Source organism: Chlorocebus sabaeus, chromosome 22 (genome assembly GCF_047675955.1).
Source record: "Chlorocebus sabaeus isolate Y175 chromosome 22, mChlSab1.0.hap1, whole genome shotgun sequence".
In the NCBI taxonomy this organism is placed as follows: domain Eukaryota; kingdom Metazoa; phylum Chordata; class Mammalia; order Primates; family Cercopithecidae; genus Chlorocebus; species Chlorocebus sabaeus.
The window spans coordinates 75,789,619-76,011,217 of NC_132925.1; the positions used below are offsets into that span (position 1 = coordinate 75,789,619).

At 40.5% G+C, this 221,599-nt stretch overlaps 3 protein-coding genes across 14 annotated transcripts; 1 reads left to right on the forward strand and 2 right to left on the reverse strand.

Moving 5' to 3' along the window:
- Positions 1 to 3,918: 3,918 nt before the first annotated feature.
- On the reverse strand, positions 3,919 to 146,135 carry ATXN7 (ataxin 7). 11 transcript variants are annotated; one of them, XM_073009965.1, is made up of 15 exons: positions 145,511 to 145,818; positions 145,199 to 145,298; positions 111,606 to 111,704; positions 97,592 to 97,912; positions 97,289 to 97,357; positions 55,166 to 55,270; positions 27,454 to 27,706; positions 25,171 to 25,430; positions 24,600 to 24,682; positions 19,221 to 19,486; positions 17,187 to 17,385; positions 16,701 to 16,822; positions 10,874 to 11,852; positions 9,665 to 9,731; positions 3,919 to 7,925 (listed from the first exon to the last, which is right to left on the reverse strand). In XM_073009965.1, exons 4-15 carry the CDS (start codon positions 97,899 to 97,901, stop codon positions 7,816 to 7,818), a joined length of 2,823 nt encoding a protein of 940 aa, XP_072866066.1. In that variant the 5' UTR covers positions 97,902 to 97,912; positions 111,606 to 111,704; positions 145,199 to 145,298; positions 145,511 to 145,818; the 3' UTR covers positions 3,919 to 7,815. The 11 variants fall into 11 exon arrangements, with proteins under 11 accessions (XP_072866066.1, XP_072866064.1, XP_072866065.1 ...); XM_073009963.1 differs by lacking the exons at positions 145,199 to 145,298; positions 145,511 to 145,818 and adding an exon at positions 146,037 to 146,135; XM_073009964.1 differs by lacking the exons at positions 145,199 to 145,298; positions 145,511 to 145,818 and adding an exon at positions 145,949 to 146,031.
- Positions 146,136 to 146,285: 150 nt separating this feature from the next.
- THOC7 (THO complex subunit 7) lies at positions 146,286 to 176,227 on the forward strand. Of its 2 annotated transcripts, none has more exons than XM_007984886.3 (8): positions 146,286 to 146,394; positions 170,293 to 170,410; positions 171,569 to 171,696; positions 172,004 to 172,090; positions 173,740 to 173,797; positions 174,707 to 174,773; positions 174,877 to 174,946; positions 175,895 to 176,227. In XM_007984886.3, exons 1-8 carry the CDS (start codon positions 146,376 to 146,378, stop codon positions 175,960 to 175,962), a joined length of 615 nt encoding a protein of 204 aa, XP_007983077.1. In that variant the 5' UTR covers positions 146,286 to 146,375; the 3' UTR covers positions 175,963 to 176,227. The 2 variants fall into 2 exon arrangements, with proteins under 2 accessions (XP_007983077.1, XP_007983076.1); XM_007984885.3 differs by lacking the exon at positions 146,286 to 146,394 and adding an exon at positions 147,667 to 147,788.
- A 1,905-nt stretch (positions 176,228 to 178,132) lies between these two features.
- Positions 178,133 to 191,875, reverse strand: C22H3orf49 (chromosome 22 C3orf49 homolog). Its single transcript, XM_038002626.2, has 5 exons — positions 191,692 to 191,875; positions 186,477 to 186,796; positions 182,330 to 182,454; positions 178,855 to 178,965; positions 178,133 to 178,400 (listed from the first exon to the last, which is right to left on the reverse strand). The coding sequence occupies exons 1-5, from the start codon at positions 191,814 to 191,816 to the stop codon at positions 178,200 to 178,202; spliced, it is 882 nt and encodes a 293-aa protein (XP_037858554.2). The 5' UTR covers positions 191,817 to 191,875; the 3' UTR covers positions 178,133 to 178,199.
- Between the last annotated feature and the right edge of the window lie 29,724 nt (positions 191,876 to 221,599).

Below are 221,599 nucleotides of genomic sequence, written 5' to 3' on the forward strand. Positions count from 1 at the left end.
TAGCAATCTGATCCAGGCCATTTTAACCTTGGCATACATCGTCAAAGGGTGTAACTTTTTTTTTTTTTTTTTCATTTAAAAATCTCTTACAGTGGCATAACTTTCCCTGTACAAATTGGGTTTAAGAAACAAGAGGGACAATTTGCTATTCAATGAGCCTTTAATCCAACCATTATATATCCCCTTTCTCTTGAAGAGACCATTTAGTTAAGACTACCAGCAGGTGGCACCTTGACAACTTTACCAACCTTGCCTTTTAGAGGTGACCAGAGACCTGTGCTTTTCCAAAGTACTGTTATACGTGTAATTAGCATAATATCAATGTGGGGAAACTCTACCTTTGGTTTTTGAGGACTCTGCTTTTCTTGAAATCCTCTGGGTTAGAGATTGTTTATTCATATGCACCTCAGTTCACTGTTTCCTAGTCCTTTGCTTGTTCTCCTGGCCATTATGTTTCCACCTTCTTTCAAAATGCCATCTCTTTGAAGCTGCTTACAACCCAGCAACACCATCAACTCACTGTGCTCACTGTCCTCAATCACACATCTCCAAGTCACTCTGCCCTCTTCCATGCAGATCATCCCAGAACCAAGTAGCTGCCTCAGTCTTCCTCCCAACCCTAACTAATTTGAAATGGACAACCTATACAACACCCTTGGCTTCACAGTTCCTCAACCTGAATTCCAGTGCTCTTTTCCTTCATGCTGCTTCTGTCCACTGCCATGGTTTTCACCCAGGAATCACAAGCACATCTAGCCAGTTCTGCTTTTGAAAATAATACTGGAATTCCAATTCCTCCATTCCCTGTCCTATTCCTAAAAGTGCTGTATCACTTTGATAACTCTGGCCCCTGGATCCCACCTTGTAGCCCCTCACTTTTATTGGCCACATGGAATTGAATGTGGACTTTGCTCTGTGACCCTGAACAAATCAATTGTCTAATCATAGAAAAAGTTACCTGGAAGGAGATTCCTAAGATCTAACAAGAAGGTAATTCCAATCAAACCAGTGTCTTAAGAGCACCTGCATAGATTCTACGTGGTGGGCTTCCAGTTCTCTTCCCTGAATACCCAATTCAGACCATCATCAATCACTCAGTCACATCTTCACTCATACTCTTCTTTGGCAATCTCCCTGCCCAAGTTCTAACTTTTCCACCCAACCCAATACATGCTGTTCCAATTATCCTGGACTAAACAGCAGGATAATAAAACATTACCTAAATGGGTAGATGGCATTGATAATTATAATGGAATCGACTTTAAACTTCTAACCCTGTAACCATCTCAATCTCACCCTTCTCTGCCTTTCCTTACCTCTCTGACTTTTTACTCTAGTGCTCTTCTCCGTTTGTCTTCATGAAAATAGTCTTCTCCAAGGTCTTGTCCTGGGTTTTCTCTCTGGGCCATGGAGGATGGGCTTCAGGTTTGTGATATCCTGGAGGCGGAATATAAAAATGTGGTGTGCCTGTGCCTTGGTCAGACAGGATCCATAACTTCACGTGATTCCTGGAACCTAAGGAGGGGAAAAATTAAGAATCACTGTTCTGACAGGCTTGAATTATCCTGGATCTGCCACCTATTTGTCATGGGACCTTAAGCAAGATACCTTCTTAGGAGTTCCTCATCAGTATGATTGGAATCAAAATACCTGCCCTATGAGGGCTTCGTAAAAAGGAGGATATATATAAAATGATTGGCACAGTGTTGGGCATATTAAGTACTTAACTAGAGAAGTATTATTTTAACATAATAAGCCAAATCGAATAGCTACCTCATTTCCCCAGGTAAACTCATCTACCCTTACGACATCATTGATCATCTAAGAGTGAAAGACAACTCTCCATCTTTATTTTCCAGCTCAAACCTCCCTCCTAAGGTCTATCCAGCCTGTACAGCCAGCTGGGCACTAAACCACAATTTCCCACCAGCAGCTCAAATCTATCGTTATGTCTTTTTCCTTCTCTATTGCCATATCACACATTTCACTTAAAGCTCAATTGGTTTGGCCAAGCTAAAAACGTGAAGTCTTCTTAGACTCACTCTTCCCTTTAATGTTGAATAGAATTAGACCTCAAGGCCTGTTGGTTCTACTTTTAAAAGATTTCTGAAATCAGTATCAGGTATCCTCATGGTCAGCCTTAGTTTGGAAACTTAATAGCTCTTACCTGGATTACAATGGCTTTGTAACTTATTTTTGTCCGAGGTTCTCACCTGTTGATTCTGTCTTCCATTGTTACTGGGGAGCCATAGGTGGCAGAGATGTTTTTTTGACAAAGTATTAAATTACAAGTGATTCTCCCCTTCCCTCTGGAGACTTTTTCTTCGGCTGATAGCCTCACTCTTCCTTACCTCCTAAGAGATATTCTAGTCCACGGGTTTTGGATGTAGAAAATGAGGATAACAAGTGCCAAGAATTACAGCCTTACAAGGTGAAAGACTACTTTAATTAACTTCCATTAACAACAGAAGCAAGAACTTCTTACAAGAAAGAGGAGACTAAGAAAGGAGTGAGAAGGGAGAGGAACTTAGACTTGATTTAGGGGAGTGCTTTTTGTTAGGACCGGGGACAGGGGCAGGTAAAGACAGATCTTTGAGGCAAAGGAGTGTGAGAATTCAAGAGATGGGGAAAGAGACTTAAGTGCTGCTTTGATTTTCCAAAGTTTTCAGTACAGATTTGAATGGCTTTGACTTTTGGCAGCTGCACGGTGCTAGGACTGGACCATGAAGTATCTCTGGGCTCTGACAGTTACATTTGGGTTAATCTAAGCCTGATCCCATGTGTTCCTGGATAAGGCCCCATGACATTTAAAGTCCTTGACAGTCTGACACCAGCTTTTCTAACCCTATAAGGCCCTTCCATCCAGCAGAATTCCTGCAGAATTATTCTCTATCCCTCAACATCTTCATACCCATGTTCGACGCATTTGCTCCATCTGCCTAGAATCTTACTCTTGTCTGCCTTTCTGCCTGGTGAAATCCCACATATGCCAAGATCCAACACTGCTAAACCCTTTTCCTTGAGTTGGGATCATCTTGTTATGCAGGGCCGGGATACCTGCAAGGGAATGGAATTAAAAAGGGTAAGAGATTGACTTAGCAGTTGAACCTTTTCTTGGGAGGTTTGAGGACATCCATGGTGAAAGGATTTACCTACAGAGAGCAACTCATGATTAGATTTGTGGCAAGTACTGAGTGGGTGGCTGACTTAAGTAAGGAGGGAATGGGAAGTCCATAAGGCAGTAGGAACTGAAGCCAACATGACTCTCTCATATCAGGTATGAACATTTTTGCTAATATACAAAGCAGTTGCTCCTCTTATTTTAAGCAACAAAAATAATTTATCAGAATGATTTGCAAAAAGTAAAAATGTCTGGATTTCTAGAGGTAAATGATTTTGCTGTGTTCCAAATAATACTAAAATGCACTTGTACTGCCAGTAAGGAAGATATGTAAAAGGAAGAGATTAGACCAGGTCTGGATAAAAAGCTTATCTTAAATCAAAACTACATGTCATCAATTTTGCACCTAAGTACAAACAGAATGTGTTTCTCAATCCATCAACTCCCTCTTGTTTCCTTCACAAACATGCAAGGCCAGAATACAGCAGTGTTCACTGTTTACAGAGTTGCTAATTTATCCAAGGCAAAGCTTTGTGCCTGCAAATGGAAACATGCCCCGGTCTTAGAATTATTTAGCTTATGTAAGAGGGAGGCTAAAGTGAAGGGGCTTCACAAGGGTGTTCAATGCCAAAAGTGATGAAAAGTCAGAGTAGACTGAAAGGGTTTAGTATCACGAGGCAGAAACATGTAAAATATTTCATGCAGCCAACCTTATTTATTAAGAAGTCCTAATTTTATTGCCCGTTAAGTAACACGTTTGTTCCACAAGCTAATTTCTTATAAAGCAAAGCACAACCTTTTCTTATAAATAGTATAAATTATTTTATTTACAGAAACTTGTTACAAAACAAATAGACTATATATTTCTTCTCTTTTAAATATCCAAAGTAATTTTCTATCCCTTGACATTTGTTCATGTTCTATACAGCAGCCAACACAAAGTCCAGCTGAGATGCTCTTGATTATGTGTACAAATTATCAAACTATTCACACGTTTTTAACACAGGAGATTGCTTTTATAACCAAGCTCAAAAAAAAAAAAAAAAAGCAAAATGCTTTCAAGGCCCTACATTCACACTGACAGTATGTAGTGCTCATTTAAATGATCTGAAAATGTAAAATGTTTTGCACAAAATGTAAAAATGATTATTTTCTGCTAAACAAACTTTTTAACAATATCTTTTCAAAGCCCAATCCCCCCAAACCCCCTGGACAGAATGAGTGACATTAAGAAATTCCTTGGCAACAGAACTCTTACAGGAAGACAGCTGCCTTTATAAGTTACATTTTTCAAATTATACATTTTTTTCATGTTCTCAGAGGTACTTGTTTGTATTATATTTTTGGAATACAAAATATTTTAAATATTTTATTTTAAATTGTATTTCATGAGTGAATAACAAAACGGACACATCGTGTAAGTTGCTGGCTGACAAAAAGATCTGCAACCCTTGGTGCCACCAGGCAATCCATCACCAATTGAATTACTATGAACCAAAAGGTCTTAATTTTAAAATACCTTATAAAATTACCAGCATGGGTGGTTTTCAACTCCTCCCCTAAAATTTTAGAAACAATATTTACGTGGAAAAAAGCAAACTCCAAAAGTTCAACTGAACATTCAAGTCTTTTTAAAGAGATTCTGTCTAAGCTTAAAACTAGGTTCAGGCACTTTCAGTTTTTTCCATTAGTTTTAAACCACATCACATACTAACATACATGTGCTCAGAGTATACACACACACACACACACAATCACACACTCTCACACATAAAATACTAACAAAAGAAAAGCAGTGTGTCACTTAGTTACATGTAGTCTATCGGGAAACCAGGCAACCAGGAAGAAGCAATGCCCACTTCATCTGTATGAATCCACTCCCGAGACACTAAAAGGGACAAAGACTTTTCACAGAACAGAGGCATCCCTTAAAACTGTAAAGGAGGCAGGTTCTAGAACTATTGGCTTGGCAGTGAACCACTTCAAATTATAAAAAGGTATTTACTTTTATTAATTAATAAATAAATACTAGATGATCTCAATTGTACCAAAACAGGATATCAGAAAAAAAGACCTGTGCAAAAATACATATTTAAATATGTACAATTCATTTTTAACAAAATATGTCTTCTGAAATAGGGATACTTCCATATTTATAATAGAACAAGAAATTCCAAAATAAAGATACAAAAGTAGGTTTTGTTTAATTCTTTGTTCATCATTGCAGCACTTTTTTTTTTTTTTGTAGGTTAAGAAAACTGCAGGAGTTGTCATGAAATTCTATTGGAAAGAATATAAAAATTATCTTGGTTTTAAATTGATACCAAAGTCTGTCTAGAAACAACCCAACCACTGCAAATTTGGTTTTTGCAAGTTAATTTAATTCAAAAAAATACTTGTACTCCCGTGTTTTAAATGGTCTTAATTGTTCATCATCATAAAAAGTAGCTGTAGGAGAAAATAAAATATTTGAACAGTCTAAAATTTAATAGCACTGTTTAGAATAGGTCTGTTTGTGGCAGGCAGAATCCAAAATGGCTAATTTCCTAATCCCGATGCTCTGTGTATTACCGGGAGACATAATGAAATTCAATTAAAACCTCAGTCTAAGAAATCAAATGTTCAATACTTGCTAATCTAAATATCTACATTGTTCTGAATCAACTTGTTATCATGGATCCTATTCACATCTTTCGGAACAACATGATCTCTCTGTAAATTCCATTGCTAAAGGCAACTTTATTTATAACCATCAAGTCCTCTTGGCTCTGAAAATAAATTCTACCCATACCCCATTGCACTTGTCACCAAGGAATCAACTAGGTACGTTCTGATTCCCTCTCACCTCCTCTCTTCCCCGACTGGGATGGAAACCACATTGATTTATCCTAACTATGCCAAACTGGCCCATCCATGCCCTCTCCTTACTAAGCTCTCCTGTAGTATCATTTTAAAAACATTTACTGATTGACTGCATAATAATTGAACAAGATACTGTTCTCTCCTTCCTTTAAAAAAAATCAGTATTTTACATCGATTTATAGCTAAAGTATCTGCATAAAGTTTTTGTTTTCTTACATAAGAATAATTCTGTAGCAATTCACATTATTAGGCTGGTAACCAAGTTTATTCATTCTACCTGTTGTTGACTTGAAATTCCCTGAAACTGAAGTTTGAAACCCAAGAACTGTAGGGAAAAAAGGATGTACTGACTGGCTCTCATCAGGCCCTGGCCAGGGCAATGATCAGTGCCGTGGAAATTTTACCCTGTGTTCGGCAACTTTGTGTGTTCTTCTAAGCAACAGTGCCTGGTTCTCGTGTCAGAAGCCTGTAGTGGTGGAAGCACCCATTTAAAGGCTCTGGCTCATACCCGAATTCAATGACACCTTCTCCAAGCAATGCTGTTTTAACATATTAAGGTCTTTCTTTAGGGTTGGGGTACTAGAAAAAAAATCCTAGAGGGCTCCAAAACTCTCAGGAAGATGGCTGGTATAATCCCAAGAAAGGAGGGTGTGGGTCAGGGCAATCCTATACACACATCACAAAAGACCTTCAGGTCAGGACTTACATATTCTCCAACTCCCTTCCCTTGGTGTCTGCTCTCGTCCCCAACCACATCCAAATAAACATCTGGAGTGGCATGAAGGGGAGTGCATACAAAACCACACAATGCCAGAAGTGCTTGAAGTGGAAACCTACATTTAGTCCCAGGACAGTATCCAAAGAGGAAACAAAGGGTAATGCAGAGAGTGCCTTGGAAACATTTAAATGTGTCTAATAATGTCACTTTAAAAGGTAACTTTCAAAAATAGACTAGGTAGGACAACCAACCCAATCTGACATACTGTTTACCATGAAAACTTAATGGATTAAGAAAATTTCTTCTCTTTGGAAATCTTGAAAAAAGTTTTTTCTCCCTATAGTGATTTTAACTTCCTCATTCCCATCCTCCCCTGACCCAATTTGGCCTTCCTTTCTCAAAACTAGCTTGCATTCTCTTTCTTAAAAAAAAAAAAAAAAAAAAAAAAATTCACACAGAATTGCTTTTGTATCATGAAAAGTAAGTCTCCAAAATAATTTATACTTGCTGTCTGGGCATCGAAAATCTCAAACCAGTTTGTAAGTTAGAAACTTCTGACAGTTTCTTTTCCCAAATTACTTTCAAAAGGCTGGGCTACTTTGTCATGGTGCCTTGGGCTAACATCCGTATTTCATTCCTGGAACACTGCTATCAAAATCTAAAGCCTAATTCCCTTCTTCAGAGGGTTGCTCAGGATGCAGCCCTCTGTCCTCTGGAAGGTTTCTGGTCTCCAGTTAAGGTGCCTAACTGCTGGAGAGTGACCTACAGACGACAGTGTTTTTTTAAAAAAAAAAAAAAGGTAGTAAAAGGAAGGAGGGAGAAAGGTCTACAGTAACGCTCTTGCCAAAACATTCTTTTGCCCAGCCAATCTACTTGAAGAGTGGCTCCGTGATATACTGCAAGTTAAAAAACAAAACAAAAAAACTTCTCACAGATTGGTACAAGCAGTCCAGACCACTTTAACACTGATAAAAGCAATTCGGTGGCTGAACTTGATCCAGTGTCCTTTATGAGTACTCACTGCTAGAGACATAGCTTCAGGGAAATCCTCTGTTAAAACAACAGTCAGGCAGGTTTCTACCCTTGAGGCCCACAGGAGGTTGGGAAAACAGACTCAAAGGCATCGTGGAGTCCAGAGTGCTGAGTGGAGGTGTAACTTGTCCTCAAAAGTGTCCGCATTATTCCTCCCCGTGCTATTTTCAGCTGTCAGGGACGTGCCTTTGGCTTTCAAAAAAGAGGGGGTGGGGAAATAATGAAAAGGTAAGTAAGCGTTTGCACACTGCACTCTCTTGATTCTAAACAAGAATATTCCAAAGGCTGCACACTACTAAAGTCTCCATTGACTGAGTGACACCAGGAACAGTCAGCTATAGAATTTGGCCTTAGCTTTCAAATGCCTTCACTATTACTGGGCACAATCATTGCAAAGATTTACTTCTAGACAACTGACTAGAAGAGATGCAGGCATGGGTTTCTAGCTTAGAGAAAAGGTTCTTATGTTTGCCTGTTAGTTTTATTTACTGATTTTGTGTCCTTGAAGGTATTCCAGGTTGTTAACTGAGAAGGGAACAAGGTCAAGGGCCAGCACACACAGGTGTGACAGTTCGCACTCAGGGCAGTGCCCATTCTGGGGGAGAGGAAACTCTGGCATTCACAGTGGGCTTTTACATCTTTGGTGGCAGAGGCCATGAACAGACTCTTGGGGGTCACTACCCAACCCCATCATCTCCCAGACTTGCTAGCGTGTCCCACTCTTCATCCCCTTGTTTAGAAAACTTCAACTAGCCCAGTTATTTTTGTTTTAAAGGCAGCTCCACAAGGAACAGCAAGTAGAGATCCCTACTTTTGTAACAGCAGCATTCTTTAAAGTATTTTGGGGCCATGAGTCCCTTTGAGATTCTTATGAAAGCTATAAGATAAATGAACAAAGACATAAAAATGTGCAACACTTCTTGGGGTTCAATGATCCTTTGATCTCTAAGCAAGCATCCCCACTCCTGCCCCAGGATTTGTGCAGCATAAAAAAAAAGTACTCCTCTGCAGAGAAACTCTCTCTCAAACACAAACTCAAGTGGAAACTGATTTTAAGGAAAAAGCCCAAAGTTAGGCTGTCTGCGTAGTTCTAGTAAGACGCAGTGCCACTATATGGTAAAAATCAAAGGTGGCAAAATGGCAGGTCATGAGCCAAAGATGGCCCACAGATACATAGTCTATACCAGATTTAAGAAGAGAAAAAAACGTGTGTATTTATGTATGTGGATATGTGTGTGTGTGTATACACACACACATACACATATATCTCAACTAAATTTCACATGCAAGTCCAGATCTGCAGCCTCTCTTTAAAGCTGGTAACAAATGTCTGGAAGCAGCTGCTCCATGTCGCCCTATTTCTAGTAGGCACTGTCAAATCTCTGCTGTGCCCCACCTGGCCCCCTTCTGTCCTTTTTGTTACTTGTGGGCATTAAGATCTACACTCCTGTCTAAATGAAGACAGTGTGCTCACTAATACAGATGTGAGATGGACATTACAGCACAATGGGATGCCCCTCCCATGGGGATCACGTCTCCTGGGGACTCTACTCTCAACGACGGTGTGTTGAATAATGGGTACACCATGTCTTCTGTGTTTATATTGGATTATTAGGCTTATAAACTGTAATGAGTAACTACAAACCAAGAAGGAAAAGCACACTTCTCATTTGTCCAGGAATCCCCTGATCAGAATGCCGAACAACACATAATAACCCATAATGTATGCAGCTGGTTAAATTCACAAATATTTTCCCCATACCTTTGGCACTGGGTGTTAATTCACCCAAATATTAGAGGAAAATTATATCACACTAAGAAAATACTAAGAAACTTCTTGGTATTTTCTGAAAAAGTTCTAACCTGGCTGGCATTTGAGTTAAGTTCTGAAGACGAGGAAGGGGAAAAAAAACCATGAAAAAGAGCCTCACATTTTAAATCAGGGCTCTGGGGTGATGTTGCTGAAATTCCTGTTCGTAAGCAAGGTGAGGAGATATCCTGATGAATAAAATAACAAGATGAGAGATGAGCTGGAAGTTAGAGCAAAGGAAGCTGGAAGAAACAGCTACAGGTGAGGTCAATAACAGGCAGAAGAGCTGGGACGAGACAAAAGTACAGCCTAAGAGAGAAAGTCATGGTTAATTATGAATCCCACAACCACTTAGCCACTTCTCTACTGATGGGTTCATATGCAGACTTCTTTTTAACTACGAGCTTGGAATGAGATTTCAATCTTCTGCTATGCCCATACTGAATCCTGTTTTTCCTGCCTCCCTCAAAAAGGGGAAGAGAAAATAAGGGGTGAGATTTAACCAGAATATCTGAAATTCTTTTGAGAGGGAAAAATAATAATTTTTTTTTTTTTGAGATATAGTCTTGTTCCGTTGCCCAGGCTGGAGTATAGTGGTGTGATCTTGGCTCACTGCAGCCTCCACCTCCCGTGTTCAAGCAATTCTCCTGCCTACACCTCCTGAGTAGCTGGGATTACAGGCATGCACCACCACACCCAGCTAATCTTTTTATGTTTAGTAGAGACAGGGGTTTCACCATGTTGGCCAGGCTGGTCTCAAACTCCTGACCTCAGGTGATCCGCCTGCTTCAGCTTCCCAAAGTGCTGGGATTATAGGCATGAGCCGCTGCGCCCCGCCTCATTTTAAATCTTAAATCACCCCTTTCTAGATCAGTTTGATTTTAGCCCAGCTTTCCTCAGAGGAACATACTGAAGAACCACTATCCAGGAAACTGCCTGCTTCCTTCCTTAAAGCCTTGAATGGCACACACTTCACAGCATTGGGATAACACATTATTGGCTATCTCATAAAGGGACTCCCCTCCAATTATGATTTTGCTGTCATGCCTGATGCTTTCTGTGGCTCTATCTACTAAAAACGCATTACTATACTTTCTTTCCGAAGAGCATCTTCCAAAGGCACCAGAAATTCTGGCAGAAGAGCCTGTTTTACCTTCATATGGCTGTGAGCTGTTTTTTTTTTTTTTTTTTTTTTTTTTAAGACACCATGAAGCTGAATATCTGTTTACTAACCAACCAACCAATCCAACCAAACACATTTCTGAGCTGGCAAAAGATCCCAAGGGAGAGGAAATGGGCATTCCCACGGGGGTCATAGTCCATTTCCTACCTGATGAAGGAGGGAATTGTTCGTCAGTCCTTGTGCCCCTGCGATGGTGCCTGTGTGTTTCATGTGGACGTTGTTCATGGCTGGCACTTTGGCAACCTTTGTGGGTTTGCTGCTGCTGTTGTTGATGCTGCTCGAGCTGGGTGAGCACTTTCTTTTCTTTCCTATGAGTTTGTCTAGAGGAGTGTGTGAGTGGGAAAAACTGCCGTGGGAGTTGACAGGCAGTTCATTGGACTGGTGAATGAAGGGCCCAAGAGAAAGAGTGGAATCACTGCTGTTCACCATCACACTCATCCTCTTGATGGATTCAGCAGGGCTCCCGCTGGGGGGGCCCCTCCCTGACTGGTCATGCCGGACGTTCACCGCATTTGCTTTATTCGTCACACAGTTGAGGCCAATGCTATGGGAAGATGTTACCGTTGAGGGGTAGGGAGGCCCAGAGTGAGCCACACAGTTTTTCCTAAAAGACTCCATGGAATGAGAAGAAGAGGAGGAGGAGGAAGAAGAGGAGGAAGAGTGAACCAACAGTGGGGAACTGTTTTTGCGTTTCTTTCCTGAGCCGCCACTGGTACTGCTACTGGCATTTTGACAGTTAGTGCTGTTACCAGAAGACTCCTTGGGCCTCAAAGATTTGCTGGATTTCAACTTCTGAGGTTTCCTGGACATAGGGGAGGAGGGAACCGAGGAAAGGCCAGAGGGCGTGGAAGGGGATGAGGATGAAGAGGACACTTGTCTGGATTGCATACTGCACACAGGATCCATCGCCCCTGAAGCAGCAGGCTGTGCATTTAGTGTGGTTCCATGAGCTGGTACCGATTTGCTATTTGGGGAGATGCAGGTAGATGAGAGCAGGACTGGGGATGTAGAGACGGTGGCTGCTGCCAGATAGCTGACTCCACATTGTGATGTCGGCACAGAGTTTGTCCGGTGAGGAATACGTGTGGAGATGGGTGTGGTGGTACTGGGCACTGGTGGGATTTTCCTGAAAAAATGAGAGGACAGTGAATGACACTGACCACAGCCATTCACGGAGACTTTCAGATGGCACCCTCTTTGCTTATGACAGAGAAATCATCCACATCAAAGCGATCACTCTGAACTACAAAGCCAATTCTGTCACCTCTCTCCTTCAAATTCTTTAACGTCTTCCTGGGGCTCTTAGAGTAACTGTATGTGTGCAACTCCCCGCTGCTACTACCCCAGCCTCTAACTCCACCTCCCACCCCCAATGCCCTGTTCCCTGCTTCCAGCCGTTCCTTATATTCTGAGAAAATGCCATGACCCAATACCCCAGCTTCTGCTCATCCTTTAAGTGTCGGATTGCTAATCACCAAATCCTCTGCAGAGAGTCATCCCCAGCTTATTTGCCATTGTAGTCCTAGTGTTCAGCACAGTGCAGGAAACACAGAAGGCACTGAATAAATGTTTAGAGAATTCAGGAACGAGTGAGAGAAAAGGAAGGGTGCAGCTAATTAACAGCAACTGCTAGGTCATAACTATTGGCCTGAACAAGGGACTAAAGCCCTACAGTATCAAGGGATATTCAGCATGATGTTGTAACAATGGATTCTGTTAAGAATGTGTGGGCAAGGTATTTATCAGAGGATGCAGAAACCGTCTAAATTCAAACCAGGGAGGGTCTCCTTTTATTTTAGCTCTGAATGTTAAATGTGACAGTAACAAAATTTCAAAAACTTTTTCAGCAGAATTTAAACTGAGGTGACAGAAGAGAAAAAGACCTGACTGGAAGGCAAGTGCCAGGACTGCCTTGATCCTGACTTACAGGGTAGCCCTGGCTGACCCAACCACTACCCCAGTGAGAGAGCTGGCCTAGACTTCTGCCTAGGTGATTTCCAGATGCTTTTAAAGACTACTGTTATTAATAAAATGAATTAATGACTGCAAGTATTTGCAAATGCTTTAAAAATCCCATTAGGCCAGGCACGGTGGCTCATACCTGTAATCCCAGCACTGTGGGAGGCTGAGGCAGGTGGATCACTTGAGTTCAGGAGTTTGAGACCAGCCTAGCCAACATGGTGAAACCCCGTCTCTACTAAAAATACAAAAATTAGCCGGGCATGGTGGTGTGCACCTGTAATCCCAGCTGCTCAGAAGGCTGAGGCAAGAGAATTGCTTGAACCCGGGAGGTGGAGGTTGCAGTGAGCTGAGATCACACTATAGCACTCCAGCCTTGGTGACTCAGTGACACCCCGTTTCAAAAAACAAAAAACAAAACCCAAAACCCCATTCAAGGGTGCAGCTCTGGCCTGATGTTAGTGCTTCTCAACTCCAGCTGTTGCACACTACAGTCACCTGTGGAGCCTAAGCCACATCCATACCGATTACACCAGAGTCTCTGCAGGGAGTGGGGACAGACATCACTAATTTCTAAATCTCTCCAGGGGATTCTAATGTGGAACCAAGATTGAGAGGCTAGGCTCTCTCTCTGCACTACTCATAGAGGAGGGTGGCAGGCACTGTCATTAATTACCTGAGAGACTGGTTAGGAAAGCTGAGTTCCTGGGCCCCACCCCAGAATGACTGCATCAAAAGCTGTATGGCAACAAGGCCCCTGGATGATTCTGGGGCATCCAGAATCCCTGCTCTAAATGAAGTCCAAGCCCTACTGCTCACTGGGAGCAGTGGCTTCTCATGACCACCAGGTGGCTCAGGAAGCCAGGGTCTAAAGACCAGGCTGCCTGGAACCAAATCTTCCCTTCCAGAGCAGGGAAGGATGTCCATCTCTCCGAGAGGCAATTACAAGTTCCTCTTAGAAAAGTTCTTTTGGCCGGCCGCGGTGGCTCAACCCTGTAATCCCAGCACTTTGGGAGGCCGAGACGGGCGGATCACGAGGTCAGGAGATCGAGACCATTCTGGCTAACACGGTGAAACCCCGTCTCTACTAAAAAATACAAAAAACTAGCCGGGCGAGGTGGCGGGCGCCTGTAGTCCCAGCTACTCGGGAGGCTGAGGCAAGAGAATGGCGTAAACCCGGGAGGTGGAGCTTGCAGTGAGCTGAGATCCGGCCACTGCACTCCAGCCTGGGCGACAGAGCGAGACTCCGTCTCAAAAAAAAAAAAAAAAAAAAAGAAAAGTTCTTTTAAGTAGTTACTCTTTTGTGTATAAAGAGGCAAAATAACACTATGTAGAGATACATAAAAAATAGTAACATCTGTGGGGGCTGGGTGGAAAACAAGCATGTAGGAGACAGGAGGACTCAGGATTTTCAATGTATGCCTCTTTATACTCGTTTTTCCTTTGTTTTTTGAGACGTAGTCTTGCTCTGTTGCCCAGGCTGGAGTGCAGTGGCGCGATCTAGGCTCACTGCAAGCTCTGCCTCCCAGGTTCACGCCATTCTTCTGCCTCAGCCTTGTTTTTCCTTTTTTAAGCCCAGTGACTGTATTACCATTTCAAAAAGTTAAAAAAAAATAAAATAACACCAACAAAAACCTTTGAAAACCATCCCAGCCCCTTCTTAGGGAATATGGGATACTGGTCCCAAATCAACAGAGGACAAGCAGTTCACAGAAATCACAGGAGGTGGGCAGTGGCCTTTCAGCTTATGGCCATGCTGCAGAGAAAGTGCTGGTCAAATTTCACCACTGGCCAGAGACTCCACAAACTGAAGTTTACTCATTTCATACTCAATTCCCACTTCACTTCCCTCCAATTTCACCAGAATAACCCTGTAAGGAAGGATTTTGGGCTGAGCCAGTAGGATGGGACCTGGATCACTTTGAAAGTTTCCTTGAGGGCTTTAACGATGCCAGGTGAGAATAGTTCTCTGGATGAGAAGTGCTGAGCTCCCCAGAGCAAATCTCAAGGGCTGCCTGAAAAGGCTGCCAGCACTCCTATGTTGGGGGGCATCATGCACCAAGGTCTCATCTGCCCCAAGCCTATGTGCCAGCTCATTACTGAGCAACACGTCCCTTGTTGCTGTAGACTTTTTAAAAACCAGTGGTCATGCTAATGGAAAGGGTCAGTTTCCTTCTTGCGGGAAGCAAGTAGGCAGCCTTCAGACAGAACAGAGAGTAGACAGGAGAGTTGACCTTATGATCCTACTTTTTAAAAAGTTCACAACATCAAGAGGAAAGTCTCACCGTACAAGTCACTAGGAACTGAAACTATCTTTGCTCAAACTGTTGGCCATGAGCCACATACCAACATAATGTGGATAAAACATTCAGAAGTCCATTCTAAACTCTCAGGAGTACATTAAACCCATAGTTTCATGAGCTCAATGTGCTTTCCAAGTCCCAGTGGGTAGTCGGAAGAAATATGAAGTTGAGATTTCACGTATCTTAGGGAGTTCTGGTGTGGAAAAACCCCTGCAGAACCACCAAAACCAGTCCTCTGATTCTGTGTCTAGCCAGGGACAATGTTCCTTCATAAAGAAGAAATTCTTATCCAGCAAGAACCAGAAAGAAACATGAAAAAGAAAAGCAGAGTAACAGTGCTCTGGATCTGGTCTTCTAAGGAAACAAATGTCCTACTAATGATCATGGAGGTGGTTCTTTGGGTTGCAGACAATCCAAGGCCTCTGACCTGCGTCTGACTTTATTAGAAAACCAAGGCAGGGAGGCAAATGAATGTACTGGCAGAGTCCATTTAAGGAGGCCCTAGTAAATGATGCCCAAACAGAGGATCTGGGATGGCCTGGGGATTACTGGACAGTCACTTTAGTAAAGCTTACTATTCACCAAAGTCACTCCCACCAAATACTAGTTCTCCAAGATGTTCCCCTAAGAAAGGTTCTGAGGTGAAAAGAGCTTGGGACGTATTCCACATTATACATGACATTCCCTGCTTCAACGGTTACAAAGCACAGTGCCCATTAAAGGCTCTGAGAAGTTCTGCAGTAAAAAATAGAACAATTTTTTTTTTTTTTTTTCCAGGAAAGGCTGAGTTAAACCTTTTTGGCCATGGAACTCTTCTTCCACTTAAAATCCTGTTTGGGAAGCATTAAGTACATAATATCACACAAGGTGTCTTAAATTGCAAACTGGAGCACATGGCTCCTCTACCTAAAACCTTCAACACTGAAGCAATTTCAGTGTCACCTGGTCCCTGCTGGTTTCCTGGACCTCATCTTGTACCATGCTCACTTTCTTGCTATCTCTCCAAAAAGCTGTCATTTCTGACTCAAGACCTTGACACAGGTGCCTCCTTCTGCCCAGAACCCACTCCTCCCCACCATCCCAGTGACTGCTCTTTCTCATCCATCTGCCTCTTCACAGAGGCTTTCCCTGAATCCCTCTGGCCTGTATATTTTCAGCTGTTTACTTGAAAACATGTTACCTCTAGGTTCAATTCCTGGCCCTACCACTAACTTGCTGTATGACACTGTATCTCAGTTTTGTCATCTATTAAACCCCCCCCCACACACACACAAAAACAAACAGGGGTGTGGGGGAGGGTATAATCATGGTCAACTGACAAGAGAATTGTGAATGTTAAGTATATCTAAGCTGTTTGGTGTATAGTTGGCTCTCAGTAAGTCTTGGTGATTGTTATTGTTTCCATTCTCTCACTTAGGACAAGCTATCATCTCCTTATTCTTCTGTAGACTAGTTTTTTTCTCCCCTCAGCCAATCCCAAATAGACTGTGAGTTCCATACACATAAGAGTCCTTCTGCTTTGAACCCCAGGACCCAGAACAATATGTAGTTGTGGAGTAAATGAATGAATGAATGACAAGGCACCTTCTCAGGGCCAAAGGCCAGCTTCGTTTAGATAAGCATATCTTCATAACATCAGTCTCACAGGAAACAAAAGACAACGCAGCACTGTGTAAAGTCAGCTCCTCTCCCCAAGAATAACAGGCACTCACTTCCATAGCTGTGCATTCAGATGCTTCTCCACCATGAGGTTGAGGGCACAGCGAAGCCGGTTCCACCTGGAGTCAAACACGTAATAGCCTCTTCCAATCTGCCGGCTCCCAAATGTGCAAAACTGCAAGAGAGAACATAGCCGCGTGCTTGCTGACTCCCACATTGGCATGCCCAGTCAGGGTTCTCACTCCTTCAGGAAAGGAGCTAATCAGGAAAGACAGAACTGCCTCTGAGTACCGGAGGCAGTGAAGCATGAGAGTGACAATGCCTAGCCCTGAGTGTCATGGAAGAGAAAGGGAAAAAAGCATGAGATGTCCCCCATACAGAGTGCGTGCTGCCTCTGGGGCACCCTGTTCTGAGCTTCTCTCACACCTTGACCGCGTCCCACACGTAATGGGCATGCCAAGGTCCCTGGCGCGCCCCCCTGCAGTGCCCTGTCCATGCTGTGTGGGAACGGTCAATGTGGGGGTGGACGTGGAACTTACAGATGCTGGCTGAGGATGATGACCTGAATAATGACAGTCCAGTTTTTCAACAGACTCTTCTTTGTCATCGCCTTCGCCCTCCTCACTGGATAACCGAGAAGCTGGCTCAGTGGCAGGCAGGGGAGGGTGTGGAGATTCATGGACTGGAGGAGGGTCAATGGGGGCACTCCCACCTTGCTGAGCAGGGCAGCCTGGAGGCCTTGGTGAGTAGAAAGTGCAGCACGGATCAGATCACACACCTGGGAATCAGCCACCTTAACTGAGATACAACAATGTATCCAAAACAACCTAGGGGAGGCCTGAGTTCCACCTCTAGCACTGGGGGAAAACAGATGCCGATCCAGGTGGCTTGGGATTAAAGGAACCTCTCTCCTGAACTGCAGGATGTTAAGTTCAGCTGTTCGCCAGATACAATTAAGGTAACTTAGAACGAATCCTTTCTATTGCCATTTGGGTGGTTCAGGTCCCTCATCTATTCTCCCCCAAAGAAGGGGAAATACATATGGAATTTAACAGAATTCTTTGATTTCTCTTCAAATTTCAACTGGATTTGGTTTACTAAGACAATAAATGAAACACAGTCTTCTCTCGGTATCCATGGGGAACTGAGTCCGGGACCTCTCGGGGATAGCCAAATCTGCAAATCCACAAATGTACAAAGTGGCCTGATATAAAATGGTGTAGTATTTGCATAAAACCTATGCGCATCCTCCCATATACTTTAATCTCTAGATTACTTTTAGTACCTCATACAATGTAAATGCTATGTAATGTATTGTTTAGGGAATACTGAGACAAGAAAAAAGCCTATACATGATCAGTATGACACAATTTTTCTTTCCCCAAATAGTTTCAATCTGCAATTGGTTTAAACCATGGATGTGAAACCCATGGATACAGAGGGCTGACTGTAATTCACAAAGTGCTCTAAGATAACCTAGGAGAGACAGGTGGTGATACAAGAATAAGGTGGTATTACCACTTTATGGGGATAGCCTACAGCCTCTTACTTAAGGCAGTATTTTTCCTACACCTATAATGGCCTCTGGAATTAAGCTTACATTTTTCTAGATGCAAAAACTTCAACGAGAAGATGATCAAAGAAAGGAATTGGGGAGGAATCTCTGGCCAGGTCCTGACCACACTCTGAGGAGCCTCCTCTGATGGCTCCTCCAGCATACTGCATAGAAACCACAAAGCTCATGTTGGGACAGGCTCAAACAGACACCTGGGTTTCCATGAGGGAGGTGCTTCCACCTTTATGCAACCATTTTAAAGATCAGACACATGAGGGTGAAATAGCAACCGAGGGCTGGCACATTCCTCAGCAGAAGCTCTTGCTGCCAATAAATGAACGGCTAACACGGAAGCCCCTCTTTCTCTACGCCTTTCTTTTTCCCTTCCCTCCGGAAACTAGGTACAGTCTTTACTTCAACTTGGTTCAGTATATAAGCGCACACACACACATATTCCACCATCACTGTCTCTGTCACTGTGTATAAGTTCTCATTAAAACACTCTGATTCACTGTTTACTCTGCTACTAAAACGCTAATACATGCTCAGGCCAAAGCCCCAAATGAATGAATGAAAAAACACATTGATAAACGGATGCTGTAAAAACTCAGGCTGAATGCCTGTCCCCAGCAAGAATTCCCACTGCTATATAAAGACAAATGAAAGGGAAACTGCGGCCATAGCCAGTGAAGAGTTCCTGTCACTAACCCGCAGGAAGGACCAATTTCTGCCTGGTCAACAGGGTTGAGACACTTGATGTTGAGCAAGTATAGAGCAGATAACTCTAGCTTTATTTTGCTGCTTGCATTTACAACCAAGAGAAGCCCTGGTTGAAACTTACTGATGAACTTAACCTTTTTTTTTTTTTTTTTCCCCCCCTAGTAAAACTCCCTTAAGAAAACTATCTCCACAGTGAGCCTGAGGTATGTTTCTCAACATCATGACCATACTGAGATTTTACAGTATGTGCAAGTCTCATCTCCGAAGGTGGAAGAAAGAGTTGGAGGGCTTGACTTACCTTGGAAGACTGGGGGTGTGAGGTTTAGGTTTACTAGCTACAAAAGGCTTTGATTCGGAAGGAATCACTCCGTGAGGGTTTTGGTGCGGCTCCTGTGACGTTCTAGGAGGGGCGGGATGCGGGTCCCTGAGAGGCTGCGGTGGTTGCTGAGAGTCCGGATGGCGAATCAATTCCTTTTCCCTGGTTTTGTTTTTGTGCTCGGCTAATAACACATCAAATCGCTTTCTTCTACCCTGGACAGCCCTGCGCTGGGTTAAGGAATGTGTCTGCGGACCAAAAAAATAGAGAAACTGAAGAATCTCATAATTAATTTTTGGTCTGCCTTATATCCCCAAACACCACTCCCAATAAAAAAGCAACCTAGACCATAAGCATAGTGAAAGGGTACTCAGCATTTGATAAGCTAAAAACCTTAAGAGCCCAATATTTTCTCCCTAGCTAGACTAGAAGCATACATTCTAGGCTCTAAATGCAGAAGAATCTGGAAATCTTATTTCCATCAGAAGAAAGAAGAAATGTGAGCGGTGACACCTGGTATGTAACTAAGTGCAACCATTAGTGCCATATGACAAGTACTCACGTTTTGTGACACAATAGCAATTTGGATTTGGGGGCTCTTATCAACTCCATTAGAAAAACCCTCTTTGAACCATTTAAAATTTTGAATGTTAAAGAAACAATTATTCCATAAAACATGTATCAGAAAATGTTCTTTTAGTAACTTCCAGAGAATAAAAATTCAACGCAATTCCATCTCTCTTTTCCAATGAAAATGCCATGTAAAAACGTAAAGTGGCCCCAAGCATTCTGCAGACAGACTGCCACAGCCAAGAAGCACTGGACAGATGAGGCTGAGAAGAAATGCTATGAACAGGAAGGGAGACAAAGTAATCCCTATAGACAGACACTGGCTATGGAAATCAAGGAAATGGGATGGACAATACCCCTGGGTCTTCAGACAATGTCTAATTTCAAAATTAAGAAATGGGCACACAGAGGAAAAAGAAAAGTCAAATTATGGCAGTGTTTGTCTTAAGGTAACCAATACAAACCTGTGATTGAAGCAAATCTTGTAAGAAAATGTGCCTTGTAGTCCAAACACATTTCATAGTTACTGGCATTAAAACAAAACAAAACAAATAAGCCTAATACTATTGCTAACAGAAGATACAGTAGAATGTACCAGTGTAAACTGGTCAGAGTTGGGCAAATCTTATCGGCAGTCAAGTCCAATTACTCAAGTTAAACCTGACCATTCCATACTGCTGAGATCTCAGTCTGTAAAAATGCAAGGAGATGCTAATCCTGAGGAATGGACGAGTTTACATAAGCTACAGTGGCCCCAATCATATATCCATAAACATACACAAATTTACCTACGTTTCCTTCTTTTATATTACAAAATACTGTAAATGTGTGCATACCCCTATACATAATACAAATGTATTGGCATATTTGCTACAACTTTAGGGACTTAAAAAGGGAATTATGCTTCTAACTACCATTTTCAGTTGAATAACACAACCTACCTCCTTACGAGACACACCGCAAACTATGTCTACCTAAATAATCTAACCTGGCACAGATAAATGTGTTTAGCTTTTTACATTTTTACTTGATTTTCTTTAATATGAAAAATATCCATAAGAAAGTAACCTAAATGAAGACAAGGAACTTTGTTTTGTTTGTGTTGTACCAGCATCTAGAAGAATACCTGGCACTCAAATGCTTTGAACAAAAAGTTTATAAAAATAATGGCCCTCCAACATGTGTTGAAAGAACAAATGAACATACAACATTACTGGTCCACCTGCCTGTCTCTCCAATCAGATGTATAAACCTCTCCTCAGCCTGAATGTCCCCAGTGCCTAGCACAGTACAGCCAAATGAAGAAAGCAGGCAGATACATTTTCCCAGCTCAGTTTGAAGAGTAAGTAGGGTTTCCACTGGGCTGTGAAGAACATTCCAAACAGAAATCTGATAGGGGTTGCCCAAGGCTCACAGGATAAAGACTGACTGTGTAACTAGGCTCTGGGGCCCTGCACACTCTTAAGACCCTTGCTTACTGATCCCTGCTCCTTTGGTCCTGCGTACCTCTTCCTCCCTCTTTCTGTTCAGCCATCTGGTTGGCTTTAAGGTTCTAAGAAATTTGCTCTGTCCCTGTCACAGAGCCTTCACACATATTGTTTCCTCCACCCCTCCTACCTCTCCCATCCCTCTCTGCCCAGATAAATCATCATATTGATTTCAGCCCAATGTTCCTACGGCAAGAAAGCCTTCCCTGGCCAAACTTCATTTTTGCAGGCTTTCATAATGTAGTCCTCTCATCTTTTTATAACTAATCAGTGGTAATTCTACACTTATTTTGGTGATCAATAATCTCCATCTCTTTCATCAGACTGTAAGCGCCACAAGTATAGGGAACATGTGGTTATTGTGCTAAACCCTTTATTCCCTGGGACCTAGAATGGGTGAGGTCGGTGTTCACAGATGTATGTAATAAAAAGTTCTACAATAAGTGAATGGACAAAGGCTACAGGAGTCACAAATCTCTCTGCATGGAAGGCAAAGAGGAAATTCGACGGGATATTAGACAGATGAAGAAGTGAGGAGGGGCAGTAAGGGTGGCAGACGGACAACAGAGAATAAGTAATGGGAACGAAGAGCAGCAAATCCCCTGATGGTGAAGAGAACAGATAACGTTCGAAGTCTAAGACAGAAGACACCTGGCAGCAACTTGGGAAACACTCAGGGTAGGGACATGCAGGCATGTTTAGCCCTACCGAGCTTAATAGATTCTGACCAAAGTGAAGGCAAGGAAAAGGAAAAGAACTGACTAAACAATGAAAAAAAGTCAACGCATCCTGTAAAAGGGCAGGCCTGGTAGATGCTGCATTTTCTGCTAGTTCTATGCTGATCTCATGACGAGCTGGGTCTGAAGACATATTAATGCAATAACAGGCTTAGCCCAATGCCAAAGAGTGTAATGACACCCTTAAAGAAGGAGAAGGGGAGCACATATCATTTGAAAAGGAAGATGGGAGAAAAATGCAGACCCATTCAAAGTCAGTCCACCTAGCAATAAAGGCACTGGAAGAAATGTTTGTCAAGCTCCTTGAAGATTTTGAGTCAAAAAAAAAAAAAAAAGTTTGGCAACCTCACTTCTGGGTATTTATCCAAAATAACTGAAATCAGAATTTCAAAGAGCTATTAGAACTCCTATTTTCACTAAAGTACTAGTTACAATAGACAAGATGTAGAAAAAATATAAATGTCTGTCAACAGGTGACTGGATGAAGGCAACGTAGTATATACATACACTGGAATATTATTCAGCCCTTAAAAAGAAGGAAATTCTGCTATATGCTACAACAAGTATGAACCTTGAGGACATTATACTAAGATAAATAACCCAGTCACAGAAATATTAAACACTGCATGATTCCACTTATATGAGCTCTAAAATCAAACTCACAGACTCAAAGACTAGAGTGGTGGCTGCCAGCAGCTGAAGGGAGAGGGAAATAGGGAATTACTAATCAATGAGCATAAAGTTTCAGTTATAGCAAGATGAACAAGTTCTAGACATCTGCTGTACAATATTCTATCACAGTCAACAATACTGTCTTGCACGCTTGAAAAGTTGTTACAAGAGGAGATCTCAAGTTAAGTGTTCTCATCACAACAAAATTTAAAAGAAAGAAAAAAGGTGTGGTTCCCTGCCACGCTTTGTGAACGACTGAAAAAGAACATCTTGGGTTTAAGAAAAGCAAACCTCATTGCCCACAGGTACTATATTACTGAGAAATCCATGTTACTGAGAGCCAGGGAGGCAGGAAGAAGGCAAAAGGAGAATGGCAAGTTGTGATCATGATGTGGACAGGGTTGAGGCATGCTTTCACACATTCTCTCAGGGGCAGCTGAAACTGACATAATTCTACAGAGCTCAGATGGCTATCTTCATACACCACCCCGACTACACGACTCTGTGTCCAATTAGTACCCTATACAAAACAAAAGCAGTTTGTTTTAAGAGAGTTTTTAACCTAGAAATCCAAGGATGGGCTTGGGGTGGGGATATCCATTAATCCAAGATAAAAATTCAGAATGTATATGTATATGCACTATTTTATTTGGGAAAGATGGACCGTGCTTTTTTTTAAAAAAAAAAAAATGAGATATTTGAAGGCACTCTTGACCAACCCTTCTCCCCAAAAAGGTTCTGAACCACTGCTGTAAGACAAAATCTATACACTAAAATTAAATTAGAAGCTTAAATTAAAGTAAGAACCATTTAAAAATTTCCCACTCCAGAAGACTGTAACATGCCTCCACTGGTTGGGGCCTGGGGCAGGGCCTGAAGTCCTTTATTCAAATACACTTTAATAAAATCTAAAATAAAACACTAACCATTTTATTAATTTTTAGAAGAAAATGCTAACTTTAATCATTTTTACTCCCTCCGTCTAAGGTTTTAAAATTACATACTTCAAAGCAGTGACTCTGAATGCTTCTTGAACCTTTCTGGGGGGTAGCTGGGGACACCCTCCAGAGAAATGCACATCAACACATAAGCTCATTTATGCAGAGGTGTTCACTGATGACCTGAAGCCACCCCCCACATCAATAACCCTTACTTTTCAGCAAATATACCTTATTAACATACTGGCATTTTAAAGGAAATAAGGAAGACCCCAGAGCAAAAAGGAAGACCATTACATTTTCTTAGCTTGTGTATAAATTATTTATATATTTTATCTAGTTTTTTCTCTTAAAACAGATGGGTCTCGTAATGTTGTCCAGGCTGGACTCGAACTCCTAGGCTCAAGCAACCCTTCTGCCTCAGCCTCCCCACTAGCTGGGACTTACAGGCACGCCTGGCTTGCAGTACTTTTTTTTTAAACGAGAAAACAGGGCTATCTCAAAGTCACAGATTTTTTTAAAAAGTGGTTTTTTAAAATTTAAGAACCACGGGTGACACATTTGTTAAATGTTCATACACATGCAAAGGAAATTTCTGGACTTGCTTTAAGTCAGTATAATTTACAGCACAGTCAAGGGTAGCCTCTCATATTACATTTCCATATGGAAATATTAAAAGTCTTTAAAAATAACAGACTAACTTGGAAAGAACACTATTCCTGTGGCTACAACACTGCTCATTAGAAACAAAACCTCTGTCAAGATTGTAATTTATAACAACACACTTCACATTTTGTCAATCTGAGGCTTTCTTCCAAGTTATTCCTTCACCTACACAATTCAGAACAATCCACAGAGCATCCTCTCTGGGTCAGAGAGACTTTGCAAGCAGTGTGGTACATCCTGGTCACCCACGTTTATCAGGATAGTCGGCTTGACTTTCAGAAGTCTACCCACCTTGCATGTCAAAGACCGGGTGCAGGGTTTCTTGGTATCGAGATCAATAACCCCACAGTGGATGTCAGGATCAAACTCTCTTTCTGTCAAAAGAACACAGGCATTACATGTGGCCTGACAAACTCTCCTCCATGTATTTTGTAAGTAATAGAAGAAATCAACAGTTAGACAAATTATAGCTGGAATAAAATCCACATTATCAATAAATAAAAATATATACAATGTGTGAGCACCGTGTGTGAGCACCGCAACAAAGCAGCAACATCACTAAGACGGGGTGACTACTGCCATCAGATGACAGAAAAGATATTAAGTCTGTATTACTTCCTTCAGAAATACACCACTAGAAAGCTACACACATACATGACCTACACACATACACTCTCATGCTTTTTAAAAACCAAGAGTGAAGAGAACAAACACATTAACTAAGGAACTTCCTCCTAAAGCTGAAGGTGACCAGTTTTAAAAATAGGAATTCTAGATTGCAGGTGATTTGCTCCCCATGAATGCCCATTTAATGCTCTCTCTATATAGAGAAGCATTATGAAGAAAGAAAATTTGAAGTTACCTGATAATCTCTTATTTAAAAATTTCCTATTATTGGAATTGTCTTCAGGTTTCTTTTCCAGAGAGAGCGGTGCAGGAAGCCCTTTGCCATTCAGAATCTGTCCAGGTGAAGGCAAGGTTGGCTTTGGTATTGAGGGGCAGTTAAGGCCAGGCTTGACTAAGGAACTCACAGTAGCAGGACAGGTTGGCCCCACCGCAGATTTCAGTAGTGTGCCATCCATTTTCGGATGAATCTTTTCCACTTTCACAGAGGGCGTCATGCTGTCATAGGATAAAGTGAGAAAACCAGTGACTGAGTGCCTCAGCAGCCCCCAGGTGAATGGTGAGCCAGAGGGATGAGGGTAGAGCCTGGGCCTACCCAAGCGCTGCACAGGGCCAGCCTCTTGGAAGGCTCCTTATGAATTCTGTTAGTAAGGTTCATATATATTAAGCCTATAAGCCCTTCTGGTGAGGCAAAACCCTCAGTGGCCCTTCAGATTTGCCTGGTCTTTTATCATTTCAAAAAATTTTACGCAGGAGCCAATGGGAGACTTAGACCTGATACCCAATGCAATGCAATTTTTATAAGAAGCAAAACATGAGAAGGTCTAAAAGAACCAAAGACTATCTGCAGAACCCTTAGAGACTATCTTTTGAGGACTGCCATTTGTAATAAAGGATTCATCAAAACAAAGTAAACTTCTGAGTGAGCAAATATTCCCAATAAATGTCACTAAAGACTTATGATAACTCAAACATGCTTAATAACATATCTCCAAGAGGAGGTTCTTTGCTTCTGTCAAAAAGGGAGACTAGTGTTTAATAAATATATGTTGTGTCATTAAAGTCGTAATTCTCCAGTCCTTGAAAAATGTTTCTATGACAGGAGCTTAGGGAATACCTGTGCCACTAACAAAGGAATGAATCTTGGAATCTTACTGACACTATTATTTTGCTTAGTAAAACTGAAAATACTGGTAGGAAGCTAACAACTGGCCTGGTTCCTATCTAAAGGCCTAGCTCTAAGTAAAGAAGATTTGAATCAATGTGGTTGTATAAACTTTGTTCAGTGGAGTCAGTGCTCTAACAGCTGTTAAGCTAGCCAGTGACTTATACACTACCACTGGTACCTTTTTTGGCTTTCGGACAGCTCCCGGAACAAAAACCAAGCTTGCTGTACTGTACTTCTGACAGAAGAACAGGGGCTGGGGGCTTAGCAACCAAGACAAACAGACCCAAACAGCTGTACCTGGAATAGCCTGAGAGCAGTAGAGAGACTGCAAGATGTCACATCCTCTCCCAGCTGGCAAGGTCCTTAGGCAGCAGCAGGTGCTGGACCCTGCCCTGAGATTAACCAGGTTACCAGATCTTGGACCTACGATGTGTGCTATACCCTCCAAAGGCAGGTTTGCCTGAGAAAAGCCATCCGCCACTTGGCTGAGGGATACCCCAACAATGCGAAGTATGTTTCTATTGGAGTGCATGGCTGTTCCCTCACGTGACCTCAAGAAGCCTGCCAATCTACTGAGTGACCATAGAAACTTGCCAAAGACATGCCTGGAAGGTGTGAACTTCCTTCAGTCTTCCCTCATCACTGCTGTGATGTGAACCTAAGGCTGAAGGGAGGAAGCACTGCTTCCCTATTTGCTCTGCAGATTCCAGAAAATTCTACAGCGGCATCTAGGAATCTCTGCATCTTTTTATCATTACTGTTACCAACAGCAGCAGTAGCAGGAGTGCCAGTATCCATTTGTTAACTGTCTCCTATGGCCAGAGACTATGCCAGGTGCTAGACATATATTAACTAGAATATTCTCAATAACCCAGCACAGTGGCTGTTATTCTTAGACTCAGAGAGAAACGGTGCCTTGCCCAAACCCCTACAGCTAAGAAGTGACAGACGTGGGACATAAATCCAGGCCTATGTGACTTGAGGTCTTCTTGGACAAAACTCCCCCACCTCATGAAGCTTCCTTCTCCTCATCTGGAAAACGAGGATAGTAACAGTACCTATTCCATAGGGTTGTTGTGATAAGTGACATAGTATACACACAGTTAGGTTTCAGCAGCTAGCACACAAGAATGGATCAATAAATATTAGTAACCTTATTATCATTGCTATTACTACTCTGAAAAGTTTCCTATGACATGATAGGGAAACATCAAGAAACAATATAACATACATTTGAATTCTTCCCCAAGTGGGCTCTCTTCTATATTATTCACAGGCACTCTCGGATGCCACTGGTGTACACAGCTCTATTTCCAGCAGGTAAGCTTTAAAAACCCTCTTGGCCATACTCACATTCTACCATGGGGGACTCTACTTTGCTGAATGGGATGCATTGGCCTGGTGTTCCCCCTGAGCTGCAGTTTCTCTTTGGGTGATTTCAACAACTTGGAACTTGATGAGGATGCGCTAAGAACACCTCCACTGGAAGAACGGTTGCTTCCACTTGCACTGCCTCCTTTGCTTTTGGACAGAGAAGGGAAGAAGGAAAATACTGAAGTGGGAGGAACGGCCAAAGAAGGCTTGCTGGATGAGCTATGTCTTCTTTCTGAAAAGGAAAATGAAGAAAAAAAGATACCATGTTTCAGGCAAACCTCGAATGTAATTCTGGAAGAATTCCCTGAAATCAATATATTCAGGTTAAAACACGTATCATTAAGTGAAGATATGTTACACTCAGCAGCCTTCAGAAATGGCTCATCTAAGCCCCACAGACTTACTTAACATTCTAGGAACGGGTCCTTCTGTTTCTGAAGTATCTCAGCATAAAGCGTTTTATCACATCAGGAAATTAAACAACCATCGTAAACATGAGAATATTGCCTTTTGGGTTTTGCATGCTAGCAATGAACCTCATTGGCTCCAACTTGCACTGACAGAGAGGAAAATTATTCATTCATCTGCAGAGTTCTGCTAATTGACACTGCAAGCAATTCTTTCTTCCTTTCTAACATAGCACCTCTCTGACTTTCAAAATAGCAAAATCTTAAGAAACAAGTTGTACCTTCTTTTTTTTCCCTGTCACTACCCACCAGCATATGACACAAATAAGAATGTTTCTAGGGTTATCTTATCGTTCCCTAAGAATCTGTGCTGAAATTTTCCAGTGAATCATTTCACTTCCCACCCCCCTTTTTTTAATAATCTCACTTGACTACAGATGGCATAGCTCCGGTTCACACCACTAAGATGCCAAAGGCGCAAGACAAAAATACCACAAATAGCTACGCCTGTTTTTTAAACCAGGAAGTAATTCATGGTTAAGTATAGACTACAAAGGTTTAGCTGAAAATAAATCTATCCACTGGAGAATCAGGTTTTCTTAGAGTAAGGTAATCCATACTAACATAAATCAAGAGCTGTTGAAGAATGTTACCATCAGAAACAAATAAATTATTTGGTAACTTTATCCGCTCAAGTACCTTAGTGGCTGCCTTTAATTAATTAATTTAAAATTACGCATTTGCTTAACTCTAAGTTTTAAAATGCATGTGATCCAACATTGACTTACCACAATACAGGAGCTATATGCGTATTTAAAACATTAGGCACATGATAATCAGTGACCACAAGTAAGACTTCAATGGTTTATTTCCAAAGATCTTCTTATAGCAGTCCTGAGTTTCTTGGTAAAACTGTGGTGACTTATTTCTGGAAGGGCATTACTTCAATGATGGCTTATAAAGTACTTAAGAGTGTGTTCCACACCAGGACAAAATTATTATCCTAGCTATCTACAGACAAAATTCAAATTTCTATTCTCCAACTCAACTACACAAAGGCTACAATCAAGTTAGGAAGGTTAAATTAATAGTGATTTATAAGTGCCTTTTGCTTTTTGTTCATTCCAAAATGAAAGTTGTGTATAAGGAAGAAAAAACTAAAATAAATTCAGTTTAACAGTTTTCCAAATTTGGCATCTGAAGATTTTTTTAAATTTAGTTTTTCTCTCTTTTATGATCCCAAAACACTCTGAACATACTTTTAAGCATCAGCACTTGTCAGCCAGGATTGTAAACATGTGTTTGCATTTGTCACCTGCCTTAGACGATACAGCTTCTGTGGGCCATGTCTCCATCGTCTTTCTCTGTAAGGCATGGGACAGAGGTCTTCAATTAACTTCTGCATGACTAGTAAAGCTTTTCTTGTGAAAAGGAGTGATTTTTAGAAGGCCCTAGACCAGTGGCTGTCAACTTGGCTACCCACTGGAATAACATAAAGAGCTTTAGAAACACTGATGCATAGGTCCCTCCCTCAGAGACTGTGATTTAATTGGTTTGGGGTGTGGACTAGGCATCCAGAGTTTTGACAAGTTTCCCTGTCTGATTCTACTGTGCAGCCACGGTTGAGACACTACAGTAGACTAGGCTAATGCCTCAAGAACCATTAACCACAGCTGAGTAAGTTAGCATGTGCATGGCACTGAGAATACTGTCTGCTACAAGGCACTAAAGGGTTTGTCAAATGAAGCTCACCACTACTACTTGTCCTCAATTAGTGTTTTCCAAATTTTCATCAATTGCAAACTATTGTCATCGTTCTTACCAAAGCTACATAAAATACTATTTTTTTAAACTCAACATTTTAATTTACATTATCAATTCTATTATCTCCTCCTCCTCCTCCTCTTTACTCTAATACTAACCAACCTCTCATGGGGACATCACTGGTATTCTGGACAGGACAGTTCTTCATACAGGATTTCAGAATGGTTGGCATTCCTAGTCTCCTACTGCTTCTTCACCAGTAATGCCCATCTGCCAAAGACAACCTGAAACCACCTCCCAATCCATTTCCAGATGGGCCCCAGGGTGAAGCAGGGCACCTCTAACCTCAGCTGAGATAGATTTTTCCAAAACAATAGTATCTGTGAAACAGTAAGTTCAATAAGCTTATTATATAAACTAAACATTAAAATATTCATCCATGTTTATCTACAAAAATCACCTTGTGTACCCCATGAAACAGTGCACTAAAGGATGGGCATGTCTGTGATATGAAGAAGACAGAGAAAACCCTCAACTAGAACTTTAACTTTCAAGAAGTACACTCTAGGTATCAGAATTCTCAAGCAGGTGTCTCAGAGCAAATGTGTGATGTATTTTCTTTGAAGATCAAATGATTAGATAAAATTCTCAATCAAATTAAATACCCTCAGTTCCGATATGAAGCCTGTTTTGAGAATGCAAATGTATTCCAAAGCCACCGATATAGTAAGAAACAATTTGAACATATTGAAATTTTGCATTCACTTTTTCATGATTTTTGTCTGAAAGAAATACCAGGTGAACACAGAAAACTATACCTGGCTGAAATGAGCCACATGGGAAAACACAAAATGCACACTCCCTCAAACTTCCACCATCTACCTCGTTCACCACCATGGGTGTTATTAACCACACCCAAACACATCTGATGCTACAATTTGTCATCCAATTTCAGATAACCTCCTTCCATCACTTCACAGCCAAGCCGCAACCCTTCTCACGCCTTCCACAAGCAAATGCCAGGTCTTTTCAAGGTAACTGCCATGTTTATTCTAGTATTTATGTATTTTTTTTTTTGAGCATTTAACATTTGTAAGACTGTGCTACCCTTTTAGGTTCCGATGTTTTTCTGTGTGTGTCACTGATGAGGTCTTTGAATGTTGTGCCATTACCCCGTTTTCCCAATAAGCCTCATGTGGTTTTTGTTGCGTAATGTTGCATTGTGCAGTAATTTTTTAGGAATGCATGTGGTGGTATAGCAGAACTAACTGTAACTTTAAGCTCGTCCTTTCAATTTTCTATTCCCATCATTGTCCACCCTCCCCCTGTTTTCTTTGGTTAAAATCTTCTTATCTATTAACTCTTAATATGGGATTCAGCACTAGAAAATCAAGGTTCCAGGCTTCCTAACATCAAAAGTCTACTGATGTATCGATAATATTTCAAAAAAATTCTATTTTCTACTTCAGTAACAATAAAAACTATTTAAAAACTAAGAATGACAATCTATCATGTGAATTTTTCATTCACTAAAATTTAAAACAGATTGTGTGTGTGTAGTGTGTGTAAGTAACTGAGATTCTGGCTGAAAAGTGTCAGCTCAAATTCTTGTCATGCTACTGGTTAAGCTGTTCCTTAACATCATGGACTGGTAACTTATTCTGTGAAAAGGACAGCATCTGGCTTTCCCCCGACAAGAAAGCAAGAAGGAAAAACCAAATTTAATTATAGTTGAGTTGGACTCCCCTTATCCTTCCACTGTGAGTTCTTATTTTTCATAAGATTTTAAGCTGGGCATCTAGCTTTAAAAAAGTATTTGTTCCCAGAACAGAAGAGAAGTGGGCAAATTATAGGTGGGGTTAGGGACCCTACATTAAGTGGACAAAGTGGTGGCCAGAATGCTGAGAACAACTGCAATGTGGTCTGCTGAGGAGGCCAAGTTGAGTTTTCAAAGCGCTCCTCTCTCCAGGATCTGGCACCAGCCCAGAGAGAGCACACTCTGTCCCTGAATGAGGAGGGCATGATGAATGGCTCCAGCAAGGGAGAGACAGGCCGACTGACAGACAAGTACAGACACAAGGAAAGAGCAGAGACAAGGAAAGACAAACATGCCTAAGTGTGTACGTGTGTGTTGTGCTGGGGAGAAGCGAGGGAGACGGAGTTTCATGGGGCTCTTTTCCCTTGTGGCTTTAATACGTCACATGGCAAGGGCAGGATAGGATATTAGTGGGTATAGGAGGGTGGACAGCTCTGTATAGGTCTTCCAAAATGGAATGCAACCGAGAATACTAAGCTTATAATTCTGAATTCATTCTGAGATTTAAAAAACAATTTTAAGTATTAACAGCCAGGTACACACCAAAAAGGAGTTCAAAGCAAATAATTAGATCTTTTTATATCATAAATATTGCTTTGAAAACAACTAAAAATAATTTATAATGAGCAAGTGTCAAAAATTAGGGCACAAATCTAAAAAGCAGTCAAAACAAATTGTAACTCCAAATGCTAACATTCATACTTGAAAATAATCTAGAAGGATATATGTCAAGCTTTTTAAAAAGTGGTTATTCCTGGGATTATAGCTTTATTTTTTAAAACATTTGTGTATTGTTTCTCTACAATGAATATAGTTTACTCGGTTATTAAATACATACTTCTAAAGAAGAAAAATCTGGTGTTCTGGTCTCAATTTTATACATGCCAAAATAAAGCAAGGCATACTATCATTCCTGAGCACAGTATCAATTTGTCCCATTCTCAACGGGTATCATGCAAGTGGCTAACTACTAAGAAACCCCCACAGAACCTGAATTAAATATCCTCAGTTCTGCTATAAAGCTTGTTTTGAGAATGCAAAAGCATTCCAAAGCCACCGATATACTAAGAAACAATTTGAACATATTGAAATTTTGCATTCACTTTTCATGATTTTTATCTGTAAGAAATACCAGATGAACACAGAAAACTGGCTGAAATGAGCCACGTGGGAAGATTCAAAATGCACACCCCTCAAACTTCTACCATCTACCTCAGTTCACCACCATGTGTGTTATTAACCACACCCAAACACATATGATGCTACAATTTTTCATCCAATGTCAGATAACTTCTGTCCACCATCTCATGGTAACTCACAAGCTGCAACCCTTCCCATAGCCTTTATTCAGGGCTCTTTTCTTACATCTTATTAAACCTTTTACTAATCTTTTATAATCCAAACAACTGGCTGATGAGAAATCTCACCTTCAAGAACAACAACATCAACAACAGCTGCTACTGTGTATTGTGTAGAAACCACATGCCAGGCACCATGCTACGGGATTTACATGGATTATCTCATTCAATCCTGACCATCTTTCTAACAAAGTAGATGCTATTATTATCCTCACTTTCCAGATGAGGAAGCCAAGGCTTTAAAGGACTCAAGTCAGTTGTCCAACATCACATGGTTACTTAAGAGGCAAAGATGGGTGCAATCCCAGGCAGGCTGACTCCAGCACTTGGGTGAAAGCACAAGGCAACTTGTCTGCTCTGAAATGGCACATGACGGAGGGGCAGGGATAAAGATGAGGGTTGGGACATAAATCAGTAAGAAGGCCATCTTCCCCAAGTGCTCGGCAAAAGCTGGTTGTTAGTGTACAAGTCTGCATAGGCTGAACATCTGTCGTCGATGACAGTTTTTTGGTATATTCAGGGTGGGATCCAGAATATGTTTAAGGGAAATCCAGACTGTTTTCGATTTCACCTGTCCATTTTGGAAGTTGCTAAGCTAAAAATCAGCTATGAGTGTGTCAGCCAGTGTAGCAGTTCTCTGCTTGGAGGGTCTTAAAGCATCCAAGATGGTTTTGAGTGCCTAGACAGACAGGGGAGGGTCTCTGACGAAAACCCACCTCCAAGTTGAAGACAGTTTAAAGCCTGAAAGTCAAGCTACAAGTTAAATCCTAGGACTGGATTGAGAACTTGTCTTCCCGTTTGGGATGCTTTCCTCTGGTTCCCCTTCACCTGTTTTTATATATACCTACCCTTTCCAAATTGGTTTTTCTACACTGTCATGCCCACCTTTGAGTTGTGCCTTCGCTTTAAAGCTTTTTGAATACTCGCAAACCAATCAGACACCCCATTCTGAGTCCATAAAGGGCCCTAGACCCAGCCACATGGGGGAAATATTCCCCTCTCTCCAAATTCTCTCTCTGCTGAAAGCCGTTGCCATCACTCAATAAAATTGTTCTCCACTTTTCTCACCCTCCAATGTTCCATGTATCCTCATTCTTCTTGGGTGCAATACAAGAGCTCAGGAACTGCCAAACGCAGGTACAACCTATAACACAGGCAAGCTGCGGCACACCCAGCGTGGCTGAGGGAGGCCCAAGCATGGCATCGCTGGCCGGGCATCCCTGGCTTGCAGTGTGACCAAGAAGAAAAATCCTGCATCAGTTTGAAGAGTAAACTGTGACAGAACGTGCCAATTGGGGCTGTCTTTATAGCTTGGTTAAAAGGAATCAACTTAAACAGTTTCCAGATGAGGATGCTCTACAGAAGACCATCAGCAAACACCTGCTCAATAGGGTAAGGCTGGACCCACCAACCAGTAGACAATACAATATGCGTGCTTCCACTCACTCTCAGGTTGTTTACGGTCACCTTCCCAGCAGAGGCTCAGGGCTGTTGGGCACAGTCTTGATATGTATGGGTTCAGTAATCAGCCTGAATAGAATCCAAATCAAATAAAAATACTTTTTAAAAGATTACCTGAAAAGGGTAAGAACTTTAGAGTCAGGGATATGTGGGTTCATATCCTTGCTCTGCCAGTTACTAGTTGGGTGAACCTGGGCAACCAGCTCACTCCATCCTCGTTGGCGGTGTCTTCAACTGCCAAGCCTACTTTGCAGGGCTGCTGTGGATTAAATGATAAAGAGTTGCAAAGCCTGCAGCACAGAGCCTACTACGGACCAAGTACTGGGAACTCAACAGCACATAAGACAGATACCCCATTAGCTTGGCTGATGCCAGCTACAGGCTTATTTCTTTAGACAGAAAAGTACTCGTCAATAACACCTCCTGACTTCTAAAGAAAAGTAGAAATCACTTAAGAACAAACCAAACCCTCTTTACTGTAAGTTATCTTCTCCAGTGTGATAAGGATTTAGTACACATATTTTTACATGCCATTTCAGGAAGATATCAACCTATTCTAAGATAGGAGCTCAGGGGAGCAACTTTAAGAATTCATTTAAAAATTAGCAAATTCATACCAAACAAAAAGAACATTCATTCAAGATAAAGTTATTTTACAAATAAAAGGTTGGCTCATTTTCCTCACAGAATTCAGAAGACACTCACGAAAACCTGCAAATAGAATAAAATGAAGATCAAGTCTCAAATTCAGTTTACAGATCCAAAGGTGGAAATTTTGGGCAGATTTTCTAAGTAAAACCCACAAATTTTTCTTTAAATGAAACTCACTCATACTTTCAGATAGACTCAGTCAGTTAAGGTTAAACAGAGTGTGCAATCGGCATGGATGGGCCTTATGAGAAATACCAATGCATGCTTCAAGAAATGCACGACTTCATGCCTTCTGACAGTTCCATTCCACAAACATCCCATAATGACGGTCATTTAAAGCAAGGACTTTCAATAATGAAGGTTATACATGGCTATAAAATGTAAAACACAGGTAAACATGCACACAGTCTTTGGCCAGTCATAGTAAGCAACAATGCACATATCAAAAGCTCAGTTTTAAAACTTTAGGTCATTCATCAAGCTGTCCCTTCACAAAATTATTTATTGTTTATTTTTATGTCCAGGTTGAAAAATAACTGCAGCTTGCTATTACACGGCTCCCAATTAATCCAAACTGTCATACTCCATTTCCAGGCCACCAAACACAACTCATGAGGTGTCAATTGGCATTATGTGTCTTTCACAAGGATTATAACTCCTTAAGAAAACATCCAAGAGCAGGACCTGAGGCAGACTAGAAATAAAGACTGCATTAAACAAACAAACAAACAAACTCAGCACTTTTTTCTTACACATGTACTTTGTTCCCAACTAGTGTTTTCCCTCAACTTCTGTTATTCACAACTAAATCATACTTTGGATCCTTTTCCAAATCTGCACAATATCTAGACCATTATTTACTTAATATATTTTTAAAAATTCAGTGGCCGACTAGGTACTAATTTAGCATTATCCTAAGCAATAATATCTCTGAAAGAATGACTTTGTATTTGATGTAGGAGTTTCATATATATATATATTTTTTCCTAATGAATATTAAAAAATACTTGGCATACCATCGCAAATCACTACACATGGACTACATATCACTACATATGGATTACACATGAACATTAAGCATTTCATATTTCCTCACTACTTTCATTGTTGTCAACTTTTCCCTCTAAATTTTCTTATTCTTCTTAAAAGCACTCACACGTGGCCTGACAAGCAAACATGGTCCTACTCCATCCACTCTTTGTAGTCACAGGTTCTTTTTAATCCTAAATCTGCTTTATCTTTGATCTAATTTCTTTATGTTCCCCAGGCACTTGATGAAACTATTCCAGAGAGTGCTGAGTGTAGTCTAATTGCTTAAAAGGAAGCAAGTCGGTGGGACTGTCCCCGGAACATTCAAATCTCAAGTTGGGGAATTCAGAACTGACCTCTGACATGCAGTGCCTCAAAGGACAATTAGCCAAAATTGGGGCTGGGAGGCAACTTCAGAGCATGCTTAGGTGGGTTACAAATGGCACTGGAAAACACTAAGAAAGAAAAAGTCCTTGCCAGAAAGCACTCGGCATCATTTCCACTAGAGAGATTTAACTGAAAAGGATGATTTCAACACTGGCTGCCCTAACAAATTAGTCTCCAACTGCTACCTCTGCCAAATGCATCTCTCCTCCCTCTAACGCGGAGGTGCTTTTAAATTAAAACATAAGGGGAAAGTGCAGAAAAGAGAGTCATTTATAGCACTTGGGCCACTTGAAACAACTTTTCACCAAAGGTCCTAATCAAATTATCAAGCTCTTCAAGTCAGTGCTTTATCACAGAAATAAAGGCCCAACTAAAGTATTCGGGTCTCTTGGCATTTCCACGTCTCTGGGCAGGGCGCACACTGCAGCATACCCATTCACACTGGCTGCATGAAAGAGAACAGATCACAAAGGGCAGATTACAAGGGAGAACGACTCCACTTCAGTGGGGGAAGGGACAGGCGTGAATGGATTGTAAATAATGTTGCTAAGAAAGGAGCAGAAATATGGCAACCTCAAATAATCCTCTTGCCAGGAATTCTTCCCAAGAGGACTGTTCTTTCTGAACTCTGCTTTCAAGTATGTGAGAAATATGAAAAACTTACTGAATATCTGGGGGATACTCCTTCCCTGCCTGCTTAACTTGCAGCTCTTTGCAAACATTTGTAAAAGGGCTTTAAAAATATCCAAAAATTTTATTGAAAAAGACGGAATGATAGGGAAAAAGAGGAGGTACAGAGTGTTGTAACAGTTGATCACCTCAGCTACGAGTATAACACCCTTTTTTTTTTTCTTTCATGAAACAACTTGTCTTAAGTAAAACCGAGTGGTCTGAGTGATCTTCAGTTCCTGAAGGACGCCCTTTCTATGCTCCTGCAACCCCGTTCAAGGCGCAGACTTTTGACCTGAGGGTTAGCATCCTCTCTAACGCATACACACACTTAGGGAAAGTACCTTTTGGGAAAAGAATGCTGTTGCTTTTGAGCGTAACACAACCATCCAACTGTTTATGCCACCTCTGTGATCTTGCTGTCACCGTTTCTAACTACAGATACCACACAATGAATGACATGCTGGCTGACACTTCTGCTCTGCTAACAGCCATAAGGACTTCTCTCTGCTATCATCAGAGAGCACAGTGTTACCCAAAAGATGGTGACACACTACAGCAATAAATCACCCTGGCTGAAACAAACATGACCTCACCATCTGAGTGATGCACATCATTTTGTAAAATTTCACTCCCCCTTTCTCCCTCTCACACCATCATTCACTTGAACTGTTTCTATACCTCAGGTACCAACATGTGAGGAGAAAAGAGAGCCAAAACAAAAATCCACTAGTCTCTAGCTACTTTTGATTTAATCCTCTACATGTTAGGGAAAAGAACACCTTAGAATTTCAGCTATTTACCTTTGTAACTATAGCCTTCCAATTTGTTACACTATCTGTAGTTCAAGCATCAAACATACTCAGTCTTTACACAAGTATCTCTATAGTCTCATTTTGGTCTAGGTCACTGTCTTTCCCAAATGAAATATATGGGCTATTACCAAAATGCTAAAAGACAATTTAAAAGAACAAAACAAAACTACGCCGTTACCACTCCAATCCAATTTTTACATATACACAAAAAGAGAGAGAATAAAAGGAAACTGGTAAAACTCAAATTAGAGGAGCTGTCTTGTTTCTGTTTGGTTTCTGTTTTGTCTTTTAAAATAGAAATTTCTGTGTAGGAATCCCAACAGGGAGCATCATCTTCCCAGTCCAACAAACAAGAGCAACTCTGCAAGGTACAACGAAATGACAAAACCGTCTGCTAAAAAGTGCTACACTGAGCCAGTCACAGTCCTTATTGTTATTATCCACTAGTTTTATATCCTTTTTCTATCACCTTATTCTGGGTGGGGGAGGGCAGAATACCTGAAGACCAAAACATGGAAATAAGAAAAACCTCACATTTTGAACACAGCCTAACAGCTTCCTTCATTATGCATTCTTTTAATAAGGAATGAGTGATTAATTACTCAGGAATGCCAATGTTTTCAATGAGTCTGCAACACACATTTATTTTTTCTGAAGAGAAACAGTATCTGCTCCACCTGCAGGCCAGGGCTGTCAACTAATAAAACATCAGAAGTGACATGCAAAAACGAAAGCAGAAATAGCAAACCTAAAACTGTCTGACAAGAGTTTTCAGAAAAATCAGTTATAGAGAATCAACAGCAATTTGATTAAAGGTTTAAGATCTTTTCATATTTAAAGTCCTACAACTGGGGAGCTAAATTTCAACCTCAATTAAAACCATCCGGTCAAGCTCATTATTGCAGAAGGCATGAAATCTGAATCCCCTGAAAACTAAAGAACTCAACTGACACCTCACTTCCTGCATGAAGACAGAAGGTCTGAGACAGGTAAGGTAACATTGAGAACAGCCTCCACATCCACCCAAGAAGAATCAGCTTAGCTCTGCTGGCTACCTTAATAACACAACTGAAAAAAATCATCTTTTCTGGCAGTCAGTCCATAATTAAATTTTTATACACTCAATTTAAGTTACTGAATGACTTCCCAGGGTTACTGGTTGTATTTTGAAGCTGTTCTTCCTCTTGATGCAGTGTTTTGTTTGAAACTTTGTTGTGGAACTGAAGTATCTGACAAAACAGCTTTCAAACACATTCTACAGGAAACACTGCAAACTGCCTGTCATGAAACCTCACTTACCACAAGTAAGATAAAAAACAAACAGTTAAAGCATGTTACAACGTTCCTCCATTTTTAGAGAGCGACGTAACCAATACTCTCTGTTTTGAGATATGGGAACTGTTTGGTGCAAACCTCAGCATTTTGTTGGAGTTAATAACAAACTCGACTCCTGTCTGCATCTGAACTTTGGCCAGATCAAATGACATTTCAGAATGGCTCCTGTGGACAGCTTGCAGCAGCTAATCCCTGTGGCTGCGATTAACCACGCTGATCCCCTAGCTCTGCAGGCTCCCTCCCTCCACTACTTGAGCAGCGCAGCCCTCCTGGCCTGCTGGCAGGGCAAGACAAACGCCAGGAGGAAAGAGGCCTGCATAAACTCTTCCCAACTCTGCTTGGTTCTATGTAAGGTTAGCAAAGACCTACCCGACCGTCCACAGGCTCATCCAGAGCTGGGCCCTGAGCCAAGCCCAGCCTCTGAAAACTGCCTCAGAAAACTTACCCAGTGGAGCTTTCAGCTCCTGCGCAGAAGGGCTGCTTTGGAGAGGCGTCCTGCTACCTTCCATTCACAGAATTTGGTTGTGCTTCATTGCACACTTGCTACTGCAGGCTTGCATCATGATTTGGGTCTGCCCACCAACTCCAAATATGCTCCATGTTTGGGCTTATGTAACATTTGCTACTACTGTAAAAAGCACTTGAATTACAAAGGTCCTGGCAGATCAACAGAAAACAGGGGGTGGAGTCTAATTTCATCTAATACGGTCATACCAGGCGTCCTGGACGGTGTAAATTAATCTTTCTATTTGAAAGGCAACTTGTCAAAACTGGGGAAGATGGAATTTATAAGTTTAACCTGCTAAAATGCAAATTACTTATACTTTGTGAATTTTTTTCTGAATGCCTTTAAACTGACACAGTTACTACCAGGTATATTACAAAACTTACATGATTTATTTAAAAACCTACATTTTAAGTCTCAGTAGACCTAAAGGTCTTAAAATTAAACATTTCTATAAAATGCCTGCAGCATTTTTCCAGGTTTTATTTCCCCTATACTATCTACAGTTGCTAAACTTTACAAAAAAAGTTTATTATTCCTAAGCATACTTTTCCTTCCTAAATCTAGTAACAAAAAACTTAACCCACTTTCTGTGCATATTTGTAAAATATGTGTAATTTCATATCCACATGTTTGTCCAGTTTGTTGTTCAATCACTGGAGGACTGACTAAAGCTTTCATACTTTTAAATCCAAGAATTTCTCTCACTGAGTGCCCCCTTGAAAATAGTGTCTTCCTGGCCTGTTTCCCTATCATCCCTATCATGCTCCCTCTCTCTCTGGCCAATCAACAAATCTACTGTCAAACAGACATGGAATGGGTGTAATGGCTCACACCTGTAATCCCAACTACCTGGGAGGGTAAGGCAAGAGTCCAGGAGTTTGAGGCTGCAGTGAGCTATGACTGCGCCACTGCACTCCAGCCCAGGTGACAGAGTTCTAATAAAAACAAAACAACAAAAAATCACCACAAGTGACATAGAAAAAACCGCTAAGTGATCTGAGTTTTATAATAATGACTTAGAAATCTGATAGTTCCAAATGAACTATTTTAAATGTCAAAAGAAGCGGGAAAAGATTCTTCTACGAAATCCTATCACCCCACACAGAATATTGGGCAGAAGTCATGAATTACATATGTGGAAACGATTTAGCCTGAAACGGGTGGGGAAGAGTTTTTAGACAAGCATGAAAACGTCTTCTATCGGGCCAAATTCTAAATTGACTCTAAAGCAAAAGAATAATAGCTGCACTGCCCTATTTTCACAAGGATTCAGATCCCAACCATGTCAGCAATACCAAGACCCAGGGGATTTTCTGAAACCCACTTTCCCCCAAGCCCTCCCCCACCACCGAGATTCCTTACAATAACGTTCATACAATCCAAAACTATGGTAGCCCTTAAAAGACACTAGAAGAACCAAAGGGAAGAGTTATCAGCAAGCCTTAGAAGCACAGGATGCGGATACATCTCCCAAATCTTTTCAAAAGCTCATTAGTGAAAATAAGAATTTTAAGTTAATTCACTGAAGCTTTTCTTTAGGAAAAAAAAAAAAAAATCCATGGCTGTACAACCTGATTGCCACAGGTCTTAGTAGTATTTACTCTACTTCACCTACCCTCCCTGCAGGGGTAGCCAAGGAATCTCCTTAACGTCATCAATAGCAGAAAAGAACAGGGTAGGAGGATCCTTCTTGAGCTAAACCACACTTCCCTATCACTATACTTGTACGACAGGACACCAGACTTCTTGCTGGCCTCCCAAGGACAAACGCTTGCTTTTCTAATATTCCCTTTTGTACACAGTGATTGCACCAGTGGGGAAAAATATCATTATGAGAGTCAGCCAATCCAAGACAGTTCTAAGAATCAAGTCATTCTGCGACACTGAAGAAAAGCAGGGTGAATTTTAGCAAATGTTCTTAAATGCTACAAACACACGTCTATATTTAAGTTCAGAAATAAGAGAAAAACAATTTTAACATTTTTAAGACCTACATCAGAAAAGGGATGAATGGTCGTGTAAGCCACGAAAACATAATTTTGTATACCAATAACACAAATACATAGAAACTGAGAACAAAGTTCAATTTTAAACACTCACATGTGCCCCTCTTAATGCCCTGAATAAAATGTTTAAGCAAATACTGCTTTGTTCTGCTTGTAAAGCATTATCACAATTTTCTTCAAATCATTTCTCAATATCCTATCCAAATAAAGTTTATTTTGATATTAAATATCCCAGTGATGGCTCAGATATAAGTGTTTAGGTCTGGGGACATGGTCATATTTCTTTTTTCCTAAGAAAAAAAATTAAGACTACAGACTAAAAAAAAACTACAGACTAAAATAACATCTTAATAGAATAACATCCGTGCCTCACTGACCAAAAATTATATGTATCAGCTGTGGTTTGGACGGTGTACACATGTCAATTTTACTCTAGTGCACAAAGGGAGTTCTGAACTGTGCATTAGCCTATTCGCAGCAAACAAGCAAACTTGCAGGAGGCTAGGAGAAGCACTCAAGGTTTGGGTTCAGGGGGCAGCCAGCCTGCAGTCTGAGCACTTCTAGTTGTGCAGCCATGGGCAAGAGACTCTGGAGAGCTAAGTACTGATACTCCCTCCTCCTACAAGCCTGGGTTGAGGAGTAAATTTGAGATAACGCAGGTAATGCAGTGCCCAGCACTTGTTAAACGTTCAGCAAATGTTAGCTATTATGATTACAACCAAGGAGAAACTGGATGGATGATAGAAAAGAAGAGTTAAACAGAAACAGAAAAACTGAGGTTTCTATTATAGAAATTAGTCAAGTCCCCTACAAATCTTGGGATTTCCTAAACGGAATCCTTGAGAAGCCAGCAGAGGTGTCATTCAGTGTTCTGGAGGGCAACAAACAAGCTGCTGGCAGTTATGAAATACTGTGTTCCTGTCATTGGTGAAAGCCAGTTCTCCATTTTACAGGAATACAAGTCTCCACTAACTCCACTTCACTGTCTCAGCAGGCCAGGCGAGTTATAATTGGCCTTAATTGGCACTTACAGGAGCTTTAACATTCCTTACCTGCTGCCAAGGAGCACTTGAAAGGGGAAAAAAGTATTTTCAAACTTGGAAATACCAAGCAATTCATTCGGCTGTGGGCCTGGAAGCCTGCTATCCAGAATCAGATTAGCTTCACCTAGAAATGTTGCTATGTTATTATCCAGCGCTCATTAGGTACTCACACTGGATTAGGAGAGGTGGGAGATGAAATTTAAACGGGAATAATTCACCTTGGAGGCTAAAACCATGCAGCAGCCTTCCTCTAGCTTATCTTTTGGTGGATGGCTCTCTAGGGCTCAGCCACACTTCATGTGTGTAAGGCAGGCAAATAAAATATATTTTCATGGCCTGATTTACACAGGCTTTGAGTTAACCACAGTCTGACCTCAGCCCAGTTATTATTTGAAACACACAATGAACAATGTTATAAGGTGACCAGTCATACCAACTGCAAAGAGGATAGCGAGATCAGAAACAAAACTGGCCATAGTTTTTCCTTGGCCTTGCAATTAATCACACTCAAAATTGTTATCCTCTAGGAGGCCTCACATTTTGCACAGAGGAATCCTAGCATAAAAGAATGAGATTTCTTCCTTAAGGTAAATCCCATACAGAATGAATAGAAATTTCCCATAGATGCCAGGGAAACTGCCTATAATTGTTTAAATATTTTTTTAAATAATCACTCGTTTTGAAAGATCTCTGTCTCATATTATTATTACTCAGACTCGAGCTTGTTTGAGAAATTTACTTCAAATTAAAATTAATCATACGTGTGTGTGTGTGTGTGTGTGTGTGTGTGTAAGGAACATTGTTAAGAGGCTTTAGAAAAATAAATGGAAGCTTAGAAAAATAAATACATCTACTCCTTTGGAGATACTCTTATAATGACTGGTAGAGATGAAGTATTATAGCCTTTTTGGAAAGCAATCCAGCAGCAGCTATTAACACTGCAAATAACTATCTTTTGTGACCCAGGAATCCACTCCTGAGACTCTATCCCACAGAAACTAAACCACCAGTAATTAAGTATGTATGTACCAGAGTGGTTACTGCTGTTTGGTTCACAGAGACAAAAAGCAAGAAACAAAATCAATGTCCATAGAGGGCCTGGCAGAGGAAGCTACAGCACAGCCACACTTTAGAGCAGTATGCAACCATTAAAAAGAGGGGATTAGTGTTATCCAGGGCTGTGAATGGATTTACATGAGGTATTGTTGAGTAGAAAAGGAGCAGAAGTGTGCATAATAGGATCCATTTTTTTGTAAAACTATCACCAAAAGCCCCTACTAATAAAATACATGATTCTATGTGCCTGGATAGAGTTAGAAGCATGAGAAAAATATAGAAGGATGCATACTAAGTTACATACTAAGAATGCAGCATGTATGATTTATAGTGTAGTGCGGACTGCTACAGTTAGAGAAGGCAGGTAAGTTGAAAGAGCCAATGAAATAAGAAAAAGGCTGCACTGAAAACAGTTGAGATGATTACATTTGTGTATTTACATAAAAATACATTATAGGTGTACATATTTAATACATTCATATGCTGATCAAAAAATCTATAAAGAAAGAGTTGGTCTAAAAAATTTGTTATAAAAACGCACTGTGAAGGTAGCTGAAGAAAAATTAAAGAAATACAAAATTCTGGCCGAGGGGGGTGGTTCACACCTGTAAACCCAGCACTTCAGGAGGCAGAGGCAGGTGGACTGCTTGAGCCCAGGAGTTTGAGACCAGCCTGGGTAACATGGTGAAACCCTGCCTCTACAAAAAATACAAAAATCAGCTAGGTATGGTGGCGTGTGCCTCTAGTCCCAGGTACTGGAAGGGCTGAGGTGGAAGGATTGCTTGAGCCCGGGAAGTGGGGGTTACAGTGAGCCAAGTGTGCGCCACTGCACTCTAGCCTGGGCAACAGACTGAGAATCTGTTTCGAAGAAGAAGAAAAAAGAGAAATACAATATTCTGGTATTACATCAAACAAGTGTATCTTGATTACTGTCACTCTCTTAATTTGTTTGGCTAAGCAGGCTGAGACTCAAGTAGCACAACAGACCACAGTTGAATCACACAGAAAAAGGCCTATTAGCCACTTTGGCAAAATAACATCTTAACTCTCTAAAGCTCACTACACATCTTCAGTAGTAGAAGTTGTAGGCCAGGTGTGGTGGTTCACGCCTATAATCCCAGCACTTTGGGAGGCTGAGGCAGGCAGATGACTTGAGGTCAGGAGTTCAAGACCAGCCTGGCCAACATGGCGAAATTCTGTCTCTACTAAAAATGCAAAAATTAGCTGGGTGTGGTGGTACATGCCTGTAGTCCCAGTTACTCAGGAGGCTGAGGCATGAGAATCACTTGAACCTGGGAGGTGGAGGTTGCAGTGAGCCGAGATTGCACCACTGCACTCCATCCTGAGTGAGAGAGCAGGACTCTGTCTCAAGAAAACAAAACAGAAGTTCTAACAACCTTTTTAAGAAATATATCAAGCATAAGAGGCAATGAAACAAATTTCATTCCAAAGTTTGTGACCTGAAGAGAATATAAATCAAGAACTCTATATTGTGTGATCAGGGGCTGTTTGTATTTTATTTTAAACGGAAATAATTCTTTCATTTTTTTAATCTTCAAATAAATGCACAAGATGAAAAGGTATAAAATTACTTTGAAGTAAACCTCAAGACTGGGATTTCTACACACATAATGTGGGATAAGGGAAATAGCTAAATTTAGCTATTGGGCCCCTCCCAAACCAGTTTGTTTTATGGACTTGGACTAGTACATACATCAGAGGAATTATTCCAGTCAGGTAGTAGGTACCACGGCATCAAGAAGTGATAAAAACTCCCTCTTCTGGTCATATGTAAGATCACAGCTTAGCAGGGTTGAAATCGCAGGTACTTACCTTAGTCAACGTACAAATTAGTCTTGTGAAATGACTGTCAGGAAAAATACTTTTTAGGAAATATAAATAAAATATGGATTTATTTCCTGAAATATCTCCTTTAAAGTTGAAGCATGGCCATCCTATAATAGCTAATGACTTCTACATGTAGCAGGCAAGTCAAGAGTGACACTGGTAAATATTAACAATTCATATATATATTAAATAATAATTTCTTAATTTTTATTAAGCCTTTTTTTAAAAAAAATTTCCAACTGTTTTTCCCTCTATTAAGGTATAAATGACAAATAAAAGTTCTACATATTTACAGTACAGTGTAATGTTTTGATACATATATACATTATAAACAATTTATAGACAGACAGATAGATAGATAGATATTGCCAGAAACTCACATTTTCACTGCCTTATTATTGTGGCAACCCAAATCAGAACTGCTGAAGTAGTTCATCAAATCACAGTAGTACAAACCTGGAGGGCACTGTGACCAGGTTCCATGTGGAGAATCAATATGCTGAAATACTGACAGACATTCCCAAAGAAGAACAGTCCTTAAGGCACTGTATACAGTAACACAACACTGAAGATCTAAGGGTCCATCAACAGGAGTCAGGTTAAGTGAAAATACATTAATGAAGCGGAATAACAGGCAGTCCTTAAAAAGACTACAGCAGAACAGTATGTATTAACCTGAAAAAATATTTTAGATAGATTATTAAGTTAAAAACGTGAATTCACACTGAATCTACTTTTTTTAATATGTGAGGGGAAAAAATATACTGGTAAATATTCCTTTGTCCAGGTTCTAGGAACCCTCCAAGAGTATATGTCAAACTGTACCCCTGAAAAGTAAGATGAAGGAGCTTTGTTAATTCTGATTGCATACTTATCCTCTGGTTGTTTACTTTCTTTTACAATGTATTTTATTTTAATAATTAAAAACAAATTGAAAGATAGTAGTTTGTTAGTCAATAAATTTTCACAACTACCCAACGAATACATGAGAAGTCCCAGGAAAGTGCACACATTTTCTTTTGTTTTCTGGCTTATATGACTAGATTACAATAACATTAAAAAAATTGAAAAGAAAAAATGACCCCCCAACTTGGCATCACTGCAATAATTACTTTCTTCTATAATCTTTAGAAAATGCCTAAAGACTTAACATAATATATCAACACTTTTAATTCAGGTCAATGCACCTCATTAAAAATAAATGCCCATATACAAACTGAAAGAACAACCTCCTGATCCATAAGTGCAAGTAAATTCATCCAGCTGCTTGAGCCAAAAACCCCATGAGTCATTCCTCCTCCCTTCCTTTCCCAATCCATCAGCAAGCCCTGCTGGCTTTATACTTCCGATGCAGATTTTAATTCTGTTCACACTTCTCTGCCCCTGCTGCTACAATCCTAATCTAAGCTTTCTCTCCTGATCCAGCTCTCATCTTAACTAGTACGAAACAGCTCACTAACTGGTCTCCCTGGTTCCACATTTGTCCCCTGTGTTCCACACAGCAACCATGTGATCAAACACTTCCTGGCCAAAATACTCCAGTAACTTACACCGTCCAATCCTGATTCTTCTCATGGCTTGCAGGGTCCAGTGTCATCTGGTCCTAGAACCACTTTCTCCGGTTTCAACTTGGACCCCTTTCCTCCTTGCACACTGTCCTTCGGTCTCCTCACTGGCCTTTCTGCCAAGACCACTTCCATCTAAGGACCTCCGCACTTGATATTTCCTCTATGTGAAGCACTTGTCCTTTACATCTTCAAATGGGCTGGCTCTCTTTCATCACTGAGTTTAAACATCAACTCCAGGGACAGACTTTCTTTAACTAGTCTTACCTAAAGTGGTCTGCCCCAGTCATTTTCTCTCACATTATTCCTAGCATTTATCACTACCCAAAATAATCTGATTTCACACAATTTCATTTTTCTCTCTCCTCAATACAATATATTGTATTAAGTCAGAATATAAGGTGCATGAAATCACAGACACTGCTTTTCTACCTCAGTAGAGGGCAATGCCTAGCATATATTAGGCACCCAATAAATTTTGTTAAATGCATGAGTAATACTATTGTTAGTTTAATTCCTTTTTAAAGCAGTCCCAAAGGCATAGACATTCATAAGAGCACAGATATCAGTAAGAGGAAAAATAAGTTCATTTTATAATTAGAAATTAAAATGTTGCTCCTACAAATGTCATAACTTTATTTTAAATATATCTGCTTATAATACAACTAGAGAAAAAAGATAAATTTATATTAGCTGAGAGAGAATAAACCTTTATCTAATGCTACTTCAGTTATCTGAAATATTTAATTAGCATTCTTTCACTTGTAGCAAAGAAAAAAAATGAATACACTGTATGTTACACTATCACTCTCTAATATTAATAGCAATAAATGACAAGTGAAAGAAAAAATATTTTCTTTCTTCATCCAAAAATGGTTACTTAGTGACAAGAAGTTTAGGGCAAAAGGTCAACCTGGAATTTCCTTCCAGAGTTAAACTAATTTTCACCTTGACATCATTCATGTTTTCATGTGCCTGTTTTGGTTAGCTCCCATCCCCGGCTCATCCCCAGACTGCTGGAGAAAGACCTGGTATATGTCTTCCAAGCAAAAGAGTGAAGTAATTTTTTTTCTGCTCCGCAACAAGTTTTAGTCTTTATACTGACTGCAGAAATAAACATGTCAGTCAATTCTCTAAAGAAGCTACAAAATGTTACGAGTCTCATACAAAAAGAGGAGGAGTTTGGTTTTAGATAGCTACTATGATTTAGAATTAAATAAAGTAGAATAGGCAGAAGAGAAATTCAATGACTATGCTAAATCAATTATCTACCTACCATTACTATATCTTTGAATTACCAAATGTTCCGAGGTAACAGGTTTACAATATTGATCCAGCTTCTTGAAGCAAACTTAAAATTCTACTTCAGCTAGAACATCTGTTGCTAATGATAGCTTTGTGACACATGCAATTCATACTGTCTCTGAATTTTCTTTTAACTCTATACATCCTTATCATGCAAAATAAATCAATGTTAGTAGGTAGAAAAGATGGCCTAGTTGGTATATTTTATCTGTGTGAATGAAATTTAATTTACGAGTTTGATCTTTAAACTAAGCATAAAATCCATTCAGTGGATTGTTAAGAACAGGAAATAAGATAGTACATGCAAAAATTCTCTGTAAATCACCAGGTACTATTAAAAGTTATCATTAGTCAGTGGACTTAAATTTAGTATACTTATGAGAAAAAAACAGTTTCTTTCCTTATCAAAAACAGTTATTAGCTAAAAAAAAATGACACGTTAAAAAATATCTGAACCTGTTACTTTCCAGGTCTAAGTTAATCAGAGAGCAAAAGGGGAGGGAAGTGTTCTATATTAAATGGTAAAACCTCTGCTTTGTGATGCAAGATAATTATACGATGGCAATTGCTGGTCAGAACTATGTAAAATGTTGTCAACAATGAGAACCAGCATTTTTGCCAGAAGCAGTCCATCAGATCTCAGAGTAAAAATTCATTTTTCTCTTATAGTACTAACATTCTTTGAAACCAATTACTTAGCTCAAAAAAGTACAATTTCTCATATGAATATATGAGTAATTTGCTCATCCTGATGAAAATGACATTTTAGAAAATATAATTTATGCTAGCATCTAAAAGAATCCAAACCACCTCAATGCACACCAAGGAACATTAAGTGCAAGCAATGTGTGTGGCTATTAATTTTACAGGATTTGTAATATCTGCAAGGAGAGAAAGCTGTAAGATCACAGCAGTGTTTCTACTAAAGCTATGTTCATTAAGTCATGAAAAAGTCAGATTTATGACACTTCTGTTTGTGAATAGTCTGAGAAAGGCAGATGTTTTACACTGAAGCCTCACCAACAGACTTACATACCATTCACAGTGATCAGTAGTGGCTCAATACATAACATATCGATAGATGACAAAGGATATTTGTCTTACGTGGTCTTTTTACAGATCAACATGAGATTCCAAAATTCTGTCTTCAAGGTCTGTTATTTCCTAGGGCTAAGGCTGGCCTCAGTAGATAGCTCTTTAAACATATGAGGTAGCAAAATTCAAGAACTTGAGCTGGTATTTCCAAACAATATGGAGTAGGCATCACTCTCTGATATTAATAACATCAAATGACAAGCGAAAACTTACTCCCTTTCCAATTTCTTTCCATTTTCCTGATAATATCGCACTACTGTGTGGACAATACTTGCCTAAAATGTGTTAGTCTCCATTTTAACAAAGAGAGCAAAGCCTCAGGCTCAGAGCCAGCACTGGCAAAAGCATCAACATAAAATTAAATAATCTTCTTTTCACAGCATTCATTTTCACATTTACTATTTCTTATAGCAGGCAACACTAGTTTCCCCCTTTATTGTTCTAGTAAGATTTTCCTTGTAAATTGATTTATTTAAATAAAAGTGGTTTGATTTAAAGAAAAATACTAAGTGTCAGTAGATAATAAAGCCAGAATTTGATTAAGGTTGGGAAAAGGTGGCTGCTCCATATGTCACCACCGAGGCCATGCCTAGAGACTCAAGCTGAGCCAAAAGTTGAACAAGTGGATCAGCCTAACTAATCTGAGGCAAATACTTCAACAGCCGACATCTGAGTAGGGTTTCAATTAATCACAGAGATTCTAAATGTGGTACTTGTCCAAGCGGACTAAACATCATTCATCTATTTCTCCTAGGTAATATCACCCCTGTGTCTGCATAAAAGAGAAATGTTAAAGTATTCTTCATAAGCAAACTCAGTGAAGCTAGAGAGCACAAAATAGGAATTCCTGGGAAGCTCTCTCAGTATACAGCCTCAAAAGCACCCCACAAGTTATCTGCTAACCCTAGGCTAATCCCACCATTTAGAGCCAGAGTAAATGCATGTAAGTAGTACTACACAGTTTATGCTATTCAGTAGCCAGTATAGAACCAACACACTTATCACTAAACTAACTGAAGAACTTAAAGATTCCCACCTCAAAAGAATGGGGCTTCTGACCCTAGGAACGTCACCATCTCAATGCTTACTCCTACTCAAAAGTTTTTTGGCAATTAATGTGACATTTCCAGAACATAATACAGATATTTTAAAAAGTAGGGGCCTCCCTTCCTGCCATTCTGGTTGGCTCAATGAATCTCTGAGCGCCAATCTGTGTCAGTCACTGTATGTTAGCCACTGTGTGTACCAAGCAGCAGCTCCACCAGAGTGGACTGTATCTGCATCTGTGAAAGCAATGCATTCCAGCCAGCCAGTGTGTCAGAATCAGCCCAGGGAGCTGTTTAGAATGTAGATCCTGGGTTCTATCCCTGAAATTCCCATGCAGAGCATCTGGAGCAGGCCTTTGGAAGCTGCTCACTTAGAAAGCTCCTCTTTGATTCAGATGCACAGCAGGTCTGGGATCCACTGATTTGAATTATATTTTTAAATCTGAAATTAGCAGTAAGAAACACCTTACTCTTTTTTTTTCTTTTTTTTTTTTTTTTTGAGATGGAGTCTCGCTCTGTCACCCAGGCTGGAGTGCAGTGGTACGATCTCGGCTCACTGCAAGCTCTGCCTCCCAGGTTCAAGCCATTATCCTGCCTCAGCCTCCCAGGTAGCTAGGACTACAGGTGCACGCCACCACGCCCGGCTTATTTTTTGTATTTTTGGTAGAGATGGGGTTTCACAGCTTACTCCTAAAAATACTAAGTAACTGAAGAGAAATATGAGGCACACTGGAGTATTTTAAAACATTAAAACAACATCAAGAAATCATGGTATTACTATGTAGTTTCCAAGAAAGCAAACTATGCTATGAGAGCAATCAGACTGAAAAACTGGAAATGCCAAAATGGCACCACAATCATTCACCATCATTGCTCAAATGGAAATCCTGGTTAATTGTTAACTCCTCAAACTGCAGCTTGGCTAGCAAAAAAGTACATGGTTTCTTAACTACTCTGAATAATAGCTGCTCACCAATTCAGAATACTTTTACCACCAACACTGACTGACTTTACAAGACTTGCTGCCACTGTAGCATGTTTTCTTGTCCTGGTAGCAGTGGTTTTAAAGGAACTGCCTGCTGGAGTTTGTAGCAACTATTCATTTGTTCATAAAAGTCACAGACAGATAACAGCAATATATGAATTCACAGAAGACTGCCAACACATTTTCGCCAATATCACTGAAAGAAAGTACCATCCCTGTTTTGGCAGCTAAATAAACTACAACAGTCACTCTGAAAGATTCTGAATTTGAAAACTGTTTTTTGTTAACTATGGAAAACAATAATGCAACAACTGGCTTTCTAAAAATTTCAACAAAAAAGAAAATGTTCCAAAAATAATCTTTCCTGTCACAACCGCTGTCCCCAAAAGACAGAAGAGACTGTGGCAGCACCAGTAAAGGTTGTTGGTCCTGGGAACCCTGTTCACCTCTCCTTTCCTCCAAGTGAGTCGGGGGAAGTCCCTCCAGGGCCACCACATGGTACCTCCCTCTACTTCATGCAGTTACTCTCCCAAACCCACATTCACCTCTAAACCTCTTGTCAATTCCACCAGCAGCCATCTCCTCTACTGCTGATTCAAAGAGGGTACTCCTTACACATTTCCCGGCAGAATAACTCCCTCAGAGCACTTGGCCCTCATCTTTCTGCCAGGAACTCTCATATCTTTAATACTTCTCATATCTTTAATACTTCCCTTGTCACCTCAGCCTCCCACCTAGTGACTTTGTCAGTCACACCTCCTGCCAAACCACAGGAGACCCTGGAGTGCATTCACACTTTTCCATTTACATGTTTGAAGTTAACACCAACCCTTTGTTATTCAACAAGTATCTTACTAGGAGATATTGTACCAGGGACTGAAAGGCAGGAAAGGAGAAAGACAGAAAAATGTGATTTTAAGATACTTTCCTGGCTGGGAGTGGTAGCTCATGCCCATATTCCCTGTACTTTGGGAAGGCGAGGCGGGCGAATCACTTGAGGTCAGGAGTTCCAGATCAGCCTGGCCAACATGGTGAAACCCCATTTCTACCCAAAATACAAAAATTAGTCGGGCATAGTGGCATGCACCTGTAATCCCAGCTACTCAGGAGGCTGACGCAGGATAATTGCTTGAACCCAGGAGGCAGAGGTTGCAGCCAGCCAAGATCACGCCACTGCACTCCAGCCTGAGCGACAAAGCAAGACTCTGTCTAAAAACAAAAAACAAAACAAAACAAAACAAAACAAAACAAAACAAAACACTTTTTCCTACCCATACACTGACATTCTAAGAGGGGAAATGAGAAAATTAAAAAAAAAAAAGTTCATATAAATATGCTGTAACCAGTGAATAAAATACTCCTAGAAGAGGGGACCAAGAGATCCTCCTTCTGCCTAAGGAATCCACTCTACCCATCAATTCTCTGGGGCACCACTAAGTCACATCACTTTGGTTCTAAAAAATCTGCAACAGGTCCTCACTGAGACGTCCAGAGCAGGGGACTCATGGGCACCGATGCCCTGTGAGCTAGTCCCCGCCTGCCTTTGAGCTTCACTCATCCACAGGTGGGTACATCAATTCTGACCAATGGTGACTCACGCAGCACATCCCAGAGAGCCTGGAATTTCCTGCTCCTGTGCTTGCTCACGTCAACCTTGTTGCCAACCTGGGGCCACCAAATACAGCTCTTCAGTGCACAAACTGTGTAGCCATATGTGGCAGCTCTGTCTGTCCCCATTGACACACCTCCCATTTTAGGGGATTACAAGTGATTTTTCCAAAATATTGTCTGTATTGTCCAAAAGTCAGAAGCAGGGAAATGACATCTTATCCACCTCTGTACCCACTCTAGTGCCTACCCCAGGGCTTCTTCTAGAAGCAGGAACTCAAATGATCTTTTTATGGTTAAATAGAGGATTTATTCCTTGAAAAAAATGGTGGAATGTTGCTTATGATGGTGTGACTCTTAATCCAACAACAGCAATCTCAACAGCAAGATCTGTAAATTCTAACTTTAAAATGTTTCTTGGCTGAGCGCAGTGGCTCATGCCTGTAATCCCAGCACTTTAGGAGGCAGAGGCAGGTGGATCACTTGAGGTCAGGAGTTTGAGACCAGCCTGGACAACATGGTGAAACCCTGTCTCTACTAAAAATACAAAAATTAGCTGGGCGTGGTGGTGGGCGCCTGTAGTCCCAGCTACTAGGAAGGCTGAGGCAAGGGAATTGCTTGAATCTGGGAGGCAGAGGTTGCAATGAACTGAGATCGCACCACTGCACTCCAATGTCGGCGACACCGTCTCAAAAAAAGAACAAAACAAAACAAAACAAGAACAACAAAAGTATCTCAAAGCTATGCAGTCTTCCTAGCTCTACTGCCAGATCTTACTCTCAGTCCAATGTCATCTCTTGCCTCTTAACTATTCTCCCTGCTTCTGCCCTTCTCCCAGAATTTATTCCCAGCAAATCAACCACTGAAATAGGACTGTGTTACTCTCTTACATAAATCCTGCGGTGCGCCCAAGCTGCTTCTTAGCCTGGCCTATGAATGATCAGGTTCCTGCTTATAATGCTGGATTCCTCCAGTTTCTACCTCCCTTCACTAAATACTAAATACCCTTCAGCCACACAGGCCTTCTTCAGGTCTGTGTGCTGGCTGTTCCCTCTGCATCAAACGCTCTTATTCTAGATCGCTGCCCGAGTTGCTCCTTCTTATCATTTAGGACTCAGCTCCAGTGTCACCTCCTAAGATGCCTTCTTTAAACACTCTATCTATAGGAGAATCCCATTGTCACTCTGTATTGCAAGCTTGCATTTGTAGTAGTAAGAGCAACGAGGAAAAAACCTATAGTTATTTTTAAAGTTTATCTAGTTAGTTTTGCCTGCCTCTCCAGTTAGACTGTAAACTCTGTGGCAGTAAGAATCATACTACATACCCAATGCCTGAAACAAGGTAGGTATTCAAATACTTATGATTTGCTATTGAGCAAAACTGGGCAGAAAATCAAGGTTTTTAGAATCAGAATCTTATCTTAAACACTGTAAAGGCATTATGACAATGCCAAACAACTGTATTTGGACTCTTCAACAATTAACACCCAAAATTTAGAACTATTGAACTGAGAAGTTTCAAAATCACATTTCCTTAAAAAATAAAAATAAAAAAATAAAAATAAAAATAAAAAGCCCATGTAGCCATACTGTGAGTGTAATATATAATTTTAAAATCCACTGAATACACAACCAAGGCCTCTAGAAGGAAACAAACTGGTAACTATACTGATGCAACATTTTACAAGAGATTTTATAAACTATACTTTCTCTAATTTCAATAAAAGCCAAAACATTCATATCGCTTTTAATAAAAATTTAAAAATACCCAACAACAATGGGTTAATTGTTATTAACCCATTCAGTGAATTAAAAAGTCTACCTCCTGGTGGGGGAGGGACATTATGCCCTATGCATGCCATCACTGTTCCTTAGTTTAATCTTGCTTTACCTTTTATCTTCTAATAACAATTTTTTAAATGGTTAAGCACTTACCATAATGTGATTGAAATGCCTGCGGTTTGACAACCTGATTACAGTCGTTACACACCACCAAGTAGAAATCATCATGGGCTGGACAGAAACCAAATATTGGCATGTCTGCAACAGAGAAACAGAGCATCACTCACTCATCTGGTTCTGATTGATATAAAACCATTTTGGGAAACAATACTTTCTTTTTTTTTTTGAGATGGAGTCTTGCTCTGTCATCCAGGTTGGAGTGCAGTGGCACAATCTCGACTCACAGCAAGCTCCGCCTCCTGGGTTCATGTCATTCTCCTGCCTCAGCCTCAGGAGTAGCTAGGACTACAAGCGCCCGCCACTACGCCCGGCTTATTTTTTGTATTTTTTTTTTTTTTTGGTAGAGACGGGGTTTCACCATGTTAGCTAGGATGGTCTCGATCTCCTGACCTCGTGATCTGCCCACCTCCGCCTCCCAAAGCGCTGAGATTACAGGCGTGATTGCCAGGAAACAATACTTTCTAAAGGAGTTGCCTTATTATAAAGCGTACCAGGACAAATGAACTGATGTGGTGCACCACCACTATTAGAGAGAAATCAAATCAGGCTTACACAGACACTTTAAAAAGGGTTAAAGTGCACCAAAAATAATTATTATGAGGTGAAACAGACAATCTTTTAAAAGGCAAACAATGAATACATTCGTACAATAAAGCAACATTAGATGAACTCTACCAAGAGTTAAGGGAAAGAATCTGCAACCATATAAAATGCTTCGTTCACAAAGCTGTACCATCTAATGCTTTTATTTGTTTAACTGTGCATTCTATTCTAGTTATTTGGTTCCTGGGTTCTGCGGAACAATTAAGAAAGGGAGTAGAGAGTTCAGAGAGGAGTAAAATTGGTTTGCCAGCATGTCATATAATGAAAATTATTTTCATATATTTTTTCCAAGTCATAGCAACCTCTAGTCCTTTTGCTTACATACTAATGCCACCAGAAAGACAGACTGAACTTTAGTACAAACAGCATTTCATACATTAATCAGTTTGGTTACCAAAATAGGATAGGATATGAACTGTTTGTCTAACCGTTAAGACAGCAACTTAATTAAATGCAAAAGTAAAACAAAACTATATGCATATACATGAAAACTGAAAGTAACTTGATACCTGGTAAATATGGTTAACTAAAACATCTCAACTATGAACAATTAATTATGAACAACAATTTGGGGAACAGAGCTAAAAGTTTAGATCCAGAATCTAACTTTTTAAGTATTTCCAAATCAGTGGATTTTAAACAAGCATTTTACCCCATATTCACTATTTAGAGTATCTGCAATAAATGGATAATTAGCACACTTCAATTTAAGCAAATGTTTTAGTAGATCAAATACCAAGTTTAAAGGACAAGGGGGACGATCCAAGAAGCAGATTAACGTCTGCTTTCTTTCTTATGAAGATTTAATTTCACACTTTCTCCAGCCTGGGAGATCCTGGTGGTTTTGAAGGGAGAAGAAAATTCCCTAAGGAGATGTCAAGTGATGATAATCTCTAAAATATCAAATTACTGATCTAGTAACTACACACGGCTATAGCTTGAATTTTCTTCAACAGTTTCTATTACACTGAATTGCACAGATAGCTAGCTATAATCTGAAATATAGAGTCCAGCATGATTTGGGGATGTACCTGCAGCACCGAGTAGTTTTTACGTGCTACTATTTCATTTTATCCTCACAACTACCTAGGTAGATACCATTATATCCCTCCTCTAAAGAAGAGAAAACTGACTCACAGACAGGTAAAGTACTTTGTCTAAGGTCAACAGCTGGAGTTCAATTCTGACTTACAATGTGGCTTGGATTTCTTACCTCTTGCAGACCAGAGGAATAATGATATTTAGAGATTCCTTCCAGATTCCAAAGTCAATAAAATGGAATGTCAGGGCTGACCATCTTTGACGGTATAAACTGATTAGATATGAAGCTTCCAGTAGACTACAGACTTCTGTGACTACACTTATTTAATAAAAAATAAGAGCCAAACAATATGCTATTTTCCTTGAAAGCCTGCCCACATTGAGTTAAATATAGTACATGTGGGAGAAGGGGAAAGGTTATATCTATGCAATGATATACTTGTAATAAGTCACCCAAGATTACAGTTTCTTGACATGACATTTCATTCTGAAAAATAAAATCTAAAGTAGTTTACCGTTAAGTTCCATATGCTTTTGTGCTAAATGCCTCTGATCTATCTAAATTACAGAACTGGTATAACATTCATAATTTACAACTGAAAAGTGTAAGATAGATATCAAATGAACAATTTCATTAATGAAATCAACTCAATTCGTTTTATTATTATATAGCAGTTAAAATAGTATTAAATAAACAGTCTTAGTTTAGTTTTAGGTCTCTGCAATGTGTTACTGGTGGTCTCTGATTTCCCTCAGTTCTGAATATAAAGCAATGTTACTTAAAATAGATCACTTTGCCAGATACCAGATTCTTCTGCGGACTAACCCTCTACCCCTTAAAAAATAAAGCAATTAAGAGAAATAAAAATCTAAACTGATCCTTTCAAATAAGAATTCAATTTGTCACATGATGTTTATCATGTACAATATTATTCTTTTTTGCCCTGGTTCCTTTGATCCTTTTCTGAGACTTATGACTAGTAAAACTAAAAAGGTAGGGGTTATCCTGTAAGGAACCAAGAATCTATATTTCTGTAAAAATGTCTATTTCTTCAATAACTTAAGATCAATTGCAACTGATGATAAACAGCTGACATTTATTGAGAGACTACTATGTGCCAGGCCCTATGCCAAGCAGTTCTTATATGGTTTTTCCCATTTATTTCTAATAATAACCCTACAAAATCATCCCCATTTTACTTATGGAGAAACAAACTTAGTTAATATCACTCAGCAAGAAAGTAGCATAACCAGGACTCTCGTTTGTGTGACAGGAAAACTCGGTTCTTAATTTCTCATGAGCACACTGAATTTCTCTAAAAAGCATGCACACACATGCCCCCTCTGTGGAAAGAAACATGGTATACTTAAACCCAGTTCATTCTACCCTATGAAATGCAGTTCCTTGGGCCCGGTGCAGTGGCTCATGCCTGTAATTCCAGCACTTTGGGAGGCCGAGGAAGGCAGATTACCTGAGGTCAGGAGTTCGAGATCAGCCTGGCCAACATAGTAAACCCTGTCTCTACTAAAAATACAGAAATTAGTTGGGTGTGGTGGCAGACGCCTGTAACCCCAGCTACTCAGGAGGCAGAATCACTTGAACCTGGGAGGTGGAGGTTGCTGTGAGCCAAGATCGTGCCACTGTATTCCAGCCTGGGTGAAAGAGTGAGACTCTGTCTCAAAAAAAGAAAAAGAAAAAGAAAAAGAAATTGAGCTCCTTTTATTAAAACATAAAGCAACTTTAATTTTAGCTTTCTGAATTCTTTACTTTCAGATATCCACATTTGGAAGTTAACTAGAGGATACAAAATAATTTAAATAAAATGTCTTCTTCAGGAAAAAAAAAAGGAGTTCTATATCCTTTTTCTGCACTGGGACATTCCAGGGGCCTTAGCAACAGGAACAGAGTGTGGAATGTTGTGGCAACAGAAATGAAATAATGTGTGTGTGAGGGACAGTATGTATGTTCCTAAATATTTTAAAGCATAAATTCACAATCAACCTATCTGCAAATTAACATAGGGATCTTGCTCAAATGCTATGAAAAGCTTGATTTACAACAGAAAATAAAAATATCAAATAAAAATGAGTTCATTATTCAATTAGAAAGTTTACAAAATACACTTGTAATATACAACTTGGGCCATTAATTATGTACTTGAACATATAATTTAAAAATTGTAATTGAATTAATGGATTCTAAACTAATTTGAAAGAATGGATTTTATTGTTGTGTAAGCCCTAAATCTTTCTCAGGATTTAGGTCACCCCTATGTTCCAATTAGTGAGTGGGCCAGCACCCACATCTAGGCCATCATGTACTTTGGAGACCCCAGGCCAGCATACTAGGGAAGATTAGGTTTAAGCACAAGGACACCTGGGCACAGGTATGTGGAAACTTCAGTCACATGCAGAATGAAGTCTCTCTGCTAGAAACCATACTGCAAACCGTGGTGAATGTATTTACTTTGATGTTGCTATCTCTATTTTCAGGACTTTGTTCAATAACAAGAAAATCTGAATGGTACTGCAAAGCATTTAACCTGCCCACTACCCTGCATGTCTCCCTTTTCCCATGCATCTCAAACTTCCACATGCCACTCCCACGTTTCTATCTCCAGCCCAGACTGCTCCCAAGCTCTGTCTAGTTTCACGTACCAGGCTGCCTACTAGACATTGCCATCTAGACGTCTTAATATACATTTCAAACAGAACAAGCACGTCCAAAACTTCACTCTTGACTCTTCTCTCTTGACTCTTCACTCTTCTCTGCTCCTCACCCAACAACCTTCCCAATTTGGGTAAATGATACTATTCATCCTCCAACAGCTCAAACTAAAAGCCCAGGTGTCATCTCCAACTCTCTTGTCCCTCATCACATTCAGGCCACTAGCAGACCCAGTAAGTTCTATTCTAAAACCTCCATCCACTTCTCTCCACTACCATGGCCACCACTATTAGGCCTGCCACCAGCACCCTTTCAATGAACTCTGGAAGAAGTCCCCTAAGTAGTCTACAATCCTTTCCACAAGGCTGCCAGACTGATTCTTTAAAATTCCCCACCAGATCACACCACTCCTCTGTTTAAAATTCTCTAGTGGCTTTCTACTCCTCTTGGAATAAAACTGCAGCCCTTACCCTGGCCCCCAAAGCCCCCAGATACGCGTGCACTTCCCTCTCATCCTGTTCCCTCGTTCCCCACTTCCCTCTCCTTGGCTCACTCTGCTCCAGGCACACTGACCTCCCTTCTCTCCTCAAAGAAATCTTTTTCCCAGCCAGGCTCTATGCTTACACTTCACAAGATGCCTGGTGTATTCTCACACATCAGGTCTCAGCTCAGCTGTCACCTCTTCAAAGGGCTGTTCCTTCCCCCTCCCCAGTTAGTTACTCTCTATCACTGGCACTTTAAGCAGAGTGGCTAAGAATGTGGGTCAGTATCACTCTGAATCCTGGTTCCCTCGATCAAAAGAAACGTGACCTTGGGCAAGTTATATAATCTCTTCAAATATCACTTTTTTTTTTTTTTGGACACAAGGTTTCTGTCGCCCAGGCTGGAGTGCAGTGGCGCAATCACAGCTCACCACAGCCTCAATCTCCCAGGCTCAAACGATCCTTCCACCTCAGCCTCCTGAGTAGCTAGGAGTAATCACAGGTGTGCACCACCACGCCCAGCTAATTTTATTTTTTGTAGAGACAGGGGTCTCACTATGTTGCCCAGACTGGTCTCAAGCTCCTGGGCTCAAGCGATCCTCCCACCTTGGCCTCCCAAAGTGCTGAGATTACAAGTGTGACCTACTGCGCCTGGCCAGCATTTTCTTCACGTATTGAATCGTGATGATCATAGTATCTACTTCACTGGGTACTTCAAAGGACAGAAAGACTAAGAGAGCTACTACATGCCAAAGTCTTAGAAATGCATCTGGCCCTAGTGCTCACTCAATGTTTGCCCACAGCCTATGAGATAAAAGTCATTAATGTATTGGTCAGGAAACTAAGGCGCACAGGATTGAAATCTCACAAACTGGTATATAGCATAGCCAAGGTTTAAACCCAGGTATGCTGGACTCATAAGCCCTGGTAATTTCTCCCACAATCACCTCCTCTATGCCACTCCCACTGCCAGTGCCCAAGGTCAAGGTATGGGGCCTCTACTCACCTGAACAGGTCTCCTAATAAGGCCAGAGTTTGTTCCTCTTCCAGCCTCCTCCTCCCAGCTGCCTGAGCCCACAAACTTGTAAAGCAATAATGCCACTTCTCTATTTGAAGACCCCTACTGGCTTCAAAGTGGGGCTTGGACTCTGGACCTACTTCTCTGCAACAAAGCCCCCAGCATTCTGGTCCCTCCCATCTCTCCAGCCTCAGTCAATATGCTTCTGCCTCAAGTCTCCTGGCATTCTCAGAACCTGTCTAGTTCTCCCACAATTCCTTCCTTTGGCCAGAACAGCTCCTACAGCACACAAAGCTATTCTCTCTGCTCTTTCTACAATTCCCACCATTCAACAAGAACTAGTCCCAATGTCCTCTCTGCTGGGCTCCTACTCATACTTTTTATGCCCGCCATTTCAGCCCTTCACTCACTGATTTATGGTTTATGAATAAAAATTTACAAATAGAAACCCCAGTAGTCCTGTCTGGACAGCAGACTCTTTGCCTTGCCTAGCACAGAACCTGAGAAGTACCCTATCACTGTGTGTTTATGAAGTAAATGTCTGGCATTTGGAACTTTTCTGTAACTTTCAGTTGCTCTTAGGATAAAAACAATGATCCTTGATCTGGCCCACCAGCCCTGAACAGCTTGGCCGTGCCTCTCTGCATCTGGTTACTCTGGCCTTGGTTTTGTTCCTGGAGCACACCACACTCTCTTGTTGCAGAACCCTGCGTGGTACTTGCTGTTCCTTTTGCCCAGAACTCAGTTCCCCCAGACCTGTACCTGGCTTGTTGCTCTACTTCATTCAGTCTTAGCTTCAATGTCACTTCCCCAGAGACTTGGCTAGGCAGGGCTCCTAGCCAAGCACTATCTCCCATTTGTAATCATTCATCCAGCTGTGTGAGCCTTAACTTCCTCCCACTAGACTACATTCCATATCTAGCTTGTTAACTGCTCTAGTGGCAGTGCCTAATGGTGCCTAACCTGGCTGACAGAAAGCAGCAATGAATATGTGCTAAATATTACTTGATGAATAATAATTGAAAGATTAAGTCCTTGTGATGCCACCATAAGTCAGGTTATAATTGTGCCTTTATGTCATTTAGTGACACATAGTCATCATCTGCTGGAATTGGGTATGCCATTCAGTGAGACAGAAGTTCAACAGTCTTCTCTGAAAACATTTTATACCTAGAGGCAGTTTCTAGTAAAATTTCTGTGTTTCAATGTCTGATTCTCAAATCTGCACATTGGCAAATTCTTTTGTGCTAGTGAATCCAGCACAGTGGCTAAAAGCAGTTCTGCAGCGAGACTACTTGTATTCAAATGTCTACTCTTCCTCTTACTAGCTATATGAGCATGGTTAAATTATTTAACCTCTCTGAATCTCAGTTGCTCTGTGTGTAAAATACAGTTAACAGGACCTGTGTTTCATAATACTATTGTGAATATTGAATGAACTAATCCACGAAGAGTGCTTAGTAATACTGATAGTAATCACTCAATAAATGTTAGCTCAAGAAACAAAAACATAGGTCGGGCGCGTTGGCTTACGCCTGTAATCCCAGCACTTTGGGAGGCCGAGGTGGGTGGATCACTTAAGGTCAGGAGTTTGAGACCACCCTGGCCAACATGGTGAAACTCCATCTCTACTAAAATTACAAAAATTAGTTGGGTGTGGTGGTACACACTTGTAATTGCAGTTACCTAGGAAGCTGAGGCAGGAGGACTGCTTGAACCTGGGAGGCAAAGGTTGCAGTGAGCTGAGATTGTGCCACTGCACTTCAGCCTGGGTGACGGAGCAAGATTCTCTCTCAAAAAAACAAAACCCAAAAAACAAAACCCACAAAATTGATCCACATTAGAAATGTTTGTCTCAAGGTCCATGGCTCTTACTAATTCACGGAAGTCTGGTCTACAGTAATCCCCACTTATTCATGATTTTGCTTTCTAAGGTGTCAGTTACCTGTGGTCTGAAAATATTAAAATGAAAATTCCAGAAATAACGTCTAAGTTTTAAACTGCAAGCCATTCTGAACAGCAGGATGAAATCTTGCACCATCCCATTCCATCCTGTCCAGGACATGAATCATCTCTTTGTCCAGTATATCCACACTCTCTACACTACCTGTCCATTAGTCACTTAGTAGTTATCAGATCAAATCCTGCTATTGTAGTACTGTGTTCAAGTAATACTTATTACTTAGTAATGGCCCCAAAGCACAAGAATAAGAATGCTGGCATATTGTTATAATTATTCTATTTTATTATTAATTACTGTTGTTAATCTCTTCTGTATCTGATTTATAAGTTAAGCTTTATCATAGGTATGTATGTACAGGAAAAAATATATATAGGGTTCAGTACCACCCTCAGTTTCAGACATCTACTGGGGATCTTGCACAGCATCCTCCGCAGACATGGGGGAACAACTATATATACCAATTAGCAATTGACTATTTCACAATGTGTGCTTAACTCTTAAGTGTTCTTGTGCTCCTATTGCTGGCCACACACTCCTCCCTGCAGGCCATGCAAGGGAAAGGTAGGGGAGGCATGCTGGAGCTCCAGCAACAGAGGGCCAATACTGCAAGCCAAGGGGAACCGATGTCTTTCAGCAAGGAAACCACATGATCCAGAAGGTAACTCTGGCATAAATGTGTGTTGACCTAGGTAAGGAAGGCGGCCCCCAAAGACTGATGCAATGGAGTGAGACAGGAAGGGGTTATACAACGAAAATGAGTGAAACTATACAATGAAAATAGTGGAACCAGACTGAAGACATGGTCTAGAGCACTCTGCAAAGAGCTCGGAGACCATGGATATGAGGTTAAGGCAGAGGAAGGAATCCAAAGATGAGTCTGTAGTTTCTTCCTTCTTTAGTGCAGCTAATATAAACATATGAAGTTAAGGTTAAGCACAGAATAGAAGAACTTAAGTTTACTACGGCAATAGATCACAGAGGTTAAAATACAGCCTCTGGAGCCAGACTGGCTCTGTTCAAATCCCAGCCCTGCCACTTACTGGCCTGTACCTCAATCTTCTCATTTCTAAATGGGTAAAGTCAAAGTACCTACCTTGCAGGCTACTAGGACTAAACGAATATATGTAAATGCTTCAGACAGTGCCTCCTACACAGTAAGTACTTTGGAAATTCAAGACATTTTTATCATCTTCTCCATTGTTGTCCTTTGGTCTTCGAGCTGGCCGTGCTTCCCAGGGCCTACTTTACACTCCCTCTGCTCCCCAGTAACCACAGTGATACTTTTAAATTATAAATGTCATCAGGCCCAATTAATCTCCTCAGTGGTTCTAGAATGTAGTCAGAATAAAAATAAATACTAGAGGGCCCTGCCTAACATCGGCAACCTCAAGACACACTGCTCTCTTCAAACTCTCCACTTTGGCATTCTGAAATCCTTGACAATTATGCCAATCCCACTTCAGGCCCTTTGTTAATTCTATTCCCTCTGTATGGAATGCTTTGCCTGCCTGGCTCTAGATCTGAGCTCACATTTCACTGGAAAGACTCTCCCTAAACACCCAATTTAAGGCAGGTCCCTGTGGCTTCACACAATTCTCTCTTGTCGATCAGTTATTTCTTATTTATGTTTTGGCTATCTTCTTCATTAAGATTTAAGCTCCATGAGGTCAGCGGCCACATGTGCATAGCACAGTACCTGGCACACAGGTTTTCAACAAAAAAATTTGAGAATGGCCTCTGGAATAAGACTGAGCTCAAATCCCAATCCTATCACTCATTAGGAGTGTGACCGTTGGGCAGGTTACTCTGCTCAGCACACTCACCTGTAAAATGGAGATAATAGCAGCAACCTTAAGGGTAGTTATGAGGATAAAGAGAATTACCACACACATAAAGCCTTTATAACTGTGTTTGGCATGGAGCATGTGCTATGTATGTAATACTATTACAATCATTCCTATTTTTACTATCAGTGGGGTACACTAGCCACTGCTTCAATCTCTACTGGTCTGTAGCCACTACCTCTTGTCACACTATGTATATTAAGTACTTAATGGGTGTCAGTTATTGTGGCAGGTATTCTAAATACGTCATTCATTCATTTATGTACTGAATAAATACATGAATGGCTACTCTGGCTAGGCACTATTCAAGGTATTGAGTAAATATGTCAGTGAACACAAATCACAACCCTACACAAAAGAAAAAATCCTGGGAAGTGTTAATACATATAACGAAAATAAAACAGTTTACAATTATGGAGTGCCTCCTGTGTTCCAGGGACAATGCTAAGTATTAACTCATTTTCACTTCTCAGGGTCAATATCCCTACTTTATAGAAAGCAAGTGAGGCAGCACAGACAGGTTGCCTGACTTATGTCACAGAGTCAGTAAGCAGAGGAGCTGGGATGTGAAGGTAGGCTACTCCAAAGTACATGCTCTTACTAGTACATGCTCTTACTCATCTTACTAGATGAGCTCCTTCACTGCTCAGTGCCCTTCCTGAATTATTCTCCACCTCTCCCAAGAAATCCCTGCTCTCCTGTCTCATTTCATGAAAAGTCAATCAAGCTATTCCCATCTGCTAGCAGACTCCTGCGGGTACCTCTGTACTGTCTGTTCTCACTGCTGCTCAAAGGTTTCCTGAGATGCTAGGACTCTCGGCTCCCTTGTTGGATATATTTCTAAGAAACCAGAGAGAAGTGGAAGGGTGGTCTCCACATAACAGGTTTTACTATAGTCAGTTCCAAATTTATTTCAACTGGTGACTCTGAATAGTCGGTAATCAAAAGTAGCATCGATGATATTTTTAAAGTTTTAAATTGCTGTTAAGTGAGCTTTAGTCTCAACTACGAAAGGAAAAAAGTAGAATTTTATTTCCACCTTCCATAAGCACATCTCCCAGATTCATATTATCTACTCCAATAGTTAAAGATAACTGGATTTCCCTTTGACCAAAAGATGTCAAATGATGGAACCAACTAGAGACCAATCAGCAAGCTGCTAAATGTATGAGGTCTGGCCCTGCGTAAACCAAAGCAGTCAATAAATACTGGATTTAAAGGAAAAAAAAGTGAGATGTTTCAAGTAAAAAGCAAGCAACAAAAACCACAGCAGCCGCCCTCAACCTTTTTGGCACCAGGGAACAGTTTCATGGAAGACAATTTTTCCATGGGACTGGGGCAAGGAGAGAATGGTTTCGGGATGAAACTGTTCCACCGCAGATAATCAGGAATTAGTTAGAATCTAGGAGCGCACAACCTAGATACCTTGCATGTGCAGTTCATGATAGGGTTCACACTCCTGTGAGAATCTAATGCCACTGCTGATCTGACAAGAGGCAGAGTTCGGGCTGTAATGCTTACTCCTCTCCCTCTCCCAACCCACCCACCCCGTACCCTGGCTCCTAACAGGCCACTGACAGACCAGTGCTGGTCTACAGCCCAGAGACTGGGGACTCCCGCACCAGAGGACCAAGGAGCTAGAAAGATGAAAATACTAATATTAATTACTCACTAATTACAAATGGCCAATATTATCATAGTGACCCCTAACAGATAAGAGTTACAATGTTTACATTGTCATTGCTTGTACTGAAATTGAGATAAAATGCTTGGGATAGAATAGAGTAGACAAGTATCAAAATCCTGAGGAACTCGCGTTGGGACTGGCAGGTGGGGCTACAACAGTGACCAACGTGGCAGTACACATGACAGGTTGTCTCACGGATTCCTTAAGCTACTCCTCAAAATACTTTCAGCAAATCCTGACCTCTCAAGTCAGAAAACAAGCTTTCAATGCCATGTGTCCTAAATCTGGAAGTGCCTATCAAAAACCTTATAAATCTTGCCTGCATCCCTACCATTTGGACAAGCGTGTAGTCTAGGGTAGGATACGGGCTCTAAGAGTCTATCACTTAGCTTGGTTTTGTAACCTCCAGCAATGTACTTAACCTCTAGGCACATCTACGCACACAGTTTCTACATCTGAAAATGATAGTATCAACCTTCGTTGACTATTGGACTGAATGAGGTAATTCACGTAAAAAGTTGAGGTCTATATCTGTCTAAACACAGTAAGCAGAGTGTACACATAAGGGCTCGACAAAGAACAGTGTTTGTTACTATTATTATTATTGTGGTTATGGTTATAATCTCATGACTCAGTTAAGAATACCATTCCTTCTTTTGTTCATTGCAACACCACATCTGCCAGGTATATTGTGTAAATTCCATAGCTCTCATTCAACTTAGAACAGAATTAATTACGAAATGGCATTGGCTACTGACCTGTCTTTACGTTTTTAAATGGTTGATGTAGCATTTATGTCTGCCATAAGGCTCCCAGCCTTGGCTGAGGGGCTGTGTGTGTGTGTGTGTGTGTGTGTGTGTGTGTGTGTGTGTGATGGGGCATGGCTTCAATGCTCCAGCAGGTAGTTTATGACTCTGTTTTAGCCTTCACTTCCTGCTTGTATACAGCCTCCAGGTTAGCAAGAGGTGAGAGATTAGGGCCTTCTCAGGTCCTTTCTGGGCATGTGCACAACTCTACACATACATGTGGTTTTCTGGATTCCCAGGAGTATGGTGGAACTCTTTAAAGTCCCCAACTGACAACTCATTCCCCAGTGTTTCCTATTTACTTTTCTTGTCAGCCTCTTGTTAGCCCCACTTGACATTACCATCACAAGCAACTGTGACACTGAAGAATCACTGCTGATTTTTTTTTAACACCATAGGAATAGGTCACAGAATGAGCTCAGAGCTAGCCCAAATAAAGATAAGCCCTAAGAACCGGGCTTTTCAGGGAGCTACCAGATAAGTCAGTGACAATTCTCTGAAAATAAGGCTTTGGGGGAGCTCCAAACCCATTTCGTCCCCTCCAGTGGCTGCTAGACTGCTGGCTTTCACAGCTACCCTAGTTGTAAAGCTGCTGGTTTTCAAAGTTACTGTTGAGTTGGGGAGGAGGGGTTGAAATAGGGCAAGTTAAAACACTACCGAATTCTCTGTACTTAGGGATTCTGCCATTTTTCTTGAATATATGCTCATCAGAACTTGCAAGCCTTTGGGGTTAATTTGCAGAATTCTAAAGAAGTTGATTTTGATGATTCTTGCCAGTGTTTTTATTGCTTTTATGGCAGAGCAGATTTTTGGAGGTCCTTACTCTGACATTCGTTAGTGCGTAATAGAAGCATTTTAATGGAGGATAATATCATCAGTTTGTTTATTATTATGTTCAACATTGCTTCAACTATAGTATGGAGAAGGGAGGTGCTTGGTTTAAAGTGGAAGTGAGGAGGTCAGTCAAGAGCTGTCTGCAGCAGTACAGGGTAAAAGACATGGGGGTGGCAGTGAGATGACAGAGAAAGGATTCCAAGATATTTAGAAAGAACTGTTGACATGACTTTGTAATAGCCTGGATACAAAGGTGGTGAAGAGAGGATGCCATGCTTCCCATCCTGCAGAACAGGATGGGATGGATAAGAGGTATCGGTCTCTGAGAAGGAATCCTGGAAGAACGCCAGGTCTCAGAATGAAGCACATATATATGCGACATCTAAGTTCGAAGGGCCTCTGAGACAGCCAAGATACTGAGAAGCCATCATCTTGAAGATTCTCCCCTAGTTTTAGGCAAATGTCTTATAAATCAAGTCCTAAAACTTTATTTCTTCCATATGCAAAAAAAAAAAAAATTTTTTTTTAAAGGCAAGGCACATACACTAAGTATAAATAATTCAAAGTCACCCAGGAATTTAAAATACGGTTCCAAGAATGATGAGAAGCATGCATTAGTATCTGAAACTACTCATTGCTTACACTCAAGTGAATTAAAGTTTTCCCCCAAGGCAGCTTTATTTAAAGAGAAGTTACAATAAAAATAAAGATAAACCTCCTCTGTCTAAAAGATTCTGTTGCACTCATACACATCTTAATGCTTTCATTGATGCTTGTGAAAACAATTCAAATCAATCAGACTCCTTCACTTTTCCACTCATTCCATAAATACTCACGGTGCCTCACAGTTTGACAGCATTTGGTCAGACCAGTTCCTATAAGGGTGAACTGTTCTTTTGGTTTTAATGCCAACTTCTCTGAACATTGTACCTTTTTAGCTCTGAATGCATTTTCTTTAGGTCTCACTTTATGCATAAAACCCATCTGTACAGCTGCTTTCTCTGGTTTGGAAAGGGGAGGGGAGAGATTTGTAAGGCAACACTGAAGAGGAGAAAGGGGAGTGTTAACTTCTGGTTAATTACTTCTACTCCTAATCCTTCTTAATATTACAAAGCCTTTTTCTGTTTAAACAGATTAGGTGCAGTTTATTACCACTGGGAAATACTTAAATGCAAGTTTGTTTTGACTGTTAGTTCATTTGCTTATTTCTGTTTCAAAAACTAGAAGACCTAATGGCAATACTTTCATGAGAAAGTATCATGCATTCTCTTATCTCAGTTTTACTTCTTCAGACTTTGCAGTTTCACTATTTGTCCTTCCAGGGGAACCTGGTCAACATACCTGAACAAGGTACTCAAAGCACGTTTTACCACAACCATATGTAAACATATGTGGTTGGCAGATAACACCTTGACCAGCTAAAGTTCAGATTGATGTCTCAACCTAAACACCTATTTCTCCCCAGATTTGCTTTGAGTGCTTCTAAAGTAAAAGGTCAGGCAAATGTTTAAAATACAATATAACAACAACAGCCACCAGGTCAAACATTTATTGAGCACTTAATGGGCCAAACAGTGTGCTAAGTACTTTACATGCTTTGTGTTATGTAATCCTTGCAACCCTGTAGCACAGGTACCATTCTTAACCCCAGTTTACAAATGAGGAAACAGGCGCTGAAAGATTAAGTAACTTGTCCAAGATCACACAGCTGACAAGAGGTGGGGCTGGTGTTAAAGGTTAAAACTAGTTGACTCCTGATCCCAGTACCTAACCAGCATGCAATGATATGTCATTGGTTACAAAGCTTCATTCCTTCCTCCAACACATATTTACTAAGGGTCCCACTATGTTTCATCCCTAGGGAAGAGTAAACAAGTAACTTAAAGATTCAGCTCTTATAGAAGTGACCCAGCTTCTTACATTACAAATATTGTTTACTTTAAGACACTTGCGTATGTAAAACTATTCACATAAGTTACTTTATACATAATACTACTTAAAATTCACCACTGGCCTAATAAACCTCTATTACCGCAAATTATGGTATACAAAAAAATTATATTGAAAATGATTTGAGTAGGGGTTGAGTTTCAAGTATGTTCAATTGAGGCATAAAGCATTCAAGTATTTTTGAAAAAACTCATGTGACAATCCACATTTCCTCCCCACATTCAGCACTTAAAGACAACAAGAAAAAGGAACTTTATGGGCTAATAAATGGAAACCAACAGAAACTACTCTTTTCCCCTACTAAGCCTTTGGTCTATTTTATTTTTGTTAACATATTTTCTGTCCTCCCTCATTTCTGAAAAACAGTCGACACACTGCCTTATTTATGTCCATGCTTATCAGTAATGACATGGCCATATCTCTGCAAACAGTTGGTTAATTAATTTGTACCCCCATCTTCTGGCAGCCTGCCTATGCAACTGAATAGCAAAAATAATTACACTAGGCTAGGCAGGAACATTTTCACTCTTATTTTTTAGACTTCTTATCACTGAGCTTGTTGCCTTTTTTTAAATGAGTTTCAGTTGTAGAACACTTACAAATTAGATTGTGGTCATTTGAAAATTATGTTTTCATTCTTTACTATAGCCTGAATATTCCACTGGGACTGAAAGGGGCAGACTAGAAAATGGACCAGCCAGTCAAAGGTACAAAATATGGGCTAAGTAGATTCATGGATAAAAAAAAAAATCCAGCTGTATTCCAGGGGAGATCATTATCTCTTTCATTATATTATAATCTGAGGTTAAATCTATCAACAAATATTTACCTAGAACCTATCACAGGCAGTCCCCCCTACTTTCCTACACAAAACCATATGTGAGAAAGTCAAACAGGAGGTTATTAGGATCCTGTATGCCCCACCTCAAATCACAAAATTTCTAATTAGATCTCACCTTTGGGACTCAGTCTGCAGGGATGTGTTTCTAGCACTTCAAAGGTAAACACAATAGATTGTCTCTCGACTAGCGTAAGACCACCTAACGTATAACTGAGGTCATAAGTTACTGCATGTATAATGATTTTCCTCTGTCTTGATTTTAGTAGCAGGGTTCCATTTTAAGGGAGGATTCAGTTGGCTAAAGTCAGCTAATATAATCCTTGAAAATTTCTCAGACACCACATGGAGGCCAACCAGTTAAGACCTACACAGTAAGTTGTGTGACTGATGTTAGCACAGATGGCTGTTTCAACTAGATGAGATAGCTGGCTTGCATTTAGTGGCCTTATTGTATGAAAAAAAATCCATATAATTAAATACCAGAATCACAGGATAATGTGATGCTTATACTTTGAGAGACTTGCAGGAATTGAGACTGAATAAGGGAAAAGCGACTAACTTCCACAATTATTTGTGTGTTTACTGTTTTTTTTTTTTTTGCATGAAATTTTTTTATTTTTTTTTATTTTTTATTATACTGTAAGTTCTAGGGTACATGTGCACAGCATGCAGGTTTGTTACATATGTATACTTGTGCCATGTTGTTGTGTTGCACCCATCAACTTGTCAGCACCCATCAACTCATCATTTACATCAGGTATAACTCCCAGTGCAATCCCTCCCCACCTCTCCCTGTAATAGGCCCCGTTGTGTGATGTTCCCCTTCCCGAGTCTAAGTGATTTCATTGTTCAATTCCCACCTATGAGTGAGAACATGCGGTGTTTGGTCTTCTGTTCTTGTGATAAGTTTGCTGAGAACGATGGTTTCCAGCTGCATCCATGTCCCCACAAAGGACACAAACTCATCCTTTTTTATGGCTGCAGAGTATTCCATGGTGTATATGTGCCACATTTTCTTCATCCAGTCTGTCACTGACGGACATTTGGGTTGATTCCAAGTCTTTGCTATTGTGAGTAGTGCTGCAATAAACATACGTGTGCATGTGTCTTTATAGCAGCATGATTTATAATCCTCTGGGTATATACCCAGTAATGGGATGGCTGGGTCATACGGTATTTCTAGTTCTAGATCCTTGAGGAATCGCCATACTGTTTTCCACAATGGTTGAACTAGTTTACAATCCCACCAACAGTGTAAAAGTGTTCCTATTTCTCCACATCCTCTCCAGCACCTGTTGTTTCCTGACTTTTTAATGATTGCCATTCTAACTGGCACGAGATGGCATCTCACTGTGGTTTTGATTTGCATTTCTCTGATGGCCAGTGATGATGAGCATTTTTTCATGTGTTTGTTGGCTGCATAAATGTCTTCTTTTGAGAAATGTCTGTTCATATCCTTTGCCCACTTTTTGATGGGGTTGTTTTTTTCTTGTAAATTTGTTTGAGTTCTTTGTAGATTCTGGGTATTAGCCCTTTGTCAGATGAGTAGATTGCAAAAATTTTCTCCCATTCTGTAGGTTGCCTGTTCAGTCTGATGGTAGTTTCTTTTGCTGTGCAGAAGCTCTTTAGTTTAATTAGATCCCATTGGTCAATTTTGGCTTTTGTTGCCATTGCTTTTGGTGTTTTAGACATGAAGTCCTTGCCCATGCCTATGTCCTGAATGGTATTACCTAGGTTTTCTTCTAGGGTTTTTATGGTATTAGGGCTAACATTTAAGTCTCTAATCCATCTTGAATTAATTTTCGTATAAGGAGTAAGGAAAGGATCCAGTTTCAGCTGTCTACTTATGGCTAGCCAAGTTTCCCAGCACCATTTATTAAATAGGGAATCCTTTCCCCATTTCTTGTTTTTCTCAGGTTTGTCAAAGATCAGATGGCTGTAGATGTGTGGTATTATTTCTGAGGACTCTGTTCTGTTCCATTGGTCTATAATCTCTGTTTTGGTACCAGTACCATGCCGTTTTGGTTACTGTAGCCTTGTAGTATAGTGTGAAGTCAGGTAGCGTGATGCCTCCAGCTTTGTTCTTTTGACTTAGGATTGTCTTGGCAATGCAGGCTCTTTTTTGGTTCTATATGAACTTTAAAGTAGTTTTTTCCAATTCTGTGAAGATGTGAAGAAAGTCATTGGTAGCTTGATGGGAATGGCATTGAATCTATAAATTACCTTGGCAGTATGGCCATTTTTACAATATTGATTCTTTCTATCCACGAGCATGGTATGTTCTTCCATTTGTTTGTGTCCTCTTTTATTTCACTGAGCAGTGGTTTGTAGTTCTCCTTGAAGAGGTCCTTTACATCCCTTGTAAGTTGGATTCCTAGGTATTTTATTCTCTTTGAAGCAATTGTGAATGGAAGTTCATTCATGATTTGGCTCTCTGTCTGTTACCGGTGTATAAGAATGCTTGTGATTTTTGCACATTGATTTTGTATCCTAAGACTTTGCTGAAGTTGCTTATCAGTTTAAGGAGATTTTGGGCGGAGATGATGGGGTTTTCTAAATATACAATTATGTCATCTGCAAACAGGGACAATTTGACTTCTTCTTTTCCTAACTGAATACCTTTTCTTTCTTTCTCTTGCCTGACTGCCCTAGCCAGAACTTCCAACACTATGTTGAATAGGAGTGGTGAGAGAGGGCATCTCTGTCTTGTGCCAGTTTTCAAAGGGAATGCTTCCAGTTTTTGCCCATTCAGTATGATAGTGTTTACTATTTTTAAGGTACTTTCTACAAGAAAATATGGTAGTGAGCAAAACCCTGCCTTCATGGGACTTACATCTTAACATCTTAGTTGATTCATACCTCCTATTGCAAGCATATTTCAAAACAATATGCACTGAATGACTGGTAAAATTAGCCACACTATTTTTCTTTCTTTACAGCATATAGTAAAATTTGCCTAAGCTAACAACACTTAAGATGCAACCCTGCTACATAAGGTTCAACATATCTGCTTATCACCAGCATTTGGATATTAGTTTGTGCTGTATACTCACTTTTATAATGAGCAAAATGCATTAAAACAATCAAATAACCACTCAAACTCATTGCTGAAAGGGCAAAACAGTGACTATTAAAAAAAACACTGTTGGTACTAATATCATCATGTGAAAGACTGTACTGTTTGTTGTCGTGAGCTGTATAAAGGTCCAAAACCATATGAAAGGCAGTTTAAGCGCATCATCACAAAACACAGGAAAGTGCAGACTGTTCAAAAGTTTGAGGCAGTATGTTCCAGTCACTGAGCTCACTACTGGGGAAAAAAAAAAAAAGGCATCGTATTATAGCCTTTGCCCATAAGGAGCTTCCAATCTGGTTGCAAAGCCCAGATATTCACAGAGACACCACATTCCTTGATGTGAAAGCTGCCATCAAGTGTGTGAGAATAGCTTTGGGGGAATAACTGTTTTTTAATGTACCCTTAAACTTCATAATCCATTCTGATTTCAGAAATACTAAAATAAGGGAAAAGTAGGCATCTTGGAAATAAGACTATACAGTGCAAGAGCTACTCTGGCACTTCATAGGTGTCACTGTGCAATACCAGTGAAACTCAAAACAGGGAGATAGTGCTCCCCTTGGTAGCCACCCCAAAAAATTCAGTTACTGCAGGGCCACAAGAATCTCAATAAGTGATCTCTTCCATAATGCGACTGTTGAGAAAGGAACTAGCACTCTTTCAATAGCGGAAGAGCAGCAGCATCAACATTCAGTAGTTCATTCAATCTTTCATTCATTCATTCATTCCCTTTAGTAAGCAACTACTGTGCAGTAAACACTGCAGAACATTTCTACATACCAGGCACTGTGCTCAGGGCTTTCTAAATATTAAAGTTGTGGTTTTCAATCAGGGGCAATTTTGCCCCCAGGAAACACTGGCAATGTTTGCAGACATTTTTGGTTGTCACAACTAGAATCCAGTGGTAGAGGCCAGAGAGGCTGCTATCACACAGCAAGATTAGCTACTGTAATCCTACAATGCACAGAACATTCTCTCACAATAAAGAATTATCTGAGACCAAATGTCAATAGTGTTGAGACTGAGAAACTCTACATTAATTAAAGCATTCTCGTAAGAGCCCTATGGGAGAGACACAATTGAAATCCTTGCCCACTTTGAGGAAACTGAAACACAAAGGTGTTAAATAACTTGCCCAAGGTCTGTGGTAAGTGCGGTAGGGACTCTAACCCAGAAATCTGATGCTGCTGTGCAACAAACATTAAGTTCCTACAAAATTTTTGGTGATTACAGGAACTCAGAGAGGAAGTACTTTAAAAACTGAGTCACCAAGACATAATACTCCTCAATTCACTCTCTATTCCTTCAGTTCCCATCTAGAAATACTCTCTGCCTCTCACCAAGAACATCTCTTTCCTAGTGCCCCACTCCTATTCAATTTTGATCTCTGGAAAGAAGTAAGATGACTGTATGATTTCTCCACCCCTGGCTCAGAGTGGTTCCCATAAGCATAAACAAAAACATTCCCTGCCCCCAAGAACCCAGAAAACTAGCAGTTCTTTCCCTCTGTGAATCTTCTTCCCAGAAGCAGCAAAACATCAGCACACTGCGCCAAAGAGGCCAGACTCAATCATAGCCTCCGAGTAGGCAGGAATGAGGAGGCTGTGGGAGGTGGAAGAGGCTGCCAGCTGGCAAGAAGTATGAAAGGACAGGACACAAGGGGGTGGTTTCAGACTTCCCCAGCTCCTGGAGGAATTAGTCTTCGGCTTCTCAATACAAATACAGTGTCAGCAATTAGCTGCAAAGGAGTTAGGCCAATTGATTCTAAAAACAATGATGAACGTAAGTAGCTTCTTAAGTACATTTGTGATTCAACCAACTACGCAACTTCCAATCAACACAGTTTTGGAAAACCCAGGGTCATATCTTAAAATAAATACCATACAAGCTAATTTTAAAAAGAAAAAAAAAAAAACAGAAAAGAGAAAATCAACTAGCCACTCCCTCCAATAGGTAATGACAGTTATGAAGCATCAACTTGACTACCCATTCAGCATGAACCACTGTGTACCCCCTTATTGCCCATGAAATGATGTATAACAAACTACTTTGCACAGGTTTACTTCAATACCCAGTAGAGAATACCACTTAAATGAGAAGAATACAAGGGACATTACCATAGTCACAGGGAAATTTTACTTCCTTTTTTTTTGCAAAAGAAAAGTAGCTGAAATTATAGTCACTTAACATTCTGTTTCCTATTCAACCCCAAAATCTTGTTACAAGATATATACTTCACTCATCACAGACTTTCTTGAGGGAGGCATAAACAGTTTTTGCCTTTGAGACTGTGGAGGCCAGCGCTTGCAGAGTGTATGAAGAAAGTCAACAACAAGGTGGCAAAAACCGTACCTCAGATTTTGTGTGGATTAAAAAACTAATGTCCTAGGTACTTTCAGATTCTCAGATGAAGAACATTATTATAACCAGGAAGCCTACAATTAATTCTTCCTTTAACAACAACACTGACTACTTTGAAGGTCAGACTGCATCTTCAAATCACAGGGCTCTAAGTTTCTACAGGACAGAAAACTATAATTTCAACAGCCCAAAACTTGAAGAAAGGGAGACACAGGAAAAAAAAGCTAGATCCTGCCAGTTCGTTAGGGAGAGACTCAGAGAGAAAGGAAACATGTCCCTACCCATAAAACATACTTCTCTGTCATCTAGATAGACCTAACACCTGAAACTAGTAGAGCCTTTCTGGAGGGCACTTTGACATTACCTCTTTAGATACACTGTTAAGTTGTCTGAGTTTACTTACAAAACAAGCAAATGAAAGCCTCACTATTGCAAATAAACTTGTAAAAATAATTGTAGGACTGCTGGTAAAAGCAGCAACACTGCCAAGAGTCTGTATGTCCATCCATAAAGGTCAAGTTTAAATGAGAATAGCACACCCATAGTACGAAAAACTAGGCGGTAGTTGAATAAAATTAGGCAGATCTATCTGTGATGACATGGAACAATCTCCCTATGGCTGAACACAAAAAGCAAGCAGCAGACATAAAACTGGACCAGAGGCCTGGGAGAGCTGCCTGGAAGAATTACTGCCTAAGCCACAATCTAAGAGATGAGAAGCAATTTTCTTTTTATTGGGGAAAGGGGTCAGCGGAAAGGAGCAGAGGGAAATTGTCTGGGAAAAGGGAAAGTGTACCTACACGGGGACAGCACATAACCTGTGAAAAAGCCAAGGAGTTTAGAGGCTGCAGTGGCCTTGGGCAAACAGAACATTGTCCACCAGCCACATTAAGTAGTTTTACCTTTACCCTAAGGGCAATGGGAATCAATGAAGTCATTTAAGCAAGAACAAGACACTATTATATGAGAGTATTAGAAAGATCACCCTGGCTGCCACCTCAAGTTCTAAAGTCTGTCTCCCATCTGCCCTTAATTTACAAATAACTTCAGTTCCAAAACCTCAGGTAGGACTGAAATTTTTTTGTCTATCTGAAATGATGCATGCTTAAGTGATATCACTAAGACAAAAAAATGTTCATCTTCTCAGCGTGGCCTACTTCTGACTCTTAACTTCTAATGCAGCCAAAATACTGTATGTTTCTGTAATGAATATTGCAGAAAATATAGCAGTGAATGCATTAAGCAAAACAAAACATTTAGAAACCAAATTAAAAATTTTTTAAAATTACTTTGAATATGGGAACCCGCACAAAACACCTGCTTTAAGTACAAGTAAACTAATAATGGAAATTTTTGATGATCTTATAGAAACACTTTGAATTTTCACTGGTGGTGCTAAACACTATTGGATCATGAGGGCTTTTGAAAATCTGTTGGAAGGTATATTTTCTCTCCCTAGAAAACTGTACTCATGTAAATATGGCCAATATTTCGCACATATAGATTAAGTGATGCAAGGACCTCCCATTGCTCAAATAACCCCAGTTTGAGAATCCCTGATTTCAAAGCCCACACCCCAGTCCTTCCTGTGTCTACTTCCAAATTTCAGGCTTCTCTTTCCTTTGACATAGTTTTATCATCGTTATAACTTACATCTGTCACCCATGTCACCTAAATGACATGGGAGACACTAAAAAAGAGCAGCATTTAATGTAAACTCTTTTCCTAAAGTAAAAGTTTCAGGGGCAGTGGAGCAATTTAAAGAGAGTATGGGTGGAGACAAAGGAGATCACCTAAACCAGAATAAATACAGTCAAGGGTATTAGAAAAAAGCAAAAAAAAATAGATGGCAATCATGGTCCTTTTTTCTGAAGAGAAGACAAAAAGGCCATAAGGAAAAGGGAACACTGGATCAGACCTGCAGCGGCCTCTTGAGCCAGGGGTCTTCAGTTCGCTTTCCACAGCAAGAGAAAGTCCCCAAGTGTCCTCTATGGCCTCCAGGGGCTCTTCCTGAGCCCCTGACAACCTAGTCAAGGCCAGACACATTATAGGCATAGATTCCAGACATGGGTATTCACAGGTATTCCAACTTGGGGTAATTAAGCTTCATGCTTTCTCCTCTACTTTTTTGGGGGTGCTTACAAGTTAGTAACAGCAAGAAGATCAGCACTAGAAACAAGAAATCAGGAAACTTCTGCTGTAGGCTGGATGTAGTGGTTCACGCCTGTAATCCCAGCACTTTGGGACAACGAGGCAGGAGGAATGCTTGAGCCCAGGAGCTCAAGATCAGACTGGGCAACACAGTGAGACCCTCTCTTAAACAAACAAACAAAAAACCTTCTACTGTATATGCCATTAACTCCAGCGTTAAGGGTCCACCTCTTCTAGATCCCCATGTCTCACTTCAGTTTCTTAGCAGTTCTTTGAAACATCATCATTCTACTCTACCCCAAGCCACATATGGCAATCAACAGCCATATTTAACAAAATCAATGCACAAGTTCTTATTGTATCTTCACAGATGTAGCCACCTGTCTAGTGTCCTATAACTTGGTACAAAAATTCTTGAGTAGTACAGATACGTTAGAATCCATTAAAAATTATGTAAACTTGCAGGGCGTGGTGGCTCACGCCTGTAATCCCAGCCCTTTGAGAGGCCGAGGCAGGCAGATCACGAGGTCAGGAGATCGAGACCATCCTGGCTAACACGGTGAAACCCCCTTTCTATTAAAAACACAAAAAAATTAGCCGGGCATGGGTGTGCACGCCTGTAGTCCCAGCTACTCGGGAGGCTGAGGCAGGAGAATGGCGTGAACCCAGGAGGCGGAGCTTGCAGTGAGCCAAGATTGCGCCACTGCACTCCAGCCTGGGTGACAGAGCGAGACTCCATCTCAAAAAAAAAAAAAAAAAAAAAAAAGTAAACTCTGGGATTTGAAAAGATCAAGAGGCTGTTCTTCCACTCTGGACTTCTCTCTTCATTTGACAATGCCCAGATATAGACAGACTTATGGCCAAGGCTTTCCAGGGAAAGATGTGGGGCTACACACAAAGTGATCCTGTTACAAGATATTTTCATCAGGCAAATAAGAATTTGAGTAATGATGCCAAACCAATGGCTTGCAAGGCATATTCCCTACTCACTCTCTGGTTACTTTTTCACAAAACTGACAGCACTTAAAATTTCCTGGGGATTTGGGAATAAAAATAAAAACCAACCTTTTAAAATGTAAGGAAAATCTGTCTCTGAACAGGGGCTGGTAAATTTTACCCAATCAAGCATTAAAGCCTGACCTCTCAAAGTCCTCAGCACTATTTCAGAACCATTAAAATATATATAAAATATGTATAAATAATACATATAATATATATTAAGACCTATTTTCATGTTCAAAAAATTATGTCCAATTTAGTCATAACCATTTCAAAACCTTAGATTCCTGCCAAAGACTACTGAGCAGGTAATTCCCAGTTCCTGTGGATGGATCGGAGCGCCTCTCAATCATCTCTCCACTACTTAGTCAGTTCACTGGCAATACGCAGTGTGAACCACTGTGTGGTGAGCCAAGGACAGGGTTCTGGGACAGGCTCTGCAGTCAGGAAGAGCAAGCTGGCCTGGTCTTTGAGCAAATGCCCATCGGCCTTATGCCAGTCCTGACATACACAGGTAAGGCCACAGTAATGTAACATGACCAAGGCAAAAGAAAATATCTGATGAAAAGTTCTGTCGTCTGTTGTTGTTGGAACTTATTTCCTTTCTGGGTAGCATTACCACCAGGGCAAGCAGAGATGGGGAAAAAAGAATGAGAGGTCAGATCAATCTACTTACTTAATACCAACCAGAGCCTTGCTTAATGGATGCGAGTAAAAATTAATAATTGTAATTTTCAAAAGAAAGGCAGGCCGGGTGTGGTGGCTCACGCCTGTAATCCCAGCACTTTGTGAGGCCGAGGCAGGCGCATCACGAGGTCAGGAGATCGAGACCATCCTGGCCAACATGGTGAAACCCATCTCTACTAAAAATACAAAAATTAGCTGGGCGTGGTGGCGCGTGCCTGTAATCCCAGCTACTCGGGAGGCTGGTGCACTCTGGCCTGGCAACAGAGTGAGACTCCATCTCAAAAAAAAAAAAAAAAAAGAGAGAGAAAGAGAAAGATTCCTGGATAATTTCTGGATTACAACAATCTCTGTGCATTATTCTAAAATGTTGTATTAGCTGTGTTTATCTTCTCAGATGTAGACATTGTAGACCTAAGTGGGTAATAAATACGCCATTTCCCTTTTATGTTTAATTTCTAAATTGTTTTCACCTGTCTCAACTAACCATTAGGATTTGCTTTCTCACAGTTAACCATTTCTCCACCATGCATTCTACAAACTATATACTCTATAGAGTTTAGATGAACCCTTACGTGGACTAATACGCACACTCAAGCCTACCAAAGGTTTTAGGCCCAAGGTCCTGAGATAATCCATTTCCCCCTCTCTACCAGAACCTCACTACTGCTACTATTACCTAAAACATTAACCAAACAACTTCCCTGATTTTAAACTGCTCTCTGGATTGCGCCTGATACTTTACTCATTTACCAATAAATAAACGCCTACTCCTATTGTCCCCACAAATGTCAGCTCCACATGCAGAAATCAGCCACTGCTAAATTGATAAATCAGGGAATCTTCTGGCTATGGGGTGAGCCAGACCAGGAATCGCAGCTCTGCCACTCATAAGCAGTGAGATTTGGGACAACATAACTTTCCTGAGCCTCAGTTTCCTCTTTAAAACAGGGATAATATAAATACATGTTTCAGACTACTGTTGTAAGGATGAAGAGAGGCAGTCCATGTAAAGTTTTTTGTTTTTTTTTTTTTTTTTTTTTTGAGACAGAGTCTCGCTGTGTCACCCAGGCTGGAGTGCAGTGGCGCGATCTCGGCTCACTGCAAGCTCCGCCTCCCGGGTTTTACGCCATTCTCCTGCCTCAGCCTCCGAGTAGCTGGGACTACAGGCGCCCGCCACCACGCCCGGCTAGTTTTTTGTATTTTTAGTAGAGACGGGGTTTCACAGTGTTAGCCAGGATGGTCTCGATCTCCTGACCTCATGATCCACCCGCCTCGGCCTCCCAAAGTGCTGGGATTACAGGCTTGAGCCACCGCGCCCGGCCCATGTAAAGCTCTTTACTCAGTGCCTGACACACACAGTAAGTGCTCAAAGAATGAGAGCTACTATTATTACTACTACTTTCTACCAGGTATTGTCTAAGATGCTTAATTTTTTGAGTTATCAATTACTTTTCAAAAATATCTTGGCACTCAAACAAAATGGGTATGCAACCACATAGCTATAAGGATTTGTCATGTGTTCGTAATTCTTGATTGCCATCTATCTAAATCCTATATATAAGTAGCTGTTTTTTTTGTTTATTTTTGAGAAAGGGTATCGCCGCTCTGCCACACAGGATGGAATGCAGTGGCATGAAGACAGCTCAATGCAGCCTCAACCTCCTGGCTCAAGTGATTCTCCCACAACAGCCTCCCAAAATGCTAGGATTACAGGCGTGAGCCACTGCGCTCAGCCTTAAGTAGCTATTTTTACTTCAGAATTACTGGTGAAGAAAAAAAGAGGATCTTTGTGAAATTTCTACAAAGACTACCCAGCACTAATGAATAAAAAAATTAATTGTTGTATTTGTTACCCTAGTGTAACTACCACTACAATGAGAAGAATATGATTCATGAATAGATTATAAACTCACATAACACAGATTATTTTCAGCAACAGCCACCAGCTTTTAAGAAAACATCTACAAAACAACAAGATCTTTTGAAGAAATAGCCATCGCAGCTGCCAGTTAACAATAAAAAGCTCACCAGACATGGGGCTAAGATAAGAGGAACAGAAAGTGTAGCATATAAAATCTACAGCAGACACCGAGTCTGTCTCCAGTACAGTAGTTCATCAGAGTGGAGAAAAAAAGGCCTAGAAACAGGAATAAAGGGAAGGGAGAAAATAAATATCCTATTCAGAGGCTGAAAAAAAGCACAGAGTTTATCTTGGGAAAGAAAACCCTGGTAATGTAACAGAGGGATTCAAGCACACTGTCATTTATTTGTATACACCAAGCAGCTATTCCAAAACCATTTCTCTCTTCACACCATATTGTTATTCAACCAAAAAAGGGTACCAGGACATTGGAACCAAAGACAAACCAAAGACGAACCACACTCTATCACACTCTATAACCAACAGGGGAGTGTTACTGTAGTGAATGTTGTCTCCCTCCTTCAACAAGAATTATTATTAGTGGGTGGTCTATACTGTTTTCCCCCTCCGGGCCAACTGTGCAAATTAACCAAGATCTATGTAAACACTTGTCATGATAATTCCTTCTACCTGGCATTTATACCCCAAATCTAACAATAACAGCACCTTTCAGCAAGAGTGATGGCTTGGTTTATATTGACACTAGACAGCAATGGGTATCTTTTGATAATGGCTATAAAGCAATATAGAGAGTGATGTGGAAGAGTCAAGAAGGTGACTCCTACCAGAAATACATTTGTCCCAGCAATCCCATTACTGGGTATATACCCAAAGAATTATAAATCATCCTCCCATAAAGGCACATGCACATGTATGTTTACTGCAACACTATTTACAGTAGCAAAGACTCGGAACCAACCCAAACGCCCATGAATGATAGACTGCATAAAGAAAATGCGGCACATATACACCATGGAATACTATGCAGCCATAAAAAGAACGAGTTCACGTCCTTTGCAGGGACATGGATGAAGCTGGAAGCCATCATTCTCAGCAAACTAACACAGGAAAAGAAAACCAAATATTGCATGTTATCACTCATCAGTAAGAGTTGAACAATGAGAACACACAGACACAGGCAGGGGAACATCACACACTAGAGCCTGTTGGGCATTGGGGGGCAAGGGGAGGGAGAGCATTAGGACAAATTTTTTTTTTTTTTTTTTTGAGACGGAGTCTTGCTCTGTCGCCCAGGCTGGAGTGCAGTGGCCAGATCTCGGCTCACTGCAAGCTCCGCCTCCCGGGTTCACGCCATTCTCCTGCCTCAGCCTCCCGAGAAGCTGGGACTACAGGCACCCGCCACCTCGCCCGGCTAGTTTTTTTTTTTTTTGTGTAATATTTAGTAGAGACGGGGTTTCACCGTGTTAGCCAGGATGGTCTCGATCTCCTGACCTCGTGATCCACCCGTCTCCGCCTCCCAAAGTGCTGGGATTACAGGCTTGAGCCACCACGCCCGGCCTAGGACAAATTTTAAAAAAAGGTGACACTTAACCTAAGTCTAGCCAATTGAGAAGAAACCATCAGCGAAGAGGTTTGGGGCAGCAGGAGAAGCATAGCCCAGTCAGTGGGAAGAGCATATGCAAAGACTGAGAAGTGGGAAAAAGCCCAAGTGGAGCCTGTGGGCAACACTAAAGGATTTGGATTTTCAGTGGGCTACAAGGCCCTGTGTGATCTGCCTGCCCAACTCACTCATAATCCTTCAGCATCTGACCTTTTCCACTGCACTCTCTCCATGCTGGCCTCTCCAGCCACTCCACCCGCTGTTGTTCTTCAAAACACCAGGTCTTCTCCAACCAGAGACTTCAGATTTGCTGTTCCTTCTGTGTGAAAGCTCATCCACAATATGCACATGACTGAAGCTCTCATATCCTACAAGTCATGACTCCTTCTCATGACTTGTAGGTGAGAAAATCCCTTCTCACCCCATTTTAAATTGTTTCCCATACTTTATCTTTTTCCAAAACACTCATTACCACCTGCCATATACTTTTAACTCATTGTTTTTGTTGCTTGTCTCCTCCACTAAAATAAACCTTTAGAGGGCAGTTCTGTTTGCTGCTGTTTTTCTGAAAATGAGAATAATACCTAGCACAAAGTAGATGCTCAATAAATACATGTTGTATGAATGAACAAAGGCAAGCAAATAGAAACCACTAAAAGGTTTTATCAGGGGAGAAACAATTCATTTTGATTCATTTGACTGTATAAGTACATTTCAAAATTCCACTTCCTCCATTTACCATTACCTAGAAACTCGGGGATTTCACATTAAGGAGGTGGCTACATGCCCAACTGGCCCTTAACTTTAGCTACCACCAATTCATTTCTACAATGCTACCATGGTGATCTTTCAAACACATCTACTCCCATCTCCTGCCGTCCACTACCTACCTGCCAAGGCTGCAACAGGTTTCAGGCTCCCAAACAGTGATGCCCCAGGGTCACAAGCTGCTTCCACACTGGACTGGCTAACTCTCCAATTCTCCCCCTTCACCTCTTCCAGGAAGCCTTCCTCTCCTGACCTCTACTTCTTCACCCCAGTGCTCTGACAGGATTCCACCTCAAGTTGCTGAGATTTCTGATTTTCTGGGCACACACTCCCACCATCCAGGCCTTGCTAGGGAGTTTAGATTTTCTTCTAAGGGTGCTGGGAAGCCTCTGAAGCAGCAGTCCCCAATCTTCATGACACCAGAGACCATTTTCATGGAAGGCAATTTTTCCACTGACCAGGGTTAGGTGGGGACCGGGGGAACCTCAGATCATCAGGCATTAAATTCTCAAAAGCAGCATGCAACCTAGATCCCACGCACGGACAGTTCACAACAGAGTTTGTGCTCCTATGAGAATCTAATGCCACTAATCTGACAGGAGGTTGAGCTCAGGCAGTAATGGTCAGCACCCCATCCCCACTTACCTCCTGCTGTGTGGCCTGGTTCCTAACAAGCCATATGCCAGTACTGATCTACAGCCGAGGAGTTGGGGATCCCTACTACGAAGGATGATGCATAAATGTCTGTTTTAACTTGGCTGTATCCCCGTATCCTTGCCCGCATACTTAAAAAGGAAGACGAAACTCTTCCTCTTACTCTCAACAGATGATCTCCCAACTTCCCTCTTCCTTCACAGAAATGATGAGAATGAACTAAACATATTATTCCACAATTCTACATCCCTACCTGCAACTGAATCCACATGCTTTTCCTCTCATGAGAATGGGATAAAGTCTCTGATTCCATCCAAAACCAGCCTGTCCATGTGGACTCTGAGTTGCATCTCCTTTTTCCAACTTAAGGTACTATACTTGTGATTATCAATTTTTTTCACATGACCAATTATCCCTTACTCTTGGATCATTCCCAGTTGCAGACAAACATTCCCTAATACTAACCAAATAAAATAAAACAAACCTCCTCATCATTCCCTTAGCTCCTTTACCCCGTGTCTTCATCCTGCTACTGCCTCATTTCTCCAATTGCCTTTCAAAGCAAAATGCTTTAAAAAGCTGTCCATATTTGCCCTCTCCATTTCTTCAGCTCGGGCTATCACTTCCCTATACAATGAGGGATCTGCCCCTCCAACTCTCCAGATTAAGGTCATTAATGAACTTCTTACTATCAAAGCCAGAGATCGATTCTCTGGCCTGACTTTACTTCACAGCAGCATGTAACACAGACCATCACTCCTCACTTAAAGCATGTTCCTCTCTCCTCCCAGATTCACCACCACCATACTCATCTGGTTTCCCTACTGCCTCACTGGAGAGTCCTCCCCACCCACTCACCACCTCACTGTGGAGGGACCCAAGGCTCAGCCCTTGGCCCTAATGGAATCTTTATTGACACTCCTGTCTTAGGAAACAAACCTAGGTCCCACGACTTTCCATGTCCTCTGTATGTTGAGGATATAGACTGACCCAGTCTCCACCCCAGGCTGCTCCATCATGCTCCAGATTGTGTACTCAATTGCTGACACCACAGCTGCACATCAATGCCCACTAAGTACATCAAACAGTGTGGCCAAAATCAGAGCTGCTGACCCTGAGTCTCCCACATTCTCCAGCATTCCTCAGCTCATTAAGTGGTACCATTCAGTTGCTCAAGCCCCAAATCCCAATTCTTATCTTTCTCCTTCACCAACATCCAATTTTTCATCAAATCATGTAAACTCCACCTCCAAGCATATCCTGAACACGATAACCTCTCTGCATTACCACTGCCATTAGCAAAGTCTAAGTCACTATCACCTCTAACCTGGTCAGCCAGTCCCTCCACATATTTGCCAATGACCTTAACACGAATTAGATAACTCCCCTGCTGAAGCTACCCCTAACCACCAACCATCCTCCCAAGTTTCATTACACTTGAATACAAATTCCTTTCCTTGGCCTCTGCTATCTAACCTTGTCAGCATTATTTCCCTACATTCTTCCCCCTTCCCTTCTCAGAGTGCCCCTTCCACAAGATCTGATGGCTGCTTCTTTCTTTTTTACGTTTTGAGATAGGGTCTTGCTCTGTTGCCCAGGCTGGAGTCCAGTATGTGCAATCACAGCTCACTGAAGCTTCGACCTGCTGGGCACAAGTGATCCTCCCAACTCAGCCTCCTGAGTAGCTGGGACTACAGGTCACCAGACCCAGCTAATTTTTTTGTAGAGATGGGGTCTCACTATGTTGCCAGGCTGGTCTCGAACTCCTGAGCTCAAGTGATCCTCCCGCCTCAGCCTCCCAAAATGCTGGGATTACAGGTGTGAGCCACCATGCCCGGCCTGTGGCTGATTCTTTCTCAGCATTCTGGTCTCAGCTCAAATGTTAAATGCTTAGAAAAGTCTTCCTTGATCATGTTAGTTGGAATTCCCCAACCCCAACTCATTAGCCTACTTCGACTTCACAGCATTCAATAGTCCTTGGAAATATTTGTGTATTTACTGTCTCATTTCCCTAGAGGGCAAGGGCTCCATCTGATTTGTGTCACTCTATCCCTAACACGCATGAGAAAACCTGGCACTTAAATATCTGCTGACCAAGTGCCTGACTTGGGAGTTAGGACTGTGCTTTCTCACCTTCTGTGGAGTTGTATCCTCAGACTCTATCTACACTAGGATGAGTCCCAGAGAACATGAAACTTGCCAACCTGGTCAGAAAGTGAAATGACCAGGTTGTCAAGTTTCAGTTTTGCTTACCAGTAAGTGCCCAAAGTAGTTACATGGGTATCCTTGATCGAGTGTGATTTGCCCTAAGTCCAAATCCTGTAACTGAAAATACAAAATTGGCCCAGACTGGGGTTACACAGAACGATGGCTTCTATGTTCCATACTTCTATTATTAGTAAAATCTTTACAGTGAGCATGTATTAACTTCTATAATGATAATTTTTTCCATTAAAACCAGTCTTTCTATATAGTTTCCAAAAAGAACAAGGTAATTTAAATGAAGAACTGCTAAGTTAAAGTGGAAATTTCCAAGAATTGAAAAGGCAATTTTCTAAATTCCCTCTACAGGCAGAAAACCCCCACGACTATCACCACACATTAAAAAAATCATGTAAGTAGTATCCTCATTTATCTTTCTGATCCACTTCCCACCTTCATGATGACTTTATTTTTTTTTTTTTTTGAGACGGAGTCTTGCTCTGTCACCCGGGCTGGAGTGCAGTGGCCGAATGTCAGCTCACTGCAAGCTCCGCCTCCCGGGTTTACGCCATTCTCTTGCCTCAGCCTCCCGAGTAGCTGGGACTACAGGCGCCCGCCACCTCGCCCGGCTAATTTTTTGTATTTTTAGTAGAGACGGGGTTTCACCGTGTTAGCCAGGATGGTCTCGATCTCCTGACCTTGCGATCCGCCCATCTCGGCCTCCCAAAGTGCTGGGATTACAGGCTTGAGCCACCGCGCCCGGCCTCATGATGACTTTATTCCGCTGCCTGTAATTTACCATTTTTGCCCAGAAAAAAGGGGGTTTGAAAAACATTACAAGCAGCAGCATAAAGCAGCACAAACTACAGGTTTCCAGAAGATGAGCAAGTACAACTCTGCACAAGCAGGAAAAAGTAAATACCCACATCGTGCTCCTCTCTGCAAGTCAAGGAGGTGGCTAAAGGAGGAACTAAGAAATGTCACCTCCCACTTCCCATTTTTGCTAGTCCAAGAAGGCATGAAACTGGGGTTTGGGTGTGATGGCTCAGGCCTATAATTCCAACACTCTGGGGGACTGAGGTGGAAGGATTTCTTGAGCTCCGGAGTTTGAGACCAGCCTGGGCAACATGGTGAAACCTCGTCTCTACAAACAAAATACAAAAATTAGCCGGGCATGGTAGTGTGCCCCTGTGGCCCCAGCTACTCAGGAGGCTGAGATGGGAGGATTGCTGGAGACCAGGAAGTGAAGTCAAGGCTGCAGTGAGCCGTGGATCATGCCACTGCACTGTAGCCTGGGTGATACAGCAAGACTCTGTCTCAAAAGAATAAAAAAGAAAAAAGAAAAAAAGAAGAAAACTGTGGTTCATTTGCTACACTCTGTCATCCTGAGCATGCCAGAGTTTCCTCTCACTACCTACACCTTGCCTGCTAAAGAAAAACTGGCATCTCACTTTCTGCTGCTCCTTCGACAGTCCTGGCTGATGACTTGATTAGAGAGGCATGCCTGTGACATTGTGCTTTCATTACTGATAACCTGCATTATATCATTCAATTCTCCCAACCCCTATTAGTTACTACTATTATTCTCATTTCATACCTGAGTCAAGCGAGGTTCAGCAAAGCTATGTAGTTTCCTTCAAATTGCTTACCTACTACAGCTTAGATCTGTGCTGAGGCTTAATTCTAGAACTGGAGTTCCCAGAATTGCCTCTGTGTAAAGCTGACTTCTGCAAACTTGCCATATGGAACCCCTTTTCTGCATAACACCAACTAAGAGCACACAGAAACAGGGTTCCCTGGAACACACTCTTGGAAAAAATGATTTAAAGCTATGGTACTCAAACACCAAAATAGATACTCTTCTCTGAGAAGACCATAATGAAATGAAAAAAATGATGACACTGTAATACGTCTTTCCTAAAGTGAAACTTTTTCATAATTAAAGGACTGTCCTTTATTTCAAAACAATGTTCTCATACTTTTTTGAGGTAAGTACATATAAATTGCCAGCAACCATATGTCTAGAGTCCCCAAATTATTTCTGAAACTTTCTTGTTTGAAATATAAAGCCTGGGGACCACTGGGGTTAAAAGCATTACCTTTTTTTCTGTTGCATGACTGGAGTTCAGGATTATGGAAAACATCTGTATAACCTGGGAGGGAAATAGTTTCTGTTTTAACATTGTGAATCTAACTGATAATGAACTAGTGCTTTCTTCTTCCTTGCCATACGCTTACATATAAGAGAAAAAAACATTTCATGCTAGCGGGTCTTTAATACAAAGAAGAACAAGAACACTTAATCTAGTTTTACATTATGAGTGGCTGAAATGCAAAAATCGTTCTCCTTCTTCTGCTCATTTATTATAATCCCTGCTGTACAAGATGAATATAAGTGTAACCCTCTGCCTTTTTCTCAAAAGTACAGTAACTCCAACTGCTAAGTCTACTAACAGGCTTCTTTTCTCCTTAGAATTTCAATCAAAAAATACTTTAATAATCAAAGGGGCACATTTATTAGAAATACTGCCACAAAAACTTTGAACAACAATGTGATTAAAAGCAATCTTGCACTGAAATGGTATTTAAATAGTGAAATTTCACTTCTCCCTTTCTAAAGGATTTTTTTTTTTAATGGCACAAATCCCAGATGATTGTGTTTGCTATCTGCTGCAACCTTAGCTTTCACTTAATCTTTTTTTAAAAAGCCAATTACTTCTAATGCAAACTGCAGATACTTCCCCTCCCCCTCAAAGAAAAAAATTTATGAAAGAACAACTAAATACAACACACTGACTGTTGTAAGGCATAGCAAGGAAAAGGCTCTGATATTTTCACTTAAAAAAATGGTTTTTGGTAAAGGTCAGTATTTCCAGACAAGGATAAGAAAAACAAAGGTTAGGGTGACCTGCTCAAGCTCATGAAAAGCCATGTACCTTCTGGAAAGGGCTCAGAACAGCAGACTGGTTAAGCATGTGAGCTGTGGAGTAGTTAGACAGATCTGGGTTACAGGGCCTCTTACATGCTTTGTGATCTTAGCGAGCTACCTCACTTTTTTGAGCCATAGTTTCCTCATCTGTAAAATGGAGATAATGGTGATACCTAGATCATAGGATTATGATTCATAAATACCTCATATTTCCCTCCTGAGATTAGAGTTTACAAGAACCAAGCACAACTGTAAATTGGATACAGCTTGGGAACCCCATCCTACTGTGCACATGGAAACATGTGCATGGTCTCCATGAACCGTGAAACGTAAGGGTTCAGAAATTCAGCATGGATTGTGCCAGTTGTTACTTTCCAGTAAGCACAAAACTGTAAAGATATGGGCCTAAAGAACACTGTCTGCCTTCTTAATCAAAATGCAGATTTGTTTCCCAGTGAATTTTTCCTATAATTCTAAGACCTATAACAAGGCTTCAGCTTCTCTAAACCAGCTCAGGGGCAGCAATTCTGGAGAATTTGAACGGAAATTCCATGAAAGTTCTGGACTCTTTCTCCTGAATATTTACGTACCATGAGGGGCTTAACAGAACTCAGGCAACATTCTCATGGTCCATGGCTCTTGAAAGCTGAGGCAATAACAGCTCTATTCGTGCTCTGTATGTGAACTGCTCCCAATCAGGTGTATGCCATAAAAAAGTGACAGTGAATGATAAAAGTGGACAAAGACAGCAATCTTCTTATGTGAAACCATTTCTTCTCTCCATTATTTCCTTCTAACTCAACATGTTTCTTTACTATTGAATGAACTCTTGGTTTAAGACTAACGGATTTTATTATTTTGAAGATTCTCCCCTTCAAAATAGACAGTTCAAGAATAATAAGATCACATTCTGCAATTCTGCAGATTGGATTTCCTTTTATCAACCAAGGAACTCAGAATAGTGGTCAGCAAACTTTTCCTGTAAAGAACCAAACAGTAAATGTTTTGGGCTTGGTGGGTCATATGGTCTTTGCTGTGTATAGTCAACTCTGCTGTTCACTGTATGCAGCAAGCAGCCACAGACAAGTAAATCAATGCCCGTGGCTACATTTCAATAAATTTAGTTATGGACTAATTTAGTTAATTTATTTAGTTATTAGTCCATTTAGTTATGGACTAATCTCATATAATTTTCACGTCATGAAATCTTTTGAGTTTTTACTTCAACCAACGCAATGCAAAAACCAGGCAGGCAAGATTTGGCCCACGCGCCGCAACTGGGGAAAAGTCCCTGCTACAGGAGGGTCTTTATGGGTCTCTGGGGGCTCCTGCAACTATGGGTTAGTGAAGAGCTTACAGGTAAGGAGTCATGTGCAGGAGCTGTCAGCAAGGATGCTGCCCACTGTCACAGTAACGCTGATTCTCATCTATGGAGGTGTTTCTTAAGTGTGGGTGATCTGCAACCAAATCATCTGACTGCACCTTACATGTGCATTAATGTTAAACAAGCACCAGGTGATGCTGAGGCAGGGCACTTGGATTTTACTGATTCCTGTCTGAGGCTTGGTTTATATCTCCACGTAAGATATAACCACACTGCAAGTACTGCCATCTGCAGAACCTTTACACACCCACAGAGAGGATCAGAAATGGTAGCCTGACTTGCCTCAAAAAAAGGTGCAGAACACAAAAAGCCTCCATTTTGCAGGAAGTAAGTTGAAGTCCATGTGAGCAGAAAAACAAAACCAAAAGAAATGATATGCTTCAAAATAATTCACTATGGGGAGTAGGGCAGAGGTGAAGCAAGATTGGGTCATGACTCATTTGTTGAAACTGTGTGATGTATACAACAAGGATCATTAAAATATTTTCTCTACTTTGTATGTTTCAAATTGTCCATAAGAAACAGTAGAGGAGAAAAGCAGACAAAAGAAACCCTAGAGAAAAATAGAAATGCTCTCTATTTCAGGGAGAGGAAATTATACCTACAATGTGCCTTTAACAGTAAAATACTTCACAAACACCTATTTGTTTTCCATTAATTAACCATGAACCATTTTTTTCCCCTAGGAAAGAAAAAAGATGGTACTGTGTTGACTCAGTCTGTGTTTACTGAGGCTATCCAACTCCCTAGCAAGCTCCTTTTGGGTTTTTTTTTTTTTTTTTTTTTTGAACTCTAGTTGTCTATAGGTGCTAACCACACAGTTTTCCATCTTGCCCCAGGCTCAATCACAGTCAGGTTAATTATTGAGAAGGAAATCACCCATCATCAAGTATAGACATCACACTGTAGAATAGCCATTCTACTTCTTTGCCTAAATATCAGAGATAAGAGAGGTGATGTCCTGTCTGCACCCTTCCTGGAAAGCGTAAATGGAGCATTATATTAAGGACAGAGAAACAAAAAGTGCTGAAAGCTTCTGGCCTCCCCTGGGGCCATACAGCAACACCCCCTAAACACACAAGCACACAGAATACTATCTTTTTTGCAGTCACAATACAATGAAAAATTGGTCATTTGAACCACACACTACAGTGACTCAATTCAATCTTCCTAGTAACTCTACTCATTCACTTTTGGGGCAAATATTTACAAGCACAATGGTGGTGCAAGAGCTGAATATGCCTTCATCAACAACACCCCTGCCCTCAGGGAACTTACTCTCTAAACAATGAGCCATCACACAATGCAGTTTCAAATGCTGACACTTAGAGTGCAGAAAGAAAAAGTGGAGTACTTCGATACCATACAACAGTTAGCCTTAGAGAAGTTATGGACGGCTTCCCAAAGATGTCATTTTTTCCAATTCCATTACTGACTCTTCCATACAGGTTTTAAAATCTGCTGTGAAACTAAGGCATTTAAAGTTTTTATTTTTTAAGGGTCTCTAAATTTTCAGGCACTAATATAGAAACCCTAATCAGTTACTAGTACCAATTAATTCAATCTAAACACAATTTTGTTAAGTTTCACAAATCCAAAATTTGTGGAAGTCCAGAATTTCACAAATCACCTTGGGGAAAAAAACAGTAATTTGTCTTTTGAGTTTAATCATTTCAAAAACGTCAACCAGGCGCAGTGGCTCATACCTGTCATCCCAACACTTTGGGAGGCTGAGGTGGGTGGATCACCTCAGGTCAGGAGTTCAAGACCATCTTGGCCAACATGATGAAACCCCGTCTCTACTAAAAAGACAAAAATTAGCCAGGCATGGTGGCAGGTGCCACCTGTAATCCCAGCTACTTGGGAGGCTGAGGTAGGAGAATTGCTTGAATCCTGGAGGTGGAAGTTGCAGTGAGCCAAGATCGTGCCCATGACATTGCACTCCAACCCGGGTGACACAGCGAGACTCCGTCTCAACAACAACAACAAAAAGTCAAAATGTATTACCAATTTCTTCCCACCAAAATTAATCATGCTAACAACTAATACTACAAATTACAGAACAAGAATAAGGCAATACAAATACAAGAATGCAAACGAAACTAGGTTGACCTCTGAACGATAACCAAATTTTGTCTTAATATTTGCCTACTTGTGCTAAATGGCAGAAGAGGGATGATATACTACCTAAACCATAAATAATTTCCCTCCATCTAAATCAAGAGTTCCAACTTTCTGCCACAATATTAACCCTTGGGTAGTCTTGCCTTGGGTAGGTTTCCTACCAAAACCACAAATAATTTCCCTCTATCTAAATCAAGAGTTCCAAGCTTCTGCCACAGCATTAACCCTTGGGTAGTCTTGCCTGATAGGAGTTGGTCAAAGTAAGTTACAAGAAGAAGTGAAAAGAAAAAACAGGCAGAGCGCCTGGCTTAGCAATTTTGAATTTTAGGGGTGGGGACGTGTAAATGATCCTTTTGAGAATCCAAGAGAAGCTGTGAACACCTACCCTAGAAAACTGACACATTATTTTGCATACAATTTCAGCGGAACTACAATCCCCTGAAGCCTTTTCAAAGGTCAAAGATTAAAAAACCCCATACCTAGAAATAGAAGTCAGGCCTAAGGTTATCAGCAGTCGGAAGAGTTAAAAGGAATTAGTGTGTACTGAGTCATTCACATGTTATCTAATTTAATTTCAACTCCTACAATAACCTTGGGAAGTTGGTATTATTATCTTCCAAAGAGGGAAAGTATATTCGGAAAGATGAAACAACTAATGCAAGGTTAAGCAGCTTTCTCTGACACCCAGGCTTTATAACCCCTAGGTCCAAAATTGCAAATTGGAGAATTCAAGTCAAGTGCATATTCCTAGAGATCTTTCAAGATGAGGAGTTTCTGGTGAGGGTGGTGGCTCATGCCTGTAATCCCAGCTCTTTGGGGAGGCCAAGGCGGGGGGATCACCTGAGGTCAGGAGCTCGAGACCAGACTGACCAACATGGTGAAACTCCAGCTCTACAAAAAGTACAAAAATTAGCCAGGTGTGGTGGTGCGTGCCTATAATCCCAGCTACTAGGGAGGCTGAGGCCACAGAATCGCTTGAACCCAGGAAGCAGAGGTTGTAGTGAGTCGAGAACTTGCCACTGCACCCCAGCCTGGGCGACAGTCAGACTCCATCTCAAAAAAAAAAAAAAGAGGCGTTTTTGACTTTCAGTGATTCACTCACGTAATCAATTTATCTACAAAGTTCTTCAGTTTAACAAGAGGAATCAGTATGGATTTAACTTCAAAACATCTTTTCTTAGTAGCAGATAATTTTATCCAGACAATGAATAATGGTCTAGTAAGTTTTGATAATATTAAATGTATTTTCATTTCTGAAGCAGCCTATAACGGTCTGTTACGAGAACATGAAGGTCCACTGAGTGAGTGCCGGACATCCTCAAACTTGGATTTTAAAATATCCCCAGAAAATCCACAAAGTCACAAACAAATGAAGAACTGACTGAATTTAAAACTTCAGTCTCCACTCAGGCATAAGTTCCAAGTGGCCTGGTAGCTATAGTATCCTCTAAATGGTTACAGCAGCTTTAAAAGGGGGAGGAGGGGAACCCTTAAAAAAACACTAATAAGTGCCGGGCGCAGTGACTCACACCTGTAATCCCAGCACTTTGGGAGGCCGAGGCAGGCGGATCACGAGATCAGGAGATCAAGACCATCCTGGTCAACACGGTGAAACCTCGCCTCTACTAAAACACAAAAAATTAGCTGGGCGTGGTGGCCTGCTGCCTGTAGTCCCAGCTACTAGGGAGGCCGAAGCAGGAGAATCGCTTGAACCCAGGAGGTGGAGGTTGCACGGAGCCAAGATCACACCACTACACTCCAGCCTGGCGACAGAGCGAGACTCCTTCTCAAAAAAACAAAACAAAACAAAACAAAACAAAAACACTAACAAGATTCATGTCCCTTTTGTGCCTCAAAGCAGGTAGTTTAAGGTCTTAAATCTTCATGGAAAACATGCTGATAAATGTATCCCAACAGAAAATAATACATATAGCAAAAATTAGATACAGTCCCCTTAATTTGGTTGGATCCCTGTCCAGCTCAAGGCACCCAGTGTAACATTAATACACTTAACTCATCCTTTACAGCAGAATTATTGATAATTAGAATCCTGTTTTCACACAGATTTAGAAAGCTTTTATGGGATATGTATCCACACCCAGAGAATGAAAACTAAGAACAAGAGTGGGTCAGGTCCTCTAAAGCCCTACTCCAACTACTTCCTATGAGTTGCCACCTAGTGATTTTAACTTTTTAAGCCCAGGCAGGCTGCCAATTCAGCACTAAAACCGGACTAGCAACTGATTTTTCCTATTGCAACATCATCAACAAGTCCTGTGCTTTCCCTTGCTTTCCTTTACCCTCAAACAGCAATTCTCATTTTAAAAATCAACTAATTTGTTCTATAATCTGTTCCAATTGGAAGCTCTCATCGGGCTTTCACTGGTCTTACTCTTCCTCCCAGTGTCAAGAGACCAAGAAGTGGCCAATTCAAAAAAACTGAAACAGAGTTAAGTGAAGAAAAAGCAGGTGTGAAAAACAAGAAGGAAATGTGAAGACAGTAACAATGGGCAAACTTTGGACTTAAAAATGCTCCAGTTGCCAAAGTTCTACCTATTCTTGGGCCACAGACAAAAATTCTGCCAAAATAAACGGCAACAAGTGAGAAATAAAACTGCATTCAGGGACTATAAACTCAGTATTCCGGGTCCAAATCTCACTCAAAGCCTTGTCCTAAGTCACTGAAAGAATAACTTGAAACTGAACCCAAAGTTCACTGAACTTCAGAAGTCCTTTCTGACCACGGCGTGCCCAGGCCTAATGCAGGTATTAGACAGCAAAAGCTGACTATTGACAGAAAAAGAAAATCTCAAGAAAAAGTCTGACAGTTTCCAGATAACTGGCCTGACTTTCATTTGGAGACATACCTTTAGCTACAGCTATTTCCCTAGTGTATCTTTTTAACAAACAGTTTAAAACTAACAAATAATTAGACCCTGATTTCACTAGCTACGGGCAGTAAAAGCTTGTTTTACCAAATAAAATTCTGGCTTTCTTTCCCCCCGATCTTGGCAGCTCGCAAAAAAAATGTGACCGAATTGCACTCCGGGTTATGATGATCTTTTTGTAGCATCCTCAACTTGTGCCTTAAATCCTACAGAAATAAGACTGCATAGGTAAAGCAGCATCTTTAAGTTCAAAATTCGTTTCGACTGCCAACAGAAAATGTCCCCAAAGCATTCGTGGAAAGGTTTCAAAGCTGAGAATTCCTTCCTCTACTCGTGTTTCTCCGTAAGGAGATCAGAAATGCAGAGATCCAGGTTAAACTTCCCGCCGGTTCCCAGCACTCATCACCAATAATGCTGCTCCTGCCTCGCCACAGAAGGATTCCGGATGCTCCTTATTACAGGAGGCACCCAAACCAAACTTTCCAAGCGCTCTGCCCCCTCCCTCCCTCCTCTCCTCAGGCAGCATCTTCGTAGGCACGGGGGAGTGGGGAAGTCGGAGAGTCGGTATGGTGGGCTGAAGTTCCCGGCCCCAGTGAAGTGTCAAGGAAACTTTCCAGGGGTTTGTACAAACTCCATCAGGGGGGCTGGACTCACCTTCCCGACAGAGCCCCATGACTTCTCGGTTTTTCCCAAACTCCTTGAAACTTTCGTCCAATTCTGTCCCTAGGAGATACACACACACAGGAGGAGGGGAGAGGCAGGTCAGTGGCCGGGAGTGTGACGCACGCTCACGCACGCACGGGGTAGGTGTGGGCACCTCCGCGTTCCGCAACCCAGCAAACGATAGCATCTCTGCCCCTCAAGGGGGCGGGTCACAGGACGGGGGCAGGGGGGAGGGGAGGAGAGAGGAGGGGGTCGCGAGGGGGTGAAGGGGGGTAGGAGGGTGTGGACACTCACCGTCCTTTCCAGGAAGTTTGGAAGCCTCAACCCACAGATTCCACGACTGTCCCAGCATCACTTCAGGACTGGGTAGAGGCCTGCGCTCCCCGACCGTCGCCATTGCGGCCGCCGAGGTAGAGGCGGCGCCGGGCCCGCCGTCCTCCGGCCGTGGGCGCCGTGGCGGCGGCGGTGGCGGCTGCTGCTGCCGCTGGGGCTGCGGAGGCTGCTGCTGCTGCTGCTGCTGCCGGGCGGCCGCGGCCGCTGCTCCGCCCGCCGCCGCCGCGCGGCGCGGCTCCCCCCTGACGTCATCTGCGGCCCGCTCCGACATTCTTTCCGCTCCTACAATGTAACAAAAAAAAAGGGGGAAAGAGTCGCGCGGGGGCCGCTTTTTAAGGAGGCGCCGGGGAGTTCCGGCGGCGTGCGCGGCCCGTGGACCGGGTGGGGCACGCTGACAGCGCCCCCCTGGCCGCCCAGCCCCCCAAGCCTGCCTCCTGGAGGCCACCCCCCGCCCGGGGCGCAAAGTCCACGGCGCGGGCTAGCTTTCGCTTTCGACTCTCGCGGCCGCCCGAGGGAGGGGACGGGCAGCAGGCGGCCCGCCACCGCGGCGCTGGGTCCCCTGCTTGCCTCTGCCCAGGGACCTGCCGCGGAGGCCAGCGCCGGAGCGGCCCCGCTCCAGCGCCGCGCCCCACCACGGCAGCCCGCGCAGGGAAGCCCGAGCCGCACCCCAGGACCTCCAGCTGCCCACCCTTCGGCCGCTCGCATCCCCGGGCCCGGCCCGGCTGCCCCGCTCCTTCCTTCCGTCCGTGCGTCCGTCCGAGCGGCGGCGCCCGGCCGGCTCCCTTAAGCGGAGGCGCCTCCCGCCGCCTCCTCCCACTTGCCGGTCCCTCCCTCTCAGCTCGCTCCGGCGAAGTTTGCACGTCAAGCCCCCGGACTGGAGCCAGGGAGAAGTCGGAAATGCAGCCACCTATGGAGGAGCCGGCCGGCCGGCCCCAGGGCAGCGCAGGAGAGGCTGGTGCAGGGGGCACTTTGCCCTCAGCTTGCAGGCTGCCGCGCAGTTGTCAAAAGCATGAATGGGAAGCCGCCGCAGAGCGGACGCCGGGCATGCAGGGGACCTTGGGCTGGCGGGGAAGTGCCGCCCAGGTGTCTGCCCAGGTGTCAGGACGAAGTACCGTGTGCACACCACGCCGCCCACATGTGTGCCCCCGACCCGCAATTGGAAGTCACATTGTGCGCCCGGGGAACTTGAATTCGTCCAGCAAAGAGAGACCATGAGATCAGTATGCGAGGGAATGGAGGAGAGTGAAACAAACCGAGAGGAGCTTTAACCCGTGTACATATTTTAGAAGCACTACCCCAAGTTTCTGGGTTTCCACTGCTCCTGGAAGTGATTCATTCACCCCAAAAATAAAAATCTGATTCATTTTTAACTTGAGTTGTTAGTCCTTCTCTCTTTATGGTTGTCTTTTCTTGGACAGGGCGAGACCCCAGGGAGTAGGAGAATATAAGGAATTCCTACAAAACATGTTTAGAAAATACTGTTTTCGGTCAAATTTTGTTCACTAAATTAAGCATTGGCCTACAAAACTTAGCATCCCTCCCCAACACACACAATATTTGCTTAGCGATAGGCTACAGATGGCAAAATAAAAGGCTACTTAATGACCTAAAGCATTCAAAATACTTGAAACAGTAGCAGACCACACCAAACACTTTCAGTAAGTGTTGATATTACTATTTTCTCAAATTGATGTGAACATTTGAAGCCTGAGACAAAAACAATGATTCTGATCAGCATGTTTCACACTGCAGTAATATCAACTCCTGTAATGTGTGTCAGAGATGCTTGCTCCCAAGTGCTTTCTCTGACTAGATGGGGAGGAAGTGTAATTATCCTTTTTTTTTTTTACCTCAAACATCTGGTGTGACAGAGGTGGCCAACTTCTTTGTTGGTCCAACTTGCAGAAACACAGGAAAGTTTACATAAGCATAAAAATTAATAAAGAAATGTTACTGCAACCCAAACATAAGATGGGACTGGTAAAGAGGGTTTGGGGTTCAAAATTTAAAAGCACACACACACACATAGACACACACACATACACATACACATACACACACTTTTATTTTAGAAAGATTTAGAAATAAGTCTGTAAAATTTTTTCGTGCATTGCATGCAAACAAGTCCAAAAAGTGCAACCATGGTTACTTCCTGTCCTTATCAAAATAACCAAAATAGTAGAAATGATTAGAAAGATTTAATTTTAAAAATCATTTCTAAAGCTTTAACTTCCTCCATAAGACTATCAATGAGAAAAATGCACAGGAGTAAAACATATAATTCCCTTGACAGGAATATAGTTCCCTGCTAACTTTTAACATAGCTTAGATGACCCCTGTGCAGATTTTCAATTTTTCATTCACTTCAAATCACTGCAAATCTGAATAATTACATGAAAACACCCAATCTCTGTTTTCCTAAAGTACACAATTTATTAATTACTTGGAATTTTGAAATTCTACACTTAAGAAAAACGAAAATTTGGATTTTAACGGCATTTGAAGCTACCATTGAAAAGAAAAGCTTGCAGCCACCAAGCCACATAGATAAAAAAGGGCGCTTGCTTGTTAAGTACAGCTCTTCAGATCCCTGAAAGTACAAAGTGAGAACAAAAATAAGGAGAATGGCAAACATGAAGTATGGTCCTACTTCCTCAAGACATTGCTTGATTTTCCCCTTTTGGATGTGAAACAACTTCAAGATTCACTAATATGACTTCTAGCCAATGGGGATCAATACAGCAACTTAAGAGTACTTCAACTTCGTTCCCAATTCCTGCTTGATACCTCTTTGTTTCTTCAAAGTTTTTGATTGCTTTAATAAAACACAACCAGGCTTAAAATGAAAAATATTAAGTATCCTCTTGGCATTATGATCATTACTAAGGGAAATTATTACGAATAGCAGCTACCAATTATTGAGTTCCTCAATACTCAAAACTAATAGCAGCTATCAATCATTGAGGAATCTCATAAATAAGCACTATAAATAAATGTCTTATATCAAACTGAGCAATTCAGCTAAATCCTTTAGGAAACTTACTATCAAACTGAAGAGGATGTGCAGACAAGAGATTGACAGGCATTTCCTGGTATTTCTCCAACCAATTCTCTTTTGCTGTAGACAATGCATTTTATCCACTCTTTCTTTACCCATAAAAAAGTCCTAACTCCTAGAAATGTTCTGATATCCACAGTTGTTAGAGGTTTCCTTAAAGTTGGAATGAGTCACCAAAAAAAGTCAAAACAGCAAGCTGAGACAGTGCATCTGATATTTGAATTTTGGCAACTTTTAAAAGCGTTCCTTATGCAAAGCACACTGTTTATAAACAAGAGTACAACAGAAACCCAATACTTAGCTGTATTATCTACAGGCCCACAGTAAAGAACTTGATGACCTCTTACCTAGATAATCTTCCCTTTCCATACCACCAAATTATAAAAAGAACATAAATATATATAAATTTTTTGTGTGTTTGTGTGTGTGGAGATGACAAGGTCTCACAATGTTGCCCAGGCTGGTCTCAAACTCCTGAGCTCAAGCAGTCCTCCTGCCTTGGCCTCCAAAAGTGTTGAGATTATAGGCATGAGCCACCACACCAGGGCAATACAATTTATATTCACTTAATGCTATTTTAATATAGTATTATGCCTGTATGATATCAATCAGAGATTCTGCCAGTACATTTCTGATGATGTCTTGTAACTCTGAGGAACTTCAGTCTTCAAACTGAAGTAATATTCATTTTATATGGCTTGAGTAATGAGTATTCAATGTATCCAACAATTCCTGATTGCCTGCTACAGACCAGGCACCCTACTGGGCACCAGGGTGAAGATAAGATAGTAATTTCACTGAGTATGTGAGAAAAGTAGGAAGTAGGGGAAACAATTCATCAAAACACTCTTGTGGGAAAAAACTGTCACCGCCAACTAGATTGTATATGGCTTAAGAACTGGGCTGTCAGAGGTGAAGTACTGCAAATTCTGTGCATTTCATCCCTTCCAAGGACGTATTTAAAATGTGGTCTTATCTCATCACCCAAATTTAGGGATGTTCTCAGTAGATGCCAAGGGTAACAAGTCTCTCTTTACAAAAAGGATTCTTTGCACTCATAAAATGTTTTGTTCAAAGGCCAAAGGTACCACAATGTACAAAAACAAAACAAAAGTTGACCTTTCCAACATTAAATCCAGTTTAATGTAAAAAGGCAAAAACTACCCAAAACATTTCTAAGATACAAGATCCCACACAACCATTTTTACTTGGAAAAAACCACCAGTCCCAATACAACATTTTAATAAACTTGAAAAGCAGTAAGTACAGTATACTTATCTGTGTAAATTACAGGGTTGGTAACAGAGATTCTCCATTATCAACCCCAAAGGACTGAAGTCATTTGAGCAGCAAGAAACTCAGATCCACTGAATTAGGAATGTGTTGGCTTTGGTTTCTTTATATCCTCCTAAAACTGGCTGAGCCTTTGTTCAAATCCTCTCTCACTCCTCTGACTACATCTTTCCCTTTCCTTCTTTCTTCTCCAGAAAGAGCCAGGGCTGTATTCTGCACAAGAGGCATGCCTTTCCTTAACTATGCTCCCTCTAGTGAAATACCTTATAGCTTGTCATGAATATCAGTATTCCAGTAGAGGGAGAAGAGTGGAAAGAGGAAATTGAATTCATCAGCTCAGTGGTTGGAATTGATAGCAATCAAGTGCAAAATTAGGAATAATAAGGGCAGTTGCAACAGTGAGGACTTAAAGACATAAATAGCTTTTTAAAAACTTAACCTGTACACATACTCATTCTACAGTAAAATGTATCATTTGCTAAACATCTCAAAGCCTTGAATTTTTGGACTGTTTTCTTAATCATATATTTGCATGTACATATGAACTCTCCCAAAGAAACATTCACCAGTAATAGTAAATTGCTTGAAAAGAGAAGAAAATTTCAAAATACACATATAAAAGGTAATAATAAATTATAACATAAAAGGTAATTAATAATGCCCAATGTTTGTAGGGATTTAAAACTGGATTGTAGTTTTATGACAAACTTGATTTGAAATGTTGATTTAAAGTCTTTAGGCTGAGGAGTTTTTTAAAAATGGAAAGTTTTAAGTTATAGAAAAGGAATGGAGGCCAGGTGTGATGGGCTGACGACTATAATCCCAGCACTTTGTGGGGCCAAGGTTCAGGAGTTCGAGACCAGTCTGGGCAACACAGTGAGGCATCGTCTCTACTACAAAAAAAAAAAAAAAAAAAAAACAGCCAGGCATGCAGGCATGTGCCTATAGTCCCGGCTACTTGGGAGGCTGACGGGGAGGACTGCTTAAGTTTGAGAGATAGAGGCTGCAATGAACTGAGATCGTACCACTGTACTCCAGCCTGGATGACAAAGCAAGACCCCATTTCAAAAAAAAAAAAAAAGAAGACAAGGAATGGAAAAGTTGGACAAATATTCAGCTATAAAAGGAAATTGACTGTATAGAGTTCTAGTGTACTGCCTCAGCTACCCTAAAATGCAGGTTAAACACACTATTAAACATAATTTCCCATGTACCTTTGCACTGACAATGCTGTAAATATCACCATTTTTTTGGGCTCAGCCATTAAAAGCATGGGTTCTAGGGTCTATCTACCCAGGCTGAATCCCACTTCCACCACTACAAGCTGTATAACTCTGGGGAAATCACTTAGCCTCTATGTGCATGTTTCTACATCTATAAAATGAGTAAAACAAGAGTAACTACTTTATGAGGAACATTAAGAAATTAACAGTGCAAAAGCACACTGTGTCAGCTATTATTATTAGCACCACGCTTGTCACACAGTAAGCCCTAATTCTAATCTATGTATGCTACACTATTAGACCAATCTTGCTGAAGTATGGCTTTAGCCCCTACCATTTTTAGGGGCTAAACATTTTTAGGGGCTCTCCACTGACTGATAAAATAAATAAAAACTTCTCTCCTAGCATTCCAGGTCCTCTACAGTCTGCGCCTGCCTCAGCTCCACCACTTCTACAGGGTTCAATTGCCTCCTGCAGGTAGTCTATGGTCCAACCCAAATGACAAATTCAGAACTTCAAACATGCCCCCACCCCAACTCCATCCAACTCCTAGCTCCCAAGTCTTTGCTCATATAGGTCACTCCATCTATAACAGTTTCCCTCCCTTGGCTGAAATCCTGCTGTTCACTCAAAGTTCTTCCACAAATTCCATTTCTTTAACAAACTCTTTCCTGAACCCTCTCACTAAGCACACGGGAACTCATCCCCACCTCTGTATCACAGGACTTCATGTATTCAGAGTTAAGAGTATATGCTCTGAAATCAAGGTGACAATGAGACATACATTTAGTCTCCCAGCGACCAACAGTTTGCATTCCCAACATAAGGGTGTTACTTAGAACCTGGAACCCACTTTCCCACAAACCATAAGATGAGTTGTAACCATGTCTCCAAAATGATCAGCAAAATGCCTTTGGGTGAACCCAAGGACTAACAATGCAGGTGTGTTAGTGTAAGAGGGAAAGAATAACACAAATGTTTCTTCCTCCTTTCCTCAGCCAAGGTCCAGCTCTAAGCAAAGTCATAGATCCAGTAAACATGGCACCCTTGACTTTCCCCCATTCTCTCTTTGCACCGTGGTCCAGGAGCCTATCTGGGTTTGTACTGCTTCTCAACAGACTGTTCCACAAAAACTTGCACTCCCTTTCCACCTCCAAAGTAAAGTTCTCCTATTCTTGGTAGAGTTTTCTTTGGTGGAGTTTTCTTGGTAGAGTTTTTCCTGCAGATTTAACTATTTTTCACTAAGGTGTGTGAATGACTATGAATGAATACAGTTATCTGTCCTCCTCTCCTCCCAAGTACACACGTAAAGAAATATGAAGAGTAAGACCTTGCCCCAAATTACTTCTAGGTGTACTGGTCCATAAACCTTTCTTCCTAGAAACACAATTACTAACTACACTCTTATGGTCATTCTGATTTTAAACGACAACATCTATGGCTCAAGGCAAATGTTTATTTTCACCAATTTAATCTTTTATTTTAACCAATATTCTCTTTTGATCAACATAAAATTTTCAAGACCTTGAGGCCTTGATCCTCTGTCCACTTCCTACTATGCCCCCATGTCTACATCAGGGTGTTCTAAGTGAAGGAATTTCAGGAATGGAAAAGGGGAACCAAAACAAAATTGCTCCTGGTAAGAAATCTGCCTTTCCTGCCTTCCAGAGCTTGCTCCATCTCTTTGGAAAACAGGTATTTTCAAAAAGCATGAGGATTTTTCCAAATGGTTTCTGGGGCAGTGGCAGCAGAGCAGCAATCACAAGCAGGTGATTAGTGGGCTGGAATCTGACTTATCAGGTATTTCTTTTTAAAAACAGAGCCAAGGCCGGGCGCGGTGGTTCACACTTGTAATCCTAGCACTTTGGGAGGCTGAGGCAGGCGGATCCCAAGGCCAGGAGATCAAGACCATCCTGGCCAACATGGTGAAACTACATGTCTACTACAAATACAATAATTAGCTGGGGTGTGGTGGCACATGCCTGTAATCCCAGCTACTCAGGAGGCTGAGGCAGGAGAATCACCTGAACCAGGGAGTCAGAGGTTGCAGTGAGCCCAGATTGCGCTACTGCACTCCAGTCTGGCAACAGAGTGAGACTCCATCCAAATGAAAACACAGCCAAATGGGTAAATTGAATGTCATCAGAATTAAACTTCTGTGCTTCAAAGAATACCATCAAGAAAATGAAAACCCACAGAACCTATACATTTTTACAAATCATATATCTGATTAAGGGACTTGAACTAGAATGTAGAAAGAACTCTTTCAGCTCGGTAAATTAACAACAAAAACAAAAAAATAAGTTCAATATCATTAGTCATTAGGGAAATGCAAATCTAAATCAGAGATACCACCTCTCACCCACTAGGATGGCTGTAATAAACAACAACAACAACAACAGAACAGAAAATGAAGAGTGTTAGCAAGGATATGAAAAAACTGGAATTCTCATACATTGCTAGCAGGAATGTAAAATAGTGTAGCCATTGTGGAAAACAGTGGTAGTTACTCAAAAGCTTAAACACAGAATTAGCATATGATCCAGCAATTCCACTTCTAGGTATACACTCAAAAGAACTGAAAGCAGAGACTCAAAGAGATACTTGTGCACTAATATTCATTAGCAGCATTATTCCTAAAAGCCACAAGGTAGAAACAACCCACATGTACATCAACAAATGAATAAACAAATTGTGGTATATGTATACAAAGAATATTATTGCCAGGTGCGGTGGCTCATGCCTGCAATCCCAGCACTTTGGGAGGCCAAGCTGGGCAGATCACGAGGTCAGGAGTTCAAGACCAGCCTGGCCAACATAGTGAAACCCATCTCTACTAAAAACACAAAAAAATTAGCCGGGCATGGTGGCGCACGCCTGTAGTCCCAGCTACTTGGGAGGCTGAGGCAGGAGAATCGCTTGAACCCGGGAGGCGGAGCTTGTGGTGAGCCAAGATTGTGCCACTGCACTCCAGCCTGGGCAACAGAGTGAGACTCCATCTCAAAAAAAAAAAAAAAAAAAATTATTCAGCCATAAAATGAAGCACTGATGCATGCTCCAACATGAATGAATCTTGAAAACATTATGCTAAATGAAAGAAGACAGATAACTAGGTCACAAATTATTTGATTTCATTTAGGTGAATTATCCAGAATAGGCAAATCCATAGAGACAGAGAGAAGATTAGTGGTTTCCAGGGGCTGAGGGAAGAGAAGATGGAGGGTGACTGCTTAGGAATGGGATGGGGTCTCCTTTGTGGGTGCTAAAAATGTTTTTGACCTAGATAGAAGAAACAGTTATACAATCAATATTGTGAATACACTAAAAACCATTAAATGTACAGTTTAAAGGGGTAAATTTATGGCATTTGAATTACATATCAATAAAGCTATTTTTTAAGCCAACATTAAAACTTGGAAAATATCACAAAAAATTCCAGATTGACTTTTCTTAAAAAAATCCTAAGTAAAATCTGACACCACCAGCCACAGCATTCCTCATGGGAACATGAGTTGGAGATGAAGCTGGTCCTGGAACCCATCTCTGCCACTACCTAACTCTGGACATTGGCAGGACAATTTTTTCATCTGTACCTCAGTTAGCTCCTCTGCAAAAGGAAGATAACAATAATATCTACCTCATGAACTTATGAAGAGTCAATAAATTAATATGTTCAGAATAGTGCCTGGCACATATTAAGTGCTCAGTGTGTGTTAGCTACTTTCACATTTTATAACAATTCATCCTCTAATAGAGGTATGTAACCGTTACTTTTCAACTTTTTGTTTTTACAAATAAAATAGCATATAATGTAATGGTCCAAAAAAAAGAAGTGCAAGACAACCAAGATAAACATTTTTTAAAGAAACATGCAAAAAATACTATGAATCATATGTGCCTATTTTTGTGAAAAAGTGATGATGATGATGATGATGCTAAGTTTATGCAAAAAACAGTCTAGATAACTCTGGATTTACCATATGAGAAGCAAGGGGTAAAAGAATTAAAGGTGCTTTAATTCTTTAAACTCAAAGGAACTTTTTATTAGCATATATATTTATATAATGTTTAGATTTTTTATCAACATAGTTTTATAGTCAGGAGGATTATTTTAAAAGATGATTATCCTTTTATAAAGTTTTTTTTTTAGAAGAAGAAACTCTAAATATTGAAACTTTTGTGAGATTGCCACAAAACTCTGTTAGGTGAGTAGCAACGGCACAGACTGATAAAACTACAGGCCACTTCCTTTGCTTGAAACTTCATCTTTAGTTGCAATTCCCAGAGCACCAACCTCTCTTGAGTTTCCTTCTTCCTCATGGAGTATATGGTGCTATATTTATAGCTGCTAAACTCCTTGGCCAGTCAATATCTTTCAATATCTAGCCAAACCTTTTCCCACCCTTAGCATCCACCACTGCCCCTTACAAAGACTCCACTCTAGCTAAACTACCTTCTCATGTCTAAGACATAAAGTACACATTTCTGAAAGTCTTTCTAAATGCCATTTTTTTTAAATACAATTCACATAACTAAAATTCACCATTTTCACCATTTTATTATTATTTATTTATTTTGAGACAAGGTCTCGCTCTGTTGCCCAGGTGCAAGTGCAATCCAGCTGGTGTAATCACAGCTCACTGCAGCCTCAACCTCCAAGACTCCAGTGATCCTCACCTCAGCTCCAAAATAGCTAAGACTAAAGGCACATGCCACCACGCCTAGCTAATTTTTAAACAGAGACAGGGTTTCAAGTGTTGCCCAGGCTGGTCTCAAACTCCTAGACTCATGTAATCTTCCTGCTTCGCCGTCCCAAAGTGCTAGATTTACAGGTATGAGCCACTGTACCTGGGCTTTAACCATTTTAAGCGTACAATTTAATGACATTTAGTACATTCACAGTGTAGTACAACCAATATTACTATCTAGTTCCAGAACATTTTCATCACTCCGAAAGCAAACTCTGTATTCATCAAGCAGTCACTGCCCACATTCCCTCCCCAACCCCTGAAAACCACATCTGCTTTCTGTCTCTATGGATTTGCCTATTCTGAATATTAAATGAAACCACATAATATGCGGCCTTTGTGTCTGGTTTCCTTCATTTAACAAAACGTTTTCAAGGTTTATCCACGTTGGAGCATGTTATCAATACTTCCTTCTTTTTATAGCTAAATAATATTCCACTGTGTGGTATACACACACACAATGGAATACTATTCAATCTTTAAAAAGAAGGAAATCCAGCCAGATGTGGTAGCTCACAACTGTAATCCAAGCACTCTGGAAGGAAGGCCAAGGTGGGAGGAACACTCGAGCCCAGGGTTCAGGAGTTCCAGACTAGCCTAGGACACATAGTGAGACCCCTATCTGTATTTTTTTTTTTTTTTTTAAAGAGAACTCCTGTCATTTGCAGCAACACAGATGAACCTGGAGGATATTATGTTAAGTGAAATAAGCCAGGCGCAGAAAGACAAATAGGACACAATCTCACTTATATGTGGAATCTTAAAAAGTTGAATTCAGAGAAGTAGAGAATAGAATGGTGGTTACCAGAGGATAGAGGTGAGGGGTTTAGGGAAAGTTAGTCAAAAGGTACAAAATTTCAGTTAGGAAGAATGAGTTCAAGAACTTCAGCTGCAAAACATGCTTACTATAGTTAATAACAACGTGCTGTATTCTTGCAAATTGCAAAGAGACTAGATAAGTGTTCTCACAACCAAAACATAAGTATGAGAAGTCACGCCTACCTTAATTAGCTTGATTTAAGCCATTCCACAATGAATACATATTTCAAAAGAATACACTGTACATGATAAACATATCCAATTTTTACTTGTTAATGAAGGAAAAAAGGTAAGTGCCAATTCAATGGCAGGGATATTTGTCCTTTCGATTCACTAATTTATCCCCAGTGCCCATAAGAGAACATAGCACGTAGGTTGGCACCCAATAAATCTTTGTTGAATGAACAGATATTGGGCCTACAATCTGTTGCTGAGAAGGGGTTGCCACATTAGATGGATCATGGACTGGATGGTTTCTCATAGTTCCACCTGGCTCACTTTATTTCCCCTCTCTGGTCTCTAGAGACTTTTGAATTTGTGACTCCTCTTCTTTCTCTGCTTCTTGGTCACTTACTTCCTGGCATCATATTAATCTTTTCATTGGTATAATATTCAAAAAAGCCTAAGTTATCACTGCAGTCCATGTCAATCACCTCCTATTCTTCTCCTTTTCCTCCCAGAGACAATCCCCATGCACACAGTAAAAACTTCATAAACAGGCACTAAAGAGCTCTTTGGCATTCTGCCAAACGTGTTTCCTCTTAGCTTCTCCCTATACTCCTCCATTGTCAGTGACTGGACACCATACAGGAAAGCCTGTTTCTTCTCTGGCACCTTGCAGACATGACACAATGAACAACATTCAATGTGATGACTTCAATGATCACTGAAAGATATCTCTGCATATCCCTTCAGCTTTAGTCCAGAAAAATTTTAAGAGACTGTTTTCAAGGTAGAGACTTCATAGCTCCCCAAATTGTTCTTTTAAACATCTCAATAGTACTAAAACACTTTCTGTGAAGCTGTTTCAGATTGTTAACTGTAAAAATGTTATCTTTTATGTGTTGTCTGAAATGCTACCATTTTTGTTACAGTTGCCTAAAACCTGATTGTGGCATCACATTTGTTACCTAAGTATGTAAGATAATTGATTCCAGAGGCTGAAACTCCTTTCATCTTGTTTCCATTCTGTTCTGTTTTAGTCTTTAATGACCCATCTTAAACTGCACCTTAACTTGTAAGTTATCTCATTCCTTTCAGAAGTAGGAGAATAATTTTGTTGCTGTTGTTGCGTGCTTTTTAAGATAGGGTCTTGCTGTCGCTGGGGCTGGTGTGCAGCGGCATCATCATGGCTAACTGCCTCAAGCTCTTGAGCTCAAACGGATCCTCCTGCCACAGCCTCCTGAGTAGCTGGGACTATACGGCATACACCACCGTGTTTGGCTAATTTTTAAAAATTGTTTGTAGGCCGGGTGCGGTGGCTCACGCCTGTAATCTCAGCACTTTGGGAGGCCGAGGAGGGCAGATCACGAGGTCAGGAGATCAAGACCATCCTGGCTAACATGGTGAAACCCCGTCTCTACTAAAAATACAAAAACAAAATTAGCTGGGCGTGGTGGCGGGTGCCTGTAGTCCTAGCTGCTCCAGAACCCGGGAAGCGGAGCTTGCAATGAGCCGAGATGGCACCACTGCATGCCAGAATAAAATAAAATATTTCTAGAGTTGGGGGTGTAGCTATGTTGGCCAGGCTGGTTTCAAACTCCAGAGCTCAAGCAATTCCTTCCACCTCAGCCTCTCAAAGTCCTGGGATTACATGTGTGAGCCACTGTACTCAGTTCTGTTTTTTTAAATCAAAATTCCTCCAGGAATTTTCTGCTTTGTATTATGTGAAATTTCACCACTATCCTCCCCAAAACAGTAAATGTACAATGGTGGACATGCAGTGAGAAACTCCATTAATGTGCCAGGCATTGGAGGCTCATGCCTGTAATCCCAGCACTTTGGGAGGTCAAGGCGGGTGGATCACTTGAGGTCAGGAGTTTGAGACCAGCCTGGCTAACATAGCAAAACTCCATCTCTACTAAAATACAAAAATTACCCAGGTGTAGTGGTGCACACCTGTAATCCCAACTACTCAGGAGGCTGAGCCACAAGAATTACTTGAACCTAGGAGGTGGAGGTTGCAGTGAGCCGTAATCACACCACTGCACTCCAGCCTGGGTGACAGAGTGAGATTGTATCAAAAAAAAAAAAAAAAAAAAAAAAAGACACTCCATTAATGATGGCTGCTACTTTTGTAACGATCAGGGACTACTCATTACCATAGAGCTGTCTGGCAGCCTGGGCAAAGGCACTGGGCCCAGAAAGTGTGCCTGAAGAATGCCTGCCTGTTTTACAATCTTGCTTAGGATCTTCCCTGCCCTAAGCAGCTGGGTGTACATTACATGGAAAGACAAGAAAACAGGAGCTGGGGGAATGGTGCTGGAAAGAAACAAGAGCACACTTTTGGATAACTTCCAGAAAAAAGTGGGTATAGACTGGGAGAGAAGGATGATTCTATAACTAAAGTCTTCCTGCAATTTTAACAAATTTGGAGGGCATGTTATTTAGCAGTTTTTGTGTTGAGAAACAAATACCTAATAATATCATACTCCTAAATTCATTGTCATTTCATTTTTCTAAGATCATATTCAGGATTACATTTAACATTTGAGATCTTACACAGATGCCTCAAAATTAACAAACTATCATCCTTTGGTAAAACTCAAACTCTATTATAACTGGAAGCACTGTATTTGTTCAACTGTGCTTGCGATATCAGAACAGCCAGTTACCTTTTCTTTGGAGGGTAGGCCAAAAATCCTGATCGATTTACCAATGGATCTTCATCTGCTGCAATTGTGAAAGCTCGTTCGTCTTAATTCGGTTCAGATCTACAAAAACAGAAAAAAGGCAAATGGATGAAACAGTGGATGGACAAAGCTAATCAGAAACATACAGTCTCATTGGTTGCCAGATATTCCAAAATTATATGTGCTTTGAGATGTCAAACTGTTAAATTTCAAGACATTTTTCCAATTTTATAACAAATGTGATTTGTGTGTGTGTGTGTGTGTGTGTGTGTGTGTGTGTGTTACAATGAACTTAATTGGCTATATTTATAATAAACTAAGAACAAATGACTATTCAATATGTACACAGTTAGCCTCCTGGGGCTTAAAATCATTGTATGTAATTTGCACTAATGAGTTTCCACTTAATTTTTAAAATGGCGATTCAGAAAGCCTGCTCCTATGAAACTTGTCAAATCACAGATTTTAAAAGTACAGATTGAATAAGATTATTATTTGGAGAGCTCACGCTGTCCTTCTTTATCATTTCAGCAGTTTATAAAAGCAATTTTTAATACCTCAACAGGAAACAAAAATTCAATTGAACCATCTTCCTAAAAAGCACAAGGAAACTATGTGCTCCATTATCTTCATAGTTGTGTGTATATATTTCAGGTAAAATGTGCTTTTTAATTAATTTGTAGAGGAGCAATGAGTTAAGGAGGCAAGAAATTACAGATTAACAAACCAAAGTTAGAAAATAAGCTGGTCTTCAAATCTCACATGCAGAAGAGAAAAAGCAGCAAACACGGGCAATGACACAGCTATGGGGCAGACGTTGTCAAGGTATAAAGCACAAGACAGGCTGAGCTCATATGAAAAATTCACTACTCATATACTTCTCTCCCTGTAATCCTCACTGGCTATAAAGCAAGATATGGAGGAGGTAATATTGCTTTGCTCAATTTTTATTTATTTTCATGTACTCTAAAATGGTAACCAAATGTTTCTATGGCCTGAGATCCTAAGATAGGAATAAAGCATCTCTGAAAATCAGTGGCTGAAATTATATGCCATGTTTTGAACATTTATTCATAATTATCTTTATTAGGTTTTAAGTTATTTCCAGGTCATACTTCTTCCCTCTCCCTTTTTAAAAGTGTCAATTTTATTCACTCAAAATGCTATTCGGTAGTACTTAAAATCATTCCTACAATCTTTATAAACCAGATGTTTCTCTTCAGATTTCTAATTCCTTCCCAGTCTCCTTTCTTTTTAAAAATTTCTCTGACTTCCACTTTAGTGCTCCTTTTCTGCCTTACTTCCAATAAAAGCTGCTTTCTTGTTTAACATGTCTGTCCTGAGCCAAAATGCATTTCTTTGAATCCTAAATACTTTATAGCTATGCAAAAATTACTCAAAGCTAATTACAAATTGCCATGATACAGGCAGTCAATAAAGACGTTATGTTCATGATAAGCATTCACCACCCTGATGGTGATTCCTTCAGAGTAGACAGAAGGTGAAGGCAGAACAACACCAGCATCAGATTAGACTCCGCACTTGATCTTATTTCACTAGGTCAAGCCATTTTTCAGTTTTCCATCTGGACACTGCTGCTACTTCTCCAAAGTATCCAAGGAAGTCATCGGATTCAGAATACTCATCTCCTTCAGGATAGTTTTGGTTTTAAAAGAATTCATCACTTACTAGTTGCATACTGTAAAAATGCTTTATAGGAAATCCAATTCTTAGAGAAAAATGATAGTTGCAGTTACTAAAAATAAACATTTAAAAACAGTAACTTCTCTACTTAGAATAGGGGTCAAAAGCCTTTCTTTAGTAGGGGAAAAACCTATTATATGCTTGTATGTATTCTCTCATTTGATCTTCTAATAACACTGTGTTCAAAAGAGCTGTTACTATGATCTCCATTTTACTACTGAGGAAACAGACTGAGAAAGGTCATAATTTGCTCAATATTACCCAGCAAACAAGTGGTGTGAAACTAACTAGAATCCGGGCCTTTGGTGATATTTAGTTCCCTTTCCACTACACCAAACTGCCTCAATGGCAACTTAATTTTGTTTTGCAAAGAGAAATAGTTAAAAAGAAATCATTTTAAATAGACTTGGAAAATTTTCTTAGAATCATTAAACTTGATACCTTTTATTCATTCAACGACTACTACGTAATAAGCATTCAACAAATATAATTTTTAAAAAGATTTCTTTAAATGATGGTCAGTTAGCAGTGGGAGAGAAAGAAAGAAGACATAACTTGAAGCATAAGTTTATTAACTCTTTTTTTTTAAGGGGGAGGGAGATTATATAAGACATCTTTCTCCTAGAGGAGCTCCCTAGCCTATGTTGACCCTTTTTTCTAAGAACTATGTAATTCTCAACTCCATGCCAAGTCATACTTGTACTATGGGGCTACAAACTACTTACTCCCATCTTTGTCTAAGCTGGACACACGACACAAACTGAGACAGTCAATGTGTTCTTCTTAGAACGAGAAATTGAGATGAAGAGGGTCTAGTTTGGTGGAGGTTGCAAGCTACCTCTAAGTGCTCTTTCAATCTATAGGAAAAAGACAGTCAGCAAAGAGAGAATGAAAGAATGAATGTGCTGCTCAGAGTGAATCTGACCTAAGAGGTCACTAATCTCCCGTTTCTCCCAGGAGAAAAAACAAGAGAGAAAAAGAGAAAGAGAGAGAGAGAGAGAGAAATGAGAGAGAGAGAAGAGAGAAGGAAGGAAGGAAGGAAAGGAGGGAGGGAGGGAGGGTCTCTGCACAGGAGTGTTCTTGGGCTTTCTTGTTACTGCCATAGCCCCTGAGTGGCCCACAGCACTTCCTTCCCTAGGGTTCTAAGAAGCCCCTGGCATCTAGGGTAAATGCCCCCCCTTTTTATGAGCTTATTTTTTGAACTGATTTGTGATAACTGCAACAAAAAATGATCTTGTCCAAGATAGTAAAAAAATGTATTTTAAAAATAGAGCTATCACCAGAATGTGTTATAAAAGAATATATTGCAGAAGCCCAAAGGGTTCAGAAACACCCCATCATTCATTTTAAACAGAGAAAAGCCTACAATGCTACATGGGCAGTGTTACATTGGCTTTTACAGGGAAAATGACTTATTTTCTAGAAGTAACATTTCTGTGTGCTTTTAAGATTCAGAACTTTGTTGCAACTTAAGGCATAATCTGAATCACCTCTTGTTATGTCATCCAGTCCATCAAAATTAAGTATAAACCTGCTAATCACAATAAAGAAAAAAGGCTAAACCAAGTCAGTCTTGTTTTTAACAGAATAAACTTAACTTCTTAACTTATAGGCAAAATCACCAAGCTTTAATGTGAGACTGGCACCCTAGCTTCTTAAAGAGTGCATAAGAGGGAAGAAAAGGGGCTGGAGAAATGAATCCTACAAGGAAAACACAGTTGTGATCTTACAAATTAGAGCTTGTTGCGGGAGAGGGAATAGGGAGAAAAAAAACAAAACAAAGCAACCTGAAACCTTGAAGGCTGACTCCAATCTCTCCATTCTAGATATGAAAAGACTGAAACCAAGAGAGATGATCTCAGCTGCTTTATTTATTCAATAAAAATATGTTGAGGCTGGGGCACAGTGGCTCATGCTTGTAATCCTAGCACTTTGGGAGGCCAAAGCAGGAGGACTGCTTAAGTTCAGGAGTTCAAGACCGTTTGAGGAAGAGCAAGATGCCGCCTCTACAGAAAATTTTTAAAGACTAGCCAGGCATGGTGGCACATGCCTGTAGTCCCAGTTCCTCAGGAGGCTTAGGCAGGAGGATCACTTGAGCCTGGGAAGCTGAGGCTAAGGCTGCGGTGAACCATGATCATGCCACTGTACTCCAGCCTGGGGTAACAGAATGAGATTCCACCTCAAAAACAAAACAAAACAAATTGAGAATGTGCTCCATGCCAAGTACTGTGTCTGGCACTAGAATTGGCAGTGTTATTCATCTAAGTCACCTAACTCCTAGGCTGTGCGTTTTTCTCTTCATCTTGATACTCGCTGCAAATGGAAAAGTCCACAAACCTAAAATAGCCCACTTTTTTGTTTTCTATGTTGATCTTGGGGGGAAAAAAATGGCTTTGTTGCTAATATTTGAAAGGCAGGAAGATTCACATAAAATTCCAAACTCTTGGTTTCTCTGGGAAAATCTAAAACTCTGGCCACAGGGGCCAACTTTCTCGGAGGAGATGACTGAATGAAGCTGTGTTGGGAGCTGCCCTTTGTAACTGGGCACGTAATTTCCAAAGTACTCAGCTGGCTGCATCACTTATTTTCCTTTCAAACCTGTCTCCTGTAGGTAGCCATGCTTGTGCCCCCAGAACTATACTGTCTTCCTAAATCTTTTCTTCCAAATGAAAATCGACCACCCAAACCCAAATTTTTTAAGTTACAAAAATGTTTAAACCAAGTTATATATCAACTGCAGACATATTCTCCAAAAATACAAATTAACATGGCATCTAGTTTACTCCCTCTCTTTGGACTCCAGTTCCACCTTGCTTTCACTCTCACAGGCTTTCTCCTTGGCAAAGCAAATTTAAGAACGAAACTCTATACACAACCTCTTTTTTCAATGGTGCTACTGGGTATTTCCCTCTTCAAAGGTTAGAGGGTTTTTCTACCTACTGAGCTACAGCCACTGCTCAGTTACTCCACTGAGGATCAAGTCAATGTGAAAACACACAAGTGGAGAGGGAGTCAAGGCCAATTGTGAGGAAGGGCTCCAGTAACTCTGGCCTGGGTTTCTTGAGTACATTTCAGTCACTGCAGTCAGTCCTAGGGCTTTCCCAACACTTCATGGAATGCCTCACATGGAGTCTTATTTTTAAAGGAGCCTCCATTTTCTAACAGCTTCTATTAGTACATACTTACACAATGTTTAGTCCCTCTCCTCTCTCCAAATATGTTCAATATAGCCATCCTTCACTCTTTTGCCATTTCAGGATGCACAGTTCTCCCATCTTGAGCCCCTCTCTCCCAGGCTTCACTGAGGTTAACTAGGTTCCCTCTTCTTTTAGCAAAGAAAGGTCAGCAAGGCATTTTTTTTGTCCATTATTTGTGACTATAGGGCACCATTTCACCATTAGCCTAGAAGAAAACTAAAATATAAAATTCCCAGTAATTCTCCCATTTGTCATTGTGCAAAACCTTGATCAAGTCAGTAGATTTGAAAGTCAATTTATGAGAGCACATGACAATAATAATAGTAGTAGTAACTGACGTTTACTGAACACTTACCACGCGCCCAGTAACAAAAAGTAAGCCTTTTACATGCATCATCTCACTTAGTATTCCCGTCTATAACAAAGGAACTCTTTCTGTGCTCCTTTAACAGAAAACTGAGGCTTGTGAGATGAGGCCAATAAAAGCTGAGGTATTGCATGTTAGAGTTGAGCTTAAAACCATTTCCTTCACTGCCATACACCACAATTCCCACCTGTTTCTCCACACCTGCTGCTCATGCCTCCTTGAACTCCTTTCTTACTTTCCAAGTAACTCATATCCACACTTCAAAACCCAGCTCAGATGAAACTTCATCAGGTCATCATGTCTACTGCTCTAGGTGGGCTTCCTGGAGGCTGAGTCCGCAACATTTCATCCTTGTATCCTGAGGGCCCAGCGCTGTTAAGTGTTAATAAATGCCTGATGAATTGAATTGGATAAAATGGAACCACAGGTTCTGACGGCTACCCAGGTTAATATGTGCCTGCAGTGGAATGCTATCGCCTTGCTAACAACTTGCAATTAGGCCAGTGGAATAAAGAGCTGCTCTGGCATTTACCTTCACTCTTCCCAGGCAAACTCACCTACGGACATCAATGCTAAGGAAGGGAGAAGGAGGGATAAGAGGCAAATTAAAGTCCAGTACTCCTGTTGACAGGAGTTGGGGTGTGTGTGGTGGAAGTGTCTTTAAAGTTGACTGGGAGGAGGAAAGCCTGGGGAACAGAGAGAGTTTGTCCCCCAATAGTCTACCAGGGGAACGTTAATCCCTGTGACTGGCCTGGGGTTACAAAATTCTAAAATTTATATATGTGTCCTCAGTCAAGTCATTCTTTGCTAGTCTAGCACGGTCCCTTAGGATAGATGTTAAATAAACAAACAGGTAGCATGCATTTTACTCTGAGGCCATACTTACCAACACTACCAATAAGAACAATTTTCGCTGAGTGCTTAACTTGGATCAGACCCTCTGCTAAACTCTGTACATGTACTATCTTGTTTAATCTCCACCACAGTCCTACAAAGAATACTTAAAAGTGAGGAAATGCAGGTCTGTAACAGATAAATGGCTTGCCAAAGGTCACTTACCAAATGACTGACAGTAAGGGCAGTGGCTAGTGGGATAAATGTAGTTTTCATTAATAATGCTCGTAGAGTTTTTAATTCTTCTACTCCGCCTCTTTAAAAATTACTTCCTAAATACAGGCTGAGCAGCATACAACAAATTTCACTCTAATTTCACTCTTCTCTGAAAGATCCAGGGAAAATGCTTCCACTTCTATTAAGCCTTTCTAAATACTATTTGTGATAGAGATTGCCAATAGTCACCTATATTTACATTCTCTGCCTGAGCACATATTTTGCCTAAATTTCCCAATATTCATTGCAGTAAGGTCAAGACATGTGACTGAATCCAAAATGTAAATAAAAATGTTGCGTAAGTCAGGTGTGGTGGCTCACACCTGTAATCCCAGCATCTTGGGAGGCTGAGGAGGGAGGATCCCTTGAGGCCAGGAGTTCGAGACTAGCCTGGGCAACACAGTGAGACTCCATCTCTATGAAAATTAAAATAAATAATTAGCCAGGTGTGGTGTCGCACACCTGTAGTACCAGCTACTTGGGAGGCTGAGGCAGGAGGATCACTTGAGCCCAGGAGTTCAAGGCTGCAGTGACCTATGACTGCGCCACTGCACTCCAGCTTGTGCAAGAGAGCAAGACACCATCTCTTTAAAAAAAAAAAATGCTGGGTCCAGGCACAGTCGCTCGTTGCTCACGCCTGTAATCCCAGCACTTTGGGAGGCAGAGGTGGGCGGATCACTGAGATTAGGAGTTCCAGACCAGCCTGGCCAACAAGGTGAAACCCCATCTCTACTCAAAATACAAAAATTAGCCAGGCGTGGTGGTGCATGCCTGTAGACCCAGCTTCTCAGGAGGCTGAGAAACGAGAATCGCTTAAACCCGGGAGGTGGAGGTTGCAGTGAGCTGAGATAGTGCCACTGCACTCTAGCCTGGGTGACAGAGTGAGACTCCGTCTCAAAATAAATAAATAAATAAAATAAAATAAAATAAAATAAAATAAAATAAGAAATGTTGGTTGCCAGACTTCTGGGCTAGGCCCATACAAACCTCTCTGGTGTGAGCTTCAGTCTCTCCTACCCTCCTCTGCTGGTCAAATGGAAAGGGCTCCAAGCACCTACAGGAGGGCAGAGCCACACAATTTCACTCCTGAATGACTGGGGGAATCAATAGCCTCCTTGTCAACACACTCTGAGCTTAAACAAGAAATAAACATATATTAAGGCACTGGGGTTTTGGGTCATTATAGCAGTCAGCCTACCCTTATGAAGTATTCTTACGTAATATCATAATTTTCATTACCAACAGCAACCGCTATAATTTATTGAAGGTATACTAAGTAGTAGGCATTATATTAAGTCTTTTATATACATTACTTTATTCACTTCTACGAGGTAGCAAAATCATACAGATAACAAAATCAAGGGTCAGAAATAAGTAATCATTTCCTCTTCTGAATATTAAAGCACTTACAGTCTGAAAGATTTCAAGAATAATTATGTAATACCTTGTTATACATGTTGCATTGATGGGTTAAGCAGTTTTTAAAGTCCTGTAGTTAGTTGATATTTTCCTTTAACTCAAAACTTGTTTCCCTCATTTGGATAAACAGCTAAGAGGAGAGGGGCTGGGTCTTACATGTCTAAATTCTGTATCATTTTACACATTGTCTCATGAATATACAAATTAATAGATATAATTATATTCTTTACACCATTTCTCACAGGCATGTATGCACTATGTCTCACTCCTTCTCTACTGTGTTTTGGTCAACAAACCCCTTGAGTAAATCTGACCAAGAAAATTGGCTTGCTACGAAGAGTTGCTTAGGATGCTGTTTATTTCAGGCCCATAACTTAATGAGTATCATTAATGTAATTTTTCAATACTGCAATTACATGCATGAATGTACATAAACACTTAGCAAAGTGGCTGGCATATAGCTGATGGTCAATAAATGATTGTTTCTCTTCTCCTCTATCCCAATAGCTACTTTAAGTACAATCATATGCTGCTTAAAGAAAACAAACGTGATCAAGGGAAAAATGTTAAGCTGGTAAGTAAAGGATGATATTAATTACCAGGAATATTTTCCCAACTGGGAGGAAGACTGTCTAAAATGTTAGGAGCCAGGGCCAAACAAAAATCAATTGCTAGTTGCAAGATTATCCTATTCATAAAAATCTGTCCTGACACAACCTCAACAACATGAATTCTGGAGAAGCTGAGGAGCCAGTGCTTATTCACTGCCATGAGCTGCAGAATGGTATCCTGGGATTCACCTTCTGTTTGCTCAGTGCTATAGGTTTGACCATGTGGCATTCCCTAGAACTATGGCATCATTATTTGTAGCCAAACACTAACATGCCCACCTATAGATCCTAGAATATTCTCCACATTTTGTCAGAAAACAGTATGCCAGCATCTGAAGATCTGATTTTTCTGAGGCTATTTCCAGCCCTTGTCTATCCATAGAACTCCATTTCCTACTTAAGACATTCGAAGAAGCTTAACATGATGCAGACGCTTGATTTCGTATGGTGACATTCCACAATTCTGTGACATAAGCTAATTAATGTAAATTAATTAACGTAAATATTTCAACTGCTCTTCATTTAAATATCATGTTCCAAAAAGTCTCTCTCCTTTGAAGATTTCAAGACGAAATGGAGTACAAATATGGTCAGTTACTTTATTTGGTATAAACATTTGGACTTCTTATTCCTGTTCTTCATCAATTGTAATATCTACTTTGTTGATAGGATGGACTTTTCCCAGGGTAATTTTCCCTTTAACATCAGGGTATCATCCTTAACAGCAGGCAATAAGGTTAATGCTATAATCAGCTATTACGTCGGCATATTCGACTTTAGCTGCTGTTCAAATATAGCAACACAGAGTATGGAACACCCAAGCTAGAAAAATATGGTCTTAAAAATTAGTGAATCAAACTCTGGGTAACAACTTTAAAAAAATAAATATTCTTTTAAAAATTTTATCATATTCTCTTAAAAATAAAATTCTTTTTAAAATGCTAAGAGAAAAAAGCCAATTTTAAAAGATCACATTTATGTAACATTCCCAAAATGACAAATTTAGAGTTGGAGAACTGATTAGCAGCTGCCAGGAGTTAGGGACTGTGAGAGTAACAGGAATGAATGTGGCTATAAAGGGGTAGCACAGGGGAGATTTGATTTTTTTTTTTTTTTTTTTTTTGATAGGGAGTCTTGCTGCGTCGCCAGGCTGGAGTGCACTGGCACGATCTCGGCCCACTGCAACTTCCGCCTCCTGGGCGATTCTCCTGCCTCAGCCTCCCGAGTAACTGGGATTACAGGCACTTGACACCATGCCTGGCTAATTTTTGTATTTTTAGTAGAGACGGGGTTTCACCATGTTGGCCAAGATGGTCTTGATCTCTTGACCTCATGATACACCCACCTCAGTTTCCCAAAGTGCTGGGATTACAGGTGTGAGCCACTGAGCCTGGCCAAGATCTTTTTAGTGATAGAATAGTTCTGTATCTTGACTGTGGCAGTGATTACACAAAAACACACATGATATCATGACACAGAACCATACATGTACTTTAAACCAATGTTAATTTCCTGGTTTTAATACTGCACTATAGTTAAGACATAATAAATGGGAGAAACTGGGTGAAGAATAACCAGGACCTCTCTGGACCATCTTTGCAACTTCCTACAAATTTATAATTATCTCAAAATAAAAAGTTAAAAATATAGCTTAAAAATGTTGAATTATAAACATATTTCACAGAATAATCTATTCAACTCATATTATTAAATAATATCCAAGCCTCTGTAAAAATCTCTTATCATCTGACTTTCCATTTTGTACATAAAGCAACTACTGATTATCTTGATGGGAGAAAGGAGTGAAAATAGAGGTTTTAGAGTTGGTTTTGCTATCAGGATGCTTACTGTTCATAACACTGTCCGTAACAGAATATTTTGGTAGTCAATATCTGGGTGTCTTACAAAGAAGCAGGTAGCACACAATACGTAAAAAATAAAAACATATATTTAAAGTCTCCTTATATCCTAAAATCTATAAGATTTTTCCATTAAAAAGAAAGAGAGAAAGAGAGGCTGAGAGCAGCAGTACACACCTGTAATCCCAGCACTTTGGGAAGCGGAGGCAGGTGGATTGCTTGAGACCAGCTTGGGCAACATGGTGAAACCCTGACTCTACAAAAAAATATAAAAAGTAGCTGGGTGTGATGACACATGCCTGTAGTCCCAGCTACTTGGGAGACTGAGGTGGGAGGATCACTTGAGCCTGGGAGGTTGAGGCTGCAGTGAACTGAGATAGTGCTACCATACTCCAGCCTGGGTGGCAGAGTAAGACTCTGTCTAAAAAAAAATAAATAAAATAAAATAAATAATAAAACAGAGATCCAGCTAACAGATATTTTAAACATAATTTAAAAATAAAAAAAACATATTTTGTGGTTTCTATGTGCTAATCAAGATGTCACTGTGCACATGATTATACGTAATTTCCAAAATATATTATTAGACTTATGTGACTACCAAACAATAGACTTTTTAAAATGTACACATGGCAATAGTTTCTACAATTCAAACATCTCTCTGGCTAAATTAATACAAATTTTTGCAATGTGCCAATAATAAATAAGAGAAAAAAAGAATTCTGGAAGCTGGGAGATGCAAATTAAGCAAAGCCAGTGTAAGTCATTTTCACTAGGGTTTCAGACAGAGATCTTTTATCACTGGTTGAAATATAACATTCTGGGACTACATCACAAACATGCCCCCTGATTCCCTGTATCTCACACCTAAACGGGCTCAACACCAGTTCGTCATGACTGAATCTAAAGAGACATTGGCAGCACTTCATAAATACCTTCCTGTTCGCTCCTTTCTACGGTGATGCAATTTGACCTACATTTCCAGTGCCCATTGAAACTTCATGGGAGGGGGAAGAGGAGAGTTTTTCATTTCTCCTACCCTCTGATTAACTAGGACAGCAAATGCCACTCAAGGGACTGCTACTAGGCAGAAGCAAAGGGGGAAAAAGTCATGCCAGTAGGAAATTCCACAGGAGGACATTTAGAAATACTGCATTCTCTGATTCTGCAAACAAACTGTCATGGCTTTATAAGACAACAGCAAGGAAGAATCGCCCCACTTTACACCATAATAAGACCAGAACACTAAGGGCTATTTTATTTACCTCAGGCTCCCTATGGGATGAAAATTAAACTTGAACTACAGACTATTATCCTTGCCATAGTATTTTTAAAAAATAAACTTTTAATTTTAGGATGACTTTAAATTTACAGAAAACTTGCAAAGATTATATAGAGAGTTCCTGTAAACCCGACACCTAGTTTTCCCTATTGGTAACCTCTTATATAAGTATGGTATCTTTGTCACAGCTAAAGAACCAATACCAACATGTGACTATGTATTTTCCTTCAGCTTTAAGGCATGACTGACAAAATTATATGGTGTAAATATGATGTTTTATGTATATGTTATAAAATAATTAAATCAAGCTAATTAGCATATCTGTCGCCTCATTTTTTTGGGGGGTGAGAACATTTAAGATCTACTCTCAGCAATTTTCAAGTATACAGTATTATTAACTATAGTCACCATTACTGCATAACAGATTCCTTGAACTCATTCATCCTAACTGAAACTTGTACTCTTTGATCAACATCTCCCCATTTCCCTCATCACTCCCCCAACTCCCAGCCTCTGGCAACCATTATTCTACTCTCTGCTTCTATGGTTCAATATTTTTACATTCCACATGTGAGATTCCTGCAGTATTTGCCTTTTTGTGTCTGGCTTATTTCACTTAACATCCTCCAGGTTCACCCATGTTGTCGAAAATGAGAGGATTTCCTTCTTTTTTAAGGCTGAATAGTCTTACATTATTTGTATATATACACTGGATATCACTTTTTTTTTTTTTTTTTTTTTTTTTTGAGACAGAGTCTTGCTCTGGAGTATAGTGGCGTGATCCCGGCTCACTGCAACCTTCACCTCTCAGGTTGAAGCGATTCTCCTGTCTCAGCCTCTCAAGTAGCTGGGACTACAGGTGTACACTACCATGCACTGTTAATTTTTTGTATTTTTAGTAGAAATGGGGTTTCACCATGTTGGCCCGGCTAAATTGAACTCCTGGTCTCAAATGATTCACCTACCTCGGCCTCCCAAAGTGCTGAGATTACAGGCATAAGCCACTGTGCCTGGCCTAAATATCACATTTTCTTTATCCATTCATCCATTGATGGATACCAAGATTGACTCCACATCTTGGCTATTTTGAATAATGCTGCAATGAACATGGGAGTGCAGATACCTCTGTGACATACTGATTTCCTTTGGATATATATCCAGAAGTAGGACTGATGGGTCATACAGTTCTTTTCTATTTTTAATTTTTTTTGATAAACCTCCATACTGTTTTTCATAATGGCTGTACTATAATTTACATCCCCATTACCAATGTACAAAGATTCCCTTTTCTCCACATACTAACCAATACTTGTTATCTTCTGTCTTTTTGAATAGCCATTCTAACAGGAGTGAGGTGATATCTCACTGTGGTTTTAACTTGCATGTCCCTGATGATTAGTGATATTGAGCATCTTTTCATATACCCATTGGCCATCTGTACATCTTCTTTGTCAATTCAGGTTCTTTCTCCTTTTTTAATTGGGTTATCTGTTTTGTTATTGAGTTCCTTATATATTTTAGATATCAACCCCTTATCAGATGTATGGTTTGCAAATATTTTCTCCCATACTGTTGATGGTCTTTTCACTCTGTTGACTATTCCCTTTGTCATACAGAAGCTGTTAGTTTGATGCAACCCCATTTTTCTACTTTTTGGTTACCTGTGCTTTTGGGGTGATATCCAAAAAATCACTGCCCAGGCCAATGTCAGCAAGCTGTCTCTTCCTCCCTTTCCATATTGCACTCTTTGGAAAGAAGTCACTAGGCACAGCTCAGATTCAAAAGATGGGCAGTGGGCTCCGTGCAGTAGCTCACAACTGTAATCCCAGCACTTTGGGAGGCTGAGGCCGGTGAATCGCTTGAGCCCAGGAGTTCATGACCAGCCTGGGCAACACGGCGAAATCCCATCTCTATTAAAAAAATAAAAATAAATACAAATAAAAATTACCTGGGCATGGTGGCACACACCTGTAGTTCCAGCTACTGAGAGGCTGAGGTGGGAAGACATCTTGAGCCCAAGAGACAGAGGCTGCAGTGAGCTAAGATTGTGCCACTGCACTCCAGCCTAGGTGACAGACGGAGACCCTGACACTCCCCCGCCAAAATAAGAAAAAAAAAAAGATTCGCAGTGATGTTCCATCTCCTTGAGAGAAGATTATCTGCATAAATCATTTGGAGTTCTTTTATATTAAAGATTTATCTATTCTCTCCCATTTGCTTATTTATCCAATCATTTATTTATACCAGTATGGCCTCATGGATATTTATGATTTTATATCACATATTTGTTTATATATTTATATGAGCCTTTAAATATATATATATACACACACTATATATTTTATTTACATCTATTTTATATATTGGGTTACAATCTAATACTATGTTTTTTAGCTGCTCAAATTGTTCTAGGTTTGACCTTTGGGAGCTCTTTCAGTTGTCTCTTTGGTCCCTTTGACATACCCCATCATTGTATGTGGGGAGGGAGAGAGGGAGAGAGGGAGAGAGGGAGAGAGGCGAAGAGGGAGAGAGGGAGAGAGGGAGGGAGGGAGGGAGGGAGAGAGAGAGAGAGACAGAGAGAGAGAGAGAATGTGTGTGTGTCTGCGTGTGTTATTTTCTTACTTTCTGGAACTAGAAGATATTACAGGCTCATATTGTTTATTCCCTGTCCCAGGCACAGAATCTCCTTTTAATGGAGAATGGTATTAGAAACCAAGATCTAGACACTGGGTCTTAATGTTTGACACTTTAAAATTTCTACATGAACTACTTCTATAGTAAATGAACAAAACTATCTCATGTATCTTCATTTTGTGGAATAAAATAATAAATCACAAAAAGGATGCTTGGTAATCAATCAATCTTGGTAATCCGGCTACCATCTGACTTTCAGGTTTGACAGGGTCAATAAATATCCTAATCAAGTTCCCCCAGGGGAAAAAAATATTTATTTTTTCTGTTGTTGGGGGAAAGGAGAAGAAATCTAGAATTAAATGCTACTTGTTTGCTATTCTACGCAATAAGGTATCCTCTTTTCTCCCCTTAATACTAAATGATATTTCCTTGGTGTCAACTCTTAATTACCTGAGCTTAGGGAAAATAGAAATATCAATCAGATCTGGCTTTGAAATACACTAGCGATGACTTATGGCAGTTACACCTTCCTATTTATGTTTAAATAGCATAGTTATATAGGATTATTTAGGATAGTTACACCTATCCTATTTGCATATTTTAATGTTACAACTAGGTTTTTTTTTGTTGTTGTTTTTTTAACTGGGAATAAATGAATCAGCTGAACACAAGCACAGCGCCTGGAGCTTCTTGGGCAGTAGGGGTACCTAGTGGGAAGTGAACAGATTTCTAGACATAACTAAATTGCCCAGACTAGAGTTAATCCCATGCAACACACACTGGGCAATTCTTCACCTCAGCCTTCAACCATTAATCTGCAATATTAACAAATGGACTATGCTGATAAAATCTCTGGTGACCTCAGACTTTTTTAAAATAGAAAACAGGCTGGGGCCAGGATCTAATACTGCTAATACTGCTTTTCTCTATCTTTTTTTCACTTGGACTGATTCAGATTTATATTCGATAAACATTTACTGAGCCTCTATTATGCACCAGGCAGCACACCATGCCTAGTGCTTCCAATTAATCCAATAATGAGAAAAAATTAAGGGCCCTGTTTCCGTTTTTCCCTTCCAGCAGAGCTGCTCAAGTTGATGGAAGGTAAGTCAAGCCTTTACAGAATGCTGAAGGCTCAAAAAGTTTTGGAGCAGCACATGGTTTAGTGTCCACGTCTATAGCTGTCTAATAACGTCTTAGAAAGAAAAGATCACAACCCTTATCCGTAAAATAAATACCGTATAATCAAACCTACTTCTCAGGAAGAATGCATGGAAAACGCAGTCCTGGCACACACCACGGGCTCTTTAAGTACTGGCTCATGTTCATATTACGCATTTCATCTATGTATTCATCCTAAACACACCTAGGAAACACCAAAACTGCCTCACTAAGGTGTTCATTGCCTTTCTTAATTGCCAGCTTTACTTTGTAAGATCCTAAAATCATGATCTTTAAAAATGTCAGTACCTACGTCCCAATCAACCTGTCTGATAAATAAACAACACATATTCATTTAAGAGTCATAGGCCAGAGGCCAAGTTCAGTGGCTCACACCTGTAATCCCAGCACTTTGGGAGGCTAAGGCAGGTGAATTACCTGAGGACAGAAGTTCGAGATCAGCCTGGTCAACATGGTGAAATTCATCTCTACTAAAAATACAAAAAAATTAGCTGGGCATGGTGGCGTGTGTCTGCATTCCCAACTACTTGGGAGATTGAGGCATGAGAATTGCTTGAACCTGTGAGGCAGAGGTTGCAGTGAGCCAAGATTGCGCCACTGCACTCCAGCCTGGGTGACAGAGAAGACTCCGACCCCCCAAAAAAAGAGTCGAAGGCCAGAATGGATAGGTCATATTAAAAACAGTAACAGCTAATGTTGCCTAAAAGTTTATTTTACACCACGCACTGTGTAAATGTTGCACGACAAGCTGACAAGATAGATATTTTAACTATTTCTAATTTCCAGATGAGAAACAGGCTAGAGAGGTGAAGTAACTTGTGTAAGGTTGCCATCCATCTGGGCTAGGCAATCTGTCCCCAAAGGAAAACAATAATAGCAGCAGCAAAATTATACTGCTGCAACTAAACATAAAAATCCATTCCTCACCTCACAATGCTGGTGCCTTTTCAAACAATGTCACACTGGGTGCAGCAGAATGAAATAATTAAATGTGTTCTTTACTAGAGATGCAAACTGAGAGAAGGGCTTTGGATACTTCTGCCCCCAAGATGGACTCCAAATTGGGACTTCTTGCTTCCAAAATATTTTCAACAATAAATAAAATCCATCAAAGACTCCCCACAGTGTTTAGCAGAAAGTAACTCCCTGGCCCAGCCTGGCCCAGCAGCCTGTAAGTCCCTTTACTCTCTGGCCCAACCTTATAGTTCTTAGCCCTGTAGAATGCCATGGCTCAAGCCTGTAATCCCAACACTCTGGGAGGCCGAGGCGGGCAAATCACAAGGTCAGGAGTTCAAGACCAGCCCAACCAACATGGTGAAACCTCATCCCTATTAAAAATACAAAAAATTAGCGGGGCGTAGTGGCAGGCACCTATAATCCCAGCCTCTCGGGAGGCTGAGGCAGGATAATCACATGAACCCAGGAGGCAGAGCTCTTAGTGAGCTGAGACTGTGCCACTGCACTCTGGCCCAGGCAACACAGCGAGACTCCGTCTCAAAAAAAAAAAAAAAAAAAAAAAAAAAAAAGAACACTCCAACCACAATGAACAAGGCCAGTTTTCAGCACACTGAAAAGTTCTCTTAAGAGTATTTGCACTTCGGCCGGGCGCGGTGGCTCAAGCCTGTAATCCCAGCACTTTGGGAGGCCGAGACGGGCGGATCACGAGGTCAGAAGATCGAGACCATCCTGGCTAACACGGTGAAACCCCGTCTCTACTAAAACTACAAAAATACTAGCCGGGCGAGGTGGCGGGCGCCTGTAGTCCCAGCTACTCGGGAGGCTGAGGCAGGAGAATGGCATGAACCCGAGAGGCGGAGCTTGCAGTGAGCTGAGATCCGGCCACTGCACTCCAGCCTGGGCGACAGAGCGAGACTCCGTCTCAAAAAAAAAAAAAAAAAAAAAAAGAGTATTTGCACTTCAGGTTGCTTCTAGACTCAACTAACTTCTTCAGAAATCAGTTTAGAGGTCACTTATCTCTTCAAATAGGCAGAGCTACTCCCATACTGATTCCCTAAAATGGTTTAAGAGATTCCCAACCTACTCCCTCCTCAACCTTGGCATTCTCAGCATTGGTACTACTCAATCACAAAAAGGCATGGCTAAGAGCAATCCATTTTTTTAAATTAAACAGACCAGAGTTTAAATTCTGTTTTCTATTTTCAAACTATGTGACTTTAAGAAAATCTTTTCAGCCGGGCACAGTGGCTCATGCCTGTAATCCCAGCACTTTGGGAGGCCGAGGTGGGTGGATCATAAGGTCAGGAGTTCTAGACCAGCCTGGCCAACACGGTGAAACCCAATCTCTACTAAAAATACAAAAATTAGCCGGGCGTGGTGGCGGGCTCCTGTAATCCCAGCTACTCAGGAGGCTGAGGCAGGAGAATCGCTTGAACCCGGGAGGCAGAGGCTGCAGTGAGCCAAAATTGTGCCACTGCACTCCAGCCTGGGCGACAGAGCAAGAATCCGCCTCAAAAAAAAAAAAAAAAAAAGAAAAGAAAATCTTTTCACTTCTCTGATGGGGTTTAATTGAAAAGATAATGCAAGTAAAGCACAGCCTGGCACACACTAAGTGCTCAATAAATGATAGCCATTATCATCATTATTCCCATTCTACAGATAACAAATTGAGACTCCAAGAAGCAAACCACCAAAGGTCACACAACTGGTGAGTAGTAGGGGTTGGGTTGAAACCAGTTCTTTTTCCTTTGTTTGCAAGTCTCTATTGAGCGCCATGCTCGGCACTGAGGAGACAGTTGTGAAACAGACAGCAATGAACGCTGTTCTCATGTTGTTTACTTCTGGTAGCAAAGAAAGCCATAAAATCTTTACACAAATAAATTGAAAGAGTGCTTTGAATGAGAAGGGCAGGGTGTCTGAACACACAGGGTTTTAAAGCAAGTAACAAGGTCACTGACTTTTATCTAGAAAGTCAGGGAAGGCTTCTGTGAAGAGGAGGCATTTAAAGGAGGCAAAAAGGTTTTAGGGAGATGAGGGTGGCAGCAAGCACCCCAGACAAATGAAATCTCAGTAGAAAAGACACTGAGGAAGAATGGCAAGTTTAAGGAATTAAAAAGCAGAGCATCTGGTGAGACAGAAGATGCAGGCAGGGCCAGATCAGAGGACCACTGAAAGATCTGTTCAAAGTTTTGGATATCATGCTTCCTTTCGGCAATGGAAAGGCACCAAAAGACTGGCTGCCCTTGAGGAAACAGCAGTGAAAGGCTCACTCTGACACCAACTACTTCAGTCAGGGCTATTTGGCACATTTTTCATTTGTACTTCTAGGACACGGCAACTGTAGCCTTTTAATATTTGTGACCTGTCTGAAAGAATCTCCGATAAAGACAGACTACGTCACTTTTCCCTCTTTTTAAATCCCACAGCTGATGCTTTTATTAAAGCACCGATTATTATAGGTAGGTGTGGACCTCTTTTCACTATTTGGTCATAAATTTCTGGAGAACAGAGTAAATATTCATCTTCCCATGTCTCAAACCTCAAAACTCAATAAAGTTATGGACTAAAACAGACTCTATTTTGATAAGCTAAAAATCTGTTTTTTTTTTCTTTTTTGAGACGGAGTCTCACTCTGTTGCCCAGGGTAGAGTGCAGTAGCGCGATCTTGGCTCACTGCAACCTTTGCTTCCCAGGTTCAAGCAATTCTCTTGCCTCAGCCTCCCGAGTAGTGGGGATTACAGGCACGTGCCACCATGCCCGGTTAATTTTTTGTATTTTTTTTTAGTAGAGATGGGGTTTCACCCTGTTAGCCAGGATGGTCTCGATCTCCTGACCTCATGATCCACCCACTTCGGCCTCCCAAAGTGCTGGGATTACAGGCATGAGCCACCGTACCCAGCCACATCTGTTCTTGTATTTCTAGATTGGTGGGATAAGAATCTTTTTGCTAATTCATTCTGCCTTATAAAGATCACCTGAGGTCAGGAGTTGGCGACCAGCCTGGCCAACACAGTGAAACCCCATCTCTACTAAAAATACAAAAATTAGCTGGGTATTTTTGTATTGAACAAAAATTGCTTGAACCCAGGAGGCCACTGTACTTCAGCCTGGGTGACAGAGCCAGAGTCTATCTTAAAAAAAAAAAAAAAAAAAACTAAACTAAAGGGATAACGCATAAGGACTTAAGTTGCACTTTCCTTTTGCACCTTAACCTTAATAATAAAAAACACATTTCAGCAATGTGTCATTAAAAGTACAAGTTTTATATTTTAAGATAAATCACTTGTACAGTTCATATGCGTATTTTTTAAATGTTAGTTTAATTTTAGCCAAGAACAAAATGCCCCAACAGCAGGTCTTTCAGTGATTTTCCAATTCTTCTGAGAACTGTTCAGATTCTCTCTCTGAATATTTAATTACTCTGATAAGAGTAGGGTAACTCTTTGGGCTATTTATATTAAAAGATAGAACTGAGTCATAATCAATAGTTCACATGCTTTAAGATTTATTTTGGGATTTCAGGAGATAAGGATGATGAGATAAAACTATGAAAGTGAGATTAAGAATATGCTATAGGGTATGGTAATAATTTTGTCTGATCCACTTTCCATCCCGGGACCAACTTTCCACCATTCTGGGCCCTGCTGAGTCCCAAGAGGCTGACCTCTATGGGCAGCATCATAGACTCACCTGCTGGCCAGCTTCGAGGTAAGTCTGGCCAACATGAGGCACTGGAAAAAGATCAAAGAGCAAAGAAAAAAGTCAGAGAGGAGAATATTCCCTCCTTGTTCCCTCCCTGCTCTGGGCTCCCTTTCTGGCAGTGGCTGAATCCCTCCAGTACTATAGCTCCTGTTTAACAGCCCATCCACTATGGCTCCAGCTCTCACTAGACACCAGTAACACCATTTCTTCTCTTTGCTCCCTCAGACCTAGCAATGACAACAGCCTGCCATTGCTATTAGTTTCTAGGTGACAGAAACCCATGTCATCCTGAACTCTGCCCATCCTTCTGAAAATAATTCTTTCACTTAAAGTCTCTTAAACCATCTGAGTTGGATTCTGTTTCCTGCCAGATCTAAGAATGCAAACCATACACCTGTAAAATCAGCAATCTCTCTTTTGCATGTGAGCAGTTATCACAATGGTTATTGATCTTGTAAATTAATTTCTTCACACAAAGCACTGCATGAGAGCAGAAATAACACCTTTTAAACCGGTCAGTGTAGGAGAATACTGAGAGTGCTCCTGAAAGACAGCTAGCAGAATGGAGGGGCCAACGCTTACAATTCTCTAGATAGGAGTCTGTTACTTGTCAAGAATAAAATGTTTACAAAGAGATGCCACTGCCTCCTACTTCTCCTGGGTTTCCTCTGGCTGATGGCAAGGAATCAAAGTCAGCTTTGTATTTTCACACTGAATACCAAGAAGTTGTATCACTGCCTGGGGAAGCTATCCTGTGTGTCACTTCACTTTGCTAGTTTTTCAGACCCAGGACCTGCTTACCACTAGCCCAGGCAGACAGGAAGAGAACCAACCATCTCCTATTACTAGCCACCTGCCTGCCATCCTTCCTTCTTTCTCTTTCATACTGGGATAAATCCTTCTTCTGCACTAATGCAAAAGATGAACAGGATGAGAGAATTCTGCTGTGCTCAGCCTTGCCTGTCTCTTTAACAGTTCTGACCAGATTAGCACTTTTCTTTTTCCACAAGAGAGGACTGGCATATGCTTATACTATAATCTGCTTTGAGCTCCTTCTCTGGATTTTTCTCTTACCAAGGCGACCGGATTTGAGGTTAGATGTTAATTGAAATCACCTGGGAGTCTGTAAATACTCTACCTTGCTGTTACTTGGTACAAGTAATCTGAAGGATACTATATTTGTGAATATTCGGGGATTCTTTTGAATAAGAGCGGATTTAAAGAATTTTTCCAGGGCGGTTGATAAGAACTTATGGCTCATATCAATAAGTCACTCCAATAAGGACCCCAAACCTCTCCCTCTGCAGCCAGCAGGCATTTGGAGCTGACAAGAAACAGTTGCTAAGATAAAGACAGACACAGACAGATATAGACAGTTGTCTAAGAAAAGATGCTCTGCTGCCAATCAGCCAAAGCTGGCCAAAGGGCCAGGGAGCTCTCATCAGCCTGAAGGCAACACCTAGCGGGCAGTCTGATAAGCAGTAGGATTAACAAAATTTGGCTCACACTATGTACCCATTTCTACCACTCTTCTACCCTTACTTATAAGCATACCATTTCAAAGTATATTTTATTGGAGAACTCTATAAGCAGCTGGGGGGATATACATCAAATGTTAATAGTGATATCTCTAGGTAGTAGAAGTATGAGTAACTTATTTCCGTCTATCTGTGGAAGTTTCTGAGTTTTCTACAAACACTTATGATTTCTGTAATCATGAAAAAAATTTCAAACAAAAACCTCTGTAAGCATTCAGGAATTTCAGTTTTTCTGTAAGACCCAAATTTATGTAATTCTTGAAACTTAAAATCTAAATTACCTTTCTTAGCTTTTGAGATTTAAGATTTTTCAATAGTACAATCATTCTATGGACTTTGTTCTTAAATTAAAAAACCATTCAAAATGTGCAAAACAAGAATGCTAAATTGAATTTAAGGTGTAAATTTTTTCCAGTATACGTCACAATCTTAACTGAGACAATTTAGATGCTTCAAGGTCAAAGTTCACTATTTTAATATTCTGAAGTACTCTTACTACAAATGAAAATACAACTTTTTCTCTCTGTAAGAACGCCATGCAGATGATATCATATGCAGTTATATGGCTAAGAGACAGATAAAACAGACTAGTGTTTCCTCCACTACAAATGCTGGCCAATAAAAACTTTCCAGTCTACAGCTGATTAATACTTGACACCAGATCTATGGAAAAGAAAGCTACTCATTGCTGGCCGTTAGCTAAAAGAACAGACACACCAAGAAACCTGCCTACTATCAGATCAGGACCGCTGTTTATTACAACTTATTTTTCAGTTTAGTGCCATTTATAGTACTGAAAAATCTTTTCTAGGAACTAGCTTTCCTCATAATCTATAATAGCTGAACATGTGTTATTCACTGTCTTGTAGTGTTGAAATATATTAACAGGGAATCTTGGAAACCATAAACATCTTTACTAGCTTCAGGAAGCTAGTAAATTTGAACAAGCGATTCCTTTAAACTGTCTTAATGTAATGGCAAATGGTCTCTTTTCTAACTTCGATCTGCAAATGATTTATAGTTATAACTACCACAATAATAATAATCAACAGAGTGGGGAATGGAGGACACAGAGAATGGAGCCTTAAATATCTCCTCTTAGAGCAGCCAGAACACTAAAAATGCCTTTGTGTTCAGTATGCTAAAACTTAAAAATGCCAGTGAGAAAAGTATAAGGAAATGAAAAATATTTATTTTTCAATGTAGAACTTTACTCGTATTCTTTTTAGAATTAAGTTGAAGGATTCCAAAGGCTCACAGTATCTACAAAAACCATAAGACAAAAACCAAACAAACAAAAAAATGCAAGAGGAAAAAATAGTTTTTTGACTAGTGCTATCAAAACATGGTTAGAAGCTGTAGAAATCAGTGCCTGAAACAAATTAGAAAAAGACAACTTTAAAACAAGTGTTAAATGTCAGAACAAGGTTCCAAAAGCTACAGAAGTCTTGGGATGTGTCTATTTACAAAATGGTCTGGCCAAACAAGAACCACCATATTACCACTACAGACAAGTTTATGATCCAGACTACAATGAAACTTTAAAAGTAGTGGGGGGAAAGAGCCTAACATACAACCCTGCTATTAACAGAAAACTATATGGAGACCTTAATTAAACAAAAGTGTCAAGTGCTTCTCTGAAAACCTCTCGTAGCGATAGACCCGTCAGCAGAAAACAGGACCATTTAAAAGAAGAGTCCAGGGGCTGAGAGGACAAGTGACTACATCACAAGGTGGTAATTACATTGTAAAGAAGTAAAAAAGGCCAGATCCAAGGGCCCCAAGAGGTACTTCAAACCCAGCTAATCGTGGCAAGAAGAGATGGGGTAAATCAGCTCCTCAACTGGCTATCTGTGGGGAAATAAAAAGATGCTGGGCCTCCAAGGCAAGAATAAACAGCAGCAGCTACTAATTACCAAGGTGACTACTAGACACCACCATTACACATTGTCATGGTCGGAATGTTTATGTCCCCCCAAATTCACATGTTGAAATCCTAGGCTGGGCACAGTGGCCCACACCTGTAATCCCAGCACTTTGGGAGGCTGAGGCAGGAGGATTACTTGAGCTCAGGAGTTCAAGACCAGCCTGGGCAACATAGCAAGACCCTGTCTATTCAAAAAACACAAAAAATTAGCTGAGTGTGATGGCATGCACCTGCAGTCCCAGCTACTTGGGAGGCTGAGGTGGGAGAATCACTTGCCACTCAGGAGTTCAAGACCAGCCTGCACAACATGGCAAAACCCCATCTCTAAAAAAATAAAAATAAAATAAATAAAATAAAATCCTAACCCTCCCGGTGATGGTAATAGGATGTGGGACCTTTTCAGGGGTGATTAGGTCATGAGGGCAGAACCTTCATGAATAAGATTAGTGCCATTACGAAAGAGTCCCAGGAGCTTGTTTGCCCCTTCCACCATGTGACACCAGCTATGAAACAGGAAACATGCCCTCATCAGACACGGAATCTGCTGGTGCCCTGATCATGGACTTCTCAGCCTTCAGAACTGTAAGAAACAAAGGTACGTTGTTTACAAACTACCCAGTTTATGGTATTTTGTTAGAGTAGCCTGAACAGACTAAGACACACACCAATGTCACTACAATAAGGGAACATTACTCAAATGAGGCCAAACATTAGTTTACCCATCTCCAGTTCAGCCTGGAAACTTCAGAATCCAGAAAAGGGGCTTCTGCAGTTAGTAAACCACTCTTCTAGAATCACCCTCAATGGGCAATCAGAACACCTAGGTTCTGCAATAGTCCTAGGCTGGAGAGGAAATCACCCTTACTAAACCTTATCCTCAGCTGAAAAATAGAGAAAATATTTCCTCTTCCCTGACTTCAAAGGATTGGAATATACAATGAAACAGGAGGACGCACACGAAAATGCTCTGCATAAAATCACACTGTATATGTACAGCATTTTATCATTTGAAGTGTGGTTTAACTCATACTTACAAAGGCCAAATAAATGTAGGTTGCCCCTTCAGCCTATAAGCTATAAAGTCTAACATGCTTATTTCAAAGTATTAGCAAAGTTACAGTGAAAGCACTTAGACATAAGAAGACAGAAAAATAAATGCAGAGAAATTTGAGAAAATTTAGTGCAGAGACCATAAACTTTATTTATCTCACTGGGTTCTAAGGGGATCACTATACACTGAATAAAAATGTTTATAGTGACTCTGTTACCAACAAATGGTTAGAGTCTATATGCTTTTCTTTAAAAATCAGGAAAAATGTATATTTCAGGAAAGATTATCATGTAAAAAACACATGTAGTACTGCACTTAGAGTGGCAAGTACCAGTAAGGTTAAATGGAAATAGACGGTGTAGAGCCACAAGAATGCTTTTAAAGATGGGGGTTTAAGAATCCTTGGGGCCAGGTGTGGTGGCTCATGCCTATAATCCTAGCACTATGGGAGGCCAAGGTGGGAGGATGGCTTGAGCCCAGAAATTGGAGACCAGTCTGGATAACAGAGTCTCTACAAAAAAAGAAAAAAAAATTTAATTAGCCAGGTATGGTGGCACACACCTGTATCCCCCACTTCTTAAGAAGCTGCAGTGGGAGGACCGCTTGAGGCCAGGAGGTCAAGGCTGCAGTAAGCCATGACTGTGCCACTGCGCTCCAGTCTAGGTGACAGAGAGACAGCTTGTTTCAAAAACAAAACAAAACCCTTGGATGTAGGGTTGGGAAGGAGAGGGGTGAACCAGGGATCATTATGGTGTCGCTTATATGTGATACAATGTCTAAACCAAGTCCACTCACAGTGAGTGGCCCACAAATGTTCAGATAGTAAATAACTGTTGGTTTTACCTGCCCTCCATCAATTCCCACTGCTGGGGAATGACAACTCCCCTAAAGGGTACTGAGTGAGGCAATAACCAAGGCACCTGCTAGGACCCAGTCTGGGCATGAAAGATACACTCTCAGTAGAAAGTGGGATTAAAAACTGCTGGAGAGGTTAGCTCTCCTGTATCCTGAGAAGATTGTCTACTGAGTCCTGCTACCTGGATCCCTGAAGCTGCTCTAGATCTAGTTCACTCTGAAGCCTGATTCTTTGGCATTATTGTCACCACATCCCTCCAGCAACCTTTTTTTTTATGTTTAGTCAGATTTAGCTCCTACTGCTTACAACCAAAGATCTCTGGCTGATTAGCTGTTATACTGTGTCTAGAAGAACTGCATTTTCTTAAAAACTGGGGGGACAAAATTTAATTTGATTGGCAATTAAACCATTAATTTTACATTGAAAAGGGATACATTATAGAGTAGAATACAAAATTCATGTAAAATTTTAAGATAATGGATTTTGAGATTTTAAAAAACATGCTTCCTCCCACTTCCCACCCTTCCTCTCTCCCTCCCCCATGCAAGTTCTTTAGTGATGGGATTAAGAAACACTGGTATAGAGATAAATTTTCCTTAACTTTTAAGATCTGTCCCTAACTAGATAAAAGCTCTAGGGCAGGTTACTTAACCTTTCTAAGGCTCACTTTTCATACCTTTAAAATGGGATAATACTACCTACATGTAGAGCTGTTATCCCAAGAGATAACACAGGAAACCATTTAGCACTGTTCCTCAGAGCAGTATTATCAGCCATGGCAAACAAACATAGTTAATACAATAGAAGCAAGTTGGCACATAGGTTGATGGCTGCAACAATTTCCTGTATGCTATCCTGTGCAATATGACTTGGCAGCATTTGCCATCAAGAGGGGGTATCTTTGTCCAACCCCTTGAATTTGAGTTGGCCTTGTGACTTGCTTTGACTAGCAGAATATGGCAGAGTGGTACTTTGTGACTCCTAAGCTTAAGCCTCCAGAAACCTTCCAGTTCTCATCCTCTTGAAACAAAGTGCCTCCACCTGAGGAAATCTGGTCTAGGCTGCTAGAAGATGAGATTATGTGGAGCTCAGAGAGATATCCCAGCTTGACTAACTAGTTCTGACTCAAGACTTAAGAGGACTGCAGCCACATTAGTGACCTCAGGCCAGGCACTACCAATGGAAGAATTGCTCTGCCCTAATTATGAGAAAATAAAATGGTATGTGTTTTAAGCCACAAAGTTTTGGAATGGGTAGTTAACAATAGATAACTGACAGAAATGCTTCATGAATTATATTTATATAATTATATAAATTATAGAAAATAATATTTCTATATTTTATAGTCTATTCACTTCCTAAATTTTCCTATAACAAACTCTAAGGCCCAAAGTCCACAAAAAGTCACTATGTCACAGCCAGATGTGGTTACGTTTCTAATTTCATATAAAAATGAACTGTATCTCTACCAGGATGAGGGGCATAGGACATAGAACATACTCCAAAGCCAAAATAACTGAAGTGAAAATTTGCTAAAATTATCATAGTTAAACCACAAAGATGCATTTGAAGGTAACTGGCTAAGGAAAAAAAGGAACAATTTAATTGATAATTTAATTAAAGCATTAAATTATAATCTGTTTAACAATCAAAATTATAGTTTTAGATTATAATTTAATAATTAAAACAGATTCTCCCCTGTAACAATTCTTGCTCCTGGCATTTTCTTCCATATACTTCAAAGATGACCAAAATCCTATTCTAAAAGTTCCATCTTATACATAGTCTCATTATATACCCTTTTTTCCTATGAATAAATATTGACTGCATCATGCTTTTTAAAGATTGCAGCATATTCCACTACATGGATAGACCCTAATTCACTTAATTAATCCGTCATCAATAGGTATTTAGATCACTTTCTATGTTTTGTTATTATTAAAGGAGAGGTGAGCAGTCTGGTACATACATCTGTGCATACTTCACCAATTGTTTCTTTAAATTCCTAGATGTGAATTTACCTTTTTTTCTTTTTTTGTAATGACTTTGGGTTCATATTGCTCAAACTGTCATCCAAAAGATATGTACAAAATTTATTTTTTAACAAGAAGGAAATCCTTAAATGCTAAAAGAACACAATTTACATCTCTAATATCTATATATAAAATGGTAATTTTAAAAATTGCATTTTATCTCTAAAATACTGACTCATGCCTCTTATACTGTATTTACTGTACATTTGGAGGGGGAAAAATCCTACGATACCCAAATAATTTCTAGCGGTTTTATTTTCAGCACAATGTTGTTTTGAAAAGGTAAACTCCAAAAACAGTGTACTTGCTGCAAAATAAGCAAATCAGTAGAGAATGTTGAAAAGCAGGAAAGGAAGTAAAAAATAATCAGTTAGAGCAGTTATCAGGTCATCAAATCTGCATCCTTACACAATGGCCAGGAGAGAAAGGTAGAGAGAGCGAAAAGGTGAAACTAAAAGCAGCAGCCCTCAGAGCTTCAGTGATGGCAGGATGAAATTACACACAGACATATATATCTACATGCTCTGTACACGCCAATCTTGGAGCTAATCTCCAGGGGTTAGAACACAAGAGGAATCTTTGTGTGCTTTATAGAACCAAACATCATGCAGAAAGGGAATGGGAAAGACTAGGATACAGATTTCCTTTAGGGTAAGAATGTCTAGTTAGCAGCTTGAGGGGCCAGTATCAATTACTTCCCTTCCAGGGCAAAGAAGGATTAACAGGAACATTAAGCAAAAGACAGCTCCAGAAGCACCGATTGCCTTCAAAAACCATCACATCTGAGAGGGTCCAAATCATCAAGCTCTATTAAAAAATGGGCAAGGTGAGAACACCTAACAATAAATAAAACTAACTGGTGACAGAATCGTGCATGTGCTAAGAAGTAAAGGCCACACAATATGACTAATAACAACTTATTGACTAAAGTTTCATCCTATCCAAAGAGATGAGGGCATTAGATCAAACTCTCATATCAAAAGCAGAGTATGCTAAATAAAACAGCAGTGTGTGAGCACACACACATATGTGTGTGTGCATGTGTTGGGGGTGGTTGCTTGGCAAAGCCACAAATCTATCCATCTAATATTCTAGGCAGGGATTCTGCAAATTATGGCCCATGGACCAAATCCAGCTAAGATTTTTATACAACAGGAGCTAAGAATGACTTCTACATTTTAAAATGGTTGAAAAAAATAAAATACGATGTGACATATAAAAATTGTATGAAATTCAAATGTCAGTGTCCATAAACATTTCTTGGAACACAGTCACACCCATTCATTTATATCTATGACCATTTTCCTGCTATCATGGCAGAGTTGAATAGGTGTAGAAACCTGGATGGCTGGCAAAGTAAAAAATATTTACTATATGGTCCTTTACAGAAAATGTGCTGACCTCTGTTCCAGGCTATAAAATCACATAGTTTTTTAATGGATCACAGCTCCAAACCTGCGCAGGCTTGTTGGTTTGGCCCCTGACATATCCAAAATTTTGATATAACCTGCCAGGCCAATAGAGAATGCAACCCCATTAGCTAAGAACAATGGAAAAGTTCAATAGGTTGTCAAGATGTTGGGATACCTGCCTATGATAACAAGAAAATGTAAAAGGTTTTCCTGAGTTGAAAGTAAGATGGTTCCAGAAGGTTTAAGTGGGAACCAGGATGAATAAAGGTATTCTCTTTAAAAGGATGTGTAATATCTCTAGCCGGATGCGGTACTTCATGGCTGTAATGCCAGCACTTTGGGAGGCCGAGGCAGGTGGATCACCTGAGGTCAGGAGCTCAAGATCAGCCTGGCTAGCATGGCGAAACCCCATCTCTACTAAAAATACAAAAATGAGCTGAGCATAGTGGCACATGCCTATAATCCCAGCTACGCGGGAGGCCGACGCACGAGAATAGCTTGAACCCTGGAAGGCGGAGGTTGCAGTGAGCCAAGATCATGCCACTGCACTCCAGCCTTGGCAACAATGAACCTCCATCTCAAAAAAAAAAAAAAAAAAAAAAAGTATGATATCTCCTTCCAAAGATGAGAATGTAACTATCTTCAAAATGGCTACCACTTTCTGAGTACTTACTAGGGGCCTAGGACTAAGCAAATTTTTTTTTGCATTTATTATCCCATTTAATGGTCATCTCCTCTAGACTCAGAGAAGTAGACTGGACCAAGTTAAACACAACCAGAGAGCTCAGGAAATGAGAATCAAGGCCATATTCAAAGTCTAAAGCCTGTGATCATAACCATTTCCCAACCTAAGGGAAGAAGGCATAAATGATCGCCACAAATAAATGACAGGAAAGGGAAAAACCATAGAAATAGTAGAAGCAAGTTTATTTTTATGGCCATAAGCATTATACAGTATTTTATGTATATATCTCACACTTTCTTTTGACTCATAATGCCCTCTCTTACTTCAGCATTTAAAGTGAAATATGATTCAGTCCTGCCAGACCCTTTCCTATTGAGAAAAATCAACACACGTACCCAACTGTGAAGGCATTTTAAAGACGGCAGAATTAGACAACTAAAGCGATAAATGTAACTTCTACCCATGAACTCCTTGGGTTAAATGCCAGCAGAATTAGACAACTAAAGAACTAAAGCGATAAATGTAACTTCCACCCACAAACTCCTTGGGTTACCTGTGAAGGTCTCAAAACGAAAGGAGTGGTGAAGCACTTTTAGGAGTGATGGACTATAAAGCACATGTGCAGTATTTTAATTTTTTAATTCAGATTATAAGTGAAGAGAAAATGTTAAATGGAATCTTGCCCACAGAGAGAAATACAATGCTGGTGGGTGGCTATTGTTTCTTCCTGCCCAGCAGCATCCATGTCCTCCGCTCTGCAAAATAAACCATCATTTTCCACTTTCCTCTAAATATCTACATTTGGGGACCACTCAATCCTAACTCATTTTTGAAAATCTTTTTCTTAAAAAAAAGAATGTTTTAAGTGTTAATATCTTCATCACACCAATTTGGAAATAATATACTTGTTATCCTATACCATTAATATACATGTTTCCTCAGATGTTTATTACTGGTTCCCCAAATCTGGCTTATAAGTCCTTCTTGTGGGCCAAAGAGGAGCTAAGATTTTTATACAGGAAACTTCTAGCCAGCCTTGCGACAACTGTACTAGTTAGCCATATCCAGATGAGTAACTGAAGAGTTAAGCAGGGTGAGTAGCTAGAGTGAATAAAGGAAACCAAATTTGAATTTTAAGTCTATTTTGACTCAAACTGTGTTTTCCCAATCATGTTCTACTGTCCTGCCAAGTCACAAACACATTTTCTTAGAATGATTCCCTTTGAGTCAAATTTCACATTTTCTGGAAAGAAGAGAGTGGAGCTGAAAGACCCATTTACTCCAAGGGCTGGTGTAAAGATCAAATCTTTGCTTATCTACCATCGAACTATCTGGTCTGAATTTTTGGATATAATTTTTTAAAAATACAGCCACAGTGAAAGCAGGACTAGCATGTCAGACCAGGTTGGCTTATCAACTGATAGGCAGTGCTTTGCTGTGGGAATAAAATGGAAGTGCCTCTAAGTCTGAAGACAACTTTATTTATTTATTTATTTATTTCAGTGTCTTACTCTGTCGCCCAGGCTAGAGTGTAGTGGCGTGATCTCAGCTCACTGAAACCTCGGCCTCCTGGGTTCAAGTGATTCTCCTTCCTCAGCCTCCTGAGTAGCTGTGATTACAGGCACATGCCACCATGCCCAGATAATTTTTTTTGTATTTTTGGTAGAGATGGGGTTTCACCATGTTGGCCAGGCTGCTCTTGAATTCCTGACCTCAAATGATCCACCTGCCTTGGCCCCCCAAAGTGCTGCGATTACAGGTGTAAGGCACTGTGCCCAGCCTGAAGATAACTTTAAAAGGCAAGTAATAAGCACATAGATCTACTTTTCAAAAATGTTTTTTTCTCTTTAAAATGGTCATTCTGTGATGGCTCATGCCTGTTGTAATCCCAGCACTTTGGGAGGCTGTGGCAGGAGGATCACTTGAGCCCAGGAGGTCAAGGATGCAGTGAGCCATGTTCATGCAATTGCACTCTAGACTGGGCAACAAAGTGAGACCCTGTTTCAAAGGAAAAAGCAAAAAAGAAAAAAGAAAAGATTTCTAACTTCCATTTTATTCAATAAAAAGATGTGTCTCTAATTTTTTTTTAAGTCCTGGATCTCTTTTCTAAAACAACTACAGACCCTCTTCCACAAAAATACACATATACAAAAAGTTATGGTCACAACTACAGGGAGTTCAGGAATCCCCTGAAACCGACCCTTGGAGGGTCACAGACCCCCAGGATAACCCTTGTTCTAAAAGCATATTACAAAAATCCTTACATTATTTCACGGGCCCAGAATAAAGACCATATAGCTAGCTCTCTCATCATTTTTTATATTTTCAGAAAGTAAATATCAAATAAACACACAAATATTTCTTAACTAGTCTTTCATCTTCTAAAAAAAAAAAAACAGAAATCTTATGACTCGAATAAATCAATAAATATAAGATCATACAAGTTCAAAGTCTGAATCAGTTTTCTTAAAATCTGCTACTTCCATTTCTGCCCATAAAGATCTTCCTTGAAAAGAAGAAATATTAGAAGGGTAAGGACTTGAGTCTTTGCTACTTTAACATTCATCAACAGGTTAATATGTAAAAAGAAGACCACTCCTAATGTTTACTAAAAGATGTTCTCTCATATACACGAGATATACAATATGATGAAAAGACAATTCTTAAATGTTCAACGAATAGATCTGTGTGAATGCAATTGCAAGTAAAATCATGTAGCTGACAAAGCAGATTTTAGAGTTCATAAAGGCTCAAATTATGTGTTTCTCACCACTTGAGTCAAGCACTTTCAGGCTGGACACAATGGCTCAAACCTGTAATCCCAGCCCTTTGGGAGGCTGAGGCGGGAGGATCTCTTGAGCCCAGGAGTTCCAGACCAGCCTGGGCAACATAGTGAGATCATGTCTCTACAAAAATAAAAATGAAAAACTTAGCCAGGCATCATGGAACATGCCTGTAGTCCCAACTAGTTGGTAGCTGAGGTGGGAGGATCGCTTGAGCCTGGGAGGATCGCTTGAGCCCGGGAGTTCCAGGCCGCAGTGAGCCCTGATGATGGTGCCACTGCACTCCAACCTAGGCAACACAGGAAGCCTGTCTCAAAATAAAATGAAATAAAATAACTTTCAGGAATGTTTATTTTCAGGTACAGCTCAAACTTCAAATTCCTCTTAGTCTTATTACTCTAGAAAATTTCTAGCATCATCCAACAAAATTATAAGTTATCAAATGAACTTATAAACATGTTTAAACAGTACTCCATCTATGAATAACTGACAGAATATCTCACGAAAATTTAAGTTACAGGGGACAGTGATACTTTCCCATGAAAATATTAAAGATTATTTTAAATAGCTAGATGCTATTTAAAATCAGTATATAAGAAATGTTTCAAAATCAGTATTATAAGATTAAGAAACACTTAAAAAAGAACATTTCACCACATGACGATTACTTTCTAAATAACTATCCCCACCAAAATGCAACTTGGTATTGTGAACCCCAATCAACTGACAATTTCAGTTTACAATTTGTAGTACTTAAGATTTAAAACAGTTCTTCACTTAGAGTGCCCTGTCTCCTAAAACAAAGGAGATGAACAGACTCTGATGCGCACCTACAGCCAGCGTTTAGGTCAGTATTTTTTCAAAGTCAGGGAAACTTCACACCCTAGGGGAGGGCAAGTTACATCTCAGAATCTTCACATAAAGTAATTTTTGTCTTTGTGACAAAAGTTAAATTCTTGAGCGCTAATTCTTGAGAGCACGGTAATGGTATTATTGAAGTCACTGGTCTCATATAATATGACTAAAATTGTACATATTTCTTGCTAGAGGTTAAACACACTTCACTTTAATACATTTGCATCTGCAACTTCTCCTCTTTGAAAGAACTGGGGGGAAAACAGGGATAATGTACCTAAACTTAGTAAGGAAAGTGAAACAACCAAATTTATCCCACACAACTTCTTCATCCCGGATATGAAGATGCAAGATCTACTTAGGGGACAGGAAAATTGGAAAACAACGATATCACTGAATAAAATAACAAACCTGTGTCAACTGAGACATGATCCTGGTGCTAATCGTATCTATCCCACTGGAGGTCAAATCAGCTGTATTGGTGCCTGTTTCCTCATCCACCTCTCACCACCTAAACGTGCCATTTACGAGAAAGCTATCGAAGTTGAATCAAAGTGATTTCGAAAAGAGATGCCAATATAATTTGCAGTGTGCTCCAGACAACTACACACAAGGCAACGTTTCTCATTGAGCACCCCCGCCCCCACTTTCAACTTCCCCTTAAGATAGGGACAGTCACATAGACAATTTCTGAAAATCAAAGAGAAAAATAAATAAAAGCACCCCATCATGATCACCGACGAGATCCCGACTCTGTGGTGGAATTGGGTGCCGGATGAGGACGATGGGCACACGCTCCTGGTCGCTCCGCGAACTCCTCCAGGAGGTCGCCAAGTTTCTCTTTCACCCTTTTTCCCGCACCCGCCGAGCCCAGGAAGGAAGGGGGCGGCCGCAGGGGCCGGAACCGCGCGACCTGGAACCCGGGGCCTTTTTTGATTGCCGGCCGCGCCCCGCGCAAGTGCCGGCGTTCGAGACCCGCCCCGGCGCGAGTGGGCGCCAACTTCGCGGGGACCCCCAGCGACGCGCCCCCTCGGTACCCCTAGTCCCGCCTCTCCCGGGCTCAGCCGGATCCGGGCGTCCCCGTCACCCTCCCCACCCCCCAGGGAAGCGAGCCCACCCCTAGCAGCGTCACCCTGGATGGGGCGGCGGAGCCGCAGTCACCTTCCCGGAGGAGCTGGGGCCCCGACTCCGGGTGGCCAGCAGCCCCCGCCGCGTCCCCGCAGCCCTGGCGGCGTCCGGGCGAGCTCACCTGGCGGCTGGCTGCGGCCTCCGGGGCGGCCTCTGGGCGTGGGCCGGGCGGGGGCTGCAAGGGGGGCGGCGGGAGCCCGGCCTGCAGCCAGGGCTGCCGCCGGCCGCCTAGCCTCACCCCAACTCGCGCCGGCCGCGGCCGCCCCCGGGGAGTACCGGGAGCGTGGGGAGCGCGGGTCCCGCGGCGGCGGCGCGGCGCGGCTCAGGCGTCGGAGCAGGCGGCCGCGGGCGCCGCCGCCTCCTCCTCCATGGCTGTTTACCCGGCTGCATTGTGGGAGTTTGACCTCCGCCGCCGCCAACCGCCGCCTCAGCTTGCGCCGCCGCCGCCGCAGCGCACGCCATGGGAGCCGTGACTGACGGTGAGGCCCCGCTTGCCGCCACCCGCGCCCGCTGCACAGCCCGTTCGGCCTCCCCGGAGACCCCTGGCCTCCCAGCCCGCTTCCGGGAACCCCTCGGCCTCCCCTGGTCGCTTCGCCCGAGCGCTTCGTCCTTCCAGACCTCTCCCCGAAGCCCCGGGCCTCCCCGGCTGCTTCCCTGAGTCCTTCCTCTCGCCAGAGGCCGAGCGCCCCTCGGAGCCCCTCGGCCTCCCCCGCCCGCTCTCCCGAAGGCAGCGCGCGGCTGTAGGGTGTGCCCGGAGCGTGGTCGGTGGGCTGGGAACACACGTGGGTGGCCGAGACGGCTAGAAGCGGTGCAAGGGCCGGTGGGACCGGAGGGAGTCCGGGTTTGTCTAGGGGCGCGGTGAGGGCCCAGGAGCCGCGAATGGTGGGTGGTGGTGCCGGGCTTGGGACTGGGGGCCTGGAAGGTTTGTGGAGGACTAGGAGGGAGTGGGAGTTCCAGGGATGGGGCGGGAGTTTCGGGACTCGTCTACAAGGGATGTCAGGATACGGAGCGTGACACCTGGAGGGGTCCTGGGGCATATTGGGAAGGACTCACAGACAATGGAGTCGATGGCAATGAGGCCTTGAACTGCGAGTGGATTGTGGGTGAGGAGAAGGAGCAGGGAATTATTTATAAAAGGAATACAGAGGGATGAGGTATCCGGAGGGTAATGAGGAAGTGTACCTGGGAGATTTATGGGGGTAAGGAGGAGCTAGTATAGTGATGAGAAACCGTCTAGGGTAGGTCAGGAGGATAGATGTGTATGTGTGTGTTGGGGAGGGTGATTTGTCAGCTGGAATGGATTTAGAGGGGCAAAGACTGGGTTTGTGGACTGTCTAAGGGAGATGGTCTATGGAGTGAGAGCAGAAATAAGGTGACACTTTGGGGAAAGGGGAAGGGGCATGATCAGCAACTGGAGGGAGAACCTACAAGTTATCTGATTAGGGAGGAAGGAGGTCCTTTGATATCTGGGAAGGGGAGATCTAGGGCTCTTGGGTGTTTTTCAGGAGAGGGTGACCAGTAACTAAATGCCTGTGGAGAGGCCACTTCTGAAGAGTTGAAGACCACCAGGGTCTCCACATTAAAGGGCCTGGCCATGGGAAGAACAGTGATAGGCCCAAATTTGCAGACTGATAAAGAGTAGTGGAGGTGGAAGACTACTAAAGACCCAGGAACTTCATGTAGAATTTCAGCTTTGCTTCATTCCAGTTTCATTTATTTAGTGGACATTTATCCTTCCTGGACTAGGCTTTGGGATTACAACCCAGAACCAACAAGCAAGAACTTTTCCCTCTCCAAAATTTCGGTCGGAAGGGAAAGAAACATTGACTAATGAGTTTTAAGAGTGACAAATATTACCACAAGGAAGTACAAGGTTGGTAACTGTAGGAACATGTAACAAAGATTATCCAATCAATGGAAATGAGAAAGCTTCCCCAAAAAAGATAATCCCATTTTTGAAGAATAAATAGATGTTGGACTGGTGTTCTGGGTTGGTAGCCACTTGTACAAAGGCCCCAAGATGTTGGAAGAACTCAAAGTTGACAGTTATTGCTAGAACTTAGAAAGTTATGAGCCAGAGATTTCTAAGGGCAATGGGAAGCCATTAAAAGTTTTAACATTGGTGTTGTGCTAATCAGATTGGCATTAACACACACACATGGCCGGGCACAGTGGCTCACGCCTGTAATCCCAGCGCTTTGGGAGGCCAAGGCAGGTGGACCTCTTGAGCTCAGAAGTTTAAGACCAGCCTGGGCAACATAATGAGACCCCATGTCTACAAATACAAAAAAATTGGTCTGGCACAGTGGCACACACCTGTGGTCCCAGAACTTGGGAGGCTGACAACAGAGAATCACTTGAGCCCGGGAGGTCGAGGCTGAAGTGAACCACGATCGCATCAGTGCACTCCAGTCTGGGTGACAGAGTGAGACCCTGTCTCAAAAAAAAAAAAAAAAAAACCACATACACACTGTCTCTGTTACGTGCAGAATGATTAGAGGAAGAGAAAGTGAGGAGCAAAGTTTCCTTACCACTTACTAACATTTACATGGTGCTGTCGGGTAATATTCTAATTGTTGTCCCCATTTTACAGATGAAACAGACACAGGTTAGCTTGCCCAAGGTCGCACAGATAGTAAGTCATAGAGGGTCAAAGGCAGGGAGATCACCTGCGGAGTTCCCGCTCTTCACTATTATGCCTCCTGTGTCTCCTACTTCTGCAGTGGCCCTGGTGAGAGACAATGAGGACTGTGACCAAGAGGGAATGCAGAGAAGAGGACAGGTGGGAGGGAAATTTGTGAGGCAGAATGTCAGAACTTCGGGTATTGAATGAATGGGGGGAGAAGGGGTTTAGGATGATCCCAGGTTTTTGACTTCACTGTGTGCCTGTTAGCACTACTTTCCTATTTATTGAGATAGAGATGTCCAAAGGAGCGATAGGCTTTGTCAGATGGGAGATAGGGACAGAAGATGAGTTCTGAAGTACTGACTGCAGTAGAGTGCCCCACCACATCCTTAGAGTCCACAGGAATCTCTACCCTGCCACTTACAGACTGTCTCAGCTTCGGTCTCTGAATGGAGATAATAATAAAATCTGTGTCAGCGGATTGTTTTGAGGATTAAACACAAAAAGTTGTAAAGGGCTTTGCATTGAGTCCAACACATAATAATTAATGTTCAGTAAATATTATTAAATGTCAGAGTAGTTTTGCTAATCTGTCTTCCACTTTCCTTTGATGTGGACTGTGCCTTCTCTCTTAATCTGCACAGGTTGCCTTTTCCTGCCTTTTCTATCAGGTGACACTCCACTTGTTCCTCAAGACCCAACTCAAAATCCCCTCTTTTCTTTCCTGGAAGTAGTTGACCCTCTGCCTATTAGCCATGTTATTTTATGCATATTGCTGCTGTCACCCTTAATACTTTATTTATATGCCTTATGCTAGAAAAGATTTAAGGCAGTTCATCGTAATGAGAAAATGTACAAATTAAATGGATTAGAAAGCAAGACAAAAAGAACACTGAAATTAGGAAAAATAAAGGGAAGTCAGAAGTGGGGTGATCCTCAAAATGCAGAAGGATAAAGTCTAGTACATTAATTAACCAAGCTGTAAGTGACCTACCTGTTTCTCTAATAGGCCATGCCGAGAGGCAGTACCTCGTCTACTCTGTGATCTAGTGTTCATGAAAGAAGGCAATCTTAGATGCCCAGGAAAAGCACTTTTTTTTTCTGATTTGAACTAGAGGAAAAGTTTATCATTGAGGTCCTTATAAATGAAAGCCAGTGTCATATCCTTAACCTCTTTTCAGCACTGAAGATCACAGAGCTGTTTTCTAGCACATCCCTTGCTAGGTAAAAGAAGTTTAAATCACAATTTAGAAAGACATTCCAAAGCCAGTAGAGGCTGGGTGTGGTAGCTCACACCTGTAATCAATCTTAAGCACTTTGGGAGGCTAAGGCAGGAGGATCACTTGAGCCCAGGAGTTTGCAACCAGCCTAAGCAACACAGCGAGACCTCATCTCTACTAAAAAATTTTTCAAATTAGCCAGGCGTGTGTGGTGGTGTGCACCTGTGTCTCAGCTACTCGTCTCTACTAAAAATTTTTAAAAATTAGCCAGGTGGAGTGGCACACACCTGTAGGTAGTCTCAGCTACTCAGGAGGCTGAGGCGGGAGGGTCACTTGAGCCCAGGAGTTTGAGATTGCAACCAGCCGTGATTGCACCACTGCACTCCAGCCTGTCAACAGCACTAGACCCTGTCTAAATAAAACCAATGGACAATGTGGTTTAGGTGGGTAGTGGGTAGCTCTGCTAATCTGACTTGATTCAAAGCAAGGTTTTTTGATTGAATATCTAGACCATAGAGGAAAGCAAACTACAACTTCTTCAGACAATCCTCTATAAACATGGTTTTTATCAGCTCAGCTTTTGAAAAAATCAAGCTGAAATGAGTGGTATGTGTGATCAGTCAGCAAGTATTTATTGCATACCTTGTAGGCACAATGCAAGGTCCTGGCTACTTTGTAGTAAACTAGACAGGCGGGCCCTGGCCCCTGCTTTGGGGAAAGAAGCCGTAGTGTGCAATCAAATAAGTAAATAAGATAATTTCTGAAAAGGAATGTAATTAAGTTCTGAGAATGAACTTGATGCAATGAGGACAGAGAGTAATGGGGGAGGGCAGTGAGACCTGACAGGTTCAACCACATGAAGAGCCCAGGAAAGTATTCCAGATAGAGACAACAACTAGTGCAAAGGCCTGACGTGAAAACAAGTTCTGCACCCTTTGGAGGAAATAAGGAAAGCCAGTGGGCTGGATCTAGGGACAGGACTGCATCCAGGTGGGCCAAGAGGAGTATGATGCAAAAGGAGGTAAAAGGGAGTTCAGGAGGAGCCTTGCAGGATTTGGAAAGGAGACTGAATTGTCCTGTGTGGGCATTTAGAAATGATTGGAGGATTTTAAGCAGGAGAGTTAGTGATCCAATTCATCTTTTAGATCATCTAAGTTGCATAAAAAATGGATTCTAGCGAGGCAAGAATGAAAACAGGGAGCCCAATACAAAGTATTCCAGATGAGAGAAATATGGGCTTGGATTAGAGTAAGGTTAACGTGGAAGATAGAAGTGGATGCTCTTGATATCTCATTCATCCTCCTGGAAAGCTCTTGGAGGATTACCAGTAACTGTTCATGGAGCTTACGTGAGAGCCAATGTCTGTTACAAATTTGAGGTACCTGTATCATTATGCCTTCATATAATCCATTCCTCTGGGTCTGCATATCCAATTGGACTGGGAGCTCTTGAAGAAGCAGCCCTTTTTTCCTGCTCTTGGTTTGAGGAACTGTCCTGCTTTAGAGTAGCTATAGCTACTAGACTGGATATTTTCACCACTACTGTCATAAGTGAAAAAGTGGAGGTCTTTGGAAGTTAATGACTTAACAGTCACACAGCTAGTTTGTGACAAATCCATTTTCTCCCCTTGTTGCCAACTCTAGCATTTTGGCTAACTGAAAAACAGTTTGGATGTTGTCACTGTTAATTTAAACTATGTTAACTGTTTGTATTTTGTATGTGTTAATTTAAAGCATGCTAAATATTGTTAGTACCCTGATAGATATCATTTCAGAAGCACTTCTTGCCATACAGAGAACGTTAAGTAGATACATTGATATGCTAGAGCGACAGATGAGGAATAGAGAAATGGTTTGTGGTGGAATGTGGCTCTACCTTCCATTTAATAGAGCTTGCTGGTTTTGACGGTAGCTTTTTTTTTTTTTTTAACTTAGAAAAGTGTAATGCATGAATATATACTTGTTGCAATTTGAAATAATGATTTTTAATATGCCTACGAACAATATGACAGCATAATGGAGCTGCACTATGACTTTCTAATAATGTAATTGTGTATATTTTTCTGTGAATGCAGAGGTGAGAGGACTTATCTGTGAAAGGAAGATAATAGTGCACACTTTGTAGAGTTGTTTCAAGGAGGAAACATGGTAATATGTGTAAAGCACTTTGAAGTTGAGTGACCATTTAATTTATTGTGTAAACCAGGACACTTTTCAGAGTGAAAAGCAACAAATAGGATGTGTGGTCACCAACTAGGATTGTATAAATGCTATGTAAGTGTTTGCTGCTTCTGTTATTCCTATTTTCAGTTGCTGATCCAATGTTAATTAGACATTTGTGAGCACAGGGTTCATTTGTTTTGGGTTTTTTTTTTTTCATTAGTGCCATTGGATTTGCCCACTTTGTTGCATCTTCTGTGACCCCAACGCAGGGATAACTGCTGCAGTTTAACTCTGAAATGATGTTTCTTTAGCCAAGATAATTGGTTTTTCAAAGCAAGATTGACATTTCACCTTGACTTTATTAGCACTATACTCTAAACATTTAAACAAACAGAGAGAAAAGACAAAGGACCTCAACATGATGTTTTGCATTTCTTTTACTTTTAAAATTTTAAATGTAATTTTGGAGTAAGTAATTTCCCTTGGCATCAGCAATTTATGTAGACCAGTCAGAAGTATCTTAGGAGAGGTTAATATCTACATGGAGGAATCAGACCATCTTATTGTTCCTTCCACCCAGCTTTTGTGTGTCTTCTTAATATTGTTGACCTTAAAAATTGTTTTAATGATTTTGAGCTTTTTGAAAGGAGGGACCAGGTGTTATTTTGCCATAAGGAATGTAACACAATGGGCTAATATATGTGATTTATCTTAATTACATGAGCTGTGGTGGTCTAACGATAAATCTTACAGGAATCTCCATGAACATTGTTTTTACATGGCCTTAGTCTCTCTTCTTGTTCATTTAAAATAGGTCAAGTCAAAGCAGTTTTCTTTTTTGTTGTTAACACTTCATAGCTTTATTCAGTAACAGAGTAGAATTTTTAGTACAGAGAAAATGAAGTACCTGAGAATAAGTTTACCACCCGGTTAACTACCGTTACTACTTCAGAAAAAAAGTACTACATGTCAGTAAATTCAAGAAGAAATGCACAATATGAAAAATGAAGACCTTCCCCTCTTTACCTTCCATAATAATTCCTCTCCCAGAATGATTTTTAATGCCTCTAAAAGGTAAAAGTTCCTTCTCTAGAGCCTGACTCCTGAGTTTGAGTTCCATTTGTATTCCTTACTTCCTGTGACATTTAATTTTTGGCCAGGTGTTTTTTTATTGGTAAAATAGGGATAAGAATATCTATAATGCGGCCAGGCACAGTGGCTGACATCTGTAATCCCAGCACTTTGGTAGGCCGAGACGGGCGGATCACAAGGTCAGGAGATGGAGACCATCCTGGCTAACACGGTGAAACCCCGTCTCTACTAAAAATACAAAAAAAATTAGCCAGACGTGGTGGTGGGCACTTGTAGTCCCAGCTACTCAGGAGGCTGGGGCAGTAGAATGGCGTGAACCCGGGAGGCGGAGCTTGCAGTGAACTGAGATGGCGCCACTGTACTCCAGCCTGGGCGACAGACTCTGTCTCAAATGTATATATAGATATATAGATATAGATATAGATATAGATATAGATATATAATGCTGTTGTGTAGATTAAGTGTGTTTATATGTGAAAAGCATCTAAAACAGTCCTTAGCATATTTAAGTGTTATATATATGTTGGCTAGTATACCAGTAGGTATATATGCTTGAAAATTTTATACAGTCATTTACACGCTGGTCTGTATTCAACTTCTGTGTACCTGTAAAAGTTTTTAAAAATGATATAGTAGGTGCATATATTTATGGGGTACATGAGATGTTTTGATACATACATACAATGCAAAATAATCCCAGCAGGGTAGATAGGATATCCATTATCTTCAAGCATTTATCATTTGTTATAGACATTCTAGTTATGCTCTTTTAGTTGGTATAAAATGTACAATACATTATTGTTGACGGTAATCATCCTATTGTGCTATCAAATGCTAGATCCTATTCACTCTAACTATATTTTTGTACCCATTAAGCATCCCTGCTCCTCCCCTGCCACCAAACACCCCACGGCTCTTCCCAGCCTCTCATAACCATCTCTACTGTCTACCTCCATGAGTTCAATTGTTTTAATTTTTAGCTTATCATGGAGCTCTTTTGAATATAAATCTATCTTATTCTTTTATATCAGTGTGTATACTCTATTAATTTTTTAGACAGATCCTCTATTGGCATTTAGTTTGTTTTCAGTTTTTTACTGTTCCAAACAGTGTTACAATGGAGATATTTGCATAGATATATTCGTGTACTTGTGGGAATAATTTCTAAAAGATAAGTCAAAAGGTATATGTGTCTTTGATTTTGGTATATCTTGCTGTAGTGCCTTAGTAGCTAGTTGTTTTCCCCCACTATAATCCTGTCTGAAATTGTTATCCCTTCCTGTGGCTTTCAGTTTGGCACCTACAGAACTTTTTGCCAAACTGTATTTAGAAAGGAAATGCTAATCCTCACTGGTAGATCACAGGATTACTAGTTCACAAAGGCAGGTGAGATTGCAGCCCTCCCTCAAAGGGAGCCACATTTGACCTGTAATTTAGCCTTAGCAGGGAGTTACATAACCGTGATGCTATTGCCACTGGTTGTCAAGCCTTGACCTGTCTCTGAAATTGTTTTGTAATCAAGGTTTTAATGGCAAATATAGGGAAAGAACAATTATGAATTTTGAAAGGAATATTAGTCTGGATTTATGAGAAACTCCCTTTTATGATAAAATGAGAGCATAGCTAAAAATGGCTGTGTCATCTGTCCAGAGGCCTGGAAATCTAGAATTGCTCTAGTAACTGTAAAGGAGTCATTTCTTCCTGCCTTTATGCTTATGAAAAATAGAGTTTTAAGATCTAACTTCTTGAAAGGACTTTTTGAGGCTTATTTGGTGTCTTGAGTAATTTTATATTTCTTCTGGGTATGTGTTGGCATATATGTATCCCATTTTGCAAGTGAATATTTACATTTCAGCATAAATGTGTCATTACTGATTGTAAACTGATTTTGAAAGACAGATATTTTGTATGTGCAATTATGGTACAATGTATAACCAAATCCAGTAGGAAGTCATAAGTTCTAGAATTGTGATAATAGTCTACTGTTAAACCAATCCTGTTTTTTATGTCTTCAGTGGTTAACATTTAGGCATATTGGATATGAGGCATTTTGATGAGCAAATATGTATCTCATGCCCCTGCCTCATAGACAGTATACACTAGACAATGTGTGGTCATATTACTTACTAATTAATATGAGAAGTTAATTGCTGCCTCCTTTTCTTGACTCAGATTCACACTCCACAGTCTTTCCAGGAGCTAGATGGATGGTATTATCCAGCCGTCGTCCTACAACCCTAAAGCCAGGTGGAAAACCACCATCCTCACAGCAGGTGTCAAGTATTTTGGTTTAGAAACTCCTACCAGATGATGTTGATCCTCATAGTAAAGAAAGTAATTATGACAACTAAGGAGTGATGTTGATAACATCAATAAAATATCAAAAATAAAATCTGCTAAGCCACCTTTACTGTTTTTACAGGATAGACCAAAGCCCAGCAGAATTACTAATATAAGCATTCAGATTGCTTACAGAGGGTTTCAAGCATGATAATTTGTGAAGTCAATGTGTATAGTAAACAAAACATGTTTTAAGTGTGTTCAGTATGGAGCTAATTGATAAAATGTCATTAAAAATAATAATACTCATGCCATTTGTGTTAGTAGCTATCAGCAGCAGTCCATCTTTAAATTTAAAAAGAACAGAGGCTATTCTCAAACTGAGAGCTTACCTTTTTGTTTTATTTTGTTTCTGTTGGAGCTGTGCTCTGCACTTTGTACATGTTATTTCAGTAATTCTTGTCCACAGAGTTTTCTAGGCAGCAACTGTCTGTGCACAATTTAAGCTAGAAACACCATGACCTTCCCAGTAAGTTTGAGACAGAAGCAAATTTGTAAGGAATCCTAACTGGGCAAAACTTCATATGCATAAATGCCTAATATGTATCTACATAGATATATCTATAGATAAATCTTCAACATTTACTCTTTTATAGGATGATACAAGTTGTGGATTAAATTTAATATAAAGATAAGGGTAACATATTTTTTGTTTTCCTACTATAGACAGACATTGTGCTCCTTTGTATACTTTTATTTCCCTTAAGTTTCCCAATATTTCTACAAAGTAGTTTTATTCCCATTTTACAGATGAAGTCGAATGTTGGTCTTATGTGAATATACACACATGCACACACAGTAAGCACTGGGTGGACTAACCAAAACATTGGCTCCAGTTTTTGTTTTTTTTTTTTCCTGGCCCAGGCAGTTGACTGTGAGATGTGCTTAGACTAAAGAGGGATAGGGCTGAGTGGGAGGAGGGCCTGTGAATGCCTGGACAGGGGATTCCCTGTGCTGCCAGAACTAGGGGTACCACACTCCTACTTGTGCCACCCCAGTGTTGGCATTGGCCCCTGTTCTTTCCTAACCAAGTCGTCTGCTCAGTCCTAACCTGCCTTCTAGGACTTGTGATTCTTTTTTTTTTTTTTTTTTTTTTCTGTTTTGAGATGGAGTCTCATTCTGCCACCCGGTCTAGAGTGCAGTGGTGAGATGTAGGCTCACTGCAAACTCTGCCTCCAGGGTTCAAGCAATTCTCCTGTCTCAGCCTCCCAAGTAGCTGGGATTACAGGCGCACACCACCACGCCCAGCTAATGTTTGTATTTTTAGGAGAGACAGGGCTTCAACGTGTTGTCCACGCTGGTCTCGAACTCCTAACCTCAAGTGATCTGCCCACCTTGGCCTCTCAAAGTGCTGGGATTACAGGCATGAGCTACTGTGCCTAGCCAGGACCTGTGATTCTAATCTCTCCTTTTTAGTTCAGGCCATGTTAGCTCCTAACTGTATATGCTTTGGTAGCCTCCTAACTAGCCTCCCTGCCTCTGGGCTTTTCCCAGTTACAATCCATTTTGTACATCCTCCTAAAAATTCTGGCCCATGAATCTTTAGCAACTCCCATTTTCCTACCAGCAAGGTGTACAAGTATAGTATTTACTGGTGCAGACTCCCAAAATCTGACCCCCAACTGCCTATATATCTTTGGGTCCTGCTATTTGTCTTCACTCATCCAGGCTCCCTAGTGTTCTAACACACTCATGCCCCAGATTCAGCCTTTCATTCCCCACCAAGCCTCTGCTGGAGCACAGCTTTCTCCCTGCCTGGGGTGAGAAGAAGGAAAGGATTTCAGCTTTCTTTTTTAACAACAGCTAACAGGTCTTGAGTACTCCTATGGCTCAAAATTCAAATAATATAAAAAGATCATCTCCAATCTTCCAGTCTGTTCCCCATCCACCCCACTTATACTGCCTTCTCTCTTGGTGTAGCCCCTTATATTAGTTTTTTGTATATCCTTCCAGGGTATCTATACTGCTCAGCACTGCACTAGTAGGGCTCCTTGTGCCCATTTGACGGGTCTCTGTCTGGGCTTCTAGGCTGTCCACAACATCCTTTGAAATCTAAGTGGATCTCTTGGAAGGTCAGAGAACAACTTGCACTCTGCATGCCTGCAGAGTTAGCATCATATAGATGCTGCCAAGTTTTATGGCTGTATCTTCCCAAGTAGTGGGTCAAGTTGCACTTGGGCCTTCTTGAACCACGGCTGGGGTGGCTGAGGAGCACTGTACTGGAATGCAGGGAACAGAGACCCAAGGTAGCTCTGGGTAGCATACCTATGGAGGGCACCCTAGGTCAGTCCTCCAAAACCATTCTGCCCTCCTAGAGTTCTGGGCCTGGGTGTGTGGTGGGAGGGACAGCCTTGAAGTTTATTTTTCAGTTTAAAGATCTCAATTGGCTTTATTCTCGAGTCTAGACTTGGTCCACACATCATTCCATAAAATGGAATAAGTGTTCCAATGAGCTGAGCAGCAGAGGCTGGCTTTATCTACAAAGAAGGGCTAAAGAAAGTAGAAGCACAGAACAGATAGCATATGAGTCATTTCAAAGCTACTCTTCTTGTAAGGTGGGGACAGAGAGGCCAGCAATAGAAAAAACTGATTAGTTAACATGAGGTTATTTCAGCCTACCTTTTTTGTAGAGAAGCAAGGACTGAAGTAGAAGGAACTTCATTATTATGCCCACTGAAGATTTAAACTGGCCTCTTTGGGAAATCAGCTGTTATCCTTCTCTTCTGATCTCTTAGAAGGTTGGGTAACAACTTAGTCTAGGTTTGGAGGCATGAAACTTTAGCCTGGGTAACTCCATTTTGAGTTTTAGTCTGGTCCATTGGGACATAGTACAAGAACTTAGTCCGAAACAGTGGCCTCCTGTAATTTTTATTTGACAGTTTGCCCTTTTGGTTAGGTTGTTATGTAGGTGAGAGTGTAATCAAAACTTAGGTCATCAGTACTACTCAGTTGCCATCATTTTGAGTTTCTAGTCTCAGCATGTGTTTATAGCTTATTGTGTCCTCCCCATTATTATAAGTTTGTTTGAGTTTTTGTTGTTCCAGCTAGAGGCATACCATCTGATGTTTGACAGATGGCTCTCTGGAAACATTTAAAACTTTTTGAGAAGGTACAGTACACCAGGGAGACTACTGTTGTGATTAGCAGGTGGAAAATATGAAGAGTTTGGAGCTTTCTCCTTAGCCAGGATCCCCATGAGCCAAACCAACTAAAATCAAATAGCTAGATGAGGAGTCTACATGTTTTAACAAAGTAATCTGCTCTACAACACCCAATGTATTTATGTGCAACAAGAAATATCAGTTGCTGCCGGGCACGGTGGCTCACGCCTGTAATCCCAGCACTTTGGGAGGCCGAGGTGGGCGGATCACAAGGTCAGGAGATCGAGATCATGGTGAAACCCCGTCTCTACTAAAAATACAAAAAAATTAGCCGGGCGCGGTGGCGGGCACCTGTAGTCCCAGCTACTCGGGAGGCTGAGGCAGGAGAATGGCATGAACCCGGGAGGCGGAGCTTGCAGTGAGCCGAGATCACGCCACTGCACTCCAGCCTGGGAGACAGAGGGAGACTCTGTCTCAAAACAAACAAACAAAGAAATATCAGTTGCACAGATTGATCCCTGTTTAATTAGTTGGTAAGATAGCCTCCCATGACTATCTTAAATTAAAGCAGAGGTCAGGTGCAGTGGTCTCACGCCTGTAATCCCAACACTTTGAGAGTCTGAGGGAGGTGAATTGCTGAGGTCAGGAGTTTGAGACCACCCTAACCAACATGGTGAAACCCCATTTCTACTAAAATACAAAATTTAGCTGAGCGTGGAGGTAGGCGCCTGTAATCGCAGCTACTAGGGAGGCTGAGGCAGGGGAATTGCTTGAACCCAGGAGACGGAGGTTGCCGTGAGCCAAGATTGTGCCACTCTACTCCAGGCTAGGCGACAGAGCGAGACTCACTTCAAAAATAAAATAAAATAAAATAAAATAAAATAAAATAAAATAAAAATAAATTGCACAGATTGCTCCTTGTTTAGTTGGTAATCTAGTATCCCATGACTATCTTAAATTAAAGCAGAGGCCAGGTGTTGTGGCTCACGCCTATAATCCCAGCATTTTGGGAGGCCAAGGTAGGTGGATCATTTGAGGTCAGGAGTTTGAGACCAGCCTGGCCAACATGGTGAAACCCTGTCTCTCTTAAAAATAAAAACAAAATTAGCTGGATGTGGTGGTACGTGCCTATAATCCCAGCTACTTGGGAGGCTGAGGTAGGGGAATTGCTTGAACCTGGGAGGCAGAGGTTGCAGTGAGCCAAGATCACACCACTGTACTCTAGCTTGGGCAATGGGAGTGAGACTCCATCTCTAAGTAAGTAAGTAAGTAAATAAATAAATAAATAAATAAATGCCGGCAGTCCCAAGTTACTTCTAGGAAGTACTGATTGTGAAATTGTATAGCATTATCCTGTCAAGGTAAAGAAGTAGGCATAAATAAGGAATAATTAAGAGTAAGAGACTTATGATGGGGAGTCTTATTCCAATGGTCTTGGGAAAAGTTGTCCACAACATGAAGTCGACAACTTCTCATCCTGATTTGGAGTTTGATTGTCTCTGATGTGACATCAGGCATTCTGGTGAATTCTTTATGTGGCATATGTATCAGGTATGAGACATCTCCCCTGAAATTTACATCGAGTTGTCCAGCTTTAGCTTATAGGGCTTGAGAAACAGCCGTTTTTGTTATTTGAGAGTCTTAGCCAGATATAAGAATTCAGAATCCAGTCTAGTCTGCTAATAAAAAAAAAAAAAAGGAGAAAAAGGAAAAAGAAAGCAAAAACGATGAGCCAGGCTACAATCTAATAACAAGGCCACTATAACTTTTTTTAACATAATTTTTTTCTCTACATTTACCCTCATTTCTACAAAAGATAATTGCCGACCAATTTGTCTGATTATTTATAAAAGTGCAGCAAGAATAACTACATAGCCATCTTTTAAATTTGCTTTGCTGCGAACTTTGACAAGGAATCTCAGATTAGACTTTTAGAAACCTCTCAATGTTAGGAAGCCAAATGAAGGCACATATCAGACTTTGCCTGCTATATCTAGTACCTTGAGGTTCATGGGCCTGCCAGGAAGTGACAACCTTTACTCATTCACTATAATGCTGAGAACCTTTGAAGCTAGGCATTCTTTTTTTTTTTTTTTTGAGATGGAGTCTCACTCTGTCACCCAGGCTAGAGGGCAGTGACGCAGTCTTGGCCCACTGCAACCTCTGCCTTCTGAGTTCAAGCAATTGTGCTGCCTCAGCCTCCCGAGTAGTTGGGATTACAGGCTGATGCCACAACACCCGGCCAATTTTTGTATTTTTAATAGAGACAGGGTTTCACCATGTTGGCCAGAATGGTCTCAAACTCCTGACCTCAGATGATTCACCCACCTCGGCCTCCCAAAGTGATGGGATTACAGGCGTGAGCCACCATGCCCAGCTGAAGCTAGGCATTCTAAGCACATTTTCAAATATGGTATTCCTGTCAGAGCCTTGATAATATAACCAGTGTTTCCAATTTTATCTTGTTAAAGAGAACAGATTCTTTATTGAACTTACGCAGACAACCAAATTGCCATAAAAATAACAGTACTAACAAATAGTTTCCAAATTCTGGAGGTATCATCAGGTAGAAAGGAAAAGCAAATGTTTCTATTTTTATTCATAAAAGTATGCTTTACCAAATTGCTGTAAACTATACATAGCTTTCAAAAAGAAGTTTCCTTAAATCTGTAAAACAAAATATTAAAAGAACCAGCAATGTTTCAAATAAAGAAACCATGAAAACCCATAGTTTTTATTTATCAGTTCAATCATTCTCATGTAATTAATTCATTCTCTGTTTGATCTTGGTTAGCAGTTTTACAAACCCATCAGATTTGTAGACCAAAAAGTGTCTGAGACAAGTCTTAATAGATTTAGGAGTTTATTTTGCCAAGGTTAAAGACATGCCCAGGACACAGCATCAGGAGGTCCTGAGATGTGCCGAAGGTGGTTGAGTTACAGCTGATTTTATATATTTTAGGGGGACAGAAGTTACAGGCAGACATCCATGAATACACGTAAGATGTATATTGGTTCAGTACAGAAAGACAGGACAACTGGAAGGTGGGGGGTGGGGAGGACTTCCAGCTCCTAGGTGGAGTTGATTTTCTGATTGGTAATTGGTTAAGTTATGATCTAAAGACCTGGAATCAATAGAAAGGAATTTCTGTGTTAACATAAGGGGTTGTGGAGGCCAAGGTTCTTATAGACGTGAAACCTTCAGCTAGCAGGCTTCACAGAGAATAGATGGTAAATATTTCTTATCAGACTTAAAAAGGTGCCAGACTCTTAGTCAATCTCTGGATCAGGAAAAGACCTGGAAGGGAAGGGGATTCTCCACTGAATGTAGATTTCCCTGACAAGAGACAACTTTGCAGGGCCATTTTTAAATACATCAAAGAAATATATTTCGGAGTAAAATACTTCAATTTCTTTCAATGTCTGCTGTCATGTGATGTATCTTATTGGTACAAAGAGTCTGTTTGGTCAGTCTTAAGATATCTATTTTAATGCTCATGCTGGTCAGTTGTGCCTGAATTCTAGAAGGAGGGTATAATGAGGCATTCTGACCCTACCCCCATTCCCATCATGGCCTAAACTAGTTTTTCAGGTTTACTTTGGAAAGCCTTTGGCCTGTTGAATGGGGATCCATTCAATTGAGTGAAGGGCTTAGAATTTTATTTTTAGTTTACAGTTTCTTCATTAAAATTTTGGAAATTTTGTCCAATGGTATAAACTAAAAGTCATGTCAGAGTTTCTTTTTTTTTTTGAGACAGAGTCTCACTCTGTTGCCCAGGCTAGAGTACAATTGCACGATCTTGGCTCACTGCAACCTCTACGTCCTGGGTTCAAGCAGTTCTCCTGCCTCAGCCTCCTGAGTAGCTGGGATTACAGGCACGCAACCCTACACCCAGCTAATTTTTATATTTTTGGTAGAAACAGGATTTCGCCTTGTTGGCCAGGCTGGTCTCAACTCCTGACCTCAAGTGATGTGCTCGCCTCTGCCTCCCAAAGTGCTGGGATTACAGGCGTGAGCCACTGCACCCGGCCTTCTTTTCATTCTTCTGATATAGCTTTTTGGAGACACAGCACTTTAGGATTATAATTGCTTGCAAAAGCTTTCATAAAAGGCATTAGAACCAAAACAGTTCACTGTTGACAACATGACTTAAAATGGCCATGGTTAAAACCTGATGAGAGTTCATTATAATAATGATGAAATTGACAAGGAAATTTGGTTATTTTTCAACCAAAATTATGACTGATAGCATTTATACCAATACATACCAGATTTATAGGAACTTTTTTTGTCACAGGGTGGGTGGGAAGCCTGATTTTAGGGGCTTTCCTGGAAAATTTTTTCAGCAGTCCTTTTTCCAATGTCCTGGTTGTTTGCACAAATGGCAGTGAATTTTTTGAAACTGCTCTTTTAGGGATTGCTCATTTGGGGAAGCATCCTAGGACAGGCCCAAATGTCATTCTAGGTTGTCGGTTGCCATGGAGCTGAAATACTTGGGGAATGGCTTTTCAAAAGGTAATCTGCAGTCTTTTGGGTTTTGCCTGACCCATAAGTAGATTGGACAGAGCTTGCTGGGTACTTGATAGAATTCTCAGGAGACTACCACTCTGCCTCTTTCATCCATATGGGGCTCCCTAGATTATACCAATACATGTACTAGTTGGTACAAATCAAGTATACTGGGGTTATAAATTACCAGTAAGGCCAGGCATGGTGGCTCGTGCCTATAATCCCAGCACTTAGGAGGCCAAGGTGGGTGGATCACCTGAGGTCAGGAGTTTGAGACCAGCCTGGCCAATATGGTGAAACTGCGTCTCTACTAAAACTACAAAAAAATTAGCCGGGCGTGGTGGCGGGTGCCTGTAATCACAGCTACTCGGGAGACTGAGGCAGGAGAATAGCTTGAACCCAGGAGGTGGAGGTTGCAGTGAGCAGAGATCGCGCCATTGCTCTCCAGCCTGGGCAACAAGAGCGAAACTCCATCTAAAAAAATAAAAATTTTAAAATAATGAGTTACTAGTAAGACCCTGAATTCTTCAGAAAACTTGTGAAATTCTTCTGTAGGTTTAGGAAAATCTTGAACTGTGGCCCTGAAGTCCATTTTTGTCCAGGGAGTACAAGTCACTTGGGGATTATCTCCTGATTTTTCAAATGATTCTCTTATAAGGAAACTGTTTAACTGCTTTTTTCAGGGAAGAATGGCAATTCAGACAAAGCAGACTGAATACTTAGGAGTAGATTGTAAATATTCAGGCAAAGTAAGAGAGAAGGAGGCAGTAGGAGTTACATCAGTTTTACCATCCTTGGTAAGGGAGTATCTTCCATTTCCAGCTTTTCATTAGCTCTTTACAGTGAATCTTTTTAAAAGGTGATTTTAGAGCACTGTTGTCTCTTTGAGGCTTCTGAATACCAATAAGAATTCTGTTCTCTCTGAGTAATTTGGGAGGCTTGGGGTTTGAGTGCACTTCTTAGATGAATAGTCTTTTTCATCTGGAACATTCCATGTAATGGCATCATAATTCTGAATTATCTTTTGTAAGATTTTGCCATTTGTAAATATCTGTAGCTTCCAGAACCAGAAACCTCATACACAAAAAAGGCAGATTGGCCAGAAGGCACGGTACTCAGATCTTTAGAAATTAAAGAAACCATTTGATGTTGGATATTGGGTCTTCCAAAGCCAAAATGGCTTTGGCTTTGAGATTGCCTTGACCCACTGAGCCAATGATGTTTCAGTTTCTTTTTTGTCTGACCCAGTCAGATGCCTGAGGCCTCCCTCATCTAAACATGTAAGAAAAAACACACATACCTATGAATTCCAAAAGCCAGAGTTCATGCCCCCCTTCACCCCATGGTAATAACCACTTGCTGTGACTGCTGTTGGTTACCTTTACTACTGCAGCCCTCTGTGTTAGCCACAAAGAGTGTAACCCACATTTCCCTCCGGCCATATGCTGGTCACCAATGGGATGCAACCCATATTTCTGTCCAGCCACATTCTTCAGGGCTTGACCCACGCCTTTTATGGCATCATGCATATCACCAGAGTGGGAGCCAAAACAATGTAGCCCTTGCCAGTGACTTGTCAGCCACTATGAACCCAGAAGTCATGTGCCCTGCCACAGTACAAACTAACCCTAGGTACTCCAAAGTCAAATGTTCTCTCACAGCACAAACTAACCTTAATACCCCCAAAGCCAAAGATATCAGTGAGCTTAAATGCTTAAGAGAGCAGAGCTCAGATCTGAGAGGGACTTAACCCTCAGGGCTATGTGAAGGAGATAGTACCCCCACCCCCCACCCCCAAAAAAGAAGGTTAGCATCACCTTTTCCTGTGTTCCTCAAGGAGTCTCAGGTCATCAGCTGTCTCCAGGTCCTTTTGTGGTCATCTGTCAAAAGACAAAATTACAACAAATTTAAAGACTTTATTTTAAGTCTTTACTTATGATTCTAGACTTGGGCAACACTTGCCACTTCCACATTTTCAGATATTTGTTATAGCAACAGCCACACTGCCAGTACGATTCTGTCTTATTCTGTTTTCCGAGGCTGTGACAGAATACCAGGGAATGGGTAATTTATAAACAATAGAAATTTATTTGACTCATGGTTCTAGAGGGTGGGAAATTCAAGATCAAAGGGCCAAATCTGGTGAGAGTTTTCTTGCTGTGTCATAACATGGCAAAAAGTATCACATGGCAAAGGAGAGCGTGAGATGGAGAAAAGAAATGGAGCTGAACTCACCCTTTTATCAGGAGCTCACTCCAAGATTACTAACCTATTTCTACAATAGCCGCATAAGCCTGTTCATCAGGGCAGAGCCCTAATGACCTAATCACCTCTTCAGTCACCTCTTCAGGGTTCCCCCTCTTAAAACCGGCATGATGGCAATTAAACTTCCTTCTTTTTTATGTGTTTATTTTAAACTGACAGATAACATTGTGTGTTTTTGTTGTGTACAGCACGATTTGTTGAAGTATATATACATTGTGGAGTAGTTAACTAGCTAATTAACAAATGCATTACCTCACAGAGTTCTCATTTTTGTGATGAGAGCCTATAACATTCACTCTTTTTATATTTTTCAAGAATACACTATATCATCATTAACTGTAGTAACCTTGCTGTACAATTAGATCTCTTGAAATTTATTCCTCCTGCCTAACTGTAAGTATGTATCTTTTGACCAACATTTCCCCAACCTCCTTCTCCCTAGCCACCCCAGCCTTTGGTAACCACCATTATACTCTCTACTTCTGTGAGACCAACTTTTTAAGCTTCCATATATAAGTGTGATCATGCATTATTTATATCTCTGTGCCTGCCTTATTTCACCTAGCATAATGTTCTCTAAGTTCATCCATGTTGTTGAAATGACAGGGTGTCCTCCTTTTTATGGCTGAATAGTATTTCATTTTATATGTGTGTATGTGTATGTGTATATATATATGTGTGTGTTTAAGTGTATGTGTATATGTGTATACACATACACACATATATATACACACACACACACACCACATCCACAATTTTTTGTTTTTTTTTTGAGACAGAGTCTCACTCTGTCACCTAGGCTGGAGTGCAGTGGTGCAATCTTGGCTCACTGCAAGCTCCGCCTCCCAGGTTCACGCCATTCTCCTGCCTCAGCCTCCTGAGTAGCTGGGACTACAGGCGCCGACCACCACGCCCAGCCAGTATTTTTAGTAGTGAGGGAGTTTCACTGTGTTAGCCAGGATGGTCTCGAACTCCTAACCTCGTGATCCACCCACCTTGGCCTCCAAAAGTGCTGGGATTACAGGCGTGAGCCACCACGCCCAGCCCACATTTTTTTTTTATTCATTCATCTGTTGGTGAACACCCAAGATGATTCTGTACCTTAGCTATTGTGAATAAGGCTGCTATAAACGTTGGAGTGCAGATACCTCTTTGACATACTGATTTCATTTCCTTTGGACACATAAACAGTAGTGGGATTGCTGGATCATATGGTAGTTCTATTTTTAATTTTAAAGTAATTATTGAGGCCTGGCACAATGGCTCATGCCTGTAATCCCAGCACTTTGAGAGGCCAAGGTAGGCGGATCATTTGAGGTCAGGAGTTTGAGACCAGCCTGGCCAAGATGGTTAAACTTCATCTCTACTGAAAATACAAAATTAGCTGGGCATGCATGGTGACACATGCCTGTAGTCCCAGCTACTCGGAAGGCTGAGGCAGGAGAATCGCTTGAACCCAGGAGATAGAGGTTGCAGTAAGCCGAGATCACGCCACTGTACTCTAGCCTTGATGAAGGAGTGAGACTCCGTCTCCAAACAAACAAACATATATACATACATTTTTTGGGTGGGTTGGGGCAGGCACAGAGGCTCATGCCTGTAATTCCAGCACTTGGGAAGCTGAGGCATGTGGATCACTTGAGTTCAGGAGTTTGAGACCAGCCTCGGTAGCATGGTGAAACTCTGTCTCTACAAGAAATACAAAAATTAGCTGGGCATGATGGCTTGCACCTGTAGTCACAGCTGCTTGGGAGGCTCAGGTGGGAGGATGGCTTGAACCCAGTAGCTGGAGGTTGCAGTGAGCTGAGATCATGCCACTGCATTCCAGCCTGGGTGACAGAGCCAGATCAGTGGTGAATTCTGATATTTTAGTGCACCTCTCACCTGTGTAGTGTACTACACAAGTAGTGTGCTTATACTCAAGGTACCCAATGTAGTTTTTTTTTTCCCTCACCCCTCTCCCAACCTCCACCTTGTGAATCTCCAGAGTCCATTATGTCACTCTGTATGTCTTTGTGTCCTCATAGCTTAGCTCCCACTTATAAATGAGAACATACAGTATTTGATTATCCATTCCTATGTTACTTCGCTTAGAATAATGGCCTCCAGCTCCATCCAGGTTGCTGCAAAAGATGCTATTTCATTCCTTTTTATGGCTGAGTTGTATTGCTTGGTGTATAGATACCACATTTTCTTTATTCACTCATTGATCAGTGGACACTTAGGTTGTGAATTCTCCAGCTCATATTTTCAGTTTTTTGAGGACTCTCCATTTTGTTTTCCATAATACCTGTACTAATTTACATTCCCACCAATAGTGTATAAGGGTTCTGCTTTCTTCACATCCTCACCAACACTTGTTATTGTTTGTCTTTTTGGTAATAACCTCTCTCAGTGGGGTGAGCCAGTATCTCACTGTGGTTTTGATTTGCATTTCCCTGATTAGTGATGTTGAGAATTTTTTCATATACCTGTTGGCCATCTGTATGTCTTCTTTTGAGAAGTGTCTATTCAGGTCGTTTCAATGGCTGTTAAATTTCAACATGAGTTTTGGAGGGGACATTCAAACCACAGCATCAAACTTTAATCTCTGTTACATATGTTAATATTTTTTTCCTCTCAATCAGGGCACTCACTCTCCAGTTTGCCTCAGATACTGTTTTCCTATTACTTGAATGTATTTACATTTGAAATCCCCAGTCCTCACTAGAGTTGGAGATCCAGGCATGTGGGGAAAAAATGGTATTTCTTGGAGACTTGAGAACACAGATAAGACTAACAAAGGAACTGTTGAATACCATCAGTGCCACCAGATTCACCCACTAGATGCTTCTTTTTAATAAGGTTAAAACATTTGTAGTAAGAAAATTCTATTAATATTTATTTTCTGCATTTTAATCTCTTCAAGGACTATGTTTTATTTGTCTCAGTCTTTTCAGATAATGTTAGTGGTTAAAAAACTGAAAGCATTAGTTTGTATTTTTAAAATGTAAAATTAAAACACTTGATGAATATGTAGCTTGAGCAGTCTGTCAAAGCCATGACTCTGAGAACCAAACCCAATTCTAAAAATGTTTATCTGATGTTATCACAGAATATATTTTAAAACTGGAGCCATCTGCCTTCCAAAGTTTATCTCCGCTGCACCTGCGCTCAAAAATACTTCTGCCTACACACAGGAACTATTGTTTAAAGATTTTGCTGTTGATTCAGCATGGAGGCTCTCCAGGAATTATTCACACTTTAAATTTGTTTTAAAAAATAATGTCTACTATAAAAAACAAAACAGAAAACCCCCCAAATTCTACAAAGACATACAGGAAAATTATATCTTTTCCCACCTCTATCTGTAGTCCCTCTTACCAGAAATAACCACTGTTACAAGTTTCTTGTGGATCCCTCCAAGGATAGTCTCTGAATATACACATGCATGTGTGATGCACATGTGCACACATGCAAAGCCTCCTTTTTCTGCACATATGGCAACATATTGTATATGCTTTTCAATACCTGTTTTGTTTTCATTTTATTTAACATATCTAAGGAGAGTATTTTGGTATCAGTATATCTGCACTATTCTTTTGGCTCATACTATGACATTATGTGAATGTTTAATCATTTAATCAGTTTCTTACTGATGAATAGGTTTGCAATCTTTCTACTATAAATAGCACCACTAAGAACATTCCTTTATGTCTGTCTTTGTGCATGAGTGCACTTCTATAGGACAAATTTCTAGAATTGGAATTATGGGGTCAGAAAGGTATGTGCGTTTTTAATTTTATTTGTCATTGTTTGGTGGCCCTACAAAGAATTACCAGTTTGCATTTTATTAGTGTATAAAAGTGCAGTTTTCTAACACCCTTGCCCAACCGTTTTATCAGATCTTTTGCCAATCTGATAGATGAAAAATGATGTTTTACTATGGTTTTAATTTGCCTTGCTCTTGTTATGATCCAGCATCATTTTGTCCAGGAAAGAACACTAGCTCAGGACTGCCAGGCAGACAGATTTGGACCCTGCTTGTTGGCCATCATTGTCATCTACACTGTTTTTTGTTTTTGTTTTTGTTTTTGTTTTGTTGTTCTTCTCTCTCTCTTTTTCTTTTCCTTGGGGCGAAAGGCAGACAGTATTGTTTTAAAAAAAAAAAAAAAAATCCTCATGGGGAAAGAAACCTTACAGATAACTATATATATACTTTTTAAATTTAATTTTATTTTTATTTTTTATTTTTTTCAGAGACAGCTTCTCGCTTTGTTGCCAGTAGGCACTGGAGTCCAGTGGTGAGATCATGGCTTACTGCAACCTTGATCTCCCAGGCTCAAGTGATCCTCCTACCTCAGCCTCCCAAGTTACTGGGACTAATAGGCACATGCCACCACACCGAGCTAATTTTTATTTTTCACAGGGTCAGAGTCTCACTGTGTTGCTCAGGCTGGTCTCAAACTCCCGGTCTCAAGCGATACTCCAGCCTCAGCCTCCCAAACTGTTGAGATTACAGGCATTAGCCACCACACCCAGCCTTAAATTATATGTTTATCTAACAAATCCATTACTTTTTCCCTGACCCATCTCATTCTTTTTTCCTAGTTTGCTACTACATCTTTTAAATATTTCCTATCTATTCCTTTTATCAATGCCTCTCACCAACCAAAAACATGAGCATTTGAACTTCTGTCTGTCTGGGCAGGTTATTTTATTTCCTTCATTGTACCTGAAGATTATTTCCACTCAACAACCCAGTAGACTGCCAACTCTGTAAGGACATCTTTTCACTGCTATTACTCCAGCCCCTAGAACAATACCTGACACACGATAGTCATGCAATAACTTTCTTTTTCCTTTACTATATAAATATTTTTTATTATGTGCAGTAACATAAAATATGCATAACAAAATTACCATTTTAGTTTGCCATTTTTAAGTGTACAGTTCAGTGGCATTAAATACATTTACATTTCAATAATTTTCTTTTGAATAAACAAATGAACAGTCATACTGGTTATTTGTGCTTGAAAGTTACCAAGAGCCAGATGGTAACATTGCCCTTCTTTCCTGCAGATGAAGTTATACGGAAGCGTCTCCTCATTGATGGAGATGGTGCTGGAGATGATCGGAGAATTAATCTGCTAGTGAAGAGTTTCATTAAATGGTGCAACTCTGGGTCCCAGGAAGAGGGGTATTTCATTTCACTGTTGTTTCCATACCAATGTCCTAATGTGATTTTAGGCCATATATTGAGGTCCTGTGAATAGATCAAATTTTCACTCACCTTAAATGTCCAGTAGAGTCAACTCTTAATCGAGAGTAGATTTTCTTGGCCTTTTCTTCTCTTCAGAGGCCTCCCATATGTTTATTAAAACATGGAGAAGGAGGATTGGTAAGGAGAAATGAAGATTAAATTCAGACTCATTAGTTTGGTTACTTTTATGATATAAGTGTTTAATAGGATAAAATATCTAAATGGAATTTTCTCCTTTGCTAATAAAAGGCTGCCGCTATGTATGTATATATTAAGTTGACGCGAAACTAATCGCGGTTTCTGCCATTAACTTTAATACACCAACCTGATACACACACACATACACACAGACACACACACACACACACGTATATCTTTTTTTTTTTTTTTTTTTTCCTTTGAGACAGAGTCTCATTCTATTGCTCAGGCTGTAGTGCAATAATGGCACAATCTTGGCTCACTGCAACCTCCACCTCCCAGGTTCAAGCAGTACTGGTGCCTCAGCCTCCTGAGTAGCTGGGATTATAGGCAGGCACCACCATGCCTGACTAATTTTTGTATTTTTAGTAGAGATGGGGTTGGTTTCACCATGTTGGCCAGGCTGGTGTCGAACTCCTAGCCTTAAGTGATCTGCCCACCTTGGCTTCCCAAAATGTCAGAATTACAGACATGAGCTACCACGCTCAACTATATTTATTTATTTTTTAACATAGTAAACTTTTCCTCATTTGAATTTGCTTTCCATATAAATGATTTTATAGAGTGAAAAAATTGTGGGAACAGAACTGTGAAGTTAAAAAAACATCTTAAAGTATTTTTTAGTCTTTTAAACAAAATTCAAATAATTGTTTGAATAAAACGTGCATTGATAAGAACAGCAGTCCCATCTTTGCATTTGTAACTAAAGTAGTTAAATTCAAGAATACTACATTTGATAAAAAGAAAACTTAAGGGACAGATATTCTAAATTAAATAAGCAAATGATTCTCTCAGAACTTGGTATAATTTAATTAGCAAATATTTGCCTGCATTATAACAGTTCATTTTTGTCAGTCCACAAGCATCCTTATTTTGGTTTTCTCTCTTTTTCATTAGGTACAGCCAGTACCAACGTATGCTGAGCACGCTGTCTCAATGTGAATTTTCAATGGGCAAAACTTTACTAGTATATGATATGAATCTCAGAGAAATGGAAAATTATGAAAAAATTTACAAGGAAATAGGTAAAGAATCTTAATGTTTCTATCTGTAATTTTATTTTTTATGGTCTAAAGGAAACAATATCTGCTAACAATTTTCTTTGGTGGTAAAAGAATAATAACAATTACTGTATTAATGGAAAGAATACAGTAAATGTTAGCTATAAAAATACATATTCTAACATGATATAGTACTTTGGGTTACAGCTGTTTTTTTAAATTACTAGTGTCTATTTTGTTACCAATAGAATTTAATTTAAAAATGCATTTTAAAATTAAAAATGGATTATTGATTTTGTTACCACTATCTTTTAAAAACCTTCTCATATAGAATGTAGCATAGCTGGAGCACATGAAAAAATTGCTGAGTGCAAAAAGCAAATTCTTCAAGCAAAACGAATACGAAAAAATCGCCAAGGTAAGGGTTTTGAAGGATTTAATGTGCAAATACGTTATTACTGACTACTATTTTCATGCAGTTTTTAATGTTGTGAGGTATAATCTGCAGCCTGAATCAACCTTGATTTAAAAAAAAAATCCAAATTTTAATTCCTTAGAACTATATTATTCTTTAAAATACAGAAGGAGGTCTGTGTTGAAAAGAATGTTTTTGCTGGATTATATTGATTATCCAAGTATTTCTTTTGTTTTTCTCTTTTTTTTTCTTATCCCAGTATTTCTTAAGTATTAAATTTTTACCGTCTTGGACCTTTTTGCCTAAATAATGTTATAGTTAATCAGCAGAGGCGATTTACGTAAATATACTAGATTTATGGTTTGGGTTTTTAGTTTGTTTGTTTAATAGAGCTACTTTCCAAAAAATGAAATGGAAAAGAATTTAAACTCTGTGAGTTTTCATTAAGTACAAAGCAAGCAAACATTTCTAGACGGCCTACAATATCTAATAAGAAGGTTAAAGTTGAGTTTTGTTATAATCTCTTGTTTTTAAGTTAGACTATATCCTTATGTAGTTCCTAAATACTATTTCAAGACAATTTTTAATGTTAGAGGCAATGCTGTTCTTAAAATGTAAATTGAAGAAAAATAAAAATAAAAAATATAATGTGTAATCACAACTGTTACATTGATGTGAAATACTAGAAGAAAATAGAAAATGTTAATGGTTATTTTGAAGTTGTGAGTTTTTATGGCTTAGGTTCTTTTCTCTGTTTTTGTTTTGTTTTGTTTTGTTTTGTTTTACATAGGGCATGTATTATTTTGTAATTCAAAAAATTTGTGTTCAAAAGAATCATACTTTTATTGAATTAATATACTCAGTTCTAAAACAATGAATGTTCACTTTTTAATGAACTAATTAAGATGAAGCTTAATTTCCTCTTTTTAAAAGTTGTTTTTTTCAGTTTAAAATGTGTATGGTGAAGTTTTGGTGCCCTATTTACAGTAAGATATACCAACTTAGTATCAGTTCAAAAGTCATTTAAAAATATTTGGAGTGTTTTTGTTGGTTAATGAGGTTTTTAAGTAAATCCTGCCACTCATCACTCATCACTTCATAAGAAAGGTTAACAGAAGTTACATGACTTATCTTGGAGGTCTCAGTGCAGCAGAAAGTAGAACCTGAATTTTAAGTTATTTGCACGTTTCTGAAATCTTAACTTTTGGAATGAGTGAGAAGTGTAATTTGCTGTTGACTAACAACTCAAACTAATGGTAGGATATATTTACTGATTTTATTTTATTTTATTTTATGTTTTAGACAACTAGTGAGTAAGATCCTTCTCAGAATCAGTCTATGTGATAATCAATAATAACTTAAATTTGCTTATGCTTATGCTGACCTCTTATATTCTGTCCATGACATATAAATGGAAAAAAAGTGGGAGCTAAAACCCCTGTTTGGAACACTTTTGATGTTGTGTATCATTATAACTCAGTCAACTAAAACTGGCAATACTCATCTTTCAATGATTTCATTTCTTGATGTACTAGGGAAGTGATTAGGAGAGGTTTGTGATATTATACATTTTTGTTGATATTATACATTTTTGTTTTGATAATTCATATTCAAAAAACCCTTAGTTTGATAAATATTCTTATGTCTTTCAGAATATGATGCTTTGGCAAAAGTGATTCAACACCATCCAGACAGGCATGAGACATTAAAGTAAGTGTAGAGTTTTACTTTGAAAGGAACTAACCTTTATACATAAATGCTCATAAACTACCCTAGGCATTTCATTTTTTGCAGAAATAAACATGTTTCAAAAGGAGGGGTCAGATCTTCAATATTATATTTTCCCATACTTCTCTGTTAGATTTTATTTCCCTCTGACCTTACCACCTATATGTCTGAAATAAATGCATGTAATATGCATCAATAGCACAATGGATAAATAGAATATGGTCTTCATATATTAAAATACTGAATTTCAGTTAAAAAGAATAAACTAGTTATGCCCTTTTAAAACACAGCTCTCAAAACATAGTCAGTGAAAAGACACATAATAAATTTTAAATTATTATTACATTCCTGAAACAAAGAATAATAACCATTTATAAAAGTTAGAACCCCCTTTCAAATATTATATACCAATACTGTATATTATTCAGAGATACAAGTATATGCATAAAAAAGAATTAGAATGATATAGTAGTTGCCTGAGTGGGAGGTAGAGGAGATAAAACAGCCCAGGATAGAGGTCTAGAGGTAAGATTCAAAGGATATTTCGAGTTAATTGGCAATGTTTTATTTCTTTTACAAAAAAAAAAAAACCCTTGAAGTTAAGCTTCACAATATGTATCATTTCTTGGGTCTTGTTATTTTATTATCTGTGTTTTTCTGTACTTTAAAAATGTATCCAAAAATGTAATTTTAATGAAAGTAAGTCCATATTTAGAAGTTAAGAAGAAATCATCCCCAGCTTCAGAAGTTTCACCATAATGGAGTGTTATAACTCCTTATAAGTCTTTTTTTTTTAAATTTTAAAAATCCTATCTAGTAACTAAAAAGTTAGGTATTAATTGTAATCTCTTTTCCCCCATTCAGCAAAATGTAACACTGTTTTATTTCCAGGGAACTAGAGGCTCTGGGAAAAGAATTAGAGCATCTTTCACACATTAAAGAAAGTGTTGAAGATAAGGTATCTGCACATATATTTAGCCTTTGTGATCTATCTATCTGTCTGTCTATATATCTATATATATAGGTCATCATTTGTATAAATTTTTTTCTTGTTAACACAGCTGGAATTGAGACGGAAACAGTTTCACGTTCTTCTTAGTACCATCCATGAACTTCAGCAAACATTAGAAAGTAAGTAGAAATAGTCTCAAAATAAATGTTTATGAAGATTTTTTAAATGACCCAGGAATGTATCTTTTGAAATATATATCTTGGAGAGAGAGTATACCTTCTATTTCTGAACAATATAGCTGGATGACGTTAGAAGGTACTCAAGTTCAACTTTCTTGAATATATGTAGAAAAGTCATAATTTGTGGTAATATAGGATTTAAAGATATACATAGTGTTTTAAATTAAGAAAAATTCAAGGATGATAGATTTGGAATCTTTCTTGGTTCACTGTAGTTGATTACTATAATGTAATAACTCAAGACCCAGGCAGGCAATAATAAGGAATCAGTACATAAGAACATTTGCATACCCACTGAGTGGTGGGTACTTTGGAGAACTGGAGACTTGCTCTTTATATTCACTGTAGACAGTTAGAAATTTTTGTATTACCTGATCTTTTGATTGTTTTAAAGAATAGCCTAAGACCCAGTTTTGTTTTGTTTTTTTTTTTAAGACAGTCTTCCTGTCATCCAGGCTGGAGTGCAGTGACAGAGTCTTGGCTCACTGCAATCCCCACCTTGCAGGCTCAAGTGATTCTCATGCCTCAGCCTCCCGAGTAGCTGGAATTACAGGTGCATGCAACCACGCCCAGCTAATTTTAGTATTCTTAGTAGAGATGGGGTTTTACCATGTAGGGTAGGCTGGTCTTGAATTCCTGACCTCTAATGATCCACCCGCCTCGGCCTCCCAAAGTGCTGGGATTACAGGTGTAAGCCACCACACCCTGCCCAGATTTTTTTTTTTTTAAGTGAAATCTATCACATAAATTTGAAAGTTTGATTCAACTAGTAGCCATCTTTGCTTTAATTGTATTGGCTAATACAGGATAAACATGTTTTCATGTGTTCATTGAATATAAAACATAGGCAAACTTGACTAAGGTTTTATGTTTCCTTCTCAATTACAGATGATGAAAAACTCTCAGAGGTAGAAGATGCTCAGGAAGCAAGCATGGAAACAGATCCTAAGCCATAGACAGGCTAATCGCCCACCACTCCCAGGAATATTGAAATAGCTACGTGACCATAATGTGTTTAAAATGTGGTGTGCTCTTGAGATATTTAAAGTTTTGGCAGTAAAATACTCTGTTTTTAAATATGAATGTGTATTTCATTCATATTTCCTCACACAAAGGAAAATGACTTCAGTATAGATTTGTTTTTATTAAAATGCATTTTTTTATTCTTAAGTGGTAGGAAGCAACATCCAAAAATGCTTAATAAAATGCTTTTAAGCTGGATATGTTTGTGCTCATTAATATTCTAGGTAGTTTTTAACTGGTAACATTGATTGGCTTACAAAATAAGTTGAAAATTGTTAGAAGTTGGCATTTCTAGGATGTACATGGGAAAATGGGCCAATTTCTGGAAATGGTTACACTTCTGAAAATGGAGTCTATGAAGAGGCTTTAGGAGGGCCATGAATCTGTGAAATTACATGCAAAATGTTTGTGGTGTATGCTTATTGTGTAGAGAGATTCCAGGCTGTTAAAAGTCACTGGTATGAGAGGTAATTATAAGATGCAAAGTAAAATAATGCACATTACTTTCTATATCTCTCCTTAATATGTGAGGAATATAATTCTCAAATGTTTTGTTGATCTCTTTTCTCTACTGTTTTGTTCTTTAGGAATCATTTTCAGTAGAAAAAAATGTACTGATAAAGTGAAGAGTTGTTTGAAGTAAATAGTTTGTTAAGATTGTCTTGCATAGGCCAGGCGCGGTGGCTCACGTCTGTAATCCCAGCACTTTGGAAGGCCAACGCAGGCAGATCACCTGAGGTCAAGAGTTCGAGACCAGCCTGACCAACATGAAGAAACCCCGTCTCTACTAAAAAAAATACAAAATTAGCCAGGTATGGTGGCACCTGCCTATAATCCCAGCTACTCAGGAGGCTGAGGAAGGAGAATCATTTGAACCCAGGAGGCAAAGGTTGCGGTAAACCAAGATCGCGCCATTGCACTCCAGCCTGGGCAATAAGAGTGAAACTCCATCTAAAAAAAAAAAAAAGATTGTCTTGCATAAAGAATTTATTATCTTTTTAAAAATTAAGCTAAGGCTGAATCACTTGTGATTTTCTTAAGTATTTCATTACACGTGTAATACTTGTTCGGCTCCATCCTTATCCATTTATTTTAGTTAAGAAACATGACACTTTGCATGAATCATACCTTAATGATGTTACATTTTTGTAATTTTAATAATTTTTATCTTAAAAATGAAAGTTTAAAATTAGCGCAGTTGTAGTCATATTAAAAGTGTCATAATACCTATAAATACTTCCTCTAATTTCATCTGGCAAGTCATGGGAGAAGTTTCTTTGCAGAATTGCTATGCTGTGACAAATGTTTCTATTTTCCATTATTAGTAAAAATTATGAAACAAAAATTTGCCTATATTGACTCAGAATTAAAAATCGATTTTTTTTTTCTTTTCTGAGACAGGGTCTTGCCCTGTCATCCAGGCTGGAGTGTAGTGGCTTGATCACAGCTCACTGTAGCCTTGACCTCCCAGGCTTAAGCAATTCTTCTATGTCAACCTCCCGAGTAGCTGGGACTACAGGCAACACATCACCATACCCAGCTAATTTTTAAAAGTTTTTTGTAGTAACAGATTCTCACTATATTGCCCAAGCTGGTCTCAAACTCCTGGGTTCACGTGATCTACCCACCTCAGCCTCCCAAAGTGCTGGGAGTATAGGCGTGAGCCACTGTGCCCTAGACAAATACCAGTTTTTCAAAAAAGATATTTATTTTTTAAAGGACTATTGGGTAGAATTTTTTTTAAATGCTGTCTCCCCATCCCCACCCCCGTTGATTAATTCACTAGAGAGATTGTTTCAGGATTAAGTAAAGATAAGAGTCTCTTGGAAGATAACTTTTATTTATTTATTTTTGAGATGGAGTCTTGCGCTGTCGCCCAGGCTGTAGTGCAGTGGTGCGATCTCGGCTCACTGCAGCCTCTGCCTCCCAGGTTCAAGCAATTCTCCTGTCTCAGCCCCCCGAATAGCTGGGATTATAGGCGCCTGCCACCACACCTGGTTAATTTTTGTATTTTTAGTAGAGATGGGGTTTCACCATGTTGGCCAGGCTGGTTTTGAACTCCAGACCTCAAAGGATTCGCCTGCCTCGGCCTCCCAAAGTGCTGAGATTACAGGCGTGAGCCACCACGCCCAGCCTAGGGAAGATAACTTTTAAAGAATCAGGAACAAAGTCAGAAGCAGCAGCAGCAGGTACATGGGAAACACACATTTTTAAATTTATACTTCCTCATGGTTCTCTTGGATATCCTCTGGAACTGTTTAGAAGACTGAAGAATTTCATCCCCCAGAAACTCACACCGTTGAAGCTCAGCATGTCTTTGGGCCAGTAGCTTCATGGATTTATCAGTCACTGTTTCTATGAGGTCATCCACCTATGACAGATAAATACCAAGAAATGAAGCCATGTTTTGGAAAGCCTTGTCAAAATCAAAGGGATAGTTGCTTTTCCCAAGAGAAGAGTTCTGGAACTGGTGGACATTTTGCAAGTCTTAAAATATTATTCTAATTCAAGTCATAGCAAATGGAGCTTGAAAGCGTACATTTACCACCCAGTGATAAAGACGATCTCAGTTCTTCTGAAAAGAAACCTATGTATATGCCTTCACTTTAATTGAATTCATTTAATATTTATCAGGTACACAGCATCATCCTAGGTGTCCTTAGCAATCCTTTAGCCACTTTCAGAATGCCCCCCTACTAACATTATTTCTTAATGCTAATCATTAATTCCATCCCACCCATGCTGTCTAATAGGGCTGTGCATTTGGTTAAGCCTGGTTCTCTGATGCTTCTGAGATTCAAAAGTTAAAAGCCTTTGTCCACTACCTGCATTTGAAGCTTTCCTACTGTCAAATCTGATTTTCGAAGGATGTTTTTCATGCCATGCTTCTTTTTAAGTGCTGGAAAGTGTGGTCTCTTTTTTGGTGAATATGGCCCCTATGGTAAAAATGCAAAACACATCAGATTAGGAACTACCAACATTATTTTTGTGATGGTGCTTTAACAAGAGTTCTCACCTTCAGGACATTCTCTTATAAACTGAACATTTGCCACATAACAATATTGGGTTGGAGGCTGTATTCATATTATTCTCCACACCCAAGTATCTTCTTTGTGCCCAGAGCTCTCTTTGAAGAGATCTATAGGGTGCAGAGAAATGAGATTGTCTGACTCTGAAAGAATATACAGCATCAGGAAAAAAGCAGGTCTTCATAAGGGGAAGAAGAAGAAATTGCCTCTGCAGCTGCCAGGCACAGTGACAGTGTGGGGCCGTTGTGGAACAGTGCCCCAGAAAGCTCATTATCAGTGAATCTAGTTGTTAATTTGGTCTCGTTTCTGCAGGTTTCCTTATTTTCATGGCAGTCATATCTTCAAACATAAAAAGAAAGCTCTGGGTTCTTTTCACCCCATGCCTGATACTTTTCCCATTATCCCTGGCTTACTGGTTACAAGTACCTGTCCTAATAGTGTTGCAATTGGAAATCATTCCCAGGTCATGGCTCCAAGCTAATACGCCCTTTTTAGTTTTATTGAGTTTACTCTTCCTTCTCCTTGTGCTTAATAATTCACATTAGGACTATTGTGAGACTTACACAAAGTAGGATATGGGACCAGATCTGGATCCTACCCTTTGCCTTTACAAATGGAGTCTGCTGAACCACTGCTACCCTGCCAGCTTGCCCAGCTCAAATGTCACTTACAGAATCTTCCCTGATCTAGCTAAAGTAAGACCCCTCTTTTTTCTCTTTCATAAAATCCAGTACTTTTTCCTGTTAAGCACCTAGCATACTAGCATACTTGGCAGTTACTACATTATGTCTGTGTTTATTGAATACAACTACAGCAAAATCTAGTGCCTAGGCAAGTTTTGTAAAGCAGGACTAGTTGGGGCTGGTATGGACTGAAGAGAACACACCTCCTGCAGTACCTTGGTGCAGCTCCTGCTTGTTGCCTTGAGGAATTGGCCTAGTACTTTCAAATCTTTTTATTTTTCAAAAGAAAGTTGAAAACCCAAAATTTTATTTGAAATATCCTAATTTTTAAATGTGGACAATTAATTCAAATACATATATAGATTTTAAGATGAGGTCTCACTCTGTTGCCTGCTCTGGAGAGCAGTGGCATGATCATGGCTCACTAAAGCCTCAACCTCTGTAGGCTCCAGTGATCCTCCCACCTCAGCCTCCCGAGGAGCTGGGACTAAAAGTGTACACCACCATGCCCAGCTAATTTTTATATATTTTTGTAGAGGTGGGGTTTTGCCATGTTGCCCAGGCTGGTATCGACCTCCCGAGCTCAAGTGATCCTCCCTCACCAGCCTTCAAAAGTGCCAGGATTATAGACATGAGCCACCACACCCAGCCAATTCAAATATATTTTTGAGAACATTCTGAGGGCTAAACAAACCATTTTCATAGCTAGTTGACAACCTCTGATCTAACACCATTTGATGGAAAGAAATTCTTAATCATAGCCAAATGCCCCATCTTTATCTTTATGGTTAGTGTTATGTGTGTCCTAAGAAGTCTTTATGCTGAAGTCATGAAGATATTCTTATTGTCCTCCAGGAGTTTTAAGGTTTCTGCCTTTTCCACTTAAATCTATAACTGAACAGAAATTAATTTTTGTATATGGTGTGAGACAGGGATCAATTTTCATTTTTTTCCTATATGAATGCCCACTTATTGCAGCAACATTTGTTCAAAAGATTATCCTTACCCCACTGCTGTGTGGCACTATGGTTTAATGTGTATCTCCTCTATTTGATTGTAAGTTCCACAGAAGCAAGACCATGTCCATTGGATCACCCTATACTCCCCACCCCAAACCTACAAACTGCCTAAACCATAATATGGGCACACTAAATACGAACCTAGCACACAAAAGGCAAAAATTCAAAACTAATATCAGTGCACTCTGACAGTGGTGTTCCAGAGCAGTACTGTTCAGTGGAACTTTCTGTGAAGATGGAAATGTGCTGTGCTCTATCTGTGCTGTATAGGACAGCCACTAACTAGGTGCAATTATTGGCCATTTGAAACGTAGCTAGTGCAACTGGGGAACTGAACTTTTAATTTTATTTAATTTTAATTAACATAGGTAGTGACATTCAGCTATTGACTAGCATATTTGGACACTACAGTTAGTCTATAGCATAGCAATTACTACTAAGGACTCTAGAGCCAGTTCTTCCTGGGTTTGAAACTTGGCTCTGTCACTTACATGGGCAAATTACTTAAACTCTCAGTACCATTCCTAAAATAAGGATAATATTGCTACCTACATTATAGGGCTGTTGTAAGCGTTATCCAAGTTGATATTTTTAAAGCACTTAGAACAGAGTTTGGAACATAGCTTTAAGGTAAGTCTTATATCTAAAATAATAATAGTCCATGGTTCTATTTTTGAAAAACAGACTGGGCAATTTAGGATCAAACATACATGCATGGCCAGTCACGGTGGCTTACATCTGTAATTCCAGCACTTTGGGAGACCAAGGCAGGTGGATCACTTGAGACCAGGAGTTCGAGATGAGCCTGGCCAACATGGCAAAACCCTGTCTCTACTAAAACTACAAAAATTAGCCAGGCATGGTTGTGCATGCCGGTAGTCCCAGCTAGATAGGAGGCTGAGGTAAGAGAATCACTTGAACCCAGGAGACAGAGGTTGCAGTGAGCCAAAATTGTGCCACTGCACTCCAACCTGGGCGAGCGACAGAGCGAGACTCTGCCTCAAAACAAACACACACAAAAACCCATGCATACCTATGGATAAGTAAAAGCATTGGTTTGGAGAGTCCTAGATCATCTACACTGCATTTTCTGTGTTGTACATGTGGCTATTTACATTTTAATTTCAATGAAAATTAAGATTAAAAATTCAGTTCCTCAATTGCACTGACCACATTTCAGTGGAGCTAACAGCTACTATATTGGACAATGTATACTTGCATCTTCACGGAAAGTTGCATTGGACAGTGCTGGTCTAATGAGTTCCACTCCACATAGTATGCACAGATAGGCCAGAATGCTAATATACTAACATTTGAAGAGTGAGAAAGTCAGTTACAAATATCCAAACTCCACTGTTGCCCAGATGTAGTAGAAGCTGAACAGTTTGAGCATAGAAGTAGAAGAATCTGACCCAGAGAGTACCCTAAATTCTTGGAGAGGAGACAGAAGCAGCAGATTTAAAGGCTTATCGTGGAGGACTTATGGTAGGACAGAACTTGGTTTTCACAAAATCTCTAAACATTGAATTATATGTAAGTCTTTAGAGGCAAATTTGTTTAGCGTTTTACCTTTTGTAGTCCTGAAGGAAGAGATGTCACAGATAACCGCTTGGTGGTTCTCCTGGCCCGAAGGAGTGTATTTCCCTGGGTTATCTCCTCTGTCTCTGCCTCTACAACATCAAGTTGTATAGTCGCTTAGAGAAAGGGGGAAAAAGGAATCTGTAAGGATCAAAATGAGGAACACATTTTTCCTATTAAAAATACAGTATTCTTAGAAGACAGCATCACATGCTGCTTCAGTGGCTTTTTTTCTTTAGAGTTAAAAATAAAAAATGGATTTGCTCTTCCCAATCTTACATTTTCTCCTGCAAACCTTTGCCTTTTGTTATGGTCATGACCTCAGTGGACACCAACCCAGTCTTTGACAAGGTAGCCACCTCTCTCTGTCTTCGAGATTTAAGTTTTTCCCCTGAACCATTGTGGAATTAGAAAAGTAATCCTCTACTATGCAAGACCCTCCCTTGGGTATTCATTGTGGATTAAAGTAAATTTTCTCTCTGTTTTCAAGAAATGTGGCTCAAGACTCAGTCATTTACATATCATTGATTCATCTTTCCTATATCCAGGAGCCAGGGAACCTTGGATTCCTTAACATTTTAAAACATATCAATTCAGTGCTTAACTCAATAAATGTATTTATAAAGGAAACTTTAAAACACTACCATAAATTTAAGACTAGTATCATAAATAGGCATTAAAATCACTATGCTAAAAACAAAGCTATGTTATTTTTTGCAGAAGGCACTAAACCTAGGATTACTCTCTTTTTCTTTTTTTTTTTTTTCTTTTGAGACGGAGTCTCCCTCTGTCACCCAGGCTGGAGTGCAGTGGCGTGATCTCGGCTCACTGCACGTTCCGCCTCCTGGGTTCAAGCCATTCTCCTGCCTCAGCCTCCCGAGTAGCTGGGACTACAGGTACTCTCTTTTTCTTAAAAAAGGGGGTCACTAAATTAGACATTTTCCTTGATGACAGCATTGGGGAAAGGGTGTTTGCAATTTGCTGTGTGTTACGCTGTTCCTTCATGCCGCGTGCACACCTGAAATCATCTTGTTGCTTAAAGTCTGCTGATAAGGACTTCTCTGGGACGCTTAGAGAATACATTAGCCTACTTGACACCTCCACTTGGCTATTCGGCAGGGACCTCAAGTCAGCAAGTCTAGCCAGAACTCATGACTTATTTTTCAGTCCAGGTCCATTGCTCCTTATCTTAGTGAATGATGCCTCCACCTTCAAAGCAAGTGGTCAATCCAGAAATTCTTCCCTCTCCCCCACCCTTCACTGTCCAACTCTTCCCCAAATCTTGTAACTTCTATCTATGCTTATTTCTCCCTTTATCTCCCCATTCCCACTGTCATGACTAATCCAAGCTAATGTCATTCCTTGCCTGAAAGAATGTACGGGTGCTTATTGTTCTTCCTGCATTTGCGCTTACCCTCATCCAATCCAATCTACACTATGCAGCCAAAGCTATCTTTTAAGAATGCAAATCAGATTATATAAATCCCCAGCTTGAAAGTACCCAATGGTTTCTTATCATCCTTAGAAGAAAGTTAAAAATTCTCAATGTGTCCTATGACAGACACCCTTACTACCTAATTCAACCAGCCTCTCCTTAGCTCTCTGTGTTCCAACCTCTGCTGGATTTCTTTCATTGCTAAATTGTGCCTGGTGATCTCTTGATATTGTGACTTGAACATGCTCTCCCTTATTCCTGGGAAACTGTTCTCCCCCCTCCACCTTGTGTAAGCCATCCTTATGTCTTAGACATCCTTCAGATCTCAATTTAATTGTCCCTTCCTTGGGGAAGCCTTTCCTGAGACCCCTCCCCTAAAGTTAGAGCACCCATGATTTCTTTCAATAGCATCCTGTGCTCCTTTGGAACAAATGTAATTTTCTGCATGTTTGAAAACCCCTCTATGCTATAACTCCATGAGCCAGGGACCATGGCTGTTTTATGTGCTACTCTATTCCAAATATTGTGGCTGTCATATAAGTACTTAGCAGATATTTGTTAAATAGATAAAAACATGTTTTGAAGGTCAGCGGGGAAGAGCAACTGATTTTGGGCTACAACAAAGAGTATTAATGTTTGAGCTACATCCTAAAGGATGAGTATATTTTCTGGAGAAATCTTAGTTGATATTTGTTATTCCAACTAAGACAAAAATAAACCAGTGCACAGATTAAGAGTAGAAATTTGATCCTCTGTTTTCTGATGGATTCTTCAATTCCAGCCCCAGCAATATAGAAGCATATCCCCTTTGTTATTTTCAACAGGAATATACACCTCAATCCATACCAGGTAATTGCTAGATGCTTGGATGCTTGTATTAGTGACTGCTTTTTCCAGAACAGAGAGTTTGTTTGAAATTAGTCGGCTGGAAACCACCAAGATTTTTTCTTCCCCCCTGGGAAAAGCACACATCAGTTTTGTTGCCTGATCATTGTGTGTAAAATGTGAAGTTGTATGTATATTTACATACACTATAAGGGCTGTGTGTTTCTTGATTCTGTGCTGTGAAGGACATTAAAAAGCTACAGAGGATATATAAAGCAGTGAAATTATTCTGTATGATACTGTAATGGTGGATGCATGTTATGACAGGGTATGACATAAAAGTAGGTATTTGTCAAATCCCACAGAACTGCACAATATAAAGGGGGAACCATAATGTAAACTATAACTTCAGTTAATAATAGTAACATATTAATATTGGTTCATCGATTGTAAATGTACCACACTAAGGCAAGATGTTAATAATAGGAGCTGTGGGGATCAGGGAAGGGAGGGTATACATTGGAACTCCACATTTTCTGTTTAATTTTTCTGTAAATATAAAAGTGCTATAAAAATAGACTTCCTTCTTTTTTTTTTTTTTTTTTTTTTTTGAGACAGGGTCTCTTTCTGTCACCCAGGTTGGAGTGCAGTGGCACAATCTCAGCTCACCGCAATCTCTGCCTCCCAGATTCAAGCGATTCGCCCACCTCAGCTCCCCTAGTAGGGACTACGGGCACATGCCACCATGCCTGACTAATTTTTTTAAAATATTTTTGGTAGAGATGGTTTCACCAGGTTGCCCAGGCTGGTCTCAAACTCCTGGGCTCAAGTGATCCATCTGCTTCAGACTTCCAAAGAGCTGGGATTACAGGCGTGAGCCACTGCTCCCGGCCTAGACTCCATTTATTTTTTGAAAAGCTACAGATGAGAAGGCAAACATTGGTAGTATTGTTAGTCATGACCCATAGGATGCCAAATGGCATTATTACTAGTTGCAAAAACGACTTAAAGTTAACAGTTCAAATATTGATTCTTCCACACAGTACATAGAAAGTAGATGCAATAAAAGTGAGCATTCTTTATGACTTACCAGTTATACATTTTTTTTATTTAATTCCCGCTACCCCCTCCACTGTTAGAAGTAGCCATGTGAAAGTCTGCATCACTACTTTTTCCAGAAACAAAACCAAAAATCCCGCTTGTGTTTGATTTTCATATATATATAAATTATATATAATGTATATATGAATATACACACACATATATATTTAAATAAAAAGTGATTTTAAACTGATTAGAACACTGTTTAATTGAACTGGGAGGAACCTCTAAGGCAATCTAATTCAGTGCTTCTTAAAAGGTATGAACAAGGTGAGGCATGGGGCTCACACCTGTAATCCCAGCACTTTGGGAGGCCGAGGCGAATGGATCACCTGAGGTCAGGAGTTCGAGACCAGCCTGGCCAACAGGGTAAAACCTTATCTCTAGTAAAAATACAAAATTTAGCTGGGTGTGGTGGCACACTCCTGTAGTTCCAGCTACTCAGGAGGCTGAGAGAGGAAAATTGCTTGAACCCAGAAGGCAGAGGTTGCAGTGAGCCGAGATTATGCCTCTGCACTACAGCCTGGGTGATAGAGCGAGATTCCATCTAAAACACACACACACACACACACACACACACACAGTATGAACATACAAGCCAACTGAGGATCTTGCTAAAGTGTGGCTTCTGACTCAGAAGGTCCCAGGTAGAGCCTGAGATTCTGCATTTCAGACAAGCTCCTCAGGGCTGCCATACTTTTGTAGCAAGATAATCCATCCTAATTTCACTCTTCCTCTTGGCCTCAACCCAATGACAAATTGCCCCAATTTGATTACCATTCTCTGAAAGCTTTCTCATTTTTGCTGTAAATAACTTGGGAGATGGAAGCTCCTTGACAATCCTAGGGAGAAGGCTCTGCGTGTTTGACAGTAGGGCTTCCTTATGGTCAGTGGAGCCCTCTTTGCTGGCACTTGCTAGCTTGCTTCTACACTTGTAGGACAGCATCCTCCCAAAAGCAGTCTTCACTTTCGTCATCAAATTTCTTTTCTGATTTTGTTGACTTTCATGAAATCCCATGTCACTATCACTGGATGACTCCTCTTTAGGGACCAATACATTTTGTTTTAGTAAGTTGGTAGACACAGCTCTATGCCATCTAAACAAAATAAAAATGATTCATATTAGGGAAACTGAAAAGTTAAAAATGAATAGTTTGAATCATTAAAACACAAACCTCAAATGTGAACCAATTATACAATTCAGAAAAAAAAAAAAATGAAATTGAAGACCAAGAATCAAATCACAGAAAAATAAAGCCAAAGCAACTACTTGGTGTTTTGTTATCAAATTATAGTAATCTGGCTGCTATTTAATTTAAACACAATACTGTTAGAGGTAGGTTATATTATTAGCTTCATTTTACTTATGAGTAAACTGAGACATAGGTTAAATTAATTGACCGAGGACTGAATGCAGACTTTAATCCAGGTCTGACTGTTAGAATCCATGAACTTACATTGGCAAACTGGCAATCTTATTTCAATGATAGTTTGAGATAGTTTTTGCTAGATTTGGCAGTTTCAAAGTGAAAATAATAGAAGACGAGAGAGTCTGCTAGGGTAGTCAATAAGGAGTAAGCTCCAAGGCCCCATAAATACTGCATTTACATAAAGCACTCATTTAGATAGCATACTATAAATCCATATATAGCGACTACGTGTACCATCTTCATAATTTTGGCATATTTTATTATATGCAATAGACTAAACAATAGACAACATTTCCTGATAGCTTTCTGTGTGTTAAACACTCTTCCAAGTGCTTTCATGTGTATAATATAATTTAATCTTTATGTTCTCATCTCTACTTCACACATGAAGAAATTAAAGCTTGGAGAGGTTAAATATAATTTATGTCCAGATTATCTGATTCTGAGGTCCGTGTTGTTAACCACTATGCTAGAATATTACCTATACCGTGATACAATTATTACCTAATATTCTTCCTCAATTAACTATTTTTTGTTAGCTTCACTCCAAGTAATAATATCCATGAAATTTCGGTATTTTTTAAAATTAAAATTTTAATGTCAAGATCATTATAGTTTCACATGCAGTTGTAAGAAATAAAGGGAGGGTGCTGGGCACGGTGGCTCAAGCCTGTAATCCCAGCAGGTTGGGAGGCCGAGGCGGACGGATCATGAGCTCAGGAGATCGAGACCATCCTGACTAACACGGTGAAACCCCGTCTCTACTAAAAACACAAAAAATTAGCCGGGCGTGGTAGCGGGTGCCTGTAGTCCCAGCTACTCGGGAGGCTGAGGCAGGAGAATGGCATGAACCCGGGAGGCGGAGCTTGCAGTGGGCCAAGATGGCACCACTGCACTCCAGCCTGGGTGACAGAGCGAGACTCCGTCTCAAAAAAAAGAAAAGAAAAGAAAGAAAGAAATACTGGGAGATTCTGTGTGCTCTTTACCTAGTTTCCCCAAATGGTGACATTTTGCAAAACTATATTTTCACAACCAGCATGTTGACATTGATACAGTCAGGATAAAGAACATTTCCAGTAACACCAGAATCCCTCATGTTTTATAGCCACACCCACTTTCCACTGGTCCCCCCCCTTTCTTTTTTTTTTAATTTAATTTTTTTATTATACTTTAAGTTCTAGGGTACATGTGCACAACGTGCAGGTTTGTTACATGTGTATACATGTGCCATGTTGGTGTGATGTACCCATTAACTCATTTACATTAGGTATATCTCCTAATGCTATCCCTCCCTCCTTCCCCCTTCCCACAATAGGACCCGGTGTGTGATGCTCCCCTTCCTGTGTCCAAGTGATCTCATTGTTCAATTCCCACCTATGAGTGAGAACATGCGGTATTTGGTTTTCGGTTCTTGCGATAGTTTGCTGAGAATGATGGTTTCCAGCTGCATCCATGTCCCTAAGAAGGTCACGAACTCATCCTTTTTTATGGCTGCATAGTATTCTATGGTGTATATGTGCCACATTTTCTTCATCCAGTCTGTCACTGATGGACATTTGGGTTGATTCCAAGTCTTTGCTATTGTGAATAGTGCCTCAATAAACATACGTGTGCATATGTCTTTATAGCAGCATGACTTATAATCCTTTGGGTATATACCCAGTAATGGGATGGCTGGGTCAAATGATATTTCTAGTTCTAGACCCTTGAGGAATCACCACACTGTTTTCCACAATGGTTGAATTAGTTTACAATTCCACCAACAGTGTATAAGTGTTCCTATTTCTCCACATCCTCTCCAGCACCTGTTGTTTCCTGATTTTTTAATGATTGCCATTCTAACTGGTGTGAGATGGTATCTCATTATGGTTTTGATTTGCATTTCTCTGATGGTAAGTGATGATGAGCATTTTTTCATGTGTCTGCTGGCTGTATGAATGTCTTCTTTTGAGAAGTGTCTGTTCATATCCTTTGCCCACTTTTTGATGGGGTTGTTTGTTTTTTTCTTGTAAATTTGATTGAGTTCTTTAAAGGTTCTGGGTATTAGCCCTTTGTCAGATGAGTAGATTGCAAAAATTTTCTCCCATTGTGTAGGTTGCCTGTTCACTCTGATGGTAGTTTCTTTTGCTGTGCAGAAGTTCTTTAGTTTAATTAGATCCCATTTGTCAATTTTGGCTTTTGTTGCCATTGCTTTCTACTTATGGCTAGCCATAAGTAGAAAGCTGAAACTGGATCCTTTCCTTACTCCTTATACGAAAATTAATTCAAGATGGATTAGAAACTTAAATGTTAGACCTAAACCATAAAAACCCTAGAAGAAAACCTAGGTAATACCATCCAGGACATAGGCATGGGCAAGGACTTCATGTCTAAAACACCAAAAGCAATGGTCCCCCCTTTCTTAAACCGGCATCCATGAATCTGTCTTCTGTGTGCGTAATTCTTGTCCTTTCAAGAATGTTATGTAAATGGAAATATACATCATGTAATTTTTTGAGATATGCTTTTTTCACTCAGCATAATTCTCTGAGCATTCATCCAGGTTTTGTGTATTAATTGTTCATATCTTTTTATTGCTGAGTAATAGTCCATTATATGAATGTACCACACTTTGTTTAACTACTCACTAATTGAAGGATATTTGGGTTGTTTCCAGTTTGGGGCTATTATGAATCAAGCTACTATAAGCATTTGTGTATAGGTTTTGTATGAACATAAGTCTTCGTTTCTCTGGGTGAAATCCCAGGTTTTATATTATGCTATTACATTATATTAAATATATAACATATATTTCTAATATGGATTAAAACAAATTTATAACCATTAACAATGTTCTTCATATATTACCTAAAATACCTCATGTACCATCAACAGTATATGTACTACTCTCCAGGAAAACACTGTTCTAAACGGAACCCAAATCATTCAGCCTTTTTCTGTAATGATACATGGGAAGTAGTTCAGTGAGAGCCTAGACACTGGAGTTCAATGGTACTGGTTCAACTCAGGACAATCCCCAACTCTGTGACCTTGGGCATGTTAGGTAACTTCTGTAAGCTTTCATCTTCTCATTTGAAAATGGGCATAGTCTTTTCAGAATTGTGAAAATAAAGGGAAATAATTCATGTGTTTGGAACCTTAAAATGCATTCAGTAAATGAACTTTTTATTACCATGTGGATCAGAACAATGCAGAAAATGTAAAAGGCAAGGAGAGAGCCCACACTAGAGGGCAAAATAAGGGAGAAGCTAGCAGCCTCCCTTCTGGGACCAAGGGCAGGGTTCTGCAAATTGTACATATACGACTTCTAGGGGGTGCTATTCAATTTCGTACTTAGACTTGCGTATAGTTATTATAATGATTTTCTGGCAGATGGCAGTAAAATGTCCTGAGGAGGGAGCACCATTTCCTAATTTGCCCAAAGATAACTTATGGGCTAGGATTAATCTCCCGTAAAGCCCTCTGAGATTCCTTTAATAATAATTTAATTTTTAAGTGATTCTACTACTATAAACATGTACACACATACACATACTCTGACACAGAACAACGCAAATACAATTTCAGAAGATTCAGGAATTTCGAAGACCACCCATGTTAAAAGCCCAGTTCTAAGTCGTCTCAGAATCTCTAGAAGTTGTTTCCCATTCCCATCCTCCCCACTCTCATCTCCAATCTATCTAAAACGTAATTAACAAAGGTGATTTAGCTCCAGAGCCTAGGAATACAACTGCTGCAACTTCTGATATGAGCAGAACATTCCCCTTCTTATGTTTTTAAATATTTTTGTGTTGGTACTGAATTTATTTGGTTGTATTGCTTCCCCTGGAGCTCCTACTTTTCATTGAAAGTGGAAATCTCTGCAGTATTTTATTTTGTCCTTGGAAGTTCCTAAGCTTGGTCTTTGATGCTTCCAGGACTCATTAAAACACCTCACTTCTATATGTCTGAACCATGGACCTGGTAAGAAAGAAGCGCAAAGAAATTGGAAAATAAATCGCCACACTGATTTTCCAAGTTAAAATATATTATATTTTGGATGTTTCATACCTGTCTGTAAGGTTTTGTCACTGACAAAAAATAGCAGTTCTAAGGCAGTTTTAATGTTAAATTAAACAATGTGTCCATAGTGAAATGTGATTAGTACATATTTCAGCAGCCCAAATTGCTGGGATAGGTAAAAGAAAGCACTGATCGTGGACACATTTTGAAAAATGCACTAATGACTTTTCAAAGTAATAGTATTTTCATGGGATGTGAGATGTCTAAAATTCTGATGCTGAAATATCCACATAGAATCAGTACTTATTTTAGTCTCCTATGCCACATTAAAACTCAATTTCAAGTGTAAAGGAAATGTTTTCCCTGTTACAATAAAGACCTTTCTGATCATAAAATGAACCTTACATTGTCGCACTAGATTTCTTGATCCAATGCGGTACCCTCCCCAGCAATCCATCCAGAGTCCTCATTTTTAAATGTAATGCTTAAAAGGACATGCCACTATGCCAAACCCAAAGACTCTCATTTGACAGAAAAGGAAATGAATCTCTGTTACCTACCTTTCTATCCCCTTCCTTTTGAATGAGCCATTTTTCTTCTTGAGTTGCTGGAATCTTCGGCACTGTCCAACTTTTCCATAGGCAATCTTAAAGGGTTCTGGTAGATACAGCTGAGGTCGGGCCATTGCTGTCAACTTCAACTGTAGTAGCCGTTTTGGACTGTTTCAGTTCTCGAACTTACAGATTTTGATGCAAAATCATCCAGTGACTGAATGTACTGTCAAGGTGTGGGCTATTTGGAATAAAATATGTAGGAAACTTTTAGTCTTTCCCTTATTCCCTTCCAAGTGTCAGAGACATTATTTGTGGGACTGGCCCTGTTTACAGCTTCACAGAGGTCACCAGTGATGTATTTGACTGAGCTGTGTGAAATTCCATGGACCTTTGTGGAACACTTCACAGATTCTTGAACAGGCAAATGCAGAAATGATGATCTGATTGCATCAACACTGGCATATGGATAGCAAAAAACAAAACAAAACAAAACAACAACAAAAAAACCACCCATGCACTAATTGACCACCACATTCAGAAGTCATATTTGACCTCTGAAGGGGAAGGCACCTATAGGAATACGAATGATCTGTTGATTAACACAAGTTGAGCTTCTGTTAGATCTCTCAGCTACAGCTGGTGAATGTTCTCTGTGTCCTGTAGGACACATGTGACAAGGCCAGTTGTTGTTTGGACATCTCAAAATGTACCCCAAGGGTGGTTTTCATTACATCTCAAAATGTACCCCAAGGGTGGTTTTCATTACATCTTGGAATTTTGTAGTGGTCTCTCAAAGTACATTGCTGAATTGAAGACCTTGAACCACCCCTCCCTTCCAACATTGCCCCATTTATTTCGTGGTGAAGAGCAAATTCTGCCTGGGATGGAATTTCTCACCACAAGGTGGCAGCAGACACTAGGATTTAGTCCTGTCACCCTCTCGCGCTTTGAGTTGTTCAGTCAAATAACCAGATGCTTAACAAGAAAAACTCCTCTAGAAAGGTTCTGGGAGTTACAACAATTACTCTGCTTTCTGTGTTTGCATTAATCAATAATCTGGAACATACTTCTCAAGCTTTCAAGTGCGCACAAATTTCCTAGAGGTCTTTTTAAGATGCAGATTTCGATACAGCACATCTGGGGTGGGATCCAAGAATTTGCACTCCTAACAAACCCCCAGGTGATGTTGATGATGCTGGACGGCACTTGGAGTAGTGAGGGTCGTCTATGTTTCAGTACTGGGGGAAAGAGCTTTAAAATGCTCTAGAATGAAGTGTATAAGGTTGAGGGGCTAAGAGAGTGCATTTGGGAATTATGCCTGAGTTCTCATTTCTAGCTTAGCTATGTGACCTTGGTCAATTCATTTTAACCTATCCATACTTGTTTTCTTATCCCTAAAGTGGGACTAATTATAGTGCCCAAGCCATAGTTTTACAGCAAAATTCAAGTGAAATAGAAATTCTGCTGCAGCAGGGAATGAGACCCAGGAATCCATATTTTAGGAGAGTGGGTGCAGATGTTCCTCTGCCCCTTATTTGAGAAGCGCTGAAGTAGAGTGTATCTAATATGCCTTGGCCAAATGGACATGTGCTCCTCCCTGGTCTGTTTTTCCTCATCTGTTGGCATCCTCAGAGCACAATAAGTAATAGGTGCTTGAATAAATGAATAATTTCTTTAGCTACAGGGCAATGTTTTTCATGTAATTATTGGCACTCCTGTCTGAATTCTGTTGTATTTCATCAATTATCTAGATAAATGAGATGAGTTTTATGCTAGGAAAGAGAGCTGTTGTTTATTTGTGCATGGGTGTCTATGTGCATGTCTGTGTGTGTGCATGTCTGCATGTATGTGTGTATGTAATAGGCTGAAACATTTGCTGCTGTGGCATCTGTGACAAAACTTGTAGGTTCCCAAAGGAGTCCTGAAGCAGATGATAGAACTAGGAAGAGTGGGATGGGAGGAAAGAGTTGGAGTATAGAGAAACATCAATTTTCAGCTGTGTCTGGATTTACATTCTAGATCTACCCCTTCCAAGCTTATGTGTCCTGGGGCAGATAACGAAAACCTCTTTGGACCTTCATTTTCTTGTTCATAAAATAGGAATAATAACTGCTACCTCCCAAGATTCTTTGAGTCATTCAGTTATTCGACAAATATTTGAATGCCTAGTGGTTGCCAGGCACCACCCTAGACACCAAGAATACTGCAGTAAACAACATACACAAAATCTCTGAATTCATATAACTTAATATGCTGTGGGAGACGCAGGTGACAAACAAGGAAATGAACATTTTAATTTCAGTTGGTAGTAAATGTTATGAAGAAAGTAAAAGAGGATGATGGGATAGAGTGACTGAGGATGAGGAGTGACTTCAGATGGGGCATTAGGAAAGCCTGCCCAATGAGGTCATTGGTCCCAAATGCTGAATGGAGAAAAGAGCCAATCGTGAAAATTTGTGTGACCCAGGCAGATGAAATAGCATGTGCCAAAGGGCAGAGGTGGAAGAAGCCCAGTGTCTTTGAAAATGTGGAAGAAAGTGGCCAGGCACGGTGGCTCACGCCTGTAATCCCAGCACTTTGGGAGGCCAAGGGGGGCGGATCACGAGGTCAGCAGATCGAGAACATCCTGGCTAACACGGTGAAACCCGGTCTCTACTAAAAATATAAAAAAGTTAGCCAGGCATGTGGGCACCTGTAGTCCCAGCTACTAGGGAGTCAAGTTTGCACCACTGCACTCCAGCCTGGGCGACAGAGCAAGACTGTCTAAAAAAAAAAAGAAAGACAAATGTGGAAGAAAGTTAGGGTGGCTAGAGCAAAGAGGTAGATGTGTGATAAGCTGGAGAGGGCCAAACCTCTTGAGTCCTATAGATCAGATTAAAGATTTTTGTCTTGATCTTCAGAGCAATGGGGAGTTGTTGAGGTGTTTTTGGTTTGTTTGTTTTGTTTTTTTGAAACTGCACCTTACTCTGTCACCCAGGTTGGAGTGCAGTGGCACCGTCTCAGCTCACTGCAACCTCTACTTCATGGGTTCAAGTGATTCTTGTGCCTCAGCCTCCTGAGTAGCTGGGGTTACAGGCACGTGCCTCCATGTCCAGCTAATTTTTTGTATTTTTAGTAGAAACAAGGTTTCACCATGTTGTCCAGGCTGGTCTTGAACTCCTGAGCTCAGGTGATCCACCTGCCTCAGCCTCCCAAAGTGCTGGGATTACAGGCTTATGGAGGGTTTTTAGGGAACTTCTTCATATATTTGTTCGGGGAAATGGGATTTAGTTGTGAAGAAAATGACTAGAATCCTTGCCCACGAATTTAAATTCTAGTGGAGGACACAGACACCAAATACGTTACCCAGTGGAAAATTTTTTCAGGTACTGATAAAAAATGCTATGAGAAAAACAGAAAAACAAAAAATAAAAAAGAAGAAGAAGAAAAGAGAGTAAAAAAATAAATAAATAAAAAGAAAAACAGGCCAGGCGCGGTGGCTCATGCCTGTAATCCCAGCACTTTGGGAGGCCAAGGCGGGCAGATCACGAGGTCAAGAGATCAAGACCATCCTGGCCAACATGTGAAACCCCGTCTCTCCTAAAAATACAAAAATTTGCTGCGCATGGTGGTGCACGCCTGTAGTTCCAGCTACTCAGGAGGATGAGGGAAGAGAATTGCTTGAACCCAGGAGGCAGAGGTTGCAGTGAGCTGAGATCAGGCCACTGCACTCCGGCCTGGCAACAGAGCAAGACTCTGTCTCAAAAAAAAAAAAAAAAAAAAAAAAAAAATAGAAAACCATGGTAGAAAGTGACTGGGAGTGGGCACTCCTCCAAAATGATCAATAAAGATCGCTTAAGGAGATGGTGTTTGAAGTGAGACATTTAATGTTGAAAAGGAGACAAACTATGTTGAGATCTGGGAGAGGTCTTTCCAAGGCAAAAAACTACATGAGCAAAGGTTCACAGGCAGGTGCAAACCAGCGTGTTTGAGGGCAGGAAGAAGACCAGTGTGGTGGGAACATAGGTGACATGGGGAAGGCATAGTTATGCATATGTTTTTAAAAGGTTGCTGTGTGCAGCTTGGAGAATACATTGGAGAGGAAAAAGTGAGTGTTGAAAAGTCGTTAGGTAGGTACTTGGTCCAGGCCGTCGACAGATGGGGGTGAGGAGTACCAGAAGTGTGCAGATCCAGGGAATATGTAAGAAGTTAAATACTGAAATGAACTAGGATATGGAGGAGATACAGTTTGGATATGTGTTGCTGCCCAAATCTCACGTTGAAATGTAATTGCCAGTGTTGAAGGTGGGGCCTGGTGGGAAGTGATTGGATCATGGGGCAGTTTCTCACCCATGGTTTTGTACCATCCCCTGTTTCTGTCCTCATGATAGCAAGTGCGTTCTTGCAAGATCCGGTTGTTTAAAAGTGCGTGGCACTCCCCGCCCTCTCTGTTGCCCCTGCTTTCACCTAGTGATGTGCAAGCTCCCACTTTGCCTTCAGCCAGGATTGTGAGCTTCCAGAGGCATCCCAAAAATAGATGCTGGTGCCATGCTTCCTGTACAGCCTGCAGAACCATGAGCCAATTAAACATTTTTTTCTAGTAAATTACCCAGTCTCAGGTATTTCTTTATAGTAATGCAAGGGCAGTCAACTATAGGGGATGAGTAGCGAGAAGGAGATACTAAGTTGGGGTGTTAAGTTGTTGCTGTAGTCCAGTGGTTTAACTAAAGGGGGAACAGTGGAACTAAAGAGAAGCTCACCCATTCAGGAGTCACCCATCAGTCAACTCTCCTTATCAACTACCCTTCACAGGACATGGCTTGGAGCTATGCTTGTGTGATAATTCCCTGGACATTTGTAAATATCCCTCTGAAAAGCCAAAAAGCCAGCTGTAGCAGGAAAAAATCAGGTCAAAACACAATCTCCCTTGTTCTCAACATTATTCTTCCATTGAACATGTCTGAGATTGCATAATCCTATTCAGGTAACCATGACAACAGTTGACTCCTATTGAGATAGCAATTGATTGAAACCTCTAAGTCAGAGATTGCAAACATGAATACCCGCAGGAGCCAAGCAGGGAAATGTGAGAAGCAGTGGGTGGGGCGTAAAAGGGAGGGGTTGGAATTGTGGTAAACTGTAGAGTACTGGACCAATCCAATTTTATTGAACTTCAAATCTTTAAGAAGCCTCACACATTTAAAAATGTGATCTGCAGGCCATATTTAACCTGTGGGTCACCAATTTGCTGCCTCCAGAGATGCTTTCATGTTAACTCTCTGTTGAGCCAGGTCTCTCCCATCAGTGCTCCTAAAGCTGATTTTCCCCTAAGCTTTAACTTGAACATATTCACAAGCATTCAGTTGGCTATTGGCCCCATTATTAGACTGTTTTTGCATCTTCTCGCTATCTGGTTGCATGTTAACCTTGCCTGGCAACTTGTAAGCCCTCTGCAAACTTGGTAAGCTGAGATTCTGGGTTTCTATTCCGAGTCTGGGTGAAGTAAATACAAAGACTAGAGCAGGACAATGCCACTTTAGTGACCTGGAGTCACTATTAAGCAGAATTCTTTGGAAAATACATGAGTTTCCTAAAGAGTCCTCACTAATTCTGGCTGCCCCAGCTTTACTGGGATTTGGGAGACCTTTGCACGTGGGGAAATAGCAACTGGGGGCTTTTCCACCTGGCTCAAGCAAATCCTCTTGCTGAAGCTTTTGCCCTTTTGAGAGAAGGAGGTATCATGTTACAGATCACTCAGCAAGAACTGTGTCACAGGAAGTGTATACAGGGTGCCTGGCGACACAGTGTTTCTCCTGGGAAGACTCTTTACCAAGGGATGAACTCCCCAGAAGTCAACAAAGGTGCAGCTGGAGTAAAGTGTCTTCGAAGAGCCAACAGGCTTTCAAGTTAAATCATGCCTTTTTTTCATTTGTTTTTTGTGTTGGTTGCTGCCCCAGGTTAGTATTTCTAACTTACGACTCATAAATAGCTTTGAAATAATTATTTGATAGTCTATCAGTTGGCATTCACTCTCTAACTTCTCAGTGTTGGTCTTTAAAATTGTCCAGTGCTCTGGGTTGTACCACACTGGAAAGTCAACATGTGAATCAAAATGTCCTCTCAGATACTGTTGATATCAATGGGAGTAAGCTCTTTGGAAAGCAATTTGGAAATACCCACCAACATCTGAAATCTCAATCCTCAGAGCCAGCATTCCACCTCTGGAAAAGTATCCTACACAAATACACAATGATATAAGGATATATGTAAGTGTATTTGTAATAACAAAAGCTAGAGGCAACCCATATGTCTACCAATGGAGGATTAAATAAATGGTGCTTCATGCATACTATGGATATTGGAGCCATTAAAAGAAGAAGGTTGGTGTGGGTGTTCCGACGCACAGGTAAGGAGGTAATCTGTGGTGTACTGCGGAGGCAGGATGTGCTAAAACTATGAACACAAGAAGATCTTACAAAAAACACCTATCTATACTCACATGCCAACAGGCATAGAAAATTCTGAAATAATGTATAACAAAGATTTAACTGATTATTCCTGGAGATTACGAGTGAAAGTGGTAGAGCAGCAGGGGTGGGGAGAAATATGTAGGAGATTTAAAATTTTTTACTTTATAGACTTTACTGTTTGACTTAGGAAAAGAATATAAATTACATTTATACTAAAAAATTGAACCCAAAAGTTTAGAAATGAATCACAAAAATTTTGAATGCATAATAAGACAATGATTTAAATATTTTTTTCTCTCATTATGGCATGAATTGATTCATAAAATAACTCAATTGATGAATTGAACCATTTGCTTTACAATCAACCACTTCTAGAATTGGAAAAGAGCCAAACTATATTATTCACAACAAAAAAATCAAGTAAAATATGTTCACTCTTATAAGAATAAATGATGGGTATCTTAAAGACTGAAAGATCTAATGAAATGTAAGAAATATTTTATTTCAACTTAGTTTGTTATATTTTGACTTTTTTGTGTGTTTGGGTAAAGATTGTTATCTTGACTCTGGAGTCACACACTGGAAATGCTCAGACATGTTTGGCCTCTAGCCAGTTTGTCCAGCGTGTGGCCCGTGGACCACATGTAACCCAGGACGGCTTTGGATGTGGCCCAACGCAAATTCATAAACTTTCTTAAAACATTATGAGCTTTTTGTGTGATCAAAAAAATTTTTTTTAGCTCATCAGCCATCATTTGTGTTAGTGCATTTTATGCGTGGCACAAGACAATTCTTCTTCCATTGTGGCTCAAGGGAGCCAAAAGATTGGACACCCCTGGCCTACAGGATGTTTTGAATATCAGAAGATTTCACATAAACATCTCCATTTCAGGATCCTCATAAAAAATTAAGAGTCACTGGCAACTCGGCCCACATTCCCATATGGGCAGAGGAGTGGCAGCCCAGTTGGGTGGGAACAAGCTCTCAGTTTACCACAGTCCCTACTGCTCCCAGTGCTCTACACCAGCTGTCAGCCATTATTTTACAATCTCCATGAACAGAGTTCAACTAGTTTTTTTTTTTTTTTTTTTTTTAATTTTAAAGTAATGTTATTTTATATATTTTTTCTATTGGCTCTGTCTTTCTGGAGATGATTTTTTTTTTTAAATCTCCTCTTGTCCTTGAGTATGAAGAGGCAGCCTCTCAGTTTCCATCATTCTATGCCAGCATTTTCACATAGCATTCCATATTTTTTCACAATTTGTCTCTGTGATACAGCTATGAGCCTACGATCATTTTTATTCTTTTTATTTTATTCTAGAGAAGGGGTCTTGCTATATACCTGCCAAGTTGGACTGAGGCTCAAGTGATCTTCCCACCTCAGACTCCAAAGTAGTTGGGACTACAGGCGTGGGCCAGTGTGCCTAGTTCTATTCTTTTTGTTTTTTTTTCTTTCCAGACGGAGTCTTGCTTTGTCGCACAGGCTGAAGTGCAGTGGCGGGATCTGGGCTCACAACAAGCTCCGCCTCCCGGGTTCACGCCATTCTCCTGCGTCAACCTCCGGAGTAGCTGGGACTACAGGCGCCCGCCACTTCGCCCGGCTAATTTTTTTATATTTTTAGTAGAGACGGGGTTTCACCGTGTTAGCCAGGATGGTCTCGATCTGCTGACCTTGTGATCTGCCCGCCTCAGCCTCCCAAAGTGCTGGGATTACAGGTGTGAGCCACCGCACCTGGCCGTGCCTGGCTCTATTCTTATTATTTTTACTTATTGACTTAATTTCAGAAAGTGAATAGTTTTTTTTTTTAAGTAACTATTTTGACAGGAAATGCATAATAAAATGCCAGCTCTACTTAACAGTTTGGGCTGAGTGTGGTGGCTCACACCTGCAATCTCAGCACTTTGGGTGGCCAAGGCAGGTGGATCACTTGAGGTTAGAAGTTTAAGACCAACCTGGGAAACATGGCAAAATCTCATCTCTACTGAAAATACAAAAATTAGCTAGGTGTGGTGCGCACGTCTGTAATTTCAGTTATTCGAGAGGCTGAGGCACAAGAATTTCTTGAACTTGGTAGGTGGAGGTTGCAGTGAGCCGAGATCACATCACTGCACTCCAGCCTGGGTGAGAGATTGAGACCCTGTCTCAAACAAAACAAAACCAGTTTGGTGGATGGGTTGATATTCTCGGAAAATTATGATCCCCTTTTCTAGAGATTATCATATGTTAAGGAATTGAGACTGTTTTTCAGAATATACCTTTAGTGGAAAACCAAATTATTCCCAAGTTTCTCAGCACATGCAAATATGTTGAAGAAAAACCTAAAATCAATTCACTCTTTAATGCAATGGCAACAAGACGCCGTCGAATACCGATATAAGCCATCATTGACAGGGCCCAACCTGTGGAATTGAATAGAGAATCCAAACCAACAAAATGACATGTAGTAGCAAGTTTTCAAGTGCATTCCTTGTGACAAAATAATAAGGTCTTGACCCATAGGTCAATAGGATTGATCTTCTTCAGTTAGCAAAAAAGGATAATTTTTCGTATTCATTTATTCACCTAATCATTCCACAAATACCTATTAAATGCCTACTATGAACAGACACTGTTCTTGGTACTGAACATACAGCAAGGAACAGATGAAAGTTCCCAATTTCATGACACTTGTATTTTAAGTGGGAGGGGGATAGGGAGGAGGCAAAAAAAAATGAACAAATAACATGTGAAATTTGAAGAGTTAGGAAGTGTCTGCAGGGCTGGGAAATGTTTTTATTTGGCATGAGAAGACTTCTCTGCTATAGTGACATTATATTAGGTTGGCACAAATGTAATTGAGGTTTTTACCATTACTTTTTTTTTTTTTGAGGGGAAGTCTTGCTCTGTTGCCCAGGTTGGAGCGCAGTGGTGTGATCTCGGCTCACTGCAAACTCCACATCCTGGGTTCAAATGATTCTCCTGTCTCAGCCATCCAAGTAACTGGGAACCCGACACCATGCCCGGTTAATTTTTTGTATTTTTAGTAGAGACGTGATTTCACTATGTTGGCCAGGCTGGTCTTAAACTACTGACCTCAAGTGATCCACCTGCCTTGGCCTCCCAAAGTGCTGGGATTACAGGCAGGAGCCACTGCGCCTGGCCTGCCATTATTTTTAATGGCAAAAACAACAATTATGTTTATGCCAACCTAATAACAGAGACCTACAGGAAATGAGTAAATGAGTCATGGAGAGATCCAGGGAACATGTACCTTGGACGAGGAGAATGGTCAGAGCAAAGTGTCTGTGGCACAGACTGCTTGATATATGCAAGGAACAGAAAGGCCTGTGTGGCTAGAACAGAAGGAGGGAGGGCAAGAGTGGTAGAATATGAGGTCAGACAGATAACGAAGGGCCTAGCAGGTGGGATCTGGAGGCCATTGTAGGAGTTTAGCCTTTTGCTCTGTGTGAGATGAGAAGCTCTTAGAGGATTTTGAGAAAAGGAGTGATGCTAACTGATTTCAAGTTTAGTACATTGGCACATTCACTATGTGCAGCTCGATCATGTAAGATGTGCTTATTGATATTTTCTTACATAATCGAAATAACCCCTATATTAATTTTCTTTTCACGCTGCAACAGATTATCCCAAACTTGATGATGCCTTTAAAACAGCATAAATTTGTCTTACAATTCTGTAGTTAAAAGTTCTGACATGGGTCTTATGGGGCAGAACTCAAAGTGTTGGCAAGGCTGTGCTTCCTTCTGGAGGCTGGAGGGCTGAATCTGTTTCCTTGCCTGTTTCAGCTTCTTTAGGCTGCTTTCATTCCTTGGCTCATGACCCAACCCCCTTTGTCTATCCTAAAAGCCAGCAATGTTGCATCTTTCTGACCATGCTTCATTTCTCCTTCTGACTCTCTTCTTACTTTTAAGGACCCTTGTGATCACCCTGGGTCAATCCAGATCACCCAGTGTAGTTCCCCATCTCAAGACTCCTAATTTATTCACACTTGTGTTCCCTTTGTGATGTAAATTAACACATTCTGGCTGGGTACAGTGGCTCACGCCTGTAATCCCCACACTTTGGGAGGCCAAGGTGAGTGGGTTACCTAAGGTCAGGAGTTTGAGACCAGGCTGGGCAACATCTCTACTAAAAACACAAAAATTAGCCTGACGTGGTGGTGAGCACCTGTAATCCCAGCTACTCAAGAGGCTGACAGGAGAATCATTTGAATCTGGGAGGTGGAGGTACAATGAGCCGAGATCGCGCCACTGTACTCCAGCCTGGGAGACAGAGCAAGACTCCATCAAATTAAAAAATAAATAAATAAATAATAAATAAATAAATAAATAAATAAAATTAACACATTCCCAGGTTCTGGGGATTAGGAAGTACATATCTTGACATAGAGAGTGTAAGGGGAGGATTATTCTATCACACCCCCCCACGCATCATTACTTTGCTAAATAACCATAGTCCCCCACCTCCAACATAGTCATATACCCCTAATAGAATGCAAATTTTGGCCATGGAGTAAATGTTCTGAATAAGGTATTGCAATGTGTTACCCAGAGGGAAGTCAATGAGCAAAAACAGAAAATATCTAGTTATCAAATCTTATAGTTCAGAAATTTTCAGACCATTGTTTAAACAGAAAGGTTGTATGTATCCTAAAGCACACCTTTGGAAGTGGAAGATAATTTTTTGAATCAGGAAAGAGGATGGTGAAAATATACATGACTGGAGAGAGGCTTGCAGCCACCTTCATTGAGAGGCTTGCAATCACATTCATGAAATAGATTCATGAAGTTTTGGACAGGAAAGGCTGCTTTGATGGAGCCCCCCTCCCCCCGCCAAAAAAAAGCACATTAATTCTCCAGCACTTCAGTGCCAGAGGGCACCACAGGTGCCGACAGATAGAATTGGGCCAGTGTGCACTGAAAGGGTAAGAGTGAAAGGGATGTGGGTGGGTGGGGCACTGAGAGTGTCTGCCTCACTGCTCTTTCCTGGATACATCACATTTCCTCCTGGGCTGAGTGTACCTGGGCAGGGAGTGAAGGGGCAGGTAGGAGGCCCTATTCACCCTTGTGAATTTCTTAAGTTATACCTAATGCCTAGGGACCAACCTTACCATTCAATAAAAGCTTGACCATCTAAATTGGAAGAGAAGTTTTAATTTGGGAATGAAGAGGCAATAGGACCTGAATTCAGGGCACTTTAAAAAAATTCTTTGCTTTTTCCAAAGATGTTCTGAGAGTCTAGCCTTAGTTACCTTTGCTGAAACCTTCACTGTAAAGAAAAAGCTCAGCTGAAATTAAGGGGAGCAGAGAACAAATAAAAGAGAGAGAAAGAAGAAAAGAGAGAAAAATACAAAGTAAGCCAGCACAGTAGGACATATAATGACTTTTTGTTTCCAAATGCATTGTGACTTCAAGCATTGAGTAATTTCCTGACACCACAGGGTTAGACAGAAGTTGTATGGAATAACATCATTTAGGGATCTATTTTAACCCCCAGTTCATACATCCCATCTAATAAAACATAATGAATTTATGTAAAAAGAAACTCTACATTTTCTATGAGAATGAATGACAAATCATAGTGGCCAATAATCTGTATCACTTATCTTTTAAATAACAATGAGCAGCTTCCTAACTGGTCCAGCCAGAGGCTTCTTATTGAGTGACAGTTATGTTCTAGCCTCAGAGAAGATGAGTGGCTTGTCCAAGTGGTCATGTGTCCAGTGAGACTCAGAATTAGGATCTGAGCCGAAATCTGCTTGATCAGAAAGTTCATTCATTATGTCGTTCTCCTCCTTCTTCCCCCGAGCTATCGTTCAGTTGCATGAGAACCTTCTCAAATTTTGATTCTGAAAACTTTCACTCTTTCTTTCCTCTTTCTTTCCTTTCTTTCTTTCTTTCTTTCTTTCTTTCTTTCTTTCTTTCTTTCTTTCTTTCTTTCTTTCTTTCTTTCTTTCTTTCTTTCTTTCTTTCTTTTTTCTTTCTTTCTTTCTTTCTCTCTCTCTCTCTCTCTCTCTCTCTCTCTCTCTTCTTTCTTTCTTTCTTTCTCTTTCTTCTTTCTTTTTCTTTTGAGATGAAGTTTCGCTCTTGTTGCCCAGGCCGGAGTGCAAGGTTCAAGTGATTCTCCTGTCTCAGCCTCTTGAGTAGCTGGGATTACAGGCGCCCACCACCATGCCTGAGTAATTTTTGTGTTTTTAATAGAGACAGGATTTCACCATGTTGACCAGGCTGTTCTCGAACTCCCAGACCTGAGGTGATTCACTGGCCTAGGCCTCCCAAAGTGCTGGGATTACAGGTATGAGTCACTTGCCCAGCTAACTTTTGCTTTTTCTAATTTTTACCCAAAAGAAGTTCATCCTGAATCATGAAGACATCTCAGTCATTTGAGAACAAGAGATTTGGCTCCAGCAAGTCAAGTTTTGGGTTCAAATCCCAACTCTGCCAATGATTAGCTGTATAACATAAGATCACTTGGTGTTTCTGTGTCTCAGCATTCTCATGGGGAAAATGTAAGCAAGAATAATAGTACCCCTCACACCAGGGTTGTTGTGAGGATTAAATGAAAAAAATATGTGTGAAAGAATGTCCTACAAATGATCATTAATATTATTTATTATTCATTCAAAAAATATGTATGAGGGGCTGGGTGTGGTGGCTCACGCCTATAATCCCAGCACTTCAGGAGGCCAAGGCAGGTGGATCACGAGGTCAGGAGATCAAGATCATCCTGGTTAACACGGTGAAACCCCGTCTCTACTAAAAATACAAAAAATTAGCCAGGCGTGGTGGCGGGCGCCTGTAGTCCCAGCTACTCGGGAGGCTGAGGCAGGAGAATGACGTGAACCTGGGAGGCGGAGCTTGCAGTGAGCCAAGATTGCGCCACTGAACTCCACCCTGAGCCACAGAGCAAGACTCCGTCTCAAAACAAACAAACAAACAAAAGTGTCAGGTATTCTTATTCAGTTATCAAAATAAACACATTTTTTTTTTGCAGTTAGAGTAATGGTTCCCTGCAGTAGAGTCACCCAAACTAAAGGCAATTAAAATATAATGTGTCAAATGTTATGATGTGGTAACACACAAACACTGAGAAGGAATATTGAAGCAGAGTCAGGCAGGCCAGGAAAGGCTTTCTGAAGAAAGTGATGTCTAAGGGCCAACTGAAGAATGGGTAGAATGTTAGTAAGTTAAAATGCTGTAGAAAAAATATATATAATTGTTTATAGGTGGACTAGAGAAGTGGAAAGAAGTTCGGGATAATTGAAACAGAGCATATGAAAATGGACATATGGAGAGATGAGGCCAGAGACATGAGCAGGGATCAGATATGGCAGGACAGAAGACCTTTCTAAACTTCAGTATTTATCTGAATTAACTGATGATATCCGATTTCTTCTCTTACTGGAGTGGCCAGTGCCATATTCTTTATGTTTTGTTGTACATTGCAAAACATTATTATATCACATTGCCTTAGTTCAGATTCTCTTGAAAGCCAACACTGAAGGAAGGGTTCCAGTGCAAGTACTGCAATTAACTTGGGAGCTGATCCCAGGAAACACCCGGAGTGGGGTAAGGAAGCCAGACAATGAATGGTAAGCAACGGATAAAGAGTGTGTTAACAAGCATGTTAGCACCAGGGGCAACCAGAGCTCGATTTCATTGGGGCACTCAGGAATCCAGTGTGGAAGCACACCTCAGTGTTACTTATCCATGCTGAAGGGTGAGGAAGCTGAGGTATTTGATCACCATTCACCATATCCCTCTTGGCCATTGTGTGAGGACAGCTTCCAGGGGCCTTCACTCTCTGGCACTCTGGCTTATCCTTTGTGCAGGAGAAGCTGCTCTCCAGGCAGTTGTAGAAGTAGCGTTCCACTTGTAGAGGTGAGTATGGAGGAAATGGGGGTGGGGCACTGAGCAGCTGCTACACATATTTTTTAAAGTATATAAAAAAAACAAAAACAAAACAAAGGAAAAAAGACCAGCCCTTGCTGGGAGACAGTTCTCCATGGGTCTCTTGCACTTCTGTACATCTTGTGAGCAGAGGCACTGGCTGCCTTTGTTCTGGACAATTTGTTTCAAGCGTGTTTAAGTAGTGATAGAGATACTATTTCCCTCTGAAGCAGAGGATGGTTTGTTTGGCATCCAGTATAATAAAGATATTTTCTCCCTCCAGGTCAAAGTCAGGCAGGCTTACTGCTCATTTTATAACATGTGGGTTTGTAAGTTAAGGATTTCTCAACTGTAATACAAATGCATACCCAAAGCATGTGTAGCATCTAGTTAGGCCATTTGTTTTTGCCCTCATGGGGCCTGAGGAACAAAGAGAAAGGATGTGAACATGAAGCTTATGCTGGTTACTGAGCTATGAGTAATAACGTCCTTTGTCTCTGACCCAAAAGTCTTGTGTATTCTGCCAGCCTCTGTGGAATTGCAGTATGGTGACTTGTAGGGTAAGTTCTGAAACCTTTCTCAGCTCTCGATGACCCTACCAAGCCAACTCAACTGATTTTTAAGACATTTAATTTAAAAAGTTACTTCTAATTTAATTAAAAAAAGAAAAAAAAGATTTATTGCACTTTTCCTTTGTGGTTTTAAAACACAAAATAAGTTAGGAAGCCATGTTGAAATCCTCATTAAAAAGCCAACTTTTGTGTTTCCTTTAAGATGTTCTAGCTTTTCCAAATTTTGTCATCGAGAATGCCAGCCCTCTTCTGGAAAATGCCTCTGAACATACACAGGTTGCCAAAATCACTGTGTCTGTCTCACCTCATGCTTCTCTGGTTGGAGATCCTGTTATTATTAATGCAAATCCTGTAGTCCATCCATTTGTGCTGTCTCGTAGATCCACACATCTTTGGGAAGTAAGTATGTTGGCAAACAGTATTATCACTTGATACTACAAGGGCTTTAAAATGAAATATCATTCTCTTTTTTGTTACCTTCTACTGTATGTTATTAATTTAGTGACCACTCTTTGGAACCCTGTTATATGTCAGACACTCTAAAAATCCTTGGGGACATCAAGATCCATTTATTTCACAAGTAATTATTAAGAATCTACTGAGACACAGGGAATTCCTTGCCCTCATGGAATTGACTTATTCATAGGGAGACATAGTAATCAAGTGAACATACCCAAAAGTATTAGGTTAGTGCAAATGTAATTCTGGTTTTTGCCATTACTTTCAATGGCAATTACATTTGCACCAACCTAACATAAAATTGTAAATGCAATAACAGCCAAGAAAGGTCGACTCACAGGTCTGTGGGAGCACCTAAAGGGGACATTTTAACTAGTTAGGCTTCCCTGAGGAAGAACTACGTGAAAAGCAATCTGCAGAATGCATAGGAATTGAATAGATAAAGAAGAAGAGAAGAACATTCCAGCCAGAGGGAGCAGCATGTGCGAAGTCCCGGTAGCAAGAAGAGCATGGTAGAAAGACAGGACTGAAGGATCAATGTGACAGGAGCCAAAGGGAAAGCATGGTGGGAGATTATACTGCAAAGGAGATGGGGAAGGCAGAGCCTGCAGTGTCTGTAAGTCATGTTAGGAAGTTTTGTTTACCTAGATGGCTATATCATACCCAGCTAGATATAATATAGCTAATTTTTCCCTCTGGATTAAAGTTTAGGCAGGCTGATTGTTCATTATAAGAAAGGGGTCCCCAACCCCCAGGCCATAAACTCGTACCAGTCCATGACTTGTTAGGAACTGGGCCACACAACAGAAGGTGGGTGGCAGGCAAGCAGTGAAGCTTCGTCTGTATTTACAGCTGTTCCCCATCAGTCTCATTACCTCCTGAGCTCCGCCTCCTGCCAGATCAGAGGTGGCATTAGATTCTCATAGGAGTGTGAATACTATTGTGAACTGCTCATTCGAGGGATCTAGGTTGTGTGCTCCTTATGAGAACCTAATGCCTGATGATCTGTCATTGTCTCCCATCGCGGCCAGATGGGACCATCTAGTTGCAGGAAAACAAGTTTAGGACTCCCACTGATTCTACATTATGGTGAGTTGTATAATAATTTTATTATATATTATAAGGTAATAATAATAGAAATAAAGTGCACAGTAAATGTAATGATCTGAATTATCCTGAAACCATTCCCACCCAACCCTGGTCTGTGGAAATTGTCTTCCATGAAACCAGTCCCTGGTGCCAAAAAGTTGGGGTCTGCTGTTATAAGAGCTCCAGATTCCCTAAGGTTGGAGTTTCTCAAACCTTGATACAAACCCACTGCATGCACAGCATTCAGCTGGGCTCCTCTACATGGTCCCCATGGCACATGAGAGCAAGGGGACCAATGTGAACATGAAGCTTATGCTGCTTTCTGTGCTGGAGTAATAAAGTCCTTGAGAGCAGCATGTTGTTTAGCTGATCTCGCCCGGTTTGGCTCCAGTCTGCAGGTTGAGTTCAGGTCTGTCTCTTGTCCTTCCCATTCTCCTTGGGATACTGGCTAGCAGAGGGACATTCTTCTCCGGGCAAAAGGAGGAGAGCAAGAGGATATGCTCAACCCCACATGTACGTTTCAAGACCCACATCTGCTCATATCATTGGCTAAAACAAGTGTCACATATCCAAGCCATGGGCTGAAGAAATATACCCTGTTTTTATTAGGAGGAATTGCAAAGGCACATGGCAAAAACATGAATATAGAAAAGATTAAGGAATTGGGGATATTAAATCCACTTCCCACACCTAAGAAACCACTGAGGAGTTTTGCAGGAAAAAGACATGATTTGCTTCAGCTTAAATTGCTACTGTAAAGAGAACAGAATTAAAAGGGTCAGGAGAGGTCTGTTATGAGCTCTTGAATATCCTTGCCAAACCTTGGTATTGTCAGACTTAAAGATGCTTCCAGCTTCAGTTTGGTGTAAAATGTTTTCTCCTGCTTGTTCTTAATTAGATTTTTGTTATAAGTCTAAATAGCAGTGGAATGATGGCAAAGAGTGTTCAGCAGTTTTGCTTAGTGTGTGTGTATGTGTGTGTGTTTGTGTGTGTGAAGGTAGTGAGCATAGCTGCTCTAAGCACTGATTTGGGGGTCTGATAAACTAGTTTTCAACCACAGCTCCTTCAGTCAGTAGAAACATGACCTTGGGTAATATATTTGACTTTCTGTGCTTTATTATTTTTTCTATATAATGAGATTAACAATAATAATACCACCTCACTCAGGGATTAGCAAGAAGATTCTGAAAGATAATGTATGGAAAGTATTGTCTTACTGCTTTGTCCATAGCAAGCAGTCAACATACAGTAGCTGTTACTGTAATAAATATATTTCAATATTTAGCATTATTATAGCCAGATTACAGGTAATAAAAAAATAAGAAAGATGTGGCCACATAATCATAACTGTATTAAAGATAAGCTTTAGAAGTAGTTCAATTATGCAGCAGTTTCATAACATGCAAATACATCTGCAGATAAAGGCTAAACGAAATGAGTTAATAACTGTTTCTACAACATTGCAGTACAAGGACGGAAATACTGTTCTATTTGGGGTTTAGCATATCCCAGCATATCATTATCCTTTGTTGAACTTCTTTCCTTGCAGCATATATGCTTGTTTGTTTTGCAAAAGACTGATTGAGCTTAGGAAGGGCGATTGGTCAGGCAGTCAAACAAAAACCAACAACCACCAAATGAACACCAAGCTAGTCTCTGCAGAAACAATAGCAAAGCTTGACGTGAACTGATTATATAGATAAATCAATGGAAATGAGACAAGGTACACTCCGGTTATGTAATCTTCAAATTGCTACCTGTCATTGAGCAACATAAGTGGGGTTGCATAGGCAGATTGGAAAAATGAACCCAAGTTACCCTTTCTGTGTGCGCCTTGCCTGTTCGCTGGGTGGGAGTAATCTGCCAGATGGAGACTTAAACCATCTTCCTGTTTTCTTCCAGTGTAAAGAATAGGCATTTGCATTGATTCAATAAATATTTGTTGAAAACGAATGGGAAGCCTGATACCATGTAAGATGCTAGGGAGCAAAATGGACACACTTGCTGTCCCTTAGGGCTCCCAGGACAGAGGAAAACACACCTGAAGGGCCAGCTTGAGCCCAGGGTTGTACTTCTTGGTTAAGGGAGCTCCTTGAAGATAAGGTTGTACTTAAGCAAAGCTGGAAAACCTTGTATATTTTAACACCAGGCTGTGGTATTAAATTAACTTATCAGGAAGCATTGGGGTATGATGAAAAGAAAAAAATTTAGAGTCAGAAAGACTTAACTTTAAATCTCAGCTCTTTCACTCAATAGCTGTGTTACCTTGAGCCTCAATTTCCTCATCAGTAGCATTGGGATTATAATAGCATTAATTTCTATGGGATAATTGTGAGAACTGAAGAGATAAAATGTCCAGTCTACCATAAGTGCTCAGCAGAGCATAGCTATAAAATATCCATGTATTACTGACTTTTCATGTAATTGTGTGAAAAACAAGCAGGTGTGGTGGTCAGCTGATGCTGATAAGTGCAAGGGTTCTGGGTTCTGGGGGCAGATTGGCCTGGGTCAGGTCAAGGTTCTGCTTCTTCCTGCAACATGACTTTTTAGGATATATTTTATAATCTAAGCTTCAATTTCTTCATCTGTGAAATGGGATTGGTAGTAAGACTACCTTTCTCACAGGTTTGTTTTCATGATTAAGTGAGTTAAAGGGCTGAGAGCAATGCCTAGTGCAAAGAAAGTGCTCAACAAATGTTAGCTTTTGTTAACATGATGTTGGTGGGATGACATTATGCTTCTTTTTTCTGAGTTTCGGTGATTCTATTACTGAGAAGGAGGCCACATTGGTAGTGTTCTGCGTGGCTAAGAGCATGGATTTTGGTGGAAAGTCTGGATTCCTGTCCTTCCTCTCTGTTCTTTGTTAGGTGATCTCTTTAAGCCTCTGTTTCTTCATTTGTAAAATGGGCGTAATAAAAGTATCAATCACAATGTTTTTCTGAGGGTTAAAGAATGTAATTAATATTAAACACTTAGAGTTGGTACATAGTAAGTGCTCAATACATGTAAGCTATTAGTATTGCCTTAAAACCCATAATCATTTTAGAAAGGGTTCGTGGTTTGACATAGAATGCCCAAAGACAAGTATGCTTCCAGTGGCTTTTGCTATTCAGTAAAATCTTTGCTTTCTGTTACTTTACTAATAAGAAAGCTCTAGAAACAAGCATTCCCTAACCTAGCTGCATCATGACAGACATGGGAAGGACATTAGCAACAGAACTTACAAGGCTTTCATGTAAGGATGAAGACATCTAATCCAGAGACATCAAAGATCATGGCCAAAGTCTTAGGGCCATTTCATTCTAGAGGTGAAACTGGATCCCATTTCTCTTGATACTCAACCTCAAGAGGACCCTGCACAGAGCAGTTCAAAAAACAGGTGAAAACCACAAAGGACCCAGGAAAGGGGAGACGTGGGTGACTGAAGAGGGGAGGGAAAAGAGGGGCTCTTATCTGGCCCTTCCATCCATTTTGAGTGCTAAGCAGCTTAGACTCATGACGAAGAGCATGAACTTGAAGTCAGGTGGAATCCAGATTTGTTGTATTTCTATCTGTGAAAACTTGGCCAAGCAGCTTAACTCTGCAAGTCTCAGCTTCTCCAACTGTAAAATGCATCCACTTGCAATTTCAAGGATGGAATGAAATGTTTGTAAAACGCTCAGGATAATCCTTGACAAAGTGAGGAAGGGGTTCAATAAATGGTTAACTTTGTTATTAGGAAAAACGTAGACAGATGGAAAAATGAAGGAGAAACCATTGGATATAACATAAGTGAATTCTCGGCTCATGGAAGTTTTAAAAAAAATCAGATCACCATACTTTTTAAGTACAAGATTTTTGTGTCTTTAAAAAAGTGCTGACTGATAATAGGGATTATAGACCTAAACTATTCCATCTACATCCTGATGAAGCCAGTCATTCACTCCATTTTCCTCATTTTAAAAAAATCTAGTTATTCACCACTGGAGTACCCAAGCTGGACTTTGAGATGGTGACACTCTATTCCCTGATAATCTATGCCAAAGACAACCAAGGGGCAACAGCATCACAGACCATTTTAATCCAGATTGCAGATGTGAATGAACCGCCCACCTTCACTGGATCTCTTGCCCAGGATGACCAAGGTACAGAGGCTCTTCTCTTGGGGAAAGAGGGCTCTAGTGGATATGTCTACATAGATGCTGTGCCCTGCCCCTTGTACTCTCAAAACATCATGGCTATAATAATGATAAGAATGACAGTAACAATAGAAATGATAAATGGCTGACACTGGGCACTAATGATGTCCCAGGCACTGTCCTAAGAGCTTTAACTTGACTACTTTCTTTAATGCTCGCAGCACTAGAGGTAAGTTCTACTCTTAGTTCTATTACATAGACAACAGACTTAGAAAGGTGAAGGAACTGCCTCAGTGTTGAGAATTATTCATTTATTTGTTTGATGATTGTGTACTAAAATTATTCTCTTATTTTTGTGATTATTTAATTAATGATGTGTCTATATCATTAAGCTAGAAGCTTCACCAAGGACAGGGATCATGGCTTTTTTGCCTCTTCTTGCTTTCTGTTTTTTAATTTTTATTTTTTTCATTACGTATGTATCTCTTTCACTTTCTCTCTTCCTCATCTCTGTCTCTTTCTATGTAGTCAAATATTTAATGCCTACATGTTCTCTATTATGAAAAATATTGAGGCTCAGATATTGGAGTGACCACTAACCGGAGAGAACTACTTGTCCTGTCTAAGCCTCAGTTTCCCCATTGATTAAACTGAGATATTAATCCCATCTTGATGAGGCTCAGGGTTTTAAAGTGCCAGGTACACAGTAGGTGCTCAACAAGTGTCTCCCTTTTTTCCCTTCCCTAGGGCAGATGGTAAACTCCTCCTGGGCAGATCCAAGGTGAAATTATGCTCTTCTGACTTCTAAAACTGGCAGCTTGGTGCCAGAGTGCTTGTGGACACTTGATGAGCATTTGCTCATCAGATGAGCAGGTCCTGGCTACCCCCTAAGCAGGCCCGTGGACCCCTTGGCTATCCACAAATCCTGCCTTCTTGGCACAATGGTGCAGCAGTTTCCCCTGGGTGGTTCTTCCCCTCACACACTCAAGGATCTCTTACTGCCTCAAGGTTCCTGTTCCTTGGAAAAACTTGCAAACTGGCAAATTTGCAAGTTTGTATTCCTCACTGTTTTAAAAACATATGGGAAGAGAGCAAAATTAAGGACAAGACAAACTTTAATAAAATAATTAGGCAATATTAACGTATTAGCTATGTGACCTTGAGCCAGTTATTCAATCTTTCTAAACCTTAGTAAAATGGAAATGATAATAAAGTCACCAGTGATGTTAAGTGCTTAGTAATTAATAAGCACTCAAAAAATGTTCAACATTGTTCCTGTTTAAATGTATAAATCTCATTGCTCTATACTTGACACATAAGAGACACTTGACAAATGGTATATTATTATTATTATCATTATAGATTTAATGGGAATAGCGCTATAAAAACATCTGTGCTGAGTAAACACAATGCCTTAAGTTTTATCTGAAATTCAGATTGGATGAGGGGTTTTGGGCTTACGGTGGTGATGCTCATTCAAGCACATCTGTTGTACATTTTCTGGCAGTTCCTGAGATTTACATCCTGGAAGATACTGCCCCAGGCACAGTCATTTACCGAGCAGCAGACAACGACCCAGAGGATGCTGTTTTGGAGGTAATTTATGCTTTGGGACAGAGAGTAACAGTGCCTAGTGGTTTTATGTGTGATTGAATTCAAATGTAAAGCCATGGAGGCAATCAAATCAATTATACCCACAACTTAGGTTTCAAACATACCTTTGCCTCAATTATCAGGATACGTTAGGTGAAAATGATTAAGGTCTGGGTTGTCTGGGTAATTGCTTCCCTTCTAGTACATTCCATCCTGTGCACGCCAACCCAACCTAATCCTTAGGTAACTTTAGCAACAGATGTCATGACATTTCATTTTGTTCTTAGGAATCTTGGCTGTATACAGGTAGTGAAAGAATCCAGCTTTCTGGCAGAATTAATTTGTATTTCACAACTCTAGGTCTCGTCCTCAGGTTTTATAATGCCCTAGATGGAGAGGAAACTATGGGCTTGGTACCAAGAGGCTTGGGTTTAAGTTCTGACTCTACTACTGCAAATCATTTAACACTTCTGCTTTGCTGTTTCAACTGTAAATTTGGGAAAATGATACCTGCTTTGTCTTGTCTCATATTGCTTTCTCTCATTATAATTAAACATAATATTTGATTACATTTATATGAACACGAAAGTAGTTTTTAAACTGTAAAACATTTTGCAATTGATAGGCTTTACAATAATGTCTTAATTTTTGATGCCATATGGAATTGTTATGGCATTATTAAACTATAATATTTTAGCTAATGAATTGATAGAAAAGAATATTGTGTCTTTCATTTTTAGTGTTGTATTGCTTTCCCAGACTGGCTAAAAATTACAGAATTGTGCGTGTTGATGCTGTACACTCAATATTTACAACTTTTGGTAATACTATTGGATACTTGCTCAAGGTAACTTGAGTCATACAAAATTTTCTTTAAGCAATAGATGACCACTAATATTTAAGGTATTGTCCACAAGGTTTTAAAAAGTATTGAGTATTCTTGAATAATTATGCAAGATTCCCCACACACATTTGTCTACTCCTTCTCCCAATAGCACATCCAGAAAGGGACTGGAAAGGTCACAGCTTTCTTTATAACATGTAATTAAACCATCTAATCATGCATATTGCTCCAAATCAACATGTTCAAGATTATAGGATGGAATGCAGCACTGAGCAGCTCCAGCCACACAGGAATCAGATACCATAACACAATTGCTTCCTTGGTATTCTCCATGGCAGCTCACCCACCTAAAATGTTGACATTATAGGGCGTAAAACACATCACAGTCCGATAAGGTTTAGTTGTGACTCCATGTACAGTCAAAATGACTTACTAGACAATGAATGCAAGTAATTCATTTGAAATAAAGGACTTCTAAATGCTTGCTCATAGAGATTAAATGTCTCTGGTTCCGGCCCTACACTTTTCACAGAAGAGAATTTGTTCCTGGGCCATATTTGGAAGGCCTATGCAATGTTCTCTCAGAATTTCACCAATCATGGAATGACATTTCAGTGGTGACATAGGCTGTGGAAACTTACATTTAGACACATTCCTACACACATCATTCTGACACAGTAGATCAGGCCAGATGCTATTCGTGTACTCATTACTGGATAACAATATTCATTTGTCTGAGTCTTTATATTGATTCAGAGAAAAACAGGTTCTAATATTAGGAAGAGGTTGCCACTGTTTTGGGGCCTGATGATGATGATGATAGTAAAAATGATATTAATAACTATTAAGTGGTTATTATGTGATAGGCACATACTTTATATCATTGAATCCCCATGTTAATCCCTGAAGTAGATGCTATTGTTGCTATAGTATTACCTAATATATTGCTAAATGAAGTAATTTGCTTCAACAATAAGTAGTGGAGTTGCAATTCAAATTCATGTCCATCTTGCTCTAAATCTTGCATGTTTTTGATCATATCAACAGTTCCCAAACTATTCCACAAAACACACATTTTACCAGATGCTCCATGAGAAAAATAAAAGATTCTGTAATCAAATTATTTTGGGAAATGATGTCTTCACATCTCCCCTGAATTAACAATACACAGCACATTAAATTCCCCATGGAGTTGTCTAATAGAGAGATGTGTGTTTAATCAAATTTGTTCCAATTATTTGTCCACTGCACTTAAAAAATGTAACACCTGTTAACATCTTATACAATGCCTAACTAGAATCCACAGAGTAGGAAGATTGTGCTAGAACCCTCTGCAAGGTTGATCTAATATGATCTATCTCAGGGGTTATTAGAAAGATGAAAAACGAAATTCCATAGTAATTGCTGAATAAATGACAATGTAATGAATCTGGATTATATCCACTTCTAAACCTACCTAAATTCCAGGGCCAGGGCTTTTCATACTTCACCACCATTACTACTCTACATGTTAAGAGTCCCTGATACTTGTTCCGAGATGTAGAAAAAGTGGGACTTCTCATCTTCACAACAAAGAAAAGCTGAACAAAATGAAAATCAAAACTTTTCTTGGACACCTCAGGGCAAACTGCCACTCCAAAATCTGGAGTGACAGGTAAACAGAAGACTGATAGCCAACCTCTGCTTATTTGGCACAGAAGCTTCTGGAACCATAGACTGGTGGGAAGATTTACTTGGTAGCTTTGATGAATTACTGGAGGCTAAGTGTGGACTAGCAGGAGAGTGAGAAACTGTGTGTCACAGTCTTGTGGGGGTAGTCCTACACTTTCGTAAGTTTTACCGTTATGAACCCTACTAGGTTCTCACAGTCAAGATCCAAGAAAGAACACCTTGTGTCTCTGGGAGAGGGAGGAGAAGAGAATCATCGTGAAATAATCCCAGAGTTTTCTGCATGACAAAGGCCTACTCTCCAAAGGAAAAGACTTCGCCTGAGCCTTATATTATCTGGGACTCATCTACCAGATTTTATATATGCACACATACCTGCATACACACACATACCCCTAGACATACCATATACAAGCCTCAGAAGCCAAAGAGAAAGAGAAAATCTTGAAAGATGCCAGAGGGAAAAACACCTTACCTATAGAGGAACAGGATAAGAATTACAGCAGACTTTTCATTAGAAACCAAACAAAACGGGAGTGGAATGAAGTATTTAAAATGAAATTTTATTGATGTTTAAATAAAATATATCCAATAAAATCACATCAAGTCATCAAATTCCATACCGTAGATATATGATATATCCAATTTTAAATTGAGGTCAAATGTACCTCAAATAAACAAAAAAAGCTAAGGAGAAATAAAGACTTTCTCAGACAAACAAAAACTGAGGAAATTCATGACCACCAGACACCTGTCCTGCAAAAAATGTTAAAGGAAGTTCCAGGGAGAAAGCAAATTATACGGCGCAGAAACTTGGATCTGCATAAAGAAGGATATAGAAGGAATAAATGAAGGTAAAGTACATGTATTTCTCTTTTTAGTTGATCTAAAAGATCACTTTAATAGTAACAGTATACTGGGTGATTATATCACGTGTATAAGTGAAATGAATGACAGCAACATCATAAGTGACAAGAGGAAAAACTGGAAATAAGAACTCTCTTATAAGATACCCACACTATCTATAAAGTCATATAGTGTTATTTGAAGCTACACTTAGATTAGTCAAAATTGTGTATTGCATGTATCTTGGAGTAGAATGCTGCTGACAAAGGCCCCGAGGAAGAAACAGGCTTAGCATTTATCTGGAAGGCACCACAAAGATAACAATTTGACTGAAGAGCAAAGAGTGAGTGGGAGAATTAGAAAGATGACATTGGAGATGTAGCCAGCATCAGATTTTGTTGGTCCTTTCAAACATTGGTAAGGACTCTGGATCTTCTTTTGACTAATGTGGGATTAATTCCATTGGAAAGTTTTGGTAGGGGAATAAATCATATTAATAACATTTTTAAAAGATCAAACTATCTTCTGTGTGAAAAAGTTGACTGTCAAGAGGTGAGAGTGGAAGCAGGGAGACCATTTAGAGGTGACTGCCACAGTCCAGGTGAGAGATGATGCGGGCATTTGGGGTGGTGAGAAGTTATTGCATTTTACATATTTTTCCCAACATTTCATTATAGAAAATTTTAAATATACCAAAAAGGTGAAAGAGCTGAAAAACTGAGAGTGAACACCCACATACCCACCACTAGATTCTATCATTAATATTTTACTGTCTCTGCATTATCACACCATTATCCGTTTTTGTATCCATATATGAATTCCTCTTATTATATTTGTGCACTTCAAAGTAAGTTGCAAACATGGTTACCCTTTCCTCCTAAACAGGTTGGCACTTTGCATATATTTTGGAGGTAATGTTGACAGACTTGACAAATTGGGTGTGGGATATAATGGAAAGAGAGGGATCAAGATAGTTTCCAGGTTTTTGGCCTGAGCAACTCATTAAAGAGAAATGAGGTTGAGGAGGAAAATTGTGTGCTTTGTTTTGACCATGTTTAGATTGAGAAGCCAATTAGACATCCAGAAAGAGTAGGCAACTAGGTTTAAAAATATGTAGTTCATCAAAGACATGGGGCCTGGAGTGTCAAGGTGGAATTACCAGTTTGTACACAGTGTTTACAGCCTGGAACCTAATGAGATTACCTCCCTCGGTTAGAAGGAAGAGGAGGATTGAGCAAATGAGATTGAACAGGACCAGTAAGGTAAAAGGAAAATCAGGAGAGTGGAGTGTCTCCCAGAAGTATAGGGCTGTCACTGGTAGAGGGTCGTGACTGCAAGTTGTCCAGGTTCTTGGCATTTTGAACAAAGAATTGGACAAAACGCCCAGCAAAGCAAAGAATGAATGAGGCAATGAAAGAACAAAGCAGGGATTAATTGAAAACGAAAGTACACTCCACAGTGTGGGAGCAGACCTGAGCAGCAGCTCCAGGGCAAGGATACAGGATCTTCTTGGGTTCAAATATCCGCTAGAAGTTTCCCATTGGCCACATCCTGCTTACCTCATGTAAACAAAAATGGTAGTCCGCAATCAGTCTGATTTGTTGCAGAAAACAACCAACCAGAGGCTGAAGTGAAGTTATAAAGGTCACATTCCTGTGCAAACATCTGATTGGTTGCAAAAAGTAACCAACAAGAGGCTAGGGTGAAGTTACAAATTATACTTCTATGCAAACAAAGGCTCTGCCTGCAATCAGTCTGGTTGGTTGTGGACAGCAACCATTCAGAGGCTGGAGTGAAGTTAAAAAGTTGCAAAGGAAGACTGGACCCGCAATCAGGCTGATTTATTGCAGACAGCCAATTTCCCATCTGCAGTGCAGAAAAGGTGAGGTTGTTTGCAAAGGGTGAAGCCTCTGATCCTTTTGTTACTTAGGTGTGGAAAGTTAGAGATTTCCTTTCAATTTAGTTTTAGGAAGTCGTTGTGAAACAGCCTTAGGTTGCCTGCCTCCAGACCCTATTTTCCTGCCTCAGGACGATGTATTTCAAGGAGAGATTGGTCAAGTGCAGCTGAGATGTTGAGGGAGATGAGAACTGAGATGACCAATCACTGAAGTGGCAAAATGCTAATTGCTAGAACTCAGACAAGTACCTGGCACATAGGAGGTGTTTAATGAGTGAATGAATGGAGATCTTTGGTGACCTTGACAAGTGGGTTCATTTGGTGAAGTGAGAATGAAAGTCTAATTGGAGAAGTTTCAAGAGACTGATAGATGAGGAAAGTAGCAATAGTGAGCAGAGACAACTTTCAAAGAATTTTCCTAAAGAGCAGAGCAGGAAAATAGGATAGTACCTAAAGGAGATTTTGGAATCAAGGGAAATTTATACTTTGGAATGATGAGAAATATTCTAGCATGTTCTATGTGGATAGGGATAATCCAATAGAGAGGAGAAAATGAATAATGCAGGAGTTAGTGACAACAGTTGTTGAAGTGATGGCATCCAGGCATGAGTGGAGGGCCTGCTGTCAGAAGCACAGTTTGTTTATAGAACCAGGGAGGAAGATGGGGTATCAGGTGACATATTCAAAAAGGCAAGTAAGGTAATTGCATGTTCACTCTGTTGCCCTTACAACAATTGTGTGTGTGTGTGTGTGTGTGTGTGTGTGGCGGGGAGGGGTGGGGGTGTATGTATTTGAGACGGAGTCTTGCTCTCTTGCCCAGGCTGGAATGCAGTGACATGATCATAGCTCATTGAAGTCTCAACCTCCCAGGCTCAGGTGATCCTCCCATCTCAACTTCCTAAGTAGCTGGGACTACAGGTGCATGTCGCTGCCACTGGCTAATTTTTTAAATTTTTGTAGAAACAGTGTCCTGCTATGTTTCCCAGGCTGGTGTCAAACTTCTGGGCTCAAGCGATTGTCCTGTTTGGCCTCCGTAAATGCTGGAATTACAGGTGCGAGCCACTATATCAGACCAAAAATTATTTATTGAGTGCTTATTTGTCCCAAGCAATGTTCTAAGAAGTGGGGCTTTAACAGTGAAGGAAAGAGACAAAAATCTCTGCTCTCATGGAGCTGATATTCTAGTGGTAGGAAGATTGCCCATATATTTTGGTATATCAGATGCTGCCAAGTGTGATGGAGCAAAATAAAGCAGTGAAAAGGATAAGGAACTCTATAAAGGAATAGTTTGCAATTTTAAAACGATAATCAAGGATTTTAAATAGTGGCAGTGGATATTTTCTTCTGATTGCTTCCACTCAGTGAAATAAGAAATGAGGCCAGCAGCAGAGAGTGAGGAGAGGGAGGGGGCTGCGGGGAGTGCTGGAGACCTGAAGAAGGGGAAAAAGCACGAATTTGTGCCTCCAAGAGAAGGAGAGGGAATTGTCCAGAGAAATGTGAAAGGGAAAGGGAACATTCAGAGAAGAGGTGGAGGATGTAGGGGAGATTGCTGATGAGAGACTAAATTTTTGAGGACGCATTGAAAGAGTTTGATGATGTCAGTGGGATAAGTGGTTGTCCTGGTGAGAAGGACTGAACTTCCTGGGATGACTGAGGTATGTGAGGTATGATGGATATGTCCCAGTGGTTGCTTAAAGGTGGTAAGAGGTGAATAGTCCTCACTGATTATAATTTATGCTTAAGACTAGTCTCTTAGGACATTTAAATGGTTGATATAGCCATTGCCCTTGAAGGACAATAAGGGTGGCTATCCTTTTGGGAACAGAAAGAGCTCTTTGGGGTTTCCTTAAAACCCACTGTGGTCAGTGTCAAGAAGGAGAGGATGTGAAAGGGGTGGGAACCCATTCAAGGTGTCACTACACATGAATCCATAATTTAAGTCTATTCACAGCAATAAAATGAAGATTTGTCAATGGTTAACCTGTTCAGAGCAAACAGCCAACAAAACAGGACAAAACAAAAATGTTTTGCCGTTCATGTAATACCACATCACTTGGGTGGTGCTGATGCACACAAATCTTTTCTCATATTTATTAAAAAGATGAGATTACCTAGAGATGTAAACCTTTTGCACCTAGTAGAAAAACTAACTCTTTGGGCTACTTGATGCCAATTTACATAGCAAGGGAATGGTTTCTTTTACCTAATTGGTTGGTGGTCCTGTAGACATATCAATGCTTTTATAAAACTGTGTTATCTGTGTTCTTCCTTCACATAAACAGGCAGTGGGCCTTGTTTTTCTTAATTCATAGTAGACTCTCAGGAAATGTTTGCAGAATCACTTGAGAGATTAATTTCTGGGTTGCTCCCACTGTCCTGGTCTTCTACCCTAACGTCATCTTAAAATTTTATCTTTTTGTGACACCAAGAGAACAGGGGGAAAAGGTTTGAGTCATATGATATGATGTTATATGATGAAATATCATTTA

What these genes read in the sequence shown, in the direction of transcription:
- ATXN7 (XM_073009963.1), bottom strand. Translation starts at nt 97,901, where the DNA reads ATGTCGGAGCGGGCCGCAGATGACGTCAGGGGGGAGCCGCGCCGCGCG. An exon ending in CAAACTTCCTGGAAAGGACG is followed by an intron (nt 97,358 to 97,591) that starts GTGAGTGTCCAC and finishes TGTATCTCCTAG; the next exon opens with GGACAGAATTGGACGAAAGT. An exon ending in CACACCCCCAGTCTTCCAAG is followed by an intron (nt 17,386 to 19,220) that starts GTAAGTCAAGCC and finishes CTACTCACCAAG; the next exon opens with GCCTCCAGGCTGCCCTGCTC.
- THOC7 (XM_007984885.3), top strand. Translation starts at nt 147,746, where the DNA reads ATGAGTTTTAAGAGTGACAAATATTACCACAAGGAAGTACAAG. An exon ending in TCTGGGTCCCAGGAAGAGGG is followed by an intron (nt 170,411 to 171,568) that starts GTATTTCATTTC and finishes CTTTTTCATTAG; the next exon opens with GTACAGCCAGTACCAACGTA. An exon ending in AATACGAAAAAATCGCCAAG is followed by an intron (nt 172,091 to 173,739) that starts GTAAGGGTTTTG and finishes TATGTCTTTCAG; the next exon opens with AATATGATGCTTTGGCAAAA.
- C22H3orf49 (XM_038002626.2), bottom strand. Translation starts at nt 191,816, where the DNA reads ATGGCCCGACCTCAGCTGTATCTACCAGAACCCTTTAAGATTGCCTAT. An exon ending in GAGAAAGCTTTCAGAGAATG is followed by an intron (nt 182,455 to 186,476) that starts GTAATCAAATTG and finishes CCTTTCTCTAAG; the next exon opens with CGACTATACAACTTGATGTT. An exon ending in TTCCTTCAGGACTACAAAAG is followed by an intron (nt 178,966 to 182,329) that starts GTAAAACGCTAA and finishes TTTTTACCATAG; the next exon opens with GGGCCATATTCACCAAAAAA.